We start from the raw sequence: 283,353 nt of genomic DNA on the forward strand, positions 1-283,353 counted from the left end.
GCATTTATTCATTTAGAGGAGAAAGTGTTAGTATTACTTGATCAAGTGCTGCCGAAAAATATACGTCTTCAGCAATTTCTTGGGAAAGAGTACCCGTCTACAAGGAAGTTAACGCTTGTCAATGGAGAGTGTCCAGACTCTCTGTACAGATGAAATGTGACGAGAGTCTGGTAGGACCAGGCTAACGATATTTGCCGATACATAAAAATTCAGTCATACAATTACTAATCGATTCCGCACGATATATCGGTCACCATATCGGTATCGGCCGATATATGTTCATTTTTAATGTTATAGTTATCGGCCTGATAAGAAGATTTGGCCGATATATTAAAGCTGTAAATAATGTATTATGTCCTTCAGCTGAGGCTCTTCGGATGCGCACTGTTCAACATGATGGGTTTGAATTGCTTGAAACATGATTGGAATCACTTCAGAAAGGAAAATAATGTTTAGTGCAACATGTGCAGCGCAAACAGGCTGTCATAATATTATAATGAGAACATTATAATTGTGTTTGGGACATGGCTTTTAATGATGATTAACCCTTTAGAACCTGGAGCTAAAATGGGTGTTTTTCACATATTTAGAATTTTTTACTGTAAAATTCTAAAACAATTTGCTATCTTCATGTGCAAGGTGTCATCTTTTTCAGAAAAAGATTAGCTTTCAACAAATGACAGCTATTGACCATTATTGTGTGTGGTGAGTTTGTAAATAGAATTTAAATAGACAAAAATAAAAATAAAAATAAATCACGAACGAAAGAAACTAACACTTTAAAGTTGAAAAATGAAGTACAATACAACTATACAAGTCTTTTTTGTGACATTGGGTTGCACAGTTTTCATTTAGGACACTTTTTTTCATACACGCACACATACAAATGCGTCCATTCATATTAGGCACGCACACACACACATGCATACACCACATGTAAAGATACGTGAAGAAGTAACGACCATCCGCCTCCCAAGTTTCATTAAAAATCATCCCAATCCCCTCTTCTGCTGTCTACCACTTCTTCCATGTATTTGTTTGTGTCTTTTATTATTTTATGCGATCTAGAACACTCTAACCCGCCGCGCTTCGTATCTCTCGGTTCAAATCCTTCCCGCTCTGCCAGAAAGCCCGCTGTCATTTACTGACGGAAAGCATGAAATTACCGTAATAAGCCGTATATATTGCCGAAAAGCGCATGTTGTCTACTGTCAGGGGCACTTTGAATGGTTTTGATAGTGCAAACGGTTGATGAGTTACGGTACAATGAATACAGCTCGCTGATCTGTGTCGGCGACGGCGCATCCGGTTCTAAAGGGTTAAACTTTTGTTTTTGTAATCAGGCTCTCAAAATGATAAAAAAAAACTTTGGATTTAGATTTATCGGCCGATATATCGGTTATCGGATGTCAAATATAAAGAATTATCGGTTATCAGCCAATATTTTCATATCGGTGCATCCCTAAACAAAATTACAAGCAATAGCACAAATAAATTCAATAAAACAAATAATCAGTGTTTTGCAGGCAGGTCTAAGAAGTTTTCAGACAGACAATATGTGGAGAGTGTCAAAATAAAGGGGTTTCTTTAAAAATATATATGTAGGTATCGATTTTTTACATGTTGCATCATATCGTTAGTCATTTGATCAATATCGATGTATGGTTACACCCCTATTTATTCGTCAGTACTACAAACAATTACTCTGAATCAATTAGTTCCTACTTCAGAGTCGGGACACTATAGGAACTACCAGTGGCAGCAGTGATGTAAGTGTACGCTGATTCGCCGAACGCATGCCATTCGAAACACCGGCACTCGGTACTGCACGGACGTCAAAGACAAACACACTAATGTTAACGTCATTTACCTGTCGCGTTGTGTTCATTTCTCAGCCTTGATTATATGCAGCACTGCAAGTTGTCGTAGGAGATTTCATCTCTCAGCCCTTCTTTTTGTTCTTTAAATTGCATAACTTGTACGTAGGGTTGGGAATGGAATAGAATAGAATAGAATAGAATAGAATAGAATAGAATAGAATGAGGCATTTATATTCATATGTACTACTATACAACCAAAGCGCTTTACCATCAAATCAAATCAAATCTTACTTGAGGTCAGGAATCAGATACTTGTTATAAAATTGTAATTTCTATTCCTGATATCGATTCCTTTGTGAGCATATCAATATGACTTTAAACCATTCAAACACGAGATAACTCACTGTGCTGCAGGTGTGTGTGTGTGTCAGTGTATTGGATCCGTGCGGCTCTTAAAGTGACAGTAGCACTAAGGCCGGTGACACACTGGATGCGTGGCGTGTCCGTTTTTATTTCGGCTCCCATGTTAACAGGTTAGAGCTTGCGCACTGCTTGCGTGGAAAATGCGTGCATGCTAGAAATAGAACCGACGCCTATTTTTCACGCGACACGCAAGCGTGTTGGAAGCGTTTCCAGGCAAAATATAATAGGAAAATATGTTTATATGTCATTTTGTACACAAATACATATTAATTAATGACATTTTGATGTTTGAAAGTCTATAGGTTGACATAAATTCATATATAAATGTAATTTAAAAAACAAAAAAATAAATAATTATCGATATTCAAATATTGCACCTGTCAAACATAGGCCTAGTCTATTTTGCCGTCAATACTGTTGACGGTGTCCTTTATCAGTATGCTTTATATGTATGCTTAACATGAAGTATAGCCTTCCACAACTCTCTCCCCATATGTGAACAAGGGTGATCCAAATCACGCGACTTGACACTTTAAAGTAGGCTACACTTCGAGTTTGCAACGATGGACGACGGCAGGTTTATTGAAGTAAAAACATTTTTTAGGCTTTTTAATATTACAACACCCAGGACACCCTTCCGCACATCTGTAAACACTGACTCGTCAAGCGTGACCTTCTCAACGTAACTGCGTATTACGTGACGTCACGAACGCGCATCACAGAACAGAGCAAGGCGAGCGTTTGTGCTTATAAAACTTAAACTTTTATATTTATTTTTGAAATGACGATGGTTTCGCTAGATAAGACCGTATTCATCGTCTGGTGTCGTTTAAAGCCCGTTGAAGCGGCGCTGACACTGTCATCTGGACCTTGACCCGTTTGGTCCCCATTGACGTACATTATATGGAGAAATGTGTTCATCAAAAACCTTCATTTCTTTTCGACTGAAGAAAGAAAGACATGGACATCTTGGATGACATCGGGGTGAGTAAATTATCAGCAAAAGTTTTTTTTAAAGTGAACTAATCCTTTAAAGCCTTTCCGTTTTCTGCCTGAATATTTCACCACGCCACTTGTGTAGAGCTGGGACCAGCCACTGATATTTCGGGCCCCACAATGTTTTTCTCAACCACATTTTGCTGAGTTGTAGTGTCCTCTGTACATTACAATGACAGTGGTCGAGTTTCAAAGCCTCGTGATCTACCGAACTAGACAGCACTTTTGAGAGCCATCATAAAATATAGCATTTTGGGCATCATAGAGGTGTTACTAGTTTGAAACATGATGTATGATGCTCAAAAATGCTGCTGACTATATGTCAATGATTCCAACAATGCTGACGGACTCTCAATGTGTGTGATAGAAGTCAATCTGCTGATTTGTACACACCTGATGCCCAAAAATACACCCCACACACTACCAGTCAAAGGTTTGACATGTTTAAAGTCCCCCTGTGGTGAAAATCCAGCTTTTAATGTTGTTTATGTGTCTTAGTGGTGTTTTTTAATACGCTTTAAGACACAAACCATGTGTAAGTTCATAAGTCGACAGCATTGCTGAGTATTTTCTGCTTAAAACTGCAGTGAACCAAAGACAGTCTCAAAAACACGGTTTGAAATCGCTGGTGTTTCTGACGTCACAAACTACCTTGTAACCAATCAGATCAACGTGTGATCGTCAACCAGTGTATCTCTGAGTGAGTGAGTGGAGGCGGGGCTCATTTGCATATTCATGGTTGAGTTTTAAATGATAACATTATTGACTACAGGGGGGCTATAACAATAACCTAGCGTATATATGACCCATAACAATTCATACGATTTTTTATTCTAGTAGGCTACATTTTGAAATGCAATGTTGTGACCAGTCTTCAGTGTCACATGATCCTTCAGAAATTATTCTAATGTGATGATTATGTATGTTGTTGTTGCCAAGAAACCTGCTGCTGCTGACTAGAAACTCGACTATGAAAAAAGAAGCTGATGCGCCACTTTTGATGCCCAAAACTGCAGTGATTCGGAACATAACTCATAAACTCGCCCAAAAACTGCTGATGTCTCACACACACACACACACACACACACACACACACCTGACTCCGAGCGCACCTTTGGTGTGTAAAGTAAACACACAGCTTGTTGCGTTTTGAGACACGGCCCATAAAAGCTTCTCATTCATTTAAGAGGAGTCTCAGCCCGGAAAGATCTCTTACCTTGGGAAGATCCCGGAGCTGGTTAGCGTCCAGCAGGAGCTCCTCCAAACTCGCCCGGTATCGATAGATCTCATCCGGGACGAAGAGCAGCGAGCAGTGGCGCTTATCGATCGACTCGATGTGACGGTTACACCGCCACAGGGGGATACAGTGAAACATCACGAGCAAAACCCTGGAGAAATGAACCCCGAATGCTGGAAAAGTAAAAGAAAAAAAAGAAGAAGAACCGGGAACGGCGAGAGCGCGCCGGAGCAACTAGTGTCGGAAACAACCTATCGATCTCGCGCGCACTAACATGCAATAATAAACACGTCGCGCTCCACTTCTGCAGTTTTCTTTCCGCTTTTTTCACGTTTCTCGCAACATCTTTCCCGGAAGGTTGAGAAGAGTCCCGTATGTTTCTGTGTAAGCGGTTACATCTCTGTTTAGCTGCGTTTATTCCGTATTTTTTCTTATCCCGGAGTTTATTTCCTCTTAGTCCAGTTTCTGACCCGGAACATTCACTCCCTCATTCCAGGTCGACGTCACGAATCCCATCGGCTCCTCCCTTCTTTCTTTCTGTCGCTCAATCCCTCCCTCCCTGCGCGCACACACACACACACACACACACACACCACCGTCAGCTGAACTACATGAACTACACTTCCCATAACACACCTGCTGTCCCTGAAGTGTGACATTCAACAAGTCTATCTATCTATCTATCTATCTATCTATCTATCTATCTATCTATCTATCTATCTATCTATCTATCTATCTATCTATCTATCTATCTTTTATGTCTCTATCTATCTTTTCATCCATCCATCTTTTATCTATTTATCTATCCATCTGTCTTTTATGTCTCTATCTATCCATCCATCCATCCGTCTGTCTTTTATGTCTCTATCTATCTCTTTTCATCCATCCATCCATCCATCTTTTATCTATCTATCTATCCATCCGTCTGTCTTTTATGTCTCTATCTATCTATCTATCTATCTATCTATCTATCTATCTATCTATCTATCTATCTATCTATCTATCTTTTCATCCATCCATCCATCCATCTTTTATCTATCTATCTATCTATCTATCTATCTATCTATCTATCTATCTATCTATCTATCTATCTATCCATCCATCCGTCTGTCTTTTATGTCTCTATCTATCTCTTTTCATCCATCCATCCATCCATCTTTTATCTATCTATCTATCCATCCATCCATCCATCTTTTATGTATATCTGTCTGTCTGTCTATCCATCTCGATCCATGTTATGATTTGAGAATAATCCAAATAATTTTGTTTGTCATAAATGTAAAGAAATCCTAAGAATGTCAGTGTAATATGGTCACTGTCACATATCAGCCTATTTGATTTTAATATTTCTTATTTATTTACACCATAGCTTTTCTTTATTTTTTTGTCTTACGTTTTTTAAAATGTAAATCTTTCTTTATTTTCATGTTTAAATGAGAAATATCACACTCTCACATCTTTAGTGCAACAGGTATATGCCACTGTTGCTTATTTCTTCATATTTAGATTTTTCTGTTTTCTTCTTATAAAACGTGATTTTAAAACATAATTTTACAGTTTTTCTCAATCGCTTTAGCAAATTTTTTACTCTCCTTCATGCTTCAAACCCTTGTTCATTCTCTGTTATATCTTTCTCTAACACACACAGCACATATCTTCTTAGTTATATCTATTGCTTTTCCATGACAAGAATGTGTATTTACATGTAACACATTATAGAGAAAAAACTCTCCAGTACTGAGATGGTGGTGATTGTGCTGTCAGCAAACTCTTTATATATTGTATATAAAAATATATATAGTTTCCGATTGGTAAGATTGGGATTCCTATTCATTACAACTGCAGGTCAATTGGCAATTTAGCAAACATTACACACATATCCCATGTCATAAATATTTATGAATATAGCTTGTCTGCCAGATTTTGCTCTCTGAATGGATCAGTGAAATAAAGTTTAGAAGTTGTGAAGAGTTTGACTGAAAATCCTTTCATCAAGTCTGTGCGCTGTTAGTAATTGTGCACATGTTAGACAATTATACTAACTCTTCTGCACACATGTGAAAAACACATCAATTCACTTGAAATATAAGAAATTAAAATCGGATGTGAACAAGCAACTAATTGACCCTTTGCAGGGAGCTTGATTGACAGGTGATCTGACCAATCATACTTCGCCATCCGCCATTTTGTCGGACAAAGCCGTCAGGAGAGTTAGTAGATTAACACTGGAGGATTTGAGCTTGAGAAGCGGAGTGTACTGACGTCTTTCCGCGGTTAAAACAACATTCCTTCTGATGTTCATTCATGTTTATTTGATGCTGTAAATGAACTAGAAGGAAGAGATGATCGGTTCACGAGCGGCTTTAACTGAGGCGACAGCGATCTGTCACACACATTAAAGAGCCACAAAACGCTATTTATTGTTTACATTTCTTTTAAAAAAATGACCAAATTTTAAAGGTGAGACTTTGTTTAATATCAAAAGTAACCGAAAAGCTGGTCTGTGTCTGTCAGTGTCCTCTCTGCTCCACGATGTGTTTTTCACTGCGCGAGAATGTGTGTGTGAGAGAGAGAGGCGTAGCTTGTCGGGCATAGCGACAGTAACTAAGGGGGGCGGTTTCTTTGCGAACGGTAGATCTGAATTTATTTGAGAATTGAGCCAAAGCGATTGATAAAAACTGTATTAGATTTTAACTATACACGCCATGATGTGAATATCATATATCCTATTCTATCTCTACCAAATTCATAATCCCTTACCCTTTTTATTGAGATGCTATTAAATTATTTCTATAACGTTTACAGTATATTACCGTTCTATCATTTCTTTACATAAATCACCCTCATGTACTAAAGCTCAATGATGCGTCAGGTCAGCTATTATGTTATTATCTACCCGGTTTATTTTATTTTATACAAATGTTAGTCTATATTTCAAATTCATTGCCATTCTTTTATAATATGTCTGTGTGAGGTAAAAGGACATGCGCAGTTGAAGCTCCGCCCCCTGTGCCGGGAGCAGCAGCTCATTTGCATTTAAAGGGACAGACACAAAACTGTGTGTTTTTGCTCACCCTCTAAAAATGACAATTTTAACATGCTATAAAAATATCTGTGGGGTATTTTGAGCTAAAACTTCACACACACACTCTGGGGACATCAGAGACTTATTTTACATCTTGTGAAAAGGGCATTGTTCACCCCCTTTAAAACGAGAGGTTTTAAAACAGAACTACAGATGATCTATAAACAACATTAACAACTTAATTTTCACCACAAAAGTTGTTTAGTTTATAGTTATTCACAACTGTGGTTCTCTAAAGCAGTTTAGGCTACTGGAAGGTTTCAATGGCATTGCTGGGCATTGCTGTGAAAACCTGTATTTTTAAGAGTAAAAGTGAATTTACTGAATCCTTTGACATTTCAGCCAACATTGTTAAAATGTTCAAACCAGTTCACATTGTATGGCAGATTGTTTTGCCTCAAGATGTTCTAAAACTGGTTTTGCTTCAAGATCCAGATTTCACTTATTTTGTGTTTAGACTTGCCATTGTGTTAATAATTTGTCGTTTTGTTTTTGGATTTATTTTGTTTTTATAATTGTGACCTCTAGGGCCACCGTAAGATTTGGACCAGTAGCTTTTTCCACAAAATCTGTGCATGTAGAAAAACTGTAACCATTCTAACATTAGAAAACACTGGACTAAATATTGCATTAGTATTAGTCAGATTATTACCAACATTAATTTGCACCAAAAAATAAAGAAAACACTTTGACTTCAACAACAACTGATATGCTCATTTATTTATGTCCTATCCTAACTACTGCACGCATGATTATATTCTTCGTTTTTTGTCATTTTTCCCTGAGGAAAAGCAGATCATCATCTCAGGGAAGGTAAACGCGCTCCACATCCACTAGATGGAGACACACACCAGCTTACACAGCATAAAGCAGACAACACACTTTCTGGTTATTATGGTTTAATTACAGAGTTTTAATTGTGTCTGTCAGGATAGAAAAAAATCAATACAAAAAGATAGATTGATTTCAAAGTGCAATTATTGTTCATACAAATAAGTACTATGTTGATCATCCGGTGAAATTACAAATAACATTGAAAAAAATAATATTTCCGAACTCTGTAGCCGATAAGTGTGGTCCAGGGAATGTGCATCTCAGGAATATCCAGAATAATCTCCTCATCTGCGGCTGATCTGCTTTCTGAAGGCCTTCAGGGATTTGGCCATCATGGGCGCCACTCCTGTCAACATACAGGACAACTCAAAAATTATGCAAGATTCAAAAACTGGTGTAGTAAGGGTATTACGGCATATTGGAAAATAATTACAGATAAATGGCCTAGAAACTTTTCAACAAATTATCGGAAAAATATGACTTGAGGAAAGATGATTTCTTCATGTATCTTCAATTAAGACATCGTGTTAATGCAGATATCAGGTCCAAAAACACATTTATAACCGTTGCGTCGCACAGAACCGGCCCTGAGAGAGCCGTACGCCACTTCCAACGCATGAGTTGTGATTTATAAAAACAAACTTGACGGGGAAATGTGCGCACCTGTGCAAACTCTGACCCGTGCGTACGAGCGTTTTGGAGACGGAGCAGTTTGGCGACACCGATGGTGAGCTGCAGTTAAATGTCTTGTTGGTCACTTTTAGACAGAAAATCTAAATAAAATTATACATATACAGAAAGATAATAAAAAAAATAATTTCACTCACCAAGCCTATCACTTGAAGCAAATATCCACATCTTAAATGTCCGCGCGAGTGAGCGCGTTGGGCCGTTTAGTGAAACTGACGCATATCTAACGGCAGATGAAGTAAAACTGAAAATCTTCATTAGGAGTCCTAATCATAAATACAGTGCATGTTCACAATAACAGTTTAAATAAAATAATGATTTAAACTATGTTTTATTTCTGATATAAACATTTAGATTAAATATGCCATTCTCATTAACGGAGTTAAACACTTAAACTACATGACATTTACTATATATATATATATATATTCAATAAATAGCCTATAAATATTTGTTGTGGATGCAATGCTTTTGAACACTTTTCCTCTGGCATGCTGTGTTTTAATTTTAACTACAGAAATTGCTTATCATGATAATAGCAGATTGTGCAAATATAATGCACAACAAGGTCTATCTATGTTTCCATTACAAACATAAATCAATTAAAAAGACTATTTGGTCAGTGGAAAAGATTGAGAAAAACTTTCTCTGAAATGTATTTTTACACTATTTGATTTATTTATTCAAAAACAAGGCAAGGATACTAAATTATTTTTATTAATGTAATGTTACGGCACATCCGTATTTCATATTTTCCTAATGTCTTGTACCGTTAAACATGTTATCACGTGGATGAATAATCATATGCAAATGATATGCAGATGAGGATATAGTAAAACGAGGCGTTGTAAGCTCATATATGGTTATTTCGGGGAGGAGACGCATGTTCACAATCTTCCGCTGAGTGGGATTTATAAAGTGAATCCTGCGCAGGTTCTGGCGTACGCACGCTTTTATAAGTCTGGATATTTTTTTGCGTACGCCATTTTTGGCTTTCGGGCGCACATACACTTTTAGTAAGGATCCTACGCACAGTTTTATAAATGAGGCCCCAGATCCTTAGTTATGCTTTTTATAAATATATGTAGGGGGAAACTCACTAAAAAACATGTCCGGAATATATTCTCTTTTACAATCAGGAAAAAAAGCTTTCCACTATGTATATTAAACAAAGATGGGAAAATGAAAGTGGAATGAATATTGAGGACGATTGGCTAAATATATGTGAAACTATTGCTACTACTTCCAGCTCTGATTTATGGAGAGAATTGACTTGGAAACATACATTAAGGTCCTTCATTACTCCAAAGATCAGAGAACAACAGACTCAAAACTAATTGCTGGAGGAACTGTGGACAGAAATCAGCAGGGCATTTGTGGCCGCGGGTCCTTAAAAAGTCTTAAAAGGTCTTATATTACATTTCCTGAAAATAAGGCCTTAAAAAGTATTATTTTGTCTTATTTTCAGATTTGATGGGTCTTAAATATTTTTTCTCATGTCACCGCGAAAATGCAGTCAATCTGTTCAGCCAAATATATTTCTTCCCGGTATTCTATGCGCTGCATTGTTTATGGTTAGTTCAGAACGTAACCATAGTAACAGAGCGTACTGCTCAGCTTTTGATTACGTTAGCGAGTGTAGCCTCTACAGCAACGGTTGATACAGTAGGTAGCTAATATTGCTAGCAACATGGGGAAATGCAAGTTCAATAAAAATTGGCTTGAAAAGAACGAGTATTCTTGGTTAAGGTCAGTACCTGGAAATGCTTACGAAGCATACTGCGTTGTGTGTCGGAAGCAGGCCCGTCGCGACAAGGCAGGCAAACCAAGCAATTGCTTGGGGCCCCGAGCTGGCCTGGGGCCCCAAGACAACGACTGGTTAAGAATAAAATGCAACGACAAACTGCGTGAGCACCCCTTTGATAGTCAATGCAGTAAAGTGCAATGACACTGTTATCGGGATACCCCTCAAGAGGGCCCCTCTCGCTGACAGCAGCCAGCCAACCACGCGATCTCTGCGGCCGGCAAAATACAAAACCTCCTCGGTAGTCATAATGAAGCGGTATTATGCTTCAGGAAGCCAGAAAAGAAAAAGAAAAACAAGATAGTGGTAAGTGATAAATTACACTGGATAAAATAGCTCTACTTGTCTTGTACAAATGGTGTAATTTTGCAGCAGGTAGGCTAGCAAAAATATGTGTATGTTTAGCTACCTGCCTGACGGCAAATGCTGCTGGTAACGAACACAGTTAGTGCAACTTTTCTTTTGCTGTAATGTTTTTTTAACGGGATAAGGAAGACGCAGATCTGTTCCAGAATCACTGTTTATCGTATTTAATGACATGACATTGCTATAGCTTGTAATAGGTTTTGATGAAAGTGGCATAGCATGCTATAGCCTACTATTCCACCGTGATAATCTATTTATGGGGGTTAGGAAAACCACACAATACATTCTGTGCATCAAACATTAGCTTGGGATGATTTTAAGCATTGGTAGTTGTGAAAGCAGCTGCATCCCTTCCCTTCTAATATCAAAATGGAAATGCTAACATATCTTTTCGGTAACACTTTATAATAACCATCATTAATAGATGGTAAATGGTTAGTTATTTAATCTTTAGTTAATTGTCATTTAACAGTTAGCAAACAGTCTTTTTACCCATCTATAAACAGTATTTAACCAGAAAGAGGCAGAGGAACATGATTTTTTCATAGCTTATCTTAATGTGCTAGTGTCGTGTGATATACGGTAGTAAACTAGTTTACGCAAATATGACATTATTTTTATAAGTTACCAATGGACCTAGAACAGTTACTTTATTCTGTGTGGCAATTTTTACACTGTTACATTTTGAAGTACAGTATCAGGACAACCCACGTGTTTTACTGGTACTGTTTATTAACTATTTAACAAGGTATTATAGTCATCTGTCGCAACTTTATAATAACCTTCCAGATAATGTTTATAGACAGTTTACAAACCAACTAGTAACCCTTAACAAAGTGTTAGGAATATCTGGTCCGTCTATCTATGTAATGTTTATAGATGTTTAAAAAAATGGTTCCTTAAAGGTTTACAAACATTTTTTAATCATTACCCAATACCCAATATATTATATGATAGACATAATGTGTGTTACAATAAACTGTTAATTTACAGCACTATTAATAATTATTAAACATTATATAATAATGGGATGGGGGGGGGGGGGGGGGGGGGGGCCTCCATGTCCATTTTGCTTGGGGCCCCCAAATTCCTTCAAACGGCCCTGGTCGGAAGCAATGTTGTTTTCGTCAACGATGACGATAACGCAATTATTTCGTTGACGCACCTGTTTTTATGACGATAACGTTACGATGACTAGCTAAAAATGGCTCTAAGGTGACTAAAACATGACGAGACGTTTTCGAGTTTTCGTTGACGAGACGAGATGGAACGAAAATTATTATAAGTCTGACATGCACAATGCATGTAATTTCTGCCTATTTTGCGTGAAATCGGTCTGTTTTGAGCTAAAAAAAAAAGAATCAGCAATGCCTCATTCTAATCGTTGTTGAACGATGTACGATCAATAATGAAAAAAATCCCATAATGTACGATAATTTCAGAATTGCCCGCAAATCTGAATCTCTCGAAATCTAGATAGAGCGAGCAAGAGCGCGCATGTGTAGCGCGCGCACAGCAGAGAAAGGGAGCGAGAGACCTTGCGTGTGTGTGCTAGTGTGCGTGTGTGCCTCGCGAAGCGCATGTAATGACCCAACCAATCGAATTATTCAGAAAGTCTAGTTTATTATGCAAAGGTTTTAAGGTTAGCTGTTGTTTTATGAATTGCAACTTGCTGAAACCTATCAAACCTAAGCCCATTTCCAATACTTTTTAACCTAAATAAATTTATTAAAGACTAGCTTACTTTTTTTCTTTCTTTTTTTTTTAAACTAAAATTGACTAAAACCTTTTTGTGTTTTCGTCGACTAAAACTTGACTAAAACTATCAAGTTTATAAGTGACTAAAATGTGACTAAAACTAAAAAGCATTTTCGTCAAAAAGACTAAGACTAAAACTAAAAGGGCTGCCAAAAACAACACTGGTCGGAAGAATTTTCAACTTGGGACAATGGGGATCAGAGCGGTGGAATCGCATGTGCAAAGCAAAAAACACCAAACTCACGTTAAGGCAAAAAAAGTCTTACATTTAACTTGTTTATTACTGTATACACCCTGATACACGCACACACACATTTATTCACATTTACTTGATTGTAGCATTTGTTCATGGGACCTAAATGTTCTGAAAATATTGTAATAATAAATATAATTTTGGACCGCAATGACATTTTTGTGTTATCTTTTTGCATTACACACATTTCTAAATGTTCTTAAACATCAGTTACCATACTGTTCATTTTGAACAAACATCAGTGTGTTTACTTGGAAAGATTTACACTTTTGATATGTATTTCCATCATAAGTTTGGTCTTAAATTTTATTTAGATGTGGTATTAAAAAGTCTTAAAAAGTCTTAAATTTAACTTGTTTATTACTGTATACACCCTAAGATCGCCCCCTACTGGACAGATATTATTAGATATATAAAAAAGATATTGGGATTACAACTAGATGAGACCTTTTCTGTGTTTGACCTTGGAAACATACCAAATGGGACAAGAAAGGAAGACAGATATCTGCTACAAATCTTACAAGCATCAAGCAAGAAGGCCATTACACACAAACGGCTGAACATAGACCCTCAGACCTCATCGCAGTGGACAGATATTACCAACGAAATATACAACATGGAGAAAATGACTTTCTTAAGGCATGCTTCGGAAAAAGGGGAAAGTTATTGGAAGAAATGGAAAACTTTCTTTGATAAATAGAGGCCATTTATATTATAAAATATATATAATTATTTCACTTGTGTCTAGGGAACATGATTCATTGTATGGTGGCTTCACATTATAGTAAGTCATTTCTTCTTTGGTCGGTCGGTCTGTATGTTTGTTTGTTACATGGAGTTATTTTTGGTTCAAATGTTAAAAAAGGAAAAATGTAAAACTTTAAAAAAAACAAAAAACAAAAACAGGAAAACTCAAATCACTGAGAAAAACCCCTCAAACATTTTTATTTCAGGATTCTTTGATGAATAGAAAGTTCAAAAGAACAGCATTTATCTAAAATATAAACCTTTTGACATTAAACACTACCGTTCAAAAGTTTGGGGTCAGTAAAAATCTTTTTGTATTTTTTTGGGGGAAAGAATTAAAAGAAATCAATACTTTTATTCATCAAGGGTGAATTAAATTGATCAAAAGTTACAGTAAAGACCGGTTTAACTTTCTATTCCAAGAATCCTGAAAAAAAAAAAAAAGTACACGACTGTTTTTAACATTGATAATAATAATGAATGTATTTTGAGCATCAGATCCTCATATTATACTGATTTCTGAAGGATCATGTGACACTGAAGACTGCTGAAAATGCAGTTTTGATCACAGGAGTAACTTACATTCAGATATATAATACTGGAAAGCAGGTGTGTGTGAGAAGTGAGATGCGTGGTGACTCACGCTTGATCTTGCGGGGGTCCTGGGCCTGGCTGGAGCTGGAGCTGGAGTTAGTGGAGGCTTTCACAGCCTCACTGAAGCCGGATCTTCCCCGGATCTCCACCGGCTTCACACTACTGTGGGATGAAGCGACACTGGATGAGGTTACCCGAGAAAACCCTTCGTTCATGTGACGGAGATCTCCGGAGGTTTCCAGACCGACCCGGACCCGTGTTTATCAAGCTTAATGTTTCAACATTTCCAATGTGTATATCAGAATGTATTCTCTTGAAAAATGTTTATTGTCAAATGTGTTGAATGTAAACTCCTCTTAGGAATTACAATGTGAGTTTATCTGAGAATATTCTTATAATCTATTCAGTGAGCGGTCCATGTTAATGTTGTCACCCAGAATCCCGTTTGTGGCGCAGCAAAGTGTCGTGAATCATCTCACTTAAAGGGGACATCTCATGAAAATCTGACTTTTTCAGTGTGTAAGTGTGTAATCGGGTCTCCGGTGCTTCGAACAACCCAGAAAACGTGAAAAGTAAAAAGTGAAAATTCTGGATGAGTGAGATCGGCCTGTTTCTAAAGCTTCTGAAGCTCCGCCCTTTTCTGAACAGAGGCGGAGCTAAAGCTAATTTGCATTTAAAGGGACACACACTTGCATTTTTTCCTCACACCCAAATTTGACAATCTATAATAAATGATCTGGAGGGAATTTTGAACTGAAATTTCACAGACACATTCTGGGGACACTATAGATTTATATTACATCTTGTCAAAAGGGGCATAATGTCACCTTTAAATTGTGACAGATGCTTGATAACTAACTTTTAAGAGCAGCTTTGAGCCAAGAATGTTTTTACTCTTAAAGGAACACTCCACTTTGTTTGGAAATAGGCTCATTTTCCTGGATTATTACGCAGGAATGAGAGGATAGTTCCTAGTCATATTGGCCTAGAAAATCTCAACTTTTCATTTTCTGTCGGTCTTAGTTAGGGCTGCAACGATTCGTCGACATTGTCGAAAAAAAGACATGTTTTTTCCGACCGAGTGAGGCATCTTTCTTCATTACAATCTCTGCCGAGAGTCGCACATGCGCATTAGCTTCACTGCTGAGCGATAACATACAGAAATGGCGGCTTCCAACGCAGCAGCTGCGCGTACCAAAACATCTTTAGTTTGGGAGCATTTTAGCCTTGGATACGGCGAATAAAAAGATTACCTGCATGGTTTGCAAAGCAGTCCTTGTGTATCACGGCAGCACCTCGTGATGCACGAACATTTAAAGAGAAAGCGCTGCCACCCGTCCCGGTTTTCCAGGAATTGTTCTCTTTTTTGAGCGACAGTCCCGGACAATTTATATTCTTTCCCGGGACACGAATTGTCCCGTTTTTTTGTGAAAATGTACTTCTAAAGTAGAATTTCCTGGTTTCAAATTAAACCGTTTCCGTCTACTCTTACTGTTACTGTGTTTTCTTCATGGTTGTGTACATCCAATCCTGTGTCCGTAAACGGGTAAAAACGGGTAAAACAGTGGATTGGCCAATGCCAGGCGTTTACTTTTATTTGATTGGAAGCTCAACTTATCGCCTAGCAACTGCCTGCGCTGTCGGTCGTGCGCGCGCATCAACACACATCCAAGATGATACAGTGTGAGTTTAGTTGCTTGCTAGCTTTTTAAAAACGTTCTATTTACATCTATTGTGTGAAATGAGGGGAGAGACAAGGAGAATAACACAACAAAAACGGATAAGCCACCAGTGTCAAAGAAAAAACAATTTACAACTCAGACTGGGCGAAAAGAGAACTTTTCTGAATGGGAAAATATTTTTCCCATTCCCCTGTTTACTTGATTTTAATTTATTTTTTCTTATAAAACAAATGTGCCTGTCCTTTATAAAAATGATAGAGTTTCTTTATTTATGCATTTATGTCTATATTGACCGAGCACTGTGCCTAATTGGTTTTAGACAGGGCATTTTTATTTACTTTTAGTATGAATCGGCCAATCAGCAGCAAAGTTCAATAAAATATGCATTTTTCATTGAAGTACCCCCTTCTTTTTTTGTGTTTACTATCATTTTCCACAGAATTAAAGCAATCTCATGCTAAATTTTTGAAAAATGTAATAATTGTTCGATTAGTCAACTAATCGTTTCAATAGTCGGTGACTAGTCGACTATTTAAATAGTCGTTAGTTGCAGCCCTATTCTTAGTACACGATGTAACTAGAGAAGAGTCAAGGTTTAAATAGGAAAAATATCTAAACTATTTGGTCATTTTTTTGAGAGAGATGCTAACGGTCTAATCAGACTCAATGATCTATGCTAAGCTATGCTAACAGTGCTACCGCCAGACCCGAAGATCGGCTGGATGGATTCGGAAACGGTAAAACTCGACTGATTAACTGTAGGGGAGTCGGGAAATGAGCCTATTTCCAGAAAAAGTGGATTCTTCGCAGTGCTCTTGCGAGTGATTCTCTGAACGGACCTGGTTCTGTCTGTCGGGTGAGCTTGTGTCACGGAGCCGGCCGTGCCGTGGATCTCCTGCTGGATGCGCACGTTTCGAGGAGGCTTAGCAGCCGAGTGAATAAACGCCATCTTCACCTGCCGTCCTGAGAGAGAGAAGCACAGAACACAGCGAGTGTGAGATGAACGGCAGAGTTTCACACATGACCCAAGTGTGTGTGACCGCAGCGGTACAGCTGCTATAATGCTGGACTCACATGGGCCGTCACTAAATGTTTCCAACATGGAATAAAAAATAAAAAGCATAACTGGGACTTTTGATCTTGAAATAACGGACTTTATGCTCGACTCGCAATTACGGGTTCACAATTCTGAGGAAAAGTGAGATGAAAAGTTGTAATTACCCAAGATTACCCAAGCCAAAACAGCCCTTTTCTGTTAACGTAGATGCAAAAGAAAGATTGAAGGCATTATTGTAATTATTCATTATTAATCTATTAATACCTGCACGATTCCGGATAAATTGAGAATCATGATTTTGTTTTTTTAATCAAGATCACGATTCTCTCACGATTCTGAATAGACAGCGAAGCAAAATAACATGTAATTTACTAGAAGTTCTGACAACATATTTATTGCTGTAGTCCATTAAAAAATATATTTAAGTCTTTTGAATTCATTTTTAAACAAGATTGGTTTGAGTGAATGATTCAATGACTCACTCATAAAGACATGTGCAGTGTCTACTTATACTACACCCTAAAGTATGTTCTCTTTTTGTGAAGAAAAAATAGATACTTTTGAGTGTGTATCAGAAGAGTAGACAAGCTGAGACAAACCATCACGTCATACAACTGCGTCTTTATCGGTTGCTCTGTCACAGTAAACTGACCTGTCAATCATCCCGTCACAGTAAACTGACCTGTCAATCATCCTGTCACAGTAAACTGACCTGTCAATCATCCTGTCAGAGTAAACTGACCTGTCAATCATCCTGTCACAGTAAACTGGCCTGTCAATCATCCTGTCAGAGTAAACTGACCTGTCAATCATCCTGTCACAGTAAACTGGCCTGTCAATCATCCTGTCACAGTAAACTGACCTGTCAATCATCCTGTCACAGTAAAATGACCTGTCAATCATCCTGTCACAGTAAACTGACCTGTCAATCATCCTGTCACAGTAAACTGGCCTGTCAATCATCCTGTCACAGTAAACTGGCCTGTCAATCATCCTGTCACAGTAAAATGACCTGTCAATCATCCTGTCACAGTAAAATGACCTGTCAATCATCCTGTCAGAGTAAACTGACCTGTCAATCATCCTGTCACAGTAAACTGGCCTGTCAATCATCCTGTCACAGTAAACTGACCTGTCAATCATCCTGTCACAGTAAAATGACCTGTCAATCATCCTGTCACAGTAAACTGACCTGTCAATCATCCTGTCACAGTAAACTGGCCTGTCAATCATCCTGTCACAGTAAACTGGCCTGTCAATCATCCTGTCACAGTAAACTGGCCTGTCAATCATCCTGTCACAGTAAACTGACCTGTCAATCATCCTGTCACAGTAAAATGACCTGTCAATCATCCTGTCACAGTAAAATGACCTGTCAATCATCCTGTCACAGTAAACTGACCTGTCAATCAGTAAACTGGCCTGTCAATCATCCTGTCAGAGTAAACTGACCTGTCAATCATCCTGTCACCGTAAACTGACCTATCAATCAGTATACTGGCCTGTCAATCATCCTGTCACAGTAAATTGACCTGTCAATCATCTCGTCAAAGATAAAATCCTCCACTTTTAATGTCCTACTGTATCGGAGAGAAAAGCAGAAGCCTGTTGATCTGCAGTCGCGGTCCTTCATGGAGACTCTCCTCATATTCATGCATGATGATACATTTAAAAGTGAATGACTAAACTACTCTTTACAAAAGTCCACGTTGTTATTGCAGATTAAATATACCACGGATAAACATTAAAGGTGAACAATGCAGGGTTTGTTTAACTGAACACCTTCGGAGTCATTGGAATGGTTATATTACTTTTCCGGGTTGAATGCTGGCCCCCCCTATTTGAGCAAAGTGAAGCGGTTTCATATCTATTCATGACGACGACTCTCTCTGGATCAGAACACAGATCTGGATGTTCACAGTGATCGGACTTATCAAAGGTTTAATAGACAGAGCCGAATCTCTGTCGTTTAGGAATAAGATCGCGTGTGTGTGTGTGTGTGTGTGTGTGTGTGTGTGTGTGTGTGTGTGTGTGTGTGTGTGTGTGTGTGTGTGTGTGTGTGTGTGTGTGTGTGTGTGTGTGTGTGTGTGTGTGTGTGTGTGTGTCGAGATCACGATCTGTTAGCGATTAATCGAGCAGCTCCAGTCTCCATCCACTCTGGGTTTTGCCATTAACCCCAAAGTCACAGTTGCTCTTGAAGTCTATTCATAGTCTGAGCGGACAGATGGTCAGAGACGACCCGCATTTATGAGCCATCACACACACTTCTAGAGAAGGCTTACACACCATCTCCCAGCAGTCAGTGCATGTCTGTCGGTTCATACTGAATTAGACGTCAGCTGACCGTCAGCAGGACGAAGCTACGCTGAAGTATGAACTCAAATCCGCTAGCATGACAGTATTGTAGACCGGCTAGCATGACAGTATTGTAGACCGGTAGCTTCATGTATAGACCCATTTAGTGTTTGCAAACAGCGATGACGTTTTTGTGGGTGGAAAATGACAGTTCTGCAGTAGAAATCTGTGGAAGCCACGGAATAAAAGTTAATTTCGAGTTTATATCTCACAATTCTGACTTTTTCTTGCAAATCCGAGTTATCTCAAAAGAATTGAGATTTAAATCGTTATTCTGTATTTTTTCCTCAGTATTGCAAGTTTATATCCCACAATTCTGACTTTTGTTACCTTCAAAATCATGATATAAACTCACAATTGCGAGTTATAAAGCCCGAACTGGGAGATATAAACACGCAAATGTGAGAAAAAGTCAAGAATTGTGAGATAAAAATGTTATAGGCCATGTTTAAAAGTTATGTTATAGGTTTCAATATTTCATGCTGTAACTGCTATGAACTGCATATGTGAATATTACGTAGACTTACGGTGCACATCAACTTCATGCTTTAATAGTGGACTAACCACTGCAGGTTTCATCAGTCCAGTCTGTGGTCAGTGTTGCCAGATTGGGCGGTTTTGAATTTGATTGTGCGGGTAAAAAAGGGTTTGGGCGGGTGGACAACATTTGGGCTGGTTTGGGGTCAGTTCGGCGGTTTTCAAACATCTACATTTTAAAGTCTAATTAGTTAAAAAACTAAACTTAAGTGTGCATGTAGTGCATAAAATCAGTCATCATGACATTACAACACACACATGCAGCGCAGAGTCAGCTGGCGTTGGTGTTGACGTCACCGACGAGCCAATCAACGAGCGATCAGCAGGAAGACGCGATTTAGCGCGATAACTTGTAGCTGTATATTCAAGTGATCGCTAATGCCAAAGTGACATGCAGTAAGTTGCATCTACAGTAAAGAGTGAGATGTTGAGCAACTCTATAAACGTACACACGTTGATGACTCGATGGTGAATATAAAGATGAGCACAGTTGAATCTTGAATTGAAATGTAATATGGGACGACTCCTTTCCATGGTCATGTGCACACTAGCCTATCCAGTTCTACACCGTCCAGACTGCATGACCACTTGTCCCTGACAGCGACTGAACAAGGTTTGAATCAACGATGACCAGTTTTGACTGCTAAATTCTGCGTTTTGTTCTGCAATGTGTTCTTCCGAGGGTTAAAGTCATCGGTTAATTTCTTGATTGCCGTTTTGACAGTGTCCACCTGGACATTTAAAGTCATATTTGCTAATTCTCCTTAATTTTTGCCCTGTTTTGATCCGTTTTCCTGGGAAATTTATTTATTTATTATTTTATCATCGTTATTTTGTTTTAAGGATATACAAATTGTGCTCATCAACCTTGAATGACATGGCCTTAAAAATAAATCAGATTATTTTGAGCGTTTTTTTCTTGGAGTGGGTGGGTTTTGGTGAGCTTTCGGGCTGGAAAACACCGTCCCAATCTGGCAACACTGTCTGTGATTTGCACCAAGCGTCTGCGTTTCGCTTCAAAGCGTGTCTTCTTCAACGACGGAGTTATATAACACTGAAGACCGATTCCGACGTACAACAAAACATGTTTCTCTTATTCTGTGGATTTTGCCCGTCTTCCTCCACTAGCTACCGCTAGTTTTCTGCCTCTACTACCCATCTGACAGTTATGGAATGCCAAACCTGACATAATAAATAAATAGTATAAATATTAATTTCTTTGTATATTAATCTAAGGCTGTCAAAAGATTAATCACATCCAAAATAAAAGTTTGTGTTTACATAATATATGTGTGTGTACTGTGTATAATTATGTATAAATAAATACACACACATTCATGTATACATTTAAGAAATATTTGCATTTATATACATTTATATAATTTATATGACATTTATATAATTTATAATTTAATGGGTATCCCTTATTTGCCACACTAAAGGTGGCAACCCTAGCTGTGATATATAAACCTACCAACATCCGTTGCCATGATTTTTGGAATGACGCGAAAGAAAAAAAAAAAATTACGTTTTAGTCGCATAACATCGGTTAATGGAAACGCAATCATTTCGTTTTTTGCGCAAATCTGTAATGTAAACGCGCCTAGTGACGCCTTGTGGTGTGACGGTATCGATGCGCAAGCTTCAGCGAGTGGCGCAGTGTGATTGGTCAGAGCGAGTGGCGCAGTGTGATTGGTCAGAGCGAGTGGCGCAGTGTGATTGGTCAGAGCGAGTGGTGCAGAGCGAGTGGCGTAGCGTGATTGGTCAGAGCGAGTGGCGCAGTGTGATTGGTCAGAGCGAGTGGCGCAGTGTGATTGGTCAGAGCGAGTGGCGCAGTGTGATTGGTCAGAGCGAGTGGCGCAGTGTGATTGGTCAGAGCGAGTGGCGCAGTGTGATTGGTCAGAGCGAGTGGCGCAGTGTGATTGGTCAGAGCGAGTGGCGCAGTGTGATTGGTCAGAGCGAGTGGCGCAGTGTGATTGGTCAGAGCGAGTGGCGCAGTGTGATTGGTCAGAGCGAGTGGCGCAGTGTGATTGGTCAGAGCGATGCGGACGCCGCTACCTTTGGGCTTCCCGGAGTGAGCGGAGACGATGCTCTTGGTGAGCAGCTGCAGTTTCCGCTCGCGCTCCTCGGACATGCGCAGGTACATCTCCCTCCAGGACTCGTACTCCTCCAGCTGGGCGTTCCTGAAGTCCTTCACACAGTGTCTCTCCCACAGGTGGTCCGTCTCCCCAACATACACCTGGGGCACAGCGGTTCAGGACACACCACACAAGTCAGGACACAAATAAATACATTCTAGTAACATTTCAAATATGTCAGATGAACGTCCAAATCAAATGTTTCAGAAGAAGCTTCCACACACCCTGCATTAATAATGTTTTTGTGCTCATGTTTTGAGACCAGATCAATTATTTATGTTGCTTTGAACTTGACTTTGAAAGAACGTTACCAGAATGTTAGCCAAAGTTTACAGTGAGCTGGTTTATTAGTATGGTAGGATATATAAATAAAATTGGGTTAAAACTCAATTAAACCTTTGGAAACTCCATAACGACACTTAATTGGCTGTATATTTCTCACGATCTTTTAACTAAAGGATTACACGTATGCTTATAATTTGTTTTATAGGCAAATAATTGTGCCTACACAATTTCTCTTTACACAACAGGTAAAAATCATATGAATTGGACAAAAAAAAGAAAAGAGAAGGGTAAAGGGAAAACTTTAATTTGGTGTTCACTAGATAAATAGCTCTATTTGGAAATATTTTTTGAGTGAATCTGCATAGAAAATAATACACAAATTAAATAAACAGTGTGTTATGTTTTTCAGGTAAGTCTCCAGGTAAAGAAATTGACTAATCAAATGCATAGTTTTTTACTGTATGAATTTAATATAATTAGTCTTTATTACATCTACAAAAGTGATTATTTTTGCATTTTGTTGTTTAAAATTAGTGACAGACGGCAGCAGGAATATTAGGCTGCTGTCACTTTAAGACTGAATGCACAGATCCAATATAATGATACACATCCGATTTCTTTCTCAATTAAAATTAAAATGTACATATGCGGATTCAACAACCAGATGCATTTACACTTGTCCAGTTTAATCTGAACTCAGAGCTCCTCCTGAAGTGATCTGAGCGATAAATCTGGTAAGAGTTTCGGAGGGCATTAACATTGGTCTTTCACGATCAGACAATACGCATGAGGTGACCAGGTGTAAACCAGCCCATGAAACATGCAAAATGAAACTGATTTCCAGAAATGCGCTTTGAATGTGATTTGAAACCACATATGAATATAGCTCGATGTAGGATTTGTAATTTTGCGGTTCACACTTGCTAAATATGATTGGATTGTATCAGATATATGCACAAAAACTGGATTTGCACTGGCAGTCTGAACACAAAAAAGTGGAAATTGTATATACAGTGGTCAACATATGAAGAGGATCAAAACCTTTCATCAAAGTTACACATGAATTTTGAACAACACCCGTTCTGGAGCCTCATTTATAACCGTTGCGTCGCACAGAACCGGCCCTGAGAGAGCCGTACGCCACTTAAATCATAAGTTGTGATTTATAAAAACAAACTGGACGGGGAAATGTGCGCACCTGTGCAAACTCTGACCCGTGTGTACGAGCGGTTTGGAGACGGAGCAGTTTGGCGACGCCGATGGTGAGCTGGAGTTAAATGTCTTTTTGGTCACTTTTAGACAGAAAATCTAATGAAAATTAGACATATACAGAAAGATAATACAAATATAATTTCACTCACAAGCCTATCACTTGAAGCAAATATCCACATCTTAAATGTCCGCGCCAGCGAGAGCGTTAGACCGTTTAGTGAAACTGACGCATATCTAACGGCAGATGAAGTAAAACTGTAAATCTTCATTATGAATCCTAATCATAAATACAGTGCATGTTCACAATTACAGTTTAAATAAAATAATGATTTAAACTATGTTTTACTTCTGATATAAACATTTAGATTAATCTCATTAATTGAGTTAAACACTTAAATTACATTAAATTTACTGAAAAGTAAAAAAAAAAAATTATATTCAATAAATAGCCTATAAATATTTGTTGTGGATGCGATGCTTTTGAACACGTTTGCTCTGCCATGCTGTGTTTTAATGTTTTAACTACAGAGATTGCTTATGATAATAGCACATTGTGCAAATATAATGCATAATATCTGTTTCCATTAAAAACATAAATCAATTAAAAAGACTATTTGGCCAGTGGAAAAGATTGAGAAAACTTTCTCTGAAATATATTTTACACTATTTGATTTATTTATTCAAAAACAAGGCAAGGATAGGCTATGATTTTTATTAATGTGACAGCACATCCGTCTTGTCTTGTTAAACATGTTATCACGTGGATGAATAATCATATGCAAATGATATGCAGATGAGTATATGCATAGTAAAACGAGGCGTTGTAAGCTCATATATGGTTATTTCGGGGAGGAGACGCATGTTCACAATCTTCCGCTGACTGGGATTATAAAGTGAATTCTGCGCAGGTTCTGGCGCACGCACGCTTTTAGAAGTCTGGATATTTTTTTGCGCTCGTACACTTTTAGTAAGGATCCTACGCACAGTTTTATAAATGAGGCCCCTGGTCTTAAAGGAACACTCCGACTTTTTAGGACTTTAGCCTATTCACCGTATCCCCCAGAGTTAGATAAGTCCATACATACCTTTTTCATCTCCGTGCGTGCTATAAGTCTGTTTGACGCACCCACCGCTAGCCTAGCTTAGCACAAAGACTGGATGTAAATGGTTGCAGCTAGCATACTAATCCAAATAAGTGACAAAATAACGCAAACATTTTCCTATTTACATGTTGTGATTTGTATAGTCACAGAGTGTACAAAAAACAAAGTCACATGAGACACAGACATATTTTAATCGTATAAATACTGGGAACTATATTCTCTGAAGGCGAAGCACTGCTACTTGGGCGGAGTGATAAACGCAGCACCTGAGACGCGCCGTGGTGAGGAGCAGAGAGTTCGTTCAGAGCGCGTCTCAGGTCACTTTTTTGGATTAGTATGCTAGCTGCAACCATTTACATCCAGTCTTTGTGCTAAGCTAGGCTAGCGGTGGGTGCGTCAAACAGACTTATAGCACGCACGGAGATGAAAAAGGTATGTATGGACTTATCTAAATCTGGGGGATAAGGTGAATAGGCTAAAGTCCCAAAAAGTCGGAGTGTTCCTTTAAGACAACTTTGATCCACTCCAAATGTTGACTACTGTATAAAAAGAAAAGAAAAAGTTGCGTCTAAAAGCTCAGTGTACATTTATTTCTCAAGATCTTTTATAATTAAAGTATTGCACTTGTGCTTGCAATTTGTTTTATAGACAAATAAACTGTGCTTACAGACATTTTACTTTACAAAATTAAAAATAAATGAATAAGAAAAAGTTTAAAATATTAGAACCTTTACATTTCTTGGTAACTATATAATTCACACACTTTCATTGCTGTCATTTCATAGATTTGATGACTTCACTATTTATAGTTCAACTTCACAGTTTATATTCTAAAACATTAAAATCCTAATAAATAATAATAATAGGAGAGTTGGCGCACACACAGTTTTGCAGCACGCTCGCTATGAAAGGCTTCTTACGGGATTGCACTCCTCGATGCGCAGAAGTTGCTCCGGCTTGCATCGCTCCAGCACCGGCTCCAGGATCTCAAACGGCACTCCTCCGATCTCATAGAGCGCTGCGACACACACACACACACACACACACACAGCGGCTGTAAAGGCAGACTCACCTCGTGCTAGAGTAACATGAGACGTAACGTACAGTCGATGTTGTTCTGCAGCGCTCGGATACACTGCTGGTACAGCGTCATCATCGACGGCAGGAACGCCATCTTGCTCCCAGAATACACTTGCATCTTATTCTTCAGCCTCTTGCCAATGAACACCGGCGCCTCCTCACACACTTCACTCGGCTTGATGTCCGCTGGATACACACGGGCCAAAACAACACAGTGTTTAATGGGAACACCCAGGTAATGAATGGAAACGCTCAGTAGACACACACCTTTCTGCTCACTGAAGTACTGATACTGGGACACATCCTCACACTCGGGAAGACTCGCCGGCAGAGGAACGTTCAACAAGTCCATCACGGAGCGCTCGGAGGAGTTGACCTGGCGGTACAGGGAGAGGTCACTGAGAGTTCAAACCTGTATGTGGACTATACAGCTCCAATGTGACCCGAGCCGCACGGGTATATCTGTGGCAATAGCAACTATACATCGTACGGGTCAAAATTATCCATTTTTCTTCTATGCCAAAAATCATGAGGATATTAAGATCATGTTCCATGAAGATATTTAGTAAATGTCCTACCGTAAATATATAAAACATGTATTTTTGTGAGTGAATGCAGCACAATCGTGAACATAAATGCACAACTTTAAAGACGATTTTCTCAATGTTTACATTTTTTTGCATCAGATTCCAGATTTTCAATAGTTGTGTCTCGACCAAATATTGTCCTATCATAAACCATACATCAATGTAAAGCTTATTTATTCAGCTTTCAGAGGTTGTATACATCTCAATTTTTTTTTTTTTTTTAATGACCCATGTGACTGGTTTTGTGGTCCAGGGTCACACATAGGCCCGGTTTCACAGACAGGGTTTAGATTAAGGCAGGATTAGGCTTTAGTTCAATTAGGACATTTAAGTAGCTTTTATAAAAGCTACACACTCCGTCATTAGCCGTGTTTCCATGACCCTTCAAATTGCGCAAATTGAAATTGGGAATTGAAAATACGCTCAACTGGAACACGTAAATTTCGCAAAAAATACCATTTATCGCAAAAAAGTTTTTACGCTCGCATGAGGAGGTTTTTCAGGCAATTCAAAAAATTAATATTTCACAAAACTGCAATGGAAACAGTTGTTGTCCATTTACAGTCACATGACGTAGAGGACGCGGTGTGTTCGGACAGAAGACGAGATGAGTTGTTTATTAAATACAAAAGACAAAATAATTACAGGAATACTGGATTATAATCCTCAAAGAAACACAATCAAGAGCTCAGAGCAGAAAATGAGGGAGAAACACAGAAACTCTTCATATGAGCCGCTCACAGTATAAGAGTCTTTCCTCGCCATTAATGCTTGGATAACACACACACACCTCCTTCGATTAATAATAATAATAATGTCCAGTGCGGTGGCTGTGATATATAAACCTACCAACGTCTGTTGCCATGATTTTTTAAATGACTTATCGCAACAGAAAATAATTATGTTTTAGTCGCATAACATCGGTTAATGGAAACGGCGTCATTTCGCAATAGTTTTGTATCGATATTTAGAGAGAGAAAAAAAAACGCAAAAGTTTTGCACAAAAGGAAAAGGCAAATGAGGGTTAGAAGAACTGTTTCCAAACATATAACATGATAGAAGCATAATAATCACTGCAATAATGATCCAATAACTGACTCTTTAGCATTTTACATCTAAGCATCTCAATCCAAACAGTGACTTCTGTTGACCGGGCAGCGAGTCATGAGATACATTATAAGGTGCATTTCAAGGCATAATTAATGCTTTAAAAATAATGTTTAAGTGGATCAAAACTTTTCTTCAAAGTTATACATGAATTTTTAACAATGCTCGGTTTTGTTGACTACTGTATATGTGTGACCCTGGATCACAAACCCAGTCTGGAGCCGCACGGGTATATCTGTGGCAATAGCAACTATACATTGTATGGGTCAAAATTATCCATTTTTCTTTTATGCCAAAAATCATGAGGATATTAAGATCATGTTCCATGAAGATATTTTGTAAATTTCCTACCGTAAATATATAAACATGTATTTTTGTGAGTGAATGCAGCACAATCGTGAACATAATGCACAACTTTAAAGGAGATTTTCTCAATGTTTCGGCCAAATATTGTCCTATCCTAACAAACCCAAAAGATGTATAAATCTCAATTACAAAAAAAAAAGTACCCATGTGACTGTTTTTGTGGTCCAGGGTCACATATACACACAGTAAAGGCTTGAAGTAAAGAGTTTGGGAGAATTATACAAGTGTGTATTGCGGTACCGTTGTGATTGGCCGGTCCTCCACAGTCTTGCGGGCCTTCAGAGACACACAGGACTGGTCTTGGTGAGCAGGTCTGGGTCTCTTCTTGGGGCTGTGAGCGGCGCTGGACGCTCTCCTGCGTTTGCTGGTCTGCAGGTCGTAGCTCAGGTACGCTTCGAACGACATGCACGGCGTCTCCAAGCCCTCACCCTTCGGCTTCTCTCTCTCCACCGACACGCATCGGTCCTTCTCACGCTTCTTCTTGCACGAGTCTCCACTCTTCTCTCTCTGCGGTTGAGAGGCTTTCAAAGGTTTTTCCAGTTTGGTGTTCTGCTGGTTTTTCGTTATGCCGGAAGAAACCTTCCTGGTCTTTTCCTTGCCGTGGCCCGAGTCCTGATTCACACGCGAATCTGGTTTTGCCTCGTCCTTTTTTTCACCATTCAGGTAGAGTTTGGATTTACTGGGTTTGATTTTGTCTTTTTTGTCGACATTGTGTGATATTTTCTTTTCCGCGCTTGAATTCTCCATCTTTGGTCTTTTTCTGGAGTTGGTACTCTCTGAAAGACGGCTGTTTTCCTGAACTTCTTCATTCTGGCTCAGGCTTTCATCAGGCTTTGCTCTCGAACTGCAGTAAACAAAACCAAAAACAAGAGAAAAGACGACAGGTGAAACTCGGAAAATTAGCATATGGTGCAAAAGTTCATTTATTTCAGTAATTCAACTTAAAGGTGCAGTGTGTGATTTTTAGCGGCATCTAGTGGTGAGATTTGCGAATTGCAAACTTACGGCCTATCGCTCCCATTTCAAACTGGAAGGAGAAGCTACGGTGGCCGACGTAACCAGCACATTTCTCCCCACATAGCAAACCCACAACACAGCGAGGGAGAAGATTAGTCAAAGTTCAGCCGGCTAATATGAGCTGTTACGTAAAGTGTTTTACGGTCAATAGTACTGATCAGCTGATTGTCTCGCGAACGTAACCAGCACATTTCTCCCCACATAGCAAAGCCACAACACAGCAAGGGCGAAGAACTAAGTTACATTAAACAATATAACTACTTATACTACAGGGCCGTTGAATGCTTGAATCTGATTGGCTGACAAACGTTCTACGGTGTGCAATTATTTTCAGGGAACCGCACGGCTAAAGTAGTTCCGGCAGGTCCTGACCGCATTAACGCTCCATATCACTGCGCGTAGTTAATGTAATAACGGAAAATACGATACAATTCATAACAAGAAAAACTGCAGCCGCATGCGCTCGATCTGCGATGTTCAATGTCTAACTTCACAATCAATGGAAACATGCAGTTTAATGTTAATAAATAAAGTATACAGTCCTATACATAATCAATAGAAAATAAAACTGAATATTTACATAAATTGATAGTCCTGTTGCACGGGTTTTCGTAATTATTGAAGATAATATAACAAATAAATAAAATTGATAGGCCTATACTTGTTAAAAGGGCTTTGTGTTTCATTTATTAGTCTAGTCTACTGTCACTAATAGAAAAAAAGAATTAATTAAAACGAATTGAATTAATAAATCAATAATAATATCGAAGCACATGCTTCTCTCTAAGGCCGGTTATGAATGTAATTTGATACTTATGAGTGATCATGTGTGTTCAGCGCATTCAGTGTGTGTTCACAGCGGTGTTTAAAATCTGCTGCGTTCACAGTCAGAGAGTGTGTCAGACGTGAAGTGTGTGTCCAGCATTACTCTGCTATCAGCGGCTCAAACCTCCGCTAACTCTAAAATGACGTTCTGGAATTAGCAACGGAGCTTGGGTTTAGATGCGCAAGGAGTTAGTCCTACATACTAGAGCGTTTTGATGACAAAAACTTTACAAACGTCTTGAAATACATCATCTGAACAATATCTCGAGGCGTGGGAACTGTAGTATAAGCGGAATAATTGACTTCAGGCCGTTGAATTATTAGAAAAATAATGCATAATTTTTTATAATAATTCAACAGCCTGCAGTCAATTATTCCTTACATATTTTACACCACTGACAAGGGAAAAGTCACTTCTCACGGTGTCTATGGCTAGCTTCTAGGTAATGCTAACATTATGAAGAAACAGTTTTCATTTGCATTGTTAAAGTTGGAATAGCTATCCAGCAGAAAACACACTTCGGCGTCGCTTTGAAAGCCTTTTCCCCTCATAAGACCCTTCATCTGTGAAAACCACACCGATGTTGACCCGTGATTTTTGCCTTCGTTTCTCCCTTATTATTCTATGTTTTCAATATCTGTGGTCATTAATTTTCACGGAATTCGCGGAAGTCTTTTTCTGCTGCTTCTCATTCACGTTAGTGACGAAGCGCTGTGTGTTCGCTGTCGGCTACGGTAGAAACACGACGTCACAATATGTCGATCTTCATAGAAGCGGGTGTCCGCGCTTATGTAGATATAAATGACTCATTCTAAGCTAATAAAAACATAACGGTTCATTAAGTAAAGTCTTTATACACCACTGGAAACATAGTTATGGATCTTATATTGCATTTCTGTCAATAGATCCTCAGAAATATTTCACATTGCACCTTTAAAAAGTGAAACTAATATATAATATAGACTCATTACATGCAAAGTGAGATATTTCACGCCTTTATTTGTTATAATTGTGATGATTATGGCTTACAGCTTATGAAAACCTTTTCACAATATTCTAATTTGGGGTTTTCTGTAAGCCATAATCATCCAAATTATGACAAATAAAGGCTTGAAATATCTCACTTTGCATGTAATGAGTCTATATAATATATTAGTTTCACCTTTTAAGTTGAATTACTGAAATAAATGCACTTTTGCACCATATTCTAGTTTTCCAGTTTCAACAAGCTAAAGGGAAAAAGTCACTTCAGGAAACACGGGTCGATCACAGATTTAAGACCTTAAAGAGTCTTTCGGAACGAGCGCTTTCCATCGATTCACCAATAGTTTTGCCAGCTTTCCCGCCTCGTCATGCTTCCGGAAGGAGTTGATCACTTTTCCAATTCCAGTTTCCTAAAAATATAAACATTGAAGGTTCAGAAAAGATCAGTCACAAGAGGAAAACAACAAGAAAAACGTAAATATGATATTTAATAATATCTCTTACAGAGAGGATTTCCAGTGTAATGTCCAATGCTTCAAGTTTCTTCAAGATTTTCAGCAGCTGAAAGGGAAACGGCCAATTAAACAGAGCAAGACAAAGAGTTAACTGGTTTTGGACAAAACTGCCGATCAATTCATGATCTGGAATTTCAATTCCAACGAGCTGGTGAATTAGACTTAGGATAAAATGAGGATTTGATCAATTTAAAGGGCTGGTTGATTATGATCTCACTTTTCTAACTGTAGTTAGTGTGTAATGTTGTGTTTGATCATAAACAACATCTGCAAAGTTACAACGCTCAAAGTTCAGAGCAAAGGGAGATATTTGCTTTTAAAGAAATAGTTTAAGGACTACAACAAACGGCTGGCAGGAACTACACGACATTCCTCCCGGGTTGGTGACATCACCAACCCTAATATTTACATAAACCCCGCCCCCGGGAACGTGCAACAAAGGGGGTGAGTCCATGTTGAGAAGAGGTAATCGGAGTTGCTAATCAAGGGGGTAATCCATCCGCCGGATACTGAAGCTTCCCCGCGGGCGCCGCCATTGTAGCAGAACATCTCCTGCTGTTAGCATTGCATTGACTCCCATTCATTTTGGCGTCACTTTGACAGCGAATAACTTTACATCTGAGGCGTTTAAAGACTCCATTTGTCCATTATTTATTTCTAAAGAAACACGACAATGTATAAAAGGCTCCATTACCTTGTATCTTACGTTATGGCCCCGTAGAAGCAGTTTTTGTAAAAATAGGCTAACGATTGCGTCATAACCACTCGACTCACTGTCGCACAGTCGAGAAATTACCGTATAGACCGGCGGAGAAGCTCACGGGCAATCGGGGGAGGCATAAAGTCTGATAAAGTCAAGACAGAAGCCCACAGAGAGTGATAAAGTTGCTCCCGCTGCTAGCTCATGGACAGCTAATGCTAACGCTCACGCTCTCCGTCTCTGCGAGATTCGGAAGGGAATGATTCAGATTTCTCTCGGCACAGCGACTAGGAGACTGACAGCTGTCAGACACACGTCACATCTCCGTCATCAAGCTCAGTTTGAGTCTGCGCAGTTCGCCTGGCCATCAGGAAGTGAGTGCTTCTAATGGGCTTCACTTTTCTGCGTTGAAATCTATGGGGTCACTGTGTCCATCTTGTATACTGTCTATGTTGCTAACACTTGAGCTCTTGAAGCTCCGCCCCCTGTGCCGGGATCAGCAGCTCATTTGCATTTAAAGAGACAGACACAAAACGGTGCGTTTTTTCTCACCCTCAAAAAGTGACACTTTAACATGATATATAAACCAATATCTGTGGGGTATTTTGAGCTGAAACTTCACACACACACACTCTGGGGACATCAGAGACTTATTTTACATCTTGTGAAAGGGGCATTATACACCACCCCTTTAAAGATGGTGTGGTAGCAATCGTTTCAACCAAATTGGCCAGAACGAAACTTCTTGGTAGTTCTGGTTAAGATTACCAGCTTGCAAACCTATTTCATGTTGTTCGGCTCCATTTTTGTAAACCAAGTTAATCAGTGCATTCTGGGAAATGAATTGTTCTCCTGACATGGTCCGTAAAATGAAAGTTAATTAAAGACATGTAAAATGGCATTTCAAACATTATGATGCTGTGAATATTATAACCTGTTTATCAATGTTTATGTACACTAGCCTTGAAATGTTTGATATCAGAACGATTTTTTTTATGTTTTTTAAAGTCTTTTCTTTGCACCAAAGCTGCATTTATTTGATCAAAAATACAATTAAAACAGTGAAATATTACAGTTTAAAATACCCGTTTTCTATGTGAATATATAGTAAAGTGTATTTTATTCCTGTGATCAAAGCTGAATGTTCAGCATCATTACTCCAGTCTCCAGTGTCACATGATCCTCCAGAAATCAGTATAATAGCCTATTTCATGAATAGATTGTTGAAAAGAACCGCATTTTTCTGAAATTGAAAGGTTGTACACTACCGTTCAAAAGTTTGGGGTCAGTAAGATTTGTTTATTTATTTAAAAGAAATTAATACTTTTATTTAGCAATGATGCATTAAAGTGACAGTAAAGACATTTATAATTGTCCAAAAGATTGTATTTCAGATAAATGCTGTTCCTCTGAACTTTATATTCATCAAAGAATCCTGAAAGAAAATTTGTAAACTGTTGATAATAATCATAAATGTTTCTTGAGCATTAAATCCTCATATTATACTGATTTCTGGAGGATCATGTGACACTGAACACTGGAGTAATGATGCTGAACATACAGCTTTGATCACAGGAATAAAATACACTTTACTATAGAGAACAGATACTTTAAATAGTAATAATAATATCACAATATTACTGTTTTTATTGTATTTTTCATCAAATAGATGCAGCCTTGGTGAGCAGAAAATACTTTTTTCAAAAATATATTTTAAAAAAATCTGACTGATGTAAAACTTTTACAAAGGTATGCATACATAAACATGATGTGACACTGAAGAGGTCATAAATGATGTCCCACCCTTTTCCACAAGGCCGTCTAATAATCTGAGTTTGCTGAGCGAGCGCTTTCTCTGGTCAGGCATAGCTATGTATGGAGAAACCTTAGCCTTAGCCAGGGCACTATAAATGGGCCATGCAACACACACACACACACGATTCACATCATGGTTGTAAAACACTGCGCATGTGCAACTGAAGGGTCGATGAACTCAATCACATTAAACAAACTACTCTAATTTTACATATTAAACCAAGTACTTTAATGATGCACTATAGAAGTCACCAAAATGTTGCATGGAGAGTTGTTTAAACACAATAAGCAGCAGCGCATCGGCCAAACTGACAGAGTCAACATGAGGGACAACTGCAGGATTATTTTTAGAAGAACCCCTCCCTCCTCCAACAGCTGCTGACACCACCTCTCCTGCATGCACAGGCATCACTGACCTCACTGCCATTTCTGTGCATACAGTCGACGACGTTTAAAGTGGACCAAAAAAGTTCATCAAAGTTGTCCTAAGACAAGAACGGGTGTGGTTCAGAATGCATGTGCAACTTGGTTGTGATCCACTTCAAATGTTGACTAGTACTGTATAACAGCCTTAAAAACAGCAAAAATTATCACAAAGATACATATGGACTATAAAAAATAAAAATAAAATAAAAAATAAAAATGGAATATTGTTGCATCTGGGTTCTTTGGTTTCTTAACGCAGATAGGCCTACTGCAAATTAATTTAAGGTAGGCTAATGGTTTTCAATAATTAATCAAACTTTAGGCTTAAAGGGGCTAGTTATCATACTTGCATTGCTTATATTATTGTTTATGTAATTTGTTTACGGTGAAATTTTAAACAAAAAAGCAAACATGGAAAAGGTAACATAAGACACGTGACTAATCGCCCCAACCTCACATTACAAATATTCCTGAGCAGTTAAAAAAACTTTTTTTTATATAAACTTGTTTAAATGCATCCCAGTCATCAGCTATCAAACACTATTGTGATATTAGAAGTTCATTAAGGTGTGCGTGTTATTAATGAGGTGATTGACTTAAACGCAGGCCTGCAGTTCCTGAGATCAAGCCTGAGTGGCACAACTTGCCCCGAGGCTTTATCTGTGAGCCTGTTTTCACTGAAGCGATTCAAACTGTGTGTGTTGACGACAGACAGAATCCTACCGTGTGTCCTTCACAGGATTCTTTCAGCTGATGCTTTAATTGCAAAACCTTTTTCACATCAGCTTCGGCCATGTCAGCTCCTCACGCGCATGCGCATTTCATGCACTTATTAAAGTCTCGCCATATTTCTGTCGTCACCTTTATATGGGCGGAGACGATATTTAAGAGATGTAGAGTGTCATCTTGTTGGAAAGCATATTCTATATAGATTATAGAATCCGCGCACGAGCTTTCGGTTAAATAAAGCGTAAACACTACACAAACACACGTTTAAACACTGATCACTGAATGCAAGCGATTATTTACAACTTTGATCAAATTTGCAGTGCACTGAAAAACTAAAAGACATGTCTTACTGATTGCATTTAATTGTTTGTGGTGCACATGCGTGAGATGCGTCGCGTCACGCGGTATCGTCATCTGACCCTTCAAAACTAATATTACACTAATATTGGAATTATGGGTTCTGGTTCATAATTTGCAGGAAACAATTTGGATGAAGTAGCTTGCATGAATAAAGAAGTATATATTATTTTTTTAGGTAGCCTGTAGGCTATAGAAGGTAAGTTAGTAACATGATATAAAACTGCACTGTTCATTTATGGGGCTACTTCCATTAATAAATAAAAAAACATTGATTTTTAAATGACGGCTATTAGTGTAGAACGTTAGAACGTTCCATAGAACGTCCCCTAACGTTCCAATTTGGTCATTTTTAGCGGGAACCAAATAAATTGCTATTCAATACAGAAATATATAGTATGTGTGTTTATATATATAGCCTATGTTTTGGTGTGTTCATATTAGTTTGGTGTGTACAAGTTAAAAAGTAAATTAACCTTCTGAAGAAAGGCAGAAAACGCTTCTGGAGGCGCGCCTGTTCTGTTCCGTTCATCCACAAACACACACGTCTTGCTTTTTTTCTTTTTGATGTGTTTTAATGTTTATCCTTCTTGTAGCCTAACCTGCCTGACAGAAGCCGAGTCCACCAAACGCTCTTCACGCCTGTATGTTGGTGTAATTCTGACCTGTTGCTGAAATAACGGAGCACATTTGCGCAATCACCTTTAGAGGAGGAGGAGTTACTCTGCTGTGTGTTCCTCTGACGGGACACCTCTCTCTCTCCATCTCTCTCTCTCTCTCCTGCACACCAACTTAGGGGTGCAAGTCTGTCCTTCTCCTGCACCCACTTCATCTCGACATCGGTAAGTTCATTACTGGCTTTATACTAAACGTTTTCGGTGGTTCTTTACAGCAACGTGGTTTCAACAAAGAGCATCTTCTTCACAAGCTTGGCTTTGTGGGGTTCTTGAGATAACGGTTCTTGTGAGTTGCGTTAGGTGTCAGATCACAGTGTTCAGGGTTATTTAAAGTAACACACACACACACACACGTATGTAAAGCCTACATGTGTGTGTGTGTGTGTGTGAACCTAGTACAAAGGCAGCACTTATATATCCTAGGAGTATAAATGATTACATTTTTGCACAGATAAAAAATAAAAGAAACGTGCTGGTGCTGAAAGGACACACGGGTTCCAGTGACTTCGAGTCTATAAAAGGAACAGCAATGGTACACAGCCTTTCTATTCTTGGCCATAGTTGTGATAAGTTGTGACAGATGCAGAGAGAGGAATGTCGAGGTGATAGGCCTACAGCGATAACAGCCCTTAGGAGTTCATTAGAATAAAGCTTTACACTATCTAGATACCTATTTTTCTGTTTGTTTGTTTTTTCGCTTCTTGTTAGAGTGACTCTTATTGTTAAAGGGATAGTTCATCCAAAAAGATAAAATGCTGTCATCATTTACTCACCCTTATGTTGTTCCAAACCTGTATGACTTTATTTCTTCTGGTGAACATAAAATAATGTATTTTGAAGAATATGTGAATCCAAACCAAACATGTATTGGACCCCATTGACTTCCATAATTAGGGGAAAAAATACTATGGAAGTCTATGGGGACCATCAACATGTTTGGTTTCATTTTTGGGTGAACTATCCAACATGAGAAAAGTGTCCCACTGGTTCAGTTTGAGAATGTTGAGAAGTTGTTTTTTATTGCTGATAAATTGTACAAATTTAAAGGGACATAGTGATGGGGAAAGAAATATGAGATGGGCTTAAAAATGAATTATAATGCTTTTGCATTATCTCGCAAATGTTTTTTGCGCTCCCCCAAAACTTTGCATTTCTAATTCTTTGAGAGTGAACGCAAAGTTTCTTGGAAGCTCAAAAGCTATTCTCCCATCTCATATTTTTTCCTCACAATGTCCCTTTAGTGCCTCTGTAGGGGTCTGATTGTTTAAAAGGAAATTGAAAATGGAAGGGGATGTTTGTTTGTTTATGTTGTTTTCTTTCTCTTCAAATAAAGCCCTAAAGTGACCCCGCATGGACGATTCCACCGGTTGTTCTTTACATTGCAGCCTACATTGTGAAATGTAACCCTACTTGGGACACTGGTAATCTGAAAAAGTTGATCAGGGTGATCCAATCTAATTTTGCTTAAAACCAATCTAATTTTGCTAAAAACCAGCACAAAAGTAAGATTGGCTACCTGATCCTGAATAGAAAAACATGACATTTCCAAATCTATAAATCATTCTGATCCAAATGAAGGGTTTACACGACAACGATATGCTTAAAACTGAGACGTTTTTTCTTTAAATTTTCCGCGTACAGACGACACCATCGTCAGTACAATCCCCATTCACACGGATCCACAAAAAACGACTAAAAACGCTGTATTCTGCTGCCAGGCCAGTAGATGGCGATGCAACACTGTAGACTGAACACGTAATACGCATGTACATGACTTCAGATAGTCTTCAGATATTCACGTTTTTGTTGTTTACACGGAGACCGTTTTCAAAAACTTACGCTTTGAAACCTGTTTTCAAAAGTTTGCGTTTTCAGGAACCCAAAACGCCGTTGTTGTGTAACTAAACGGCTAAAGCGCATAAAAAGTGTTACATTTTTTAGTTGAAACCGGTGTCGTGTAAACAGCCTCTCAATTTGGGCCCAGTCTGCAACCACTATGCACATTTAGGTAGACACATGCTAATCTACTATTGTATATGGTCAGTGAATAAGGCTTTTTCAAATTACGTTTGGTCCACCCAGGTATCGGTTAACATCCTTTTTATAGGAAAAAGCCTTTATCTAAATGGTTAAATTGTGCTTTCCTTTTGTCAAAATTAGGTCTTGGCTGTGACCCATCACTACAGTCATGGCACCCAAAAAGAACAAGACCGCTAAGAAGAACAAAGCTGACATCAATGAAATGACAATTATGGTAGAGGACAGTCCAACCAACAAAATCAACGGGCTCAACACTCTCCTGGAAGGTGGAAATGGCTTTAGTTGTATCTCAACGGAGGTCACCGACCCCGTCTACGCACCGAATCTCTTGGAGGGTCTTGGCCACATGAGGCAAGACAGCTTTCTCTGCGATCTGACTGTCGCAACCAAGTCCAAGTCTTTCGAGGTCCACAAGGTTGTGATGGCTTCTTGCAGCGAGTACATCCAGAGCATGCTCAGGAAGGATCCGTCCCTCAAGAAGATTGAGCTCAGTGATTTGTCCCCGGTTGGTCTGGCTACAGTCATCACATATGCCTACTCTGGAAAGCTCACCTTGTCGCTCTACACAATTGGTAGCACTATCTCAGCAGCCTTGCTGTTGCAGATCCAAACGTTGGTGAAGATGTGCAGCGATTTCTTAATGCGGGAGACTAGCGTGGAAAACTGCATGTATGTTGTGAACATCGCCGATACTTACAATCTGAAAGAGACGAAAGAAGCCGCTCAGAAGTTCATGCGGGAGAACTTTATTGAGTTCTCGGAAATGGAGCAGTTCCTAAAACTCACTTACGAGCAAATCAGCGAATTTCTCACGGACGACTCCCTCCAACTGCCTTCTGAGCTCACGGCTTTCCAGATCGCGATCAAGTGGCTGGACTTCGATGAGAAGAGGCTGAAGTACGCGCCCGATCTCCTGTCCAACATTCGCTTTGGAACGATCTTACCTCAGGACCTTGTCAGTCACGTGCAAAACGTTCCCAGGATGATGCAAGATGCTGAGTGCCACCGTCTTCTGGTGGATGCCATGAATTACCACCTGCTGCCGTTCCAGCAGAACATCTTGCAGTCCAGAAGAACCAAGGTCCGCGGCGGACAACGAGTTCTGCTCACGGTGGGCGGACGGCCTGCGCTTACCGAGAAGTCCCTCAGCAAGGACATTCTCTACAGAGATGAAGACAATGTCTGGAACAAGCTGACGGAGATGCCCGCGAAGAGCTTCAATCAGTGCGTGGCGGTTCTGGATGGGTTCCTTTACGTGGCCGGTGGTGAAGACCAGAACGATGCAAGGAACCAAGCAAAACATGCCGTCAGCAATTTCTGCAGGTACGATTTTACATCATTAAAGCGCGTTATTAACTTTTGAATAAGAGCTGACGCGGGACAAAATGCCCGATTTCCCAACACGTTGAACTGAGCAATGCCATTGTGCCATTTGAATAGGCTACTTATAAACACATATAGCTCAGTAAAGTCAGTTTTATGTATTTTCTGAGAGGGGGCGGGGGGGATTTTTGTTGGGAAAGTCGGGGGAGAGACGCACACTTCGATTAGACTGGATAAACACATGCAGCATCTTAATTGTTAAGTAAATTAAACGAAATAAATGAATAAATCAAGCCTTTATTACATAACACTATATCATACAGCATTCAGAAAAATGTGCACCCCTAGTTCCTACGTCTATGGCACATGACGCGATGAGCATTTACTATAGCTACTTTAAAAAAATGCGGGTCAGGAAGCGGGTCGGGTACAAAATTTTCTTTCTTTTTTTTTGCGGTCCGAGTTGCGGGCAGGTTAGTTGAAAACGTCGGTCGGGTGCGGGTTGTTTATTGACCCGCGCATCACTGATCTGAACACCAGAGTCACACACACACACACACACACACACACACACACACACACACACATTCTTGTACATCTATCTTTATGAGGACATTCATTGACACAATGCAATCTCCAGCAGTTTACCCTAACCTTACCCATCACAACTGAGTGCCTAACCCGAACCCTGACCCTAAACCTCCCCTTAACCGCATTATAACCTTACCCCTAAAACCAAGTCTTGACCCTCAAACAGGCCTTTAAAAGGGTCTCAGAAAGTGAAGATAGGCCAAAATGTCCTCACTTTACTCTCTTTGTCCTCACTCCAATGCTCAAACTCAGAAACTCAAAATAGTCCTCAAACTTGTCCTCAGAAAGATAGTTGTACAAGCACACACACACACACACACACACACACACACACACACAAAATATCCCTCTGAACACCAGAGGGCGTCTCACACACACACACACTCACACACCACATATCCATATATCCCTCAGTGGTCTCAAACTCCTGGAGGGCAATAGCTCTGCACAGTTTCACCACAACCCTAATCAAACACACCCGAACCAGCTAATCAAGCTAATCAAGTTGTTCAGGATTACTAGAAACTTCCAACCAGATGTGAGTTGGAGCTAAACTGTTTAGAGCCCTCCAGGAGTTTGAGACCACTGCCCTATGGTCTTGTGGACTTACAATAGCGTGTCCGTTAAGTCCACAAGAATGTAGAGTCATTTTGTCATTTTCACAAGACCGCATGTGCACATGAAGTGTGCCATTTGGGACAGGACCGATATCGCTGCAAGATAGGGGGGGGGGAGTTATTTTGATCAAAGATTACAAGGGAACATAAATAAAATATAATGATGTCCACAGATAAACCCTTTGTAGCAAACACTGCAATATTCCATACAAATATGAATTGTCCATTTTGATTTGATGGCTTTACGCCATGTCCACTGGCATGTGTGCATCACTTACGAGTATTTCTCTCCTCAGATATGACCCCCGATTCAACACGTGGATCCACCTGGCTAACATGCTTCAGAAGCGCACTCATTTCAGCCTCAACAGCTTCAACGGCCTCCTGTTCGCCGTAGGGGGACGCAATTCTGAAGGCTGTCAGGCGTCCGTCGAGTGCTACGTCCCCTCCTCGAACCAATGGCAAATGAAAGCTTCAATGGAAGTCCCTAGATGTTGCCATGGCAGCACAGTTATCGACGGCAAGATCTTGGTTAGCGGCGGTTACATTAACAACGCCTACTCTCGCGCCGTGTGTTCTTACGACCCGTCCACCGATAGTTGGCAGGATAAGAATAGCCTGAGCAGCCCGAGAGGATGGCATTGCTCGGTGACCGTCGGAGATCGCGCTTACGTTATCGGCGGAAGCCAACTCGGCGGGCGTGGCGAGCGGGTAGACGTCTTACCGGTTGAATGCTACAACCCTCACTCGGGCCAGTGGAGCTACGTCGCCCCCTTGCTGACGGGAGTGAGCACAGCAGGTGCTGCCACCTTGAATAGCAAGATTTACCTCCTGGGTGGATGGAACGAGATTGAGAAGAAGTATAAAAAATGCATTCAGGTGTTTAACCCCGATCTTAACGATTGGACTGAGGATGACGAATTGCCCGAGGCTACGGTCGGTATCTCATGTTGCGTTGTCACCATCCCCACACGCAAAACACGAGAGTCGAGGGCCAGCTCCGCTTCATCCGCACCGATTAGCATATAAGCTGCGCGAGAGAGAGCAGTCGGGGAAATGTTGCGAGTTGTAATTTTTTTATTACTATTTGTTAAAGGTCAGCTTTTCTCACAGATGCTAAGATTGTCAGTTCATAGGGAACTTGGGAATGTTGAATGTCAAGTCACAACATAGCAGGGATGTAACGGTACACAGAAGTCACGGTTTGGTACCTCGGTTTTGGGATCGCGGTTCGACCTTGAAATAAAAAATTAAGGAATTGTTGATTTGTTACTCTACTTGATAGATTGACTAATGCTGCGCGGTAAAATGTGACGGCTCTTTTCAAACGTATTCGTTTGATTAACGCTGTGATTTTCTTTGCGCGTGAGAGGTTATTAACATGCGGGACAGTGGCGTATGCACAAAGGAGACAGCGAGTGAAACACCACAGGCTTCATATTCTCAGGACACGCATTTTACATCACTGGACAGTAGTGAGACTTCCACGACGCAGATCGCTACAATGCTAAATGATTTTCTCTCATTATAACAGCGGAAACAACTCTGTCATTTATGGTCATGCAGATAAGAGTAAGACAACATTCAAAACTGTAAAGGGTCTGTACACTCACAATATAAACAAAACACTGTGCTTTTGTAAAGTAAAGAAAACAAACAGGATGCCACTTTGCTGAAGTTAGCGGAGCGAGTCACAAAAATGATTAGAAACTCAGTGGGCCCTATCTTGCACCCAGCGCAATTGACTTTGTACACCGACGCATGTATCATTCCTATTCTGCAGCCGCGCACAGCGGACTCTTCCCTCCACAGACGCACGTCGGTAAATTAGGGAATGAACTTGCGCTCGGGGGGGGGGGCGGTTCAGTGAAAAGAGGAGCGCGTTCCGGCGCAAACGTTCCCTGGACATATTCTGCAGTTCCAGAAAACAACTCCGCCACTGACCAGGAGAAACCGAGTCTAAAGACAGCGGCGCCGCGCGTTAGTCAGATGCTATTTTAAGGGCGCATGCTTGGCCATTATGTAGCGTGTGAACAACACACACACTTTGATTCTCTAATCTAAACAGACGCCGCAGTTTTCATTTTTGCAAATCATACATTATTACAAGGAAAAATATTAACACACGAGGGAAATCATTGTTGTGTCCGTGAAGATGTGAAAAAATAGGCATAAATCTAGATTACACATTTACCCAAATTATTATACGGCTGTTTAACCGAAGCTAATGTGTGTGTGTTTCTCCATCATCCTCATACAATGTCACTTCTCTGTGTTTTATGGCCCTGACGAGAACGCCGGTCTCCTCGGCTGTGAACCGCTCCTGGCGTGCGCCGGCAAACCCGCCGTTATAATAGCAATCCGCTGTTATAATAGCGACCCGCCGTTATAATAGCAATCCGCCGTGGAACAAGCGCGCCGGCTCTTAAAGGGAATGTGAGAGGACGCTCTGATTGGTTTATTTCACGTTACGCCCAAACCACAGCTATGAGTAATGAAGCGACTTCAGACCAACACATTTTAGATTTGCGTCGGGCACAAGAGTCATTTATGATAGCAACAGCGCCGGGATCCGCCCACAAAGTTACTTGCGTTTCGCGTTTGATACTTGCGTTTCAGAGCGTTACAGTAGGACCCAATGTATTGGCTACTAGCATGATCTTGCGTGCTGTCTGAACTAATACCCTGCGTCTCAATGTCCATACTATCTTCCTAAACAGTGTGTGAGATTAAAATAAGTGTGTCCCAAAGCATAGTATGTAAGTCCCCGGATGATCTACGATTCCCGGTGGATTTTCGAAATGTGGATCCGTGCTACTATAGACCTTATGCACCAGAGAAACAAGCGCACTCATAAAACATATCGAGAAACATATCTCTATGGCATCGCTGTCCAGGAGTAATTCACTTTTGAAGTGGATTTACTTAATGTAAAGTTAACGAAAGTTATCATGAGGATTGTAATGTATAACGCAAATGTCTTAACAAATGTCAGTCGACCGGGAAGATTTTAACACGAGCCGTTCATTCATAAATACACAAGATCGCGGTGAAAATACAGACCGGAAGACAAAGACAATGAGTGCAGCGCTGAAAAGGGGCGGAGCTACATAAGGTCTATAACAGCCAATATTACCCACAATCCACTGCGCTTTGGAGGAGGACTCAGTTCAGAACTACAAACATGAATAAAAAGTGTTCAGAAGACTAACATGGCGGGTGTGCGCAACCGATGGTTAAGCAGAGAGGTTAGATAAAGGGGTTTGAGTGACTAATAATCAACATTTAAACTGATAACAAATATGTATTTAATGTTATCCGTGTTATATTTCATCTGCAACGACGACGACAGGAGGATGCGTGTAACTAAGCAACAGAGAACAACCTTTAAAGACGCTATTTAATGACGTGATAGTGTCTCCCAAAGCTTGTGCTACACTCAAAAGCATGCACTTTTTCTCCACAAGAAGAGTACATGCTTTTAGGGCGTAGTATAAATGGGCGAATTGAGTTGTTGTGGGTTGGTGCGGAGATCGTCTCTTCTTCTTCTTCTGCTGTTTTTCCTGTTGTGGCGGTTAGCAAACAGTGTTGCATTACCACACTTCTGGACATGAGTGTGTATTCATCGTCTGACTTGTACTGGTGAAACTGGAAAAACTAGAATATGGTGCAAAAGTGCATTTATTTCAGTAATTCAACTTAAAAGGTGAAACTAATATATTATATAGACTCATTACATGCAAAGTGAGATATTTCAAGCCTTTATTTGTTATAATTTTGATGATTATGGCTTACAGTTTATGAAAACCTTTTCACAATATTCTAATTTTGAATTTGGGGTTTTCATAATCTGTAAGCCATAATCATCAAAATTATAACAAATAAAGGCTTGAAATATCTCACTTTGCATGTAATGAGTCTATATTATATATTAGTTTCACCTTTTAAGTTGAATTACGGAAATAAATGCACTTTTGCACCATATTCTAGTTTTTCAGTTTCGCCTGAACCGAACCGAGACGTCTATACCGAGACGAACACATGTACTGTTACACCCCTAAAACATAGAAATCACAAATTGTATACAAATTCACAATTATTTATATAAGTCACTATGTTTAAAATTGAAGCATTAAAAAAAAAGAAAAAAGAAAAAAAAAGATTGATGTGTATTTAAAGGTGGTTGGAAACGGGGAAAGTGCGAGAGACTTGTCTTGGAGGTAGAATAATTATTGTTTATAATGTTTACGGAAAAGAAAATGCAAATAAACAATACATATCTGTAAAATCAAGAGTTGGGAACATACTTTTCAAGTGAGGCCGGTTCTCCAGTTACGATTCGATTAGTCCCTTAATGTACAAAATGAGGTAATTACAACATTTGATTAACAAACAATAATGCAGATACTTATTAAAGCATTACTTTCTAGTGTTGCCATGTCTATGGCACTGCACACATGAGCTTATTAATGTGGGATACGCCGGGGTTTTCATTTCACTTACTCCTTTACTAACATTGTCTTCATTCATTAATCATTAGGCCGCAGGGAGATAAAGGTTTATAACCCAGTTTGCACTGTAAACACACAAAAGCAGAAAGTGTGTGAAGAAGGATGTGAAGAACACTGAACAGAGGGATTTACAGTGAGGGCATTTCTGTGAAAACTGAATGAATGGATAATTGTGAACAAGTTTTGGCCTGAGCCGTCTAGAGGACGCACACAAACATCTGCTGTGTGTCCTGATGGTTCATGAACTTTAATGTTCTGAGTAAAAACTGAAACGTGACAACTGAACACACTGATTTATTACCTTAAAAAGATATTGCTTATTAATGTAAATCGTTGGATTGCATTTGGAATATACGGTACACACTGTGATACATGTTGTCAAATAATAATAAAGCTCTGCATATTTATTAAAGCTTCTTAAGAAATGTTGACATTTTTCTGTTTCGGCGGGTGAAGGTCTCTGCGCGTTTCCTCGTGGCAAAGTAATTTGATTAAAATATTGTTTTTTTTTCATACACTGTAAAAAAAATTGTCATGATTTGTTATCACAACTTTTTATCTTTTGTCAAATCAACTTAGATAACTAATGTGTGAAGATAACACTATTTTGAATTTCTGTTTATTAAACCATTCTTCTTCATTGTATTAACTCAAATTTTTAATTACAACGAACTCAAAATTTTAAGGCAACAAGGTAACTTGCTTTTTTAAGTTAAACCAACTTTTTTTACAGTCTATGTATCAACTCGTAATAAAAAATAAAAAAAAGACTCCATAAATGAAAAAGGGTTTAATGATAGATCTGTGCGTCATTAAATGTGATGCGAATGTTTGAAATAAAAATCAAATGTTCACAATTTATGTCAGGTAAATGTGTCACGCCAACTGCATAATCAGTTCAAAGATAATAGATATTCTCTGGAATAAAGAGAGAAGATTATGAAATACACAGGTTACAAAATCGCCCCCAGCCTCTTGCTGCATTTCATCATATAGACCGAAACTTCTTTCTCATGCAAACGTGTGCTAACAGCGGAGACTCACCGTCACTCCCTCCTGGGATATCTCTAAACTCCTAACAACTTTATTTACTTCTGTAAAAAAAATATTTTCATGATTTGTTATCACAACTTTTTATCTTTTGTCAAATCAACTTCGATGTGTGAAGATAAGTCGGGGTAGTCCTGACTTTTGGCATAAAATATGTCTGAGAGAAAGATAGATGTTATATCAAATCATTTACGTTTGGGCAAATTGCTAGCCAATTTATATGATCGAGTTGCTGTTACTGGACCTTGTTTTCTAAAAATCGTAAATTTTCCTACAATTCACGCTGTACATATTCATATGAAATTGCAATCTTGTAAAATAGTTACATCATGTCCAAAAACACATTTTTTGAATGGTCTTCAATAGAGAAAGATGCATTTTGCCTGCATATCTACAGCATCAAGATCTGTCTAGTGTTTAGCATTAAGGGTTCATGAAAAACTTGACCACTTGTGTCCATAATGCAGTTTATCAAATATATTTATATCAATCATTTATATCAAATATATCAAATTTATTTATATCAAACATTTATATGCAAGATAACACTATTTTGAGTTTCTGTTTATTAAACTATTCTTCCTCATTGTATTAACTCAAATTTTTACTTACAACGAACTCAAAATTTGAAGGCAACAAGGTAACTTACTAGTTAAACCAACATTTTGATTTATCACAACTTAAAATCCAACATTGTTTCAACTTTAAAAAGTATGTGTTCATGCTTGACTTAAAATATTAAATTCAGTTAACTTTAGTCTAGTTAAGTTGGATATTTAAGTTATCTCAACAAATTTCAACTAATCGCATCCACATTTTTTACAGTGTGGTACAAATGTCTCATTCCACAATTAATCCAAATGTGCAATACTGTATGATAATTATTCACATTAAACTCTATAGGTTGTGTGAATGTTGATCTCCGCATGAGAGAGAGAGAGAGAGAGAGAGAGAGAGAGAGAGAGAGAGGGAGGGGGAGGGAGAGAGAGAGAGAGAGAGAGAGAAAGAGAGAGAGAGAGAGAGAGAGAGAGAGAGAGAGAGAGAGAGAGAGAGAGAGAGAGAGAGAGAGAGAGAGAGAGAGAGATGTTTTCTGAGGTGTTCAAATGGTAATTTTCTTTGTTGAGAGTTGCTCTCTCTTCCAGTTTTTCCAGCCTTACAGGGACAATGCCTTATATATATATATATATGTGTGGCTGCGATTAGTTATAACAACTTAAAATTTGTTGAGATAACTTAAATATCCAACTAAACTAAACTAAAGTTAACTAAATTTAATATTTTAAGTCAAGCATGAACACTCACTTTTCAAAGTTTAAACAATGTTGGATTTTAAGTTGTGATAAATAATCGCAGTAATTTATATATATATATATATACACTACCAGTCAGGAGTTTTGGATCGGTAAGATTTTTCATGTTTTTAAGACGAGTCTCTTCTGCTCACCAAGGCTGCATTTATTTGATAAAAAAAAAAAAAAAAGTGTAATGTTTTCGATTTTAATATATTTAAAAGTGTAATTTATTACTGTGATCAAAGCTGAATGTTCAGCATCATTACACTGTACAAAAATATTGTTGGTTTAACTTAAAAAAGTAAGTTACGGTTGCCTTAAAAATTTGAGTTCATTGAAATTAAACAATTGAGTTAATGCAATGAAGGAGATCGGTTTAATCAATAGAAACTCAAAATATTATGCTATCTGAACTACATTAATTATCTAAGTTGATTTGACAAAAGATAAAAAAGTTGCGATTACAAATAATGAAAATAATTTTTACAGCTCCAGTCTTCAGTGTCACATGATCCTTCAGAAATCTGTATAATATGATGATTTGAAGCTCAAGAAACATTTATGATTATTATTATCAGTGTTGAAAACTGTTCTTTGATGAATGGAAAGTTAAAAAGAACATTTATTTGAAATATAATCTTTTGTAACATTATAAGAAGTCTTTACTGTCACTTTTGATTAATTTAATTCATCCCTTGATTAATAAAAGTATTAATTTATTTTATTTATTTCCTCCCAAAAATAAAATAAACATTCTTACTGACCCCAAACTTCTGGACGGTATAGTGTTTAATGTTATAAAAGCTTTATATTTCAGATAAATGCTGTTCTTTTGAACTTTCTAAAATGAAAGAGAGATTCCCTTCCTGTTTGTCTGAACAATGACAGACATCATTGTTATTTTTGCAGTTCCCTTTGGTGCAGTTAGTGGCACAGAAATAACTGAGTACGAAAGCTTTGACTTTACACTTTCAAGTTCACAAAGTAAACATACGATGTGTGTTGGAGATGACAGACAGTATGACAATGCAAAATCATGATTATTATGATGACAAAAGTGAATCTGCCGGAAGTGACCCCTGACCTGATAACAAAGGCCTGAGCCCATTTGCACTTTCCTACTTACATTACTGAATTCTTCCATATAAACCGTGTACAGGGGTCACTTAAAAGCATCTACAGCGGTTTAAAGGGATAGTTCACCCAGAAAAGAAGATATTTGGATGAATATTGATGGACCCCATTGACTTCATTTGAAAAAGAAAATACATGGGGGTTCATCAAGTGTCTGGTTAACCATATTCTTCAAAATATCTTATTTTTTGTGTTCAGCAGAAGAAAGAAACTCATACACTAATGTGAGTAAATGATGACAGCATTTTTGGGTGAATTATTCCTTTAATAGACGGTTACATTACATGGTTCTGAAAATAAAACCTAAAAATAACCATTAGTTACAAATATTCTGTAATGGTTATAAAATAGTAATAATAATAGAAAAAAAAAATAATTAGGGAACATTCTGTGTTAGTTATTAATTAATGGTTATTATAAAAAATTAAATAACCATTAGGGAATGTTCTGTCACTGTGAAAGAAAGAAAGAAAGAAAGAAAGAAAGAAAGAAAGAAAGAAAGAAAGAAAGAAAGAAAGAAAGAAAGAAAGAAAGAAAGAAAGAAAGAAAGAAAATAACCATTTGGGCACGTCCAGTGTAAATAATTAATGATTATAAATCAATCAATCAATAAATAAATAAATAAATAGTAAATAACCATTAGGGAATGTTCTGTGTAAATAATTAAAGGTTATAAATAAATAAACAAACAAACAAACAAAATAACCATTTGCGAACATTCTGTATAATGGTTACAAAAAAAACATTGAGAACGTTTTGTGTAAGTTATTAATGGTTATTAAACACACACACACAAACACACACACACACACACACGGTTGTAAAATTAAAACCTAAACCCCCGTTCCGTGTTTGCTGACCTTGGTGTTGCTCGCATAACCCAAATAATTCACAGCCAACATATTCAAAAATACAAGCAATCAAACAATAGTTTCCACACAAATACAATATTTTTTTGCATTGTCATGATTACAAAAGCACATTCAAACCGATGCGCGTGTTGTTACCTTGACCACGCCATCATCATCATCATCATCCGCGCACAACAAAGAGGAAGAGGGAATTGCTGAGTCATAATATGATGACGCGCAGGCAACGACACGGTCACGTGTTTTCAGTGCAAGCAAAGTGTGTGCGCGCGAGGACAGGACTGACATAACTCGCGCACTCCGATCAAATATCCACAGCTCGCAGCTCGAGGCCGCTTGATCCGCGCGTAACGCGAGTTATAGTGGAGCCTTCCCGTGAGAAAGCGCTGGGAAACAAACGCGAATCTTTTCCTACTTAAAAACGAGCCGTTGAAGGGCCTAACGCGCGCGCGCGCTCGCTCGCACTATACATTATCGTCTATCGATATCGCGAAGCGCGTGACGCGTCAGCGGCGGAGGAGAAGAAGTTGCAGTTGAAGTCTGTAATAATAATAATAATAATAATCGTAAGTTAGGTTTGTGACATGGGCTTGCTGTCACAAGGCTCACCGCTCAACTGGGAAGAGACCAAGAAACATGCTGACCACGTTAGAAAGCACGGCATCCTCCAGTTCCTCAACATCTACAACAAGGTGAAGGAGCGCCAGAAGGATGTGCTGAAGTGGGGCGACGAGGTGAGCATGCACGCGCTTCTCCACACTCTCGGACTGCAGATATTGTGATGCATATGTATGGGAAACACGTGGTGGCGTTGCATTAAATGATGCAATGGGTGATGCTGCTGTGAGCAGGTGCACCTCCAGCTCACGGTGTGTTTGCTGTTAATGCACTTTAATTTCACACAATTAACTCGATCTTTAAAACAAACAACATTAATGCTAATGCTTACAATCTTGCACTTGGTTTTTGTAGATAAATTGAAAGTTCAGACTTTATATAAGGCAAATAACAGTTTTTGTAATGCAACATCAACACAATAAGCACATTTGTTGCATTGCTGTAAAATACACAATTTTATTTTAATTACACAATGCAACAAATGTGCTTATTGTGTTGATGTTATTGTATTACACAGACATTTGCTGTTATTGAGCTGGATATGGTAATGTCAGAGACCGGTTTGCTGGTATGGGTTGCATAAGGGTGAGTTAAGGGGTTAATTACCCCAAACCATCCGGTACAACAAGTGTCCAGCTGACCTTTGACCTCCTCAGTGATGTCCCCTGGTAGTCAATAATTGTATCCTTTAAAACTCATCTTTTACTCACATTTTTAATGCCTTAAAATGGCTTGATTGTAGCTCAACACCCTCGCCTCGTTTAGTACTCGCGGTTCTATGAATATGCAAATGAGCCCCGCCTCCAATCACTCACTCATTGACGATCACAGGTTGATCTGATTGGTTACAAGGTAGTGTGTGACGTCAGAAACACCAGCGATTTCAAACCGTGTTTTTGAGACTCTTTGGTTCACTGCAGTTTTAAGCAGAAAATACTGTCGACTTATGAATTAATTTACACATGGTTTGTCTTAAAGCGTTTTAAAAGACATATAAACAACATTAAAAGCTGAATTTTCACCACAGGGGGACTTTAAACCACTTTAAGAGTGTGTAAAATGTGGCTACTTTAAAGAAGCTCAAATACAACATCTTTTCATATTCATATTCTCCCATTTTTGTTAGCATATTTCATAGTTTCGGTTATTATTCCAGCTTTCCTCGGGTATATCGAGCGCTGTATGTGTAGAGCAGTCCAGGCGTGTGGAGATCTGCCCTTGAAAGGGATTTTAGTGTATAGATTTTGATTGCAAAACCCCGTTTGGTTTGGCTGGATGGCTGTGCAGTTAGTCATCTCTCGGTGAGCTGTGCACCGCTCTTTAAAGAGCACTAAACTAAACATTTGGCGCCTAAACGTGTTTGCATGTGCAAACCCGCAGTTCATGTAGGATCAACACGCTAATGTCGATTCCTGAACCTCCTATTGAAATGGCTTTTCATTTCATCACGTTTGACCAGCCAGAAGACGTCAGTGGGTTTACCGTAAACCTGCAGGAATGTTGTTGGTTTAGATGAAGCCTTTGTTCGGCGTTAGTGGATTTAAAAGGCAAAAAGCATGGAATGGCATCCGACCCGGAATGCGTTTATACTTCCATAATGAATGTGATAAGAAGAAAAGCACTGTGCTTTGTCATTGTTGGTTGGGTTTGCAAGGCAAATGCGCTCACTAATAATCCGTGTTGGGGAAATGCATTACAAGTAACTTGAGTTATGTAATCAGATTACTTCTTCAAGTAACTAGTAAAGTAACGCATTACTTTTAAAATTTACGACAAAATATCTGAGTTACTTTTTAAAATAAGTAACGCAACTTACTTTGTTTTCCCATTTATTGACTGACAGCTCTCCTGTCCTCATGTTGAGACAAATCAAAGTGCAGATGTGTGTGTGTGTGTGTGTGTGTGTGTGTGTGTGTGTGTGTGTGTGTGTGTGTGTGTGTGTGTGTGTGTGTGTGTGTGTGTGTGTGTGTGTGTGTGTGTGTGTGTGTGTGTGTGTGTGTGTGTGTGTGTGTGTGTGTGTGTGTGTGTGTGTGTGTTTGTGTGTGTGTGTTATTGAACATGATGTTTATTGTAGTTCTACACTAAATATGAGCATTTACTCATCTCACTTGCACAAAAAATTCTTCAATATTCCTCAAAATAAATAAAATCAGTGAAATGCAGAATCAGAATACTATGCAAACCTCCAATAACTAAATATTTTAAATAAAATATACATTTTTATGCATTTCATCTCACTTTATTGACCAATGTACTTGCTTCTGACCTTCGATGATTCAGTTGAATAAGCAAAAATGACTATAGAAAGATAGAAAGGTTTGCTTGTGTGCGTTCCTCTACTGTACACATTTCCTTCAGTCTGAGGATTATTATTTCACTTTTGCTTTGAAAGGGTCTTTACATTTGCCCAAAAAAAGAACTTTTGTGTTATAAAAAAACAAGCCCAGCCCAGGTGGGCAAAAAGTAACGCAAAAGTAACGTAACGCATTACTTTTCTAAAAAAGTAACCAAGTAATGCAATTAGTTACTTTTAAGGGAGTAACGCAATATTGTAATGCATTACTTTTAAAAGTAACTTTCCCCAACACTGCTCATAATGTGCATATAAAGCCTCAGCCAAAGCAGGAACTGTTTACTTGCGGTCAGTATTTGTTCGGGTTGTAAACGATTAATCGCGATTAATCGAATCCAAAATAAAAGTTTGTGTTTACATAATATATGTGTGTGTATTGTGTAAAATTATTTTGTATATATAAATACACACACATGCATGTTGAGAAATATTTGCATTTATATACTGCATATATATTTATATTTGATTTTATATTATATATAAATAGAACTATTTTATATATAAATAACAAATTTTTCTTAAATATATACATGCATGTGTGTGTATTTATGTATACACAATAATTATACACAATACACACATATATTATGTAAACACAAACTTTTATTTTGGATTCGATTAATCGCGATTAATCGTTTACAGCCCTGGTATTTGTGCTACAGTAGTGATGTTAATGTGATGAGCCGTGTGATCAGAAGTGTGACCGTCCCGCAGGTCGAGTACATGCTGGTGGAGATGGACGACAAACATGAGAAAGCGCGTCTGGTTCTGAACGGGAAGGAGGTTTTGGAAATCCTCCAGGAAAAGGGGGAAAAGATCAACCCCAAGTGAGTACCTGATGTGTCACACAAATATTCTGAACATGTTGGTGTGATGATGACCCCAAAAACAAGTTTTCCACTTAGAATAATATTTTTAGGGATGCACCGATACAAAAATTTTTAGAGGTCGACCGATAGTGGATTTTACCGATAACGATAGCTAGGTTGGGCCATACTTGCCGATAACCGATTAATGAACCGATAGTTTTTAAAATTGATACTGGATAAAAACAAACATAACACTCCAAGTAAAACAGTGCTGAACTTTATTATAAAAATAAATAAAAAACTGTATTGAACCATGAAAACATGCTAAATGAAATAAATATATAAATGTGAATAAATATTTAAGTCAATAAAAGACATTAATTCAAACTGAAACAAAAAGTAATACTCTAAATAACAAATAAAACCAGTTACATTCAAAATGTAACTATTTAACTGTTCTTTTCAAGCCAACTTAATTAATAAAAAAGTAACAAAATTTGTATTAAAATGTGAAGATAAAAAAAAAACCCGAAATCGAATGCTTTTCTGATTCGTAATGTTTCTGTCGGCTGTATGAACATATCAGTTTGCTTACGTCTCTAGCTTTAAATATGCAACTTCTCTGCATATTTAATGCATAAAAGTGACCAGCTGGATATGAACTAATGCAAATAGAGGTAACAATTGTGACATTAAACATTCGGGTCGGACTTACGTTTATGTTTGTCAGTGTTTTAACCGCTTGAGGTAGCCTACTACTAATGTTAGCGTCCTCTCAGCCTCGAAGGCAAACAAATACTGTTGTGCTGTTCTTTCTCTACTAATGTAGCATTTAGTCAACAAATTAATCACTTTATAATATGACAAAATGTACTGTATACATACATTTGAGCTGTCGGTGCTTTAAACGCGCATCTGATGTCAGCGCTCTCCACGCAGCATGTGCTCTCAGTGCAGCACGCAGAATCACGTGTCGAAATAAACAACACGAGGCACGAGTTTTTATTACACCTCTAGAGGCCGCTCTTGTACTGCATCATGCCAGCAGACCCTTCTCAGCTCTGACACTGTGTAATGAATGACAGCGCGCGCTTCTCAGCCGCTCCAGCAATGGACGCAACCAGGAAAAACTATCGGTATATATTTTTTGCCGATAACGATAGTTCCACCAGTCAACAATCGGTGCCGATTAATCGGCAAAACCGATGAATCGGTCGACCTCTAAAAATTTTCATACCGATAACTCTTTATATTTGGAAGCCGATATAACCGATATATCGGCCGATAAATCTAAACCCAAAATATTTTGAGAGCCTGATTACAAAAACAAAAGCCTCATCATTAAAAGCCATGTCCCAAACACACAATAATATGTTCTCATTATAGTGTTATGTGGCCGATATGACAGACTAGCGCTTGTATTTCCCTTTTTTAAAGTGATTCCAAGCATATTCCAAGCAATTCAAACCCATCATGTTGAACAGTGCGCATCCGAAGAGTCTCAGCTGAAGGAAATAATTATTTATTGGCTTTAATATATCGGCCAAATCTTCTTTTCGGGCCGATAACATTAAAAATTATCATATATTATCGGTTGATACTAGGGCTGGGTATCGATTCAGATATTTCGCAAGCTCTGAATTCAATTCGATCTCGATTCAATTTCGATTCTAAATTCGATTTCGATTCCCGATTTGACTCAATGAATATAGATTTAATACAAATCCTATATTTATTTATTTTTAAACGGTGAACATAAGTTTACGTGTGGTTAATTAATAAAAAGAAATAGAGCCACAAACCTGTATATTAAACTTTTTTTATTTTAGGTACTCTTGGGTACATTAAACCCAACTTCAAATGCATAGCCAGGATTTTGATGCAAGATGAAAAAATTAATGCTGAAACTTAGACGAGTCAGATCAGTCGCATGCCTTGACCAATCAGGATCAGGTTATTTTATGTTTAAGAGAAAACTAACATTAAATCTCACAGCATTATCAGTAACATGGAGACTGCAAGCCTACGAAGACTGTAGGAAAACTAATACTGGCTTTTGGGTGATAGGTATAAATAAATATGGAAAAAAATAGATTTTTGGCCTTTGAGAATTGATTTTGAATCGATCACATTTTAAAAATCGATTAATCGAAAAATATATTTTTTTGTCCAGCCCTAGTTGATACCGATATGGTGGCCGATATATTGTGCATCCCTTTTGTGTACATACTCCTCACAATCATGACTTCAAAAATATCAGGTTTAGCGGCGACTGTGTTTAAACAGCTGGGATAAAAGGTGTGTGTCCCCATTGTTGATTTATTAGCTCCTTTTGTACACTTTAACTGTAAAGCTTTGAAGCCCATCCCTCTTTTATGCAAGAGTTTAATACGTCAACAAGATCGATAGTGTGTTTTGTGTTCCTTGTTCCTCTCCCTTTAATTAGACTTGCCCCAATTATGCTATTTTAAAGGTTCATAATGTTGTTCTGGCGTCTCCTACAACAGGTTTAAACACATCCAAGGTCAAAAAACAGTTTTATGTCCTCATAATCTCCACTGCAGCGTCAGCTCTTTCCTCTCAGTCTCTGAAACGCTTCATTCGAAGATTCAGTCTCTCTAAGCTCCGCCTCTCTGAGAGCTGCTCTGCTGTGATTGGTCAGAAAGCAAACGCTCATTACCATATCTGAATCTCAGCTCTTGATCACAGTGATACGAACAGTAACGATGGCGTGGGTTTTACCGTATCAATCTCAGAAAACAGCGTCTTCTCCACACGAACAACACGAACCGAAGTCTTCCAGTCTCAGATACACTACAGTGTTTGAGGGCGGAGCTAAGAGAAGCTGATCAGCCAATCAAGACCACAGATGGGCATTATGCAAATTAGTTACAAACCTATAAAGATAAGTGAGACTGGAATTACAAACCGCTCTATTACACTACATGAGAGGAAATATAAAAAAATTCATAATAGGGACACTTAAATCTATCTTTTTTTTAAAATGACGGCTCATCAGAAGTTAGTTTGGACCGGATGAGCATTATTAGAAGTGTGATCAGTTGTATAGGAGTGAGGAATGTGGGTTTTATGATCTCCGGGGAATATATCCACACACACTGGGAAACGAGAGCGTGGCATTCCTCATCACTGCCGCTCTACTGCACACACACACTGAAGAGTGTCACAGCACTTTACACCTCACATCGATGGTCCCGGTCAACACGCTTGCATTCGCCGGACACTGATGTGGAAAAACACGGATGCAATCGTGGAATCCAGTCGTAAAAATAAAATTTACTGTAGAATTCTGCAAATCCTGGATGAATAAATCAAACTTAGGGTTGTATAATTATTCAAATCATGATATGGACTATTGTATTAAAGCTCAAAAAGACTAAATAACACACATATTTACACACAGAAACTCTTCACCGCAACCCGTCATAAGAAAAGTTTGGTGTAACTAGACATGTTGTCTGCCAACAAATAAAAGGAATTGTTATATTTCCTTTTGATTACATTTTGAAAGGTTTATTAAATTGTTTTATACTACAGGGCCGTTGAATGCTTGAATCTGATTGGTTGACGAACGTTCTGAGGTGTGCAATTATATTCAGGGAACCGCACGGCTAAAGTAGTTCCAGGCAGGTCTTGACCTCATTACAGTTCCATATCACTTCGCGTATAGTTAACTGTAATAACGGACAATAGGATACAATTCATAACAAGAGAAACTGCAGCCCATGCGCTTGATCTGCAATTTTCAATGTCCTATATAATCAATAAAAAATTAAACTGAATATTTAAATAAATTGATAGTCCTGTTGCACGGGTTTTCGTAATTATTGAAGATAATATAACAAATAAATAAAATTGATAGACCTATACTTGTTAAAAGGGCTTTGTGTTTCATTTATTAGTCTTCTAGTCTACTGTCACTAGAAAAAATTAATGAACGAATTAATTAAAACGAATTGAATTAATAAATAAATAATAATATTGTCGCACATGCTTCTCTCTAAGGCCGGTTATGAATGTAATTTGATACTTATGAGTCATGACTAATCATGCACGCGTTTTCAGCGCGTTCAGTCGGTTCACAGCGGTGTTTAAAATCTGCTGCATTCACAGTCAGAGAATGTTTCTAGTAGGGCTGGGCGATAAAACGATAACGATAATTATCGCGATATAATTTTTCTCGATAAAACGATATCAAGAGTTCGATAAATGTTCGATAATGTTTTTGCGCCAAAAGCGGAACGAATCTCATTTGAACCGCGCGCGCCACACGGACCGTTTATCCGCTCGGCTCAAAGTCCAAACGGCAGCGCAGCGCGAGCTCACTAGAGCAAACGCGTTTACTCTGATCGCTCTCGGTCTCGAGATCCAGTGAGAAGCGCTTAAATTCAGCGAGGAACACAAATGTCTCAGTGATTTAAACTAGTTTAAAGGCAGATGAAGCGCGCTGACGAACAGGAGAAACACTGTGAGCAACGATACAGTCAAAGCTTTTCCGTCTACACATTCCCATCATTCACCACGGATTTAACGTTACTGTAACGTTAGCCTAGTAATAATATTAGCTGCTAACTGCACCATGAAATGTGCGTGCGTATATATATATTGAATTGTATAATATTATTAATGTAGACAATATATTAAAGGACTAATGGAATATAATTACAGTTTTTAATAATGTATTTAGGCTACTGGTTTTCATAAATACCATAGAAACCATAAAGTTACATTTTATCTGTGGTTATCATGATCTAAATGCATGATGCTGGATGACCAATGGTTAATTTAAATAAAACTAAAGAATAAGATGTTACTGTTTTTGTTAATGAACATAAATTGTATATAGTTAAATCTGCATCCTAACTCAAGCTAATACTACTGAAATAAAGATATTTATTTTGTTAAGGAAAAATGACAAATGTTTGAATGTTCTACCTCGGATTTGTGAAATGTTCACTTGTTTGGCAAGAGTTTGTCATGATATGTTCTGACAATAAAGAGTAGCCTAGTTTAAAAACACAACGCTCTGGTTTCTACAGCTTTCACTTAGGAGTAAAAATCTGTCTTTAAACTTGAAATAAATAAAGATTTGACATTTATCGATAATTATCGATATCGACTGATATAAAAAAAATATCGTGATATTTTTTTTGGGCCATATCGCCCAGCCCTAGTTTCTAGTGGTTAAGTGTGTCCAGCATTACTCTGCTATCAGTGGCTCAAACCTCCGTTACTAACTCTAAAATGACGTTTTGGAATTAGCAACGGAGCATGGGTTTAGATGCGCAAGGAATTAGTCCTACATACAAGAGCGTTTTAATGACAAAAACTTTACAAACGTCTTTAAATACATCATCTGAACAATATTTCGAGGTGTGGTAACTGTAGTATAAGCGGAATAATTGACTCCAGGCCGTTGAATTATTATAAAAATAATGCACACCCGAGGAGTAACGGCCACTCCGCTTCGCGTCGTGACCGCATTACCACCTCGGGTGTGCATTATTTTTATAATAATTCAACGGCCTGGAGTCAATTATTCCTTACTTATTCCATTGATTACCACCGTTTTTTGATAATGAATTTGCATTTGGCTAAATTATAAATCCAGGGGAAAAAAAAAAAGTAATTTATTAAGTTAGTTTAATAAAATCAATTGATTCTTTTTGATTATTAAAAATTAATCAAACCATTAAAATGGATTCCATAAAATTTTAAATGGAAAACATTTGAACACTTATAAAACAGAACTAATAGATAGTTGTTAAATTATGTGAGTTTCATTCATTGTTTAGACATACTTTTTGATTTTTTAAAATCAGTTAGACATTTAATTTAGCCATTAAAATGGAGTCCAGAATTGTTTTGTGTGGAAATGTCAGAATTTTTAATTTCCAAACTTTAATCATTGCGTAATGTATGATATCGGTTCAGATATTTGAGTGATTTTCCATATGTCTGCGTTTCTTCAGTCTGTATTTCGACTGCTTTATTGTAGTTTTATCAGCCTCAATGCCCATTGGCCACAGGCTCTCGTTACATCATTATTGGCCGTTGTCTGTTGTGTTGTCCATTAGTTTACATTACTAGAGCAAGAATGTAAAGTAAGTCACTGATACACTAGTGCTCATTTATCTACTAATGCAAAATGGATTAAATGAAGTGCTTCTGCTAGTAATTCAAGTTCCTTTTCATAAAGAGAGAGAATATTGATCTTGGTGTGTGTGTGTGTGTGTGTGTGTGTGTGTTCAGCCACCCGACGCTGTGGAGGCCGGAGTACGGGAGCTACATGATCGAAGGCACGCCGGGACAGCCGTACGGCGGCTTGATGTCGGAGTTCAACACCGTCGAGGACAACATGGGCAAGCGGAGGAGAGAGGCGTCGTCTGTGCTCGACCTCCACCAGACGCTGCTCACCGTCACCGCCTTCCCCAGGTACCAGACCGCTGCGGTTCTCAGAAGAGCTGACTTCGGTACCAAGGTGGCACTAAAAGTTTTAAACTGAGCGATGATGAGTGGAATCATGAACACCTCTGATTGGCCGTTGTGTTCACATGCTCAATCGGATATGTCTGTGATTGGCTACAATGATCAGCGCTTCAAAAACATGTTGTAAATGCACATCAATGTCGCTCTTCGCCGATACACACCGGAGTGTTTGAGAGCAGGACCGGTCCGCTGATAGATCATTCACGCCCACCTGCATATTGCCTTTCCAAACAAAAAGTGTCTTACAAAATTTAAATCAATCTATTGTTTAATGTGAACGATTAGCCCGGATGATTTTCAGATCATTTTGAAGTAAACACTTTAGCCGACAAGATCCATTAGTCAAAAGTATTGTGGGAATATGTGAAGTTGGTCGTTTGTGGTCTTATATCAGAACATTTAAGTTTGAGTTTTTTGAATAACCACGCATAAATAATATTCTCTCAAAAATGCAAACATGTACATACATGTTGCTCACATATTATGATAGCCATGTTCGTGCTAAATAGAGTGTGATTACACCTTTGCCATTTATATGTTTATAAGCAACTGAAAAAAATACAAATATCAGGTCATGTCAAAACATCTCAAGGACCCCAAAAACACCTTAGACTCTAGAGGGTTAACAACACGAGTATTTGGGCTGCATCAGTTCTCATATCAATGACTGTGTTTTATTGAGTCAGAGTAAAGGCCCTGCCACATATTGTTCCAATTATAAGGAGATTATTGATATATATATACGGTACATACATATACATACACACTGCTGTTCAAAGGATTACCGTTTTTTTTTTTTTTTTTTTTATGTTTCTGAAAGAGTATCTTCTGCTCACCAAGTCTGCATTTATTTTATTTAAAAAACAAAACAGACAGTAGTTGTGAAATATTATTACAATTAAAAATAACTTTTTTTTGTGATCAGTGTCACATGATCCTTCAGAAATCAGTATAATATGAGGATTTGCTGCTATAGAATAGGAAGTTCAAATGAACAGCATTTATTTGAAATATAATCTTTTGTAACATTATAAATGTATTAACAGTCACTTTTGATAAATTTAATGCATCCTTTCTGAAGAATATGAGTAATTTATTTTAAAACGTTCGAACAGTAGTGTATAATGTTACAAAAGCTTTCTATTTCAGAAAAATACTGTTCTTTTGAACTTTCTATTCATCAACATTGATAAAAATAATAATCATAAATGTTTCTTGAGCACTAAATCATCATATTATACTGATTTCTGAAGGGTCATGTGACACTCAAGACTGGAGTAATGATGCTGAAAATTCAGCTTTGATCACAGGAATAAATTACACTTTACTGTTATTCACATAGGAAATAGAAGATTTTTTTTGTTGTATTTTTAATCAAATAAATACAGAAGAGACTTCTTTTAAAAAGATAAAAAATCTGGCCGATCCCACACTTTTGAACAGCAGTGTGTGTGGCCTATGGCTTGTGTGACAAAATAATAAAAGTGAACTATTTGCTTTCAAGCTGAAATCTGTTTGAGTGAGTTGGGTGTGCCTCGTCTGTGCAGATAACATTCGACCTTTGACCCCACAGGCTTTATTAACCCTGATAAAAGATGCGGGCTTATATTTGCCTTTCCATGCTATGAAATCACGTGTAGAGTGGCAATGTACGATGCAAATGTGTTGGCTATATATTGTGTGTGTGTGTTTTGTAGGTTAGGCTGCCCTGACTTCACACTGCCAGAACACAAACCCACACCTGTTGAAAGAGGAGTGTCGAAATCTCTGTTCTTCCCCGACGAGGCCATCAACACACACCCCAGATTCAGGTGAGAGATCATGTGACCCCGGCCACTAACAGCTATCGGGCCCTATTTTAACGGTCTGAGACGCAAGTATCAAACACCAAAGGCAAGTAACTTTGTGGGCGGATCTCGACGCAAATCTAAAATGGGTTGGTCTTAAGTACTAGGGAATAAAATAGCTTTTCGAATATCATTATATTTTCCATGTGTTCTGCATAATTGATGCGCCGCGCCTACTGTCACAGATCGGGGACACAAGGTGTCGCTAACATGAATGAAAACCCCTACTGCGCGATCTAGGGTTCCTGCGTTGTGTACATAGTCAGAGAATGTCTAATAAGGGGAGAACTGCCACTCCCAGTAAACTCCACTCTGGCTCCACATGAGGGCGCTCACAGGACGAATGGAGGTCTATGGAGCTATACCCCTCAAAATCCACTTTGCTCAGGATATAGTTTGTTGTTTAGTAATTTGAATGTTGTATTCAATAGGAGATGCAAAGAAATTACACATTGCTGGGGGTTAGATTTTTTTTAGAGTCACTTATTTGCTTTAAAATGTCAATGACGTCATACACATCATACGACCAGAGATACTGCGTTACGGCAATCCTTCAGTCACTTTGGTGCAACACAGCGGAAACAGGTAAACACACAACACAGCTGACACAGGTAAACACACAACACAGCGGACACAAGTAAACACAACACAGCGGAAACAGGTAAACACACAACACAGCTGACACAGGTAAACACACAACACAGCGGACACAGGTAAACACACAACACAGCGGACACAGGTAAACACACAACACAGCGGACACAGGTAAACGCACAACACAGCTGACACAGGTAAACACACAACACAGCGGACACAGGTAAACACACAACACAGCGGACACAGGTAAACACACAACACAGCTGACACAAGTAAACACACAACACAGCGGACACAGGTAAACACACAACACAGCGGAAACAGGTAAACACACAACACAGCGGACACAGGTAAACACACAACACAGCGGACAAAGGTAAACACACAACACAGCTGACACAGGTAAACACACAACACAGCGGAAACAGGTAAACACACAACACAGCTGACACAGGTAAACACACAACACAGCGGACACAGGTAAACACACAACACAGCTGACACAGGTAAACACACAACACAGCGGACAAAGGTAAACACACAACACAGCGGACACAGGTAAACACACAACACAGCGGACACAGGTAAACACACAACACAGCTGACACAGGTAAACACACAACACAGCGGACACAGGTAAACGCACAACACAGCTGACACAGGTAAACACACAACACAGCTGACACAGGTAAACACACAACACAGCTGACACAGGTAAACACACAACACAGCGGACACAGGTAAACACACAACACAGCGGACACAGGTAAACACACAACACAGCGGACACAGGTAAACACACAACACAGCGGCCACAGGTAAACACAACACGGCGGACACAGGTAAACACACAACACAGCGGACACAGGTAAACACACAACACAGCTGACACAGGTAAACACACAACACAGCTGACACAGGTAAACACACAACACAGCGGACACAGGTAAACACAACACAGCGGACACAGGTAAACACACAACACAGCGGACACAGGTAAACACACAACACAGCTGACACAGGTAAACACACAACACAGCGGACACAGGTAAACACACAACACAGCTGACACAGGTAAACACACAACACAGCGGACACAAGTAAACACAACACAGCGGAAACAGGTAAACACACAACACAGCTGACACAGGTAAACACACAACACAGCGGACACAGGTAAACACACAACACAGCGGACACAGGTAAACACACAACACAGCGGACACAGGTAAACGCACAACACAGCTGACACAGGTAAACACACAACACAGCGGACACAGGTAAACACACAACACAGCGGACACAGGTAAACACACAACACAGCTGACACAAGTAAACACACAACACAGCGGACACAGGTAAACACACAACACAGCGGAAACAGGTAAACACACAACACAGCGGACACAGGTAAACACACAACACAGCGGACAAAGGTAAACACACAACACAGCTGACACAGGTAAACACACAACACAGCGGAAACAGGTAAACACACAACACAGCTGACACAGGTAAACACACAACACAGCGGACACAGGTAAACACACAACACAGCGGACACAGGTAAACACACAACACAGCGGACAAAGGTAAACACACAACACAGCGGACACAGGTAAACACACAACACAGCGGACACAGGTAAACACACAACACAGCTGACACAGGTAAACACACAACACAGCGGACACAGGTAAACGCACAACACAGCTGACACAGGTAAACACACAACACAGCTGACACAGGTAAACACACAACACAGCTGACACAGGTAAACACACAACACAGCGGACACAGGTAAACACACAACACAGCGGACACAGGTAAACACACAACACAGCGGACACAGGTAAACACACAACACAGCGGCCACAGGTAAACACAACACGGCGGACACAGGTAAACACACAACACAGCGGACACAGGTAAACACACAACACAGCTGACACAGGTAAACACACAACACAGCGGACACAGGTAAACACACAACACAGCTGACACAGGTAAACACACAACACAGCGGACACAAGTAAACACAACACAGCGGAAACAGGTAAACACACAACACAGCTGACACAGGTAAACACACAACACAGCGGACACAGGTAAACACACAACACAGCGGACACAGGTAAACACACAACACAGCGGACACAGGTAAACGCACAACACAGCTGACACAGGTAAACACACAACACAGCGGACACAGGTAAACACACAACACAGCGGACACAGGTAAACACACAACACAGCTGACACAAGTAAACACACAACACAGCGGACACAGGTAAACACACAACACAGCGGAAACAGGTAAACACACAACACAGCGGACACAGGTAAACACACAACACAGCGGACAAAGGTAAACACACAACACAGCTGACACAGGTAAACACACAACACAGCGGAAACAGGTAAACACACAACACAGCTGACACAGGTAAACACACAACACAGCGGACACAGGTAAACACACAACACAGCGGACACAGGTAAACACACAACACAGCGGACAAAGGTAAACACACAACACAGCGGACACAGGTAAACACACAACACAGCGGACACAGGTAAACACACAACACAGCTGACACAGGTAAACACACAACACAGCGGACACAGGTAAACGCACAACACAGCTGACACAGGTAAACACACAACACAGCTGACACAGGTAAACACACAACACAGCTGACACAGGTAAACACACAACACAGCGGACACAGGTAAACACACAACACAGCGGACACAGGTAAACACACAACACAGCGGACACAGGTAAACACACAACACAGCGGCCACAGGTAAACACAACACGGCGGACACAGGTAAACACACAACACAGCGGACACAGGTAAACACACAACACAGCTGACACAGGTAAACACACAACACAGCTGACACAGGTAAACACACAACACAGCGGACACAGGTAAACACAACACAGCGGACACAGGTAAACACACAACACAGCGGACACAGGTAAACACACAACACAGCTGACACAGGTAAACACACAACACAGCGGACACAGGTAAACACACAACACAGCTGACACAGGTAAACACACAACACAGCGGACACAGGTAAACACACAACACAGCGGACACAGGTAAACACACAACACAGCTGACACAAGTAAACACACAACACAGCGGACACAGGTAAACACACAACACAGCGGACACAGGTAAACACACAACACAGCGGACACAGGTAAACACACAACACAGCGGACACAGGTAAACACACAACACAGCTGACACAGGTAAACACACAACACAGCGGACACAGGTAAACACACAACACAGCTGACACAGGTAAACACACAACACAGCGGACACAGGTAAACACACAACACAGCGGACACAGGTAAACACACAACACAGCTGACACAAGTAAACACACAACACAGCGGACACAGGTAAACACACAACACAGCGGACACAGGTAAACACACAACACAGCGGACACAGGTAAACACACAACACAGCTGACACAGGTAAACACACAACACAGCGGACACAGGTAAACACACAACACAGCTGACACAGGTAAACACACAACACAGCGGACACAGGTAAACACACAACACAGCGGACACAGGTAAACACACAACACAGCTGACACAAGTAAACACACAACACAGCGGACACAGGTAAACACACAACACAGCGGACACAGGTAAACACACAACACAGCGGACACAGGTAAACACACAACACAGCTGACACAGGTAAACACACAACACAGCGGACACAGGTAAACACACAACACAGCTGACACAGGTAAACACACAACACAGCGGACACAGGTAAACACACAACACAGCGGACACAGGTAAACACACAACACAGCTGACACAAGTAAACACACAACACAGCGGACACAGGTAAACACACAACACAGCGGAAACAGGTAAACACACAACACAGCGGACACAGGTAAACACACAACACAGCGGACAAAGGTAAACACACAACACAGCTGACACAGGTAAACACACAACACAGCGGAAACAGGTAAACACACAACACAGCGGACACAGGTAAACACACAACACAGCTGACACAGGTAAACACACAACACAGCGGACACAGGTAAACGCACAACACAGCTGACACAGGTAAACACACAACACAGCTGACACAGGTAAACACACAACACAGCTGACACAGGTAAACACACAACACAGCGGACACAGGTAAACACACAACACAGCGGACACAGGTAAACACACAACACAGCGGACACAGGTAAACACACAACACAGCGGCCACAGGTAAACACAACACGGCGGACACAGGTAAACACACAACACAGCGGACACAGGTAAACACACAACACAGCTGACACAGGTAAACACACAACACAGCTGACACAGGTAAACACACAACACAGCGGACACAGGTAAACACAACACAGCGGACACAGGTAAACACACAACACAGCGGACACAGGTAAACACACAACACAGCTGACACAGGTAAACACACAACACAGCGGACACAGGTAAACACACAACACAGCTGACACAGGTAAACACACAGCACAGCTGACACAGGTAAACACACAGCACAGCGGACACAGGTAAACACACAGCACAGCGGACACAGGTAAACACACAACACAGCTGACACAGGTAAACACACAGCACAGCTGACACAGGTAAACACACAGCACAGCGGACACAGGTAAACACACAACACAGCGGACACAGGTAAACACACAGCACAGCGGACGCAGGTGAACACACAACACAGCTGACACAGGTAAACACAACACAGCGGACACAGGTAAACACACAACACAGCGGACACAGGTAAACACACAACACAGCTGACACAGGTAAACACACAGCACAGCGGACGCAGGTGAACACACAACACAGCTGACACAGGTAAACACAACACAGCGGACACAGGTAAACACACAACACAGCGGACACAGGTAAACACACAACACAGCTGACACAGGTAAACACACAACACAGCGGACACAGGTAAACACACAACACAGCTGACACAGGTAAACACACAACACAGCGGACACAGGTAAACACACAACACCGCTGACACAGGTAAACACACAACACAGCGGACACAGGTAAACACACAGCACAGCTGACACAGGTAAACACACAACACAGCTGACACAGGTAAACACACAACACAGCTGACACAGGTAAACACACAACACAGCGGACACAGGTAAACACACAGCACAGCTGACACAGGTAAACACACAACACAGCTGACAGGTAAACACACAACACAGCGGACACAGGTAAACACACAGCACAGCTGACACAGGTAAACACACAACACAGCGGACACAGGTAAACACACAACACAGCTGACAGGTAAACACACAACACAGCGGACACAGGTAAACACACAGCACAGCTGACACAGGTAAACACACAACACAGCTGACAGGTAAACACACAACACAGCGGACACAGGTAAACACACAGCACAGCTGACACAGGTAAACACACAACACAGCGGACACAGGTAAACACACAACACAGCTGACAGGTAAACACACAACACAGCGGACACAGGTAAACACACAGCACAGCTGACACAGGTAAACACACAACACAGCTGACAGGTAAACACACAACACAGCGGACACAGGTAAACACACAGCACAGCTGACACAGGTAAACACACAACACAGCGGACACAGGTAAACACACAACACAGCGGACACAGGTAAACACACAACACAGCGGACACAGGTAAACACACAACACAGCGGACACAGGTAAACACACAACACAGCGGACACAGGTAAACACACAACACAGCGGACACAGGTAAACACACAACACAGCGGACACAGACACACAACACAGCGGACACAGGTAAACGCACAACACAGCGGACACAGGTAAACACACAACACAGCGGACACAGGTAAACACACAACACAGCTGACACAGGCAAACACACAACACAGCGGACACAGGTAAACACACAACACAGCGGACACAGGTAAACACACAACACAGCTGACACAGGTAAACACACAACACAGCGGACACAGGTAAACACACAACACAGCGGACACAGGTAAACACACAACACAGCGGACACAGGTAAACACACAACACAGCGGACACAGGTAAACACACAACACAGCGGACACAGGTAAACACACAGCACAGCGGACACAGGTAAACACACAACACAGCGGACACAGGTAAACTGTGATGTCTGTAAACCCTGTGCGCACTCCTTTCAGTTTTGGCTTTCAATCCGATCGAGTGTTTACATGTTCTCTTGATCGGATTACAAAAGAAATTTCCAATCCGAATGAGATTATAATCAGATCTGGGCAATTAATTCCTAATGACGTGGTTGCATGTTGCTCTTTTATTGCGGTTGTGGAATAAATGTAAAATGTTAGGGTCCGTGTAAACACAGGCCGTGTGAGAGATCATGTGACCCAGGCCACTAACGGCTATCGGTTTCATGTCCTGAAGAGACCGTGTGAGTTTGCATTGCAGCGGAGTGTGTTTGAAGTGTCATCTGATGCAGAACAGTGTGAAGTTGTTTGCGTAAGCTCGAGCTCAGAGGCATTTCAGGGGATTATGGGAACCCGGCTCAGCAGACAATGATCTTCCACACACCAGCAGCCGAGAGCTGCTCATCTGATGCCTCTGGAAGTGCTGGTGCTTGCTCATATTCACCCCTCATGCTTCCCTCGCGGGTCAAAATGACCCGAAGCCCTGAAGTTATAGCCTACTTCATTTTTTATTTAAATATTTGTCCAGAAAGCTTATTTTATTTAATTTTTAATCATATTTTTTAATGCTTTTTTTTGGAGATTTACCTTTAAATTACTAGATTTGATCAATAAATAAATGGTAATTTAAGCACATTCCTCACTTTCTTTCATCTTATATTCAAAGTAATTCACAATTTCATGCATAACTCAAAATATCTTACATTGGGTGTCTTTGCCGACCTCTTGTGGGGGAAAAAATTATAAAACATATTTCATGACTCTAGATGGCGTTATATCTCTATATGGAGCAAATGAGCTGTTACGCTGGGTCCTAAAACCAGTTGGCTTCAGTGTGCATTCAGATACACATGTAGACATTATAAAATCATTTATTGGTAAAGTTTTTGCATTTTAATTTAGAATTTGGAGCTTTTTTATGTTTTTCTATGTGTCCTGAAGCATTCCTCGCATTCGATTCATTCCTAAGGGCGTCAGATTGACCCGCGGGAGGAAGATTTTTACTTTTTTAAATGTCAACTACAAAACTCCTCAAATCCATTAAATTTGTTTGTGTATTTGTGGTTCAAGTGTGACAAAAGTCCTACGATCTTGGACCCCTCTGATGAACACTCAATTTAAAAAGAAAAAAATCTAAAACATAAATTTCGGGTCAAAATGACCCGAGGGAAGTTGAAGATTTCAAGCAGCCACTAACTCTGAACACATAATTCATCCTGCACTGTGTAACTATGTAATGTTTGTAAATATCGGATGCAGCTGGATCTCGAACAAGGTGTGTGTGCTTTAACTACTGCATCCGTGTGTGTTACAGCACTCTGACCAGAAACATACGCCACCGGAGGGGAGAAAAGGTGGTGATTAACGTACCAAGTAAGTCTTTTTTGTTTTTGTTTTGTTTTATAGAAGTTAGTAGGGGTGTAACAATATATCGTGCCACAATATATCGCAATACAAAAATGCAACAATACGTATCGTGGATAGTGACAATATGTATCGTGGATAGTTCACCCAAAATAAAAAAATGACTGTGTGAGAAAATATGAATGTTTTAGTGTCAGTACTACATTAAACTAATATATGATGTTGATTGTATAATAATGTAATGGGGGAATATTTGCCCCATTACTGCATATTGAATGATTATGCCAAACGTCTTATGTTACCAGAATGTTAAGGATATTTGTCTAAAATAATTCAGTATTTTCAGCTTCAGAATCATTAATATTTTTTATCTGGTGTCTGACCTTAGGTTTCCAGCACCAAGCCCAAACCTATTCATGAACAGACCAGATAAAATTTCACAATATAAAATCAAAGTTAGCATTTTAATTAACAATAAATTTTTTTGATAACCTTTTATCATATGTTTTGGGAGTAACGTTATCATAATAATATCGTATCGTGAGTTCAGTATCGTGATATGTATCGAATCGTGAAATAAGGGTATCGTTACACCCCTAGAAGTTAGAGTTGTTTCTGTAAGTCAATCTTGCTCTGGAAATAAAATAAACGCTCTGTGTGGTTTCATTTGATCTACTCCTTAATGGCGTGTATTCTGTATGTGTTAGACAGGAAGGGCACAGGTAAATGTGACGTTATTATGGGTTTAGGTGAGGATTGTTGGAAGTTCACTTAAATGTAAAAAAAATGTATAGCTTTCAATTACACTGTAGTGTTTGAATGGCTATAATTAATGTTTAAAATGGGGGGGGGGGGGGTAAATTGATTTTTTTTAAATAAAATTATGATAATTATCATGTTTCTTGAGCATTAAATCATCATATTATACTGATTTCTGCAGGATCATGTGACACTGAAGACTGGAGTAATGATGCTGAAAATTCAGCTTTGATCACAAGAATAAATTACTATTAATATTTCACAATAATACGGTTTCTTACTGTATTTTTATCAAATAAATGCAGCTTTACTGAGCATAAGGGACATCTTGCAAAATCGTAATGATTCCAAAAGCAGGATTTTTGGACCAATGAGATTTCACAGTGGGCGGAGCTACCCAGTGATGACATGAAGGCCCCTATTCATATTGCAGCAATTTAGTATAAAGATTTATGTGGTAGAGGACGCTTTTATCTAGGGATGCACCGGTATGAAAATTTTGTCCGATAATTCTTTATATTTGAAAGCAGATAACCGATATATTCGCCGATAAATCCAAATCCAATTTTTTTTTTTTATAATTTTTTTAAGCCTGATCACAAAAACAAAAGTCTCATGATTTATGAGTTATGTCCCAAACACAGAATTACAATGCTGTTCTCATTATAATGTCATGTAGTCGATATGACGGACTTGCGCTGCATGTTGCACTGAACTGCATTTTTCCAATTATATTTCAAGCAATTCAAAACCATCAAATGCGCATCTGAAGGAAATAATCCATTATTTATCGATTTTAATAATATATCGACCACATTTTCTTATCAGGCCGATAACGATAACATTAAAAATGACCCGATATCGTCCGATATACCGATATGGTGGCCGATATATCGTGCATCCTTACTTTTATCGCTTCTTGCAAGCTTGGTAGGACATTCTGCAAAAAGTCAGATTTGTTTAATTTCAGAAGCTAAATGTGTTTCCCCTGAACAAAAATTTTACTAGTGGGTGTAGGACACTAGTTCACATAGTTAATTTATTAAGTGAAGATAGCAAGGAGTCTGAATACATTTTTTATTTGACTGTACGGGTGAAACTAGAAAAACTAGAATATGTTAAAAGTTCATTTATTTCAGTAATTCAACTTAAAAGGTGAAACTAATATATTATATAGACTCATTACATGCAAAGTGAGATATTTCAAGCCTTTATTTGTTATAATTTTGATGATTAAGGCTTACAGCTTATGAAAACCCCAATTCAAAATTAGAATATTCATAATTTTTATTAAAGCTGTAAGCCATAATCATCAAAATTATAACAAATAAAGGCTTGAAATATCTCACTTTGCATGTAATGAGTCTATATAATATATTAGTTTCACCTTTTAAGTTGAATTACTGAAATAAATTTACTTTTGCACCATATTTTTCCAGTTTTCACGTGTATATTGTGTATTTTCTGTCGCGTTTCGAATGGCTCATCTTTTGTCTCGCGTGTGCTCCTCAGTTTTTAAAGATAAGAACACCCCCTCTCCGTTTGTGGAGACGTTTCCGGAGGACGACGGAGAAGCGGCCCGGGGAGCCCTGCCCGATCACATCTACATGGACGCCATGGGCTTCGGCATGGGGAACTGTTGCCTGCAGGTGAGGGCACGTTCTCCTCATCGCCTTGCACTGAGAATGTTGTGGTCATGTGACTGACGTCGGGTCCATGTTACAGGTGACCTTCCAGGCTTGCAGCATCAGAGAGGCGAGATACCTTTATGACCAACTGGCCGTTTTCTGTCCAATAGTGGTAAGAGATCACGGGTCATATTTCATACTGTCCATTTTTTATATATATATATATATATATATATATATATATATATTTATTTATTATTATTATTATTATTTTTATTTTTTTATTTATTTTTTTCAAAATAAGTTTTTAGGGTTAGTTGCATGTAATTATGCATAATTTACTGTTATTACTATGGTAAGTACATGTAATATGCAGTGTTGGGCAAGTTACTTTAAAAAAGTAATTACAGTTACTAGTTACTTATTCCAAAAAGTAACTAAATTAGTTACTCAGTTACAAATGATAAAAGTAACTAGTTGCGTCAGAAAGTAACTATTGCGTTACTTTCAAGTACATTTTTTTAAATGCTCAAATGCGATCTCACCTCCACCCCTCTTTACCGGAACTTATACTACAGGGCTGTTGAATGCTTGAATCTGATTGGTTGACGAACGTTCTGAGGTGTGCAATTATTTTCAGGGAACCGCACGGCTAAAGTAGGTCCGGCAGGTCTTAACCGCATTACCGCTCCATATCACTGCGCGTAGTTAATGTAATAACGGACAATACGATACAATTCATAACAAGAAAAACCATGCAGCCCCATGCGCTTGATCTGCAATTTTCAATGTCTAACTTCACAATTAATGGAAACATGCAGTTTAATTTTAATAAATAACGTATAGTCCTATATATAATCAATAGAAAATTAAACTGAATATTTCAAATTGATAGTCCTGCTGCACGGGTTTTCGTAATTATTGCAGATAATATAACAAATAAATAATTATTGATAGGCTATAGTCTACTGTCACTAATAGAAAAAAGAATGAACGAATTATTTAAAACGAATTGAATGAATAAATAAATAAATAATAATATTGACGCACATCTCTCTCTCATAACTGCATTAATAACTGCATAAAGCCGGGGACACACTTGCTGTAAGGCCGGTTATGAATGTAATTTAATACTTATGACTGATCATGCACGCGTTTTCAGCGCGTTCAGTCTGTGTTCACAGCGGTGTTTAAAATCTGCTGCATTCACAGTCAGAGAATATTTCTAGTCGTTACGTGTGTGTCCAGCATTACTCTGCTATCAGCGGCTCAAACCTCCGCTAACTCTAAAATGACGTTTTGGCATTAGCAACGGAGCATGGGTTTAGATGCGCAAGGAATTAGTCCTACATACAAGAGCGTTTTAATGACAAAAACTTTACAAACGTCTTGAAATACATCATCTGAACAATATCTCGAGGTGTGGTAACTGTAGTATAAGCGGAATAATTGACTTCAGGCCGTTGAATTATTAGAAAAATAATGCACACCCGAGGAGTAACTCCGCTTCGCGTCGTGACCGCATTACCACCTCGGGTGTGCATTATTTTTCAAATAATTCAACGGCCTGTCGTCAATTATTCCTTACTTAAAATACATGTGCATGTTCAATTATTTATGATAAATCTGAATATTATAATGAAATGTACACTTAATACAATACATTATTAACAGAAACAATGTACACAAATCTAAACTATTTTAATGTTGCTGTGGGACAAAGTGAGACTAGCCTCCAATCAAATGCATTGTATGTAGATATTATGTTTATATAGTGGATCGATACAAATATCACAATTGATGTTTTTGATATTTATTGCCCCTCAACGGGCCACAACTGGGCAAAATTTAATTATTATTAAAGTCATTATTGTGTTAGTTGAGAAAAACATTGAAGAGACATTACAATAAGGTTTTGTTAGTTAATTACATTAGTTAACATACACGTATAATGAACTGCACTTATACAGCATTTATTAATCTTTGATAGTGTTAATTTTAACATTTACTAATACGTTATTAAAATCAAAGGTTGTATTTGTAATTTTTGTAATTGACAGTATATAACAAAAGTATATCCATAAATCCCTCTGTAATTTTTTCCCATCTAATATGTGAACACAATGAAAAAATATTTTGAACCTGGCTTTAACCAATACTCAGATTTTTTTTTAAATATATGCAAATGAACGCATATTTAATTAGATATTGCCTAATTTGCATATTTAAAAATTAAATTACAGAACTTGTAATACATTTTTTTTCTCATCTTAATGTAGGTAATCAACTGGGAAAGTTTCATGGTGATATCTGCTAGTTAAAATGTTTTCCCTATTCACCTGTAGTGTCTCGCCTTAATTAATTAATGTTAACAAATAAGACGTTATTGTGAAGTGTTGAGCTTTAGAAAGAAATATTCTGTTTCAACACATAATTTATTACACACAAACTTTTAAGGCTATAATGTGGCCATAATTTTTTTTGGTGGCATGAATGACAAATGATAAATATGAAACTAAAACGATCACGATCTTAATGAGTGAGTCACTGAATCATTCATTCACCCGACTCATTCAAACGGTTGATTCGTTTGAATGAATCAAATGAATCAACAATGCAAGTGACCGTCTTTATGAGTGAGTCACTGAACCGATGACTCACTCGATTCGTTAAATGCTGTGTGTTGCTCGGGGCAACATTTTATTGGCCAAAAACTGACAATATTGTCTAAAAAGTAACATTAAATTCTTGTTTATTGTATTGTTGTATAAAATTAACATTTGCAATTGTGCTGATATTCAGAAAAACACTGTTCTTGCTGTGATATGGCTAAAGTATATCATATAATATAAATATAAGACAAAACTCATACATGGGATTTCTTTGCTCTCATAATCATGAATTTCAGTGCATTTCAACTGCATCCTAATATAGTTCATCTCTCTGCATCATGATCATAAACTAAACTTTATGCAATGTAAGATGGCGTATCTGGGATAGGGTGTGTGCTGTGCGTTGATCATTTTTAACATCTATCGTTTATTTATATTATAGTAGTTGAAGACACTTAATATAAAGTGGGACAGCAGAGAGAGTAAAACTTTGCATCACAAATTTTTTTTATTCACCACTGTATTCAAATTCCTGTTGTTAAATAACATGTATATAAATATGGGGAGATGGACTTGAAAACTTTAATGCATGTAGGACTGCTTTTAAAAAATAACATCCAAATTGTATTGAATTGAATATAATTTAATTGTAGTTTTAAAAAAGGATATTCTAACTTTGACGCCCTAGTTGAAAATTGAACATCTTTACCATTATCCATGAGGCAACATGTATAACCCACCGTCATCATTTTCAGTTTTGTGTGCTCATCAGTTTTACAACCTTTTCAGACTCAGTTGTTAATGTTTCCAGAAAGGCGCAGTGTTCAGTGTTGCTGTGTGTTTGTGCAGATGGCTCTCAGTGCCGCCTCTCCGCTGTATCGCGGACTGGTTTCAGACATCGACTGCCGCTGGGGAGTGATCTCTGCGTCTGTGGACGACCGGACCCCGGAGGAGAGGGGCCTGGAGGTGAGCACACCTCACACAACTACATAACTAGTGCTCAAGACTTCTGGCCATATTCATAAACCAATCGTTTCATTTTCAAATTGGCCTTTTCTGGGTTTCTTGCACTATGGAGCAAATAACCTACTGTTTTTAAAGGGATAGTTCACCCAAAAATGTTAATTATCCCATGATTTACTCACCCTTGAGTCATCCTTGGTGTATATGGCTCTTCTTTCAGACGAATACAGTAGGAGTTGTATTACAAAATGTCCTGGCTCTTCCAAGCTTTATAATGGCAGTGAATGGCTGTTTCTGTTTTGAAGTCCATAAAAGTGCATCTGTCCATCATAAAAGTGCATCTGTCCATCATAAAAGTGCATCCATCCATGATAAAAGTGCATCTGTCCATCATAAAAGTGCATCCATCCATGATAAAAGTGCATCTGTCCATCATAAAAGTGCATCTATCCATGATAAAAGTGCATCTGTCCATCATAAAAGTGCATCTGTCCATCATAAAAGTGCATCTGTCCATCATAAAAGTGCATCTATCCATCATAAAAGTGCATCTGTCCATCATAAAAGTGCATCTGTCCATCATAAAAGTGCATCTGTCCATCATAAAAGTGCATCTGTCCATCATAAAAGTGCATCTGTCCATCATAAAAGTGCATCCATCCATCATAAAAGTGCATCTGTCCATCATAAAAGTGCATCTGTCCATCATAAAAGTGCATCTGTCCATCATAAAAGTGCATCTGTCCATCATAAAAGTGCATCTGTCCATCATAAGTGCATCTGTCCATCATAAAAGTGCATCTATCCATCCATCCATCATAAAAGTGCATCTGTCCATCATAAAAGTGCATCTGTCCATCATAAAAGTGCATCCATCCATGATAAAAGTGCATCTGTCCATCATAAAAGTGCATCTATCCATGATAAAAGTGCATCTGTCCATCATAAAAGTGCATCTGTCCATCATAAAAGTGCATCTGTCCATCATAAAAGTGCATCTGTCCATCATAAAAGTGCATCCATCCATCATAAAAGTGCATCTGTCCATCATAAAAGTGCATCTGTCCATCATAAAAGTGCATCTGTCCATCATAAAAGTGCATCTGTCCATCATAAAAGTGCATCTATCCATCCATCCATCATAAAAGTGCATCTGTCCATCATAAAAGTGCATCTGTCCATCATAAAAGTGCATCTGTCCATGATAAAAGTGCATCTGTCCATCATAAAAGTGCATCCGTCCATCATAAAAGTGCATCTATCCATCCATCCATCCATCATAAAAGTGCATCTGTCCATCATAAAAGTGCATCTGTCCATCATAAAAGTGCATCTATCCATGATAAAAGTGCATCTGTCCATCATAAAAGTGCATCTGTTCATCATAAAAGTGCATCTGTCCATCATAAAAGTGCATCTATCCATCCATCCATCCATCATAAAAGTGCATCTGTCCATCATAAAAGTGCATCTGTCCATCATAAAAGTGCATCTATCCATGATAAAAGTGCATCTGTCCATCATAAAAGTGCATCCATCCATGATAAAAGTGCATCTGTTCATCATTAATAGATGCACTTTTATGATGGATAGATGCACTTATGATGGATAGATGCACTTTTATGATGGATGGATGGATAGATGCACTTTTATGATGGACAGATGCACTTTTATGATGGACAGATGCACTTTTATGATGGACAGATGCACTTTTATGATGGACAGATGCACTTTTATGATGGATAGATGCACTTTTATGATGGACAGATGCACTTTTATGATGGACAGATGCACTTTTATGATGGATAGATGCACTTATGATGGATAGATGCACTTTTATGATGGATAGATGCACTTTTATGATGGATAGATGCACTTTTATGATGGATAGATGCACTTTTATGATGGATAGATGCACTTTTATAATGGATGGATGGATAGATGCACTTTTATGGACTTCAAAACAGAAACAGCCATTCACTGCCATGATAAAGCTTGGAAGAGCCAGGACATTTTGTAATACAACTCAGGTTGTCAAAAATGGATTGAGTACTGTAATGTAAACAATCAATGATTATAATGTTAAACTATGCTTGCCCCTTAACAGAATGCTTAGGATATCCTTTGTTCTATTGTTCTCTTTTTGTTTTGTTTTTTGTTTTGTTTTTGTTTTTTTCTGCCTTTCTTGATGTTGAAATCTTGAAAAATCTTCAATAAAAACACAGTAAAAAAACAACAACAACAAAAAAAAAAACTCAGGTTGTCTACGTCTGAAAGAAAATGACTCGAGGGTGAGTTAATCATGGGTAATTTTACTTTTTCTGTGAACTATCCCTGTTTTTTGGGCTAAATTCCTTCACTAAATTATATAATTTTATAATTAGTCTACATGATGATCCGTAACGCCCTCATCCAAACAATAGACCATCGCACTTCAGTAATGATTCGAGAGATCCCAGACAGACCTGTGTGAATCATACATGAAACGACTCCGTTAATCATTTAAGAAGAAAACTACTCTCATCCAAACTGTCCCTTTTGAGAATTTACAAAGTGAGAACTTTGTAAGTACAAATGTTAATGTCAAATGACAATAAAAGCTGCATGTGTAATAATTAACAATGCTGTCGGAAGATCTGATGTCAACTGGTCTACCGGCTAAAGGCTTCTGATATAAACTCAGTCAAACTTTAGTAATTCTGGCTCACTGAGAACTAAAATTATGCTTAAAATGTTTGATTGGCTCTAGTTTTCAAGATATGCTATAGGGTCCGTGTGGACGACCCTTGATTTGAGAATAGTGGAGGATAAGTGATTAAAAGGTGAAACTAATATATTATATAGACTCATTACATGCAAAGTGAGATATTTCAAGCCTTTATGTCATAATTTTGATGATTACAGTTTATGAAAACCCCAAATTCAAAATTAGAATATTCATAATTTTCATAAGCTGTAAGCTATAATCATCCAAATTATAGCAAATAAAGGCTTGAAATATCTCACTTTGCATGTAATGAGTCTATATAATATATTAGTTTCACCTTTTAAGTTCAATTACTGAAATAAATGCACTTTTGCACCATATTCTAGTTTTTCCAGTTTCCCCTGTACAACTGACAAGTGCTGTCAACACAGTATATCCTATATATAAAAGTAGCACTTTTAGCATAGCTTAGCATAGATCATTAAATCTGATTAGACCGTTAGCCTCTCTCTCTCAAAAAAATTACTAAAGAGTTTTGAAAAGTTGCGATTTTCTAGGCCAATATGGTCCAGGTCATATTGGCCTAGAAAATCGCAACTTTTCATTTTCTGTCTGTCTTTGTACGCGATGTAACTACAGAAGAGTCCACTTTTAAATAAGAAAAATATTGAAACTTTTTGGCAATTTTTTTGAGAGAGATGCTAACGGTCTAATCAGATTCAATGATCTATGCTAAGCTATGCTAAAAGTGCTACCGCCAGACCCGGAGATCGGCTGTAAAACTGTTTAACTCTCGGGGAGAGTTATTTAGTAAAATTAATCTCGTTTTTAATTTAACTTAATTTCGTTTTTCCTTTATTTAAATTTCGTTTTTCTTTATTTAAATTTCGTTTTTTCTTTATTTAAATTTCGTTTTTCTTTATGTAAATTAAATTTTTTCTTAGTTTAAATTGTGTTTTTTCTTTATTTAAATTTCGTTTTTCTTCATTTAAATTTCGTTTTTTTCTTAATTTAAATTGTGAAGAATTAGCCTATTTCCAAACAAAGTGGATTGCTCCTTTAAGCGCACACAAAACGTGATGTGAACATAAAATGGCCTCTTAAAAATTAATTATCTGTCTGTTTCTTTGCAGCCGCTGAAAAACAACAAATTTAAGATCAATAAATCCAGGTATGACTCGATCGACAGCTACCTCTCCTGCTGCGGCGAGAAATACAACGACATTGAGCTGACCATCGACGAGGAGATCAACAAACAGCTCCTCGATGCAGGTAAACACACACACTGCGGCTGTTCCCGCTCTTATGTACATTCAAGCAAATGTAGACGGCATCCCTGATTATAATGGGGCGTTCGCACCGCAGGAATTAGGAACGAGTTAGTTGTAGGAACTCCTTATGGGGAAGTAAATGAGTTCATTTGGTGCGTTCAAGTCCTCCTGGGAAGTTCTTGCGCACGATGTGGGAAGTTGTTTACGACGGCGTTCAAGTCACTTTGGTGTGTGTGTGTGTGTGTGTCGTTGTGTGTGTGTGTGTGTGTGTGTGTTATCCAAGCATTAATGGCAAGGCAAGACTCTTATACTGTGAGCGGCACATATTACCGGCACATTTTTCCCTCATTTCTGCTTCGAGGTCTTGATTGTGTTTCTTTGAGGTTTATAATCCAGTGTTCCTGTAATTCTTTTGTCTTTTATGAATTTAATGAACAACTCTGTCTCATATTCTGTCCGAACACCTTCTAAGTCATGTGACTGTAAATGCGCAAAAACTGTTTCCATTGCAGTTTTGCCAAATATTTATTTTTCAAATTGCCTGAAAAACCTCCTCATGCGAGCGTAAAAACTTTCTTGCGCTAAGTGGGAGTTTTTGAGAAATTGACGTGTTTCCGTTGAGCGTATTTTCAATTCGCAATTTGAAGGTTAATGGAAACACGGCTAATGACAGAGTTAAAATGTGATCGCAGCGGCCATTAATCGGCAGTCGGTGAACACGTCAAACTTACGATCAGACACTTCGGATGTTGGCCTGGGTTCAGAGGAAGCTTTTAGGTGTCCCAGAACCAAATCATGGCCATTAGTGATCTGCCCATTAGGGAACCATTAGTGTTCAGGGAACCAGCCTGGAGGCCAGTACCGAAAGCCCCTGATGTGTTCGTGTTGTGCCACTCGATGTAGACCATGTGACACCACAGAAGAAGTCAGTGTTCTCAAGCGATGTGTTTTGCACTGTTGCAGGCATTGACAAACTGCTGGCTCAGCACATCGCACACCTCTTCATCCGAGACCCGCTGTCGCTCTTCCAGGAGAAGATTCACTTGGACGACGAGAACGAATCGGACCACTTCGAGGTATTATAGGAGGAGTTCACTTCAGAGTTAAAACTTCCTGATGATTTACTCTCCCGCACGTCATCCAAGATGATCACGTCTTTCTCTCTTCAGTCGAAAACACATTTGTGAGGAACACACTCCAGATGTTCTCCATATAGTGACTTCAATGGTCCAGCGGGTCGAAGGTCCAGATGTGAGTTTCAGCTTCAAAGTCTCTCACGATCCAGCCGAGGAATAAGAGTCTCATCTAGACAAACCAGCCGACATTTTATAACTAAATACACATTTATATACTTTTAACCACTAATGCTCGTCTTGCACTGGCTGTGATGCGACACACATTACGTTATCGGGTTGAAAGGTCAAGCGTGATGTCGGCAGAAAATCCTGGAGTGTGTTCCTCAAAAACCTTAATTTATTCTCGACTGAAGAGAGAAAGACGTGAACATCTTGGATGACGTGTGGAGAGTAAATTATCAGGACATTTTAACTCTGAAGTGAACTAATCCTTTAAAATTAACATCAGATTTTTACTGTTCTAGCAAATTGATCAACATTAACAAACAAGAAATGTTAATATTAGGCCAGTGTTTGCCACATAGTTGGAAGGATTTGTTCATCTAGTTTGTGAGAGTGAACCACGGTTTATTTTGCATGTTCCAGAATCTTCAGTCGACCAACTGGCAGACAATGAGGTTCAAGCCCCCCCCGCCGAACTCTGACATCGGCTGGAGAGTCGAGTTTCGCCCCATGGAGGTGAACACACACACACACACTCACACTCTCACACACACACACACGACTGACTGTGTGCTTAGCAAAAGCTAAGACCTTGGTAGTAGGTTGTCAGGTGTGCCATGGAAATTTATCAAATTCTAGGGGTCACGATATATCCCAACACAAAAATGCAACAATATGTGTCGTGGATAATGACAGTATGTATTGTGTATAGTTCACCCAAAATTAAAATACTGTGAGGAAAAAAAATTAAAGTTTTCAGAGTTTAGTGTCAGTACTACATTAAACTACTTTATATAATGCTGAATATAATGTATAATAATGCATTGTGGGAATATTTCTGTGTCCTGATAATGCCAAATGTCTGATGTTAACTGTAAAAAGTCCAACATTATTTAAAATATATCTAGTCAAGAGTGCAAATATATTATTTTGTCTAAAATAATTCAGTATTTTCAGCTCTATAATCATGAGTATTGTTATTCTGGTGTCTCGATTGTCCTGAGTGTTGGGTTTCCAGCACCAAGTCTATTCATTTACACAAACAAATTTACAGTTGATTAAAATGCTAAATTTGATATTACATTGTGTGTTTCTTTTACCATATGTCCTGGAGTATCACAATAATATCGTATCGTGATATGTATCGAATCGTGCGCACGAGAAACCGTCGATATAAACTTCAATATTTCATACAAAATAATCAGAAAATGTAATAGCACAACATGCTGTCAACACAGACTCCGTCCATCCAAACATATGACGTGACATGATCATGACCGATATTGTGAAATTCACCCTATTGTATGTAAAATTGTTGGGTTTGGTTTGCATAAACATGAAATGCATAAAATCATATGTAACTTTTTCTTTTCTTTTTTTCCAGGTCCAACTGACGGATTTTGAGAACTCTGCTTATGTCGTATTCATCGTTCTTCTCACCCGTGTGATCTTGTCCTATAAGCTGGATTTCCTCATTCCATTATCAAAGGTGTGTGTGTGTGTGTTTTTTACACATTTAGCATTTAAACTGATTTATGCACAGCAGAAAAATGTGATTCTAGGGATGATTTTAATTGGCAGAAATACTGTGCATATTCTTAAGGCGAGATACGGCAGGCAAAAACATTTTGTTGTTGTTTTTCACTGGTCAATTTTGAGATTTTGGGATGTTTGTCTTCAATAACATGTCTTCTTTCAGACTTGTGGTGAAAAAAAGTCAGAAATACATATTTAGGTCTTTATTTTACTAACTTCTGTTTGCGTCTGTAGATTTCTCATAAATTCAACAAAAATTGGCGTTATAAATCATCATGATCCGCGATCTCTGTCTGCACCGTCATCACACACACCGTTAGAAAGCTCTCTCTCTCCTGTACAATGCTGTCGGATCCAAATATGGACATTTCCTTTTTATCAGCAACCAATCGTGAAAGTAAAACGGCTGAATGCACAATCTCATTGGTTGATGATAAATCTTTAAAGCCCGTTTTCTCAAAATGACTTTTCTGTCATTCTCCAAGTCTGAAATCTCCACTTCAGTCGCACCGATACACACCAAACCTTCCAGTCTTGTGCCTAGTTATATTATGAAGACATCTACAGAGGGATTTGTAAATATATTATTCCTAGCCTGATTTATATAACATGATATTCTCAAAAACATGGCGAAAATAAGTTTAAGGCTATTGACAGTATATTCTGATTTACAGGATAACAAAAGTAGATATCCATAAATCCCTCTGAAATGTTTTCCCCCATCTAATATGTGAACACAATGAATAAATAATTTTGAACCTGGCTTTGTCCAATACTCAGATTTCGTTTTTTTTTTATATATATATATATATGCAAATTAGTGCATAATTAATTCGATATTCCCTAATTTGTATATTTAAACATTAAGGCGAGACACGGCAGGCAAAAACATCGTTTTTTTTTCACTGGTCAATTTTGAGATTTTGGGCTATTTGTCTTCAATAACATGTCTTCTTTCAGACTTCAGAAGTCCAAAATACACATGTAGGTCTTTATTTTACTGCACTTTGTCTATTTGCGTCTGTAGATTTCTCTGAAATTCAACAAAAGTTGGCGTTCTAAATCAACTCGCTGCTCCGCGATCCTGTGTTCTTCCTTTAATCTCACACACCGCTGGACAGCTCTCTCTCTCCTGTACAATGCTGTCGGATCCAAATATGGTCATTTCCTTTTAATCAGCAACCAATTGTGAAAGTATATGGGTATTTAACCCTAAAAGCGAAATCTCATTGGCTGATGTCAATTTCTGACGCCGTGATTGGTTCAGAAGCATCACGTGACGCGCTCTGACATTCAGATGTGTGTTTCTGACTGTTTTTCTGCTCAGTTAAAGGCCATAAATGCTGTGTTTATAAGTTTTGATGTGATTTAGGTGGTTTGTATTGTTGTTGCTAGTGATTTGATAAGATATTGTCAGTAAATAGTTGTTTCCACTAAAAAAAGTATGATTTTTTACATTACAAATCTTTAAATGCCTTTTTCTCAAAATGAGTTTTTTGTCATCCTCCAGTATAAACATCTCAGCCGATGTACACCAAACTCTCCAGTTACACACTTAGCAGTATTCTGAAGATATGTTCAGAGGGATTTGTTAAGAAATCATTCCTGGCCTGATTTATGTGACATTTTAATAAAACTTTTTTTTATTTTTTAAGGCTATGGACAGTATATTTAGATTTCCTAGGTCATGAAAGCATATATCCTGAAATCCCTCTGAACATCTTCTTTCATCTTGTGTGTAATCAAAATGAAAAAATAATTTTGCACCTGTCTTATTCATATGTTCAGATCTATCCCGTGAAAATATATGCAAAATTGTGCATATTCAATGAGATAATGCCTAATTTGCATAATTAAACATACAAATTTCAAAAACTTGCGATACATTTTTTTATGAACTTGTGTAAGTAATCAACTGAGGAAGTTTCATGGTGATATCTATTATTTTAAAAATTGTACCCTATTCACCTGTAGTGTCTCACCTTAAATGACAGAAAACTTGTAATACTTTTTTTGTCATCTTAATGTAGGTAATCAACTGGGAAAGTTTCATGGTGATATCTGCTAGTTAAAATGCAAGACATTTGTATTTTTGTAATTTTTTGCAACTCTTTTGGTTTAGGTCGATGAAAATATGAAAGTTGCTCAGAAGCGAAATGCCGTGCAGGAAGGCATGTTTTATTTCCGGAAGGACGTCTTTAAAGGTTAGTTGGCAGTAAAGTTGAACGGTCATCAGTGTTGAGCTGTGACACGACTGAACTCCTGTGGAGATCTGTGGCAGTGCATGCTGGTTCCTCATTTACTGTGTGTAACTACTATGAACACATTTAAATTAAATGTTTGCTACAGAGTGCACTTGTATACATACAAGTACAATATAAAAACCTGTATTTAACAATAACTGCATGTAATTCATTTCTGTAATGACATCTATAATTACACTGTTGACCAGGACCACAGTTTTGTTTTTGGGAAATTACATTTTATATCACTGAATTTGTGAAAGCGTATATAAAATGATACCAGTTTCACTCCACTGCTGGGTTAGTGATTCATTAACTGGTTCTTTCGGACAGTTTGCTTCAGTGAACCGGTTAAAATAAAACGATTCACCAGTTCGTTTACATAATCACACAATGATGTCACATATGTGACCCTGGACCACTAAACCAGTCACATGGGTAAATTTTTTTACATTGAGATTATATATCACATGAAAGCTGAATTAATAATCGTTCCATTGATGTGTGGTGTGTTAGGATTGGACAATATTTGGTCGAGATACAACTATTGAAAATCTGGAATCTGAGGGAGCAAAAAAATCTAAACATTGAGAAAATCTCCTTTAAAGTTGTGCATTTATGTTCACGATTGTGCTGCATTCACTCACAAAAATACATGTTTATATATTTACAGTAGGACATTTACTAAATATCTTCATGGAACATGATCTTAATATCCTCATGATTTTTGGCATAAAAGAAAAATGGATAATTTTTACCCATACATTGTTGGCTATTGCCAAAGATATACCCGTGCAGCTCCAGACTGGGTTTGAGTGACAGGGTCACGTATACTCAATTCTGTTATCAAAGCACCGAATAATGACGTGAAATGCTGATGTTTTATATGTCTGACGCATATATAGTGAATAAACTAGTCTTAAAGGATTAGTTCACTTTAAAAAAAACTTTTGCTGATAGTTTACTCACCCCGATGTCATCCAAGATGTCCATGTCTATCTTTCTTCAGTGGAAAAGAAATGAAGGTTTTTGATGAACACATTTCTCCATATAATGGACGTCAATGGGCCCCAAACGGGTCAAGGTCAGATGACAGTGTCAGCGCCGCTTCAACGGGCTTTAAACGACACCAGACGATGAATACGGGTCTCATCTAGCGAAACCATCGTCATTTCAAACATAAAATATAGCTGCAAGCAGCGATTACGGGCCCAAGCCGGTGGCACCGCCACCCTGGTGCCTTTAGTTACACTAAAGGCACCGGGCTGGCGCTGCCACCGGCTTGGGCCCTCCATCGCTGCTTGCAGCTATATTTATATATATATATATATATATATATATATATATATATATATATATATATATATATATAAAGCCGCCATCCCGTTGCCTTTCGGGTTCCTGTGCACGACGGGCAATAACGTAACCCGTTTGACTGTCGAGAGGGCAATATAGCCCTATGTATCACTCGATTTTATTTAACCAAATGTTTTTTTAACAAAATATGTTATTTATCTGATTCATCCAACCCTATACTGCACTCTTTTACTAATACTATATTATATTTCATCGTTTTCATGTCTTGCCCTCAAACATATCTGTTTAATCTGCTTATTTTTAAGTTACACATAATACATTGATTGAAAAAGAAACTCAAACTTTTTGTTTATGATAATATTATTTGATACAGAAAGAAATAAGTGAGACTGTGGGAGTGAGGGGAGGGTAATGACAGCCAAAGGGAGACAGAGACAGATAACTTTTGAAACTAAAAAAATGACATCCTAACTTTGATAATGTTTAAATATACATAAAAATGCAGCATATCATTAATTGAAATTAGTGTACTTTAAAACACTTGTTTAAAATAAAAAACACATTTATACATAGTATAAAACACTAGATGGCACAATTGTTCATAGTCTTTCTGCTCCCCTCCCCACACACACAGACAGGGGGCTGTCTGTGTGTGTGCCCTCCCTCCCCTCCCCACACAGACACACACACACACACAGAATGGCTGGGGGAACTCTGTCAGAGAGACAAAACCACATTCAAACCAAAATATCTGACTTCCTGTTGGTCGGAGCTAATGACTGTAAATCAGAAAGTTGTCCGGCTCGATGTGCACAATATACATACCAAGTTTTGTGACTGTAGGTAAAACTATCCCCCCCACTTTTGTCAAAAGTAACACACTTCCTGCTGCCAGTTGGTGGCGCTATAACTTTGACTCACATTAGTTACATCCATGTGATCGCTCTCTTACAACAAACACGCTACTGAAGTTTCATCAAGATCAATTAATGTATGAAGACGTTATAACACATCGTGTTTCTCTTTTCTCGCCATAATTTCGTTTCCTCGCCACGGCCAAACTGTTCGAGATATCAAAAATCCGTCAGCAATTTAGTATCCTCAATGTCTTGACGTCATGCTGACCGAGTTTGGTTGCGATTGGATGAATTTTCTAGAAAGAGTGTTTCAAATGCCAGAACATGCGTTTTCATACCACCCACAATAGCCGACTTCCTGTTGGGCTGGCGTAAAACTTAGAGCACGAAAGTTGTTCGGCCCGATTAAATCTAAATGTGTACCGAGTTTCATATTATTACATGCAAGCGTGTTTGATATACGGACAAGTGTTTTAATCCCATTCCAGGGGGCGCTGTCGAGCCCCCCTGCCACGCCCGAGTTTTCGAGCACGTTAAGGGCCCCAAAAGTGCCCGAGATTTTGCACACAGCAGAGAAAGGGTTAAACTAAACTAGCCCCCCTCCTCACACACACACACATACACAGATCCCCCCTCCCCTCCCCACCCCACACAGACAGACACACACACACAGAATGCCAGAGAGACAGAGAGAGACACAATTCACATTCAAACCACAATATCTGACTTTCTGTTGGTCGGAGCTAATGACTGTAAATTAGAAAGTTGTTCGGCTTGATAAGATCAATATACACGCTGAGTTTTGTAACTGTAGGTAAAACTATAACTAAGTTATAACACACTTTATGCATCCTTTTTTAATCATAAATTCGTTTCCTCGCCACGGCCAAACCGTTCGAGATATCAAAAATCCGTCCGCAATTTAGCATCCTCCATGTCTTGACTTCATGCACACCGAGTTTCGTGGTCATCGGATGAATTCTCTGGGAGAAGTGTTTCAAATGCCAGAACATGCGTTTCCATACAGCCCATAATAGCCGACTTCCTGTTGGACTGGCGTAAAACTTAGAGCACGAAAGTTGTTCGGCCCGATGAGATCTATATGTGTACCGAGTTTCATATTATTACATGTAAGCGTGTTTGATATACGGACATGTTTTCGAATCCCATTCCAGGGGGCGCTGCCGAGCCCCCCTGCCACGCCCGGGTACCAGGGTTCTGACATTTGTGCAAAGTTTCAAGAGTTTTTGAGCACGTTAAGGCCCCCAAAAGTGCCCAAAAGGTAGTAAAATAATAATAATAATAATAAAGAAGAAGAATAATAATCCTAAGAAAAACAATAGGGCCTTCGCCTTTTCAAGGCTTGGGCCCTAATAAATAAAGTTGAAGTTTTATAAGCACAAGCGCTCGCCTTGCTCTGTTCTGTGATGCGCGTTCGTGACGTCACGTAATACGCAGTTACGTTGAGAAGGTCACGCTTCACAGAATCAGTGTTTACAGATGTGCGGAAGGAGGACCATACACACATATTCAAATGTCTTTGTGTCAGTTTATCGTTTAAAATGCCCATCTCGTGTGTGTATCCTGGTGTTGTAATATTAAAAAGCCTAAAAGAACATTTTCGCAGGACAGACATGTTTTACTTTTCACAGAAGCGTGACCTTTACAGCGTAACTGCGTATTACGTGACGTCACGAACGCGCATCACAGAACAGAGCGAGGCGAGCGCTTGTGCTTATAAAACTTAAACTTTATTTATTTTTGAAATGACGATGGTTTCGCTAGATAAGACTCGTATTCATCGTCTGGTGTCGTTTAAAGCCCGTTGAAGCGGCGCTGACACTGTCATCTGGACCTTGACCCGTTTGGGGCCCATTGACGTCCATTATATGGAGAAATGTGTTCATCAAAAACCTTCATTTCTTTTCGACTGAAGAAAGAAAGACATGGACATCTTGGATGACATCGGGGTGAGTAAATTATCAGCAAAAGTTTTTTTTTAAAGTGAACTAATCCTTGAATGAGTCATTCATAATCACACACATTTTCCCCAGAATCCCCTACAGCCGTTTATTGCAGAAACATGTTCACCTCGTGTGAGTTAAAGGGTTAGTTCACCCAAAAATGAAAATAATGTCATTAATGACTCACCCTCATGTCGTTCTAAGCCCGTAAGACCTCCGTTCATCTTCGGAACACAGTTTAAGATATTTTAGATTTAGTCCGAGAGCTTTCGGTCCGTCCATTGAAACTGTATATACGGTATACTGTCCATGTCCATAAAGTTAATAAAAAGATCATCAAAGTAGTCCATGTGACATCAGTGGGTTAGTTAGAAGTTTTTGAAGCATCGAAAATACTTTTTGGTCCAAAAATAACACAAAATAAGACTTTATTCAGCATTGTATTCTCTCCCGGGTCTGTTGTCAATCCTTCACAGTTACGCTGATGGCGTAAGACGCTGATGACGTGTTATCTGGTGCGCCCGAGCTTCATTTATAGACTGAGGGAAACGCACGCTGTAAAAGTGTCTCATCCGCGACATGCACATTTACGCACCATTAAAAAAATGATATCCACGCAAACAATGTAGAATAGCTTGAATATAGCGTGCGTCTCCCTCAGACTGTAAACGAAGCTCGGGCGCACCAGATAACACGTCAGCAGCGTCTTCCGTCAGCAGCGTCACTGCGGAGTCCTGAACGCAGATTCACAACAGACCCGGGAGAGAATACAATGCGGAATAAAGTCTTATTTTGTGTTATTTTTGGACCAAAAAGTATTTTCGATGCTTCAAAAACTTCTAACTAACCCACTGATGTCACATGGACTACTTTGATGATGTTTTTATTAACTTGATGGACACGGCCAGTATACTGTATATACAGTTTCAATGGAGGGACAGAATGCTCTCGGACTAAATCTAAAATATCTTAAACTGTGTCCCGAAGATGAACGGAGGTCTTACGGGCTTAGAACGACATGAGGGTGAGTCATTAATGACATTATTTTCATTTTTGGGTGAACTAACCCTTTAACGACCCCTAATTTAGTGTAACTCATATTCTTGCCTGATTGTGATTGTTGTAAGGCTGTAACCCGGTGTTGGACCCGCCCTCCGCGGCTCAGAACGGGGTGGAGAGCGACGCGAGCGACGGGGAAGAGTTCACACTCATGAGCATCGACACCATCATCAACGGGAAGGTGTGTGTGTTTCTCTGCTCCTCAGCCGGCTTTAAAGAGATAGTTCACACACACATGTAAACTCTGTCAGTAATGACTCTCCCTCATGTTGTTCCGTTCTTTCCTTCATCTTCGGGACACAAATGAAGATATTAGTGGTTAAATCTGAGAGTGTCTCACTCCTCCAGAGGCTTCTGTTGTAATTGAAACTTGCCGGCCCAGAAAGTTAGTAAAGACAATGTTTAAAATTGTAGGCTCACTATTGGCCAGCATCACACACATGACCAGCGTCGGCCAATAGTAAGCCTCCGTTCTAACGTACCGTATTTTCCGGAGTATAAGTCGCATCAGTCAAAAAATGCATCACGAAGAGGAAAAAAACTTATATAAGTCGCATTTATTTTGAAATTTATTTCACAAAATCCCAGACCAAGAACAGACATTTAATCTGGAAAGGAAAGTTATTAAACTACACAACAGCACACAGAACAACAGCTGAATAGTGTCCGGTGTGTTAGCGTAACACATTAACACAGGGCTCTCAAGTGTCACGCATTGAGCGTGACAGTCACTAATTTCAGTCTTTTGTCACGCACTCCCGCCACACATTGTATTTCTCACGCGGAAAAACTATTTATAATATATTTAATATGCCGCAGCGCCCAAAATGTATCTGGCCGCGCCGAAGTCACTAGGAAAACCGGCAGGAAACTCCCCTGGAGTTCTTAGTTGAGCCTGCCACTTAACAGCCAATCAAAAAAAAGAAAGGGGCTACACAATAGCCAATCAGAAAGTAGCACTATTGTATCTGGGTAAGATTTAACGTGATTGATTTAACAACCAATGGGGAAAAAATCATATCCTGGAATTGTTCACGTGATCTTCCGAAAGTTTCGTTCACCCACAGAGGAAAACACCTTCTCCTCATGATCTCCCGTTTTAATGTTACAACAAATTCACAACTTGTTTGACACAAACAATGACAACTTGACTGCGGTTAGAGAATGTTTCCCAGATAATTAGCATCAGTTTTTCATGAGTTACTGTAACTTATCCAACAGTTTTACAGCCTGTTCACTGACATCACCTGCTCAGAACAAGTAGTCTAGGCCTAGTCATATTTTCATTATCACACGATGACTGACATATTGTTACATTATAAACATCTCTCTGTCCAAATAGGCTTAATAATTTTATTTGCACTAAATAAATTAAAGTGTATTGCATAGTCGATGTTATAAGTCACTTTTAAAATCATGTCATATTTTATAATTATATCCTGGCCATGGATGCATTAATCATTGCATCTGTCTTTCAAATATGTCAGGTAAAAAGCATACTTTGTATTTGGTTGAATTGTCAGTGCCATGTGTCAAATATTTTCTTCTGCAAGTCTGAGCAATTATTATATTACAAAAAAAATTAAACACCCCCATTCCCGCGAACACACAGAAGAACATCAAGAGTTCAATAAAGTCCTTATTTTTGGGGGTTTTTTTGCTCACAAAAAGTATTCTGGTCGCTTGATAAGCTTCAGGTTGAGCCACTGTAGTCACTCGGACTATTTTAAACATTGTCTTTACTAACTTTCTGGGCCGGCAAGTTTCAATTACAACAGAAGCCTCTGGAGGAGTGAGACACTCTCAGATTTAATCACTAATATCTTCATTTGTGTCCCGAAGATGAAGGAAAGTCTGACGGGAACAACATGAGGGAGAGTCATTACTGACAGAGTTTACAGTTCTGAGTGAACTAACGCTTTAAGTGTGTTCAACGATACTCCGTTCCTCCAGTTAATGTGTGTGTTGGGTGGTGTGTGTTCAGGAAGGGGTGTTTCACGGGCTGATCCCGATGTTGAACAGCTACCTGGAGAACATGGAGGTGGACGTCGACACGCGCTGCACGATCCTCAACTATCTCAAACTCATTAAGAAGCGCGCTTCCGGTATGCAAATGTCTTTGAGTTAATTACAGTGCAGTATTTCTGCTATCATTAAAGTTTTGTGTTATAGTTTCGGGTTTGTGTGCTATCCATTTACAGTTTTTTAACTTATGCTGATTTATTTATTTCAGATTTATTTAACTGTTTTAGTGTTTTCTGTACACTCGTGTAGTTTCTAAAGGGGTGCTGAACTGCTGGCAAAATGGGCTTTCAATAAAACTTGTCTGCCTATACAGGGAACTACACTAACCTTTTCCACTGGTGGCACTTGCGCTACTAACTTTTTCAGTTACTGGCGCAAAACATGATTTGGTCGCACAAATTATTTATAGTAAGCCGCTCTGGGTAATAATGGAACTGTATTGCATACAGATGTGCTTTTTATTTTACTTTCCATCTTTTAAACCACATGCCGCCGTGTTTTCTTTAACATTGGTTGGGATAGATTTACTGCAATAGAAAATACAGTACACAATAATGTGCAAAATTAATTTCTTTTGGATTTCAACATGCTATGGTTGCCACAGATGGGCAGACTCCTGAACTCTTAAAATAAAATAAATATAATCCATAAAATAAAATAATAATAGATTTTCAGTATTGACTATTCGGTATTAGAGATACAAAAAAAACAAAACAATGCATGTCCACTTTACAATTAAGTGAAATATAATAAGCCACAAATAAGGCTATATTATAAGCTACATTGAACTTAATTATCAATTCAGATTCCTCACTTGCTCGGTTAGCTTGACGCCGAAATGCAGTAGGGAGTGCAGCTGCGTCACGGGATATGTACATGTCTATACACTTCGCCTGCTTCATACTGTCATTGTGAAGCTTCAATTTACATGGACACTTATAATCGGATTGACGGCTCAATCGGACTAAAAAGATCTTCATGTAAACACCTTAATCGATCGGGTTGAGCTCGATCCGAATGCAATTTCGATCGGATTGAAAGGGTTTGTTTATTCCTTTTGTAATGTGATCGAGAGAACACGTCAACACTTCATCGGATTGAAAACCGAAACTGAAAGGACTGCGCATGTACAATGACGTATGACGCGCGGAACGAGCCGTTCTTCCTGTTGAATAAAGTGTCATATAAATGAGTGTCCCGTCATTCTAAAATTCTCATGTCACTCAGCGCCTGTGAAGTGAAGCAGGACAACGTCCCACTAATTGTTTTGGATTCTCATCCACAGACGACTGGTTTTGGCCGCGGGGAGGGACATTTTTACTGCGTGATAAATATAAGCAGCACGGCAAAACGGTTCAATGCTCAATGTCTCCAAATCATGACCAGAGACGGATTAATATTACGTCTGCTGTTTAAAACAAACAAAGAACCAATAGAGAATAGCTATGCGCGAACAGCGGGAAACGTGTGTCATATAAACGCGCACATCAACCCGATTACTTTAAGTCGCGGGGCTGAAGCCAACTTTGTGTTGAATGCTCAGATCACGTTATAAAACGTATTCTTAAAATACACATTTCTGTTTTAATAAATGCTCATAGTAAATCATAGCATATTGCCTAAAACATAAGGTAGGAACAAAAATAATCAGTGATACATTTGCGACCCATTAAAAATTAGGGTCGCAATGGCATTTCAAAAGGTCGCAGTGTAGTTTCCTGCTATAGATGTATTTGGGGGCGGAGCTTAGGTGGAGGCGGAACGATCCCTCTGGCCGTTTCACTAGCGCTAGTTTGGCCGTTTTGTTAGCTTGTTTTTTAACAATTACTGGAGAAAATCAGATTTTATCTTGATGTGCAAGCTCACTCACTGTCCAGGACCGCGACTGTTATTTGCAAAAGTTAATATTAACGGACGGAACCAGATTGGCCGACCCGTACACGCTCCCTCAGTGATGGACAATCTGACAGGAGTAACGTTACACTAAGTTACTTCTACACCGACCCGATAGAAAAACCGAGCGTAAAGAGTGCATCATCTTCAGATGCCAATAACTATGTGCTGAATGGTCTCGTACAAGACTTGTGGTACGATCCGCAGTTCTGCCGAGCCAGCGCCAAGGCCAGAAGATGACGATGTAAAGAGTGACATTACAGTGCAATTTTAATCATGTGAATATTTTCTAGAAATAAAAATTCCAGAGACAGCATATTAACTTTTTAACCATGTATTTGATTACTCTTTTTTTACCAGGTTCTTCAAAAAGTCTAGTCACAATCAATCAAAACAACAATCATAGATGATTCACAATAATTTAGAAAATATTATGCGATAAAATGTAAAATTGGAGCCTGTACTCCGTCGATATCTAGAACCCAACAACACAACAAGATGACATTTAATAATAATAATAGTCATTTAAGCTCCTTATGATGTAGCCGAATCTCTGCTGGTTTGTATTGGCCGTCTCCAGTTCAGCTAGCGCCGTGACGGAACTGTGACGTCAGCGCAAAAGGGGTCTATAGAGACGGAGCATATTTAGGCCACGCCCCCATCGGGGGGGAAAACAATCCACCCGCCTCCATTGACTCTGCTTTGCAAGAGGCTCCTCGTCATTTCTTGCTTCTAACTAAAGACAGAAAGATGCCTAAAAGCTGCTGTGTGACGAGGTGTACAGCAAACAAGCTGAGAAACACAGAAATAAGTGTTTATAAGCTGTCGACCCCAAAAAAACTGACTTAAAAGTGGATCAGGCAGTTGAGACCGAGCGTAACGTGTCTCATTACTCTGAGAACTAGCGTACGCCCGCTGGAGGAGAACGTCATCGGCAACACAGGATCGCTTATCTTACAGAAATATCATATATAAAACTGACATCTGGATATTTGACTCACCAGTGACCAAATGTTTAACTCACTGCACACGCAACTGTGTTTCTAGTGCATACTGAGTGTCAGGATCCCACAGTTTACCCATTCGCTCCAGCCTGATCCACTTTTAAGTCCTTAAACACTCGTTTTTTGGGGTCGACAGCTTATAAACACTTATTTCTGTGTTTCTCAGCTTGTTTGCTGTACACCTCGTCACACAGCAGCTTTTAGGCAGTTTTCTGTCTTTAGTTAGAAGCAAGAAATGACGAGGAGGAGGAGCCTCTCGCAATGCAGAGTCAATGGAGGCGGTTTCCCCCCCGGTGGGCGTAGTCTTCAGATTATGACGCGTTACGCTCTGTGTCAATAGAGTAGAAAAGCAGGAAAAAAATGGGAAAAGGCTTTTGTCTTCCCTTTTTCAGATCAAATCAGCCAAATATCGCCTTGCTTGAGTCATGTTTAGTCACTATAGTCATTTTAGAGCAGTCCCGGGTGAAAGAACTAAAGGTTGCATGGACAATCTGGGAAAAAAAACAGTTTCTAGTCAACATTTCACACTGGATGATCACGAACAGTGTTTTAGACCGAAAAACTGAAAGAAAGCCATAGAGATGTCAAAATTATGCATCATCCAGCGGACTTTTGCTGACAAATAAACATGAATTTCTCAGCTCAGTAACACAGAGAACAAGTGAACATTGTTAATTTACATATACCACAGACTAGTGTTGTCCGGCTTGAATACCGTATATACCCAAATATAAAACGACCCTGAATATAAGACGACCCCCCCATTTTCCAAACTTATTTTTGGGACAAAAAAAGATTTTTGTGGAAAAAATCTGGTTTTCAACAGAAAATAATTTTATTTGAAAATTGCACTGATAATTCATTTTCTCTCTTCCAGCGCGCACACCTTTCTCTCTCTCTCTCTCTCTCTCTCTCTCTCTCTCTCTCTCTCTCTCTCTCTCTCTCTCTCTCTCTCTCTCTCTCTCTCTCTCTCTCTCTCTCTCTCTCTCTCTTTTTTTCTCTCTCTCTCTCGCTCTCTGTCTCTCTCTCTCTCTCTCTCTCTCTCTCTCTCTCTCTCTCTCTCTCGCGTGCGGTTGAGAGGAGCAGCGTTTTAATTCAGTTAAACACAGATATTATGTTGCTTCTCTAATTTTACATGCAAGTATAGCCGAAATCACAGCACAGATATTGTCTTTATCTTATGTGTATTTGATTTCATCAGACGACGGCTCGATTATCAGGATTTTTGTGCAGATTAACATCTTGGAAGTTTCAGTCACTATTTCATATTAATTCCGCTGTTCTTTCTCCTCTCCCCCGTGATCTTGTCTATATCACGAATATAAGACGACCCCCCATTTTTCAGCCTATTTTTAGGACAAAAACCTCGTCTTATATTCGGGTATATCTTGAAAAATATCTATATTCAATACCATGAGGAAAACTGCCATATATACCTCCATACAGATAATTTATCATTATCTCATAATTTTATGATAATTTGGGCACTTTTGTTGTAATAGCTTACACACAGAACAAGGGAGGGCTTTCCAAAAAAATAAATAATAAATACAAGCAGTAAATAGAACAATCCAGATAAATAAAATAAGAACAAATAAACAAATTGTAAACGATAGCACAAATAAATACAACCGAATTAAGAGTGAACTGAAGTAAACACGGCTAATCTACTCCGCGGAGAAACTAAAGTAATCCGATGTAAAATAACACTGGACCGTTTTCATTGTAAAAGTAAATGGAGATTAATGCTAATTAAAGTTATTCAGTCAAGAGCAGAGTCATTTTTTCTTTGACAACACTACTACACTGCAAAAAATGCTTTTCTTACTCAGTATTTTTGTCTTGTTTCCAGTCCAAATATCTAAAAATTCTTAAATCAAGATGCATTTACTAGATGAGTAAAATTACATAAGATATTAAGTCTTGTTTTCTGGGGAAATAAATCAAAATGAAGTGAGCTAAAATGATAACAAGCTAAATGATCTGCCAATGGGGTCAGAAAAAAAATCTTGTTTCTGTTTGAATTAACATTATTTCTCTGACCCCATTGGCAGATAATTGCGCTTTTTTTCAAGCAAAACTCACTTAATTTTGAAAACAAGACTTGTTATCTTATGTAATTTGACTCATCTAGTAAATGCATCTTGATTTAAGAATTTTTAGATATTTGGACTGGAAACAAGACAAAAATACGGAGTAAGAAAAGCATTTTTTGCAGTGTACCGACATTGTATACAAAGCAGTTTCACTTTAGCAATGACACACTTCAGATTCACTCTTTGATTTGCATGATTTTGCTCATATTTGCTTTGACTTCCTCAGGCGAGCTGATGACGATGGCCAAGTGGATGAGGGAGTTCGTGGCCAAACATCCCCAGTACAAGCAGGACAGTGTCATCACAGACAAAATCAACTACGACCTGCTTCACAAGTGCGACCGGATCGCCAAGGGGGAGGAGAAGTGTCCCGAGCTCATCGGAGAGCCGGCTAACAGGGCCAAATAAAGCCGCTTCACACGAATGCGAATCATCAGATATATATATATATATGTATCAGAAAAGCCTCTTTAGCATGAGAGCGAAAGACCAAGTATGTGACGGTCCAGAAAAAATCTAAAACTTCTATTTAAAATGTGTTGATTGCTGCGGTCAGCCAAAGTTTGTGGAATTTGTAAATATCAGATTTTTTTATTATTCGCAAATTATTTTAATAGCTTTTAAAACGGATCCATGATGCAATTGTACCCGAATGTGTACATATTTCACTCCTGAGTCTGGGTGTGTGAGAGATTATGTAAATGTAGCAAAAACACTAAATTGTACATTAGTAATATTTTCATTGTTGGAAATGTAAATACTGTACTCCATCAGGCATTAACAAGTGTACTTTCTTTATTTTTTATGGATGAAACTGTTGATTCTTCTTCTTTTAGGGATTTAAATGCAGAAGACCGTAGAAGTGTGCAGTGCAGTGTGTTTTTCACTAACAAATTATGTTGTTGAATCATTTTATTGTTTGTAGGACCGCTACATTTATATCATTGGTTGAGGTTTTGTTAAGCTTTATACACCACTAGAGGGCGCAGAGGGACTTTTTTTTAAATATAATTATGGATAACTGAATTAGATTAACATTATGCTGTAGTTTGTTAGCTTTAATATCTGTATATGGCTTGAAATAAAGTGATTCCTGTACATATTTCAGCTTCTCGAGTGGCCAACAATGCCTTTTCTAGACCTATCGTTCAAGCCTTTTATCTGCAAATGCTTTAAATTAAATATAACTCCGTTCATTAAATCATTAGTAGTCGCTGACAGTGTCTATTGATGCCATGGAAGCAATAAAAGCTTAACATACAGTATAAATGAGATGTATTAAGACTTTTGCTGTGCAACTTATCAATGAACAAATTAAACATTGTGTAAAACCCTGCGTTCTGATGTCCGTTTCATTTACAGTTTTACAAGCGTTGCAATAGCCAGTGTTCACACTACATCTGTGTATCTGGCTCTAATAATCTTAGTTTAAAATCCTCACGGACGGTCCTGAAGGAAAGCTGTGTTATTACATAAGCTCTCTTAACTGGGGTATTTCGGGTCAAAAATGGCCCGAAGCGTTTAAATATTTTTTTTTTTACAAATCGTAGCTTCATCGGAATGGTCCGAAACTTGGTGACTTTATTGGTACTTGGTATATGAACACCCAAACAAATTGGGGACAGGATTTGATAAGTCTAAGTGGTCGTAAAAAAAAAGTCACACTCAGGACCTTCGGGTCAAAAATGACCCCCATAGGAAATTAATGGGAAATTGGCAAAAATATGAAAATACAGAGTTTTTTTGTGCATACAATCTACAAATCAGCCAGGATGCAGAAAAAAGGACTCAACAGTGAAGGGGTGAATCTCTAAAACATCAAGAGTGTAAAACAGACAGAAACACACACACACACACTTATACACAAAAACACACGCACACACAAATGAACGCGTGTCATTCCAAAAGCTAATTTTGGGAAATGTGTGAAATAAAAGCAATTATTAACCAACCAAACAAACCAAAAACTTTACAAAAATAGTCTTTGAGAATCTCTTATTATATATTAAAATCCACAACCTGAAAAAAATTGGGAAATATGTGCAAAAACAACTAGAATTCACAAGCCTTTTCTTAAAATATGATATTGCACAATAATTATGCTCACTACATCCACCAGATGGCACCAATCTGACTTCAAAAATGGTTTTCTATAGGCCTAGTCTCTCCTTTAACCTGAAATACAGCATTAAAAATAATAATAAAAAAAATTAAATGATGCAATTCCATTATATTCAATGGGGGGGAAATGGATCATAATTATTGCATAAATATTAATTATTATCATCAAATTCTCTCAAAACACCAAAGAAAAAAAATGATTGAACAAAAATACATTTCATTGATTTTGCTAGAAAAAAAATATCTGAATCCCGTCTCCAGGTCATTTTTGACCCGAAAGTCCTGAGTGTGAGTCATAAATGAAATGCCCTAGAGGGTTTATAACATTCCCATGTCAGGATGTTGATCGTGTAAAATAATGAATAACGCTTGCAAATGTGAAGCTTGAAGTCCTCGTTGTCGTGTAGTTTTTTGGTTTGTTTTTTGGCTTTTAGTATGAATATGTTAGCCTTGCTGTTGTCTATACACTAGTTTGTTAAAAAACGATGACAAAAATCATATTTAGAAGATTTATTCAGAACTTCGTCTCACTTTCTGCCAATATGGATCAATGATGTTGATGACACCACTGCGCTTCAGCTTCTCATCAGATTCTGTGTCCAATCGAAACTTGCTCTTTGTGTGGTTTTGTTGAAGAAACAGCCACCCATTTATTTTGTAATTGTAATGTAACCAATAGATTTTGGGCTTTTCTTTTTAGCCCTACAAATGTGACCCACACCTTCATTCTCAAAGAGGTTATTATCTTTTATTATGAAAACCCAGAGTTGCGGTCCCTTGAATATGTTGTTCATTTCTTTATCTTGTATGTAAAATTCTTCATCCACAAGCAAAACTGGCTGAAGTCTCCTTTAAGCTTTCCTCTTTTTCTTGCTGAACTTAACTCTTTTATTTCATCACTTCAGTGTTGGGGAAATGCATTACAAGTAACTCGAGTTATGTAATCAGATTACTTCTTCAAGTAACTAGTAAAGTAACGCATTACTTTTAAAATTTACAACAAAATATCTGAGTTACTTTTTCAAATAAGTAACGCAACTTACTTTGTTTTCCCATTTATTGACTGACAGCTCTCCTGTCCTCATGTCGAAACGTGTGTGTGTGTGTGTGTGTGTGTGTGTGTGTGTGTGTGTGTGAACATGATGCTTATTGTAGTTCTAGACTAAATGTGAGCATTTACTCATCTCACTTGCACACACCAAAAAATATTCAATATTCCTCAAAATGAATAAAATCAGTGAAATGCAGAATCAGAATACTATGCAAACCTCCAATAACTAAATATTTTAAATAAAATAAAAAAATTTATGCATTTAATCTCAATTTATTGACCAATGTACTTGCTTCTGACCTTCGATTAAAGTTCATTTTGATTCAGTTTAATAAGCAGAAATGACTATAGAAAGATAGAAAGGTTTGCTTGTGTGCTTTCCTCTACTGTACACATGTCCTTCAGCCTGAGGATTATTATTTCACTTTTGCTGTGAAAGGGTCTTTACATTTGCCCAAAAATATAACTTTTGTGTTATAAAAAAACAAGCCCAGCCCAGGTGGGGAAAAAAGTAATGCAAAAGTAACGTAACGCATTACTTTTCTAAAAAAGTAACTAAGTAATGCAATTAGTTACTTTTTAAGGGAGTAACGCAATATTGTAATGCATTACTTTTAAAAGTAACTTTTCCCAACACTGCATCACTTATAAATAACACAAAAAAGTGCAAAATTTCTGATGCATTATGATGATTTATTCAAAGATATGATTTAACTTTATTATTATTATGCTTTTCTTTTTTTGTGTATGTATATTTACATAATTTGATGTATGTAAATCCAGGATATTCATGTTTTTTGTTGTGTATCATCGTTTGTTCATTGTAAATGATACAACCTTGTTAACTTTCCTGAGCTTGTAGTTATGTATAAGTTTGCAATAAAAAATAAATAAATAAAATATTCTGTCCAATCAAATGCTCTCTGGAATCTGAAGCCCCGCCCCCTGCATTATAAACAGACGCTGAAGCTGCGGCTGGAATCGGTCACTTGTTCACATATTTACTGTTTTCTACATGGTGATTGGCACATAGTGCACTATATAGGGGATAGGGAACGATTCATATGATTTCCATTGAGGCGAATGAAGCCACCGCAGCTCCGGTCCAGATTGACACACAGATCAACACGGATCATGAGCGAGTCGCAGAACAGAAAACATATCAGATAATTTGAGTTCTGCACAGAATGCTGTATTATAAAGAGATATGAGGAGAAACGGTTAGAGATCAGGGGAAAACTGCGGCTTTAACGAACTCAACGGCTCTGAGCTGTGATATAAACGAAACGCTATTGGCTGTTATAAAAAAGGGGGGAGGAGCTGTTTGATATGCCCCGCCCTGTCTTCCTGTTTCAGTGGAAATTACGTCAACACATTGAATAATGCTGTCAGTTTCAAAACACTTCACTGGGACTTTAATTTATTAGTGGATGTTTAACATATTCTGATATGCTAAATAATAGGACTTTGTATCATTACATCATAAAGAATCAGCAGCACACTGAACTATGCCAGATAGACTAGATCAATTATGACCGTCTTTTAATGATGACATTTTTGTTCAACAAAATAAAACACCACATAAACATTCACAAGAGCTTGGGTGGGAAGTTACAATATCTATATAAAAAGAATAATTATTAACCAAAAGTGACATGCTCGTTGTGTGGGCCACGTGAGCACTTTTGATGGAATCTGTGACACTTTCGCTGTGATTGTTCCCCTTCAACATGGACCACGTGACGCGCTCGATGGATGAGAGCAGCGCTGTGATTGGCCAGATCTGATTCCACATGAGAGCAGCGCTGTGATTGGTCAGTTCTAACTTCAGATGAATGGGGTGACTTCTGTTCCTGCAACAGTTCACGCCTTGTAAAAAAAAATAATATATATATATTTCTTAAAACACGCGCTTTTCTCTCAGAACGCCATAATGTAATTCAGAATACATTCACGTTCCTAATCCAGTTGAAACACAAGTGACGACATTTCGAATGCGAATACGTCACCACTCGAAAAGTTTGTTTTCCTGATATTTTAACCTGTTATACGCGCCGTCGTTGTTCTCGGAAGAAAGCGTTTCTGAACTCTTTAAATCTGCAGATAAAGTGAAGTGCGCGCAGACTTTGCCCTCGCGCGTCAGTATAAGAGCGCGTTCCGTTATACGCATCAGTTTAAAGGCGGACTACAGACACTCATGACGCTCTTTACTTCCCGAGGTCTCTCCGCGCGCTCACACTGACGACACCACACACGCACCCGCATCCGCACAGGACCGAGCCCCGAACACAACATTACCAATATCCGAGAACACTCGAGGTAAGATTCATAACGCTAAAGAGATTTAAACACACAAATGTCATCTGAAAAAAGTGCGCGTTCTGGGGTCGAATGACGCGCGTGACCTCGCGAACGCGGACGAGTCGAGCTCGAGCATCATATGACTTTATTAAAGATTAGAAGCGCTATGATTTAATGGTGTTATGTGAAGGCGATCTTTAGTTGATCTCATGAGGAAGACTTAGTTCTGAATGCTGAAGGCTCATATGTTGTATAAAAGCATCAGTGACAGCAGTCCTATAATTATAGCAGTGTGACATGCTATAATTCATCACATTTTAATTTAATTTAATCTAATGTCATTCAATGTTAAAGCAATCATTGTATATTGGTTTCTGAGTGTGTTATATCTCCAAATTGCAATCGTAGTCATCATGCACAAGTGAAAATGAAAACTTCATAATGAATGCGAGGTAATGCTGCCAGTTTGGCATCAGGAGATTTATTGTTACCGTTTTTATACATCATAATATTTTAATGAAAACATTTCAAGAACCCTAAAATCAAAATTAAGCCCATTTGTTGGACCATTCGCCTACTTTTTGTTTTTAACTTTGACAATTTCCTTCCTCTTACGTAGGCTGAGAAGTGTAGCCTAAGTCCTTATTTAGATGAAGAGTGTGTGTCTGCGGTGTTACACACTTCTGTGTGGGTTTGAGCCATTGTTGTGTGTAAAGAGCTCTTGTATCGGTGGTAGAAAAGCTTCTTCTTGCTCGCCCGGGTCTGCACATCTGATGGCATCAACACTGCAGGGAAACATGATGATAATCTCCATTCCAGTGAAACACGCCTGATATTAATCTCCATTCCTCTGCGCCCGTGTCTTCTCATGGCTAGTCCTGCTGGGAAAGTGTTTCTGGATTAGGGAACTTCCTAAGCACCATCTCTTGACCTTTACTGAGCTACACACAAGCGAATAAAGAGAATTAAACGTGATGGATGGTAGTCTTTGCTGTAGGCGGCCATTTTTATTGCTGTAATCAATACGTGTTCCAACAAGGATTTATTAAGTTAACTTCAATTGACTTTTGAAGAGTTTTATTATGGTCTAGGACTTTCACAGACGTCGTGTGTGTGTGTGTGTGTGTGTGTGTGTGATAATAATCTTCCTATGATTTGTCTTGAAGGTTGAAGATGGAGGCCATTAACCACAGAGTTAACACTTATATCGAGTCTTGGATGGGACCCCGCGGTAAGACCAATACTGATCTTTACAACTCGACTTTCTTTATGTTGTGATCATGAATCCTACAAACAGAACATATTTCAACTTTATTTTCATAGCTTAAACCATATTAGCGCACGCTGATGATCTTAATAATGTCTCACACAGCCAAGCAAGTGGTTCAAATGGGTATGTTTTGCTAATCTGGCAAACTTTAACAAATCCAATGATTATTTTATTCTAAAAGTGTTCATTGTATCAACCTAGTAGCTTATAAACTTGTGTTCCAGACTGAAAATAATATTAGTAAAAATAATAATGAAAACGCCACATACTCTGCCTCTCAATTATTGGAAACTGTTTGAATTGGAAGCGATTTATAGTTTCGTTCTGTGTCTGCTGTAAACGAAAGCGTTTCCATTAAAAAAGGTAATTGCGACCTTTTATCAGAATTGCAATTGCAAGTTTTTTACTGTAAGTCCAAATGATGAGATAAAAACTAGCAATTGACCGTTCGCAAAGACCCGCCCCCCTTAGTTACTGTCGCTATGCTCGACAAGCTACGCCGCTCTCTCTCTCACACACACACACACACACACACACACACACACACACACACACACACACACACACACACACACACACACACACCATGTTCTCACGCAGTGAAAAACACATCGCGGAGCAGAGAGGACACTGACAGACACAGACCAGCTTACTTTTGATATTAAACAAAGTCTCACCTTTCAAATTCGGTCATTTTTTTAAAAGATATTTAAACTATAAATACCGTTTTGTGGCTCTTTAATGTGTCTGACAGATCGCTGTAGGTTTTAACTGCGGAAAGACGTCAGTACACTCCGCTTCTCAAGTTCAAATCCTCCAATGTTAATCTGCTAACTCTCCTGACTGCTTTGTCTGACAAAATGGCGGATGGGGAAGTATGATTGGTCAGATCACCTGTCAATCAAACTCCCTGCGACGGATCAATTGTGAGAGAAAAAAACAGGAATTGTGTGATAAAAAGTCTAAATTACTTTTATTTTCTGGAGAAGAAACGAGCTTTCAGACAGTGCGACGCCAGGCAAAATGGGATTTGTGGAAAAATCAGCATTTTAAAATTCTCATCGGATGAAATGATTCCCGCCAGCATTTTTTTTTGTAGCCAGCCAGCGGCAGCATTTTTCTTGATCATTTTCACAACATTTTCATGTCCGCCAGTGTATTTTGTTGTATGAATATCTGGAAAAAATATATATTACATGCATATACAGTGGTCAACATTTGAAGTGGATCAAAAAAAGTTAATCAAAGTTGTCCTAAGACAAGAACGGGTGTTGTTCAATATTCATGTATAACTTTGATGAAAGGTTTTGATCCGCTTCAAATGTTGACTAATGTATATATATATATATATATATATATATATATGTATTCTAGCTTAATGCTTTCGTTTTTGATCTACACTTGAACGTGGATCCGTGTCATAAAACCGCTGAGAAAAGTGTGTTTTTGTCCCGGATGGGATTCAGAACGATGATTAAAACACAGATGTCCATCAACGCCTCTAAAGCTCGTCCTGGAGCGACGCTTCATTCAGAAACATTAGGCAGTTTTAAATGTATATAGATATACATTTACATTTATACATTTACAGATATACATTTGAATTTGTGATGATCATGTTATTTTACATAACATTTATATCGCTCGCTCACGAAACATTTCTGATTATTATCAATGTTGAATGTTGTGTGGAAAATGTGACATCTTTTTCAAGATTTGTTGATAAATAGTAAGTTCAAAGCAGCAGCATTTATTTAACCTTTTCCTCGCCAGTGTTTTTAAAAATAGTTTCCAGCCGCCGCCAGCGTTTTTGGCCATTTTCACAAAATTGCCCTCAGAATGTTTTCTTGTATGAATATCAGATATGCTGTTCAATGTTGATGATCGTGTCATTTTACAAATATGCATATGATTACATATTTCTGCTTCTTCTTCTTCTCCTGTGTTTTGATCAGGAGATTCTGCACTCTCTCAATAGATGTGTAACAGCGCCACCTAGGTGTCGTCTGCGATAATATCGTAATTGTTGTTTTAACGATGTGCGATTTGACATTATCGAGTATAGCCTATCCCACACACACACACACACACACACACACACAGAGAGAGAGAGAGAGAGTGTACGCGTACTCTACGTGATGTATATAGACTAGTGCGGTGCGCATTTAGAGTGCGTGATTTAGTCTTTTTTATGATTTAACAATAAATATCACAAGAGTGCAGATTTTCTCCAAATATCAGTATGATAACAAATGTGGTATTGATTTTATACAAGTTTAATGAACAAGAAGTTAATATTAAGTGACTTACATTTTAGACACCATATTCCCTGTTTTTGCTCTTTTTCGCCAACGAAAACGGTCCAAAGCAAAGCCACGCGCGGCGGTGTTTCCTCACTGAGCGAGTCAGACGCTCAATCTCAATGATTCGCTCATTAACAGTGACTTGCTGGTGCTTTCAATTTCATATTTAAAGTATCTTTTCTTGTTTTAAATCATTTTAAATATCAATATTCAATAGTGAATTTTGTTGAACGCTAACTGATGAAACGAGTTGCCAGTCCTAAACCTGCCACAGTACCAACACAATAAACACACTCGGCTAAATATCGTCTAATAATCGGTATCGTGAACATCCTAGAAAATATCGCTCACCCCTAGCGCCCCCTACAGATTAAAAGGTGGTACGAATTTGTACGATTTGTCTAAACCCCATTGAGGGCTAGGTTTAGGGGCGGGGTCAAGGGGAGGTCATGCGTACAAATTCATACGATTTTGGCAACTCATAAAAAATGGACGACTTACCAAGAATCGTACGAGTGAGGTCATATGAATTGGGACGAATTAGCCACCTTGTTAAATTGGTATGAAGTGCCGTGAGATGGGGTTTGTGTACCAGTGCAAACTGGTGTTGAGGATTCTCGTGCTCTCATTCGCAGATCCTCGGGTTAAAGGATGGCTTCTGCTGGAGAACTACATCCCCACCGTCACCTTCTCTCTTCTGTACCTTCTGATCGTGTGGATGGGACCGAAATACATGAAGAACCGGAAGCCGTACTCGTGCAGAGGTCTGCTAGTGCCGTATAACCTCGGCCTGACGCTCCTGTCGCTCTACATGTTCTACGAGGTGCGTTCCCAATCACAACACACACTTCATATGAAGCCAGGAGCGATCACATTTGATATACAGGCAAACCAAAAACCATCCAGACACCAGATATAATGTTTGATATTCTTTCACTAGTGTGTGCAGGACACTATAGTTCATTTATGTAAGTGAGGAGAGCAAAATACAGTAAACTGTGACATATTATACCCATAAACTCTTCATATAGTGACATTTGGGACCAAAAATGATTGGGACACTTTGAGCTGATCATGTTTTGCTGAAGTGTGTTTTCTTTAATTGCTAATGCTCTTCTTACACACAGACTGAACACAATGAAGTAGGGATGTCAATTTGTCCCACAAATTCCCATGATCGATCTTCGTTTAAATTATCGATCAATTAATTGATTAATCGTTAGCCTTAATACTGCATATGCGTCTGCAGTGACGGCCAATAGCGTGACAGGCTCTGCAAATCCTGCTCAACACGCGATGTTCCTCACCAAATGAATGAGAATGGTTTTAATCTAAATAAAGGGCTAGTAGGATTGTAAAATGTTTCGATGTGATTGATCATTTAATTAAATTAATTATTTAATAATCAAATATAATGACTACTACTAATACAGCGGGTCACCAGCACCGCCTCAGACGCAGAGTGTGTGACTGTGGACGAGCTCTCCCTGAACACCGCACTGAACACGGCAACTAAACCCAATGCATTCACAACCATTTAATACAATAGTGTTCTCATGTTATGTAATATGTCAGTCCCAAATTATTAATCGTTATTATTAGTCGTGCATTTCTGTTTGAGCTGCGCGCGCTGAATGAAGGCTACCGTTAAACTGGAGCACTTAGTTTGCTAGCGCGTGTTAACTCAAAGAAACGCATCCTATATGAGATTAATTAGATATATTCAAAATAAACATATTACAAATTATTTCTGCAGAAAATGACGCGAATGCACAAGTGAACTTGAACTAAGTTACGTGCCATTCATTCAGAATGATCATGTTGTGGACGCGCTCTTCCTGGAGCAACGCGACACGGCAACTAAACTCAATGCACAATGTTTTATTACAATATTGTTCTCTTTATAATGTTATGTAATATGACAGTCCTGCCAATAGTCATTATTAGTCGTGCAGTGCCGTTTGAGCCGCGCGCTGAAGCTGATCACGCGCACTACAGCGTTCATTCAACGGGTACAAATGTATCCAATATAAGATAACTCAGATATAGATCGGCATACACAAAATAAACGCAATATTACAACTTACATTTGCACAAAACAAAAGGCTGCGAATGAACACGCAAACTTAGTCAAGAAGGTGTAAAATGGTCCCAAACAAAACGCGCTCGCTTTGTTGCGCGGTTGAGCAGCGCATGAACTTAATGAGCTTAATCGAGGATCGAGAAGTTGTATCGATTAAATGTATTGTCGACAATTAATCGATCGTCCATTAATCGTTTACATCCCTACAATGAAGCATTGCTTGGTCACTGGTTGAGCTAAACTGGTATTATCTAATTGTGTAGTTAAATTGAACAGCTGACAGATATTCAACATAATTCATGTGTGAGACAGTCTACCAGAAGGACGGACAAAACCTGTCAAATATCAACCTGTTCCTGTCATATTTATTACCATTTTAGCAAATAAACTGAGATAATGTGATAAATGTTGAAGGTGTCTGAATAAATGTTGGTTTGACTATATATTAACTTTTAATTTGAACATGTGATCCACAAAGCCATTTCCAGTCATGGGGAAAGTAATGTTATTCCTGAACACCAGAAAAACCACAGCGAGGGTCAATCAGTGCAGATTAGTTTATGAATCTGTCAGTCCAGAGCTGATATTTCACATGCAACGGGGCATTTTCATGCAGCAGTAAAAAAAAAATATTGTTCAAATCTAAAATCAGAAAACGGGCATGAAAAAGAAAAAACACAAAAATCTGTAAGTTCCTCACAGTATTATAGACTCATTTGAAGTTTTCCCCTTGAATGAATAGGACAAAAGTAAAAACTCAAAATATTAAAGAAAACCTATAATAGTATCTCAATGATATTAAAAATAAAACTGGCTTGTAACTCGTTTTTTATTTTGATGAGTGAATCATCCCTCTGTTCTCCTGAAAGCTGGCGTTTGCATTGATTTTCTGCTGTAACTGATGTTACACAACCGAGATATTTGATTCGGCACAGGACCTTTAAGGACATGCACTTTGATACTGATGATTTGACTTTTTGGAAACGGCGCAGGTTTGATAAGTGGCAGTCCGTGTGCACCTGGAGGTTCAGAGTCCCGTCTTGCCTCATGCGCTCCCTCCACGACGTCTGCATTGCAAAACTTTCCACATGAGCACACGGATATATCAGAGTGAGCTCACAGCTGTTGTACGGCAGCATCATGAGAACGAACACAAGCTCTCGGCTGCAGATGGACACGTCTTCTCTTAAAGAGAGAGGTCGCCCAGAAATCGTTCACTCGCCATGATTTCACTCTAAACCCTTGCAGTAAATCATTATAGGAAATAAATACAGACATTTTTAATGAAACCTGATTGATTTCTGTCGATTCACCCTTTAATGCTTCAAAGAGATCACAAACAGATCGTAAAAGTAAATCAAGTGGTTTAATCCAAGCTTTCTGAAGTCACAATTGCTTTATAGGCTAATAATACCTGACTGCGTTATCTATTTACCGTACGTAGATATGAGTTATTTGACTATTTTCTCTGTTATTATATTAAAATAAAATGTTTTATTGTTAAATAAGATGCTTTTAGTTATTATCTTGTGCTGAGTTATGTTGAATGGATATAGTCTATCTGTTGTGAATATGCGATAATTACGGTTGGCTACTAATGATATTATTATTTATAAATGTATAATTAAACGTGTTTAAATGTACAGTTTGGTGTTTTGTTTTTAAAAGATATCCTAATTAGGGATGGCGAAAACAAAAACATTTCTTGACCCCCGAGCCTCATTAGCCGGTTGAAACCAGTTAACCGATTAGTTTAAAATATGCTACGCTATTTGAAATAACAGCCATTTCGAGCCACGCCTGCAATTTCGCAACTCTGTCGCATCTCTCTGCCTCCCGCTCTCACACACACACACACACACACACACACACACACACACACACACACACACACACACCGGCGCCGCCCTTCCACTCTCGTCACTTTTTTTAAAATCCCCTACAGCGCGAAACATGAGTCCCGCAAACGCGGCGCCGAGGAGCTCGTATGTAATCGGAGGACAAATGGCTCCTTAGTTTTTAAATGGTTTGGGTACAAGGGGATCGCGTTGAAAATAAAGGCGTTTGACTAGCGTTAGAAGCTCATTTGAAACATTGCTGCGGCTCATTTAAGAAAATGACAGCCCCGAAGAGACGCCGCTTTAGTTTGAGGTAGTGCTAACAATAAAGAAAGATGATGATCATCGCCACCTTATCTGTTACCAATGAAATGTTGATGTAATGTATTTCCATATTTAAGTACTGTAGTATCACACAAGTTGCAACTTACATCTGTGTCATTCTTTGTGGTGAAATGGTCACACACTACTCTTCCTCACACGCTTCCTCCTGTCGTCTGCGCTGGCTCTACCCTCGATTGTGTTAGCCTGTAGCCTTTACTTTTCTCAAACATTGTGAGCGCGCGAACCCAAACGCTGTGACCTCGCGCCAAATGATTTTATTGGACTTTTTAGGACTTTAGCCTATTCACCTTATCCCCCAAAGTTAGATAAGTCTATACATACCTTTTTCATCTCCGTGCGTGCTATAAGTCTGTTTGACGCACCCACCGCTAGCCTAGCTTAGCACAAAGACTGGATGTGAATGGTTGCAGCTAGCATACTAATCCAAATAAGTGACAAAATAACGCAAACATTTTCCTATTTACATGTTGTGATTTGTATAGTCACAGAGTGTACAAAAAACAAAGTCACATGAGACACAGACATATTTTAACTGTATAAATACTGGGAACTATATTCTCTGAAGGCGAAGCACTGCTACTTGGGCGGAGTGATAACCGCAGCACCTGAGACGCGCTCTGAACGAACTCTCTGCTCCTCACCACGGCGCGTCTCAGGTGGGGGGGATATGAAAAGCCTGTATAAACTGAACACCAAAAAACAATATTAACTATGCAAATTATTAACAATATACACCTAAGTAAAATAAATGATATAGCCAAAGCTATAACACTTCTGTTTTCTTTGTAATAAAATACTGTTGAAAAACAAAAAGTAAAAAAAGTAAAGTCCATAGTGGAGATGATTCGAGTTGAAAATTCTTCTTCAATCAATCTTACATTTACAAAGAAAATTAAATGTTAACTGTTTTTTCACACTGAGGTAACTGAGGCTTAGTTATTCCCTTAACTAAGACGAGTTGATACATACCTCTGCTCTCTCGTCTCAGTGCGTGCACTCAATCGCTGTGGCGCGCGGCGAAACTTTGTTCACTCAGTTCATTCAATATGGGCCAAGCAGAGAAGCTACCAAACACCTCCACGTTTTCCCTATTTAAATACAGTTACTCGCGTAGTGTAACTCGACCTAGGACGGTGACACAAAACAAAACGTTGCGCTTTTCTAAGCGTGTAAAATGGATAACTATATTGTATGGCGGAATACCATAGCAAGTGCTTATGAGCACTTCGACTTGGCGGAGTAATATCTTCACTAGAGGGAGCGGGGGCCGGTGAGAGGATTTTTCACGAGTGAAGATATTACTCCGCCAAGTCGAAGTGCTCATAAGCACTTGCTATGGTATTCCGCCATACAATATAGTTATCCATTTTACACGCTTAGAAAAGCGCAACGTTTTGTTTGAAACACTTACGGCAAATTGTGTGGGTCTTGTCAACTACACGATTACCATCTTTGTTCTCCACCGGGTAGCCGAAATGTTGCCATACTGCTGACTTAAAAGTATTAGGAGGGTCCGCGATCTCTGGATTGTTTGCCATGATGTTTCCTCACATTCTTCAACTAGCTCGCGTGACGCGTCACATGATTGGAAAGCTTAAGGTAGCACACGTAATTGGAGGACGCTTTTTATAATGTCTACGAATTTTATAATGTTAACTTCAAATAATAGGCTACTAATAATACTAATAGTAATTTAAAGATGTGGTAGCATTGGATCTGGACAGGAAGGATAACTCTGGGAGCTGGAAGGGGTGTGTCGCGATTCTGCCTTCTCACATCGCGATACAGGTTCGTGGACCTGCGTATCGCGATTTCGATTTAATATCGCATATCGTTACAGCCTTAGTATGGACTTATCTAACTCTGGGGGATAAGTTGAATAGGCTAAAGTCCCAAAAAGTCGGAGTGTTCCTTTAAGTACAAAACAGGCGAGTTATGAAAAATTGAGTGTGAGGAATTTGTTCACTTCACACAAAAAGATATTGTAATGAGATGGCTAACTGTAGTAGCGTTTAGTCCACTGTCTATAATAGCCTAATTTATAGATCTTTTTTTTTTTTACCGACAACTTTGGTCGGTTAACATTGATACGGTCAACCATCGGTCAAACGGTCATCGGTTAACATCCCTAATCCTAATACAATAAATGCATTAATCTCTCAATTGGGTATTTATTTATCATTAAAGATATAGAGTTTGGAATCTAGCGGTCAAAATGGCCGCTTGTGGCAGTTCTAGTGTTAATGAAAACCAAAAAAAGTAGTGCTTGAAGTCCTGTGATTTCATTTTACAGTATCTGTGCCCTGTAAATATCCATGTGCCGTCTGCTCTCCTGCTGTGTGCTGGGCCGTGGGAACGCCGGAGCGTCTCGAAGTTATCAGATTGAGTGAGAAGTGAGGCGAGTCGGAGAGTTTAGAGAGAGGCATTGGAGTCGAAGTCACCCCGCTGACCCCGGCAAGCTATCAGGGCTACACCGGGACAGGTTTATGTCCCCTGAATGTCCTTATAAAGCGGTTATTTTAATAGAGATGTCCTCTTCTGAACCGTCACATGAGGTCAGGCAATAATGAGGACCTTTGTTGAGGTTTAGTAGGATTTATACTGTATATAGGGGACAGATGTGCAGCTTTCATTCAGCATTTGCTTAAAAAAAACGTTAGCAGGAAGAACAAGGACATTATTCAGAATGAGACAATGAACAATGACACGTTAGAGGCTCATGGGAGATTTTACTGCGGTCTGAGAGGTGAGAAGAACAAGATCATAGAAGACGGTTTAAAAGAATTACAGAAATGAAGCACTTTTGTTGCACTTTCTGTAGAAGTCGGCAGTAAACCTGTGCATGCATCAGCGCTACACCTGTGAGCCTCTGCAGCTGCTCAGATCATCTATATATACACACACTTACTTTAATAAGGATGACCCTTGTGTGTTTAGATCCATTTGATGGGTTGTTTGTTGAGTGTGAAGAAAGATTTGTCATAGATAGCAAGCATCAAATGTTTTGAACTGTATACCATCGGTTTTAACCAACTGATATATATATATTAGGGCTGTCCGTTAAATGCGTTATTAGCGGCGTTAACTCAAACCCATTTTAACACACGTCAATTTTTTTTATCGCGAGATTAACGCCTAGTAAACTGTCGTTTTTTTTCACATGCTTTTGCAACAACTAGTAACATTATTAAAACTACAACACCACACCGGATCTAGCTAGACCAGAAACAAAACGACAGCGCGCCGCACACACTGGTTTGGGCTTGCGATGCGAGCCGGCCAAAGAGTGTACGATATCGCAGCGCCGCGTCTAGCACAACTCGTATCGCACATCGGACGCGCACTTTCTCAGTTTATGGCCAGCAATAAAAACGCTGAATGGCGCCGCCGGTGTGTGTACACTCATAGAGAATAATGTGTTCGATTTTTAAATACGAGGCGCTGCGCTTCTCGTCCGGTGTGCGTTCCCTTTAACGTTACGTTTTGAGTGGATGAATGATGAGCGCGAGACGACAAAGTGGATGCCAATAAGATTCTGAATGGAAAGTTTACTTTTAAAAAGTTGCCAAATGGTTCAATTGACAAGACCAACATGATCTGTGTGTTGTGTCGTTGTGAACTGAGCTATCATCGCGACACGTCAAGTCTAAATACCACTTGATGTGCAAGCACACACACACACACACACACTGATGCGATCTCAGCACACTCGTCACTATCAGTAACGTCACCTCGTCAGTATTTCTTTCACCCTTTTATTGATTGACAGTGTTACATTGTGTGAGAGATTATTTGCTCCAAGTGAGAATGTTAATGTCAATAAAAAACATTTGCACAAAGCAAGCCGATCCACTTTTCCATGTTGATAAGAGCATTAAAATGAGAAAAAAAATGAGACAAAATTAAATCAAGAGACATTTGGAATAGATAAAAATGTGTGAATAATCGCGAATTAACTATGACATTAATGCGATTAATCACGATTAAATATTTTAATCGTTTGACAGCCCTAATATATTTATATATTCACGATCTGAGCAGCTGCAGAGGCTCACAGGTGTAGCGCTGATGCTTTAATTAATGCTAACAGGGAACGTTCTCAGGACTTGAGCTAACGTTGTTTTAAGGTTCTCTCAGCGTTACGATCAAATGTTCTTCCGGTAACGCTAATAGAACGGTTTGTTTAGAGTTCTCTGGTCTTTAACTCTTTCCCTGCCAGCGCTTTAAAAAAAAGTTGCCATCTATCATTTTCACAAAACGTTTATGACCCAAAAATATTTTGTTGTATTAATATCTGAACATTAAATGTATCAAAAGAAAGAATGAAAAACAAAACAGAAAACATATGTTTTTCTAGCTTCATGCATTCTTTTTTCTTTTCTTTTTTTTTACCAACACTTGAATGTTTGGGAAGTTTCATAAATCACATTATTTTACATGTGTGTCAGCAATGCTGCCATCGCTTGTTTCTGCTTCTTCTTCTCCTGTGTTTGGATCAGGAGATTCTGCTCTCTCTTGGTAGATGTGTAACAGCGCCCCCTACAGTATAACAGTGTAAACACGGATAGCTGGAAAACTAGGGAAAGAGTTAATAATGTTCTTAAAGTGTTGGCACAAAAAACATTTATAGGTCATTCATGGAATGTTTTATTTCTGAAACGTTTTAAAGTAAACGTTTTTAAAATGTTACGACATTACGTTCGACTGGAACGTCTGGAACGTTCCCTTAATGTTCGCATAACCCCTCAAAATTTCGACTCCCTGTGGTAAAAATCCAGCTTTTAATGTTGTTTATGTGTCTGTGGTGTTTTTAATGTTTTAAGACAAACCATGTGTAAAGTCGACAGCATTGCTGAGTATTTTCTGCTTAAAACTCTCAAAGACAGTCTCAAAAACACGGTTTGAAATCGCTGGTGTTTCTGACGTCACACACTACCTTGTAACCAATCAGATCAACGTATGATCGTCAACTGGATCTCTGAACTCATTTGCATATTCATACTAAATGAGTGAGGCGGGACTCATTTGCATATTCATACTAAATGAGGCTAGGGTGTCGAGTTACAGCAGTGTCCTCGGAGCATGTTGTTGTTCTCTGGGTGAGTTTTGTGAGTGTAAACCGATCCTCTGCTCCACAACTAATCCCACAAATGTGTTTCGTATTGTGAATCCTGATGAAAGTGGTGTTGAGTGTATCATTTACTCCGTTGTCCTTCTGTTTACAGCTGGTAATGTCAGTGTATCAAGGCGGATACAACTTCTTCTGCCAGGACACACACAGCGCAGGAGAGGCCGACACCAGGGTAACACAACTGACCGAGCTTCACATGCATGAGATCACACAATTCAAAGATATTATATAAAACATTCGATATTATACAATGCAATACACACAAAAGAAAAGGATGCATGCGATATTCTCCGTTCTGTTAGAGAATGGCCCTGTCCCAACTGGGACCCAAAGCCCTCCGAGTCTGCACTTCTGAAACACAAGAGACTCCCTGCGGTCTCGTGGACTCTTTTATGCTAATCTTTTTATTAAAAAGACATGGCTGCACATACAAAGTAATAGACCAAAGACATATATACACACAAGTACACATAGAGAGGAGAAAAAACTGCTAGATAAATGAATCTATATAGATATAATAGCAGGGCTTGACATTCACTTTTTGAGGCAAGTAAATGTATGTTTCACTTCTCCATGCACAAAAGTCACTTGTCCGGGTAAAGATTTATAATTTTATCATTTATTTTTGATAAATGCCGCTTTCTACCCGGCAGAGGCTGATTTACCCCAGGTATACTTTAAACCGTGTAGCTACTTTACATCTGAACATTAGCTAATATTTAACTATGTACATTTAACCAATACAAAAGCTGTTAATGCTTGTTTACAGTACACGGCTGCCGACGCTAGCTAGCTAACGCCACTCACTTGTCAGCCGGGTTGGGTTTCCCCGACAGACGCCACAGAACATTACTCCGTCTTCATAAATAACCCAGTCGAATTCATTTCCATTTGGTTACAAATTTTCGTTCCTGTTTTAATTCGTATGGTGCTGTTGGTGTAACTGTACGGTGACTTGTTTTTGGAGCTTGTCCTGGCGCTTTGAGGCAGGTAAAAATGTTTCAACTTGGACCGACTCCTGATTGGCCAATCAAAGCATTCTGAGTTGGACGCTGGTTCGACGGATTGTGGGGGAAAAAATATGTTCGTTTCAAATCGGTAAAATTAAATCTGTAAAATAGACGTAATGAGTGGCACGTAACGTGAAGTAACATGGCATTTTAATTTGTTTGAAATTTAACTTGTCCAGTGGGACAACTCATTTTCACTTCCACTTGTCCTACAAGAAATCCACTTGTCCCGGACAAGCCTTAATGTCGAGCCCTGAATAGTATATACAGGTACAGTAATCATTTTAATGAATAGGCTATTCCATTGTGATATAAATTTGAATATATATATAAAAAAGTATAGATATAAACTCGATAGTGATTAATAGTGAAACCATCATCATAATAATATGTGTAGTGATATTAGTAATACTATTAGTGGCCATAGTAATATTAACAACACTAATACTGACAATAATCCGTGACTCTGGACCACTAAACCAGTCACATGGGTCAATTTATTTTAAAATTGATATTATACATCATCTGAAAGCTGAATAAAAAATCTTTCTATTGATGTATGCTTTATGATAGGACAATATTTGGTCGAGATGCAACTATTGAAAATCTGGAATCTGAGGAGCAAAAAACTAGACATTGAGGAAAATCTCCTTTAAAGTTGTGCATTTATGTTCACGATTGTGCTGCATTCACTCACAAAAATACATGTTTTATATATTTACGGTAGGACATTTACTAAATATCTTCATGGAACATGATCTTAATATCCTCATGATTTTTGGCATAAAAGAAAAATGGATAATTTTGACCCATACAATGTATAGTTGCTATTGCCACAGATATACCCGTGCGGCTCCAGACTGGGTTTGAGATCCAGGGTCACATGTTTATTAATAATAATATAATCTGTTTTATGCGACCAGTCTGTAAAATAAGTGCAGACTGTCACTACTCTCTAGTTGTGAGTCCGCATGAAGTGTGCCGTTTGGGACGGGGCCGATATCTCCACAGTTAGGAGTGATTCCTGAATGCTTCGGATCATCTGGAGTCGCCTCATGATCCACAGCATTAGACTATGAGGGTTCATTTAAAGATATATATACCCGAGAGCAAACGCTGCTCTGATGATGTGATGGATTCACAGTTGTGAATTGGTCAGTGTGATTTCTCAAACATGTGACGGTGCTGGTCAGGCGAGGACAGGAGGATCTGTAGCGGCAAACGTTTATTTATATTTACAAACCAAAGTGGAGAAAAAACTCACGTAAAGGCTTTGAAAACCAAAGACAATACTGACACAGGAACTGAGGAAACCGAGGGCGTTAAAGGAAAATGAGGAACTAGACCAGATGCAGGTGAGCCAAACCAGTTAACAGATCAATACCAGAGGAAACCAGTGGGACCAGCGACACCGGAGCAGGAAACCACAGCGGACACTTCCGCTCGCTTCTAAAGAGAGGGAAATATTGTTCTTCAAGATAATATACCTCAGGGCAAACTGAACTTAATGTTTTTGAAGACATGAAATTAAATAAAAATGTAGTATAAAGTTACATTTAAATGCTATTAGCTGAACTTTTTTGAGGCAGAAGAGTCTTTATATGGGATTTCATTATTTAAGTGTTTTCTTCTGACAAGCGTTTATGGTCAATAAAAAAAAAAAAAAAAATACATTAAAGTTTAAATTGCAACATCATTACAAACACACAATCCAAATATATTTAAGCATAATACTAAATTAACCCCTAAAGTTACAATTATAATCAAGTACTTTGCATTACAAAGTGGCTTTTTATTTCAATAATGTTATTATCTGCACGTGCACTTCAGTTTACTGCACATTTAATACAATTCACACGGCAAATTTCATTTAAAAAATGTAGTATAAAGTTGCATTAAATGCTATTAGCTGAGCTTTTTTGAGCCAGAAGGGTCTTTTATATTATATTTCATTATTTAAGTGTGTTCTGACAAGCATTTATGGTAAATTAAAATAAAATAAAAATGTCAAAATACATTAAATATGTTTTGATTGTGTTTGTAATGATGTTGCAATTTAAACCTTAAACCTAATACTGAATGAACCCCTAAAGTTACAATTATAATCAAGTACTTTGCATTACTAAGTGGCCTTTTATTTCAATAATGTTGTTATCTGCACGTGCACTTCAGTTTACTGCACATTTAATACAATTCACACGGCAAATTTCATGATGTTCTGCGATTATAAAAAGTAGAGCAGTGCACCAATTAATCAAATCCAAAAATATAAGTTTGTGTTTACATAATAAATGTGTGTGTACTGTGTATAATTATTGTGTATATATAAATACACACACATGCATGTATATATTTTAAGACATATTTGCATGAATATACTGATATATATATATATCTCAGTACAGGGCTCGAATTTTGGCGTGGGTATCGCGCATCATTGTAATCATTCCCGCAGGTCACACACTTATAATGCGGGAAATTCCCGCAAACATTGATTCACTTTAGCATGTAGGTTGTATTAGTAAATTAATCCACACAGATTATAAAATCAAGTCAGTCATTTTAAAACTGTTTGGGAGACGCAATTTCACAACTAGCGTGAGTGATTCCGTGGATTATATCGCGTTAACCGTTTCAGTCTTGGCGAGTATCCTCTAAACACGGTCGGTTATGTATTAAATAAGCATAAAACGCATGTGACGGTATAATGAAGACAGGATCCGTGCACTAGCTCTTACAGTGACAGCAGCCATGTGTGTCTGTCACTAATTTTGTTGTCTAAACAACAAAAGATAGCTTTAATTTGAAGGAATCAGGACTATTTAATTTAGTCAGGACTAAAATACTACCCAGTGTTATTTTACATTTTGATTACTTACTCAGTATTCTGAATACTAGTGTTAGACCTAAGCTAAATCTTTTCTCTTTATTTCTCTTTATTTGTATCTTTATTCTATTGTATTTATTTGTGCTACTTTTTTCCCCATTTAATTCAACGATTGAAATCAAGCTTCCTTGTGTTGTTAATTCTTAAAGGAACACTCCGACTTTTTGGGACTTTAGCCTATTCAACTTATCCCCCAGAGTTAGATAAGTCCATACATACCTTTTTCATCTCCGTGCGTGCTATAAGTCTGTTTGACGCACCCACCGCTAGCCTAGCTTAGCACAAAGACTGGATGTAAATGGTTGCAGCTAGCATACTAATCCAAATAAGAGACAAAATAACGCAAACATTTTCCTATTTACATGTTGTGATTTGTATAGTCACAGAGTGTACAAAAAACAAAGTCATATGAGACACAGACATATTTTAACGGTATAAATACTGGGAACTATATTCTCTGAAGGTGAAGCACTGCTACTTGGGCGGAGTGATAACCGCAGCACCTGAGACGCGCCGTGGTGAGCAGCAGAGAGTTCGTTCAGAGCGCGTCTCAGGTGCTGCGGTTATCACTCCGCCCAAGTAGCAGTGCTTCGCCTTCAGAGAATATAGTTCCCAGTATTTATACGGTTAAAATATGTCTGTGTCTCATGTGACTTTGTTTTTCGTACACTCTGTGACTATACAAATCACAACATGTAAATAGGAAAATGTTTGCGTTATTTTGTCACTTATTTGGATTAGTATGCTAGCTGCAACCATTTACATCCAGTCTTTGTGCTAAGCTAGGCTAGCGGTGGGTGCGTCAAACAGACTTATAGCACGCGCGGAGATGAAAAAGGTATGTATGGACTTATCTAACTCTGGGGGATAAGTTGAATAGCCTAAAGTCCCAAAAAGTCGGAGTGTTCCTTTAAAAAACAAAATTATCTCATTGTAAAAATACAATGAGTGAGCATACATTTAGGGGAGATAAATGTAATAATAATAAAAAGTTTAAACTCTCCCTCAAATAAAAAAATTCCCCTCATAAGAATCACTTAGGAGGGATTTCCCCCCCATTTTCCAAAATGAAATTCAGGCCCTGCAGTATATTCATGCAAATATGTCTTAAAATATATACATGCATGTGTGTGTATTTATATATACACACAATAATTATACACAGTACACACACATTTATTATGTAAACACAAACTTCTATTTTTGGATGTGATTAATCGTTGCGCTGCTCTAATAAAAAGCTTTCATCTTAACAGCGTTGTAAATGTTTGATGTTCAGTGTATAGAGAATGAATGTAACATAACCTTTAAGTGAATATCAGAAGTGGACTTCTGTGTCATCTAATATTACATTTCCGTTAAATGCCTTGAGAAATGAGTTTGTGTGTAACTTTACAATAAGGTTCATTAGTTAACATTAGATAATGCATGAACTAAAAATTAGCAATACATCTGTTACTGTATTTATTAATCTTTGTTAATGTTAGTTAATAAAAATACAGCTGTTCGTTGTTTGTTCATGTTAGTTCACAGTACATTAATGTTGACAAATACAACCTTTGATTTTAATAATGTATTAGTAAATGTTGAAATGAATATTATGTAAGATTAATAAATGCTGTAGACGTATTGTTCATGTTGACCACTGACCGCTATTGTAAAGTGTGACCTGTGCATGACTGTGTTGTGTTCCCTCCTCAGATGATCCATGTCCTCTGGTGGTATTACTTCTCCAAACTCATTGAGTTTATGGACACGTTCTTCTTCATCCTGAGGAAGAACAACCACCAGATCACGTTCCTGCACGTGTACCATCACGCCACCATGCTCAACATCTGGTGGTTCGTCATGAACTGGGTGCCGTGCGGACACTGTGAGTTCCTCAGACGCTGCGTATTATACGCTGAATTATTCAGAGGCATAAAAACAAACCCACACAGAACAGGGTAAAAGTGCTCGTCTTTAAATAACTGCTTGCTTTATGTAACATGCTGTTTAAAGGAGTGCATTTACTCGATCTCTGGCGTTAAAGGGATAGTTCAGTCAAAAATCAAAATTAGCCCAAAATGTCCTGGCTCTTCCAAGCTTCATAATGGCAGTGAATGGCCGTTTCTGTTTTAAAGTCCATAAACTTTTATGATGGACAGATGCACTTTTTGATGGATAGATGTACAAATGATGGATGGATGCACTTTTATGATGGATGGATGCACTTTTATGATGGATGGATGCACTTTTATGATGGATGGATGCACTTTTATGATGGACAGATGCACTTTTTGATGGATAGATGTACAAATGATGGATGGATGCACTTTTATGATGGATGGATGCACTTTTATGATGGATGGATGCACTTTTATGATGGATGGATGCACTTTTATGATGGATGGATGGATGCACTTTTATGATGGATGGATGGATGCACTTTTATGATGGATGGATGGATGCACTTTTATGATGGATGGATGGATGCACTTTTATGATGGATGGATGGATGCACTTTTATGATGGATGGATGCACTTTTATGATGGATGGATGCACTTTTATGATGGATGGATGCACTTTTATGATGAATGGATGCACTTTTATGATGAATGGATGCACTTTTATGATGGATGGATGCACTTTTATGATGGATGGATGCACTTTTATGATGGATGGATGCACTTTTGTGATGGATGGATGCACTTTTGTGATGGATGGATGCACTTTTGTGATGGATAGATGCACTTTTATGATGGATGGATGCACTTTTATGATGGATGGATGCACTTTTATGATGGATGGATGGATGCACTTTTATGATGGATGGATGGATGCACTTTTATGATGGATGGATGGATGCACTTTTATGATGGATGGATGGATGCACTTTTATGATGGATGGATGGATGCACTTTTATGATGGATGGACAGATGCACTTTTATGATGGATGGATGGATGCACTTTTATGATGGATGGATGGATGCACTTTTATGATGGATGGATGCACTTTTATGATGGATGGATGCACTTTTATGATGGATGGATGCACTTTTATGATGGATGGATGCACTTTTATGATGGATGGATGGATGCACTTTTATGATGGACAGATGCACTTTTATGATGGATGGATGCACTTTTATGATGGATGGATGGATGCACTTTTATGATGGATGGATGCACTTTTATGATGGATGGATGCACTTTTATGATGGATGGATGCACTTTTATGATGGATTGATGCACTTTTATTATGGATAGATGCACTTTTATGATGAATAGATGCACTTTTATGGACTTCAAAACAGAAACAGCCATTCACTGCCATTATAAAGCTTGGAAGAGCCAGGATATTTTTGTAATATAGCCTAACTCAGATTGTCTTCGTGTGATAGAAGAGTCATACACACCTAGGATGGCTTGAGGATGATTAATCATGGGCTAATTTTCATTTTTGAAAGAACTATCCCTTCTCTTCTTAGAATAGATTGTGGATACTAATCATCATTGATTGAAGTGCGTAGTGCTGGTTGTTCATGCAAAAAACGTGGTTGAACTCTCCTTCTGCCATATTTACAATGCAAATGTGGCACAGAAGCGGCTCTGAAGAGGCAATGGCTCTGAGGGGAACAAGAACATCAACTTAGCAGAACAGAAAACAATACGCAAGTGTAAACGTAGACAATAGAGGACAAGGCACAAACTCAAACTAAAGGCTTAAATATAACCACGTAAATGAGAACTAAACTAAACCAGACACAGACATACCATAGAAACAGGAACTAAGAAACATGAAACTAACACACTCAGGGTGTGTTCACACTTCGCTCGGTCCGGTGTGGTGACAAATTGGGTCTTTGCCCAAATCGTGACTAGTTCCTGATCACAATTCCTACAAAAACGTTATGATAAAAGTTGCTTTAACTATGGTATAATGACCAGTAATGTCTGTATTAGTTAGCTTATGTGCTAGCATAGCATACACGGTTACCCTACATGTATTCACAATCATCTTTAATGCAAGTGCGAGTTCAATTGTGTTAAATGTCAAAATATTTCAGTCATAAAAATAACATAATAATAATATTAGCCTATGTGAATAATTGAACATATGTATTAATTAAGAGTTCAATCAAGTGAAAGAAACTTTGTTTTATTATGCAATATATAGTAAGCTATACATATTTAAAATTAATATTATTGTTCTTATGTACTTCGTATTATCATTAACTGATAGCTGATGGAGATCTGATTTGTCATGAGGATGACACCGGACCAGAACAAACAAAAAAACATTTAGTCCTGGTCCGCTTAGCGTTCACATTTGCATTTTAACACCGAACCTTCACCGTTTGTAATAATCTGATTGGCCGGTTTTATGACGTTTATTTCGCTACAGAACTCACCGAAGATCCAGAACAATGCTGTGTTCTGGGATAGATGCGCTCGTGTGTGTGTGTGTGTGTGTGTGTGTGTGTGTGTGTAGCCTATGATGGTATTTTGAGCAGCTGATACTCATGAAGTGAAGTAAAGTGTGTAAAGGAGTCAGTTTCAGGAATCCAGTCACACACACTCACACACACACACATACACACACTCTCACACACACACACACACACACAGATCTGCTGCGAGGAGACGTGGTTCTGATCCTGAACTGTAATGGGAACATCACGACTGATGAGAAAAACAGTTGATTGAGCGTTCTGTTCTTTTTAGGGTCGCATCTTGTGACATCATGTCCTGTCTTTGGCTCGTTTGCATGTGTTTGCTTCGTGTTGTTCATATTTAATTCGAGCCACACCTGAGTTTGTTTAGAAGCGGGTCGAGTGTCTCCTTTTCAGCGTTCAGATCCTCTTGTGCGGTGGCTCCAGGATTCAGACGTCAGTATTATTCAAATGAGCTGACAGAGCGATCGCACCAGAGCTCATTTTTAACACAACCTAAGAGTTCATTTTTATGTTTTACTTTTATTCCGGGTTTTCATGGTCATGGAAAACCAAAAAAAAAAAAAAAATCATTATGGGAATTTCAGGCCTGGAAAAAACTGAATCAAAGAACATACTTTTGAACAAAATCTGGTGTTTGTTTCTGTAGTTTAAAACCGAGTGTGTCTGTGTACGCACTGGAGAGCCGCTTTATGGTTGAAATTGAATTGTAATTCTAAATGAAATTTCTGATTCCTGAAATTAAAACCTTTGCGACTGTTTTTCCGTGTTTAATGCTCTAAAAATAATTTCCAGCTCGCACTCATCCATATAATCGCACGAGAGTTTGGTTTAATCAAACTAAACATGCCAAGTGTGAACACACACTAAGGCCTGTTCACACCGGGATGAATTTCGCGCGCGATATTCGCCAACGTTTAACGCCTCGTGACTAAACAAAGGGCGCCAATGTGAGATGAGATTGGCACGTTTGCTCACGTGTCTGGAGCTTCTGAAGTTACAGTAAAACACAATTTGGGGGCCGCTCAAACACAAAACGGTCTTGCCGAGCGTAACGCGAAGAAGATATTCGCCAAGTATAGCGTCTACACTGCCGGGAAGAAATAAGACGAGGAAGATGCAAGACAAGATGAATGTAGAGCTGTTGGTGTCGGAACATAAAGAACTATATGACAAACGCGAGAGCAACTACGCGGGGTATTTCTGTTTTACATTAAGCGCCATCTAATGTCAGGGAATGAATTTGCATGTTCACTCGGCTCATCAAGCAGATCGGATCATTAGCCAATCAGGACACGGTGCGTTTACATTTGTTCATATTAAGTAGCCTCTGTATCTGGATAACCGATCGGATTTCTGTTTTTGCATATTTAAATTAGGTCTGTAGCACGACACCAATAAGAGGAAAGATTATACGAATTAAGCAATGTCCCAATTGCTTTCACTCACTCACTTTACTTCCCTGTGCAATCTCCATCCTTAAATCAAATTACGTTTTTTAAATGAAGGAATATTTCCAGAGTTGATCATACAAAAATAACTGGGTTGATCATGTTAAACAAGTCACATCATCGATCATCGGGGTTTAAGGTTATAGCGAGCAATGACTATATTGACAGAAATGGGAGATTAATAAACATGCTGAAACAATAAAAACATTCAACATTTAAAACATTAAAAAATAAAAACTGTATTCTTATTATTCCTCTGGCAAAGCAGCGCACGTATTAAGATCTCATGAGTGATCACAGCTGTGATTGTACAGGCGATCGCCTCTTCAGATAATGTTGCACAATTAAAATGAAAAATTACACACAGTATCATGTAAGCCTAAATAAACTGTTTTAAATATTGACGTTTATTGTAAGGTTTTAATAAGTTTAATTTGTCTAAACTGCGTCTGGCCATTATTTTCTGACAGCATGTGGGGAGACTGGGGGATTTATATGACGTCCACCTGTGAATATACACACACACACTGGACCTGCACATGCTGATCGATCACATTCCCATCAGAAGCGCTTTACACAATATGTAAAATGCAGCCGTATTAATGAGCAAAACGTTCGGATGTTAAACGCACTGTTTACGCGTGGCTGTGAGCAGGTGGAGATTTCTTTCGTACCAACTAACAATTGGAAAATACGAACATTTTAATGAATCCGAAAATTTACGCCAGAACCACTTTACACACGATTTACACAAACATTCGTTCTGCTCGTGTTTCATGAATGAGACCCAATGTGTGTAAAGGTGGTGTGTGAACTAATGCTGATATCTCTCTCTCTCTTCATCAGCGTATTTCGGCGCCTCGTTCAACAGCTTCATCCATGTGCTGATGTACTCGTATTACGGGCTCTCCGCCGTGCCGGCCATCAGACCGTATCTGTGGTGGAAGAAGTACATCACCCAAGGCCAGCTGGCAAGGACACGCTTCTTACACACTCCTCTTTCTCTAGCTCACTTCATTAGCGGAACAAGTGTGTGTTGTAATGGAAGATGCGGTCGCTGCTATTAGAGTCGCACAGCTCAACCAATCATCTTCAGAGCTTATGGGAATAATTGGGTTGCAAAGTTTCAGCTTTTCCAGAAGTTGACTTTAACATGTGTAACTGCTCACTAGTGAGATCTCCTGGTATGAGTTTAAAGAAAAAATGCTTGAAAAATAATATACTCTACTGTTCAAACGTTTCAAATGGGTCAAGATGTATCAATTACAGTGAAAATATTATTACAGTTTATAACCGCTGTTTTCTGTGTGAATATAATGCATTTTTTAATAATGCATTTTATTTATAGGCGCCTTTCTCAACACTCAAGGTAGGGCTGGCCGATATGGGCAAAAAAATGTATCACAATATTTTTTTTTATATCAGTCGATATCTATAATTATCACGATAAATGTCAAATCTTTATTTCTTTCAAGTTTAAAGGCAGATTTTTGCCAAACACTTGCCAAACAGGGGAACATTCACAAATCTGAGGTAACATTCAAACATTTGACATTTTTCCTTAACAAAATAAATATCTTAATAGAAAAAAATAATTTCTTAGTTTCTGCATGTGCTAATTTTGATTTGGTAAAATGTAATATTATGACTGTTTGAGTCTTATTAAAATTAACAATTGGCCATCCAGCATCATGCATTTAGATAATGATAACCACAGATAAACCCGGGCATAGCCTACAGCACCTCACTATCATGGCAACATGTTACTTTATGGTTTCTATGGTATTTATATGAAAACCAGTAGCCTAAATACATTATGAAATACTGTAATTATATTCCATTAGTCCTTTAATACATTGTTTACATTGATAATATAATACAATTCAATATGTATATCCCACATTTCATGGTGCAGTTAATATTACTAGGCTAACGTTACAGTAAATCCGTGGTGCATGATGGGAATGTGTCGACGGAAAAGCTTCTGACTGTATCGTTGCTCACAGTGCTTATACTGTTCGTCAGCGCGGTTCATCTGCCTTTAAACTGGTTTAAATCACTGGGACATTTGTGTTCTTCGCTGAATTCAAGCGCTCCTCACTGGATCTCGTGGCAGAGACCGATCAGAGTAAACGCATCTGCTCTAGTGAGCTTGCGCTGCCGTTTGGACTTTGAGCCGAGCGGATAAACGGCGTGATGAGTTAAGTTCCGCTTTTGGCGCATAAACATTATCGAACATTTGTCGAACTCGTGATATCGTTTTATCGAGAAAAATTATATTGCGATAATTATCGTTATCGTTTTATCGCCCAGCCCTAACTCAAGGTCACCTTACAAAATAAAACACTCAATGCATTGAACATTGAATCAGCGAGAACAAACATTATTATAACATAGTAATACTATAAACAATTTTTTATAAAAAAAAACAGGAGAAAGAGTGGGGTCCTTTAATTTTTTTTTTTTTACATCTAAACTAAAGAGAATATGCCTGTCTAAAAAGATGAATTAAGTGAGTTTTGAAAATGGTTATGGACGTGGAGTGTTGAATGTAGTGGGGCAGAGAGTATATATATATAGTAAAGTGTTATTTATTATGATCAAAGCTGATCATTACTCCAGTCTTCAGTGTCACATGATCCTTCAGAAATCATCCTAATATGATGATTTGATGCTCAAGAAACATTTATGATTATCAATGTTGAAAACAGTTTTGCTGCTTCATATTTGTGTTAAAACGTGACCTTTTTTTTTTTTTTTTTTTGATAAATAGAAAGTTCAAACTAGCAACATTTATTTAACTCTTTCCTCGCCAGTTTCCAGCCACCGCCACTTTCACAAAATTGCTCTCAGAATATTTAGTTGTATGAATATCAGATATGCTGTTAAATGTTTATGATCGTGTCATTTTACAAATATGCATATGATTACATATCGTCACCTTCCTAAAAGAATTGCCTAAGTCCTTTTCATTTTCAAATGACTTAGGCAATTATTGTAGGAAGAAGACGATATGCCATCCTTTGTTTCCGCTGCTTCTTCTCCTGTGTTTGGATCCGGAGATTCTGCACTCTCTCAGTAGATGTGTAACAGCGCCCCCTGCAGTATAACAGTGAAAACACGGATAGCAGGAAAACTCCGTCAGCGGTGGGGAAAGAGTTAAAATGGAAATATCTGGCAACATTATAAATGTCTTTTGATCAATTTAATGCGGAATAAAAGTAAAAACTACAGACCCCAAACTGTTGAATGGGAGTGTATACATTATAATGGTTGCATTTGCCAGAATTAGGACTTTTTAAAAATGAACTGAACGCATGCAATCTTAGTTTAGCTACTCTAACCTAATGGAGGAACCGATGACTGACGGCTGTTTTCCCTCAGGTCCAGTTCGTCCTGACCATGTTCCAGACGTCTTGTGCTGTGGTTCGGCCGTGTGGTTTCCCAATGGGCTGGCTGTATTTCCAAATCTCTTACTGCATGACTCTTATCCTACTCTTCTCGAACTTCTACATCCAGGTAAACCAATTCTCCTTTGGCGTAAAGAAAGAATGTAATGGAGTGGAAGTAACCGTTCCCTCTCTCTGCTCCACAGACCTATAAGAGATCTCGGAAGACCGATCACCCGAACGGATCCGTGAACGGCCACACTAACGGCGTAGTGTCCAGCGAGAAGGTCAAATACAGAAAAGCACGCGCAGATTGACAGTCCTGTCATCGAGACGTAGAAGAGCTACATGTATGTGTATCATCTGACCGCGCTAAAGCCATTTAATCCTTAAGAGACTCCTTACATGTTTGCACACTGCAACCTCATGTTATTCATATTGAATCCAAAAAAAAAATAGGAAAAGAGAGATACAATTAGGGTCCAAGTTAGTACGTCTCAGGCGTCTAGAGTATTTTTGTTTTTCATATATTTTTCTTGGAATATAAAGATGGCTAACCTTATTACTGTACTCATTTGCACTGGTGTTTTCACTAAACTTGTTTGTAGACGTATAGAGTTGACCAAATATACAGCGGTATGCCACACTTTTAGAGCTGAATACACACACTTCTAGCCTATGCAATGTGTCTTTACAGTACAGACCGACGATCTTACGCTCAATAGATGATAATACCAAACAGTCAGGAGAAATTATGGAAGATAATCAGTTGTATTGAATGTTAATTGATTAAGTTTAGTGAATTACTGTAAGTTTACAAAAGAAAATGGACTGTTTATTTAATGTTAACACTGATTTAGCATAGTTTGTTGTTAGCGCTGTACTGGACAGGGGAATCTCATTAAAACATATCCATTTCATTCCAACTTACACATTTTTGGTGTATTTCTCACTATTCCCTCCCATTTTTTTTTTTTTTTAAGTATTACAGTAAAAAAATGTCCTATTACTGTAATGACTAAGATTATTTTGTTACACTTTACAATAAGGTTACAGTAGTTAACTACATTAATAAATGCTTTAAAAGTTCATGTTATCTAATCAAATTTCAACATTTACTAAATCATTTGTTTGTCATCTGTTAATATTATTGACTGGACCTGAGCTAAAATGACCAGTTGCATGTTTGATGAGTAAATACTGTAACGAATGTATTGCTAGTTAACTAATGGGACCTTATTGTAAAGTCTAACAGATTCGATCCCTTCCCAAATGTGGTAAAGTTTCATAAACGGTCACAACTTTAATAGTTGTAGATTTAGGGTTGAAATATTACGCCGGCATTGAGATTGATCCAAGCAGTCCTGTGCATGCAGCGATGAATATATACAATAAATAACTCCGATCACTAATATATACTTGTTTGTTGTGTGTCAAACTGGTGTCCGCACAGATTGTACTGGCATTGTGATACTAGTGTGATGTCTCTGTTTTAACCGGCTAGTTCTGGCTGCAGAAAAGCTGTGAATACATTATTTTTTTATTTTCTGCTGTCAAAAAAGTCACATGTGAACAACTGCTCGCCCTGTAATGCCAGCACATGCATTAGCTCTGTGAAAAAGTGTCAGGAAACGAGCACGATTCAGCCTTGCGTCACTGAACACGTTTCCACAGGTTAGCGCTCTCAGTGCCCGCATTCCAGACATGTCAAGCAACGGTTACTTTTGCCTTTAGTTTGAACACTTTCCTTAATCTAGCCGGCTGTTACCTTGTCATTGAAGTGAAACCACTAGCATAGATCTACAGGAAATCAACCCTTGTGTAACATTGATTTCTCATTAATATATCCTTATCAGTTATTGCTGTTAATAAACAAGCCATCCTCCCTGTTCGAGTCCAGTTTAGTTGGATAAGTAATATCTGTGATGCTTCCCTGATAAACAATGTAATGCTGTTAACTGATGCTTTTGGTGCAGTCCCATCCAACGTACAACATAACATTTGATATTAATACAGAAGAGAGAATTAATGAGGTGTATCACAGAACTATTAATACAGGACTCAATACCAATAAAGTGATTTTTATTTGGAGATAAATGTGTGCCCGTGTTTGATTTAAGGTTATTGAAAGGTTGTATTTACCCCAATTCTACTATAAATATATTGGCGACAGCACAAAATAAATGCAATCAAAATACAAATTGGAATTAAAAACAGAAAACCCAAATAAACAATGAACATTTTTTACATTTTTTTTATTTTTATTAATTTATTATTACAGGGACAGTGCATATTAAAGGGGTCATGACATGAGAAACCAAATTTGCCTTGATCTTTTGGTATATAAGAGGTCTTTGTACCATTAAAACGTCCTGCAAGTTTCATAGCTTAAGACGTCCTCCCCATTATAAACGAATCATTTATTTAATCAAGCTCTAAATACAGCTCGTTCTGGATCCATGGTAAGAAGTGACGTCACGGTACGAAGTGACGTACCAGCGTTTGCATGTGTTCTGGCTGGGGGCGTTAATAATTGATGCATAGGCACTGACGTTAGCCAATCATAACAGTGGGCGTTAACACTGAACTCTTAAAGGGGAAACACCCCCAAAACAGACTGTGTGAATCAGAGGATGAGAAACAGGGAAAAGGTCATAAATCACTACATTTTAAAAGTTTTTTGTAAAAAAAACTATAGTAATACTATATTTGCACCTAAGGGAACATAATAATAAAATAAAAAAACACATGTCATGACCCCTTTAATAAACATTTCTGCCAATATGCCAGAGTTAGCCAGAAGGCTATTTTTCATTTTAACAGATGTTAAAAGTCACCCTAAAAGAGAATAAAATTGCATATAAAACACACACACAAAATAAAATAAAAAATTGTACAATACATTTAATAAGAAATCCTATTATGTTAAAAAATACATATTAATCTAGCAATATTAATCTGCAATTATTATAACGTTATGTCAAAAACGAGTGCAAATAGTCTGCTTTGTTGACCGAGGCTGTTTACACACACTCCTCCCACCATTGTGTGATTGAGACCGACAAAAGAAGTCCTGCCGAGAACCGGCTCCGCATGTGGATGGCGGTGAGGTCACTAGTGGGCGTTCATGGATGTTGTTCCATGTTGTAGACACCGAATCCTTTTTTTTTAAGGGAAAAGACTAAATCTAAATGAATCGGGACATAAAATGCTTCATATCAAAGATGAACGAGAAGCAGCGGCAGAAATTTAGCCATCGCTGCTATTTTATCTGTGATGAAAGTGCCACCGCTGGTCTATCTGCGTTCACGAAACCCTTCAGGCTCTGAGTCCGCACAGCAGGCCCCACTGTATCTACACAGAGACCACATCAATTACACACTCTCTGAAATAAAGGTACAAAAGCTGTCACCGGGGCGGTACCCTTTCAAAAGACACACATTTGTACCAAAAGAGAGCATATTAGTAAAGGATTAGTTCACTTTAAAAAAAACTTTTGCTGATAGTTTCCTCACCCCGATGTCATCCAAGATGTCCATGTGTTTCTTTCTTCAGTGGAAAAGAAATGAAGGTTTTTGATGAACACATTTCTCCATATAATGGACGTCAATGGGCCCCAAACGGGTCAAGGTCCAGATGACAGTGTCAGCGCCGCTTCAACGGGCTTTAAACGACACCAGACGATGAATACGGGTCTTATCTAGCGAAACCATCGTCATTTCACAAATAAATAATAAAGTTTAAGTTTTATAAGCACAAGCGCTCGCCTTGCTCTGTTCTGAGATGCGCGTTCGTGACGTCACGTAATACGCAGTTACGCTGTAAAGGTCACGCTTGACGAGTCAGTGTTTACAGATGTGCGGAAGGAGGACCATACACACATATTCAAATGTCTTTGTGTCAGTTTATCGTTTAAAATGCCCATCTCGTGTGTGTATTCTGGGTGTTGGAATATTAAAAAGCCTAAAAAAATGTTTTCGTCAGGACAGAAATGTTTTACTTTTCACAGAAGCGTGACCTTTCCAACGTAACTGCGTATTACGTGACGTCACGAACGCGCATCTCAGAACAGAGCAAGGCGAGCGCTTGTGTTTATAAAACTTAAACTTTTTTATTTATGTTTGAAATGACGATGGTTTCGCTAGATAAGACCCGTATTCATCATCTGGTGTCGTTTAAAGCCCGTTGAAGCGGCGCTGACACTGTCATCTGGACCTTGACCCGTTTGGGGCCCATTGACGTCCATTATATGGAGAAATGTGTTCATCAAAAACCTTCATTTCTTTTCGACTGAAGAAAGAAAGACATGGACATCTTGGATGACATCGGGGTGAGTAAATTATCAGCAAAAGTTTTTTTTAAAGTGAACTAATCCTTTAAAGGTGCATTGTAACCCTTTTTAAAGGGTACTGTCCCAGTGACAGCTTTTTTTACCATTTTTTTTTTTTCTCTGAGAGTACAGGGAAGTTGCTGACCGCTAAAATAACTTCTCCATCTTGCCAATAACTCTCCACCACAGGATGTAGTGGCTAATGGCTTCAAAAACGTTAGCACAAAAACATTACATTTGTTCATGGAACTTTTTTTCTGAAATGTTTTAATCTAATGTCTTTTACATCATATTCCTTGTTTCAGAATGTGCAGAAAACATTCAAATGTAATGTTCCCATAATGTTTGCAACATTTTAAAATGGAACGACCCTTCAACATTCGCACATCCAAGAAATAAAACATCTTTTTAAAAAACAGATTTCAGAAATAGACAAATGTTTTCATCTCAATGGGAATGTTAGCAAAATGTTCTTAGAACATATTTTTTTAGGTATATATAGATACATGGTACAAACAGACATATCTAGATATAAAGAACATATGTACGGTTTTGAAATTATTCAACCCCCATTGCAAATCTGGTTTCTTGGCTCAAATTGTAAGACTTTCAGCTGTTTGCAATGAACAAGTCAAACATCAGTCAATGAAATGGCTCAACTGGTTTTCAAAATTATTCGGCCCCTTCGTCATGAGCAGTGGCCTCCAGTGCAGTGATATTCTTGGGTTTGCGTGCTCCCACCAGAGACTTTCAATGGGGTTCAAGTCACTGGCCAGGACTTGAAACCAAGCCTTGGTGGGATTTGAGGTATGCTTGGGATCATTGTCCTGTTGGAAGGTCCACTGACGGCCAAGCTTCAGCTTCCTCACTGACGGCATGGCGTTTTCTCCTAGGATTTCCTGATACTTCAATAAATCCATCTGGTCTTCCACACGCTCCAGGTTTCCAGAGGACGTAAAGCAGCCGCAGAGCATCACAAGCCCCACCATACTGAACTGTAGACAGTGTTATTTTCAGCATATCCTTCATTCTTCTTCCTCCAGACATACTCCACTGCTCCACAGAACAGAATCCTAAAACCTCTGTGTCTTCTTATATGATTTTGATCAAATTGGAGCCGTCTTTTCGGATCAGTAGTGGTGTACGTCTTAGAGTTGTGACATACGTTTGGTACGAGACTTACTGTACAGCTCAAATCTTAGTGCATGTTGCCACCAAGTCTTGCTGCAGGTCTTTTGCATTAATTTGAGGGTTTTTCTGAACCAGCCTTCTCAAAAATCTGGTTGCAGACGTTGACGGCTTCCTTTTTTCTGCCCCGTCCAGGTAGTGTAACCACTGTTCCTAACTTTGAACCTGTGAACTATGCTTCCAACGGCGTCTCTAGAAGCATTTAGTGCCTTCGCTATTTTGTTGTTGTTGTATCCTGTTCCTTGTTAATGAAGGGTGATGATGTCTTCTTTTTACTTTTTGGACCATTCTTTTGACTTTGTCACCTTTGACTGCATGCTCGAAATATGTCTCTCAACAAACTTAGCCAGTTCACATATTTCATGTTTTCTAGCTCAACTAATGAAGCCCTTGATTAGTGGCATCAGGTGTGCTTGAGACTACACCTGTTTTGCAGATTTGTGCTTATGAGGGATTCTACTCTGGGGGTTGAATAACTTTGAGACTGCAGAGGTCATGAAAAATTGCATTTTCATTTGAATTTGAGGAAACCACTTGAAACATTTGTCGTTTACTTTTGTTTGATTTGTTCATTGCACACATCTGAAAGTCTGTACATTTTGCCAATAAACCTGATATGCAATGGGGGTTGAATCATTTTGATTACATCTGTAAATAGAGATGTAGATTGATATTTTTTACAAATCAAATGTTCCCAGTGAGAAGGATTCCTCAGACACCAGGCAAGAGCATGTAGATTGCTGTCAATGACGCTTCTGGCTCAGAACCTATCATGTTAAATGCAGGAGAAACGGTAGAGGTGATAGCAGATGGCACCAACTCTCAAATAAGAACTAAGACCTGCTACTACACAACTAAATACACTGAGGCTGCATCCGAAATCTTAGGCAGCTGACTCGTTGTCTCGCTGTCTTATCAGGCAAATACTTTGCAGGCAGAATTTGCACATGAAGGTATGGCTGGGCGATATGGCCAAACACAATTTTTTTTTTTTATGTCAGTCGATATCAATAATTATCAAGTTAATGTCAAATCTTTACTTCTTTCAAGTTTAGGGGCAGATTTTTGTGAATATGCACAAACATAATGGGCATAGTATAAATTGACTATAATTTAATGGAGTCCGAGTGCGTCAACCCCAAGGGTTTATCCAAAATGACTCATCGTCGTTGACCCTTCAGGCTACAACCTTCGATATGATGTTTTATTAACAAAGTTCGTGAGGAGCACGTTCAGATAATCTACCCAATCAGCGCGAGAGGAGGCATATATAGAGCTGACTTACCTCTGTTCCAAGACAGTTTTCCAGCATCCATCCTCCAATCCAACTCCTTACTCTGGATTATTGCTATCCCACCCAGGGATTGGGGGAGTACTCTGGGTTCGGGCCAAAATCCGCGGACAACACGCCAAATATGCATATTCTATACCCAATGGCCCTCATTTATGAAAAGTGCGTACACCAAATTTCCAGCGTACACCTTGCGTAAACCCAAAACCACGGTGACTTTGCGATTTATCAATATGGACGTTGGCGTACGGCACGCTCAAATCCTACGCCAGCTCAGGAGGTGGTGTACATGTACGCACGTTTTGAGTTAGTGCTGAAATGCGCAGAAAAACAATTCCTAACACCACAAAACGCACTGACAAACTAAAGATATGATATATTATGACCCACTGTAAAAAAAAAAAACATAGAAATTATAAACTGCAGTGTTTATTTTTGTGAGTTACATAATTCAAAACATAATTCAAAACTGACAAAATAATTAAAATGACATTCTTCTTCTTTTAAATAATAATAATACAAATAATAATAATAATAACAAAGACATTCTTCTTCTAAATAACAATAAGCGTCATTAATAATCAAAATCATAATACTAATAAGAAGAATATTACAAATTGTCATGCAATTATTCACATCATCATCACTATTCCCATCACATGCGAAATTCAACGCTAATAGTTTCAAAACACGTGCTGTAAAATAATGCATTGTGATAGGTAATTTGCTCAACCAACCAGCGATTTAAACTGGATTTCCACCGGAGAAGTTTCTCCTCTTTGCCGTCTTCCGTGTGTCCATGGCGTAAAATGAGGGCGTGGGGGGGGCGGAGACGTGAATATATAGGGGCGTGTTAATCTAATGACGATCGTTTTCAGCCGCTGCATTTATCAAGGGCAGGTGTTGCGTACACCTGGATTTCAAAGGTACGTACAGCTTCATAAATCAGGCGGTGAGAGGAGTGTACGCATAATCTTACGCCAACATATACGCCCGTTTCGACGCAAGATTGATAAATGAGGGCCAATCTGATTATATGTAAGTGCAAACTCGTGAAGTTGCTGCTCTTCCAAGGGGGAGCCTACATCCCTACTCATACTCAGGAAAGGGAGGAAAAAGAGAGCAGGGTATAACGCAGTGTGCCCAGAAACTTTAATCTCCCCAACTTTAAACCCCAAGGGAGTCACAGGGAAACTTAAAACCCCAGAGCACTGGGAGAGAACGCAGCCTTGAGCACTCTACATAAGATCTGCTATAGTTAGTGCTTTGTCATTTTCTTTTAGCACAAGACCATTGTATATTTGACAGATAATAAATGAGGGTTGCCGCTCAGGTAAACTTCCTCTACTTGTTGGCATTGTAAAATCAGGCCACAGTAGAGCACCCATCAAAGGGGACCAACATCCTACTTGAAAACCAGACAGCAAATTAAGTAGAGAAAATCAAAACGGCCCCACATAACTCAATTCACTGACCCAAGGGCCATCCAAAGGGGAGATATCTCCCAGAGCAGAGAAAGGCAGTCTGCTTCTTTAGTTTTCCAATAGCTCTCATGCAGCATAAGACAACCCCAAGGAGGCCACAGGGGAGATACTGTCCTACATCACAAAGATAATGTATCACTGGTACTGCGCTTAACTGGTTTAAATTTTACCTCACTGATTGTTCCCAGTTTGTTGTCTTGTTTAACAACAAATCTGATTGGACAAGTTCGCTATGGTGTTCCTCAGGGATCTGTCTTGGGTCCCATATTGTTTAGTGTTTATATGCTTCCTTTGGGGCAAATCATTAGGAAATATGATTTGGGGTATCACTTTTATGCTGATGATACTCACCTGTGGCTATTCACAAAGTGATTTTTTTATTTGATTATGGATGATAGTGTTATATTTCCATCTTCTCATGCTCGTAACCTTGGTGTGATCTTTGACACTCGCCTAACACTAGACTCACATATTGAGTATTACAAAATCTGCATTCCATCATCTCAGAAACATTGCAAGAATTAGGCCCTACCTTACTCTAGCTGACGCTGAAAGGCTTATTCATGCATTTGTTACTTCCAGGATTGACTACTGTAATGCACTATTTGTTGGTTTGCTAAATCAATAAAACGGCTGCAGTAAATCCAGAATTCAGCTGCACGTGTTCGTACATTTACTTGTCAGCACATTACAGGCGTGCTTTATAGGCTGCGTTTACACTTGGCATTAACATGCGATCACCATGATCCGATCAAGCAGATCGGATCATTAGCCAATCAGGACACGGTGCGTTTACATTTGTTCATAATAAGTAGCCTCTGTATCCGGATAACTGATCGGATTTCTGTTTCCTGCTTAATATTTAAATGAGGTCTGTAGCACGACACCAATAAGAGAAAAGATTATAAAAATTAAGCAATGTCCCAATTGCCCTCACTCACTTTACTTCCCTGTGCAATCTCCATCCTTAAATCAAATTATGTTTTTTAAATGAAGGAATATTTCCAGAGTTGATCATACAAAAATAACCATGGTTAAGTCACATCATCGATCATCTGGGTTTAAGGTTATAGAGTGCAATGACTATATTAACAGGGAGATTAATAAACATGCTGAAACAATAAAAATATTCAACATTTAAAACAAAAAAATGAAAAGTGTAGGCCTATTCCTATTATTCCTCTGGCAAAGCAGCGCACGCTCTTCATTAAGATCTCATGATCACAGCTGTGATTGTACAGGTGATCGCCTCTTCAGATAATGCTGCACAATTAAAATGAAAAATGACACACACAGTGTCATGTAAGTCTAAATAAACTGTTTTAAATATTGACGTTTATTGTAAGGTTCAAATACATTTAATTTATTGTCTAAACTGCGTCTGGCCATTATTTTCTGACAGCACGTGGGGAGACTGGGGGATTTATATGACGTCCACCTGTGAATGCAGACACACACACACACACACACACGACGGCTGGATTGCGTTTACATTACACTGAGATCCGATCACAATGCGTCCTCGAATACCTCCAAAACTGGACACGCTGATCGGATAACATTCCGATCAGAAGCCCGTTTACATCTGTCTTTTCAATGTGTGTGTGGACAACATCCAGATACAGGTCGCATGTTAATGCCAAGTGTAAACGCAGCCATAGTCTGCATTGGCTTCCTGTTAGTCACGTAGTGCTTTTAAAACTCTCACACTAACATACAAAGCTATGCATGTAATAGCCCCTGCCTGACTTTAGTCAGCCTGTACGCGCCGTCCCGTTCCCTCCGGTCTACTGATTTGCTTACTCTTGAGCAGCCTCCCTGTAGATTAAGATCTCTGTTGCTGCACCCAGGCTATGGCATCACTTCCTCTTATTGTCAGAGATGCGCCTACATTAGCCAGTTTCAAGAAGTGGTTAAAAACTAGGGCTGGGCAAAAAAAACAACATTTTTTTTCCATATTTATTTATCTATCACCCAAAAGACAGTATTAGTTTTGCTACAGTTCATAGACTTGCAGCCTCCATGCTACAGCTAATGTTAGTTTTCTCTTAAACATAAAATAACCTGATCCTGTTTGATCAAGGCATGCGACTGTTCTGACTTGTCCAATTTTCAGCATCAATTTTTCATCTTGCATCAAAATCCTGTCTATTCACAGTATGCATTTGAAGTTGGGCTTTAATGTACCCATGCAAGTGTACCTAAAATAAAGTTTAATATATAGGTTTATGGCTCTTAATTTCTTTTTTTATTAATTAACCTCTTGTAAACTTATGTTCACCGTTTTTAAAATAAATAAATATAGGATTTGTATTAAATCTATGTTCATTGAGTCGAATCGGGAATCGAATTTAGAATCGAGATCGAATCGAATTTAGAGCTTGCGAATCGAAATCGAATCGAATTGGAACATCTGAATCGATACCCAGCCCTATTAAAAACTCACATTTTTTTTTAATTGCTTATACAGACTGTCATGATTAGTATTGCTATTATTGTTTGTAGGGCTTTGTGTTTTAGAAAAGTGCATTATAAATAAAATGTATTATTATTATTGCATAACATATCCCAGTACACTACTAGGGGAGAGCAGATCGACCCTGAATAAAATATAGTCACTCCTCCAGGAACCGCTATAGCTAGCGCTTTACTCCAACCCTAACTATAGCATGCAACAGAAAACCAGGAGGGACGACCCGAAGGCAGTCTACCCCTACCTGTCCGATTCTTGGACATAGGTCATTCAAGAGAGGCTGTTAAATCACCCGTCCCAAGGGAGAAGCATACATCTCAATTTCAAGACCCAATTGTAGTTTAAACTAGGCAAATGAAACCTATACTGCCCTACATAACTCTTTTCACCCTGCATCAACCCTAAGGGGGTATCTACCAAGCAACCTTTCATAGGGGAGCGTACAATTCTATTTTAGACCCTAACAAAGCGGAGAATATAGCCTAACGCTGGAAAGAGATAATTCAAGGTATCAGAGCAGAACAAGAGAGATGCCAGAGACAATCCACCTCCACCCACAACCACGGATCAATGCCACTCTCGCCGAAGGGGCATGTGAAGGGGCAGGGTGTCCTCCGACATGTGCCCATGCTACCACCTAATCTGAAGTATCTTTGCAGGAAAACGTGTCGGGACTCGGCATGCATAAGCCATCAAGCACTGCTCGGTGTACAATATGAAACAAGCAACGGAGAGTGTATTCACACTCCTGTTTTTCTTTTAACTAAAACCTGTCAATTCGGCAATGGTTGCTTTTCAACTCCTCCTTCAGGAGAGGGCCATGAAAGATAATGTAGAGTCCATATAGCAAGATCCTCTATACCTAGGCCCCAGAAGAGCACGCTGAACCCCAGCAAGTCAAGTCATCTTCATTTATATACCGCTTTTAACAATGTAGATTGTTTTAAAGCTGCTTTACAGAGATAAACGTATAATTTAAGGTAACAGATTGTTTTGGCTTTATAGCGGTTCTTGAATAATGTTATTTTCCAACTAAAGTTAGTTTTGATTGATTCGAAAGGATCATTAGTTATTAAATTAGAGACGGCTAAGACGACACCGCTCTCTCTACACAGACTTTAAACGCGAACCTGTGAGAAACGCTGATGGCGCTCACGTGCGCATCAAGAATTAATTCTATAGTTATGTGTGTTTGAATATATGTGCGCAGGTTTGTAATTTGCCTTTGGCTAAGCCACGCCCTAGAATGTAGATTGACCAATCACAGCGCAGCCAAGAACGAGCTCCACAGCGGTCCGACACTTTTTCACAGCGCTCCATTGATTTTAACACGTGCGTCTCATAGTGTTGGTCTCGGCAGGCTATTACCATCGTAGTTTTATCAAAAATACGGTTAACCGTTGTGCTCGGGGCATTAGTAACACAGATACGCGTTTCCCAGAGAGGTTGGAGGGGTGTCCGTTTTTTCCCTTCCCAAAACCGAAGTCAAATCCTGACAAGTGTCGGTTTTGGATTAAACTGTGTGGACGTCCTCAGTCAGAGAAACCCCTCAAGATCAACAACACACTTTTGTGTTTTAACCTTACTGTGAAGTTACACTAGTTAGACAGTTTTATGCTGGTTTAGGTCATGATTTCGGTTCTCTACCCTAATTGTTGATACGCTAGCACACGCTGCTAATAAACACAACTTTATACTCGCGTAGTCCGTCTGCTTTGTAAATAATGATTATAGAAGTGAATAGAGACCAGCTCTGCATGAACAGTGTTGCTCTGGATATTGTGAGTCCCAGCCTCCGTCTCCATTAGGATATGCGGTGGTTCATGTTTTGACTGTGACCGTTATGATTTTGCCTCTATTTGGATCTTGTTGTTGCTTGTGTTTCGCCGGTATGTCTTGAATATAGCCTTCGAGCGCACACTGCAGCCGCCTTTGCCTACTTCTATCGGACACTTTATTTGCTGCTTTATAAAAGTTTGATAAAAGTTCAGCAGGAAGAGCGTCACAGCATAAGCCATGTTGATACCAAACCAGAGCCCAGATGAAGTTGACGGACGTAACAACAGTAACTAAGGGGGGCGGGGCTTAGCCAAAGGTGAATTCTCTACAAACCAAGCCTAAAACTACTTGTCCTGCCTATAAATTTGATACAAAATTTTATTTTATTTTATCACTACGGGTTACGCGAATTTCCGCAATGCTTTATCTGTAGAGTGACAAAGGGATCCTCCATAGGGAGAGGCTAGTTGGCACCCAGCAGTGCTCTACACCAGGGAAAAACAGAACACAACTTCTTTCTTTTTTTTTTGCAATCTCTTAATGTTGGTGCCTATCACACAGGTCCATGAAGGCAGACCTCAGCATAAGCTGGAGGGGACGGGAACCCAACCGTCTGGCAGCACTTGCTGAGCAGGATTCATGGTGTGCAGGGCCCACAGGCCTGTCTTGACTTCATCTGTCTTGCCTCCACATATGCCTTGAGCCATAATGAAAAAGGATGCAGCACCAGGGGAGAGATGGCTTGCAAGCAGCTCTTCAACTGGTGAATGCATCACCATGAGTGCATCCAAGTCTATCCAAGCGCACTCGTGCAAACACTATATTCCTATCTCTCGGGAGAGAATCAACAAGAACAGAGACAACTTCAGGGCTAACGCAAATCCATTATAATGAGCGAATCAAGTTCCCCCGGGAGTCAAACATGCTCCAACACGGTGTTTGTCTTGCATGTGCATACAAAGAAGCGGCTCCTGCAGTAAAAAAAGCTGATGTGTATTACAGGCGTTCTTTTATACTTACGGGCACTCCGCTTGTGGCGTCATGGACTGTCATCATCCAATAAAATTGTCGTGTTTATTACACGTGCTTCAGACACCTGTCACGCTGATTCATCCATTTGTAAGCTTTCTGACGCGGCCTAAGGCTTTGTTTACACGGAAACGATCTGAAGAGAAAACGCAAAAGTGGCGTTGCGTTATCACTTTTTATTCTGCGTTTAGACGAGCGTTATGGGGGGAAATCTGCGTGGATATGGTGACGCAAAAGTGTGTGAGATTGGATGTAGTGTGCACTCCGGGCGGCTAGGTGGCGATGTGAAGCACTGAAAGTGAAAGAGACGCTGACACAGTTTTTCATGTTTAATACGGTAAAGCTGCTGCTTTAACCCTCGGTGCTCTTCACGTGTCGCTCAGATTATTATTTTTTTTGTCTATGAAATTAATGCTATATTGTAGTTTGATAATGTTTCGTTATTTTCCTGTACTGGCGCATGCCTGTGACGTAAACGCGTACACGACGCCTTCACTGTCTAGCAGACTTTTGCGTTTTTACCGTTTTTACCCTTTAGACGGGAACGCGACGGTGGAGCATTTTTAAGATTTCCACTCTGGAGGGTGGTTTCACTTTTTTGTGTTTTTAAGCCCCAAAACGCCGTCGCCGTGTAAACGAAAGGCACATCCGATAAAATATTTTTACGTTTTCACCCGCGAGCGTTCTCGTGTAAACAGGGCCTAAAACTCAAAAGAACCACAGTGCTACCATGTTGTTGTTTTATGGAAGCTTGTTTCCGCTTACGGAATAAAAACTAAAAAAGGGTATTTGCAAAAAAAAAAATTCAGAATTTAGAAAAAAAAATCTCGCTTTTGAGAGTTTAAATCCCACAATTCTGACCTTTTTTTTCTCCGAATTGTGAGATAAACTCACAATTGCGGAACACAAGTCAGAATTAAATAAAAGGTAACTTTCAAAACTCTCTTCAACACATCTAAAAAAAAAATCAGACTTCAGGTCTTTGATTGAGCTGGTTTTATTTTTGTCACTTTAAAAGATATGCAGAGATCGGAGCACATGCAAAAGTGTGTTGTCACAAACCATCATCAGATATAGATTCGGCGGTCAGTGTGATGCATTTACAGTTTTAAACATTTGCTGGGTTATTGAAACTGACTAGATATTTTCATCGGAGTTCTGGTCTTGGCTTATTCTCTGCTTCCTCATCTTCTATTTTGGCTGTCAAGTCGTGGTGATAGGCCAAAAATATTTTACTGCGGTTAATCTATAAAAATCTAACATCACGAATCCTGTTTGGATTCCAGATCTCCCTCTTCAGTGACTTCTAGCCCTTTTCAACACAGTTTTGCTTAGCATAAAATCTGTGAATTATAAGGTGTCTCACTTGCCTGATATTATTACAGACAACAACCTGGACTTGGAATACTTGGCATAAACAAAATAATGGACTTTGTTTTTAATACAATCACTCCCCTGGGCACGGGCTGTTTGGTTGTCCTCGGGGAGAGGCGGGTGTATCATTGTGAAAATTAGCATCAGCACTGTGTCTAAACCAATGTGTACGTCCTTTGAATGTCTTATTGTTTTGAGTATCTCTGCCTTGCAATTTACTGTCATTCCAACAGACTATAGACCTCCACCAGATTAGGGAATCTTTCATGTCTGAATTTGCCATTTTATTATCCTTGTTGTGTTTTAAGTTTAAGAGAATACTTTTTCTGGGATATTTCAATATACACACTGATCAAACTAACTCCACAATGGCCAAAGATGTTTTTTTGTGCTATTTGAATGTCCCAGTCTTACTCGGTTTGTAAAGGACTCTACTCATAGCAAAGGTCACACACTCGTCCTGCTGACTGCAAATGAGTTGTGTCCCAGCCTTCTCCTGTTGATATTGCTCTTTCTAACCATTTAGCTGTATTTTTCAACTTGGATTTATTATTTTCATGTGTAACTAGTCTTGCACTGTTAAGTTTCAAAAGTGGAAATCAATTGGTCAGACCGTATATGTGCAACTGCTGTTGTTTCATCTTTCACTGAATTGGGCTCAACGTCCTTAGATGACGAACTCGTTCTTTCTGAACTAGAAAGCTTTCACAGCTAAATAATGTGTTGGCTACAAACCTGGAATTTTTTGTTGTTGTTGTTCCTCTTAAGATTTGTGAAATAAAGTATGTTAGTACACTTACAGCCTCACATCAGCTTTTTTTTTTTTTTTTTTTTTTTTTTTAAATACCAGTCTAATTGCTAATGTTCGTGATCATGTTTCTTTGCTTTTTTCTCCAACAACAGCACATGCTCCAGTTTGTCAGGTTTTTCGGGTACTCTGTTTTCAAATTTTGAGCAACCTGACTTTGTTATAGTGGAAAACTTCCACTTGCATGCTCGATCCCCTTCCTACTGGTTTAAATTTAGTTTTTGAGCATTTGTGTCCAGCAGTGCTTCAAATAATGAATGAACCCTTAAGAATTGCTTAAGAAGTGAAACTTAGGATATTTTAAACCTCTGTCAAATCTTCCCTCCCATGCAAAATTTTAGAATGTGTTTTTGCTTTACATTTGCATAATCATCTTTCTGTTAATAATCTTTTTGAGCAGTTTCAATCTGGCTTTGGAAAGATGCATAGCACTGAAACGACCCTGGTTGAAGGGCCCCTATTATGGGTTTTTGAAAATGAACTGTCATGTAGTGTGTAACATCGCTCTAAGTGAATGATAACATCCTGCAAAGTTTTAAATCTGAAAGTGCACCGTATATAAAGTTATTGTCTTTCAAAAGTAGGAGTCGACTCTGAGTCAATGAAAATAATTGTTTCTCAAACGAGTCAGAAGCCGTTTCGTTGTGACGTCAAGATGAAACATTAGCATATTTCGCCGCCCACTTATTGCGCGCGCAGACACCAGGGAAACTCTGCCGCTGACTCCTGTGGACACTGGACAGCATCATGTCGAGGAGACGCTGTGCTCTACAACGCGACGGTAAAGATTCACTTGTTTTTTTCACTGCCCAAGGACGAGCATGTGAAGAATCTGTGGTTAAAATGAATCTTTACCAGATACTACAGCAGTATAATCCTAAACTATTGCTGTGTACCCTTTATTTTACTGACGACTGCTTCTCAAATCTCGGAGTTCAATGCAGGATTCGCAAACCGCTTGGTCTTGAAAGACGGTGTTCAAAATGTTAGTTTTGAGTTTTACGTTGTGTAGGTCTCCTCATTTTCTGTTCTGTTATATCCTTGGTTCTTAAATGCTTTGATGTATAATGTATATTTTTCTTATTCTTTTAGTAAAAATAAAATAAAAAAACATTGAAAAAACAACTGCATGCATTTTGTGGAGGAACATTGTCTTGGTTGTTCTTCGGCTCTGCGTGACGGATGTCATATGTGGATGAATATGGTTCTTTCTCATAACTAAAATTCAGTTCACACTTGCTCACACTTATCCCTGGCTGTGATGGGAACTAGCCAAGAGTGAGGAGTCGGGGCGGTGGAGGGATCCTGAAAACAGCCGAGGAACATGTGCTCCTGCTGATTGGATCGCTGTATTAGTTGCTGATTGGATCGCTGTATTAGTTGCTGATTGGATCGCTGTATAAGTTGCTGATTGGATAGCTGTATTAGTTGCTGATTGGATAGCTGTATTAGTTGCTGATTGGATCGCTGTGTTAGTTGCTGATTGGATCGCTGTATTAGTTGCTGATTGGATCGCTGTATTAGTTGCTGATTGGATCGCTGTATTAGTTGCTGATTGGATCGCTGTGTTAGTTGCTGATTGGATCGCTGTATTAGTTGCTGATTGGATCGCTGTATTAGTTGCTGATTGGATCGCTGTGTTAGTTGCTGATTGGATCGCTGTGTTAGTTGCTGATTGGATCGCTGTATTAGTTGCTGATTGGATCGCTGTATTAGTTGCTGATTGGATCGCTGTATTAGTTGCTGATTGGATCGCTGTGTTAGTTGCTGATTGGATCGCTGTATTAGTTGCTGATTGGATCGCTGTATTAGTTGCTGATTGGATCGCTGTATTAGTTGCTGATTGGATCGCTGTATTAGTTGCTGATTGGATCGCTGTATTAGTTGCTGATTGGATCGCTGTATTAGTTGCTGATTGGATCGCTGTATTAGTTGCTGATTGGATCGCTGTATTAGTTGCTGATTGGATCGCTGTATTAGTTGCTGATTGGATCGCTGTATTAGTTGCTGATTGGATCGCTGTATTAGTTGCTGATTGGATCGCTGTATTAGTTGCTGATTGGATCGCTGTGTTAGTTGCTGATTGGATCGCTGTATTAGTTGCTGATTGGATCGCTGTGTTAGTTGCTGATTGGATCGCTGTATTAGTTGCTGATTGGATCGCTGTATTATAGTTGCTGATTGGATCGCTGTGTTAGTTGCTGATTGGATCGCTGTGTTAGTTGCTGATTGGATCGCTGTATTAGTTGCTGATTGGATCGCTGTATTAGTTGCTGATTGGATCGCTGTATTAGTTGCTGATTGGATCGCTGTGTTAGTTGCTGATTGGATCGCTGTATTAGTTGCTGATTGGATCGCTGTATTAGTTGCTGATTGGATCGCTGTATTAGTTGCTGATTGGATCGCTGTATTAGTTGCTGATTGGATCGCTGTATTAGTTGCTGATTGGATCGCTGTGTTAGTTGCTGATTGGATCGCTGTATTAGTTGCTGATTGGATCGCTGTATTAGTTGCTGATTGGATCGCTGTGTTAGTTGCTGATTGGATCGCTGTATTAGTTGCTGATTGGATCGCTGTATTAGTTGCTGATTGGATAGCTGTATTAGTTGCTGATTGGATCGCTGTATTAGTTGCTGATTGGATCGCTGTATTAGTTGCTGATTGGATCGCTGTATTAGTTGCTGATTGGATAGCTGTATTAGTTGCTGATTGGATCGCTGTATTAGTTGCTGATTGGATCGCTGTATTAGTTGCTGATTGGATCGCTGTATTAGTTGCTGATTGGATAGCTGTATTAGTTGCTGATTGAATAGCTGTGTTAGTTGCTGATTGGATCGCTGTATTAGTTGCTGATCGGATCGCTGTATTAGTTACTGATTGGATCGCTGTATTAGTTGCTGATTGGATCGCTGTATTAGTTGCTGATTGGATCGCTGTATTAGTTGCTGATTGGATAGCTGTGTTAGTTGCTGATTGGATCGCTGTATTAGTTGCTGATTGGATAGCTGTGTTAGTTGCTGATTGGATCGCTGTATTAGTTGCTGATTGGATCGCTGTATTAGTTGCTGATTGGATAGCTGTATTAGTTGCTGATTGGATCGCTGTATTAGTTGCTGATTGGATAGCTGTATTAGTTGCTGATTGGATCGCTGTGCTGATTGGATCGCTGTATTAAATGCTGATTGGATCGCTGTATTAGTTGCTGATTGGATCGCGGTATTAGTTGCTGATTGGATCGCTGTATTAGTTACTGATTGGATCGCTGTATTAGTTGCTGATTGGATCGCTGTATTAGTTGCTGATTGGATCGCTGTATTAGTTGCTGATTGGATCGCTGTATTAGTTGCTGATTGGATAGCTGTGTTAGTTGCTGATTGGATCGCTGTATTAGTTGCTGATTGGATCGCTGTATTATTTGCTGATTGGATCGCTGTATTAGTTACTGATTGGATCGCTGTATTATTTGCTGATTGGATCGCTGTATTAGTTACTGATTGGATAGCTGTATTAGTTGCTGATTGGATCGCTGTATTAGTTGCTGATTGGATCGCTGTATTAGTTACTGATTGGATCGCTGTATTAGTTGCTGATTGGATTGCTGTATTAGTTGCTGATTGGATAGCTGTATTAGTTGCTGATTGGATCGCTGTATTAGTTGCTGATCGGATCGCTGTATTAGTTGCTGATCGGATCGCTGTATTAGTTACTGATTGGATCGCTGTATTAGTTGCTGATTGGATAGCTGTATTAGTTGCTGATTGGATAGCTGTGTTAGTTGCTGATTGGATCGCTGTATTAGTTGCTGATTGGATCGCTGTATTAGTTGCTGATTGGATAGCTGTATTAGTTGCTGATTGGATAGCTGTGTTAGTTGCTGATTGGATCGCTGTATTAGTTGCTGATTGGATCGCTGTATTAGTTACTGATTGGATCGCTGTATTAGTTGCTGATTGGATAGCTGTATTAGTTGCTGATTGGATAGCTGTGTTAGTTGCTGATTGGATCGCTGTATTAGTTGCTGATTGGATCGCTGTATTAGTTGCTGATTGGATAGCTGTATTAGTTGCTGATTGGATCGCTGTATTAGTTGCTGATTGGATAGCTGTATTAGTTGCTGATTGGATCGCTGTGCTGATTGGATCGCTGTATTAAATGCTGATTGGATCGCTGTATTAGTTGCTGATTGGATCGCTGTATTAGTTGCTGATTGGATCGCTGTATTAGTTGCTGATTGGATCGCTGTATTAGTTGCTGATTGGATCGCTGTATTAGTTGCTGATTGGATAGCTGTATTAGTTGCTGATTGGATAGCTGTGTTAGTTGCTGATTGGATCGCTGTATTAGTTGCTGATCGGATCGCTGTATTAGTTACTGATTGGATCGCTGTGTTAGTTGCTGATTGGATCGCTGTATTAGTTGCTGATTGGATCGCTGTATTAGTTGCTGATTGGATCGCTGTGTTAGTTGCTGATTGGATCGCTGTGTTAGTTGCTGATTGGATCGCTGTATTAGTTGCTGATTGAATCGCTGTGTTAGTTGCTGATTGGATCGCTGTATTACTTGCTGATTGGATCGCTGTATTAGTTGCTGATTTGATCGCTGTATTAGTTGCTGATTGGATCGCTGTATTAGTTGCTGATTGGATTGCTGTATTAGTTGCTGATTTGATCGCTGTATTAGTTGCTGATTGGATCGCTGTATTAGTTGCTGATTGGATCGCTGTATTAGTTGCTGATTGGATCGCTGTATTAGTTGCTGATTGGATCGCTGTATTAGTTGCTGATTGGATCGCTGTATTAGTTGCTGATTGGATAGCTGTATTAGTTGCTGATTGGATAGCTGTGTTAGTTGCTGATTGGATCGCTGTATTAGTTGCTGATCGGATCGCTGTATTAGTTACTAATTGGATCGCTGTATTAGTTGCTGATTGGATCGCTGTATTAGTTGCTGATTGGATCGCTGTATTAGTTGCTGATTGGATAGCTGTGTTAGTTGCTGATTGGATCGCTGTATTAGTTGCTGATTGGATAGCTGTGTTAGTTGCTGATTGGATCGCTGTATTAGTTGCTGATTGGATCGCTGTATTAGTTGCTGATTGGATAGCTGTATTAGTTGCTGATTGGATCGCTGTATTAGTTGCTGATTGGATAGCTGTATTAGTTGCTGATTGGATCGCTGTGTTAGTTGCTGATTGGATCGCTGTATTAGTTGCTGATTGGATCGCTGTATTAGTTGCTGATTGGATAGCTGTATTAGTTGCTGATTGGATCGCTGTGCTGATTGGATCGCTGTGCTGATTGGATCGCTGTATTAGTTGCTGATTGGATCGCTGTATTAGTTGCTGATTGGATCGCTGTATTAGTTACTGATTGGATCGCTGTATTAGTTGCTGATTGGATCGCTGTATTAGTTGCTGATTGGATCGCTGTGTTAGTTGCTGATTGGATCGCTGTATTAGTTGCTGATTGGATCGCTGTATTAGTTGCTGATTGGATCGCTGTATTAGTTGCTGATTGGATAGCTGTGTTAGTTGCTGATTGGATCGCTGTATTAATTGCTGATTGGATCGCTGTATTATTTGCTGATTGGATCGCTGTATTAGTTGCTGATTGGATCGCTGTATTATTTGCTGATTGGATCGCTGTATTAGTTACTGATTGGATAGCTGTATTAGTTGCTGATTGGATCGCTGTATTAGTTGCTGATTGGATAGCTGTATTAGTTGCTGATTGGATCGCTGTGTTAGTTGCTGATTGGATCGCTGTATTAGTTACTGATTGGATCGCTGTATTAGTTGCTGATTGGATCGCTGTATTAGTTGCTGATTGGATCGCTGTATTAGTTGCTGATTGGATCGCTGTATTAGTTGCTGATTGGATAGCTGTATTAGTTGCTGATTGGATAGCTGTGTTAGTTGCTGATTGGATCGCTGTATTAGTTGCTGATTGGATCGCTGTATTAGTTGCTGATTGGATAGCTGTATTAGTTGCTGATTGGATCGCTGTATTAGTTGCTGATTGGATCGCTGTGCTGATTGGATCGCTGTATTAAATGCTGATTGGATCGCTGTATTAGTTGCTGATTGGATCGCTGTATTAGTTGCTGATTGGATCGCTGTATTAGTTGCTGATTGGATCGCTGTATTAGTTGCTGATTGGATCGCTGTATTAGTTGCTGATTGGATAGCTGTATTAGTTGCTGATTGGATAGCTGTGTTAGTTGCTGATTGGATCGCTGTATTAGTTGCTGATCGGATCGCTGTATTAGTTACTGATTGGATCGCTGTATTAGTTGCTGATTGGATCGCTGTATTAGTTGCTGATTGGATCGCTGTATTAGTTGCTGATTGGATCGCTGTATTACTTGCTGATTGGATAGCTGTATTAGTTGCTGATTGGATAGCTGTGTTAGTTGCTGATTGGATCGCTGTATTAGTTGCTGATTGGATCGCTGTATTAGTTGCTGATTGGATAGCTGTATTAGTTGCTGATTGGATCGCTGTATTAGTTGCTGATTGGATCGCTGTGCTGATTGGATCGCTGTATTAAATGCTGATTGGATCGCTGTATTAGTTGCTGATTGGATCGCTGTGTTAGTTGCTGATTGGATCGCTGTATTAGTTGCTGATTGGATCGCTGTATTAGTTGCTGATTGGATCGCTGTATTAGTTGCTGATTGGATAGCTGTGTTAGTTGCTGATTGGATCGCTGTATTAGTTGCTGATTGGATCGCTGTATTATTTGCTGATTGGATCGCTGTATTAGTTGCTGATTGGATCGCTGTATTAGTTGCTGATTGGATCGCTGTATTAGTTGCTGATTGGATCGCTGTGTTAGTTGCTGATTGGATCGCTGTATTAGTTGCTGATTGGATCGCTGTATTAGTTGCTGATTGGATCGCTGTATTAGTTGCTGATTGGATAGCTGTGTTAGTTGCTGATTGGATCGCTGTATTAGTTGCTGATTGGATCGCTGTATTAGTTGCTGATTGGATCGCTGTATTAGTTGCTGATTGGATCGCTGTATTAGTTGCTGATTGGATCGCTGTATTAGTTGCTGATTGGATCGCTGTATTAGTTACTGATTGGATCGCTGTATTATTTGCTGATTGGATCGCTGTATTAGTTACTGATTGGATAGCTGTATTAGTTGCTGATTGGATCGCTGTATTAGTTGCTGATTGGATCGCTGTATTAGTTGCTGATTGGATCGCTGTATTAGTTGCTGATTGGATCGCTGTATTAGTTGCTGATTGGATAGCTGTATTAGTTGCTGATTGGATCGCTGTATTAGTTGCTGATTGGATCGCTGTATTAGTTACTGATTGGATCGCTGTATTATTTGCTGATTGGATCGCTGTATTAGTTACTGATTGGATAGCTGTATTAGTTGCTGATTGGATCGCTGTATTAGTTGCTGATTGGATCGCTGTATTAGTTGCTGATTGGATCGCTGTATTAGTTGCTGATTGGATCGCTGTATTAGTTGCTGATTGGATCGCTGTATTAGTTACTGATTGGATCGCTGTATTATTTGCTGATTGGATCGCTGTATTAGTTACTGATTGGATAGCTGTATTAGTTGCTGATTGGATCGCTGTATTAGTTGCTGATTGGATCGCTGTATTAGTTGCTGATTGGATCGCTGTATTAGTTGCTGATTGGATCGCTGTATTAGTTGCTGATTGGATCGCTGTATTAGTTGCTGATTGGATCGCTGTATTTGTTGCTGATGACGTCTTAATTGGATAGATCATTTGAACATGTTCCTCCCGAGCTCTGTTAATGAAACATCATAAAGAGAGAGATTAGATTATTCTGCTCTTCATAAAACATTCACTTCTAGGCTTCAGAGATATAACCAGTTTAGATGGAAAGGATCTCAAGCTGAAGACGTTACTGTAGCTTTGCCTTTTAATAGATGCGGTACTTCCTTAATGTCAACCTTTCTCTCTTGTTGTGACAACTAACCTCTGCCACAAACACACGCACACACACACACACTCACACACACACACACACAAACACACACACACACACAAAACTAACCTCTGCCACTCTCACACACACACAAAACTAAACTCTGCCACTTCCACACCAGACACACACACACACACACACACACACACACACACACACACACACACACACACACACACACACACACACACACACACACACACACACAACTAACCTCTGCCACTCCCACACCAGACACACACACACACACACACACACACACAACTAACCTCTGCCACTCCCACACGACACACACACACACACACACACACACACACACACACACACACACACACACACAAAACTAAACTCTGCCACTCCCACACCAGACACACACAAAACTAACCTCTGCCACTCCCACACCAGACACACACACACACACAAACAACTAACCTCTGACCTCCCACACCACACCACACACACACAAAACTAACCTCTGCCACTCCCACACCAGACACACACACACACACACACACACACACCCTCACTCAACTAACCTCTGACCTGCCACACCCGACACGCGTCAGAGCAGCCGGAGCTAAAATATCTCAAAGAATTGGGTCATTTTGTGCAAACTTTTATTCTAATCTTTACAAATCTAAATACTGCAAGGACTCAGTGTTGCCATTTGTTCAGTCTTTAAAGGCATTAAACACTTTAATACCTGAACCTAAGAAGGACATCAGTTTGCTAGACAGCTGCCAACCAATGTGTCTGTTAAACTGTGATTATAAGATATTAGCTTTGTTACTTTTTGCCAGCAGACTCTCCTCTGCTAAAATACTTGAAATAGTTTTGGGCACAATAACAGATCGCTCAGGTCAGGCTTCATCCCAAAGATGCATGTTGATAACAATATAGGCCTTTGTATTCGATTTGCTAGACTATGCTGAGCTGATTAAGGAGGAAAGCTTTATTCCTTTTTTAGATTTCCTTTACAAAGCCTTTGATTCCCTTTGATACAAATTTATTTTACAATCCCTGTACAAATTTGGGCTGGGTGATTTATTTTGCAAAACGGTCTGAATGTTATATAAAAATGGCAACTGCTCAATTAATCTTAAATCTGGTACCTCTCCTGGTTTGTTGTGTTTACACACTGCGCAATGTGGCGTCAGACAATATGACATTTTTGGACGTCCAGTTTCGGTCCACTGAAGGGATTGTTTTGTAACGCCAGACAACGTCTTTTTTCTACGTCTACCGCACGTCTAATGTTGACGTCCGTGGGATCTCTGTGTAAGGGATATTTATAGTCCAAATGTGGTCGTTTGTGGACATCTTTTCAACATCAAATTTAGACTAATTTTACGTTGTTTTTATACAACTTCTATAACTGTAGTCCCATGTTTCAAAAAGGCGGAGGACGTGTTTTCTGTACCATTGTATTTACATTTATGCATTCGGCAGATGCTTTTTATCCAAAGTGACTTACATTGCATTATACATTTATATTCCTATCAGTTCTTGCTTTCCCTGGGAATCGAACCCATGATCTTGCGTTGCAAGCACCAATGCTCTACTGTTTGAGCCACAGGAAAACTATATTAAACCCTGTCTCCAGTGATCACCTGCTGCTGAGACAATCACATGGAGTTTGATTCTGTATTCATATTTATTAATCATGTTGATAACAACAATGTTGATATTTGTAAATTAAAAATATTACATATTAATCATGTAAATTTCCTGCACCTGTCATAGACGTGCAAAATTACCCATTTCAAAGGTCAAATGTTGAATGTCACTATGACGTCCAAGTTGGGTCATGGTTGGGCGTCCAAATTGTGGACCTAGTTTGGACGTTGAATAGATGTCCAGAATTGGTCATGGACCGACGGACCCAATATAGACATGATCTCCACGTCTATCCGACATCCAGTGTTTAGTGTTTAGAGGAGTTCGCCAGGGTTGCCCGGTATCGCCACACTTGTTTTTAAGAGCTGCTCAACTTCTTACCTCTTTTTTGTTGAATAGTCAATTACAAGGGATTAATATATGTGATTATATATTGGACCACCAAATTTTTTTAAATTGAGATTTATACATCGTTCTATGGATGTGTGGTTTGTTAGGATATGACAATATTTGGTCGAGACACAACTATTGAAAATCTGGAATCTGAGGAGCAAAAAAATTTAAACATTGAGAAAATCGTCTTTAAAGTTGTGCATTTATGTTCACGATTGTGCTGCATTCACTCACAAAAATACATGTTTTATATATTTACGGTAGGACATTTACTAAATATCTTCATGGAACATGATCTTAATATCCTAATGATTTTTGGCATAAAAGAAAAATCTATAATTTTGACCCATACAATGTATAGTTGGCTATTTCCACAGATATACCCGTGCGGCTCCAGACTGGGTTTGTGATCGAGGGTCGTATATCTGATAAACATATTCTCATAAGCCAATTAGCTGATGAAACTCTTGATCATATCAAAGTTTTCTCTAAAACTTCTGGGCCCGTATCCCTAAAGAATTTTTGTGCAAAAAGTGGCTCCTAGCGGCCAAATTCTAAGAAAATTCTCAGAGTCATGACGTTTTCTTAGAATTTCCACCAAAAGTGACACGAAAATCCCAGTTAATATAAAAGCTATTCCTCAAGATTCCTAGCGCTTAAAAGGGCTCCTAAGGCGAGATCTGCTAAGAGTAGGGAAGAGGACTTTTAGTGGCTTAGGAGTTCCCCTAAGCAGCTGCACAAAATGGCCAAACACTGGATGACAGGGAATTATTCATAAATAGACCAGCCAGCAATCACATACATTGATAAAAGCAGAGCCGTGTTACCCTCGTTAAGACCACACTGAGTTGTAACGTTGCCATTTCTACTTCATTAAGGACAGCCCCTTGAGATAGGCCATCTTGTTTTCAATGGGGTCCATATGGGAGTGAAAGTACAAAATATGCCAGCTAGGATATTAATATGAGCAAATAAGACACGAATCATTATTTGAACAGGGTGTAATGAGCTTAAGTTTTCACATATTTTAGATTCTAATGTTAGGCTATAACCCCTACAGCTTACTATTCATTTTCCAGATATTTTCTTGAATGTGAAATATTATTTACAATTACAGTCTGCATAAGATTAGAGTGTATAATTATGTTTATTGATTTGAGGGTACATCCTTTGCTCATTATCACCAAAAGTTCATTTTCATCAAACTTGTAGGATCAACCAATCACGGCTTTTGAAATGATGACTCATACCTAGCAACGGGGTCAACCACACCTCCTCACTAAGATAGGATTTTCCATCCATTCCTTCCTCAGAGTTCACTGAAAATGTTCTGGAATCACTTCTAAGCTAAAACTCCTGGCAAGGAATTTTTAGGTTAAGTTAGGAGCTCTCTGAGAGGATTCTCAGAATCTTTAGGGATACGGGCCCTGGTCTAACTTTTAATTTTGATTAATGTAAACTGCTTCCTATGTTCCGCCCCACCCTGTACAATATTCCTATTAAGTCTTAAGTGAGTTATTTGGGTGTAATTATTTGCAAAGTTGACACTGCGAGAGGTAAAGTAAACTTTGATAATTGCTAAGGCAAAGAGAAAGTGAATTCCCTGGCTCCAGAGACGTATCTCTAAGATGAAGAGCTCTCCTCGAGCGTATCTCTAGACTGGCCTACCCTGCTCTTCCTTTGCATGTAGGCAAATACATTTTAAATACATTTGACAGAATGCTTTTTGACTTCTTATGGAAGCACAAGAGACATTACATCAAAAAAGTTATAGTCATTAAATGTCCCGTTTTTCCTGTGTTTTTGAAGCTTTGATTGTGTGTACAGTGTGCAATATAACACGTGTTCATGTTTCGCGTGTAAAAAAACAAATGATAAGAGAACAGTTTTTATAGTTATAGTTTTAAAGTGTGCCACTTAATTTCTGTCTATGTGTGTTCTGTGTTGTTTCTGATTTTGAGGATGAATTTTCTCCATTCTCTAAGCAGCACGAGTGTGATTTTCTTCACACTAACTTAAAAACAGAAATCATTCCAATTTATTTTATTTTATTTGTAGATCTAAAAAAAGTGTTGACAACTGTAACAAAGTCTCATGCCATTTGGACAAAGAAAACATTTTTTATTTATTTCAGCAAACGTAATTTGGGGTCACAGCACACAAGGTTTAGGGCATGAATACTTTTTTTTTTTAAGGACAATTTTTTTAAATATGTAATTTTGATGATCAAATATGAGCTTAATGGGATGAAATTATTGACTACAGGCGGACTTTATTTAGAAATTAACCAAAATATATAACATTTTAGCATGACTGCAGTGGAAAGTCTAGAGCAATAATGTTTAAAGGTCCCTATCTTCCTGTGTTTTTGAAGCTTTGATTGTGTTTACCGTGTGCAATATAACATGTGTTTGTGTGTTAAAAAACTGTATTTTTCACAAAATGTACTTATCTGTACTCCGCTGTTTTCACTGTGCTAAAAACGGGCTGATGACTTCCTTGTTCTATGAAGTCCCTCCTTCAGAAATACGTAACGAGTTCTGATTGTGCCAGCGGTTCCTGTGTTGTGATTGGACAGCAGATTAGCGCACGTTGTCCGGAAAGGTCACGCCTCTTACCGTAACGTGGAGACGCATGCGCTCAGTGTTACTGTAAACATGGCCAAACAAAGGTGATTTGACTCCGGGATGAAAATAACAGCGCCTCGACGACATGGCGACACACACACTCTACAATCGCAACTCTTCCTCTTCTCTGTAGGAGCGCAACAAGACCACGCCCCCTTTTTTGTGTACTCCTGTGGGCGGAGCTTAGTCAAAAAACTGTTCTAGTGACGTCATTAAAGCAGGAAGTAGAGGATGTAGTCCGAACCGGCCGCTCGCTGTCGGCTTTGAAAGGGGACTTCTGTTAAATCAAATATCTCGCTTGGCATTGAACTTTGAGCTTTATAATTTTACAGGTATTATTTATGCTCTAACAGCAACATTACACACTAGCTAAAGTAAAAAAAAATGGGATCACGAAGAACAGGACTTTGCTTTGAACATGAGGGTGTATATCTTCTTGACTTTTCTTCTTTAAACAGTATGTTTAAGATAAATCAGTTGAGGCAATTCTTGGAAAAACACAGGTTTAATGACAGGGAAACCATACTGTGGAAGAATACACATGTGGGATTACCAAGGGGGAATCGCAGCATATGGGGCATCTAGCCCAGTACAAGGACTGACTGACCGGGCATGCACCTCAAGTACTGGGCCTGGTGTCGGATACCTTCTCCACGTCTGACTGCCGGAGGAGGAACTTAATCCGGGGTTCGCCAAGTGGGGAACTCACCTGGACAGCAAGAAGGCGCTCGTATCCGGATTTTTGTACCTCGACGATGAACTTCTCTGCAATGTCATCTGCCATTTTAAATGCGCGAGACCTTTAAATTAGAATGGATTCTGATTGGCTGTCAGTGTTTTATCGTTCGACAGCTGGAAAAAAATCGTTCTGAAAGTGATCCCAACGATATCGTTCCTCATATCTTTATCGTTATAGTTGTGGTGTGAACTCTGTTATTCTTTAATATGGAGAACGATTATTAGAATTATATCTTTATCGTTATCTTCATAGTTATCGTCCTTGGTGTGAACGGGCCTTTAGGCTACATTATCTGAGAATCACCATTATCATGGCTATACAGTTTTTTCAGGTAATTCTGTTTCTGAGATTTAGATCCCATACCTTTCCACTCTTGTGAGGTGATAATGAATCCTCAGACACCAGACAAGAACATGCAGATTACTGTCAATGACCCTTCTTGCTCGTAACCTGTGTGTGTTAAATGCGGGAGAAACAGTAGTTCACGAGTTCACACAAATAAGTCAGATAGAATAAAGGGTATGCATATTTGGAGTGCTGTCCATGGAGACGGCTCCGGGCTCATATTTGGCCCGAACCAGGGGCGTTGCTAGGGTCTTGATACATAGGGGGCTTAGCCCAGTAAGAGGGGCACTGTATCCAGCGTAGGGAACTGGGGTTTTCGCGCCGCGGGAAATTTTACGCGCGTACGCGTCTTTGCATTGACTTAACATAGAAATCACTCGCGCCTGACGCGCTATTCGCGTCCGGTGTGAACGCACCATAGTCATCTGACTTGAAGTTCAATGATAGAAATGAAACAATGAATGAGTTGTTGTTAATTCTCCATTTTCAGTGTATGTTTCATTAAAAAAACGGAGGCAAAACAGCGATTAAAATCCGTTTAGCTCGCGAGATGAGAAAAGTGACATCGGTTGCAATAGGTAGGCTATCAGACAGAAAAGTTGATGTTAGGATTTCCTAACCTGAAATAAGATAGGATGAAGCAAGATAGGATTCCTAAAGTTATTTAGTATTTGCTTCGGTAATACCAATTGGGGAAAATCCTATCTTAGACTCACCATTATGCAGGCTTCAGCCCCGGATGCCCATGTCTACCGACGCGCCTGGCCCGAACCCAGAGTACTAATCCCCACAAAAGTGGCAACAAATGCGGGACAGCCACTAGAAATGATGTTGATGAACCCCCCAAAAAACTTGCGGAGTGCAAAGCTTATGGTGCCAATTGTAGGGAGGGAGTTAGTGCAGCCCGATCTCATCCCAAGGCGTCATATACTGACGCTTTTGACAAATCGTCTACATCCAACGCACATGGCACCCTTTAGCGTCAATATGAGACGCAGATAGATATGGGCCAGAAGGCGCCTCCTAGCGGTCTAACCCTAATCCTACCCCAGACCTAAACTCATCTAACAGGGGGATTTAGTAGGAAATTGAGTAGTTATTGGAAAGAATCCAAGAAATGGCTTCTGATAGCATGTCAAAAGTAAAAGTTTTCTTGCCAGCGTACGCCGCACAAATGCCATGAATCTGGATGGATGGGCATCACTTTAAATGCAGAGGTGATGTTGACTTTAGCGAGCCAAGCGCCGTAGCGCCTTTAATCAAGGTTATAGCTTGAACAATGGTGTGGCAATGAAGAAAAAATTGTTCGAGCGAGATAAGGCTGTTTATGCTTGGAAACATGGAATTGTGTGGGGCTGAGAGATAGAGTATTAAGCGTTTTTTGCCTGAACATTTTCTAGTAGCCACTGGGGCTGATGCGGAAACACTCAAAAGGAGGGATGTTAAAAGGACCAATCATAAAGCCTGATTCTATTTATTTTTTAATAAGAATGTGTCTGGTTCAGCGAGAAAATCCAGCTTTCAATGTTGTTTATATGTCTATGTGGTGTTTTTAAAATAGTGTAAGACAAACCATTTGCAAATTCATGAGTCAACACCATTGCTAAATATTTTCTCTTTAAAACTGCAGTGAACCAAAGACAGTCTCTGGTGAAATCGCTGGTGTTTCTGACGTCACAAACTACCTTGTAACCAATCAGATCAACGTCTTATCGTCAACAAGTGGATCTATGATATGCTGTGAGTGAGTGGAGGTGGGGCTCTTTTAAATATTCATAGAACCACGCATACTAAATGAGGTGAGGGTGTTGAGTTACATTCAAGCTATTTTAAGGCATGAATAATTTTTTTTCAAGGAAAAAATAAACGTTTAAATATGTAATTTTGTTGATCAAAGATGATTTTAAGGGATACAATTATTGACTACAGGGGGACTTTAAATCATCCTGTTCCACTAGATACACAAGTATATCAGCAGACATGTCCATGGTACCTGCAGTCTCCAGTAAATGAAAAAGGTGCTTGTCTTGCTTAATGCAAACATCACATTTTTTAAATTGTGTCTTTTGTTACATAGGGACTACTGAACAGACATTTATAAATTTATTTTAAAATGCAAAGTGCTTGAAATGAAAATGTGTAAATAAAGCTCTGTAAACTTACATTTTTGCTAAACTAAAAGTGTGTCCCATTGGGTAATCAAAAGTTGTACACACACTTGTGGTCTTCAAACCCACATGGACCAAAGACCAGAAATATGGTAGGTCATGTAAGTAGACAAGTGTTCAAGTACAACGATGGCAAGTGTGGGTATTTGGACAGGCGCATAAAAAGGGGCAGAGTGGTGCGTCCTTAAAATGCATTCACTCTACAGGTCCAGAGGAGAATCAAGGATAATCAATTAAGGTAAAAGGGGTGGAGCCACCTTAACTAAAAGCTGTACAAAATGGCAAAGCCAAGTGCTGGTGTTTGTGTCAAAATTAGCTAGAATGGGGTTCCTGAAAGTTGTCTTAGTGGTGGTTGTGATCGTTGCATTTGATCTGCCTGATGTCTTGGGAAGTTTGAGGTACAGTCATAGTCCAAGAAGCATGGGGCCAAAATCCGATCCAGCTTCCAGAAGTCCGGCTCTTTCTCCTCTAGGGCTCTGGAACCCTTTGCAAGTGGCTTCTCAGTTTCAGAATCCTTTGGGTCCTGACCCCAAAAGCCTTGCGCAGGAGCCTTTTGGCCTTCAGGAGAAGCAGCTGTTGCAGGGTCCAGTGAAGCCTTTGGATTGGAGGTATCCCATCGTTCCCGAGGTGCAGAGCGAGATGGCGGTGGACTTCCAGTTGAGGCAACCCGTGACTCCCAGCAGCGTAGCGGTTCAATGTGGCGAGAACCGGGTTCTCGTAGAGGTCCAGCAGGACTTATTCAGCAATGGTCAGTTGATCCAGCCAACTGGTCTGTCTTTAGGTGGATGTCCTGTTGTTGGTCAGGATCCTGGGTCAAGAGTGCTCATCTTTGAATATGAATTACAGGACTGCAACAGTGTGCTGATGGTAAGAACAGATACATCTTAATGGGTTCTTTGAAAAGGTCCTCTGCCGCAACACGGAAAGTCGGTTCACTTGGTTTTACAATGCTAGGGCAGCTAAGACCAATTTTTATCTATTTGACTGGGTAAATCCTGAGTTTTCAAGCTACTTGCATTTAAATAACCTTTCAAACCAACATCTGATGTAAACTATCTCATTAATGGACTGAAAGGAGCTTAAGAAACAAGAACAAATCTTGGGCCTTAAAGGATAATTCCGGTATTTAACACCTTGAGTCTATATTGTAGTTTGTTTTGGATGAACAAGAGTGGTGGACAACATTTTTTTGACAATGGTTCCTCTCTCGAGTTTTTGACTATATAAGAATTGGCCATGGACCCATTTAACATTGGAGTCAATGGGCATGTCCGAAAATGTCATTAAAACAGCGAATAATGTTCGTTTACAAAACTGTGCAACTCACCGAGTGATTAGTGGTGTTCGTTGATGTTCCAGAAACAAAAAGTGTTGCGAAATATAGTTTCTGTCGTGTTTTATTCGTCATTTTGTAAAATCCCATTGAATTCTGTTGAAGGACTGAGTGCTCGAAAATGACGAATAAAACACGACAGAAACTGTATTTCGCAACACTTTTTGTTTCTGGAACATCAACTAACATCACTAATCACTCGGTGAGTTGCACAGTTTTGAAAACTAATGTTAAAGGTTGTTTTAATGACATTTTCGGACATGCCCATTGACTCCAATGTTAAATGGGTCCATGGCCAATTCTTTTATAGTAAAAAACTCGAGAGAGGAACCATTGTCAAAAAAATTGTCCACCACTCTTGTTCATCCAAAACAAACTACAATATAGACTCAAGGTGTTAAATACCGGAATTATCCTTTAACCGCATTAAAGCTAGTTTTAACCCTGGAAGCTTGTCTACACCTTCTCTCTTACCTACACCCCTGAGGCGCTTGCAGGTACTCCGATTACCCGGGCCGATGGTGCAATTGTTGGTGTTCAATGCCATTATCAAAGGTAGGGGATCTCTTCGACTGCACTTTCTCGTACAACTGGGAGACTATTTAATGGGTACTTTCATGAACCGCAGGCTCCAAAATGTAAGCAGTGATGCCCTGAGGCCAACATGGGTCCCGTATGCCTCAACAGAGACTACTGAACAGACATTTCTAAGTTTATTTTAGTCTTGCTGTTCTCCCTGAAGATCATGATGGGTTGGTACATGTTTTTTATTTCAATAAAATAAACCTTTACCCTTGCTATTGTGGCTGTGCCTAAAATGTGTTTTTGTTTGTAGATGATTGGTTCTATCAGAGGCCTTCATACACCTATTTCCTGGGTGGTGTTATTAACATCGAGGCATCTGTGATGCAGTACAATCATGTTCCTCTGCGTGTGTTTGTGGACAGCTGTGTGGCCACTCAAGTACCTGATGTGAACTCTCTTCCGAGATATTCCTTCATTGAGAATCACGGGTAAGGTCATGGCCCTTGATGCGGTAGGACTTAGGTTGCCTTTTGTAACCACTTTGTCACAGAGACATGGGTAAGGTCTAGTTGCTTGATGCTCTACAGTTGACATTCATGAGTTGCTCTTTGTGATTTGTCGTCAGGTGCTTTGTGGATGCCAAAACTACAGCTTCCAGCTCCCGCTTCATGCCTCGGTCCCAGGTTGACAAGATCCAGTTCCAGCTAGAGGCGTTTATGTTCCAGGAGGGCAACAGTCCATCTGTATGTACTACGAATATCATGAGTTAACCTGACTTCTCCTCCCATCTGCTTTGGTTTTGTGACTTGTCTGTCATCCCTTAGCAGATCTACATAACATGTATTCTGAAGGCAACTCTTGCTTCTGCACCCAGTGACGCTCAGCGCAAATCCTGTTCCTTTGCAAATGGGTACGTGAGTTTTTCTGGGGGCGGAGGTTAAGTTGACTTTTTTCATGGTGGAGGCTCCATGTCGTTTTTTGTTTTTGCAGGTGGTTTGCTGCTGATGGAAACGACCAAGTTTGTGGTTGCTGTGACTCAACATGTGGTCCTGATGGGGACTTTGCTGCTTCTCCCTATGGAGGTTGGTAGCGTTTGCTCTTTCTAAGGTTGCTTTTTATTCAAGTCTCTAACATGGCTTTTTTCTCCTCTCTAGGCACTCAGTGGGAAGGCAAGGTCTCACTTGGTCCTGTAATGGTTCAAGGTCAAAAGAGAGGTCCTCAATAAAACTGTTAAATCATTCCTTGGTTGTACCTGACTTGTCATTTTGCTGCAGGTCTGGTTCAACTACTTTTGGCTTTGGAAAATGTGCCCTATTCTTGCCAATGTGATGAAACTGATAGTTGCCCTGTACTTCAAGTCCCATGTAGCATGCAACCATAGGGTTCCTGAAGTTATTAACTTGGTTTCTCCATAGGGAGTTTTAAATTAATCTTTTATAGACTGCTGGTGAAAGCTCAATGTTATGCTTTTAAAGCAATTGGTTTGTTCCAATAGGTTTAGCAGAAGAATTCCTGGTGAAAATAATTACCACTAATGAGGGATATAGCGCTATAATTTTTTACTACTGTACACCCAAAGCGCTTCAATCATATCAGGGGATATCTTCTCAACCACCACCACCTTGCATGTAACGTGACACCTTGCCTCATTTAGTATATGCGACTCTATGAATGTGCAAATGAGCCCCACCTCCACTTACAGCAGCTCAGATCCACTTGTTGACGATCACACATTGTTCTAATTGGTTACTTGATCTGGGAATGGCTTCTTTACGAAGGAATTTTGAAATGATCAGTTGCTCCAATTTCTTTGTCACTCACAGCAAGCTCAAGTCTGAGCCGTACAATGCCAGGGACAGTGATACCAGGGAACAGGCCCTGCATTCAAGCTACTTCCCGACTTTAACGTCCAAACATCAGAGTTCCAGAATTCCTGCGTAAAAAAATTTTTTCTCTAAGCTTCAAGTCCCCTTGTGGTGAAAATCAAGCTTTTACTGTTTGTTTATGTGGGATTGTTTTTAATGCTTCAAGACAAACCATATGTAAATTCGTAACTCAATTTAATAAAAAAATTATACAGGGACCAGATGACATCCGATGAACCCTGCTCACTTAAACATTTACACGAGTCTCTGTACATGAACATTGTAAACTGAAGCAAACACCTGGGAAATGGGCACAAAGGTGCGTGACTGTTCACATCTCTCTGTTTAGATCAGTGTGCTCAATGTGCCTTATTGTCTTTTGTATCTAAGGACTATGTTGTGTTGTAAAAAATCAAAAAGACATTCTTTAAATCTCTCATTTGTTTATAGTTCCCTCAGTCTCACCTGATAGGGCCATTATGGGAGGGTCTTTGTCTTCCCAGGTGTGATACACATCAATATTTATGATGATTCATGCCTCCTTGCAGAGAGCTTTCTTACACAAAACATCTTATAAATTTTGAATCAATATATTATTTAATGTGAATGAGTGGGCAGAATGATTTTCACATCATTTTGAAACAAAAACTCTAGACTACGTGATACAATTTTCAAAAGTCTTGTGAACAAACACTGCATTGGTTATCCTTTTGATCTTTTATTCAAAATAATTGCTAAAATTCAACCTTTCATTGAAGTAAAATAATTGAAAGTGGGGGGTAAATCAGGTGTGGGGTGAGGGTGTTGAGTTACATTCAAGCTATTTTAAGGCATGAATAAAAAAGTTTCAAGGAAAAAATAAACGTTTAAATATGTAATTTTGTTAATCAAAGATGATTTTAAGGGATACAATTATTGACTACAGGGGGACTTTAAATCATCCTGTTCCACTAGATACACAAGTATATCAGCAGGCATGTCCATGGTACCTGCAGTCTCCAGTAAATGAAAAAGGTGCTTGTCTTGCTTAATACAAACATCAATTTTTTTTAATTGTGTCTTTTGTTACATAGGGACTACTGAACAGACATTTCTAAGTTTATTTTAAAATGCAAAGTGCTTGAAATGAAAATGTGTAAATAAAGCTCTGTAAACTTACATTTTTGCTAAACTAAAAGTGTGTCCCATTGGGTAATCAAAAGTTGTACACACACTTGTGGTCTTCAAACCCACATGGACCAAAGACCAGAAATATGGTAGGTCATGTAAGTAGACAAGTGTTCAAGTACAATGATGGCAAGTGTGGGTATTTGGACAGGCGCATAAAAAGGGGCAGAGTGGTGCGTCCTTAAAATGCATTCACTCTACAGGTCCAGAGGACAATCAAGGATAATCAATTAAGGTAAAAGGGGTGGAGCCACCTTACCTCAAAGCTGTACAAAATGGCAAAGCCAAGTGCTGGTGTTTGTGTCAAAATTAGCTAGAATGGGGTTCCTGAAAGTTGTCTTAGTGGTGGTTGTGATCGTTGCATTTGATCTGCCTGATGTCTTGGGAAGTTTGAGGTACAGTCATAGTCCAAGAAGCATGGGGCCAAAATCCGATCCAGCTTCCAGAAGTCCGGCTCTTTCTCCTCTAGGGCTCTGGAACCCTTTGCAAGTGGCTTCTCAGTTTCAGAATCCTTTGGGTCCTGACCCCAAAAGCCTTGCGCAGGAGCCTTTTGGCCTTCAGGAGAAGCAGCTGTTGCAGGGTCCAGTGAAGCCTTTGGATTGGAGGTATCCCATCGTTCCCGAGGTGCAGAGTGAGATGGCGGTGGACTTCCAGTTGAGGCAACCCGTGACTCCCAGCAGCGTAGCGGTTCAATGTGGCGAGAACCGGGTTCTCGTAGAGGTCCAGCAGGACTTTTTCAGCAATGGTCAGTTGATCCAGCCAACTGGTCTGTCTTTAGGTGGATGTCCTGTTGTTGGTCAGGATCCTGGGTCAAGAGTGCTCATCTTTGAATATGAATTACAGGACTGCAACAGTGTGCTGATGGTAAGAACAGATACATCTTAATGGGTTCTTTGAAAAGGTCCTCTGCCACAACACGGAAAGTCGGTTCACTTGGTTTTACAATGCTAGGGCAGCTAAGACCAATTTTTATCTATTTGACTGGGTAAATCCTGAGTTTTCAAGCTACTTGCATTTAAATAACCCTTCAAACCAACATCTGATGTAAACTATCTCATTAATGGACTGAAAGGAGCTTAAGAAACAAGAACAAATCTTGGGCCTTAACCGCATTAAAGCTAGTTTTAACCCTGGAACAGCTAAAGGTTTAATCCTTAATGCATGTCTCCAAAACATTGACTATCTCTGGCAACACCGGAGCTTCTGAGGGCAGCTGTGGTGATGTGAAGAATTTACTAATTGGGGATTTGCTCTTTAGGAATTCCAACATATTGCACAGTGCACCTTCTCCCATTCATAGCAATATGAGTGCATGGTCTTGGTTTATGTAAAGTCTTTGGGATGACCCTCTTGTTAACCAAAATCTTTTTACAGATGAATGAGGATGAGCTTGTCTACACCTTCTCTCTTACCTACACCCCTGAGGCGCTTGCAGGTACTCCGATTACCCGGGCCGATGGTGCAATTGTTGGTGTTCAATGCCATTATCAAAGGTAGGGGATCTCTTCGACTGCACTTTCTCGTACAACTGGGAGACTATTTAATGGGTACTTTCATGAACCGCAGGCTCCAAAATGTAAGCAGTGATGCCCTGAGGCCAACATGGGTCCCGTATGCCTCAACAGAGGCTGGTGAAGAAGTCTTGCTGTTCTCCCTGAAGATCATGATGGGTTGGTACATGTTTTTTATTTCAATAAAATAAACCTTTACCCTTGCTATTGTGGCTGTGCCTAAAATGTGTTTTTGTTTGTAGATGATTGGTTCTATCAGAGGCCTTCATACACCTATTTCCTGGGTGGTGTTATTAACATCGAGGCATCTGTGATGCAGTACAATCATGTTCCTCTGCGTGTGTTTGTGGACAGCTGTGTGGCCACTCAAGTACCTGATGTGAACTCTCTTCCGAGATATTCCTTCATTGAGAATCACGGGTAAGGTCATGGCCCTTGATGCGGTAGGACTTAAGTTGCCTTTTGTAACCACTTTGTCACAGAGACATGGGTAAGGTCTAGTTGCTTGATGCTCTACAGTTGACATTCATGAGTTGCTCTTTGTGATTTGTCGTCAGGTGCTTTGTGGATGCCAAAACTACAGCTTCCAGCTCCCGCTTCATGCCTCGGTCCCAGGTTGACAAGATCCAGTTCCAGCTAGAGGCGTTTATGTTCCAGGAGGGCAACAGTCCATCTGTATGTACTACGAATATCATGAGTTAACCTGACTTCTCCTCCCATCTGCTTTGGTTTTGTGACTTGTCTGTCATCCCTTAGCAGATCTACATAACATGTATTCTGAAGGCAACTCTTGCTTCTGCACCCAGTGACGCTCAGCGCAAATCCTGTTCCTTTGCAAATGGGTACGTGAGTTTTTCTGGGGGCGGAGGTTAAGTTGACTTTTTTCATGGTGGAGGCTCCATGTCGTTTTTTGTTTTTGCAGGTGGTTTGCTGCTGATGGAAACGACCAAGTTTGTGGTTGCTGTGACTCAACATGTGGTCCTGATGGGGACTTTGCTGCTTCTCCCTATGGAGGTTGGTAGCGTTTGCTCTTTCTAAGGTTGCTTTTTATTCAAGTCTCTAACATGGCTTTTTTCTCCTCTCTAGGCACTCAGTGGGAAGGCAAGGTCTCACTTGGTCCTGTAATGGTTCAAGGTCAAAAGAGAGGTCCTCAATAAAACTGTTAAATCATTCCTTGGTTGTACCTGACTTGTCATTTTGCTGCAGGTCTGGTTCAACTACTTTTGGCTTTGGAAAATGTGCCCTATTCTTGCCAATGTGATGAAACTGATAGTTGCCCTGTACTTCAAGTCCCATGTAGCATGCAACCATAGGGTTCCTGAAGTTATTAACTTGGTTTCTCCATAGGGAGTTTTAAATTAATCTTTTATAGACTGCTGGTGAAAGCTCAATGTTATGCTTTTAAAGCAATTGGTTTGTTCCAATAGGTTTAGCAGAAGAATTCCTGGTGAAAATAATTACCACTAATGAGGGATATAGCGCTATAATTTTTTACTACTGTACACCCAAAGCGCTTCAATCATATCAGGGGATATCTTCTCAACCACCACCACCTTGCATGTAACGTGACACCTTGCCTCATTTAGTATATGCGACTCTATGAATGTGCAAATGAGCCCCACCTCCACTTACAGCAGCTCAGATCCACTTGTTGACGATCACACATTGATCTAATTGGTTACTTGATCTGGGAATGGCTTCTTTACGAAGGAATTTTGAAATGATCAGTTGCTCCAATTTCTTTGTCACTCACAGCAAGCTCAAGTCTGAGCCGTACAATGCCAGGGACAGTGATACCAGGGAACAGGCCCTGCATTCAAGCTACTTCCCGACTTTAACGTCCAAACATCAGAGTTCCAGAATTCCTGCGTAAATTTTTTTTTTCTCTAAGCTTCAAGTCCCCTTGTGGTGAAAATCAAGCTTTTACTGTTTGTTTATGTGGGATTGTTTTTAATGCTTCAAGACAAACCATATGTAAATTCGTAACTCAATTTAATAAAAAAATTATACAGAGACCAGATGACATCCGATGAACCCTGCTCACTTAAACATTTACACGAGTCTCTGTACATGAACATTGTAAACTGAAGCAAACACCTGGGAAATGGGCACAAAGGTGCGTGACTGTTCACATCTCTCTGTTTAGATCAGTGTGCTCAATGTGCCTTATTGTCTTTTGTATCTAAGGACTATGTTGTGTTGTAAAAAATCAAAAAGACATTCTTTAAATCTCTCATTTGTTTATAGTTCCCTCAGTCTCACCTGATAGGGCCATTATGGGAGGGTCTTTGTCTTCCCAGGTGTGATACACATCAATATTTATGATGATTCATGCCTCCTTGCAGAGAGCTTTCTTACACAAAACATCTTATAAATTTTGAATCAATATATTATTTAATGTGAATGAGTGGGCAGAATGATTTTCACATCATTTTGAAACAAAAACTCTAGACTACGTGATACAATTTTCAAAAGTCTTGTGAACAAACACTGCATTGGTTATCCTTTTGATCTTTTATTCAAAATAATTGCTAAAATTCAACCTTTCATTGAAGTAAAATAATTGAAAGTGGGGGGTAAATCAGGTGTGGGGTGAGGGTGTTGAGTTACATTCAAGCTATTTTAAGGCATGAATAAAAAATTTTCAAGGAAAAAATAAACGTTTAAATATGTAATTTTGTTAATCAAAGATGATTTTAAGGGATACAATTATTGACTACAGGGGGACTTTAAATCATCCTGTTCCACTAGATACACAAGTATATCAGCAGGCATGTCCATGGTACCTGCAGTCTCCAGTAAATGAAAAAGGTGCTTGTCTTGCTTAATACAAACATCAATTTTTTTTAATTGTGTCTTTTGTTACATAGGGACTACTGAACAGACATTTCTAAGTTTATTTTAAAATGCAAAGTGCTTGAAATGAAAATGTGTAAATAAAGCTCTGTAAACTTACATTTTTGCTAAACTAAAAGTGTGTCCCATTGGGTAATCAAAAGTTGTACACACACTTGTGGTCTTCAAACCCACATGGACCAAAGACCAGAAATATGGTAGGTCATGTAAGTAGACAAGTGTTCAAGTACAATGATGGCAAGTGTGGGTATTTGGACAGGCGCATAAAAAGGGGCAGAGTGGTGCGTCCTTAAAATGCATTCACTCTACAGGTCCAGAGGACAATCAAGGATAATCAATTAAGGTAAAAGGGGTGGAGCCACCTTACCTCAAAGCTGTACAAAATGGCAAAGCCAAGTGCTGGTGTTTGTGTCAAAATTAGCTAGAATGGGGTTCCTGAAAGTTGTCTTAGTGGTGGTTGTGATCGTTGCATTTGATCTGCCTGATGTCTTGGGAAGTTTGAGGTACAGTCATAGTCCAAGAAGCATGGGGCCAAAATCCGATCCAGCTTCCAGAAGTCCGGCTCTTTCTCCTCTAGGGCTCTGGAACCCTTTGCAAGTGGCTTCTCAGTTTCAGAATCCTTTGGGTCCTGACCCCAAAAGCCTTGCGCAGGAGCCTTTTGGCCTTCAGGAGAAGCAGCTGTTGCAGGGTCCAGTGAAGCCTTTGGATTGGAGGTATCCCATCGTTCCCGAGGTGCAGAGTGAGATGGCGGTGGACTTCCAGTTGAGGCAACCCGTGACTCCCAGCAGCGTAGCGGTTCAATGTGGCGAGAACCGGGTTCTCGTAGAGGTCCAGCAGGACTTTTTCAGCAATGGTCAGTTGATCCAGCCAACTGGTCTGTCTTTAGGTGGATGTCCTGTTGTTGGTCAGGATCCTGGGTCAAGAGTGCTCATCTTTGAATATGAATTACAGGACTGCAACAGTGTGCTGATGGTAAGAACAGATACATCTTAATGGGTTCTTTGAAAAGGTCCTCTGCCACAACACGGAAAGTCGGTTCACTTGGTTTTACAATGCTAGGGCAGCTAAGACCAATTTTTATCTATTTGACTGGGTAAATCCTGAGTTTTCAAGCTACTTGCATTTAAATAACCCTTCAAACCAACATCTGATGTAAACTATCTCATTAATGGACTGAAAGGAGCTTAAGAAACAAGAACAAATCTTGGGCCTTAACCGCATTAAAGCTAGTTTTAACCCTGGAACAGCTAAAGGTTTAATCCTTAATGCATGTCTCCAAAACATTGACTATCTCTGGCAACACCGGAGCTTCTGAGGGCAGCTGTGGTGATGTGAAGAATTTACTAATTGGGGATTTGCTCTTTAGGAATTCCAACATATTGCACAGTGCACCTTCTCCCATTCATAGCAATATGAGTGCATGGTCTTGGTTTATGTAAAGTCTTTGGGATGACCCTCTTGTTAACCAAAATCTTTTTACAGATGAATGAGGATGAGCTTGTCTACACCTTCTCTCTTACCTACACCCCTGAGGCGCTTGCAGGTACTCCGATTACCCGGGCCGATGGTGCAATTGTTGGTGTTCAATGCCATTATCAAAGGTAGGGGATCTCTTCGACTGCACTTTCTCGTACAACTGGGAGACTATTTAATGGGTACTTTCATGAACCGCAGGCTCCAAAATGTAAGCAGTGATGCCCTGAGGCCAACATGGGTCCCGTATGCCTCAACAGAGGCTGGTGAAGAAGTCTTGCTGTTCTCCCTGAAGATCATGATGGGTTGGTACATGTTTTTTATTTCAATAAAATAAACCTTTACCCTTGCTATTGTGGCTGTGCCTAAAATGTGTTTTTGTTTGTAGATGATTGGTTCTATCAGAGGCCTTCATACACCTATTTCCTGGGTGGTGTTATTAACATCGAGGCATCTGTGATGCAGTACAATCATGTTCCTCTGCGTGTGTTTGTGGACCGCTGTGTGGCCACTCAAGTACCTGATGTGAACTCTCTTCCGAGATATTCCTTCATTGAGAATCACGGGTAAGGTCATGGCCCTTGATGCGGTAGGACTTAAGTTGCCTTTTGTAACCACTTTGTCACAGAGACATGGGTAAGGTCTAGTTGCTTGATGCTCTACAGTTGACATTCATGAGTTGCTCTTTGTGATTTGTCGTCAGGTGCTTTGTGGATGCCAAAACTACAGCTTCCAGCTCCCGCTTCATGCCTCGGTCCCAGGTTGACAAGATCCAGTTCCAGCTAGAGGCGTTTATGTTCCAGGAGGGCAACAGTCCATCTGTATGTACTACGAATATCATGAGTTAACCTGACTTCTCCTCCCATCTGCTTTGGTTTTGTGACTTGTCTGTCATCCCTTAGCAGATCTACATAACATGTATTCTGAAGGCAACTCTTGCTTCTGCACCCAGTGACGCTCAGCGCAAATCCTGTTCCTTTGCAAATGGGTACGTGAGTTTTTCTGGGGGCGGAGGTTAAGTTGACTTTTTTCATGGTGGAGGCTCCATGTCGTTTTTTGTTTTTGCAGGTGGTTTGCTGCTGATGGAAACGACCAAGTTTGTGGTTGCTGTGACTCAACATGTGGTCCTGATGGGGACTTTGCTGCTTCTCCCTATGGAGGTTGGTAGCGTTTGCTCTTTCTAAGGTTGCTTTTTATTCAAGTCTCTAACATGGCTTTTTTCTCCTCTCTAGGCACTCAGTGGGAAGGCAAGGTCTCACTTGGTCCTGTAATGGTTCAAGGTCAAAAGAGAGGTCCTCAATAAAACTGTTAAATCATTCCTTGGTTGTACCTGACTTGTCATTTTGCTGCAGGTCTGGTTCAACTACTTTTGGCTTTGGAAAATGTGCCCTATTCTTGCCAATGTGATGAAACTGATAGTTGCCCTGTACTTCAAGTCCCATGTAGCATGCAACCATAGGGTTCCTGAAGTTATTAACTTGGTTTCTCCATAGGGAGTTTTAAATTAATCTTTTATAGACTGCTGGTGAAAGCTCAATGTTATGCTTTTAAAGCAATTGGTTTGTTCCAATAGGTTTAGCAGAAGAATTCCTGGTGAAAATAATTACCACTAATGAGGGATATAGCGCTATAATTTTTTACTACTGTACACCCAAAGCGCTTCAATCATATCAGGGGATATCTTCTCAACCACCACCACCTTGCATGTAACGTGACACCTTGCCTCATTTAGTATATGCGACTCTATGAATGTGCAAATGAGCCCCACCTCCACTTACAGCAGCTCAGATCCACTTGTTGACGATCACACATTGATCTAATTGGTTACTTGATCTGGGAATGGCTTCTTTACGAAGGAATTTTGAAATGATCAGTTGCTCCAATTTCTTTGTCACTCACAGCAAGCTCAAGTCTGAGCCGTACAATGCCAGGGACAGTGATACCAGGGAACAGGCCCTGCATTCAAGCTACTTCCCGACTTTAACGTCCAAACATCAGAGTTCCAGAATTCCTGCGTAAATTTTTTTTTTCTCTAAGCTTCAAGTCCCCTTGTGGTGAAAATCAAGCTTTTACTGTTTGTTTATGTGGGATTGTTTTTAATGCTTCAAGACAAACCATATGTAAATTCGTAACTCAATTTAATAAAAAAATTATACAGGGACCAGATGACATCCGATGAACCCTGCTCACTTAAACATTTACACGAGTCTCTGTACATGAACATTGTAAACTGAAGCAAACACCTGGGAAATGGGCACAAAGGTGCGTGACTGTTCACATCTCTCTGTTTAGATCAGTGTGCTCAATGTGCCTTATTGTCTTTTGTATCTAAGGACTATGTTGTGTTGTAAAAAATCAAAAAGACATTCTTTAAATCTCTCATTTGTTTATAGTTCCCTCAGTCTCACCTGATAGGGCCATTATGGGAGGGTCTTTGTCTTCCCAGGTGTGATACACATCAATATTTATGATGATTCATGCCTCCTTGCAGAGAGCTTTCTTACACAAAACATCTTATAAATTTTGAATCAATATATTATTTAATGTGAATGAGTGGGCAGAATGATTTTCACATCATTTTGAAACAAAAACTCTAGACTACGTGATACAATTTTCAAAAGTCTTGTGAACAAACACTGCATTGGTTATCCTTTTGATCTTTTATTCAAAATAATTGCTAAAATTCAACCTTTCATTGAAGTAAAATAATTGAAAGTGGGGGGTAAATCAGGTGTGGGGTGAGGGTGTTGAGTTACATTCAAGCTATTTTAAGGCATGAATAAAAAATTTTCAAGGAAAAAATAAACGTTTAAATATGTAATTTTGTTAATCAAAGATGATTTTAAGGGATACAATTATTGACTACAGGGGGACTTTAAATCATCCTGTTCCACTAGATACACAAGTATATCAGCAGGCATGTCCATGGTACCTGCAGTCTCCAGTAAATGAAAAAGGTGCTTGTCTTGCTTAATACAAACATCAATTTTTTTTAATTGTGTCTTTTGTTACATAGGGACTACTGAACAGACATTTCTAAGTTTATTTTAAAATGCAAAGTGCTTGAAATGAAAATGTGTAAATAAAGCTCTGTAAACTTACATTTTTGCTAAACTAAAAGTGTGTCCCATTGGGTAATCAAAAGTTGTACACACACTTGTGGTCTTCAAACCCACATGGACCAAAGACCAGAAATATGGTAGGTCATGTAAGTAGACAAGTGTTCAAGTACAATGATGGCAAGTGTGGGTATTTGGACAGGCGCATAAAAAGGGGCAGAGTGGTGCGTCCTTAAAATGCATTCACTCTACAGGTCCAGAGTAGCCTGGGAAAACCCAGACCACTTCCGGCAAATTTAGATTTGCTCTGCAAGTGGGTCTGGCAAAGAGCCCATTGAAACCCATTTCCAGTCCGCCGAAATCGCGGCACCAATCCGAAACGTTTTACACGATGACGACAGAGCAGAGACGGTGACGCAGATTTTGTACATTACAGACATGGATGCCGCCGTGGAACATCACAACATCACTCGTTCGAATCAGCTATCGCGTCTGTTTCAAGCGATTTAAAATGGTCATTTTCGTTAACACAAACAGAGAATTGCTGAGAGTCTCGAGATGTTTCTCCGTCGCTCTGCATACGTCATGTCATTCATCGCTCTGATTGGTTTTAGATCTTTCCGACGTCCGTTGGTGACGCCCCTGTGGAAATGAATTGTCTATGGAGCTTTGCCAGACCCTTACTCAGTTACAACTGAGAGGGTCTGGGTTTTCCCAGGCTAGGTCCAGAGGACAATCAAGGATAATCAATTAAGGTAAAAGGGGTGGAGCCACCTTACCTCAAAGCTGTACAAAATGGCAAAGCCAAGTGCTGGTGTTTGTGTCAAAATTAGCTAGAATGGGGTTCCTGAAAGTTGTCTTAGTGGTGGTTGTGATCGTTGCATTTGATCTGCCTGATGTCTTGGGAAGTTTGAGGTACAGTCATAGTCCAAGAAGCATGGGGCCAAAATCCGATCCAGCTTCCAGAAGTCCGGCTCTTTCTCCTCTAGGGCTCTGGAACCCTTTGCAAGTGGCTTCTCAGTTTCAGAATCCTTTGGGTCCTGACCCCAAAAGCCTTGCGCAGGAGCCTTTTGGCCTTCAGGAGAAGCAGCTGTTGCAGGGTCCAGTGAAGCCTTTGGATTGGAGGTATCCCATCGTTCCCGAGGTGCAGAGTGAGATGGCGGTGGACTTCCAGTTGAGGCAACCCGTGACTCCCAGCAGCGTAGCGGTTCAATGTGGCGAGAACCGGGTTCTCGTAGAGGTCCAGCAGGACTTTTTCAGCAATGGTCAGTTGATCCAGCCAACTGGTCTGTCTTTAGGTGGATGTCCTGTTGTTGGTCAGGATCCTGGGTCAAGAGTGCTCATCTTTGAATATGAATTACAGGACTGCAACAGTGTGCTGATGGTAAGAACAGATACATCTTAATGGGTTCTTTGAAAAGGTCCTCTGCCACAACACGGAAAGTCGGTTCACTTGGTTTTACAATGCTAGGGCAGCTAAGACCAATTTTTATCTATTTGACTGGGTAAATCCTGAGTTTTCAAGCTACTTGCATTTAAATAACCCTTCAAACCAACATCTGATGTAAACTATCTCATTAATGGACTGAAAGGAGCTTAAGAAACAAGAACAAATCTTGGGCCTTAACCGCATTAAAGCTAGTTTTAACCCTGGAACAGCTAAAGGTTTAATCCTTAATGCATGTCTCCAAAACATTGACTATCTCTGGCAACACCGGAGCTTCTGAGGGCAGCTGTGGTGATGTGAAGAATTTACTAATTGGGGATTTGCTCTTTAGGAATTCCAACATATTGCACAGTGCACCTTCTCCCATTCATAGCAATATGAGTGCATGGTCTTGGTTTATGTAAAGTCTTTGGGATGACCCTCTTGTTAACCAAAATCTTTTTACAGATGAATGAGGATGAGCTTGTCTACACCTTCTCTCTTACCTACACCCCTGAGGCGCTTGCAGGTACTCCGATTACCCGGGCCGATGGTGCAATTGTTGGTGTTCAATGCCATTATCAAAGGTAGGGGATCTCTTCGACTGCACTTTCTCGTACAACTGGGAGACTATTTAATGGGTACTTTCATGAACCGCAGGCTCCAAAATGTAAGCAGTGATGCCCTGAGGCCAACATGGGTCCCGTATGCCTCAACAGAGGCTGGTGAAGAAGTCTTGCTGTTCTCCCTGAAGATCATGATGGGTTGGTACATGTTTTTTATTTCAATAAAATAAACCTTTACCCTTGCTATTGTGGCTGTGCCTAAAATGTGTTTTTGTTTGTAGATGATTGGTTCTATCAGAGGCCTTCATACACCTATTTCCTGGGTGGTGTTATTAACATCGAGGCATCTGTGATGCAGTACAATCATGTTCCTCTGCGTGTGTTTGTGGACCGCTGTGTGGCCACTCAAGTACCTGATGTGAACTCTCTTCCGAGATATTCCTTCATTGAGAATCACGGGTAAGGTCATGGCCCTTGATGCGGTAGGACTTAAGTTGCCTTTTGTAACCACTTTGTCACAGAGACATGGGTAAGGTCTAGTTGCTTGATGCTCTACAGTTGACATTCATGAGTTGCTCTTTGTGATTTGTCGTCAGGTGCTTTGTGGATGCCAAAACTACAGCTTCCAGCTCCCGCTTCATGCCTCGGTCCCAGGTTGACAAGATCCAGTTCCAGCTAGAGGCGTTTATGTTCCAGGAGGGCAACAGTCCATCTGTATGTACTACGAATATCATGAGTTAACCTGACTTCTCCTCCCATCTGCTTTGGTTTTGTGACTTGTCTGTCATCCCTTAGCAGATCTACATAACATGTATTCTGAAGGCAACTCTTGCTTCTGCACCCAGTGACGCTCAGCGCAAATCCTGTTCCTTTGCAAATGGGTACGTGAGTTTTTCTGGGGGCGGAGGTTAAGTTGACTTTTTTCATGGTGGAGGCTCCATGTCGTTTTTTGTTTTTGCAGGTGGTTTGCTGCTGATGGAAACGACCAAGTTTGTGGTTGCTGTGACTCAACATGTGGTCCTGATGGGGACTTTGCTGCTTCTCCCCATGGAGGTTGGTAGCGTTTGCTCTTTCTAAGGTTGCTTTTTATTCAAGTCTCTAACATGGCTTTTTTCTCCTCTCTAGGCACTCAGTGGGAAGGCAAGGTCTCACTTGGTCCTGTAATGGTTCAAGGTCAAAAGAGAGGTCCTCAATAAAACTGTTAAATCATTCCTTGGTTGTACCTGACTTGTCATTTTGCTGCAGGTCTGGTTCAACTACTTTTGGCTTTGGAAAATGTGCCCTATTCTTGCCAATGTGATGAAACTGATAGTTGCCCTGTACTTCAAGTCCCATGTAGCATGCAACCATAGGGTTCCTGAAGTTATTAACTTGGTTTCTCCATAGGGAGTTTTAAATTAATCTTTTATAGACTGCTGGTGAAAGCTCAATGTTATGCTTTTAAAGCAATTGGTTTGTTCCAATAGGTTTAGCAGAAGAATTCCTGGTGAAAATAATTACCACTAATGAGGGATATAGCGCTATAATTTTTTTACTACTGTACACCCAAAGCGCTTCAATCATATCAGGGGATATCTTCTCAACCACCACCACCTTGCATGTAACGTGACACCTTGCCTCATTTAGTATATGCGACTCTATGAATGTGCAAATGAGCCCCACCTCCACTTACAGCAGCTCAGATCCACTTGTTGACGATCACACATTGATCTAATTGGTTACTTGATCTGGGAATGGCTTCTTTACGAAGGAATTTTGAAATGATCAGTTGCTCCAATTTCTTTGTCACTCACAGCAAGCTCAAGTCTGAGCCGTACAATGCCAGGGACAGTGATACCAGGGAACAGGCCCTGCATTCAAGCTACTTCCCGACTTTAACGTCCAAACATCAGAGTTCCAGAATTCCTGCGTAAATTTTTTTTTTCTCTAAGCTTCAAGTCCCCTTGTGGTGAAAATCAAGCTTTTACTGTTTGTTTATGTGGGATTGTTTTTAATGCTTCAAGACAAACCATATGTAAATTCGTAACTCAATTTAATAAAAAAATTATACAGGGACCAGATGACATCCGATGAACCCTGCTCACTTAAACATTTACACGAGTCTCTGTACATGAACATTGTAAACTGAAGCAAACACCTGGGAAATGGGCACAAAGGTGCGTGACTGTTCACATCTCTCTGTTTAAATCAGTGTGCTCAATGTGCCTTATTGTCTTTTGTATCTAAGGACTATGTTGTGTTGTAAAAAATCAAAAAGACATTCTTTAAATCTCTCATTTGTTTATAGTTCCCTCAGTCTCACCTGATAGGGCCATTATGGGAGGGTCTTTGTCTTCCCAGGTGTGATACACATCAATATTTATGATGATTCATGCCTCCTTGCAGAGAGCTTTCTTACACAAAACATCTTATACATTTTGAATCAATATATTATTTAATGTGAATGAGTGGGCAGAATGATTTTCACATCATTTTGAAACAAAAACTCTAGACTACGTGATACAATTTTCAAAAGTCTTGTGAACAAACACTGCATTGGTTATCCTTTTGATCTTTTATTCAAAATAATTGCTAAAATTCAACCTTTCATTGAAGTAAAATAATTGAAAGTGGGGGGTAAATCAGGTGTGGGGTGAGGGTGTTGAGTTACATTCAAGCTATTTTAAGGCATGAATAAAAAATTTTCAAGGAAAAAATAAACGTTTAAATATGTAATTTTGTTAATCAAAGATGATTTTAAGGGATACAATTATTGACTACAGGGGGACTTTAAATCATCCTGTTCCACTAGATACACAAGTATATCAGCAGGCATGTCCATGGTACCTGCAGTCTCCAGTAAATGAAAAAGGTGCTTGTCTTGCTTAATACAAACATCAATTTTTTTTAATTGTGTCTTTTGTTACATAGGGACTACTGAACAGACATTTCTAAGTTTATTTTAAAATGCAAAGTGCTTGAAATGAAAATGTGTAAATAAAGCTCTGTAAACTTACATTTTTGCTAAACTAAAAGTGTGTCCCATTGGGTAATCAAAAGTTGTACACACACTTGTGGTCTTCAAACCCACATGGACCAAAGACCAGAAATATGGTAGGTCATGTAAGTAGACAAGTGTTCAAGTACAATGATGGCAAGTGTGGGTATTTGGACAGGCGCATAAAAAGGGGCAGAGTGGTGCGTCCTTAAAATGCATTCACTCTACAGGTCCAGAGTAGCCTGGGAAAACCCAGACCACTTCCGGCAAATTTAGATTTGCTCTGCAAGTGGGTCTGGCAAAGAGCCCATTGAAACCCATTTCCAGTCCGCCGAAATCGCGGCACCAATCCGAAACGTTTTACACGATGACGACAGAGCAGAGACGGTGACGCAGATTTTGTACATTACAGACATGGATGCCGCCGTGGAACATCACAACATCACTCGTTCGAATCAGCTATCGCGTCTGTTTCAAGCGATTTAAAATGGTCATTTTCGTTAACACAAACAGAGAATTGCTGAGAGTCTCGAGATGTTTCTCCGTCGCTCTGCATACGTCATGTCATTCATCGCTCTGATTGGTTTTAGATCTTTCCGACGTCCGTTGGTGACGCCCCTGTGGAAATGAATTGTCTATGGAGCTTTGCCAGACCCTTACTCAGTTACAACTGAGAGGGTCTGGGTTTTCCCAGGCTAGGTCCAGAGGACAATCAAGGATAATCAATTAAGGTAAAAGGGGTGGAGCCACCTTACCTCAAAGCTGTACAAAATGGCAAAGCCAAGTGCTGGTGTTTGTGTCAAAATTAGCTAGAATGGGGTTCCTGAAAGTTGTCTTAGTGGTGGTTGTGATCGTTGCATTTGATCTGCCTGATGTCTTGGGAAGTTTGAGGTACAGTCATAGTCCAAGAAGCATGGGGCCAAAATCCGATCCAGCTTCCAGAAGTCCGGCTCTTTCTCCTCTAGGGCTCTGGAACCCTTTGCAAGTGGCTTCTCAGTTTCAGAATCCTTTGGGTCCTGACCCCAAAAGCCTTGCGCAGGAGCCTTTTGGCCTTCAGGAGAAGCAGCTGTTGCAGGGTCCAGTGAAGCCTTTGGATTGGAGGTATCCCATCGTTCCCGAGGTGCAGAGTGAGATGGCGGTGGACTTCCAGTTGAGGCAACCCGTGACTCCCAGCAGCGTAGCGGTTCAATGTGGCGAGAACCGGGTTCTCGTAGAGGTCCAGCAGGACTTTTTCAGCAATGGTCAGTTGATCCAGCCAACTGGTCTGTCTTTAGGTGGATGTCCTGTTGTTGGTCAGGATCCTGGGTCAAGAGTGCTCATCTTTGAATATGAATTACAGGACTGCAACAGTGTGCTGATGGTAAGAACAGATACATCTTAATGGGTTCTTTGAAAAGGTCCTCTGCCACAACACGGAAAGTCGGTTCACTTGGTTTTACAATGCTAGGGCAGCTAAGACCAATTTTTATCTATTTGACTGGGTAAATCCTGAGTTTTCAAGCTACTTGCATTTAAATAACCCTTCAAACCAACATCTGATGTAAACTATCTCATTAATGGACTGAAAGGAGCTTAAGAAACAAGAACAAATCTTGGGCCTTAACCGCATTAAAGCTAGTTTTAACCCTGGAACAGCTAAAGGTTTAATCCTTAATGCATGTCTCCAAAACATTGACTATCTCTGGCAACACCGGAGCTTCTGAGGGCAGCTGTGGTGATGTGAAGAATTTACTAATTGGGGATTTGCTCTTTAGGAATTCCAACATATTGCACAGTGCACCTTCTCCCATTCATAGCAATATGAGTGCATGGTCTTGGTTTATGTAAAGTCTTTGGGATGACCCTCTTGTTAACCAAAATCTTTTTACAGATGAATGAGGATGAGCTTGTCTACACCTTCTCTCTTACCTACACCCCTGAGGCGCTTGCAGGTACTCCGATTACCCGGGCCGATGGTGCAATTGTTGGTGTTCAATGCCATTATCAAAGGTAGGGGATCTCTTCGACTGCACTTTCTCGTACAACTGGGAGACTATTTAATGGGTACTTTCATGAACCGCAGGCTCCAAAATGTAAGCAGTGATGCCCTGAGGCCAACATGGGTCCCGTATGCCTCAACAGAGGCTGGTGAAGAAGTCTTGCTGTTCTCCCTGAAGATCATGATGGGTTGGTACATGTTTTTTATTTCAATAAAATAAACCTTTACCCTTGCTATTGTGGCTGTGCCTAAAATGTGTTTTTGTTTGTAGATGATTGGTTCTATCAGAGGCCTTCATACACCTATTTCCTGGGTGGTGTTATTAACATCGAGGCATCTGTGATGCAGTACAATCATGTTCCTCTGCGTGTGTTTGTGGACCGCTGTGTGGCCACTCAAGTACCTGATGTGAACTCTCTTCCGAGATATTCCTTCATTGAGAATCACGGGTAAGGTCATGGCCCTTGATGCGGTAGGACTTAAGTTGCCTTTTGTAACCACTTTGTCACAGAGACATGGGTAAGGTCTAGTTGCTTGATGCTCTACAGTTGACATTCATGAGTTGCTCTTTGTGATTTGTCGTCAGGTGCTTTGTGGATGCCAAAACTACAGCTTCCAGCTCCCGCTTCATGCCTCGGTCCCAGGTTGACAAGATCCAGTTCCAGCTAGAGGCGTTTATGTTCCAGGAGGGCAACAGTCCATCTGTATGTACTACGAATATCATGAGTTAACCTGACTTCTCCTCCCATCTGCTTTGGTTTTGTGACTTGTCTGTCATCCCTTAGCAGATCTACATAACATGTATTCTGAAGGCAACTCTTGCTTCTGCACCCAGTGACGCTCAGCGCAAATCCTGTTCCTTTGCAAATGGGTACGTGAGTTTTTCTGGGGGCGGAGGTTAAGTTGACTTTTTTCATGGTGGAGGCTCCATGTCGTTTTTTGTTTTTGCAGGTGGTTTGCTGCTGATGGAAACGACCAAGTTTGTGGTTGCTGTGACTCAACATGTGGTCCTGATGGGGACTTTGCTGCTTCTCCCCATGGAGGTTGGTAGCGTTTGCTCTTTCTAAGGTTGCTTTTTATTCAAGTCTCTAACATGGCTTTTTTCTCCTCTCTAGGCACTCAGTGGGAAGGCAAGGTCTCACTTGGTCCTGTAATGGTTCAAGGTCAAAAGAGAGGTCCTCAATAAAACTGTTAAATCATTCCTTGGTTGTACCTGACTTGTCATTTTGCTGCAGGTCTGGTTCAACTACTTTTGGCTTTGGAAAATGTGCCCTATTCTTGCCAATGTGATGAAACTGATAGTTGCCCTGTACTTCAAGTCCCATGTAGCATGCAACCATAGGGTTCCTGAAGTTATTAACTTGGTTTCTCCATAGGGAGTTTTAAATTAATCTTTTATAGACTGCTGGTGAAAGCTCAATGTTATGCTTTTAAAGCAATTGGTTTGTTCCAATAGGTTTAGCAGAAGAATTCCTGGTGAAAATAATTACCACTAATGAGGGATATAGCGCTATAATTTTTTTACTACTGTACACCCAAAGCGCTTCAATCATATCAGGGGATATCTTCTCAACCACCACCACCTTGCATGTAACGTGACACCTTGCCTCATTTAGTATATGCGACTCTATGAATGTGCAAATGAGCCCCACCTCCACTTACAGCAGCTCAGATCCACTTGTTGACGATCACACATTGATCTAATTGGTTACTTGATCTGGGAATGGCTTCTTTACGAAGGAATTTTGAAATGATCAGTTGCTCCAATTTCTTTGTCACTCACAGCAAGCTCAAGTCTGAGCCGTACAATGCCAGGGACAGTGATACCAGGGAACAGGCCCTGCATTCAAGCTACTTCCCGACTTTAACGTCCAAACATCAGAGTTCCAGAATTCCTGCGTAAATTTTTTTTTTCTCTAAGCTTCAAGTCCCCTTGTGGTGAAAATCAAGCTTTTACTGTTTGTTTATGTGGGATTGTTTTTAATGCTTCAAGACAAACCATATGTAAATTCGTAACTCAATTTAATAAAAAAATTATACAGGGACCAGATGACATCCGATGAACCCTGCTCACTTAAACATTTACACGAGTCTCTGTACATGAACATTGTAAACTGAAGCAAACACCTGGGAAATGGGCACAAAGGTGCGTGACTGTTCACATCTCTCTGTTTAAATCAGTGTGCTCAATGTGCCTTATTGTCTTTTGTATCTAAGGACTATGTTGTGTTGTAAAAAATCAAAAAGACATTCTTTAAATCTCTCATTTGTTTATAGTTCCCTCAGTCTCACCTGATAGGGCCATTATGGGAGGGTCTTTGTCTTCCCAGGTGTGATACACATCAATATTTATGATGATTCATGCCTCCTTGCAGAGAGCTTTCTTACACAAAACATCTTATACATTTTGAATCAATATATTATTTAATGTGAATGAGTGGGCAGAATGATTTTCACATCATTTTGAAACAAAAACTCTAGACTACGTGATACAATTTTCAAAAGTCTTGTGAACAAACACTGCATTGGTTATCCTTTTGATCTTTTATTCAAAATAATTGCTAAAATTCAACCTTTCATTGAAGTAAAATAATTGAAAGTGGGGGGTAAATCAGGTGTGGGGTGAGGGTGTTGAGTTACATTCAAGCTATTTTAAGGCATGAATAAAAAATTTTCAAGGAAAAAATAAACGTTTAAATATGTAATTTTGTTAATCAAAGATGATTTTAAGGGATACAATTATTGACTACAGGGGGACTTTAAATCATCCTGTTCCACTAGATACACAAGTATATCAGCAGGCATGTCCATGGTACCTGCAGTCTCCAGTAAATGAAAAAGGTGCTTGTCTTGCTTAATACAAACATCAATTTTTTTTAATTGTGTCTTTTGTTACATAGGGACTACTGAACAGACATTTCTAAGTTTATTTTAAAATGCAAAGTGCTTGAAATGAAAATGTGTAAATAAAGCTCTGTAAACTTACATTTTTGCTAAACTAAAAGTGTGTCCCATTGGGTAATCAAAAGTTGTACACACACTTGTGGTCTTCAAACCCACATGGACCAAAGACCAGAAATATGGTAGGTCATGTAAGTAGACAAGTGTTCAAGTACAATGATGGCAAGTGTGGGTATTTGGACAGGCGCATAAAAAGGGGCAGAGTGGTGCATCCTTAAAATGCATTCACTCTACAGGTCCAGAGGACAATCAAGGATAATCAATTAAGGTAAAAGGGGTGGAGCCACCTTACCTCAAAGCTGTACAAAATGGCAAAGCCAAGTGCTGGTGTTTGTGTCAAAATTAGCTAGAATGGGGTTCCTGAAAGTTGTCTTAGTGGTGGTTGTGATCGTTGCATTTGATCTGCCTGATGTCTTGGGAAGTTTGAGGTACAGTCATAGTCCAAGAAGCATGGGGCCAAAATCCGATCCAGCTTCCAGAAGTCCGGCTCTTTCTCCTCTAGGGCTCTGGAACCCTTTGCAAGTGGCTTCTCAGTTTCAGAATCCTTTGGGTCCTGACCCCAAAAGCCTTGCGCAGGAGCCTTTTGGCCTTCAGGAGAAGCAGCTGTTGCAGGGTCCAGTGAAGCCTTTGGATTGGAGGTATCCCATCGTTCCCGAGGTGCAGAGTGAGATGGCGGTGGACTTCCAGTTGAGGCAACCCGTGACTCCCAGCAGCGTAGCGGTTCAATGTGGCGAGAACCGGGTTCTCGTAGAGGTCCAGCAGGACTTTTTCAGCAATGGTCAGTTGATCCAGCCAACTGGTCTGTCTTTAGGTGGATGTCCTGTTGTTGGTCAGGATCCTGGGTCAAGAGTGCTCATCTTTGAATATGAATTACAGGACTGCAACAGTGTGCTGATGGTAAGAACAGATACATCTTAATGGGTTCTTTGAAAAGGTCCTCTGCCACAACACGGAAAGTCGGTTCACTTGGTTTTACAATGCTAGGGCAGCTAAGACCAATTTTTATCTATTTGACTGGGTAAATCCTGAGTTTTCAAGCTACTTGCATTTAAATAACCCTTCAAACCAACATCTGATGTAAACTATCTCATTAATGGACTGAAAGGAGCTTAAGAAACAAGAACAAATCTTGGGCCTTAACCGCATTAAAGCTAGTTTTAACCCTGGAACAGCTAAAGGTTTAATCCTTAATGCATGTCTCCAAAACATTGACTATCTCTGGCAACACCGGAGCTTCTGAGGGCAGCTGTGGTGATGTGAAGAATTTACTAATTGGGGATTTGCTCTTTAGGAATTCCAACATATTGCACAGTGCACCTTCTCCCATTCATAGCAATATGAGTGCATGGTCTTGGTTTATGTAAAGTCTTTGGGATGACCCTCTTGTTAACCAAAATCTTTTTACAGATGAATGAGGATGAGCTTGTCTACACCTTCTCTCTTACCTACACCCCTGAGGCGCTTGCAGGTACTCCGATTACCCGGGCCGATGGTGCAATTGTTGGTGTTCAATGCCATTATCAAAGGTAGGGGATCTCTTCGACTGCACTTTCTCGTACAACTGGGAGACTATTTAATGGGTACTTTCATGAACCGCAGGCTCCAAAATGTAAGCAGTGATGCCCTGAGGCCAACATGGGTCCCGTATGCCTCAACAGAGGCTGGTGAAGAAGTCTTGCTGTTCTCCCTGAAGATCATGATGGGTTGGTACATGTTTTTTATTTCAATAAAATAAACCTTTACCCTTGCTATTGTGGCTGTGCCTAAAATGTGTTTTTGTTTGTAGATGATTGGTTCTATCAGAGGCCTTCATACACCTATTTCCTGGGTGGTGTTATTAACATCGAGGCATCTGTGATGCAGTACAATCATGTTCCTCTGCGTGTGTTTGTGGACCGCTGTGTGGCCACTCAAGTACCTGATGTGAACTCTCTTCCGAGATATTCCTTCATTGAGAATCACGGGTAAGGTCATGGCCCTTGATGCGGTAGGACTTAAGTTGCCTTTTGTAACCACTTTGTCACAGAGACATGGGTAAGGTCTAGTTGCTTGATGCTCTACAGTTGACATTCATGAGTTGCTCTTTGTGATTTGTCGTCAGGTGCTTTGTGGATGCCAAAACTACAGCTTCCAGCTCCCGCTTCATGCCTCGGTCCCAGGTTGACAAGATCCAGTTCCAGCTAGAGGCGTTTATGTTCCAGGAGGGCAACAGTCCATCTGTATGTACTACGAATATCATGAGTTAACCTGACTTCTCCTCCCATCTGCTTTGGTTTTGTGACTTGTCTGTCATCCCTTAGCAGATCTACATAACATGTATTCTGAAGGCAACTCTTGCTTCTGCACCCAGTGACGCTCAGCGCAAATCCTGTTCCTTTGCAAATGGGTACGTGAGTTTTTCTGGGGGCGGAGGTTAAGTTGACTTTTTTCATGGTGGAGGCTCCATGTCGTTTTTTGTTTTTGCAGGTGGTTTGCTGCTGATGGAAACGACCAAGTTTGTGGTTGCTGTGACTCAACATGTGGTCCTGATGGGGACTTTGCTGCTTCTCCCCATGGAGGTTGGTAGCGTTTGCTCTTTCTAAGGTTGCTTTTTATTCAAGTCTCTAACATGGCTTTTTTCTCCTCTCTAGGCACTCAGTGGGAAGGCAAGGTCTCACTTGGTCCTGTAATGGTTCAAGGTCAAAAGAGAGGTCCTCAATAAAACTGTTAAATCATTCCTTGGTTGTACCTGACTTGTCATTTTGCTGCAGGTCTGGTTCAACTACTTTTGGCTTTGGAAAATGTGCCCTATTCTTGCCAATGTGATGAAACTGATAGTTGCCCTGTACTTCAAGTCCCATGTAGCATGCAACCATAGGGTTCCTGAAGTTATTAACTTGGTTTCTCCATAGGGAGTTTTAAATTAATCTTTTATAGACTGCTGGTGAAAGCTCAATGTTATGCTTTTAAAGCAATTGGTTTGTTCCAATAGGTTTAGCAGAAGAATTCCTGGTGAAAATAATTACCACTAATGAGGGATATAGCGCTATAATTTTTTTACTACTGTACACCCAAAGCGCTTCAATCATATCAGGGGATATCTTCTCAACCACCACCACCTTGCATGTAACGTGACACCTTGCCTCATTTAGTATATGCGACTCTATGAATGTGCAAATGAGCCCCACCTCCACTTACAGCAGCTCAGATCCACTTGTTGACGATCACACATTGATCTAATTGGTTACTTGATCTGGGAATGGCTTCTTTACGAAGGAATTTTGAAATGATCAGTTGCTCCAATTTCTTTGTCACTCACAGCAAGCTCAAGTCTGAGCCGTACAATGCCAGGGACAGTGATACCAGGGAACAGGCCCTGCATTCAAGCTACTTCCCGACTTTAACGTCCAAACATCAGAGTTCCAGAATTCCTGCGTAAATTTTTTTTTTCTCTAAGCTTCAAGTCCCCTTGTGGTGAAAATCAAGCTTTTACTGTTTGTTTATGTGGGATTGTTTTTAATGCTTCAAGACAAACCATATGTAAATTCGTAACTCAATTTAATAAAAAAATTATACAGGGACCAGATGACATCCGATGAACCCTGCTCACTTAAACATTTACACGAGTCTCTGTACATGAACATTGTAAACTGAAGCAAACACCTGGGAAATGGGCACAAAGGTGCGTGACTGTTCACATCTCTCTGTTTAAATCAGTGTGCTCAATGTGCCTTATTGTCTTTTGTATCTAAGGACTATGTTGTGTTGTAAAAAATCAAAAAGACATTCTTTAAATCTCTCATTTGTTTATAGTTCCCTCAGTCTCACCTGATAGGGCCATTATGGGAGGGTCTTTGTCTTCCCAGGTGTGATACACATCAATATTTATGATGATTCATGCCTCCTTGCAGAGAGCTTTCTTACACAAAACATCTTATACATTTTGAATCAATATATTATTTAATGTGAATGAGTGGGCAGAATGATTTTCACATCATTTTGAAACAAAAACTCTAGACTACGTGATACAATTTTCAAAAGTCTTGTGAACAAACACTGCATTGGTTATCCTTTTGATCTTTTATTCAAAATAATTGCTAAAATTCAACCTTTCATTGAAGTAAAATAATTGAAAGTGGGGGGTAAATCAGGTGTGGGGTGAGGGTGTTGAGTTACATTCAAGCTATTTTAAGGCATGAATAAAAAATTTTCAAGGAAAAAATAAACGTTTAAATATGTAATTTTGTTAATCAAAGATGATTTTAAGGGATACAATTATTGACTACAGGGGGACTTTAAATCATCCTGTTCCACTAGATACACAAGTATATCAGCAGGCATGTCCATGGTACCTGCAGTCTCCAGTAAATGAAAAAGGTGCTTGTCTTGCTTAATACAAACATCAATTTTTTTTAATTGTGTCTTTTGTTACATAGGGACTACTGAACAGACATTTCTAAGTTTATTTTAAAATGCAAAGTGCTTGAAATGAAAATGTGTAAATAAAGCTCTGTAAACTTACATTTTTGCTAAACTAAAAGTGTGTCCCATTGGGTAATCAAAAGTTGTACACACACTTGTGGTCTTCAAACCCACATGGACCAAAGACCAGAAATATGGTAGGTCATGTAAGTAGACAAGTGTTCAAGTACAATGATGGCAAGTGTGGGTATTTGGACAGGCGCATAAAAAGGGGCAGAGTGGTGCATCCTTAAAATGCATTCACTCTACAGGTCCAGAGGACAATCAAGGATAATCAATTAAGGTAAAAGGGGTGGAGCCACCTTACCTCAAAGCTGTACAAAATGGCAAAGCCAAGTGCTGGTGTTTGTGTCAAAATTAGCTAGAATGGGGTTCCTGAAAGTTGTCTTAGTGGTGGTTGTGATCGTTGCATTTGATCTGCCTGATGTCTTGGGAAGTTTGAGGTACAGTCATAGTCCAAGAAGCATGGGGCCAAAATCCGATCCAGCTTCCAGAAGTCCGGCTCTTTCTCCTCTAGGGCTCTGGAACCCTTTGCAAGTGGCTTCTCAGTTTCAGAATCCTTTGGGTCCTGACCCCAAAAGCCTTGCGCAGGAGCCTTTTGGCCTTCAGGAGAAGCAGCTGTTGCAGGGTCCAGTGAAGCCTTTGGATTGGAGGTATCCCATCGTTCCCGAGGTGCAGAGTGAGATGGCGGTGGACTTCCAGTTGAGGCAACCCGTGACTCCCAGCAGCGTAGCGGTTCAATGTGGCGAGAACCGGGTTCTCGTAGAGGTCCAGCAGGACTTTTTCAGCAATGGTCAGTTGATCCAGCCAACTGGTCTGTCTTTAGGTGGATGTCCTGTTGTTGGTCAGGATCCTGGGTCAAGAGTGCTCATCTTTGAATATGAATTACAGGACTGCAACAGTGTGCTGATGGTAAGAACAGATACATCTTAATGGGTTCTTTGAAAAGGTCCTCTGCCACAACACGGAAAGTCGGTTCACTTGGTTTTACAATGCTAGGGCAGCTAAGACCAATTTTTATCTATTTGACTGGGTAAATCCTGAGTTTTCAAGCTACTTGCATTTAAATAACCCTTCAAACCAACATCTGATGTAAACTATCTCATTAATGGACTGAAAGGAGCTTAAGAAACAAGAACAAATCTTGGGCCTTAACCGCATTAAAGCTAGTTTTAACCCTGGAACAGCTAAAGGTTTAATCCTTAATGCATGTCTCCAAAACATTGACTATCTCTGGCAACACCGGAGCTTCTGAGGGCAGCTGTGGTGATGTGAAGAATTTACTAATTGGGGATTTGCTCTTTAGGAATTCCAACATATTGCACAGTGCACCTTCTCCCATTCATAGCAATATGAGTGCATGGTCTTGGTTTATGTAAAGTCTTTGGGATGACCCTCTTGTTAACCAAAATCTTTTTACAGATGAATGAGGATGAGCTTGTCTACACCTTCTCTCTTACCTACACCCCTGAGGCGCTTGCAGGTACTCCGATTACCCGGGCCGATGGTGCAATTGTTGGTGTTCAATGCCATTATCAAAGGTAGGGGATCTCTTCGACTGCACTTTCTCGTACAACTGGGAGACTATTTAATGGGTACTTTCATGAACCGCAGGCTCCAAAATGTAAGCAGTGATGCCCTGAGGCCAACATGGGTCCCGTATGCCTCAACAGAGGCTGGTGAAGAAGTCTTGCTGTTCTCCCTGAAGATCATGATGGGTTGGTACATGTTTTTTATTTCAATAAAATAAACCTTTACCCTTGCTATTGTGGCTGTGCCTAAAATGTGTTTTTGTTTGTAGATGATTGGTTCTATCAGAGGCCTTCATACACCTATTTCCTGGGTGGTGTTATTAACATCGAGGCATCTGTGATGCAGTACAATCATGTTCCTCTGCGTGTGTTTGTGGACCGCTGTGTGGCCACTCAAGTACCTGATGTGAACTCTCTTCCGAGATATTCCTTCATTGAGAATCACGGGTAAGGTCATGGCCCTTGATGCGGTAGGACTTAAGTTGCCTTTTGTAACCACTTTGTCACAGAGACATGGGTAAGGTCTAGTTGCTTGATGCTCTACAGTTGACATTCATGAGTTGCTCTTTGTGATTTGTCGTCAGGTGCTTTGTGGATGCCAAAACTACAGCTTCCAGCTCCCGCTTCATGCCTCGGTCCCAGGTTGACAAGATCCAGTTCCAGCTAGAGGCGTTTATGTTCCAGGAGGGCAACAGTCCATCTGTATGTACTACGAATATCATGAGTTAACCTGACTTCTCCTCCCATCTGCTTTGGTTTTGTGACTTGTCTGTCATCCCTTAGCAGATCTACATAACATGTATTCTGAAGGCAACTCTTGCTTCTGCACCCAGTGACGCTCAGCGCAAATCCTGTTCCTTTGCAAATGGGTACGTGAGTTTTTCTGGGGGCGGAGGTTAAGTTGACTTTTTTCATGGTGGAGGCTCCATGTCGTTTTTTGTTTTTGCAGGTGGTTTGCTGCTGATGGAAACGACCAAGTTTGTGGTTGCTGTGACTCAACATGTGGTCCTGATAGGGACTTTGCTGCTTCTCCCTATGGAGGTTGGTAGCGTTTGCTCTTTCTAAGGTTGCTTTTTATTCAAGTCTCTAACATGGCTTTTTTCTCCTCTCTAGGCACTCAGTGGGAAGGCAAGGTCTCACTTGGTCCTGTAATGGTTCAAGGTCAAAAGAGAGGTCCTCAATAAAACTGTTAAATCATTCCTTGGTTGTACCTGACTTGTCATTTTGCTGCAGGTCTGGTTCAACTACTTTTGGCTTTGGAAAATGTGCCCTATTCTTGCCAATGTGATGAAACTGATAGTTGCCCTGTACTTCAAGTCCCATGTAGCATGCAACCATAGGGTTCCTGAAGTTATTAACTTGGTTTCTCCATAGGGAGTTTTAAATTAATCTTTTATAGACTGCTGGTGAAAGCTCAATGTTATGCTTTTAAAGCAATTGGTTTGTTCCAATAGGTTTAGCAGAAGAATTCCTGGTGAAAATAATTACCACTAATGAGGGATATAGCGCTATAATTTTTTACTACTGTACACCCAAAGCGCTTCAATCATATCAGGGGATATCTTCTCAACCACCACCACCTTGCATGTAACGTGACACCTTGCCTCATTTAGTATATGCGACTCTATGAATGTGCAAATGAGCCCCACCTCCACTTACAGCAGCTCAGATCCACTTGTTGACGATCACACATTGATCTAATTGGTTACTTGATCTGGGAATGGCTTCTTTACGAAGGAATTTTGAAATGATCAGTTGCTCCAATTTCTTTGTCACTCACAGCAAGCTCAAGTCTGAGCCGTACAATGCCAGGGACAGTGATACCAGGGAACAGGCCCTGCATTCAAGCTACTTCCCGACTTTAACGTCCAAACATCAGAGTTCCAGAATTCCTGCGTAAATTTTTTTTTTCTCTAAGCTTCAAGTCCCCTTGTGGTGAAAATCAAGCTTTTACTGTTTGTTTATGTGGGATTGTTTTTAATGCTTCAAGACAAACCATATGTAAATTCGTAACTCAATTTAATAAAAAAATTATACAGGGACCAGATGACATCCGATGAACCCTGCTCACTTAAACATTTACACGAGTCTCTGTACATGAACATTGTAAACTGAAGCAAACACCTGGGAAATGGGCACAAAGGTGCGTGACTGTTCACATCTCTCTGTTTAGATCAGTGTGCTCAATGTGCCTTATTGTCTTTTGTATCTAAGGACTATGTTGTGTTGTAAAAAATCAAAAAGACATTCTTTAAATCTCTCATTTGTTTATAGTTCCCTCAGTCTCACCTGATAGGGCCATTATGGGAGGGTCTTTGTCTTCCCAGGTGTGATACACATCAATATTTATGATGATTCATGCCTCCTTGCAGAGAGCTTTCTTACACAAAACATCTTATAAATTTTGAATCAATATATTATTTAATGTGAATGAGTGGGCAGAATGATTTTCACATCATTTTGAAACAAAAACTCTAGACTACGTGATACAATTTTCAAAAGTCTTGTGAACAAACACTGCATTGGTTATCCTTTTGATCTTTTATTCAAAATAATTGCTAAAATTCAACCTTTCATTGAAGTAAAATAATTGAAAGTGGGGGGTAAATCAGGTGTGGGGTGAGGGTGTTGAGTTACATTCAAGCTATTTTAAGGCATGAATAAAAAATTTTCAAGGAAAAAATAAACGTTTAAATATGTAATTTTGTTAATCAAAGATGATTTTAAGGGATACAATTATTGACTACAGGGGGACTTTAAATCATCCTGTTCCACTAGATACACAAGTATATCAGCAGGCATGTCCATGGTACCTGCAGTCTCCAGTAAATGAAAAAGGTGCTTGTCTTGCTTAATACAAACATCAATTTTTTTTAATTGTGTCTTTTGTTACATAGGGACTACTGAACAGACATTTCTAAGTTTATTTTAAAATGCAAAGTGCTTGAAATGAAAATGTGTAAATAAAGCTCTGTAAACTTACATTTTTGCTAAACTAAAAGTGTGTCCCATTGGGTAATCAAAAGTTGTACACACACTTGTGGTCTTCAAACCCACATGGACCAAAGACCAGAAATATGGTAGGTCATGTAAGTAGACAAGTGTTCAAGTACAATGATGGCAAGTGTGGGTATTTGGACAGGCGCATAAAAAGGGGCAGAGTGGTGCGTCCTTAAAATGCATTCACTCTACAGGTCCAGAGGACAATCAAGGATAATCAATTAAGGTAAAAGGGGTGGAGCCACCTTACCTCAAAGCTGTACAAAATGGCAAAGCCAAGTGCTGGTGTTTGTGTCAAAATTAGCTAGAATGGGGTTCCTGAAAGTTGTCTTAGTGGTGGTTGTGATCGTTGCATTTGATCTGCCTGATGTCTTGGGAAGTTTGAGGTACAGTCATAGTCCAAGAAGCATGGGGCCAAAATCCGATCCAGCTTCCAGAAGTCCGGCTCTTTCTCCTCTAGGGCTCTGGAACCCTTTGCAAGTGGCTTCTCAGTTTCAGAATCCTTTGGGTCCTGACCCCAAAAGCCTTGCGCAGGAGCCTTTTGGCCTTCAGGAGAAGCAGCTGTTGCAGGGTCCAGTGAAGCCTTTGGATTGGAGGTATCCCATCGTTCCCGAGGTGCAGAGTGAGATGGCGGTGGACTTCCAGTTGAGGCAACCCGTGACTCCCAGCAGCGTAGCGGTTCAATGTGGCGAGAACCGGGTTCTCGTAGAGGTCCAGCAGGACTTTTTCAGCAATGGTCAGTTGATCCAGCCAACTGGTCTGTCTTTAGGTGGATGTCCTGTTGTTGGTCAGGATCCTGGGTCAAGAGTGCTCATCTTTGAATATGAATTACAGGACTGCAACAGTGTGCTGATGGTAAGAACAGATACATCTTAATGGGTTCTTTGAAAAGGTCCTCTGCCACAACACGGAAAGTCGGTTCACTTGGTTTTACAATGCTAGGGCAGCTAAGACCAATTTTTATCTATTTGACTGGGTAAATCCTGAGTTTTCAAGCTACTTGCATTTAAATAACCCTTCAAACCAACATCTGATGTAAACTATCTCATTAATGGACTGAAAGGAGCTTAAGAAACAAGAACAAATCTTGGGCCTTAACCGCATTAAAGCTAGTTTTAACCCTGGAACAGCTAAAGGTTTAATCCTTAATGCATGTCTCCAAAACATTGACTATCTCTGGCAACACCGGAGCTTCTGAGGGCAGCTGTGGTGATGTGAAGAATTTACTAATTGGGGATTTGCTCTTTAGGAATTCCAACATATTGCACAGTGCACCTTCTCCCATTCATAGCAATATGAGTGCATGGTCTTGGTTTATGTAAAGTCTTTGGGATGACCCTCTTGTTAACCAAAATCTTTTTACAGATGAATGAGGATGAGCTTGTCTACACCTTCTCTCTTACCTACACCCCTGAGGCGCTTGCAGGTACTCCGATTACCCGGGCCGATGGTGCAATTGTTGGTGTTCAATGCCATTATCAAAGGTAGGGGATCTCTTCGACTGCACTTTCTCGTACAACTGGGAGACTATTTAATGGGTACTTTCATGAACCGCAGGCTCCAAAATGTAAGCAGTGATGCCCTGAGGCCAACATGGGTCCCGTATGCCTCAACAGAGGCTGGTGAAGAAGTCTTGCTGTTCTCCCTGAAGATCATGATGGGTTGGTACATGTTTTTTATTTCAATAAAATAAACCTTTACCCTTGCTATTGTGGCTGTGCCTAAAATGTGTTTTTGTTTGTAGATGATTGGTTCTATCAGAGGCCTTCATACACCTATTTCCTGGGTGGTGTTATTAACATCGAGGCATCTGTGATGCAGTACAATCATGTTCCTCTGCGTGTGTTTGTGGACCGCTGTGTGGCCACTCAAGTACCTGATGTGAACTCTCTTCCGAGATATTCCTTCATTGAGAATCACGGGTAAGGTCATGGCCCTTGATGCGGTAGGACTTAAGTTGCCTTTTGTAACCACTTTGTCACAGAGACATGGGTAAGGTCTAGTTGCTTGATGCTCTACAGTTGACATTCATGAGTTGCTCTTTGTGATTTGTCGTCAGGTGCTTTGTGGATGCCAAAACTACAGCTTCCAGCTCCCGCTTCATGCCTCGGTCCCAGGTTGACAAGATCCAGTTCCAGCTAGAGGCGTTTATGTTCCAGGAGGGCAACAGTCCATCTGTATGTACTACGAATATCATGAGTTAACCTGACTTCTCCTCCCATCTGCTTTGGTTTTGTGACTTGTCTGTCATCCCTTAGCAGATCTACATAACATGTATTCTGAAGGCAACTCTTGCTTCTGCACCCAGTGACGCTCAGCGCAAATCCTGTTCCTTTGCAAATGGGTACGTGAGTTTTTCTGGGGGCGGAGGTTAAGTTGACTTTTTTCATGGTGGAGGCTCCATGTCGTTTTTTGTTTTTGCAGGTGGTTTGCTGCTGATGGAAACGACCAAGTTTGTGGTTGCTGTGACTCAACATGTGGTCCTGATGGGGACTTTGCTGCTTCTCCCTATGGAGGTTGGTAGCGTTTGCTCTTTCTAAGGTTGCTTTTTATTCAAGTCTCTAACATGGCTTTTTTCTCCTCTCTAGGCACTCAGTGGGAAGGCAAGGTCTCACTTGGTCCTGTAATGGTTCAAGGTCAAAAGAGAGGTCCTCAATAAAACTGTTAAATCATTCCTTGGTTGTACCTGACTTGTCATTTTGCTGCAGGTCTGGTTCAACTACTTTTGGCTTTGGAAAATGTGCCCTATTCTTGCCAATGTGATGAAACTGATAGTTGCCCTGTACTTCAAGTCCCATGTAGCATGCAACCATAGGGTTCCTGAAGTTATTAACTTGGTTTCTCCATAGGGAGTTTTAAATTAATCTTTTATAGACTGCTGGTGAAAGCTCAATGTTATGCTTTTAAAGCAATTGGTTTGTTCCAATAGGTTTAGCAGAAGAATTCCTGGTGAAAATAATTACCACTAATGAGGGATATAGCGCTATAATTTTTTACTACTGTACACCCAAAGCGCTTCAATCATATCAGGGGATATCTTCTCAACCACCACCACCTTGCATGTAACGTGACACCTTGCCTCATTTAGTATATGCGACTCTATGAATGTGCAAATGAGCCCCACCTCCACTTACAGCAGCTCAGATCCACTTGTTGACGATCACACATTGATCTAATTGGTTACTTGATCTGGGAATGGCTTCTTTACGAAGGAATTTTGAAATGATCAGTTGCTCCAATTTCTTTGTCACTCACAGCAAGCTCAAGTCTGAGCCGTACAATGCCAGGGACAGTGATACCAGGGAACAGGCCCTGCATTCAAGCTACTTCCCGACTTTAACGTCCAAACATCAGAGTTCCAGAATTCCTGCGTAAATTTTTTTTTTCTCTAAGCTTCAAGTCCCCTTGTGGTGAAAATCAAGCTTTTACTGTTTGTTTATGTGGGATTGTTTTTAATGCTTCAAGACAAACCATATGTAAATTCGTAACTCAATTTAATAAAAAAATTATACAGGGACCAGATGACATCCGATGAACCCTGCTCACTTAAACATTTACACGAGTCTCTGTACATGAACATTGTAAACTGAAGCAAACACCTGGGAAATGGGCACAAAGGTGCGTGACTGTTCACATCTCTCTGTTTAGATCAGTGTGCTCAATGTGCCTTATTGTCTTTTGTATCTAAGGACTATGTTGTGTTGTAAAAAATCAAAAAGACATTCTTTAAATCTCTCATTTGTTTATAGTTCCCTCAGTCTCACCTGATAGGGCCATTATGGGAGGGTCTTTGTCTTCCCAGGTGTGATACACATCAATATTTATGATGATTCATGCCTCCTTGCAGAGAGCTTTCTTACACAAAACATCTTATAAATTTTGAATCAATATATTATTTAATGTGAATGAGTGGGCAGAATGATTTTCACATCATTTTGAAACAAAAACTCTAGACTACGTGATACAATTTTCAAAAGTCTTGTGAACAAACACTGCATTGGTTATCCTTTTGATCTTTTATTCAAAATAATTGCTAAAATTCAACCTTTCATTGAAGTAAAATAATTGAAAGTGGGGGGTAAATCAGGTGTGGGGTGAGGGTGTTGAGTTACATTCAAGCTATTTTAAGGCATGAATAAAAAATTTTCAAGGAAAAAATAAACGTTTAAATATGTAATTTTGTTAATCAAAGATGATTTTAAGGGATACAATTATTGACTACAGGGGGACTTTAAATCATCCTGTTCCACTAGATACACAAGTATATCAGCAGGCATGTCCATGGTACCTGCAGTCTCCAGTAAATGAAAAAGGTGCTTGTCTTGCTTAATACAAACATCAATTTTTTTTAATTGTGTCTTTTGTTACATAGGGACTACTGAACAGACATTTCTAAGTTTATTTTAAAATGCAAAGTGCTTGAAATGAAAATGTGTAAATAAAGCTCTGTAAACTTACATTTTTGCTAAACTAAAAGTGTGTCCCATTGGGTAATCAAAAGTTGTACACACACTTGTGGTCTTCAAACCCACATGGACCAAAGACCAGAAATATGGTAGGTCATGTAAGTAGACACGTGTTCAAGTACAATGATGGCAAGTGTGGGTATTTGGACAGGCGCATAAAAAGGGGCAGAGTGGTGCGTCCTTAAAATGCATTCACTCTACAGGTCCAGAGTAGCCTGGGAAAACCCAGACCACTTCCGGCAAATTTAGATTTGCTCTGCAAGTGGGTCTGGCAAAGAGCCCATTGAAACCCATTTCCAGTCCGCCGAAATCGCGGCACCAATCCGAAACGTTTTACACGATGACGACAGAGCAGAGACGGTGACGCAGATTTTGTACATTACAGACATGGATGCCGCCGTGGAACATCACAACATCACTCGTATTCTGCCCTCGCATGTACGACGTCTGATTTGTACAGCTAGACAGATAGTTAACAGCAATGAAGAGAAACTCCAGAAGTCTTGTTGAGGATTGATGTTTTATCTTTTGTTCTCTTTTCTTCCTCAGTTTTATTTCTCAAGTTTTTCCCCATTTAAGTCTGTAAGACTGAAAGAGTAAACAGAAAATAAACATTACAAAAGTGTAACGTCTTTTTACACAATCAAATATAAAGTTACCCAGTAACTCAGTAAGTTTAAACAGTATGCTATTCTCTATGTCAACACTTTACACAATAAACTACAGATGTTCTTACTGCATAGAAATTAAAACAAACATCCTCAGTAACACCAAACTATCTGCTAGACTGTCACATGTCTAATCTATATGAATCAACAGAAGTAAATAAATCAATTTATTAAACTAAGGCGAAGCGCCGAGGCTCGTTGCTGAGCAGATAAATTAGTGAGTCAGAAAACAAAAGGCTTCAATCTTGAGCATATGCGATGAAACTGATAGAGTCACGAACGTAATAACACACATTACTTAATGTAAACATATACATCATTCATAACCACAATTCTGACGAAAAATTACTTACAGACAAAGATTTGACCAAACTCTGTAATGACGCAGACTCGTGGGTGATTTCAGCGCTGTTGCTCGGCACGAACACTAGGTCCGTCACTAAAACGGGTCCGACTAGGAAACGAACTAAACGCCGAAGGGCGGAACACTCCTCGCCTGGTATATTATTTTACCACTATCAACATCTTAATTACTTCTTAATCAACCAAACAAATATACAATCAATCACTAATTACATTTATGAACAGTATTATTACGTATCAGACTGTCCATCACTTTATGAGTCCTTAGACATAAGAAAAACAAGCTCTGAGATGGGTCTGATGTAAGTTTTTGTTGTTCCTTGCCTCACAACTTTAACTTCAACCTTGCGGACTTTGTTGTCTTTGCTAGGCAATGTCTTTACCACAAGTCCAATTGGCCAGTCGTTCCGTTTAGTCTGACTGTCTTTCATCAGAACTACATCATCTACTTGTATGTTTGGCTTGTCATCAGTCCACTTGTGACGTTTCTGGAGAGTCACCAGATACTCCTGTCTCCAACGTTTCCAGAAGCTCTCTGCCAGACATTGCACTTGTTTCCACTGATTTTTGTGAAGATCCTTATGATCAAAGTCACCTGGAGGCGCTGTCACTGGAGTTATCTTTTGAGTGAGAATCATTGCAGGTGTCAATATTGAAGGATTGTCAGGGTCAGTTGACACTGGAATCAATGGCCTTGCATTAAGAATGGCCATGACTTCTGCCATCAGTGTCGTCAACACTTCATGTGTGAGGTGTTTCGTGTCAGACCGCAGTAACATCCCTTCCAGAATGCGACGTGCTACTCCTATCAGTCTTTCCCAACAACCTCCCATATGGGATGAATGGGGGGAGTTGAAAGTCCACGAGCATCCCTGCTTGTCAAGGAAACTTGTCAGTTCTGGATCACTGGTGTTGAATTTTAACTCTTTGCACGCTCCAATAAAGTTTGTGCCTCTGTCAGAGCGAAGCTGTTTGGATGACCCACGGATAGCAAAGAATCGTCGTAAAGCGTTTATAAAACTTGAAGTGGACATGGATTCTAACACTTCGATGTGTGTCGCTCTTGTGCTCATGCATGTGAATAACACTGCCCATCGCTTACTTTCCGCACTACCTCCACGAGTGCGCCGAGTGACAATGCTCCATGGTCCGAAAACGTCCAGACCGACATGGGTAAAAGGGGGTTCTGAGGTGAGTCTGTCAGCTGGTAGTGGTGCCATTTTCTGCTCCATTAACCTCCCTCTCAGTTTTTTGCAGGTCACACAGTTATAGATGACACTTGACACCAGCCGTTTACCTCCCACTATCCACATTCCTGCTGACCGGACGGCACCTTCAGTAAAATGACGACCTTGATGGAAAACAGCCTCATGGTAATGTCTCACTATTAGAGTTGCGATGTGAGATTTGGGCAGTATGACAGGATGTCTCTCGTCTCTGGGTAAGTCAGCGATGGTAAGGCGTCCTCCAATCCGAAGGAGTCCATCCTCATCGATGAAGGGATTTAACTTTCTCAGTGGACTCTTTTTTGAGAGCTGAATCCCATCTCCCAAACATTTTAACTCTTCTCCATAGAACTCTTGCTGGACACAACGAATGATGACTGTTTTAGCTTGGCAACGTGCATCAACTGCGTCCACTTTTTGAGTCTTGGAGTATGTTCTTGTTACTTGAATAAGTTTTGTGATGGCTTGCAGTAGTCTCGTCCAGCTAGAAAATCGTTCAAAGCGTGCTGAGCTGAACTGACCTTCTGTAGCTTTGGTGTAGTTGACAGCAACTTGGGCTCGAACTTCAACATCAATTTCTGGGTCAACAAGATCAAAGCTCTCGCTTTGTGGAGGCTCACTGTTGCTTTTCAAGAATTCAGGGCCTGAGAACCAGTTCGAGGCTCTGAGGATGTCTACAGATGTAGGTCTGGTGGCGTGATCCGCTGGATTCAGTTCAGTGGCAACATACTGCCATTGTTGTGAATGACTCGATTTCCTGATGCGATTGACTCGGTTGGCAACATACACATGAAATCTTCTGGAGGTGTTATGGATGTACCCGAGAACAATCCTGCTATCAGTAAAAAATCTCACGGCATGCATCTCAATGTCCATCTCACAGCAGATTGTGTCCGCCATTTCGGCTGCCAGGACAGCGGCACACAACTCTAAACGTGGAACTGTATGGGCTGGATGCGGCGCCAACTTCGCTTTGCCCATAATGAATCCTAAGTGGCACTGGTTTTCATCATTGGTGACACGCAGGTAGGCTACTGCAGCGATAGCCTGAGTGGAAGCATCAGAGAATAAACAGAGTTCTCGACTTTGAGATGAGACAAGAGGGATAGGCACATACCTTCTCTTAATGTGTAGCTTCTCTAGTTCCAGAAGAGACTCTTTCCACAACTTCCATGACACTTGCTTGTCTGATGGGAGAGGATCATCCCAATCATATTCTTTGGACGACAGTTCTCTGACGAGAGCTTTTCCTTGAACAGTGATGGGAGCCACGAAGCCCAATGGATCATAGAGGCTCTGAACTGTTGACAAGATGCCTCTTTTTGTGAACGGTTTCTCTTCGTGGGATACTTGGAAACCGAAACTGTCACTCTCCAGATTCCATATCAGTCCAAGGCTCCGCTGAAGTGGGAGAGGATCTGCACTAAAGTCGAGGTCTTTTAAGTCTTTTGCAAGGTCCTCAGGGGCAAATGCTGTCATGACTTTGCTGCTATTGGAAGCGATTTTGTGGAGTTTTAAGTTCGATGCTGCTAACATTTTTTGAGTCCTCTGTAGAAGATCAATAGCTTCCTCTTCTGTCGGAACCGACATCAATCCGTCGTCCACGTAGAAGTTCCTCATGACGAACTCCTTGCTGTCTGTGCCGTACTCATCCTGATGCTCTTGTGCAGCTCTCCTTAGACCATAAATGGCAACTGATGGTGAGGGGCTGTTGCCAAATATGTGCACCTTCATTCGGTATTCAGTGATGTTATTGTTCAAGTCGTTATCCTTGTACCAAAGGAACCGCAAATAATCACGATGATCCTCTCGAACAACAAACGCGTAGAACATCTGCTGAATATCAGCGGTGACTGCGATGTTCTCTTTCCTGAAGCGGATTAAGACACCCAGCAGGGCATTGTTTAAGTCTGGCCCACTGAGCAGCACGTCATTCAGCGACACACCGTCATGTTTGGCGCTTGAATCAAAAACAACTCTTATTTGATTTGGTTTTTGAGGATGATAGACCCCGAACAGAGGCAAGTACCACCTTTCTTGATGTTCCTCGAGTTCGGGTGCTAGTTCTGCGTGGTCATTCTCAAATACCTTTTCCATGAACTCCAGGAAGTGTTCTCTCATGTCTGTGCGTCTGTCTAGCGTTCGTCTGAGAGATACGAGTCGTCGCAGAGCCATCTCTTTGTTGTTTGGAAGACGACGGCGGGGTTTGCAGAACGGCAGCGGTGCTACCCAGCTGTTCGCCTGATCCACATAAACCTCTTTGTCCATGATGTCCAGGAATGTTTGATCATCTACTGACAGAGCTACTTTTTCATCATCAGGATGGCTGTCGAAGACTGTGGCTCCAAGTTTTTCTGTCTCCTCACCTTGGAATGCGCAGTCCAGACTTCTTGGTTGGTGAGTGTTTTTTCTGTTAAGTGTCTCTTTCACTTGAATTTTGTTAGGACAGGGACTTAACATGGATGTCCGTCCATTAGGCAGTGTGTGTGTCTTGTACACTCTGACATTCGGTGGTTTGTGAGCCCGGTCTAGACAAACATCTCCTACGATAACCCACCCTAGATCAAGACGTTGAGCGTAGGGGTCTTCATGGTCTCCGTTATACTGCTGCCTAACTTTATGCACTTGCAAAATGTCTCTTCCTAGCAGGATAAGGATCTGAGCATTTTCATTGAGTGGTGGTATCTTATCTGCTACATGTCTCAGATGGGGGAAATAGCGAGCAATTTCGGGTGTGGGGATTTCGGTTCGGTCGTCTGGAATCATTTCACACTCGATGAGAGTCGGAAGCTTGATCTTGATCTTTCCATCATAGGATTCCACCACAAAGTTTGTTGCTCTCCTCCCTGAGGTTTCCATAACACCAGAGCAAGTCTTTAATGTATAGGGAGACGCTTTTTCATAGAGGCCAAAGTGGTTGAAGAACTCAGGGCGAGCAAGTGAGCGATTGCTCTGGTCATCTAACACTGCATAGGTCTGAATTACTTTTCCTGGATGATCTTCTGGGTAGACTTTAACCAAACATATTTTACAGCAGGATTTGGCATTGGTGTTTCCCCCACAAACCTCTGTACATTTTGACGTTACTTCAGGGAGAGTTCCAGGAGGAGTCTTTTGGGTCTCCTCCTCCTCGCCTTGATCTGCTGGAACTTCTGAGAACCAGGGTGCTGGACCAGGATGTAAAGCTGATGTGTGAGTCTTGCTACCACATTCTCTGCATACTATTTCTTTATCACACTCTTTTGCTCTATGTTTGGTCGAACCACAGCACCTGAAGCAGATGTTCTTCTCCCTGAGGTAGGTTTTACGCTCTTCTATTGGCTTGCTGCGGAAGGTACGGCATTTTCTGAGTGCGTGAGGTTTGTTATGCAAGGGGCATAGCCGATCTGGATCCGTAGCTCCTTTTTCAACAGAACCGTTAGGAGCTGCTTTGGCTTCAGGAAACACGCCAGTCTTCCTCACAGACACTGGTACTTTGTTGTTGTATTTTGTGGGTCTCTCTGACTTTGTTGGACCGGAGTAGAGAGCTTGAGATATCATAAAGCTAGGGTCGTTTCTGGTTTTGGCTTCAGAACGAATGAATTGTGAAAAGAAGGCGAAAGGTGGATATGAGACATGATAGTTTTCTTTGTACTTTGACCCTTGGGAAATCCACTTTTCTTGGAGACTAAATGGGAGCTTTTCTAAAATGGAGTTCACTCCACGTGACGTATCAAGATAAGCTAGACCAGGGAGGTATCCTCCTTCTTTTGCATATTCGAGTTCAAGCAAAAGGTCTCCAAGCTCTCTTAATCTCGCATTGTCTCTGCTTGTGATTCTGGGAAATTCCTCTATCCTCTTCAGGAGTGCATGTTCAACTGCCTCTGGGGTTCCATAGGTCTCCTCTAGTCTTTGCCAAACCATGTTTAGCCCTGCCGCTGAGTTGTGGCTGTGTATGGCTCGGATTCTTTTTGCTTGTTCTTTAGACGCTGGCCCGAGCCATTTAATCAGGAGGTCTAACTCTTCTCTTGGAGTTAAGGTGAGTTCCTCAATGACGCTTTGAAAGGAAGTTTTCCACGCCCAATAGCTTTCCGGGTGGTCATCGAACTCCATTAAACCAGATGTAACCACTTCTCTTCTCATTAGGTATTTTGCGACATCTGGCATGGTTGCTGTATGCTTTACAGAGTTGTCAGAGTCCCACCTCTGCTGAGTAGGCTGTCTCAGGTAAGTTGCATCTACACATGGATAAAAATGTCTCTTTTTCTGTGTCTGCACGGAAGGAACATTTCCAGGAATATGTTGTGTGGTGCTCACTGATGGTTGAGATTTCACACTTTTAGGAGTTATTTGTAGGTGAGTATCTTCATTGTCGATTCTGAGATTACTCATTTCTTGTTTGACTGTCTCTACTGCAGGTTGTGAAGATGTGTGCATAGGTATGGGTTCTGATGCACTACTGCTGTGTTGCAAAACGTACTCACTTGTCCGTTGCTCAGCATTGGATGGTGAGAGTGGTAAGTCAATGTCATGACGAGAATCTATGTCTGCATTTTCCATAGCATCCACAAACACTGCTTCTTCTGCAGTGGCTGTAGCTGCCTCCTTTTCGATCTTCAGAATGTGCATTTTTGCCTTTAATGATGCTTCTTCGACCATCATCTCTGCTTCTTTCTGAGCGAATGAAACCTGCATACGGGCAGCTTCGGCTCTGGCTCGAGCTCTGAGTGCAGCAGAGCTTGTTGTTGATGATTTTCTACTTGATTGGGCGATGGATCTAGTCACCAAGGACTGACACATTTCTTCGTTGTTACTCCGTTTATCCATCCTGGTTGCTTGGATGACGAAGGGTCAGCAACGCTGAATCAGTGTTGAGTGACGGACCTAGTGTTCGTGCCGAGCAACAGCGCTGAAATCACCCACGAGTCTGCGTCATTACAGAGTTTGGTCAAATCTTTGTCTTCTTACTATTCTGCCCTCGCATGTACGACGTCTGATTTGTACAGCTAGACAGATAGTTAACAGCAATGAAGAGAAACTCCAGAAGTCTTGTTGAGGATTGATGTTTTATCTTTTGTTCTCTTTTCTTCCTCAGTTTTATTTCTCAAGTTTTTCCCCATTTAAGTCTGTAAGACTGAAAGAGTAAACAGAAAATAAACATTACAAAAGTGTAACGTCTTTTTACACAATCAAATATAAAGTTACCCAGTAACTCAGTAAGTTTAAACAGTATGCTATTCTCTATGTCAACACTTTACACAATAAACTACAGATGTTCTTACTGCATAGAAATTAAAACAAACATCCTCAGTAACACCAAACTATCTGCTAGACTGTCACATGTCTAATCTATATGAATCAACAGAAGTAAATAAATCAATTTATTAAACTAAGGCGAAGCGCCGAGGCTCGTTGCTGAGCAGATAAATTAGTGAGTCAGAAAACAAAAGGCTTCAATCTTGAGCATATGCGATGAAACTGATAGAGTCACGAACGTAATAACACACATTACTTAATGTAAACATATACATCATTCATAACCACAATTCTGACGAAAAATTACTTACAGACAAAGATTTGACCAAACTCTGTAATGACGCAGACTCGTGGGTGATTTCAGCGCTGTTGCTCGGCACGAACACTAGGTCCGTCACTAAAACGGGTCCGACTAGGAAACGAACTAAACGCCGAAGGGCGGAACAACTCGTTCGAATCAGCTATCGCGTCTGTTTCAAGCGATTTAAAATGGTCATTTTCGTTAACACAAACAGAGAATTGCTGAGAGTCTCGAGATGTTTCTCCGTCGCTCTGCATACGTCATGTCATTCATCGCTCTGATTGGTTTTAGATCTTTCCGACGTCCGTTGGTGACGCCCCTGTGGAAATGAATTGTCTATGGAGCTTTGCCAGACCCTTACTCAGTTACAACTGAGAGGGTCTGGGTTTTCCCAGGCTAGGTCCAGAGGACAATCAAGGATAATCAATTAAGGTAAAAGGGGTGGAGCCACCTTACCTCAAAGCTGTACAAAATGGCAAAGCCAAGTGCTGGTGTTTGTGTCAAAATTAGCTAGAATGGGGTTCCTGAAAGTTGTCTTAGTGGTGGTTGTGATCGTTGCATTTGATCTGCCTGATGTCTTGGGAAGTTTGAGGTACAGTCATAGTCCAAGAAGCATGGGGCCAAAATCCGATCCAGCTTCCAGAAGTCCGGCTCTTTCTCCTCTAGGGCTCTGGAACCCTTTGCAAGTGGCTTCTCAGTTTCAGAATCCTTTGGGTCCTGACCCCAAAAGCCTTGCGCAGGAGCCTTTTGGCCTTCAGGAGAAGCAGCTGTTGCAGGGTCCAGTGAAGCCTTTGGATTGGAGGTATCCCATCGTTCCCGAGGTGCAGAGTGAGATGGCGGTGGACTTCCAGTTGAGGCAACCCGTGACTCCCAGCAGCGTAGCGGTTCAATGTGGCGAGAACCGGGTTCTCGTAGAGGTCCAGCAGGACTTTTTCAGCAATGGTCAGTTGATCCAGCCAACTGGTCTGTCTTTAGGTGGATGTCCTGTTGTTGGTCAGGATCCTGGGTCAAGAGTGCTCATCTTTGAATATGAATTACAGGACTGCAACAGTGTGCTGATGGTAAGAACAGATACATCTTAATGGGTTCTTTGAAAAGGTCCTCTGCCACAACACGGAAAGTCGGTTCACTTGGTTTTACAATGCTAGGGCAGCTAAGACCAATTTTTATCTATTTGACTGGGTAAATCCTGAGTTTTCAAGCTACTTGCATTTAAATAACCCTTCAAACCAACATCTGATGTAAACTATCTCATTAATGGACTGAAAGGAGCTTAAGAAACAAGAACAAATCTTGGGCCTTAACCGCATTAAAGCTAGTTTTAACCCTGGAACAGCTAAAGGTTTAATCCTTAATGCATGTCTCCAAAACATTGACTATCTCTGGCAACACCGGAGCTTCTGAGGGCAGCTGTGGTGATGTGAAGAATTTACTAATTGGGGATTTGCTCTTTAGGAATTCCAACATATTGCACAGTGCACCTTCTCCCATTCATAGCAATATGAGTGCATGGTCTTGGTTTATGTAAAGTCTTTGGGATGACCCTCTTGTTAACCAAAATCTTTTTACAGATGAATGAGGATGAGCTTGTCTACACCTTCTCTCTTACCTACACCCCTGAGGCGCTTGCAGGTACTCCGATTACCCGGGCCGATGGTGCAATTGTTGGTGTTCAATGCCATTATCAAAGGTAGGGGATCTCTTCGACTGCACTTTCTCGTACAACTGGGAGACTATTTAATGGGTACTTTCATGAACCGCAGGCTCCAAAATGTAAGCAGTGATGCCCTGAGGCCAACATGGGTCCCGTATGCCTCAACAGAGGCTGGTGAAGAAGTCTTGCTGTTCTCCCTGAAGATCATGATGGGTTGGTACATGTTTTTTATTTCAATAAAATAAACCTTTACCCTTGCTATTGTGGCTGTGCCTAAAATGTGTTTTTGTTTGTAGATGATTGGTTCTATCAGAGGCCTTCATACACCTATTTCCTGGGTGGTGTTATTAACATCGAGGCATCTGTGATGCAGTACAATCATGTTCCTCTGCGTGTGTTTGTGGACCGCTGTGTGGCCACTCAAGTACCTGATGTGAACTCTCTTCCGAGATATTCCTTCATTGAGAATCACGGGTAAGGTCATGGCCCTTGATGCGGTAGGACTTAAGTTGCCTTTTGTAACCACTTTGTCACAGAGACATGGGTAAGGTCTAGTTGCTTGATGCTCTACAGTTGACATTCATGAGTTGCTCTTTGTGATTTGTCGTCAGGTGCTTTGTGGATGCCAAAACTACAGCTTCCAGCTCCCGCTTCATGCCTCGGTCCCAGGTTGACAAGATCCAGTTCCAGCTAGAGGCGTTTATGTTCCAGGAGGGCAACAGTCCATCTGTATGTACTACGAATATCATGAGTTAACCTGACTTCTCCTCCCATCTGCTTTGGTTTTGTGACTTGTCTGTCATCCCTTAGCAGATCTACATAACATGTATTCTGAAGGCAACTCTTGCTTCTGCACCCAGTGACGCTCAGCGCAAATCCTGTTCCTTTGCAAATGGGTACGTGAGTTTTTCTGGGGGCGGAGGTTAAGTTGACTTTTTTCATGGTGGAGGCTCCATGTCGTTTTTTGTTTTTGCAGGTGGTTTGCTGCTGATGGAAACGACCAAGTTTGTGGTTGCTGTGACTCAACATGTGGTCCTGATGGGGACTTTGCTGCTTCTCCCCATGGAGGTTGGTAGCGTTTGCTCTTTCTAAGGTTGCTTTTTATTCAAGTCTCTAACATGGCTTTTTTCTCCTCTCTAGGCACTCAGTGGGAAGGCAAGGTCTCACTTGGTCCTGTAATGGTTCAAGGTCAAAAGAGAGGTCCTCAATAAAACTGTTAAATCATTCCTTGGTTGTACCTGACTTGTCATTTTGCTGCAGGTCTGGTTCAACTACTTTTGGCTTTGGAAAATGTGCCCTATTCTTGCCAATGTGATGAAACTGATAGTTGCCCTGTACTTCAAGTCCCATGTAGCATGCAACCATAGGGTTCCTGAAGTTATTAACTTGGTTTCTCCATAGGGAGTTTTAAATTAATCTTTTATAGACTGCTGGTGAAAGCTCAATGTTATGCTTTTAAAGCAATTGGTTTGTTCCAATAGGTTTAGCAGAAGAATTCCTGGTGAAAATAATTACCACTAATGAGGGATATAGCGCTATAATTTTTTTACTACTGTACACCCAAAGCGCTTCAATCATATCAGGGGATATCTTCTCAACCACCACCACCTTGCATGTAACGTGACACCTTGCCTCATTTAGTATATGCGACTCTATGAATGTGCAAATGAGCCCCACCTCCACTTACAGCAGCTCAGATCCACTTGTTGACGATCACACATTGATCTAATTGGTTACTTGATCTGGGAATGGCTTCTTTACGAAGGAATTTTGAAATGATCAGTTGCTCCAATTTCTTTGTCACTCACAGCAAGCTCAAGTCTGAGCCGTACAATGCCAGGGACAGTGATACCAGGGAACAGGCCCTGCATTCAAGCTACTTCCCGACTTTAACGTCCAAACATCAGAGTTCCAGAATTCCTGCGTAAATTTTTTTTTTCTCTAAGCTTCAAGTCCCCTTGTGGTGAAAATCAAGCTTTTACTGTTTGTTTATGTGGGATTGTTTTTAATGCTTCAAGACAAACCATATGTAAATTCGTAACTCAATTTAATAAAAAAATTATACAGGGACCAGATGACATCCGATGAACCCTGCTCACTTAAACATTTACACGAGTCTCTGTACATGAACATTGTAAACTGAAGCAAACACCTGGGAAATGGGCACAAAGGTGCGTGACTGTTCACATCTCTCTGTTTAAATCAGTGTGCTCAATGTGCCTTATTGTCTTTTGTATCTAAGGACTATGTTGTGTTGTAAAAAATCAAAAAGACATTCTTTAAATCTCTCATTTGTTTATAGTTCCCTCAGTCTCACCTGATAGGGCCATTATGGGAGGGTCTTTGTCTTCCCAGGTGTGATACACATCAATATTTATGATGATTCATGCCTCCTTGCAGAGAGCTTTCTTACACAAAACATCTTATACATTTTGAATCAATATATTATTTAATGTGAATGAGTGGGCAGAATGATTTTCACATCATTTTGAAACAAAAACTCTAGACTACGTGATACAATTTTCAAAAGTCTTGTGAACAAACACTGCATTGGTTATCCTTTTGATCTTTTATTCAAAATAATTGCTAAAATTCAACCTTTCATTGAAGTAAAATAATTGAAAGTGGGGGGTAAATCAGGTGTGGGGTGAGGGTGTTGAGTTACATTCAAGCTATTTTAAGGCATGAATAAAAAATTTTCAAGGAAAAAATAAACGTTTAAATATGTAATTTTGTTAATCAAAGATGATTTTAAGGGATACAATTATTGACTACAGGGGGACTTTAAATCATCCTGTTCCACTAGATACACAAGTATATCAGCAGGCATGTCCATGGTACCTGCAGTCTCCAGTAAATGAAAAAGGTGCTTGTCTTGCTTAATACAAACATCAATTTTTTTTAATTGTGTCTTTTGTTACATAGGGACTACTGAACAGACATTTCTAAGTTTATTTTAAAATGCAAAGTGCTTGAAATGAAAATGTGTAAATAAAGCTCTGTAAACTTACATTTTTGCTAAACTAAAAGTGTGTCCCATTGGGTAATCAAAAGTTGTACACACACTTGTGGTCTTCAAACCCACATGGACCAAAGACCAGAAATATGGTAGGTCATGTAAGTAGACAAGTGTTCAAGTACAATGATGGCAAGTGTGGGTATTTGGACAGGCGCATAAAAAGGGGCAGAGTGGTGCGTCCTTAAAATGCATTCACTCTACAGGTCCAGAGTAGCCTGGGAAAACCCAGACCACTTCCGGCAAATTTAGATTTGCTCTGCAAGTGGGTCTGGCAAAGAGCCCATTGAAACCCATTTCCAGTCCGCCGAAATCGCGGCACCAATCCGAAACGTTTTACACGATGACGACAGAGCAGAGACGGTGACGCAGATTTTGTACATTACAGACATGGATGCCGCCGTGGAACATCACAACATCACTCGTTCGAATCAGCTATCGCGTCTGTTTCAAGCGATTTAAAATGGTCATTTTCGTTAACACAAACAGAGAATTGCTGAGAGTCTCGAGATGTTTCTCCGTCGCTCTGCATACGTCATGTCATTCATCGCTCTGATTGGTTTTAGATCTTTCCGACGTCCGTTGGTGACGCCCCTGTGAAAATGAATTGTCTATGGAGCTTTGCCAGACCCTTACTCAGTTACAACTGAGAGGGTCTGGGTTTTCCCAGGCTAGGTCCAGAGGACAATCAAGGATAATCAATTAAGGTAAAAGGGGTGGAGCCACCTTACCTCAAAGCTGTACAAAATGGCAAAGCCAAGTGCTGGTGTTTGTGTCAAAATTAGCTAGAATGGGGTTCCTGAAAGTTGTCTTAGTGGTGGTTGTGATCGTTGCATTTGATCTGCCTGATGTCTTGGGAAGTTTGAGGTACAGTCATAGTCCAAGAAGCATGGGGCCAAAATCCGATCCAGCTTCCAGAAGTCCGGCTCTTTCTCCTCTAGGGCTCTGGAACCCTTTGCAAGTGGCTTCTCAGTTTCAGAATCCTTTGGGTCCTGACCCCAAAAGCCTTGCGCAGGAGCCTTTTGGCCTTCAGGAGAAGCAGCTGTTGCAGGGTCCAGTGAAGCCTTTGGATTGGAGGTATCCCATCGTTCCCGAGGTGCAGAGTGAGATGGCGGTGGACTTCCAGTTGAGGCAACCCGTGACTCCCAGCAGCGTAGCGGTTCAATGTGGCGAGAACCGGGTTCTCGTAGAGGTCCAGCAGGACTTTTTCAGCAATGGTCAGTTGATCCAGCCAACTGGTCTGTCTTTAGGTGGATGTCCTGTTGTTGGTCAGGATCCTGGGTCAAGAGTGCTCATCTTTGAATATGAATTACAGGACTGCAACAGTGTGCTGATGGTAAGAACAGATACATCTTAATGGGTTCTTTGAAAAGGTCCTCTGCCACAACACGGAAAGTCGGTTCACTTGGTTTTACAATGCTAGGGCAGCTAAGACCAATTTTTATCTATTTGACTGGGTAAATCCTGAGTTTTCAAGCTACTTGCATTTAAATAACCCTTCAAACCAACATCTGATGTAAACTATCTCATTAATGGACTGAAAGGAGCTTAAGAAACAAGAACAAATCTTGGGCCTTAACCGCATTAAAGCTAGTTTTAACCCTGGAACAGCTAAAGGTTTAATCCTTAATGCATGTCTCCAAAACATTGACTATCTCTGGCAACACCGGAGCTTCTGAGGGCAGCTGTGGTGATGTGAAGAATTTACTAATTGGGGATTTGCTCTTTAGGAATTCCAACATATTGCACAGTGCACCTTCTCCCATTCATAGCAATATGAGTGCATGGTCTTGGTTTATGTAAAGTCTTTGGGATGACCCTCTTGTTAACCAAAATCTTTTTACAGATGAATGAGGATGAGCTTGTCTACACCTTCTCTCTTACCTACACCCCTGAGGCGCTTGCAGGTACTCCGATTACCCGGGCCGATGGTGCAATTGTTGGTGTTCAATGCCATTATCAAAGGTAGGGGATCTCTTCGACTGCACTTTCTCGTACAACTGGGAGACTATTTAATGGGTACTTTCATGAACCGCAGGCTCCAAAATGTAAGCAGTGATGCCCCGAGGCCAACATGGGTCCCGTATGCCTCAACAGAGGCTGGTGAAGAAGTCTTGCTGTTCTCCCTGAAGATCATGATGGGTTGGTACATGTTTTTTATTTCAATAAAATAAACCTTTACCCTTGCTATTGTGGCTGTGCCTAAAATGTGTTTTTGTTTGTAGATGATTGGTTCTATCAGAGGCCTTCATACACCTATTTCCTGGGTGGTGTTATTAACATCGAGGCATCTGTGATGCAGTACAATCATGTTCCTCTGCGTGTGTTTGTGGACCGCTGTGTGGCCACTCAAGTACCTGATGTGAACTCTCTTCCGAGATATTCCTTCATTGAGAATCACGGGTAAGGTCATGGCCCTTGATGCGGTAGGACTTAAGTTGCCTTTTGTAACCACTTTGTCACAGAGACATGGGTAAGGTCTAGTTGCTTGATGCTCTACAGTTGACATTCATGAGTTGCTCTTTGTGATTTGTCGTCAGGTGCTTTGTGGATGCCAAAACTACAGCTTCCAGCTCCCGCTTCATGCCTCGGTCCCAGGTTGACAAGATCCAGTTCCAGCTAGAGGCGTTTATGTTCCAGGAGGGCAACAGTCCATCTGTATGTACTACGAATATCATGAGTTAACCTGACTTCTCCTCCCATCTGCTTTGGTTTTGTGACTTGTCTGTCATCCCTTAGCAGATCTACATAACATGTATTCTGAAGGCAACTCTTGCTTCTGCACCCAGTGACGCTCAGCGCAAATCCTGTTCCTTTGCAAATGGGTACGTGAGTTTTTCTGGGGGCGGAGGTTAAGTTGACTTTTTTCATGGTGGAGGCTCCATGTCGTTTTTTGTTTTTGCAGGTGGTTTGCTGCTGATGGAAACGACCAAGTTTGTGGTTGCTGTGACTCAACATGTGGTCCTGATGGGGACTTTGCTGCTTCTCCCCATGGAGGTTGGTAGCGTTTGCTCTTTCTAAGGTTGCTTTTTATTCAAGTCTCTAACATGGCTTTTTTCTCCTCTCTAGGCACTCAGTGGGAAGGCAAGGTCTCACTTGGTCCTGTAATGGTTCAAGGTCAAAAGAGAGGTCCTCAATAAAACTGTTAAATCATTCCTTGGTTGTACCTGACTTGTCATTTTGCTGCAGGTCTGGTTCAACTACTTTTGGCTTTGGAAAATGTGCCCTATTCTTGCCAATGTGATGAAACTGATAGTTGCCCTGTACTTCAAGTCCCATGTAGCATGCAACCATAGGGTTCCTGAAGTTATTAACTTGGTTTCTCCATAGGGAGTTTTAAATTAATCTTTTATAGACTGCTGGTGAAAGCTCAATGTTATGCTTTTAAAGCAATTGGTTTGTTCCAATAGGTTTAGCAGAAGAATTCCTGGTGAAAATAATTACCACTAATGAGGGATATAGCGCTATAATTTTTTTACTACTGTACACCCAAAGCGCTTCAATCATATCAGGGGATATCTTCTCAACCACCACCACCTTGCATGTAACGTGACACCTTGCCTCATTTAGTATATGCGACTCTATGAATGTGCAAATGAGCCCCACCTCCACTTACAGCAGCTCAGATCCACTTGTTGACGATCACACATTGATCTAATTGGTTACTTGATCTGGGAATGGCTTCTTTACGAAGGAATTTTGAAATGATCAGTTGCTCCAATTTCTTTGTCACTCACAGCAAGCTCAAGTCTGAGCCGTACAATGCCAGGGACAGTGATACCAGGGAACAGGCCCTGCATTCAAGCTACTTCCCGACTTTAACGTCCAAACATCAGAGTTCCAGAATTCCTGCGTAAATTTTTTTTTTCTCTAAGCTTCAAGTCCCCTTGTGGTGAAAATCAAGCTTTTACTGTTTGTTTATGTGGGATTGTTTTTAATGCTTCAAGACAAACCATATGTAAATTCGTAACTCAATTTAATAAAAAAATTATACAGGGACCAGATGACATCCGATGAACCCTGCTCACTTAAACATTTACACGAGTCTCTGTACATGAACATTGTAAACTGAAGCAAACACCTGGGAAATGGGCACAAAGGTGCGTGACTGTTCACATCTCTCTGTTTAAATCAGTGTGCTCAATGTGCCTTATTGTCTTTTGTATCTAAGGACTATGTTGTGTTGTAAAAAATCAAAAAGACATTCTTTAAATCTCTCATTTGTTTATAGTTCCCTCAGTCTCACCTGATAGGGCCATTATGGGAGGGTCTTTGTCTTCCCAGGTGTGATACACATCAATATTTATGATGATTCATGCCTCCTTGCAGAGAGCTTTCTTACACAAAACATCTTATACATTTTGAATCAATATATTATTTAATGTGAATGAGTGGGCAGAATGATTTTCACATCATTTTGAAACAAAAACTCTAGACTACGTGATACAATTTTCAAAAGTCTTGTGAACAAACACTGCATTGGTTATCCTTTTGATCTTTTATTCAAAATAATTGCTAAAATTCAACCTTTCATTGAAGTAAAATAATTGAAAGTGGGGGGTAAATCAGGTGTGGGGTGAGGGTGTTGAGTTACATTCAAGCTATTTTAAGGCATGAATAAAAAATTTTCAAGGAAAAAATAAACGTTTAAATATGTAATTTTGTTAATCAAAGATGATTTTAAGGGATACAATTATTGACTACAGGGGGACTTTAAATCATCCTGTTCCACTAGATACACAAGTATATCAGCAGGCATGTCCATGGTACCTGCAGTCTCCAGTAAATGAAAAAGGTGCTTGTCTTGCTTAATACAAACATCAATTTTTTTTAATTGTGTCTTTTGTTACATAGGGACTACTGAACAGACATTTCTAAGTTTATTTTAAAATGCAAAGTGCTTGAAATGAAAATGTGTAAATAAAGCTCTGTAAACTTACATTTTTGCTAAACTAAAAGTGTGTCCCATTGGGTAATCAAAAGTTGTACACACACTTGTGGTCTTCAAACCCACATGGACCAAAGACCAGAAATATGGTAGGTCATGTAAGTAGACAAGTGTTCAAGTACAATGATGGCAAGTGTGGGTATTTGGACAGGCGCATAAAAAGGGGCAGAGTGGTGCATCCTTAAAATGCATTCACTCTACAGGTCCAGAGGACAATCAAGGATAATCAATTAAGGTAAAAGGGGTGGAGCCACCTTACCTCAAAGCTGTACAAAATGGCAAAGCCAAGTGCTGGTGTTTGTGTCAAAATTAGCTAGAATGGGGTTCCTGAAAGTTGTCTTAGTGGTGGTTGTGATCGTTGCATTTGATCTGCCTGATGTCTTGGGAAGTTTGAGGTACAGTCATAGTCCAAGAAGCATGGGGCCAAAATCCGATCCAGCTTCCAGAAGTCCGGCTCTTTCTCCTCTAGGGCTCTGGAACCCTTTGCAAGTGGCTTCTCAGTTTCAGAATCCTTTGGGTCCTGACCCCAAAAGCCTTGCGCAGGAGCCTTTTGGCCTTCAGGAGAAGCAGCTGTTGCAGGGTCCAGTGAAGCCTTTGGATTGGAGGTATCCCATCGTTCCCGAGGTGCAGAGTGAGATGGCGGTGGACTTCCAGTTGAGGCAACCCGTGACTCCCAGCAGCGTAGCGGTTCAATGTGGCGAGAACCGGGTTCTCGTAGAGGTCCAGCAGGACTTTTTCAGCAATGGTCAGTTGATCCAGCCAACTGGTCTGTCTTTAGGTGGATGTCCTGTTGTTGGTCAGGATCCTGGGTCAAGAGTGCTCATCTTTGAATATGAATTACAGGACTGCAACAGTGTGCTGATGGTAAGAACAGATACATCTTAATGGGTTCTTTGAAAAGGTCCTCTGCCACAACACGGAAAGTCGGTTCACTTGGTTTTACAATGCTAGGGCAGCTAAGACCAATTTTTATCTATTTGACTGGGTAAATCCTGAGTTTTCAAGCTACTTGCATTTAAATAACCCTTCAAACCAACATCTGATGTAAACTATCTCATTAATGGACTGAAAGGAGCTTAAGAAACAAGAACAAATCTTGGGCCTTAACCGCATTAAAGCTAGTTTTAACCCTGGAACAGCTAAAGGTTTAATCCTTAATGCATGTCTCCAAAACATTGACTATCTCTGGCAACACCGGAGCTTCTGAGGGCAGCTGTGGTGATGTGAAGAATTTACTAATTGGGGATTTGCTCTTTAGGAATTCCAACATATTGCACAGTGCACCTTCTCCCATTCATAGCAATATGAGTGCATGGTCTTGGTTTATGTAAAGTCTTTGGGATGACCCTCTTGTTAACCAAAATCTTTTTACAGATGAATGAGGATGAGCTTGTCTACACCTTCTCTCTTACCTACACCCCTGAGGCGCTTGCAGGTACTCCGATTACCCGGGCCGATGGTGCAATTGTTGGTGTTCAATGCCATTATCAAAGGTAGGGGATCTCTTCGACTGCACTTTCTCGTACAACTGGGAGACTATTTAATGGGTACTTTCATGAACCGCAGGCTCCAAAATGTAAGCAGTGATGCCCTGAGGCCAACATGGGTCCCGTTTGCCTCAACAGAGGCTGGTGAAGAAGTCTTGCTGTTCTCCCTGAAGATCATGATGGGTTGGTACATGTTTTTTATTTCAATAAAATAAACCTTTACCCTTGCTATTGTGGCTGTGCCTAAAATGTGTTTTTGTTTGTAGATGATTGGTTCTATCAGAGGCCTTCATACACCTATTTCCTGGGTGGTGTTATTAACATCGAGGCATCTGTGATGCAGTACAATCATGTTCCTCTGCGTGTGTTTGTGGACCGCTGTGTGGCCACTCAAGTACCTGATGTGAACTCTCTTCCGAGATATTCCTTCATTGAGAATCACGGGTAAGGTCATGGCCCTTGATGCGGTAGGACTTAAGTTGCCTTTTGTAACCACTTTGTCACAGAGACATGGGTAAGGTCTAGTTGCTTGATGCTCTACAGTTGACATTCATGAGTTGCTCTTTGTGATTTGTCGTCAGGTGCTTTGTGGATGCCAAAACTACAGCTTCCAGCTCCCGCTTCATGCCTCGGTCCCAGGTTGACAAGATCCAGTTCCAGCTAGAGGCGTTTATGTTCCAGGAGGGCAACAGTCCATCTGTATGTACTACGAATATCATGAGTTAACCTGACTTCTCCTCCCATCTGCTTTGGTTTTGTGACTTGTCTGTCATCCCTTAGCAGATCTACATAACATGTATTCTGAAGGCAACTCTTGCTTCTGCACCCAGTGACGCTCAGCGCAAATCCTGTTCCTTTGCAAATGGGTACGTGAGTTTTTCTGGGGGCGGAGGTTAAGTTGACTTTTTTCATGGTGGAGGCTCCATGTCGTTTTTTGTTTTTGCAGGTGGTTTGCTGCTGATGGAAACGACCAAGTTTGTGGTTGCTGTGACTCAACATGTGGTCCTGATGGGGACTTTGCTGCTTCTCCCCATGGAGGTTGGTAGCGTTTGCTCTTTCTAAGGTTGCTTTTTATTCAAGTCTCTAACATGGCTTTTTTCTCCTCTCTAGGCACTCAGTGGGAAGGCAAGGTCTCACTTGGTCCTGTAATGGTTCAAGGTCAAAAGAGAGGTCCTCAATAAAACTGTTAAATCATTCCTTGGTTGTACCTGACTTGTCATTTTGCTGCAGGTCTGGTTCAACTACTTTTGGCTTTGGAAAATGTGCCCTATTCTTGCCAATGTGATGAAACTGATAGTTGCCCTGTACTTCAAGTCCCATGTAGCATGCAACCATAGGGTTCCTGAAGTTATTAACTTGGTTTCTCCATAGGGAGTTTTAAATTAATCTTTTATAGACTGCTGGTGAAAGCTCAATGTTATGCTTTTAAAGCAATTGGTTTGTTCCAATAGGTTTAGCAGAAGAATTCCTGGTGAAAATAATTACCACTAATGAGGGATATAGCGCTATAATTTTTTTACTACTGTACACCCAAAGCGCTTCAATCATATCAGGGGATATCTTCTCAACCACCACCACCTTGCATGTAACGTGACACCTTGCCTCATTTAGTATATGCGACTCTATGAATGTGCAAATGAGCCCCACCTCCACTTACAGCAGCTCAGATCCACTTGTTGACGATCACACATTGATCTAATTGGTTACTTGATCTGGGAATGGCTTCTTTACGAAGGAATTTTGAAATGATCAGTTGCTCCAATTTCTTTGTCACTCACAGCAAGCTCAAGTCTGAGCCGTACAATGCCAGGGACAGTGATACCAGGGAACAGGCCCTGCATTCAAGCTACTTCCCGACTTTAACGTCCAAACATCAGAGTTCCAGAATTCCTGCGTAAATTTTTTTTTTCTCTAAGCTTCAAGTCCCCTTGTGGTGAAAATCAAGCTTTTACTGTTTGTTTATGTGGGATTGTTTTTAATGCTTCAAGACAAACTATATGTAAATTCGTAACTCAATTTAATAAAAAAATTATACAGGGACCAGATGACATCCGATGAACCCTGCTCACTTAAACATTTACACGAGTCTCTGTACATGAACATTGTAAACTGAAGCAAACACCTGGGAAATGGGCACAAAGGTGCGTGACTGTTCACATCTCTCTGTTTAAATCAGTGTGCTCAATGTGCCTTATTGTCTTTTGTATCTAAGGACTATGTTGTGTTGTAAAAAATCAAAAAGACATTCTTTAAATCTCTCATTTGTTTATAGTTCCCTCAGTCTCACCTGATAGGGCCATTATGGGAGGGTCTTTGTCTTCCCAGGTGTGATACACATCAATATTTATGATGATTCATGCCTCCTTGCAGAGAGCTTTCTTACACAAAACATCTTATACATTTTGAATCAATATATTATTTAATGTGAATGAGTGGGCAGAATGATTTTCACATCATTTTGAAACAAAAACTCTAGACTACGTGATACAATTTTCAAAAGTCTTGTGAACAAACACTGCATTGGTTATCCTTTTGATCTTTTATTCAAAATAATTGCTAAAATTCAACCTTTCATTGAAGTAAAATAATTGAAAGTGGGGGGTAAATCAGGTGTGGGGTGAGGGTGTTGAGTTACATTCAAGCTATTTTAAGGCATGAATAAAAAATTTTCAAGGAAAAAATAAACGTTTAAATATGTAATTTTGTTAATCAAAGATGATTTTAAGGGATACAATTATTGACTACAGGGGGACTTTAAATCATCCTGTTCCACTAGATACACAAGTATATCAGCAGGCATGTCCATGGTACCTGCAGTCTCCAGTAAATGAAAAAGGTGCTTGTCTTGCTTAATACAAACATCAATTTTTTTTAATTGTGTCTTTTGTTACATAGGGACTACTGAACAGACATTTCTAAGTTTATTTTAAAATGCAAAGTGCTTGAAATGAAAATGTGTAAATAAAGCTCTGTAAACTTACATTTTTGCTAAACTAAAAGTGTGTCCCATTGGGTAATCAAAAGTTGTACACACACTTGTGGTCTTCAAACCCACATGGACCAAAGACCAGAAATATGGTAGGTCATGTAAGTAGACAAGTGTTCAAGTACAATGATGGCAAGTGTGGGTATTTGGACAGGCGCATAAAAAGGGGCAGAGTGGTGCATCCTTAAAATGCATTCACTCTACAGGTCCAGAGGACAATCAAGGATAATCAATTAAGGTAAAAGGGGTGGAGCCACCTTACCTCAAAGCTGTACAAAATGGCAAAGCCAAGTGCTGGTGTTTGTGTCAAAATTAGCTAGAATGGGGTTCCTGAAAGTTGTCTTAGTGGTGGTTGTGATCGTTGCATTTGATCTGCCTGATGTCTTGGGAAGTTTGAGGTACAGTCATAGTCCAAGAAGCATGGGGCCAAAATCCGATCCAGCTTCCAGAAGTCAGGCTCTTTCTCCTCTAGGGCTCTGGAACCCTTTGCAAGTGGCTTCTCAGTTTCAGAATCCTTTGGGTCCTGACCCCAAAAGCCTTGCGCAGGAGCCTTTTGGCCTTCAGGAGAAGCAGCTGTTGCAGGGTCCAGTGAAGCCTTTGGATTGGAGGTATCCCATCGTTCCCGAGGTGCAGAGTGAGATGGCGGTGGACTTCCAGTTGAGGCAACCCGTGACTCCCAGCAGCGTAGCGGTTCAATGTGGCGAGAACCGGGTTCTCGTAGAGGTCCAGCAGGACTTTTTCAGCAATGGTCAGTTGATCCAGCCAACTGGTCTGTCTTTAGGTGGATGTCCTGTTGTTGGTCAGGATCCTGGGTCAAGAGTGCTCATCTTTGAATATGAATTACAGGACTGCAACAGTGTGCTGATGGTAAGAACAGATACATCTTAATGGGTTCTTTGAAAAGGTCCTCTGCCACAACACGGAAAGTCGGTTCACTTGGTTTTACAATGCTAGGGCAGCTAAGACCAATTTTTATCTATTTGACTGGGTAAATCCTGAGTTTTCAAGCTACTTGCATTTAAATAACCCTTCAAACCAACATCTGATGTAAACTATCTCATTAATGGACTGAAAGGAGCTTAAGAAACAAGAACAAATCTTGGGCCTTAACCGCATTAAAGCTAGTTTTAACCCTGGAACAGCTAAAGGTTTAATCCTTAATGCATGTCTCCAAAACATTGACTATCTCTGGCAACACCGGAGCTTCTGAGGGCAGCTGTGGTGATGTGAAGAATTTACTAATTGGGGATTTGCTCTTTAGGAATTCCAACATATTGCACAGTGCACCTTCTCCCATTCATAGCAATATGAGTGCATGGTCTTGGTTTATGTAAAGTCTTTGGGATGACCCTCTTGTTAACCAAAATCTTTTTACAGATGAATGAGGATGAGCTTGTCTACACCTTCTCTCTTACCTACACCCCTGAGGCGCTTGCAGGTACTCCGATTACCCGGGCCGATGGTGCAATTGTTGGTGTTCAATGCCATTATCAAAGGTAGGGGATCTCTTCGACTGCACTTTCTCGTACAACTGGGAGACTATTTAATGGGTACTTTCATGAACCGCAGGCTCCAAAATGTAAGCAGTGATGCCCTGAGGCCAACATGGGTCCCGTATGCCTCAACAGAGGCTGGTGAAGAAGTCTTGCTGTTCTCCCTGAAGATCATGATGGGTTGGTACATGTTTTTTATTTCAATAAAATAAACCTTTACCCTTGCTATTGTGGCTGTGCCTAAAATGTGTTTTTGTTTGTAGATGATTGGTTCTATCAGAGGCCTTCATACACCTATTTCCTGGGTGGTGTTATTAACATCGAGGCATCTGTGATGCAGTACAATCATGTTCCTCTGCGTGTGTTTGTGGACCGCTGTGTGGCCACTCAAGTACCTGATGTGAACTCTCTTCCGAGATATTCCTTCATTGAGAATCACGGGTAAGGTCATGGCCCTTGATGCGGTAGGACTTAAGTTGCCTTTTGTAACCACTTTGTCACAGAGACATGGGTAAGGTCTAGTTGCTTGATGCTCTACAGTTGACATTCATGAGTTGCTCTTTGTGATTTGTCGTCAGGTGCTTTGTGGATGCCAAAACTACAGCTTCCAGCTCCCGCTTCATGCCTCGGTCCCAGGTTGACAAGATCCAGTTCCAGCTAGAGGCGTTTATGTTCCAGGAGGGCAACAGTCCATCTGTATGTACTACGAATATCATGAGTTAACCTGACTTCTCCTCCCATCTGCTTTGGTTTTGTGACTTGTCTGTCATCCCTTAGCAGATCTACATAACATGTATTCTGAAGGCAACTCTTGCTTCTGCACCCAGTGACGCTCAGCGCAAATCCTGTTCCTTTGCAAATGGGTACGTGAGTTTTTCTGGGGGCGGAGGTTAAGTTGACTTTTTTCATGGTGGAGGCTCCATGTCGTTTTTTGTTTTTGCAGGTGGTTTGCTGCTGATGGAAACGACCAAGTTTGTGGTTGCTGTGACTCAACATGTGGTCCTGATAGGGACTTTGCTGCTTCTCCCTATGGAGGTTGGTAGCGTTTGCTCTTTCTAAGGTTGCTTTTTATTCAAGTCTCTAACATGGCTTTTTTCTCCTCTCTAGGCACTCAGTGGGAAGGCAAGGTCTCACTTGGTCCTGTAATGGTTCAAGGTCAAAAGAGAGGTCCTCAATAAAACTGTTAAATCATTCCTTGGTTGTACCTGACTTGTCATTTTGCTGCAGGTCTGGTTCAACTACTTTTGGCTTTGGAAAATGTGCCCTATTCTTGCCAATGTGATGAAACTGATAGTTGCCCTGTACTTCAAGTCCCATGTAGCATGCAACCATAGGGTTCCTGAAGTTATTAACTTGGTTTCTCCATAGGGAGTTTTAAATTAATCTTTTATAGACTGCTGGTGAAAGCTCAATGTTATGCTTTTAAAGCAATTGGTTTGTTCCAATAGGTTTAGCAGAAGAATTCCTGGTGAAAATAATTACCACTAATGAGGGATATAGCGCTATAATTTTTTACTACTGTACACCCAAAGCGCTTCAATCATATCAGGGGATATCTTCTCAACCACCACCACCTTGCATGTAACGTGACACCTTGCCTCATTTAGTATATGCGACTCTATGAATGTGCAAATGAGCCCCACCTCCACTTACAGCAGCTCAGATCCACTTGTTGACGATCACACATTGATCTAATTGGTTACTTGATCTGGGAATGGCTTCTTTACGAAGGAATTTTGAAATGATCAGTTGCTCCAATTTCTTTGTCACTCACAGCAAGCTCAAGTCTGAGCCGTACAATGCCAGGGACAGTGATACCAGGGAACAGGCCCTGCATTCAAGCTACTTCCCGACTTTAACGTCCAAACATCAGAGTTCCAGAATTCCTGCGTAAATTTTTTTTTTCTCTAAGCTTCAAGTCCCCTTGTGGTGAAAATCAAGCTTTTACTGTTTGTTTATGTGGGATTGTTTTTAATGCTTCAAGACAAACCATATGTAAATTCGTAACTCAATTTAATAAAAAAATTATACAGGGACCAGATGACATCCGATGAACCCTGCTCACTTAAACATTTACACGAGTCTCTGTACATGAACATTGTAAACTGAAGCAAACACCTGGGAAATGGGCACAAAGGTGCGTGACTGTTCACATCTCTCTGTTTAGATCAGTGTGCTCAATGTGCCTTATTGTCTTTTGTATCTAAGGACTATGTTGTGTTGTAAAAAATCAAAAAGACATTCTTTAAATCTCTCATTTGTTTATAGTTCCCTCAGTCTCACCTGATAGGGCCATTATGGGAGGGTCTTTGTCTTCCCAGGTGTGATACACATCAATATTTATGATGATTCATGCCTCCTTGCAGAGAGCTTTCTTACACAAAACATCTTATAAATTTTGAATCAATATATTATTTAATGTGAATGAGTGGGCAGAATGATTTTCACATCATTTTGAAACAAAAACTCTAGACTACGTGATACAATTTTCAAAAGTCTTGTGAACAAACACTGCATTGGTTATCCTTTTGATCTTTTATTCAAAATAATTGCTAAAATTCAACCTTTCATTGAAGTAAAATAATTGAAAGTGGGGGGTAAATCAGGTGTGGGGTGAGGGTGTTGAGTTACATTCAAGCTATTTTAAGGCATGAATAAAAAATTTTCAAGGAAAAAATAAACGTTTAAATATGTAATTTTGTTAATCAAAGATGATTTTAAGGGATACAATTATTGACTACAGGGGGACTTTAAATCATCCTGTTCCACTAGATACACAAGTATATCAGCAGGCATGTCCATGGTACCTGCAGTCTCCAGTAAATGAAAAAGGTGCTTGTCTTGCTTAATACAAACATCAATTTTTTTTAATTGTGTCTTTTGTTACATAGGGACTACTGAACAGACATTTCTAAGTTTATTTTAAAATGCAAAGTGCTTGAAATGAAAATGTGTAAATAAAGCTCTGTAAACTTACATTTTTGCTAAACTAAAAGTGTGTCCCATTGGGTAATCAAAAGTTGTACACACACTTGTGGTCTTCAAACCCACATGGACCAAAGACCAGAAATATGGTAGGTCATGTAAGTAGACAAGTGTTCAAGTACAATGATGGCAAGTGTGGGTATTTGGACAGGCGCATAAAAAGGGGCAGAGTGGTGCGTCCTTAAAATGCATTCACTCTACAGGTCCAGAGGACAATCAAGGATAATCAATTAAGGTAAAAGGGGTGGAGCCACCTTACCTCAAAGCTGTACAAAATGGCAAAGCCAAGTGCTGGTGTTTGTGTCAAAATTAGCTAGAATGGGGTTCCTGAAAGTTGTCTTAGTGGTGGTTGTGATCGTTGCATTTGATCTGCCTGATGTCTTGGGAAGTTTGAGGTACAGTCATAGTCCAAGAAGCATGGGGCCAAAATCCGATCCAGCTTCCAGAAGTCCGGCTCTTTCTCCTCTAGGGCTCTGGAACCCTTTGCAAGTGGCTTCTCAGTTTCAGAATCCTTTGGGTCCTGACCCCAAAAGCCTTGCGCAGGAGCCTTTTGGCCTTCAGGAGAAGCAGCTGTTGCAGGGTCCAGTGAAGCCTTTGGATTGGAGGTATCCCATCGTTCCCGAGGTGCAGAGTGAGATGGCGGTGGACTTCCAGTTGAGGCAACCCGTGACTCCCAGCAGCGTAGCGGTTCAATGTGGCGAGAACCGGGTTCTCGTAGAGGTCCAGCAGGACTTTTTCAGCAATGGTCAGTTGATCCAGCCAACTGGTCTGTCTTTAGGTGGATGTCCTGTTGTTGGTCAGGATCCTGGGTCAAGAGTGCTCATCTTTGAATATGAATTACAGGACTGCAACAGTGTGCTGATGGTAAGAACAGATACATCTTAATGGGTTCTTTGAAAAGGTCCTCTGCCACAACACGGAAAGTCGGTTCACTTGGTTTTACAATGCTAGGGCAGCTAAGACCAATTTTTATCTATTTGACTGGGTAAATCCTGAGTTTTCAAGCTACTTGCATTTAAATAACCCTTCAAACCAACATCTGATGTAAACTATCTCATTAATGGACTGAAAGGAGCTTAAGAAACAAGAACAAATCTTGGGCCTTAACCGCATTAAAGCTAGTTTTAACCCTGGAACAGCTAAAGGTTTAATCCTTAATGCATGTCTCCAAAACATTGACTATCTCTGGCAACACCGGAGCTTCTGAGGGCAGCTGTGGTGATGTGAAGAATTTACTAATTGGGGATTTGCTCTTTAGGAATTCCAACATATTGCACAGTGCACCTTCTCCCATTCATAGCAATATGAGTGCATGGTCTTGGTTTATGTAAAGTCTTTGGGATGACCCTCTTGTTAACCAAAATCTTTTTACAGATGAATGAGGATGAGCTTGTCTACACCTTCTCTCTTACCTACACCCCTGAGGCGCTTGCAGGTACTCCGATTACCCGGGCCGATGGTGCAATTGTTGGTGTTCAATGCCATTATCAAAGGTAGGGGATCTCTTCGACTGCACTTTCTCGTACAACTGGGAGACTATTTAATGGGTACTTTCATGAACCGCAGGCTCCAAAATGTAAGCAGTGATGCCCTGAGGCCAACATGGGTCCCGTATGCCTCAACAGAGGCTGGTGAAGAAGTCTTGCTGTTCTCCCTGAAGATCATGATGGGTTGGTACATGTTTTTTATTTCAATAAAATAAACCTTTACCCTTGCTATTGTGGCTGTGCCTAAAATGTGTTTTTGTTTGTAGATGATTGGTTCTATCAGAGGCCTTCATACACCTATTTCCTGGGTGGTGTTATTAACATCGAGGCATCTGTGATGCAGTACAATCATGTTCCTCTGCGTGTGTTTGTGGACAGCTGTGTGGCCACTCAAGTACCTGATGTGAACTCTCTTCCGAGATATTCCTTCATTGAGAATCACGGGTAAGGTCATGGCCCTTGATGCGGTAGGACTTAAGTTGCCTTTTGTAACCACTTTGTCACAGAGACATGGGTAAGGTCTAGTTGCTTGATGCTCTACAGTTGACATTCATGAGTTGCTCTTTGTGATTTGTCGTCAGGTGCTTTGTGGATGCCAAAACTACAGCTTCCAGCTCCCGCTTCATGCCTCGGTCCCAGGTTGACAAGATCCAGTTCCAGCTAGAGGCGTTTATGTTCCAGGAGGGCAACAGTCCATCTGTATGTACTACGAATATCATGAGTTAACCTGACTTCTCCTCCCATCTGCTTTGGTTTTGTGACTTGTCTGTCATCCCTTAGCAGATCTACATAACATGTATTCTGAAGGCAACTCTTGCTTCTGCACCCAGTGACGCTCAGCGCAAATCCTGTTCCTTTGCAAATGGGTACGTGAGTTTTTCTGGGGGCGGAGGTTAAGTTGACTTTTTTCATGGTGGAGGCTCCATGTCGTTTTTTGTTTTTGCAGGTGGTTTGCTGCTGATGGAAACGACCAAGTTTGTGGTTGCTGTGACTCAACATGTGGTCCTGATGGGGACTTTGCTGCTTCTCCCTATGGAGGTTGGTAGCGTTTGCTCTTTCTAAGGTTGCTTTTTATTCAAGTCTCTAACATGGCTTTTTTCTCCTCTCTAGGCACTCAGTGGGAAGGCAAGGTCTCACTTGGTCCTGTAATGGTTCAAGGTCAAAAGAGAGGTCCTCAATAAAACTGTTAAATCATTCCTTGGTTGTACCTGACTTGTCATTTTGCTGCAGGTCTGGTTCAACTACTTTTGGCTTTGGAAAATGTGCCCTATTCTTGCCAATGTGATGAAACTGATAGTTGCCCTGTACTTCAAGTCCCATGTAGCATGCAACCATAGGGTTCCTGAAGTTATTAACTTGGTTTCTCCATAGGGAGTTTTAAATTAATCTTTTATAGACTGCTGGTGAAAGCTCAATGTTATGCTTTTAAAGCAATTGGTTTGTTCCAATAGGTTTAGCAGAAGAATTCCTGGTGAAAATAATTACCACTAATGAGGGATATAGCGCTATAATTTTTTACTACTGTACACCCAAAGCGCTTCAATCATATCAGGGGATATCTTCTCAACCACCACCACCTTGCATGTAACGTGACACCTTGCCTCATTTAGTATATGCGACTCTATGAATGTGCAAATGAGCCCCACCTCCACTTACAGCAGCTCAGATCCACTTGTTGACGATCACACATTGATCTAATTGGTTACTTGATCTGGGAATGGCTTCTTTACGAAGGAATTTTGAAATGATCAGTTGCTCCAATTTCTTTGTCACTCACAGCAAGCTCAAGTCTGAGCCGTACAATGCCAGGGACAGTGATACCAGGGAACAGGCCCTGCATTCAAGCTACTTCCCGACTTTAACGTCCAAACATCAGAGTTCCAGAATTCCTGCGTAAATTTTTTTTTTCTCTAAGCTTCAAGTCCCCTTGTGGTGAAAATCAAGCTTTTACTGTTTGTTTATGTGGGATTGTTTTTAATGCTTCAAGACAAACCATATGTAAATTCGTAACTCAATTTAATAAAAAAATTATACAGGGACCAGATGACATCCGATGAACCCTGCTCACTTAAACATTTACACGAGTCTCTGTACATGAACATTGTAAACTGAAGCAAACACCTGGGAAATGGGCACAAAGGTGCGTGACTGTTCACATCTCTCTGTTTAGATCAGTGTGCTCAATGTGCCTTATTGTCTTTTGTATCTAAGGACTATGTTGTGTTGTAAAAAATCAAAAAGACATTCTTTAAATCTCTCATTTGTTTATAGTTCCCTCAGTCTCACCTGATAGGGCCATTATGGGAGGGTCTTTGTCTTCCCAGGTGTGATACACATCAATATTTATGATGATTCATGCCTCCTTGCAGAGAGCTTTCTTACACAAAACATCTTATAAATTTTGAATCAATATATTATTTAATGTGAATGAGTGGGCAGAATGATTTTCACATCATTTTGAAACAAAAACTCTAGACTACGTGATACAATTTTCAAAAGTCTTGTGAACAAACACTGCATTGGTTATCCTTTTGATCTTTTATTCAAAATAATTGCTAAAATTCAACCTTTCATTGAAGTAAAATAATTGAAAGTGGGGGGTAAATCAGGTGTGGGGTGAGGGTGTTGAGTTACATTCAAGCTATTTTAAGGCATGAATAAAAAATTTTCAAGGAAAAAATAAACGTTTAAATATGTAATTTTGTTAATCAAAGATGATTTTAAGGGATACAATTATTGACTACAGGGGGACTTTAAATCATCCTGTTCCACTAGATACACAAGTATATCAGCAGGCATGTCCATGGTACCTGCAGTCTCCAGTAAATGAAAAAGGTGCTTGTCTTGCTTAATACAAACATCAATTTTTTTTAATTGTGTCTTTTGTTACATAGGGACTACTGAACAGACATTTCTAAGTTTATTTTAAAATGCAAAGTGCTTGAAATGAAAATGTGTAAATAAAGCTCTGTAAACTTACATTTTTGCTAAACTAAAAGTGTGTCCCATTGGGTAATCAAAAGTTGTACACACACTTGTGGTCTTCAAACCCACATGGACCAAAGACCAGAAATATGGTAGGTCATGTAAGTAGACAAGTGTTCAAGTACAATGATGGCAAGTGTGGGTATTTGGACAGGCGCATAAAAAGGGGCAGAGTGGTGCGTCCTTAAAATGCATTCACTCTACAGGTCCAGAGGACAATCAAGGATAATCAATTAAGGTAAAAGGGGTGGAGCCACCTTACCTCAAAGCTGTACAAAATGGCAAAGCCAAGTGCTGGTGTTTGTGTCAAAATTAGCTAGAATGGGGTTCCTGAAAGTTGTCTTAGTGGTGGTTGTGATCGTTGCATTTGATCTGCCTGATGTCTTGGGAAGTTTGAGGTACAGTCATAGTCCAAGAAGCATGGGGCCAAAATCCGATCCAGCTTCCAGAAGTCCGGCTCTTTCTCCTCTAGGGCTCTGGAACCCTTTGCAAGTGGCTTCTCAGTTTCAGAATCCTTTGGGTCCTGACCCCAAAAGCCTTGCGCAGGAGCCTTTTGGCCTTCAGGAGAAGCAGCTGTTGCAGGGTCCAGTGAAGCCTTTGGATTGGAGGTATCCCATCGTTCCCGAGGTGCAGAGTGAGATGGCGGTGGACTTCCAGTTGAGGCAACCCGTGACTCCCAGCAGCGTAGCGGTTCAATGTGGCGAGAACCGGGTTCTCGTAGAGGTCCAGCAGGACTTTTTCAGCAATGGTCAGTTGATCCAGCCAACTGGTCTGTCTTTAGGTGGATGTCCTGTTGTTGGTCAGGATCCTGGGTCAAGAGTGCTCATCTTTGAATATGAATTACAGGACTGCAACAGTGTGCTGATGGTAAGAACAGATACATCTTAATGGGTTCTTTGAAAAGGTCCTCTGCCACAACACGGAAAGTCGGTTCACTTGGTTTTACAATGCTAGGGCAGCTAAGACCAATTTTTATCTATTTGACTGGGTAAATCCTGAGTTTTCAAGCTACTTGCATTTAAATAACCCTTCAAACCAACATCTGATGTAAACTATCTCATTAATGGACTGAAAGGAGCTTAAGAAACAAGAACAAATCTTGGGCCTTAACCGCATTAAAGCTAGTTTTAACCCTGGAACAGCTAAAGGTTTAATCCTTAATGCATGTCTCCAAAACATTGACTATCTCTGGCAACACCGGAGCTTCTGAGGGCAGCTGTGGTGATGTGAAGAATTTACTAATTGGGGATTTGCTCTTTAGGAATTCCAACATATTGCACAGTGCACCTTCTCCCATTCATAGCAATATGAGTGCATGGTCTTGGTTTATGTAAAGTCTTTGGGATGACCCTCTTGTTAACCAAAATCTTTTTACAGATGAATGAGGATGAGCTTGTCTACACCTTCTCTCTTACCTACACCCCTGAGGCGCTTGCAGGTACTCCGATTACCCGGGCCGATGGTGCAATTGTTGGTGTTCAATGCCATTATCAAAGGTAGGGGATCTCTTCGACTGCACTTTCTCGTACAACTGGGAGACTATTTAATGGGTACTTTCATGAACCGCAGGCTCCAAAATGTAAGCAGTGATGCCCTGAGGCCAACATGGGTCCCGTATGCCTCAACAGAGGCTGGTGAAGAAGTCTTGCTGTTCTCCCTGAAGATCATGATGGGTTGGTACATGTTTTTTATTTCAATAAAATAAACCTTTACCCTTGCTATTGTGGCTGTGCCTAAAATGTGTTTTTGTTTGTAGATGATTGGTTCTATCAGAGGCCTTCATACACCTATTTCCTGGGTGGTGTTATTAACATCGAGGCATCTGTGATGCAGTACAATCATGTTCCTCTGCGTGTGTTTGTGGACAGCTGTGTGGCCACTCAAGTACCTGATGTGAACTCTCTTCCGAGATATTCCTTCATTGAGAATCACGGGTAAGGTCATGGCCCTTGATGCGGTAGGACTTAAGTTGCCTTTTGTAACCACTTTGTCACAGAGACATGGGTAAGGTCTAGTTGCTTGATGCTCTACAGTTGACATTCATGAGTTGCTCTTTGTGATTTGTCGTCAGGTGCTTTGTGGATGCCAAAACTACAGCTTCCAGCTCCCGCTTCATGCCTCGGTCCCAGGTTGACAAGATCCAGTTCCAGCTAGAGGCGTTTATGTTCCAGGAGGGCAACAGTCCATCTGTATGTACTACGAATATCATGAGTTAACCTGACTTCTCCTCCCATCTGCTTTGGTTTTGTGACTTGTCTGTCATCCCTTAGCAGATCTACATAACATGTATTCTGAAGGCAACTCTTGCTTCTGCACCCAGTGACGCTCAGCGCAAATCCTGTTCCTTTGCAAATGGGTACGTGAGTTTTTCTGGGGGCGGAGGTTAAGTTGACTTTTTTCATGGTGGAGGCTCCATGTCGTTTTTTGTTTTTGCAGGTGGTTTGCTGCTGATGGAAACGACCAAGTTTGTGGTTGCTGTGACTCAACATGTGGTCCTGATGGGGACTTTGCTGCTTCTCCCTATGGAGGTTGGTAGCGTTTGCTCTTTCTAAGGTTGCTTTTTATTCAAGTCTCTAACATGGCTTTTTTCTCCTCTCTAGGCACTCAGTGGGAAGGCAAGGTCTCACTTGGTCCTGTAATGGTTCAAGGTCAAAAGAGAGGTCCTCAATAAAACTGTTAAATCATTCCTTGGTTGTACCTGACTTGTCATTTTGCTGCAGGTCTGGTTCAACTACTTTTGGCTTTGGAAAATGTGCCCTATTCTTGCCAATGTGATGAAACTGATAGTTGCCCTGTACTTCAAGTCCCATGTAGCATGCAACCATAGGGTTCCTGAAGTTATTAACTTGGTTTCTCCATAGGGAGTTTTAAATTAATCTTTTATAGACTGCTGGTGAAAGCTCAATGTTATGCTTTTAAAGCAATTGGTTTGTTCCAATAGGTTTAGCAGAAGAATTCCTGGTGAAAATAATTACCACTAATGAGGGATATAGCGCTATAATTTTTTACTACTGTACACCCAAAGCGCTTCAATCATATCAGGGGATATCTTCTCAACCACCACCACCTTGCATGTAACGTGACACCTTGCCTCATTTAGTATATGCGACTCTATGAATGTGCAAATGAGCCCCACCTCCACTTACAGCAGCTCAGATCCACTTGTTGACGATCACACATTGATCTAATTGGTTACTTGATCTGGGAATGGCTTCTTTACGAAGGAATTTTGAAATGATCAGTTGCTCCAATTTCTTTGTCACTCACAGCAAGCTCAAGTCTGAGCCGTACAATGCCAGGGACAGTGATACCAGGGAACAGGCCCTGCATTCAAGCTACTTCCCGACTTTAACGTCCAAACATCAGAGTTCCAGAATTCCTGCGTAAATTTTTTTTTTCTCTAAGCTTCAAGTCCCCTTGTGGTGAAAATCAAGCTTTTACTGTTTGTTTATGTGGGATTGTTTTTAATGCTTCAAGACAAACCATATGTAAATTCGTAACTCAATTTAATAAAAAAATTATACAGGGACCAGATGACATCCGATGAACCCTGCTCACTTAAACATTTACACGAGTCTCTGTACATGAACATTGTAAACTGAAGCAAACACCTGGGAAATGGGCACAAAGGTGCGTGACTGTTCACATCTCTCTGTTTAGATCAGTGTGCTCAATGTGCCTTATTGTCTTTTGTATCTAAGGACTATGTTGTGTTGTAAAAAATCAAAAAGACATTCTTTAAATCTCTCATTTGTTTATAGTTCCCTCAGTCTCACCTGATAGGGCCATTATGGGAGGGTCTTTGTCTTCCCAGGTGTGATACACATCAATATTTATGATGATTCATGCCTCCTTGCAGAGAGCTTTCTTACACAAAACATCTTATAAATTTTGAATCAATATATTATTTAATGTGAATGAGTGGGCAGAATGATTTTCACATCATTTTGAAACAAAAACTCTAGACTACGTGATACAATTTTCAAAAGTCTTGTGAACAAACACTGCATTGGTTATCCTTTTGATCTTTTATTCAAAATAATTGCTAAAATTCAACCTTTCATTGAAGTAAAATAATTGAAAGTGGGGGGTAAATCAGGTGTGGGGTGAGGGTGTTGAGTTACATTCAAGCTATTTTAAGGCATGAATAAAAAATTTTCAAGGAAAAAATAAACGTTTAAATATGTAATTTTGTTAATCAAAGATGATTTTAAGGGATACAATTATTGACTACAGGGGGACTTTAAATCATCCTGTTCCACTAGATACACAAGTATATCAGCAGGCATGTCCATGGTACCTGCAGTCTCCAGTAAATGAAAAAGGTGCTTGTCTTGCTTAATACAAACATCAATTTTTTTTAATTGTGTCTTTTGTTACATAGGGACTACTGAACAGACATTTCTAAGTTTATTTTAAAATGCAAAGTGCTTGAAATGAAAATGTGTAAATAAAGCTCTGTAAACTTACATTTTTGCTAAACTAAAAGTGTGTCCCATTGGGTAATCAAAAGTTGTACACACACTTGTGGTCTTCAAACCCACATGGACCAAAGACCAGAAATATGGTAGGTCATGTAAGTAGACAAGTGTTCAAGTACAATGATGGCAAGTGTGGGTATTTGGACAGGCGCATAAAAAGGGGCAGAGTGGTGCGTCCTTAAAATGCATTCACTCTACAGGTCCAGAGGACAATCAAGGATAATCAATTAAGGTAAAAGGGGTGGAGCCACCTTACCTCAAAGCTGTACAAAATGGCAAAGCCAAGTGCTGGTGTTTGTGTCAAAATTAGCTAGAATGGGGTTCCTGAAAGTTGTCTTAGTGGTGGTTGTGATCGTTGCATTTGATCTGCCTGATGTCTTGGGAAGTTTGAGGTACAGTCATAGTCCAAGAAGCATGGGGCCAAAATCCGATCCAGCTTCCAGAAGTCCGGCTCTTTCTCCTCTAGGGCTCTGGAACCCTTTGCAAGTGGCTTCTCAGTTTCAGAATCCTTTGGGTCCTGACCCCAAAAGCCTTGCGCAGGAGCCTTTTGGCCTTCAGGAGAAGCAGCTGTTGCAGGGTCCAGTGAAGCCTTTGGATTGGAGGTATCCCATCGTTCCCGAGGTGCAGAGTGAGATGGCGGTGGACTTCCAGTTGAGGCAACCCGTGACTCCCAGCAGCGTAGCGGTTCAATGTGGCGAGAACCGGGTTCTCGTAGAGGTCCAGCAGGACTTTTTCAGCAATGGTCAGTTGATCCAGCCAACTGGTCTGTCTTTAGGTGGATGTCCTGTTGTTGGTCAGGATCCTGGGTCAAGAGTGCTCATCTTTGAATATGAATTACAGGACTGCAACAGTGTGCTGATGGTAAGAACAGATACATCTTAATGGGTTCTTTGAAAAGGTCCTCTGCCACAACACGGAAAGTCGGTTCACTTGGTTTTACAATGCTAGGGCAGCTAAGACCAATTTTTATCTATTTGACTGGGTAAATCCTGAGTTTTCAAGCTACTTGCATTTAAATAACCCTTCAAACCAACATCTGATGTAAACTATCTCATTAATGGACTGAAAGGAGCTTAAGAAACAAGAACAAATCTTGGGCCTTAACCGCATTAAAGCTAGTTTTAACCCTGGAACAGCTAAAGGTTTAATCCTTAATGCATGTCTCCAAAACATTGACTATCTCTGGCAACACCGGAGCTTCTGAGGGCAGCTGTGGTGATGTGAAGAATTTACTAATTGGGGATTTGCTCTTTAGGAATTCCAACATATTGCACAGTGCACCTTCTCCCATTCATAGCAATATGAGTGCATGGTCTTGGTTTATGTAAAGTCTTTGGGATGACCCTCTTGTTAACCAAAATCTTTTTACAGATGAATGAGGATGAGCTTGTCTACACCTTCTCTCTTACCTACACCCCTGAGGCGCTTGCAGGTACTCCGATTACCCGGGCCGATGGTGCAATTGTTGGTGTTCAATGCCATTATCAAAGGTAGGGGATCTCTTCGACTGCACTTTCTCGTACAACTGGGAGACTATTTAATGGGTACTTTCATGAACCGCAGGCTCCAAAATGTAAGCAGTGATGCCCTGAGGCCAACATGGGTCCCGTATGCCTCAACAGAGGCTGGTGAAGAAGTCTTGCTGTTCTCCCTGAAGATCATGATGGGTTGGTACATGTTTTTTATTTCAATAAAATAAACCTTTACCCTTGCTATTGTGGCTGTGCCTAAAATGTGTTTTTGTTTGTAGATGATTGGTTCTATCAGAGGCCTTCATACACCTATTTCCTGGGTGGTGTTATTAACATCGAGGCATCTGTGATGCAGTACAATCATGTTCCTCTGCGTGTGTTTGTGGACAGCTGTGTGGCCACTCAAGTACCTGATGTGAACTCTCTTCCGAGATATTCCTTCATTGAGAATCACGGGTAAGGTCATGGCCCTTGATGCGGTAGGACTTAAGTTGCCTTTTGTAACCACTTTGTCACAGAGACATGGGTAAGGTCTAGTTGCTTGATGCTCTACAGTTGACATTCATGAGTTGCTCTTTGTGATTTGTCGTCAGGTGCTTTGTGGATGCCAAAACTACAGCTTCCAGCTCCCGCTTCATGCCTCGGTCCCAGGTTGACAAGATCCAGTTCCAGCTAGAGGCGTTTATGTTCCAGGAGGGCAACAGTCCATCTGTATGTACTACGAATATCATGAGTTAACCTGACTTCTCCTCCCATCTGCTTTGGTTTTGTGACTTGTCTGTCATCCCTTAGCAGATCTACATAACATGTATTCTGAAGGCAACTCTTGCTTCTGCACCCAGTGACGCTCAGCGCAAATCCTGTTCCTTTGCAAATGGGTACGTGAGTTTTTCTGGGGGCGGAGGTTAAGTTGACTTTTTTCATGGTGGAGGCTCCATGTCGTTTTTTTGTTTTTGCAGGTGGTTTGCTGCTGATGGAAACGACCAAGTTTGTGGTTGCTGTGACTCAACATGTGGTCCTGATGGGGACTTTGCTGCTTCTCCCTATGGAGGTTGGTAGCGTTTGCTCTTTCTAAGGTTGCTTTTTATTCAAGTCTCTAACATGGCTTTTTTCTCCTCTCTAGGCACTCAGTGGGAAGGCAAGGTCTCACTTGGTCCTGTAATGGTTCAAGGTCAAAAGAGAGGTCCTCAATAAAACTGTTAAATCATTCCTTGGTTGTACCCGACTTGTCATTTTGCTGCAGGTCTGGTTCAACTACTTTTGGCTTTGGAAAATGTGCCCTATTCTTGCCAATGTGATGAAACTGATAGTTGCCCTGTACTTCAAGTCCCATGTAGCATGCAACCATAGGCAGGGGTGCACATAACTGGTACGCAGGTACGCATGCGCGACAAAAATCTGGAATGCGTAATGCCACTTGTGTTACTACGCGCCTTTGCGTACTTTAAGGGTAACTGTCACCAAAATGGAACCTAGGCAGTGTTTATATAATTTTTTCACAGACGAAAACTAAATAAAACTCCGTTTTAAATGACAACCGCGTCAACGAATAAAAACTAGACGGAAATTAGGGAGGGACGATTGGGGAAGAGATCCAGTCAGAACTGATTTGCGTTTGTGGAAGATGCGCACATTTGAATTGTAACGTGCTGATCTACCCGGCCGCACACGAGTTGGCATGCGCTTGATGCATGTCTCAAATCATTAAAAAATGTAAACGTTTGTGATAAAGAGACTGCAGACATGGATAGATCTGAATAAGAGTGACGACGAGAGCTTTATTCGGTATGTTTTTCTGTGCGAACACACACAGAGACACACACACACACATATACACGCACACGCGCGCGCGCGACCCGAAGCGTGCAGTTCTGCAGACAGCGCGCTGCGCGCAAGGACTGAATTGAGCTCTCTTTCGCGTCTGAATGGACAAATACACACAACATTATGTCTAAATGTCCGTTTTGGACAGTATTCACGTAAACACAGTCGGTCATGTCTTTACAGAATGTACAATGCATCAGTGCAATTGGATCTGCACACTCGGTCTTAAAGTGACAGTGCGTAATAATAAACCTAATGCCTTCTGTACACTTAATATTGATCAAACAACAAAATAAAAAGAGAAAATTCACTGCTCTTTAATATCTTTAATAAGGATTCATTATATTTAATTTATACAAATAAATATATCTGAACAATCAAATAATACTTTAAATAAATTTTTTCCAAAGGTGTTTAGCATTTTAGGGCGGGTTTTTTTTTTCACGGTGATATAAATTTAAGTGTTAAATTAGTTTGGTTTTAGTTAGTTATTTTATGCTATAAAACGGGAATGTGACGTCATGATTGACAGCTGTGGCCACGCTACATATGGGGTGAGTACCAAACACTATCGTCTGGTACTCACCTGAGTAACTCACTGAAAAAGTTATGTGCACCCCTGACCATAGGGTTCCTGAAGTTATTAACTTGGTTTCTCCATAGGGAGTTTTAAATTAATCTTTTATAGACTGCTGGTGAAAGCTCAATGTTATGCTTTTAAAGCAATTGGTTTGTTCCAATAGGTTTAGCAGAAGAATTCCTGGTGAAAATAATTACCACTAATGAGGGATATAGCGCTATAATTTTTTACTACTGTACACCCAAAGCGCTTCAATCATATCAGGGGATATCTTCTCAACCACCACCACCTTGCATGTAACGTGACACCTTGCCTCATTTAGTATATGCGACTCTATGAATGTGCAAATGAGCCCCACCTCCACTTACAGCAGCTCAGATCCACTTGTTGACGATCACACATTGATCTAATTGGTTACTTGATCTGGGAATGGCTTCTTTACGAAGGAATTTTGAAATGATCAGTTGCTCCAATTTCTTTGTCACTCACAGCAAGCTCAAGTCTGAGCCGTACAATGCCAGGGACAGTGATACCAGGGAACAGGCCCTGCATTCAAGCTACTTCCCGACTTTAACGTCCAAACATCAGAGTTCCAGAATTCCTGCGTAAATTTTTTTTTTCTCTAAGCTTCAAGTCCCCTTGTGGTGAAAATCAAGCTTTTACTGTTTGTTTATGTGGGATTGTTTTTAATGCTTCAAGACAAACCATATGTAAATTCGTAACTCAATTTAATAAAAAAATTATACAGGGACCAGATGACATCCGATGAACCCTGCTCACTTAAACATTTACACGAGTCTCTGTACATGAACATTGTAAACTGAAGCAAACACCTGGGAAATGGGCACAAAGGTGCGTGACTGTTCACATCTCTCTGTTTAGATCAGTGTGCTCAATGTGCCTTATTGTCTTTTGTATCTAAGGACTATGTTGTGTTGTAAAAAATCAAAAAGACATTCTTTAAATCTCTCATTTGTTTATAGTTCCCTCAGTCTCACCTGATAGGGCCATTATGGGAGGGTCTTTGTCTTCCCAGGTGTGATACACATCAATATTTATGATGATTCATGCCTCCTTGCAGAGAGCTTTCTTACACAAAACATCTTATAAATTTTGAATCAATATATTATTTAATGTGAATGAGTGGGCAGAATGATTTTCACATCATTTTGAAACAAAAACTCTAGACTACGTGATACAATTTTCAAAAGTCTTGTGAACAAACACTGCATTGGTTATCCTTTTGATCTTTTATTCAAAATAATTGCTAAAATTCAACCTTTCATTGAAGTAAAATAATTGAAAGTGGGGGGTAAATCAGGTGTGGGGTGAGGGTGTTGAGTTACATTCAAGCTATTTTAAGGCATGAATAAAAAATTTTCAAGGAAAAAATAAACGTTTAAATATGTAATTTTGTTAATCAAAGATGATTTTAAGGGATACAATTATTGACTACAGGGGGACTTTAAATCATCCTGTTCCACTAGATACACAAGTATATCAGCAGGCATGTCCATGGTACCTGCAGTCTCCAGTAAATGAAAAAGGTGCTTGTCTTGCTTAATACAAACATAATTTTTTTTTAATTGTGTCTTTTGTTACATAGGGACTACTGAACAGACATTTCTAAGTTTATTTTAAAATGCAAAGTGCTTGAAATGAAAATGTGTAAATAAAGCTCTGTAAACTTACATTTTTGCTAAACTAAAAGTGTGTCCCATTGGGTAATCAAAAGTTGTACACACACTTGTGGTCTTCAAACCCACATGGACCAAAGACCAGAAATATGGTAGGTCATGTAAGTAGTAGTGATGTTACGTATGACACTGAAGCTTCGATGTGCGTATCGCGTATACGACGCAATTTCTAGTGAAGCCCCGTATCGGGGTGTGTATTGCTTTCCCAGAGTCACGTGATCGATGACAAATGAAGCCTCACTTTCTGTCCAATCACGTGCGCGCTTCGCTTTGGGTGTCAGAAGGCTCGAACCCGTTGTTGGTTCAGTCTGGTTCATGGGTTTGTGAGGAGAGTGCTGCACTTTGGAAGTTCATCAATACATTACATTTAAATAACCAAAACTATTTATTATTTTTTGTAGTTGTTGTGTCTTTTTGTTTTTGTAAAATCTTTGCACTTTTGGTGTTTTCTTTTAGGTAATTTGGTGATGGTATTTGGGGTTAGGGTGGACTTAGGGGAGGGTGTTGGTGTTTGGTGAAGGGTTTGTATTTAGAGCAATGGCAACAGCCAAAAATAGGAAGACTTCCCCTATCTGGGAATATTTTGAGTTCATAGCTTCTAATGTATTTATGCATTTCTAAAAAGGAATAATAACAAATAAATATTTATTTATTTATTTATTATTATTTTATTTTTTATTATTGTATTTTATAATTTTTGACCGTTGATGTGTCTTATATTCAGTCAATCTACATGTACAGTCACTCCCAATCAAATTTTTTTTCTCCTCACACTTCTGAGGTGGAAACCTTTGGCTTCTGTTGGACAGTGTGTAGACCAGCACAAACAAAGCTCAAATGCCACTTTTGATGCGATCGTAGAAGTGGATAAATACCTTACAGAGACAAACATACAAAGAGCTGAAGATCCACTTGAATACTGGAGAATGCAGAAACATGTCTACCCCCATCTATATACATTGGCATTTCAGAATAATTGAAAACTTCATCACCTTTCTGTCATACAGTTACATAAGCACTATCACTGCCAAGTGTCATAGGTAAGCTACATTTAATAACAGATGATCCTATCACACAATGTCCATTCAGTGTGTGTGTGTGTGTGTGTGGAGAGAAAGAGAGAGAGATAGAGAGAGAGAGAGAGAGAGAGAGAGAGAGAGAGAATTGAATTTGAAAACACATTTTATTACAATCAAAAATAAAACATTATTTCATTACATCATTCTACATTAAGATGAAAAACAAACAAACACATACACAAAACACACTTTATACTGCTATTCATAAATAACACCATAAAAATACTCCTTTACTGCAACCAAATAGCAAAAATTAATGCCCCTTCATGAACAGAACAAAAAACCTCTCCACTACACCATTTCATTTCAAACAATGACAAATCATTCATAGCCTTGAAAAAATTAAAATCTGTAATTATTCTTGACTTGATTAGATTTGAAAAAACCATCAATACATCTTGTCCAGAAATGTTTTCGATCTTATTCTTCCTACTCACATAAATTGCCATTTTTGATTGGCCCAAAACAAAATTTAACAATTGACACACAGAGGCCTTTCTCTTTACATATTTAAAACCACAAATAAACATTTGCATAGAAAAATCCTCATTAAAAGCCTTAAAAAAAGACTCTACAACAATAAATAATGGTCTCAATCTATCACAATACATAAATGCATGAAACACGGTTTCTCTCTGGGAGCAAAAAGGACAATCAGAGTTAATCTCTGGGTTTATTACAGAAACAAAAGCATTCACAGCTATAACCCCATGTAAGATTCTCCACTGCATGTCACCCGCTCTCTTAGGTAACGGTGGCTTATATAGTGCTCTCCATTGTGGTCTAAAATCTCTATTAAGCCCAATGACATTACGCCACGGTGTATCACTCCTGTTATGTAAAACTTTTCTGTTAAAAACTTTCACACAATTTTTATACACATCTTTCACATTAAATGAATCATGACTGAAAACTACATCTTTCTTTTCCAAGAAAGGACCTTCACACTCATCCATTTTAGGTGACAGGATTAAAATAGGGAAAGAGTCTTCCTCCTTTGGTTTTATGAAACCTCTGCAAAAGTCTTTGATGGTTTTCAACTCCTCTCCTTCAAGAACTGACCTCCACTTCATTAAAAGTTGATGAACCAACCTCAAAGATTTAAATCCCAACTTTTCCGCTGTCTTCTCAATATTGTCCAAATCCGGTCCCGCAATGTTCACTAAATGTCCCAGTGTTGTAATTCCTGCTTTAATTAATAGCCCAGTGTTTGCAGGAAAATAAGAACTGCTCACTACATTTTCAAAACGGGTTCCATAAATCAGTGGTTCTTGAAGTAACCAAAACAAACTTGAATTTTGTCCAATACTAACATCAAACAAATTCCATACTTTAAAAATGTTCTGATAAAAAATTGGTGCCTTCACTGTATTCATCTTTTGGGGGTCCATCAAAAAAAGAGACTTGTCAAGACCTAAACCTCCCAAGCCCTTCAAAATCTCACAAGCAACAACCTTCCAATTTGCAATGGATGATCCATATAAAAGTCGATGTATAAAACGCATTCGAAAAGCTGCAACTCTACTTTGTACATTTATCAGACCCTGCCCCCCTTCATCCTTAGATAAAAACAGTACACTTTGGGATACCCAGTGTAACTTTTCCCAAAAAAAATCAATTAAAACCTTCTGAATATCAGAGAGTAAAGACAGAGGAGGGTCTACACATGCTAAACGATGCCACAAAGTAGAAGCTACAAGGTTGTTAATAATTAAAGTGCGTCCCCTGTACGACATCTTTGGAATCAACCACTTCCATTTACTTAATCTTCCTTTTACTTTTTCAAAGGCATCATCCCAGTTTTTTTTTACAGTAGAATCATCTCCCAGAAATACACCCAGATATTTAAAACCTCCCGTAGACCAGCTTAAGTTGTTTGGGAGTTTTGGTGCACCCTGTAACCAGTGTCCAACCAAAATCGCTTCACTTTTGGCCCAATTTACCTTAGCTGAAGAGATTTCTTTAAAATCATTTAAAATATTTACCACTGTATCAATGTCCTTCTGGTCACTAATTAAGACCACTACATCATCAGCATAAGCTGATAGTGAAACAGTTTTACCCGAAAAAGGTAAACTTAAACCATTTATGTTTTCTCTAACATTGCATAAAAGAGGTTCTATTGCAATAGAGTATAACATACCGGACAAAGGACAACCTTGTCTTACACCTCTTTCCACTTTAAAAGGAGCACATAAGCCACCGTTAACCTTAAGAATACTTTCAATATTATTATATAAAACCTTAATTTTTCCCACAAAATCTTTAGTAAAACCAAAAGCCTCTAGAGTTTTTAAAAGATATAGGTGTTCAACCCTATCGAAGGCCTTCTCCTGATCTAAAGAGATTAGGCCAACATCAAACTCTTTCATTTTAGTCAAGTCAAAAATATCACGGATGAACGATATATTATCAAAAATAGACCTCTCCGGGATACAATATGTTTGGTCAGAGGGAATCACTTGCTCTAAAACCCTTGCAAGTCTATTCGCAAGGGCTCTAGAAAGTATCTTATAGTCACTACACAACACTGACACTGGTCTCCAACATTTAATTTCTGTGAGGTCTCCTTTTTTTGGTAGAAGGGTAAGAACAGCTCTACGACAGCTCAAGGGCAAATTACCATTTGTAAAACTGTCATTTAAAACCTCAAGCAAGTCTTCCCCCACCACAGACCAGAAAGCTTTAAAAAACTCAACCGGAAGACCATCTATACCTGGGGCCTTCCCAAGTGCCATACTCTGAAGTGCTTTTTCCAGCTCTTCCAGACGTAGCTCACCACTAAGATCCCTATTAGACTCAATAGAAACTTGAGGTAATTTTTAAAAAAAAGAATGATTTATGTTTTGTTCTTCTTTTAGCTCACTTTTATATAAATCTTTATAAAAACTAGAAATTCTTTTGCGAATTTCATTAACATCAGTCAACATTCTCCCAGAGTCAGATCGCAATGAATGAAAAAACCTTTTTTGACCATTTTTTTTCTCCAGGCCAAAAAAAAACTTAGATGGCACATCCATTTGGTCCACGTTTTGAAAACGTGACCTAATCTCAGCCCCTTTTGCTTTCGTCTCCAATAAATCATTCAACTTGGATTTTTTCTCTGAAATACCCCTCATAAAAGTCCAGTCTCCATTAGATTCTAACTGCTCTTGCAATTGTACAATTTCCATCTCTAAAACTTTCATGGACCTATCTATATTTGCAGTAACATTTTTTGTGTACTGTTGACTTAACTGTTTAATTTGGGCTTTTCCATAGTCCCACCACTGTTGTAATGAGCTAAAAGTTGACTTTGAGTCTCTAAAATCCTTCCAAAAAAATTCAAAAATATCTTTAAAATCTTTATCATTTAAAAGAGCATTATTAAAGTGCCAATATGCACTCTGTGGTTTTACAAAGCTCAAAAAAATAGAACATTGAACCATACAGTGGTCAGAGAAAGAAACTGGGAAAATACAACAACTTCTAAAAACATTACTCTGATGACTATAACAATATAGCCTGTCTAACCTTGCCAAAGACACAGTCTTATCTCGAACATGAGTCCATGTATATTGTCTACTATCCCGGTGAAAAATCCTCCATATGTCACTAAGTTCATGTGTGTTAATAAGTTGTATAAGCCTTTTACGTGACAACATGTGAGGTTCAAGGTGATTTCTATCTATGTTTTTTCGGTACAATTGAAATCACCACCAAGAATTAAAATATCATCATTATTACACTTTTGTAAAGCCAAGCATAAGGAGTCTAAAAAAACTATTCTATCTGTAGTTGCAGTAGGAGCATATACACACATAAAAACAAAAACTTGATTCTCAACAACAACTCTAATTTTTAAAATTCTTCCTTTAATAATCTCATCCACTTCGTAAGAAACAGGTGTGAATTTTTTTGCGAAAAGAACAGCAACTCCAGCGCTAAGTGAATTATTATGACTCAAAACGGAAAGCCCGTCCCATTCCATGGCCCAATTTACTTCATTTTGTACGTCGCTATGGGTCTCTTGAAGTAACACAACATCAAAATGTTTTTGTTTTACCAACTCATAAATCTCCGCCCTTTTTTTGCTATCCCTTGCACCATTCACATTCAGGGATGCAATATTGATGTTACTCATGCTTGATAATATAAACGACAACAATAAGCCCCATATAAGCATTACAGCAGGGACCATGGAATCCAACAGTTTAAACACCCTCATTGCTGCCTACTTCTATGCCAATTTTCCTCACCATTTTTTTCAGTCGGTACACCTCTCTATTAGTAAAACACCCCTCACTCATTAAACTCCGCGATCTTTCCACAAATAACTGAGCATTCGGGAAATGATTTTCAATATTTACATTCCGCTTATTTTTTGTAATTATCAGAAATTGTTTAATGTCTTGAACACCATAACCCTGAATACGATAGTCCGACTGAGAATAAACACTACTGGAATCAGATGAATCTTCATCACTTTCATCTTCCTCTCCATTTGACCCCTCAGTTATCCCTGCTTTTTTCACCATCATTAGGCTATTATCACTTTTCATCTTTCTTTTCAAAGGCACTTTAAATGACTGAGAATCCACTGCTTCTGTAAGAGATACATCAGAAACCACTTCAGATGATTTTATATCACCTTCAGTGCTTCTATTCTGTATTTCACCCTCCACCAATACAGCCATTTCTTCCATTGGTTCTTCAGACCCAGAAGGTCTAGACTCTACAGTCTCAGACACACTGTTATCAACAGCCACATCCACTTCTGACTCTTTTTCAGCAACCTTTGAAACATTCAAAACAGCCCTGGAACCCTCTGTTTCCACCAATGATGCAGATGTCTGTGGTCTAACCTCTTCATTTGTTCCACCTTTATCTGGGCATGTACGCACCAAATGTCCTACTCTACCACATCCAAAACATCTCATTTTATCAGTAGTAGCATAAATCAAGTAATCAAAATCATCCATTCGAAAATTAAAAGACACCTCAAGTTCAGCATTATCCTTTAGTACCATATATGCATATCTCCTAAAGGAAACAACATGCTTCAAGAGTGGATTAACATTTCCAAGTGGAATCTTTTTAATTGGTGAAACCATTTTTCCATAACGAGACAGCATGTTTACTAAAAACTCGTCCTTTACGAAAGGTGGCACATTTGACAAAGTCACTCTTTTTGACGGCACTGAAAGCGAAAGCACGACCGTAAAAGCATCATTTATCACTAAACCACGCTCCACTAATTCATTGGCTTTTTCCACAGAGCTCATAAACATTACTATGGCATTATTCATTCTAGAAGCCGACAACACGGAATCATAGCCTACCACTTTTCCTGCCGCTAAACAAACCTCCTCTATACCCAACGCGGACGCAACTTTCACTCCATTGCGCCGCGTGAGGGACTCAAAAACTCCTGAAGCGGCGCCCGCCATATTCCGAACCCCGGAAAACGGCGCGCCGCACAAAAGTCAACAAACCTTTACTTTACAAACTAGACTGTACTAACCATTTCTAGTAAAGAAAAGATATAGAAAAGTTTGAAAAAACACACCTGCACACTCGCTCTCACAGCCACGCTCAACTCGCTCAGCCACATCCGCACATGCGCACACACACAGAGAGAGAGAGAGAGAGAGAGAGAGAGAGAGAGAGAGAGAGAGAGAGAGAGAGAGAGAGAGAGAGAGAGAGAGAGAGAGAGAGAGAGGGAGAGAGAGGGAGTATGGCCTACATTAGATCTTATTGAATCAATCATAAGCTCATTTTATATTTTATTGTCACACACTTTAGTTGGTAAAATAATTTATTTAATGGACAAATCAAACACAAACGTGTAAGGCTTTTATTTGTACACATAACATTGAAATCATGGAGCGTGTTGTGGTTGCTTCATCTGACAGAGCTTCTTACAAAGGCTTCTGGCTGCTTTGTTTTAAATAAACACCAGATGGCGCTGTTCTCGACACTCTCGGAGCTTTGAATCTTTTCCCGGAACAGTCAGGGGAAAGCCTCATTGCTTCATGAGGCTTCATTTACCCATCCCTAGTAAGTAGACAAGTGTTCAAGTACAATGATGGCAAGTGTGGGTATTTGGACAGGCGCATAAAAAGGGGCAGAGTGGTGCGTCCTTAAAATGCATTCACTCTACAGGTCCAGAGGACAATCAAGGATAATCAATTAAGGTAAAAGGGGTGGAGCCACCTTACCTCAAAGCTGTACAAAATGACAAAGCCAAGTGCTGGTGTTTGTGTCAAAATTAGCTAGAATGGGGTTCCTGAAAGTTGTCTTAGTGGTGGTTGTGATCGTTGCATTTGATCTGCCTGATGTCTTGGGAAGTTTGAGGTACAGTCATAGTCCAAGAAGCATGGGGCCAAAATCCGATCCAGCTTCCAGAAGTCCGGCTCTTTCTCCTCTAGGGCTCTGGAACCCTTTGCAAGTGGCTTCTCAGTTTCAGAATCCTTTGGGTCCTGACCCCAAAAGCCTTGCGCAGGAGCCTTTTGGCCTTCAGGAGAAGCAGCTGTTGCAGGGTCCAGTGAAGCCTTTGGATTGGAGGTATCCCATCGTTCCCGAGGTGCAGAGTGAGATGGCGGTGGACTTCCAGTTGAGGCAACCCGTGACTCCCAGCAGCGTAGCGGTTCAATGTGGCGAGAACCGGGTTCTCGTAGAGGTCCAGCAGGACTTTTTCAGCAATGGTCAGTTGATCCAGCCAACTGGTCTGTCTTTAGGTGGATGTCCTGTTGTTGGTCAGGATCCTGGGTCAAGAGTGCTCATCTTTGAATATGAATTACAGGACTGCAACAGTGTGCTGATGGTAAGAACAGATACATCTTAATGGGTTCTTTGAAAAGGTCCTCTGCCACAACACGGAAAGTCGGTTCACTTGGTTTTACAATGCTAGGGCAGCTAAGACCAATTTTTATCTATTTGACTGGGTAAATCCTGAGTTTTCAAGCTACTTGCATTTAAATAACCCTTCAAACCAACATCTGATGTAAACTATCTCATTAATGGACTGAAAGGAGCTTAAGAAACAAGAACAAATCTTGGGCCTTAACCGCATTAAAGCTAGTTTTAACCCTGGAACAGCTAAAGGTTTAATCCTTAATGCATGTCTCCAAAACATTGACTATCTCTGGCAACACCGGAGCTTCTGAGGGCAGCTGTGGTGATGTGAAGAATTTACTAATTGGGGATTTGCTCTTTAGGAATTCCAACATATTGCACAGTGCACCTTCTCCCATTCATAGCAATATGAGTGCATGGTCTTGGTTTATGTAAAGTCTTTGGGATGACCCTCTTGTTAACCAAAATCTTTTTACAGATGAATGAGGATGAGCTTGTCTACACCTTCTCTCTTACCTACACCCCTGAGGCGCTTGCAGGTACTCCGATTACCCGGGCCGATGGTGCAATTGTTGGTGTTCAATGCCATTATCAAAGGTAGGGGATCTCTTCGACTGCACTTTCTCGTACAACTGGGAGACTATTTAATGGGTACTTTCATGAACCGCAGGCTCCAAAATGTAAGCAGTGATGCCCTGAGGCCAACATGGGTCCCGTATGCCTCAACAGAGGCTGGTGAAGAAGTCTTGCTGTTCTCCCTGAAGATCATGATGGGTTGGTACATGTTTTTTATTTCAATAAAATAAACCTTTACCCTTGCTATTGTGGCTGTGCCTAAAATGTGTTTTTGTTTGTAGATGATTGGTTCTATCAGAGGCCTTCATACACCTATTTCCTGGGTGGTGTTATTAACATCGAGGCATCTGTGATTCAGTACAATCATGTTCCTCTGCGTGTGTTTGTGGACAGCTGTGTGGCCACTCAAGTACCTGATGTGAACTCTCTTCCGAGATATTCCTTCATTGAGAATCACGGGTAAGGTCATGGCCCTTGATGCGGTAGGACTTAAGTTGCCTTTTGTAACCACTTTGTCACAGAGACATGGGTAAGGTCTAGTTGCTTGATGCTCTACAGTTGACATTCATGAGTTGCTCTTTGTGATTTGTCGTCAGGTGCTTTGTGGATGCCAAAACTACAGCTTCCAGCTCCCGCTTCATGCCTCGGTCCCAGGTTGACAAGATCCAGTTCCAGCTAGAGGCGTTTATGTTCCAGGAGGGCAACAGTCCATCTGTATGTACTACGAATATCATGAGTTAACCTGACTTCTCCTCCCATCTGCTTTGGTTTTGTGACTTGTCTGTCATCCCTTAGCAGATCTACATAACATGTATTCTGAAGGCAACTCTTGCTTCTGCACCCAGTGACGCTCAGCGCAAATCCTGTTCCTTTGCAAATGGGTACGTGAGTTTTTCTGGGGGCGGAGGTTAAGTTGACTTTTTTCATGGTGGAGGCTCCATGTCGTTTTTTTGTTTTTGCAGGTGGTTTGCTGCTGATGGAAACGACCAAGTTTGTGGTTGCTGTGACTCAACATGTGGTCCTGATGGGGACTTTGCTGCTTCTCCCTATGGAGGTTGGTAGCGTTTGCTCTTTCTAAGGTTGCTTTTTATTCAAGTCTCTAACATGGCTTTTTTCTCCTCTCTAGGCACTCAGTGGGAAGGCAAGGTCTCACTTGGTCCTGTAATGGTTCAAGGTCAAAAGAGAGGTCCTCAATAAAACTGTTAAATCATTCCTTGGTTGTACCTGACTTGTCATTTTGCTGCAGGTCTGGTTCAACTACTTTTGGCTTTGGAAAATGTGCCCTATTCTTGCCAATGTGATGAAACTGATAGTTGCCCTGTACTTCAAGTCCCATGTAGCATGCAACCATAGGGTTCCTGAAGTTATTAACTTGGTTTCTCCATAGGGAGTTTTAAATTAATCTTTTATAGACTGCTGGTGAAAGCTCAATGTTATGCTTTTAAAGCAATTGGTTTGTTCCAATAGGTTTAGCAGAAGAATTCCTGGTGAAAATAATTACCACTAATGAGGGATATAGCGCTATAATTTTTTACTACTGTACACCCAAAGCGCTTCAATCATCCAATCCACTTTATTTCTATAGCACATTTCATAAACAGAAGGTTTCCAAAGTGCTTCACAGAAGGTTCAACATACAGATCAATTTACATACAATAAAAACAAATTTACGAATTAAGAACATCTAAATCCTAAAATACAATGAAACAAAGCAATAAAAGAAATCAGAGGACCACACGACTCACACGGAGTTAAAAGCCAAGGAATAAAAATGTGTCTTTAGACGAGACTTAAAACCTCAACTGTCGAAGCAGTTCTAACATGGAGAGGCAGAGCGTTCCAAAGTTTTGGTCCCGCCACAGAAAAGGCCCTGTCCCCCCGAGTTTTGAGTCTTGTCTTGGGAACCGCAAGTTGGAACTGGCCCTCCGACCTCAATGACTTCGCTGGTGTATAAATTTGAATGAGATCCGCAATATATGTTGGTGCCAGTCCATTTACAGCTTTAAAAACAAACAATAAAATCTTAAAATCAATCCTAAAACGTACAGGAAGCCAATGCAATGAGGCAAGAATTGGAGTTATGTGTGTGCGCTTTTTGGTTCCTGTTAAAAGAAGTGCTGCAGAATTTTGGACTAACTCTAAGCGAGAAAGTGCGTTCTGATTTATACCGGTATAGAGTGCATTACGGTAGTCTAATCGAGAAGAAATAAAAGCATGTGTGGCTTTTTCAAAAATATTAAAAGGCAAAAACGGTTTAACTTTAGCTAAAAGGCGAAGATGATAAAAGCTAGATTTCACCACTGCATTTATTTGTTTATCAAATTTAAAATCACTATCTATTTTAACCCCCAGATTAGTTATAACAGGATGCACAAAGTCATTTAGGTGGCCCAAATCTATCGCGGGGTTTATGGGGCCAAAATGCATGATCTCGGTTTTACTCTCATTTAGTTTTAAAAAGTTTTGTGCTAACCATGCTTTGACATCGTTTAAACAGTCAAGTAAAGGTGTCAGGGAGCTGCCTTCATGCTTTCTGATTGGCAAATAAATTTGGCAGTCATCAGCGTACAAATGATAGGAGATGCCATGTTTTTGAAAAATTTGTCCTAGTGGAAGGAGGTAAATTGTAAAAAGAATAGGACCAAGAATTGATCCCTGAGGGACCCCACAGTTGAGAGGCACAGTTGATGAGGTAAAGTCGCCCGTTTTAACAGAGTAGCATCTCCCGAATAAATAAGACTGAAACCATTTTAGGGCGGTCCCCCTGACTCCCACACAATTTTCCATGCGTGATAAAAGAATTGTGTGATCAACTGTGTCAAAAGCAGCAGTGAGATCTAAAAGCATTAAAATGGCTGAATCACCAGAATCTGTCATTAAAAACAGGTCATTTAAAACCTTTAAAAGCGTCGACTCAGTGCTATGGAATGCTTTAAAACCTGACTGAAAAATATCTAAAGTGCCATGTGCTTCCAAAAAAGACTGTAGCTGCATCACTACACATTTTTCCAAAATTTTTGATAAAAAAGGAAGTTTTGAAATCGGGCGATAATTTGAAACATTCGTGGAATCAAGTCCAGCTTTCTTAATTATTGGCTCAATCACTGCTTTTTTACAAAATGCAGGCACGACTCCAGAAGACAAACTACTATTTATGATTTCTTCAACATGTGAACCAACCGTTTCCCACACATCCTTAAAAAGGCGTGCAGGAACAGGGTCCATAGGGGATGTGGAAGGTTTAATTTGAGACACGATCTTTGTAAGAGATGGCAGTGAAACTAGCTCAAACTGACAGAAAATACCAGAGCAATGCATGTTTAATGGAAAATTTAGAAAAGAAGGTGATATATTGGCTCTGATATTTGAAACCTTACTATTAAAAAATTCCAAAAATGCCTCACATATATCAGGTGAAAATTCAATAGAAGTGGATTGTGGAGGGTTCAATACAGACCCAATGACTTTAAAAAGAACACGTGGATTATTGGCATTTTGAGAAATTAATTCTGAAAAATATTGTGTTTGTTTAACTTTAACAATTTTTTGATATTTTCTCCAACTCTCCTGTAAAATCTGATAAAACACCTGAAGCCCATCCTTTTTCCACCGGCGCTCTGCCCTTCTACACTCTCGTCTGGCTGCGCGTGTGGCTTCACAGTGCCATGTCTCAGACTTTGGTCTAGGGCGCATAGCTCTTATTGGAGCTACAGTGTCCAAGACCTCAGAACAGGTGGACAAAAAAACAGTACTAAGTTGCTCTGTATCTGCGGCAGCAGAGTCGCCGTTTGCACGCACATGGGTAGCAAAAAGAGAAGAAAAACACAAGGAAGTGTCGGGCTTCAGAGTGCGGCCATAACGCACGGGAGCGGGTGTTTTAACTAGCTCGTCAAAAACAAAATCAAACATGACAGGACAGTGATCAGAAAAAATGGCATCAGACACTAATACATTATCAATTGGCAACCCATAGGACAGTACAAGATCCAGTAAATGCCCATGTATTTGTGTGGATCCTGCAACATGTTGGGTTAAATTAAAACCATCAATCAAATCTAAAAACTCTTTCGCCAGCCTTTGAAGGGCAACAGACATGTACATTAAAATCACCAACAATTAAAATCTTATCATAATTCGTCCTTACAACTGCAATAAACTCTGAAAAGTCCTTTATAAAGTCATGATTATGCTTTGGCGGCCGGTATATCATATCAGGGGATATCTTCTCAACCACCACCACCTTGCATGTAACGTGACACCTTGCCTCATTTAGTATATGCGACTCTATGAATGTGCAAATGAGCCCCACCTCCACTTACAGCAGCTCAGATCCACTTGTTGACGATCACACATTGATCTAATGGGTTACTTGATCTGGGAATGGCTTCTTTACGAAGGAATTTTGAAATGATCAGTTGCTCCAATTTCTTTGTCACTCACAGCAAGCTCAAGTCTGAGCCGTACAATGCCAGGGACAGTGATACCAGGGAACAGGCCCTGCATTCAAGCTACTTCCCGACTTTAACGTCCAAACATCAGAGTTCCAGAATTCCTGCGTAAATTTTTTTTTCTCTAAGCTTCAAGTCCCCTTGTGGTGAAAATCAAGCTTTTACTGTTTGTTTATGTGGGATTGTTTTTAATGCTTCAAGACAAACCATATGTAAATTCGTAACTCAATTTAATAAAAAAATTATACAGGGACCAGATGACATCCGATGAACCCTGCTCACTTAAACATTTACACGAGTCTCTGTACATGAACATTGTAAACTGAAGCAAACACCTGGGAAATGGGCACAAAGGTGCGTGACTGTTCACATCTCTCTGTTTAGATCAGTGTGCTCAATGTGCCTTATTGTCTTTTGTATCTAAGGACTATGTTGTGTTGTAAAAAATCAAAAAGACATTCTTTAAATCTCTCATTTGTTTATAGTTCCCTCAGTCTCACCTGATAGGGCCATTATGGGAGGGTCTTTGTCTTCCCAGGTGTGATACACATCAATATTTATGATGATTCATGCCTCCTTGCAGAGAGCTTTCTTACACAAAACATCTTATAAATTTTGAATCAATATATTATTTAATGTGAATGAGTGGGCAGAATGATTTTCACATCATTTTGAAACAAAAACTCTAGACTACGTGATACAATTTTCAAAAGTCTTGTGAACAAACACTGCATTGGTTATCCTTTTGATATTTTATTCAAAATGATTGCTAAAATTCAACCTTTCATTGAAGTAAAATAATTGAAAGTGGGGGGTAAATCAGGTGTGGGGTGAGGGTGTTGAGTTACATTCAAGCTATTTTAAGGCATGAATAATTTTTTTTCAAGGAAAAAATAAACGTTTAAATATGTAATTTTGTTGATCAAAGATGATTTTAAGGGATACAATTATTGACTAAAGGGGGACTTTAAATCATCCTGTTCCACTAGATACACAAGTATATCAGCAGGCATGTCCATGGTACCTGCAGTCTCCAGTAAATGAAAAAGGTGCTCGTCTTGCTTAATACAAACATCAATTTTTTTTAATTGTGTCTTTTGTTACATAGGGACTACTGAACAGACATTTCTAAGTTTATTTTAAAATGCAAAGTGCTTGAAATGAAAATGTGTAAATAAAGCTCTGTAAACTTACATTTTTTGCTAAACTAAAAGTGTGTCCCATTGGGTAATCAAAAGTTGTACACACACTTGTGGTCTTCAAACCCACATGGACCAAAGACCAGAAATATGGTAGGTCATGTAAGTAGACAAGTGTTCAAGTACAACGATGGCAAGTGTGGGTATTTGGACAGGCGCATAAAAAGGGGCAGAGTGGTGCGTCCTTAAAATGCATTCACTCTACAGGTCCAGAGGAGAATCAAGGATAATCAATTAAGGTAAAAGGGGTGGAGCCACCTTACCTCAAAGCTGTACAAAATGGCAAAGCCAAGTGCTGGTGTTTGTGTCAAAATTAGCTAGAATGGGGTTCCTGAAAATTGTCTTAGTGGTGGTTGTGATTGTTGCATTTGATCTGCCTGATGTCTTGGGAAGATTGAGGTACAGTCATAGTCCAAGAAGCATGGGGCCAAAATCCGATCCAGCTTTCAGAAGTCCGGCCCTTTCTCTTCTAGGGCTCTGGAACCCTTTGCAAGTGGCTTCTCAGTTTCAGAATTCTTTTGGGTCCTGACTCCAAAAGCCTTGCGCAGGAGCCTTTTGGCCTTCAGGAGAAGCAGCTGTTGCAGGGTCCAGTGAAGCCTTTGGATTGGAGGTATCCCATCGTTCCCGAGGTGCAGAGTGAGATGGCGGTGGACTTCCAGTTGAGGCAACCCGTGACTCCCAGCAGCGTAGCGGTTCAATGTGACGAGAAGCGGGTTCTCGTAGAGGTCCAGCAGGACTTTTTCAGCAATGGTCAGTTGATTCAGCCAACTGGTCTGTCTTTAGGTGGATGTCCTGTTGTTGGTCAGGATCCTGGGTCAAGAGTGCTCATCTTTGAATATGAATTACAGGACTGCAACAGTGTGCTGATGGTAAGAACAGATACATCTTAATGGGTTCTTTGAAAAGGTCCTCTGCCACAACACGGAAAGTCAGTTCACTTGTTTTTTAATGCCAGGGCAGCTAAGACCAATTTTTATCTATTTGACTGAGTAAATCCTGAGTTTTCAAGCTACTTGCATTTAAATAACACTTCAAACCAACATCTGATGTAAACTATCCCATAAATGGTCTGAAAGGAGCTTAAAAAAACAAGAACAAATATTGGGCCTTAACAGCATTAAAGCAAAATGTTTAATCCTTAGTGCATGTCTCCAAAACATTGACTATCTCTGGCAACACTGGAGCTTCTGAGGGCAGCTGTTGTGATGTGATTTTACTAATTGGGGATTTGCTCTTTAGGAATTTCTTTGTGTATGTAAAGTCTTTGGGATGACCCTCTTGGTAACCACAATCTTTTTACAGATGAATGAGGATGAGCTTGTCTACACCTTCTCTCTTACCTACACCCCTGAGGCGCTCGCAGATACTCCGATTACCCGGACCGATGGTGCAATTGTTGGTGTTCAATGCCATTATCAAAGGTAGTGGATCTCTGTGACTTTGTGCACTTTCTTGTACAACCGGGAGACCATTTAATGGGTACTTTCATGAATCGCAGACTCCAAAATGTAAGCAGTGATGCCTTGAGGCCAACATGGGTCCCGTATGCCTCAACAGAGGCTGGTGAAGAAGTCTTGCTTTTCTCCCTGAAGATCATGATGGGTTGGTACATGTTTTTATTTCAATAAAATAAACCTTTACCCTTGCTATTGTGGCTGTGCTTAAAATGTGAATATTTTTGTTTTTAGATGATTGGTTCTATCAGAGGCCTTCATACACCTATTTTCTGGGTGGCGTTATTAACGTTGAGGCATCTGTGAAGCAGTACAATCATGTTCCTCTGCGTGTGTTTGTGGACAGCTGTGTGGCCACTCAAGTACCTGATGTGAACTCTCTTCCGAGATATTCCTTCATTGAGAATCACGGGTAAGGTCATGGCCCTTGATGGGGTAGGACGGTTTAAGTTGCCTTTTGTAACCACTTTGTCACAGAGACATGGGTAAGGTCTAGTTGCTTGATGCTCTACAGTTGACATTCATGAGTTCTTTGTGATTTGTCGTCAGGTGCTTTGTGGATGCCAAAACTACAGCTTCCAGCTCCGCTTCATGCCTCGGTCCCAGGTTGACAAGATCCAGTTCCAGCTAGAGGCGTTTGTTCCAGGAGGGCAACAGTCCTTCTGTATGTACTATGAATATCATGAGTTAACTGACTTCTCCTCCCATCTGCTTTGGTTTTGTGACTTGTCTGTCATCCCTTAGCAGATCTACATAACATGTATTCTGAAGGCAACTATTGCTTCTGCACCCAGTGACGCTCAGCGCAAATCCTGTTCCTTTGCTAATGGGTACGTGAGGTGTTTTTTGGGGGCGGAGGTTAAGCTGACTTTTGTCATGTTAAAGGCTTCATGTCGTTTTTTTTTTCTTTTTTTTTTTCTGGTGGTTTGCTGCTGATGGAAACGACCAAGTTTGTGGTTGCTGTTATTCAACATGTGGTCCTGATCGGGACTTTGCTGCTTCTCCCTATGGAGGTTGGTAGCGTTTGCTCTTTCTAAGGTTGTTTTTTATTCAAGTGTCTAACTTTGCTCTTTTCTCTAGGCACTCAGTGGGAAGGCAAGGCCTCACTTGGTCCTGTAATGGTTCAAGGGCAAAAGAGAGGTCCTCAATAAAACCGTTAAATCATTCCTTGGTTGTACCTGACTTGTCATTTTGCTGCATGTCTGGTTAAAATACTTTTGGCCTTGAAAAAAGTGCCCTTTTCTTGCCAATATGGTAAACCTGATAGTCGCCCTGTACTTCAAGTCCCATATAGCATTCAACCATAGGGTTCGTGAAGTTATCAACTTAGTTTCTCCATAGGGTGTTTAAAATGATCAACCTTTTAAAGACCACCAGTGAAAGCTCAAGGTTATGCGTTTGAAGCAAAAATTTTTTTCCAATTTAACAAAAGAATTCCTGGTGAAAATCATTACCACTGAGGCATTTATGTAGCGCTTTCATTTGTACAACTGTACACCCAAAGCGCTTAACAATCATATCAGGGGATATTCCCTCAACCACTACCAATGTGCAGCATCCACTTGAATGTAACTTGACACCTTGTCTCATTTAGTATACGTGATTCAATGAATGTGCAAATGAGCCCCGCCTCCACTCACAGCAGCTCAGGGATCCACTTGTTGACAATCACACTGATCTAATTGGTTTCATGGTAGTTTGACATCATTTTCAAACCATGTTAGACTGTCTTTGGTTCACTGCAGTTTTAAGAAAATACTCGGCAATGGTTTAAGTTCTGAATTTGCACATGGTTTCTTAAAGCATATTAAAAACACCTTAGATGCATACAACATTTAAAGTTTGATTTTCACCACAAGGGGACTTGAAGTGCAGAAGGAATGGTATCTTTACGAAGGAATTTTGAAATGATTAGTTGCTCCATTTGCTTTGTCACTCACAGCAAGCTCAAGTCTATGAGTCATACAATGCCAGGGAAAGTGACATCATGGGACAGGGCCTGCATTCAAGCTTTTGCCTTTTCTATTAAAAGTTTTAGAAAAAGTTGTTCTAAACCAACTCACACCATAATTGTAAACAACATTTTAGATCCTTTTCAGTCTTCGTTTAAAGCCAAATATAGTACTGAATCTGCCTTAGAGTGACCAATGATATCTTGATATCAGTCGACGCTGAAAACTGTGCAGTCCTCGTTTTGTTAGACCTAAGCGCAGCCTTTGACAATGTGGACCATTCTATTATGTTGCAGAGATTAAAACATGAGGTCGGCATCCATGAAAATGCATTACAGTGGTTCAAGTCGTATCTTTTAAATAGGAGTTTGTCTGTTGAAATTGGAGAATTTTCTTCATACTTTGTACCAATAACATGTGGGGTGTCCCAGGGCTCCATTTTGGGTCCAGTTCTTTTCTCTCTTTACATGCTACCTCTGCACCGGATTTTCGAACATTACAAGATCAACTATCACATCTATGCAGATGATACTCAACTCTATTTACCATTAGATTTTGGGAATGAATCTGTCTCGTCCTTGTTAGCATGTTTGAAGGATCTCAGAGTTTGGATGGACAAAAACTTCCTTCAATTAAATGAAAAGAAAACAGAGGTTATCCTGTTTGGCTCTAAAACTCAAATCGACAAATACAGTGTTTCATTAAGTAATTCGCAGTTAAAAGTTAACTCTCATGTTAGAAATCTTGGGGTCATTTTTGACTATGAGATGAATTTTGATAAACAAATAAACTCTGTAAGTCAAGTCAAGTCAAGTCATCTTTATTTATATAGCGCTTTTTACAATACAGATTGTATCAAAGCAGCTTCACAGTGATAACATGAAAATAATACAAAAAAAAAAAAAAAAAACAATTTCATCATCATCCACCTTTAAGGCAGATCTATAATATTGTTGAATATTAAATGTCCCCAACTAAGCAAGCCAGAAGGTAAGGCAACAGCGGCAAGGAACCAAAACTCCATCAGGTGACAGAATGGAGAAAAAAACCTTGGGAGAACCCAGGCTCAGTCGGGGGCCAGTTCTCCTCTGGCCAATGAGTGAACAGTGTATGAAGTTCAGAATGAATCAGAGTATTTGTCCAGTTCCGGTTGGTTGAAGTCGGAGTGGAGAGGAGGAGAGACTGGTTGACACTTCAGGTCAGCGGCGTCGTCGTCGTGTCCTGGCGCTGGTCCTTCATCAGATCTGGATACGGCCTGGTTCCGGTGGACAGCAGTAAACCTCGGGATAGACAGAGAGACTAATATTAGCGTAGACGCCATCCTTATTATGATGTACCAAGTACATCAGGATTTACGGGAAGTGTTCCCGGTCCCGGCTGTTCTAAACTATGCAGCCTAATTATATAAGTCTATAATGTGTTATGTGTATGCTAGGCCGAAGAGATGTGTTTTTAGTCTAGATTTGAACTGACAGAGTGTGTCTGCTTCCCGGACAATGGTAGGAAGACTGTTCCAAAGTTTTGGTGCTAAGTAGGAAAAGGATCTACCGCCAGCAGTCGATTTTGATATTCTAGGTATTATTAACTGGCCGGAATATTGAGATCGCAGTAGACGTGAAGGACTATAATAAGTTAAGAGCTCGCTCAAGTACTGCGGAGCTAAACCATTTAGTGCTTTGTAAGTGATCAGCAATATTTTAAAATGTATACGATGTTTAATAGGCAGCCAATGCAGTGTTGACAGAACGGGGCTAATATGGTCATACTTCCTGGTTCTAGTAAGAACTCGAGCTGCTGCGTTTTGAACTAGCTGTAGTTTGTTTATTAAGCGTGCAGGGCAACCACCCAGTAGAGCATTACAATAATCTAGCCTTGAGGTCATAAACGCATGAACTAATTGTTCTGCATTATTCATTGAGAGCATATGACGTAATTTAGATATATTTTTAAGATGGAAGAAAGCGGTTTTACAGATACTAGACACATGACTTTCAAATGAAAGATTGGTATCAAAGAGCACACCCAGGTTCCTAACCGACGACGAAGACTTAACAGAGCAGCCATCAAGTGTTAGACAGTACTCTAGGTTATTACGTGTGGAAGTTTTTTGTCCAATAATTAGAATCTCTGTTTTTTCTGAATTTAGTAGTAGGAAATTACTAGTCATCCAATTTTTTATATCAGCTATGCATTCCGTTAATTTTGTGAATTGGTAGGTTTCGTTAGGTTTTGAAGAAATATACAGCTGAGTATCGTCGGCATAACAGTGAAAGCTAATTCCATGTTTCCTAATGATATCTCCTAATGGTAGCATATACAGAGTGAACAGCAGCGGTCCTAGTACTGAGCCTTGTGGTACGCCATACTGAACTTGTGATTGATAAGACATCTCTTCATTTACTGCTACAAACTGATAACGGTCAGATAAGTATGATTTAAACCATGCTAGTGCAATTCCACTAATGCCAACATAATGTTCGAGTCTATTTAAAAGGATGTTGTGGTCAATGGTGTCAAATGCAGCACTAAGATCCAGTAATACTAATAGAGAGATACAACCACGATCGGATGATAAGAGCAAATCATTTGTGACTCTAACGAGAGCTGTCTCGGTACTATGGTACGGTCTAAATCCGGACTGAAAATCCTCGCAGATATCATTTCTTTCAAGAAAGGAACACAGTTGTGAGGATACTGCTTTTTCTAATATCTTTGACAGAAATGGCAGATTAGAGATCGGCCTGTAATTGACTAGTTTTGTAGGATCAAGATGCTGTTTTTTAACAAGCGGTTTAATCATAGCTAGCTTAAAGGTTTTTGGTACGTATCCTAGAGACAAAGATGAATTAATGATATTAAGAAGAGGATCTATGACATCTGGAAGCATCTCTTTCAGCAGCTTAGTCGGTATAGGGTCTAACATGCACGTTGTGGATTTAGATGATTTGACGAGTTTGCAAAATTCTTCCTCTCCTATAGCAATGAATGAATCAAATTTTCCCTCAGGGAGACTACAATGCACTTCCTGATGCGATACTGTATTAGACGGTTGCATAGTTATAATTTTGTCCCTGATATTATCGATCTTATAAGTGAAGAAGTTCATAAAGTCATTACTGCTGTGTTTCTTGGAAGCTTCTGGGCTTGAAGCTTTCTTTTTCGTTAGTTTAGCCACTGTTTCAAATAAATACCTAGGATTATGTTTATTTTCTTCTAATAGGGTTGAAAAATAAGCAGATCTAGCAGCTTTTAAAGCCTCTCTGTAAGCAATCGAGCTCTCCTTCCATGAAATCCGAAACACCTCTAGTTTTGTTTTCTTCCAGTTGCGCTCCATTTTTCTGGCTGCTCTCTTAAGGGCCTGAGTGTGCTCGTTGTGCCACGGCGTTGGACTATGTTCTTTAATCTTCTTTAAGCGCAGCGGAGCAACTGTGTCTAAAGTGCTGGAAAAGAGAGAGTTAAAAGTTTCTGTTGCAATATCAAGTTCTTCTAAGCTATCCGGGATGCTGAGATGATGAAACTGATTAGGAAGATTATTGATAAAGCAATCTTTAGTGGCAGAAGTGATCGGTCTAACATATTTATAACACGGAGTCGGCTTTGCAGCCTTGGCTAAATGTAATTTACACGAGACTAGATAGTGATCTGAGATGTCATCACTCTGTTGCAGTATTTCAACGGCATCAACATCTATTCCATGTGATAGTATTAGATCTAGAGTATGATTACGACAATGAGTCGGTCCTGACACGTGTTGTCTAACTCCAATTGAGTTTATAATGTCTTTAAATGCCAATCCCAATGCATCTTTTTCATTATCTATGTGTATATTAAAGTCACCAACAATTAGTACTTTATCTGCAGCCAATACTAATTCTGATAGAAAGTCCGCAAATTCTTTTATAAAGTTTGTATGGTGCCCTGGTGGCCTGTATACAGTAGCCAGCAGAATTTTCAAACGTGATTTATCGTTTACACTATATATTTTTACATTAAGCACCAACACTTCAAAAGAATTATATTTACAACTAGATTTCTTAGTGGTTTTGAAAATATTACTATAAATTACAGCAACACCTCCTCCTTTGCGTTTCAAACGAGGTTCATGTTTATAACCGTAATCTTGTGGGGTTGACTCATTTAAAGCAATGTAATCGTTTGGTTTTAGCCAGGTTTCTGTTAAACACAGCACATCTAGGTTATAATCTGTAATCATATCATTAACTATTAGCGCTTTTGAAGTAAGAGATCGAATATTCAGCAACCCAAGCTTTATCATTTGCTCATTTGTATTATATCTATTTTTTATTTGTTGAAGATCAATAAAATTTTTAACCTTAGATGGGTTTGAACGTATTTTTGATTTCCAAGTTCGGGGAACAGACACAGTCTCTATATGATGATATCTAGGTGAAAGAGGCTCTATGTGATGGGATTTATCTGACCTTGGTGACGTGAGGCCGCTAGCAGACGGTCGGTTAAGCCAGTCTGTCTGCTTCCTGACCTGAGGCCCAGATTGTCATGTTTTATCTCTAAGACTATGAGCCAAATTACTAGAGAGAAGAGCAGCACCATCCCAGGAGGGATGAATACCATCTCTTTTCAACAGGTCAGGTTTGCCCCAAAAACTTTTCCAATTGTCTATGAATTCTATATTATTTCGTGGACACCACCCAGACAGCCAGCCATTGAGTGAACACAATCTACTAACTATCTCATCACTCCGGCGAACAGGAAGGGGGCCAGAGCAAATTACAGTGCTTGACATCGTACTTGCAAGTTCACACACCTCTTTAATATTAATTTTGGTGATCTCCGACTGGCGGAGTCGAACATCATTAGTGCCGACGTGAATAATAATCTTAGAGAATTTACGTTTAGCATTAGCCAGCACTTTCAAATTTGCTTTGATGTCAGGCGCTCTGGCTCCCGGCAAACATGTGACTATGGTGGCTGGTGTCTCTATTTTCACGTTCCGTGTAATAGAATCGCCAATAACTAGGGCACAATCAGAATAATTCTCAGTGGGTGTTTCACTGAGCGGGGCAAATCGATTTGTTTATCGGAACGGAAAAGTGGTTTTTTGATCCGCGACTAGAGCGATCTCTCACTGTCACCCATCTGCCCTGCTGCACGGGCTCTACTTCAGCCGGAACCGACTCATGTAAAGAGTTCACTAGGCTAGGCGCATCCAAAATAGTATCTAAAGCTCTAGCACTCTTCTTACTATTCTCGATTAAAGTTTGGATGCGTGTCTCTAGTTCTGAAATCTTCTCTGTCAGCCTGACTGTCTCCTTGCATTTATCACATATAAATCCTATATTGCCGACAGAGAAGGCTATGGTAAACATGTGACATGAAGTGCAGGTGACAATAACAGGAGAAGACATTACTCACCGTGTTTGTTGACTGATTCTTACTCACCTGGGCTTTTATGAACTCAAAGGCGCGGGCGCGCGAGAGAAAAATAAATAACTGAGCGCACGGGTGGTGCGGTAAAAGGCTAGCGAGTTAGCGTGTTGTGCTGACAATAACGGAAGCTAGCAATGTCAGGTTAATCTGAGATTCTCTTGGTCGGCGTTACGTCACAAATCATGTGACTTGCATAGCAACAAGCCGCCGCCATGTTCGAAGGGTAAAACAAACCGAAGGCTAAGCCCGAGGTCAATCAAAAAGGTATCTATTCACAGAAGTTTTGCTGTGGATTATGTCAGTTATGGATACTAACGGAGTACTTTGTATTAATGATGAATGATATCTGTGTATGCAAATGTATGTGTGTGGTGAGAAGTGAATGTAATAAAGCGCTTTGTGACTAACTTAACGTAGCTAACGTTACATGTCTGTGAAAGGCACCGGGGTCGGGAACCTTTTTGACCAAAGAGACATTTTTTCATTTTTGGATAATGCATTTTTCCAAAAGAGCCACAGTAAAAAAAAAAAACGGTCCATAGACAACTATAAACAAACAAATATTCAGCAAACAATAAATAAGTTGCAATATGGAATTAATTGTGCATGGCTTTCACTGTGAGGTTGAGTTACCAAGTGATGAGCATAAATCCTCTTTTGTGTGCGTGTGTGTGTGAGAGAGAGTGAATGCACACAGTATTTACATCTGCTGTGTTTACGTGAATACTCGACTTGGCATTTTGAAATATTTCTGTGTTTATTTGGCCGTTTAGGCGTGCAACCGAAAACAAAGGCTACTGTGCTTGCTTGTCCGTGTTGCGGTCGGAGCGCGCGCGCAGCGTCCTGTCAGTAGAGTTCAGTTCTCTTTCGCGACTTATCGCGCTTTTAATATTTATTTTCACTATAAAGCACATCCTGTTCTTTTCTTTCTCATTAATTCATGTTTTGTTATTAATAACTTTAAACAGAATCGTCAACTGAAATCTGCGCGGATTATTACGACACATTTATAGGACATAAAGGGTCTCTGAGGCAAAAGTGAAAGTACCAGCGGTCAGCGGGTGAAATGTCTCTTTGCGCAGTAAAAGTACCCGTTTCAATAAAATTATTTATTAAAATTTATAAAGCCTACTTTTACATTTTCGCCGCTGTTCTAGAATGTTTTTAACCAGCTTGAATCCCAGTGCAGGAGCTTTAACGTTAGGTTACCAGAAACATAAGTGGTTAGCTGATTGCTGTGGTGACTCATGACACTCGCGAACAGCACTGAACACGCACTTTTGCCGGTACAACTTTAATATTATCATAAACTTTTCATTAACTTCAGTAGGCTGTACTAGGCTACAACAAGGGAATTGTAATTGGTTGCTTTTTCTGCAGAGAGCCGATCTCTGTTGATGTGTCTTAATTGTTTCATCGATGGTTTGGTAACGTTAAAGGGTGAGAGACCTTGCGAGCCACATGATTTTTGCAGATCAGATCTTCTTCTTCTATAACAGAATGTCTTATCAGTATATAGACAACAACAGAACACTTTTTGGGCATGATTTGCCGAAGGATTTGCGCTCGTTTGTCTTCCGCTTCATGTTGCTTAATGGCAGGCGCTCGTTTGTTTTACCCTTCGCCGCGTTGCTATGCGCGCGCAGTGCATTATGGGAGTAAAAGTCCCGGATGTCCGACCTCGAGAATGTTGAGTAAGCTGTATTTAGTAGTATAAACAACTAGAATTTCTAATAAATGATGGTTCAAAACAGAAAGAAATACGAAGCTAATACGAGGCTTAGACGCAGCAAACAAACTCACAGCAGCAGCAGTCACAGCGAGGCAGACAGGAGCAATCGATCTCCGAGCAATCGATCTCCGCTGTAGTTAGCGCCAGCCCATTTTCAACTAAAGTGTCTTCGTAAGCTAAAGCATATTCTAACTTTTAAGGATTTGGAGATAGTAATACATGCTCTTATATCCTCACGACTCGATTACTGTAATACTTTGTACGCTGGAATTAGTCAATCATCAATTTCACGTTTGCAATTTGTTCAAAATGCTGCAGCTCGTTTCCTTACTGGGACAAAAAAGAGGGAACATATCACACCAATACGGGCCTCTCTCCACTGGCTACCCGTGAAACAGAGGATTGATTTCAAGGTTTTAACTTATGTGTTCAAAGCTTTAAACGGTTTGGCCCCGATTTATATATCTGAACTTTTAAGCTTATATTCTCCTCAGAGATCACTTAGATCATCATCTAAGTTACTATTAATTGTCCCAAAAACCCGCCTAAAAACAAAGGGAGATAGGTCTTTCTCAGTTTATGCGCCAAAATGATGGAATACTCTTCCATTATCTATCAGAGTTTCCCCTACATTAAAAATATTTAAAACATTGATTAAAACGTACCTTTTTGCTCAAGCATACTAAAATGCATTTTAATGCTGTAGCCTATGTATTTCTGTAAAGATCATGTGAGTTGTCTATTTTATTGTTGTTACTTGGTTTTATATATATATAATCTTTTCTATATGTTTCTTGGTTTTAATTTATTGAAATGTTATGCTATCCTTATGTGCTGCTGTATTTCGATTGTGAAGCACTTTGGTCAACACTCGTGTTGTTTTTAAGGTGCTATAGAAATAAATTTGACCTTGAAGCTACTTCCCCACTTTAACGTCCAAACATCAGAGTTCCAGAATTCCTTCATAAAAAACAAAACATTTTCTCTGCACTTTCAAGTCCCCTTGTGGTGAAAATCAAGCCTTTAATATTTGTCTATGTGAGATTTTTAATATGCTTCAAGACCAACCATGTGCAAATTCATAACTAAATTTAATTTAAAAAAATTATACAGGGACCATGTGACATCCGATGAATCCTGCTGACTTAAACATTTACACGAGTCTCTGTACATGCCATGGTAAACTGAAGCAAATACCTGGGAAATGGGCACAAAGGTGTGTGAACGTTCACATCTCTCTTTTTAGATCAGTGTGCTCAATGTGCCTTTTTGTCTTTTGTATCTAAGGACTATGTTGTGTTGTAAAAAATCCAAAAGACATTCTTTTTTAAATCTCTCCTCACAGTCCCACCTGATAGGGCCATTATGGGAGGGTCTTTTAGCCTAGAAATCTAGACGCACCCTAGCGGCATCAAAATATATTTTGCAGCCAGGACAGTCTAGCAACTCTCCATAGACCTAGCTGCAAAAACCTAAATTGGGTCAGGCCAATCACGTCGTGTAAAGAGTAGGCGGGGGCGGACTTAACATATGACGACAGAGTTGCGACGGCTGCCACTTGAAAACAAAGAATGGCGGCTGCGGATGGAGAACAACGGTCTTTCGAATCGGCTTTGGCCGCGACTCTGGAGGGCTTGGAGTTAAGTTTTTCTTTAAGAAAAGAGCAAAGAACGGCACTTAAGTCATTCTTAAAAAAGGAAGAAGTGTTCGGAGTTTTGCTGGACCGGATCTTTGCCGCTCGGACTACGTCACCTTCTTCGTTGCTCTGGTTGGTTGTAGCGCTATCCTATTGCGTGCAGAGGGATTTGGAGAGACAACCGTTTATCCCGCCACTCGGATTAAGCCGCGTCTATGGAGAGTTGCCAGACTGAACATCTTGATGTAAGTCTGACTTGCCAGGCTAAGGGTCTTTTTCTTCCCATGTGAAAAAGCATCAATATTTATGATGATTCAATATTTTCGATAATAAACATAAATATTTATGATGGTTCACGCCTCCTCGCAGAGAGCTTTCTTCAACAAAACATGTCTTACACATTTTTAATCAATATATAATTTAATGTGAATGAGTGGGCAGAATGATTTTCACATCGTTTTGAAACAAATACTCTAGACTACGTGATACAATTTTCAAAAGTCTTGTGAACAAATACTGCGTTGGTTATCCTTTTGATCTTTCATTCAAAACATTTGCTCAAACCTTTCATTGAAGTAAAATAATTGAAAGTCGGGGGTAAATCACATTACGAAATAAATGCTTTTCTCCAAAACCCACTGGCCATAATTATTTGCTCCTTGTTATTAAATACTTTTTACAATCTCCTATTGCCAAGATAACAGCTCTGCGTTTTCTTCTATAATGCCTGATGAGTTTGGAGAACAACTGATAAGAGATCAGAGACCATCCCTCCATATAGAATCTCTCCAGATCCTTCAGATTCACAAGTTCATGTTGGCGCTTGTTCTCTTCAGTTCACCCCACTCATTTTCTTTAGGGTTCAGTTCAGAGGACTGGGACGGTCATGGCAGAAGCTTCATTTTGTGCTCAGTTATACCCATTTTTGTGTTGATTTTGATGTTTGTTTTGGACCGTTGTCCTGATGGAAGATCCAACCATGGCCCATTATATGATTTCTAGCAGAGGCCGTCAGGTTTTTATTTTTTATCTGTTGGTATTTGCTAGAATCCATAATGCCATGTGTCTGAACAAGATGTCCAGGACCTCCAGCAAAAAAATAGGCCCACAACATATAAGATCCAGCAGAATATTTAACCGTATTCATGGGGTACTTTTTATCCCTGTTTTTCACCAAACACATCTAGTGGGAACTAGAAACACCCCGAAAACACCTCAGACTCCAGAGCGTTAATACAAACATAACAATTTTCAATTTGTGTCTTTTGTTACATAGCGACTACTGAACAGACATTTAAAAGTTTAATTTAAAATGCAAAGTGCTTGAAATGACTATGTGTAAATAAAGCTCTGTAAACTTGCATTTTTGCAAAACTAAAAGTGTGTCCCATTGGGTAATCAAAAGTTCTACACACACTTGTGGTCTTCAAGCCCACTTGAACACATGGACCAAAGACCGGAAATACTGTAGGTCATGTAAGTAGACAAGTGTTCAAGTACAACGACAGCAAGTGTGGGTATTTGGACAGGCGCATAAAAAAGGGGCAGAGTGGTGCCCCTAAAATGCATTCACTCTACAGGTCCAGAGGAGAATCAAGGATAATCAATTAAGGTAATAAGGGTGGAGCCACCTTAACTCAAAGCTGTACAAAATGGCATAGCCAAGTGCTGGTGTTTGTGTCAAAGTTTGCTAGAATGGGGTTTCTGAAAGTTGTCTTAGGCCCCGTTTACACGATGGGAAAACGCAGATATTTCTCTGCGTTTTGGCCTGTCATTTACACGAAAACGCCGTTTTTATCCCAGAAAACGATTATTTCTAAAAACTCCGGCCAAAGTGGAGATTTCTGAAAACGCCGGTTATATGTTGTCGTGTCAACTGGGAGAAACGGGGTTTTAGGTTCTCTCTTGTCGATTCTGAGGATTCTGATTGGCTTGCATGGCTTTATCCTTCTCCCTACACTGCCGCCCATAGGTTTAGCATAGTTATAAAGGCGCTCGACGGCGTATTTATGCGGGTTGTGTGCACGATGTTATTATTGAAAACGGAGGGGGAGAAATATTCGTTTCTCTAAATACCCGGCTATGTGTAAATGTGGCCTTAGTGGTGGTTGTGATCGTTGCATTTGATCTGCCTGATGTCTTGGGAAGTTTGATGTACAGTCATAGTCCAAGAAGCATGGGGCCAAAATCCGATCCAGCTTCCAGAAGTCCGGCCCTTTCTCCTCTAGGGCTCTGGAACCCTTTGCAAGTGGCTTCTCAGTTTCAGAGTCCTTTGGGTCCTGACTCTAAAAGCCTTGCGCAGGAGCCTTTTGGCCTTCAAGAGAAGCAGCTGTTGCAGGGTCCAGTGAAGCCTTTGGATTGGAGGTATCCCATCGTTCCCGAGGTGCAGAGCGAGATGGCGGTGGACTTCCAGTTGAGGCAACCCGTGACTCCCAGCAGCGTAGCGGTTCAATGTGGCGAGAACCGGGTTCTCGTAGAGGTCCAGCAGGACTTTTTCAGCAATGGTCAGTTGATCCAGCCAACTGGTCTGTCTTTAGGTGGATGTCCTGTTGTTGGTCAGGATCCTGGGTCAAGAGTGCTCATCTTTGAATATGAATAACAGGACTGCAACAGTGTGCTGATGGTAAGAACAGATACATCTTAATGGGTTCTTTGAAAAGGTCCTCTGCCACAACACGGAAAGTCAGTTCACTTGGTTTTTACAATGCCAGGGCAGCTAAGACCAATTTTTATCTATTTGACTGGGTAAATCCTGAGTTTTCAATCTACTTGTCTTTAAATAACCATTCAAACCAACATCTGATGTAAACCAACCCATAAATGGTCTGAAAGGAGCTTAAGAAACTAACAATAAATCTTGGGCCTTAACAGCGTTAAAGATAGTTTTAACCCTGGAACAACATTTTCAATCCTTAGTGCATGTCTCTAAAACATTGACTATTTCTGGCAACACCGGAGCTTCTGAGGGCAGCTGTGGTGATGTGAAGAATTTACTAATTGGGGATTTGCTCTTTAGGAATTCTCACATATTGCACAGTGCACCATCTCCCATTCATAGCAATCTGAGTGCATGGTCTTGGTTTATGTAAAGTCTTTGGGATGAGCCTCATGGTAACCACAATCTTTTTGAGGATGAGCTTGTCTACACCTTCTCTCTTACCTACACCCCTGAGGCGCTTGCAGGTACTCCGATTACCCGGGCCGATGGTGCAATTGTTGGTGTTCAATGCCATTATCAAAGGTAGTGGATCTCTGTGAATTTGTGCACTCTCGTACAACTGGGAGACCATTTAATGGGTACATTCATGAACCTCAGGCTCCAAAATGTAAGCAGTGATGCCCTGAGGCCAACATGGGTCCCGTATGCCTCAACAGAGTCTGGTGAAGAAGTCTTGCTGTTCTCCCTGAAGATCATGATGGGTTGGTACATGTTTTTTATTTCAATAAATAAACCTTTATCCTTGCTATTGTGACTGTGCCTAAAATGTGTTTTTGTGTGTAGATGATTGGTTCTATCAGAGGCCTTCATACACCTATTTCCTGGGTGGCGTTATTAACATCGAGGCATCTGTGAAGCAGTACAATCATGTTCCTCTGCGTGTGTTTGTGGACAGCTGTGTGGCCACTCAAGTACCTGATGTGAACTCTCTTCCGAGATATTCCTTCATTGAGAATCACGGGTAAGGTCATGGCCCTTGATGCGGTAGGACTTAAGTTGCCTTTTGTAACCACTTTGTCACAGAGACATGGGTAAGGTCTAGTTGCTTGATGCTCTACAGTTGACATTCATGAGTTGCTCTTTGTGATTTGTCGTCAGGTGCTTTGTGGATGCCAAAACTACAGCTTCCAGCTCCCGCTTCATGCCTCGGTCCCAGGTTGACAAGATCCAGTTCCAGCTAGAGGCGTTTATGTTCCAGGAGGGCAACAGTCCTTCTGTATGTACTATGAATATCATGAGTTAACCTGACTTCTCCTCCCATCTGCTTTGGTTTTGTAACTTGTCTGTCATCCCTTAGCAGATCTACATAACATGTATTCTGAAGGCAACTATTGCTTCTGCACCCAGTGACGCTCAGTGCAAATCCTGTTCCTTTGCTAATGGGTACGTGAGGTGTTTTTTGGGGGTGACTGTTAAGCTGACTTTTCTCATGTTGATGGATCCACGTGTTTTTTTGTGTGTTTTTTTTTGCAGGTGGTATGCTGCTGATGGAAACGACCAAGTTTGTGCTTGCTGTGACTCTAAGTCTCTAACTTGGCTTTTTTCTCCTCTCTAGGCACTCAGTGGGAAGGCAAGGCCTCACTTGGTCCTGTAATGGTTCAAGGGCAAAAGAGAGGTTCTCAATAAAAATGACAAATCATTCCTTGGTTGTACCTGACTTGTCATTTTGCTGCATGTCTGGTTCAACTACTTTTGGCTTTAGAAAATGTGCCCTTTTCTTGCCAATGTGGTGAAACTGATAGTCGCCCTGTACTTCCAGTCCCATATAGCATGCAACCATAGGGTTCCTGAAGTTATTAACTCCACTTTCTCCATAGGGAGTTTTAAATGATGATCCTTTTAAAGACTGCTGGTGAAAGCTCAAGGTTATGCGTTTGAAGCAATTGCTTTGTTCCAATTTGTTTAACAGAAGAATTCCTGGTGAATCATTACCACTGAGGCAGTTATATAGCGCTTTTATTTGTACTACTGTACACCCCAAGCGCTTCACAATCATATCAGGGGTTATCTCCTCCACCGTTCAGCATTCACTTGAATGATGCGTCTGCAGCTACAGTACAACGGCGCCACTGCGCTCACCACACACCAGCTGTAGTTGGAGAGGAGAGAGTGATAGAGCCAATTCAATGGATTGGGGATTATTAGGAGGCCATGATTGGCAAGGGCCAATGGAGGGAGTTTGTCCAGGACATTGGGGTTACATCCCTTCTCTTTACGATAAGTGGCATGAGATTTTAATGACCACAGTCAGGACCTCGATTTAATGTCTCATCTGAAGGACTGTGCTCTTAATTTGCCAACAAATCTTTCCAAAAGAGCTCGGCAGGGAAAACCTAGTCCCGTGAAGCACTGTGGGTGATGTAAGTATTAAAATATACAGATAAGAGAACAGGAATATTAAAATATGTATTACATTGATGTATACAAGATTAATTTGCTGCTGGATCATTTTAATTTTTGCTATGGGTTTTTTAATTTGACTTTTTTTTTCTACATACCTATAGCATAAATTGATGCAACATGTTAATTTTAGTAAATGTATGTTTTTGATTATAGAACCCGTTTGGGTTGTGTGCAGTGTATGTTGTAGAACAGATGCAAAAGCATCAAAGGAAAATCCTGAAGGAACCAACAGCGACTAGTCTTTTGGCTTCATACCTGCAACCCTCTATAGACTGAACATGTGCATGTGCAAAAAAACTGAATTTGTTAAAAAAAAATGGGTACACAGACAACAATGGTATACATTTTACAAACTAGCACTTTGAAATTCGTTTTTCAAAACTTTGCTTTTTAGTCCCTAAAACGCTGTAACTTGTGTTATGTAAATGCCCGTCAATGTGTCAAATAAGAGACAAAGTGCCTGTGCCATAATCCACACTTGATGTCTTGGTCACTTGACCACGCGTGCATGTGACAGGAAGTGACTGGGCAAGACTGTCCCATGTCTTAAAAATATCAAAGCTCAGCGCCCTTAATGTACACTAAACCCACACCATCTCGAATACCGTTTCGGAGTGGTATTCAAGGCTAAGCGTATCCCATCATGCATCGTGTTTGAAAACTTGCTTGCCACGAAAACAAGATGTTGAGGAAAACATGGTCTCTTTTGAACATTCTGTTGACTGTAGGTGTCCCAATTTGGGAGCTGTATTTGAAGGCTGATTGCATCATCGTGGCGTGACAAGGATGTCCCAATTCAAATGCGCCCTTTGTTTCCCTGTGAAATGAAGGATACACACTCTGTCAGTTGCATTTTATTTTTGCTGGATGTGTGGTAGAGCAAGTAAAGATTATCCATGAGTATTTTGAAATGATCAGTTGTACCAATTTCTTTGAATGTGTCACTCACAGCAAGCTCAAGTCTATGAGCCGTACAATGCCAACCAGTGACACCAGGGAACATTATATTAAATGAGGCAAGGGTGTCGAGTTACAAAACAATTTTTGGTGATCAAAGATGAGTTTTAAGGGATAAAATGATTGACTACAGTCAGGGCCGGATTAACCATTAGGGCAACTGGGCATCTAAGGGGCCCTGGGCACCGTCAAATATTATGTTAGATTAGGTGTGTGTGCGATATCACGATTTTTGATCGTGGACGATTAAAATGTCTCCACGATCTGCTTTTGAAGAAATATCGTAGGATCGTGCATTCTATCAGTTTGCAGTTCTGGCGCCTCCGTCTCAACATACTGTACAGCGCGACGTATATTAACATGAAATGCAGAGGAACGGGACTCTGTAGTTTATAAAAATTAATTATTTGCATGTGCTTTAAAGCCTTGCCGGTTAAACATGTCATTTGAGTCATGTTCTAACGGCGCTTTTCTGAGCGCAATAACGTTACACCCGACGCGCACATAAAAGCCTGTCTAACAGCCTCTGTTACTGGACTAAGTTATCTTTCGAGGCTTATTGCTCTAATACTGTCAATTACACACAAGGTTTACATAAACAAAGTTGGTTATGTCTAAAGTGAAAGAACAGTAGAAAAAAATAAGAAAAAAATCTGCTTGTCAAATGCGTGTGTATTAGACTCGTCGTGGGCAAATCTTTAAGTGACAGTAGCCCTAATAGTTTAAAGGGATAGTTACCCAAAAATAAAAATGATGTCATTATTTACTCACTTTACAAGTCGTTGTGCCCAGGGGCCTCTGAACTCTTAATCCGGCCCTGACTACAGGGTCCGCATTAAGTCCATTGACTTCCATTCATACGTATGCAAATGTGGGAACTGGAAATGCAAGCCCAGGCAAAATTTTATGCACTTTATGCATTCAAAGGTTCAAGTTTGGTAAACTCTGCAAGTACAAGCCATGTGAAGACAAACTCTTTTTCTTCCTTTTCATGAACAGGGAACCATTGATAGCAGTGGCAATGTGTACTATTACATTGTAGGTAGTGTCCATACAATTTGTTTGCATGCTCAGTCTAGTGTGTCCACGGCTTTATGTAGTTAAACATCCACCAGCAGCTGTAAGCAATGAAACGACTTTCCTTTTTAGTTCCACCCTACATATTTGAATACCATGTTTCACATGGAAATACATCAGATAATGAAAGTAAAAATGGTTGCGTATATTGTTTTATGTTGATTTCAATACGCAAACCAATGTAGAGGATTGGAGGTTGCCTCTGCCCAGTATTCAGTTCACTAGATAGATAAGGGTACGTATTATTAAAAAATGAGAGGTTATTCCAATTGGACAATAATAGGAGTCCAATAATATGAAATATTGCACATATTAAAATGTTTTTAACTCAATAAATATAACATTAACAATAAAGATATTACGTTTTACAAATCATTAGTCCACAGCACAACTAATAATAACAACACAGAGGAATGATATTGTTGGATTTACTTTCACAAATTTTTTTTTTGATGAACGATAAAAACATAAACAGCCAATCAGAATCCATCCAAAGAGCTCGAGCGTTTATAGCAGCAGATGATAAAACTGCAGCTTGCACTGATAATCACTTTTAATCAAAACTAACTTTAGCTGGAAAACAACATTATTCAAGAACCGCTATAAAGCCAAAACAATCTGTTACCTTAAATTATACGTTTATCTCTGTAAAGCAGCTTTGAAACAATCTACATTGTTAAAAGCGCTGTATAAATGAAGATGACTTGACTTGACTTATAATAAACAGAACAATATTGTGCGTTGGTGTGGAGTCAGACGCTAATATAGTTATCGGTAGTTATTGTTCTTGATGTGAACGGGCCTTAATTATTACACCAGATTTGAATCAACAGCAATGCATATGCTAATATTGTTCTCTATAAAAGAGCTCTGTTATAATGCTCTACTGACTGTCTGAAATCCCAACAGGCTATCCGTATGTTCATTTGTCTGGAATCTAGTTATTTTACTTTATAAAGTTTTAAATATGAATATTTTGCTTACACAAATGCATCACTTCACTTCAGAAGGCCTTTATTAACCCCCTGGAGCTTGTGATGCACTTTTATGATGGACAGATGCACTTTTATGATTAATGGATGCACTTTTATGATTGATAGATGCACTTTTATGATGGATGGATGCTCATTTATGATTGATAGATGCACTTTTATGATTAATGGATGCACTTTTATGATTGATAGATGCACTTTTATGATTAATGGATGCACTTTTATGATGGACAGATGCACTTTTATGATGGATGGATGCACTTTTATGATGGATGGATGCACTTTTATGATGGACGGATGCACTTTTATGATGGACGGATGCACTTTTATGATGGATGGATGCACTTTTATGATGGACGGATGCACTTTTATGATGGACGGATGCACTTTTATGATGGATGGATGCACTTTTATGATGGACGGATGCACTTTTATGATGGATGGATGCACTTTTATGATGGATAGATGCCCTTTTATGATGGATAGATGCACTTTTATGATGGATGGATGCACTTTTATGATGGACGGATGCACTTTTATGATGGATAGATGCACTTTTATGATGGATGGATGCACTTTTATGATGGACAGATGCACTTTTATGATGGATAGATGCACTTTTATGATGGATGGATGCCCTTTTATGATGGACGGATGCACTTTTATGATGGATGGATGCACTTTTATGATGGATGGATGCACTTTTATGATGGATAGATGCACTTTTATGATGGATGGATGCACTTTTATGATTAATGGATGCACTTTTATGATGGACAGATGCACTTTTATGATGGATAGATGCACTTTTATGATGGACGGATGCACTTTTATGATGGACGGATGCACTTTTATGATGGACGGATGCACTTTTATGATGGATGGATGCACTTTTATGATGGACGGATGCACTTTTATGATGGATGGATGCACTTTTATGATGGATAGATGCCCTTTTATGATGGACAGATGCACTTTTATGATGGACGGATGCACTTTTATGATGGATGGATGCACTTTTATGATGGACGGATGCACTTTTATGATGGACGGATTTGTGATGGATGGATGCACTTTTATGATGGACGGATACACTTTTATGATGGAAGGATGCACTTTTATGATGGATGGATGCACTTTTATGATGGATGGATGCACTTTTATGATGGACAGATGCACTTTTATGATGGACAGATGCACTTTTATGATGGATGGATGCACTTTTATGATGGATGGATGCACTTTTATGATGGATAGATGCACTTTTATGATGGACGGATGCACTTTTTATCATGGATAAAATTGGATTTTTATCATTATAGGGTGGTTGTGTACACACTGCCAACACACATTTATGTTCAAACACCATGTAAAAGTGAATTTTGCATAATAGGTGTCCTTTAACTTAAAGTGTGTTACTTTGAAACAACTAGTTTTGTACTAAGTACAGTTGTAATTAATTGTAGTAAAGCTTAACATTAAGTGTATTTATTGTAGCCTACTTTTGTGTGCTAAATTGGAACAACTTCAAGTATACTTTAAGTATATGCCTGACTAATTACATGCTTGATTAGTGATATTAAAGTGTACTTTATTTGTGTAACAAGTACATTACAAATGAATTATAGGTGCTTTTCCACTACACAGTACCAGCTCGCCTCGACTCGCCTTTGTTTGGTTTTCCACTGTGTAAAAGTTGTACTGCTTCCAGATACTTTTTTTTGTATCACCTCCGGCAATGTTCTGAGCGAGCTGAGGCGATACTAAAATGTGACGTATAAACACGGCAGACTGCTGATTGGTCAGAGAGAATCGTCGTCACTATTCACTGCGTCATCATTGCACGTGCCAGACGGAGTATCCCCGCCATTTTTAGACAGTTTGGCCAGAGGTTGCGTGATATACCCATTACTAATATTATGTAAAACAGCATACACTCGATTTCCTCCTTTGTCCTGTGTGTATAGCGAGTGTGTGTCGCTATGACGACCAGGTACTATTGTGGAGGTACAATCTCCAATGGAAAATGGAGCGAAAAGCGAGCCGAGTCAAGTTGAGCTGGTACTGGAAAAGCGCAGTGTCTTCAAAACATACAAATTCACCATAACATAAGTGTATTATATTTGATAAAAAGTATAGGCTCATTAATATCTTTGGCTTATTCCAAATACTACAAATTGCACACTAAGTCTTCAATAACAAATACACATGAATACACAAATATTACTTTGTACATTATACTATACTTTAATGTATTTTAAAAGTATACTTTCAATGCATTGTTACAATGATCATTTTCATCACACAGTAATATACCTAAAATATATTTTTAAATAAAGTGCAAATAAATAAAATAAACAGAATTTTCACTTTAAGTGTATTGTGTATTAAATGTATTATCACCTAAATATATTGTCAGAAAATAGAATAAAGTACAATTATTTTAAAGTGTGTTAAAAGTTGTATTGTGAAAATAGGTAAAAGCAGGATGCTATTGCTAATATACTTTTAATTTAAAGATGTAAAAATGTTGTTAGTATATTGACAATGTACTTTTGAAAAAGGGAATATATTTCAAATACAATAAAGTATACTTTTCCCACTAGAGCCGTGTTTACTGTCAGATCTTCACAAACATGTTTGTTAACGATAGGTTTTATACTCGAACACACCATGGGTCAGTTCTGTCCCACATGAGCACAACGAGTAGGCTATATGTAGAATAATTCATTGACATTCAGTTGTTTTTCATGTTTTAATCCATTAATGATCCATATTTGTTTTTGAATTTCACTTTAATTTTTTTCAGACACTAGCATCAGGACGTCATTTGTCTTTCACATCGATAATGGATAATCACGTGTGTTACAGAGATAAACAAGAAACATTACTTTGCAACATTTGACTCTTTATGATAGTTCCTCTGGTGTTGAGGAATAATATATTTGACAATAAAAGCACATATTTGGCCTTTATGAACATGCACAGATGCAGTAAATGATGTATGAAGTCATGAAATCAGAGACCCTTGGGTACATTTAACATTTGATTCTCCAAGCAATGACCCGTTTCATTTTTCTGTCTAAATAATAGCATCAGTTCCACATCTCTGTGATCCGGCTCTCGTCTAGCGCCCCCTGTAGGAGATCCAGGAGAAGGTACACAGCGTGTTAAAGATTTATTTTATTTTAATTATTGGCCAGGTCATATTTGTAAATGAGAAGTTGTTCTCAAACAGTTTACCTGGATAGATAAAGGATAAAAAAAGAATAATAATAAATATATGGTCGAATTAAATGCTATTTCTTGCTTCAATACCTATTTCTTATTGCATTTACTCCCCTTGCCTGCTGCCAAATTAGAAATAAATGTATTACATTTCTAAGAGGCATAAATGCAATTCAACACTTGGTCATAACTGTATTCAATTAAAATACTAAACAAAATATTTATTTTATTCATTAAATAATTTGGTATGTAGAATGCCACTAATTACAATGCTCACAATGCCTTTAATAATCAACAAATTTAAATAATAAGCACTCAAATAATCTTTAACTACACTTACAGTCGTTATCTACACTGATCTGAGTCTCATGAGCCTTGAGTTTTTAACACTAGAACAGTTCTGGGTTTATTTTGAGTCAGACATGACAAAAGTAATAACTTGAGGTCCAGTTAGTGAGTCAAAACAATTCATAACTGCTATGACTCATGGGTACTTTTAAATAACTAAAACAATGCAGCTCATAAAAGTCATTCATTTGTGAATCGGACTACTAGCCATGCTATATGTTTCTGGAAGTGACATTCATAAATAGAAACTGTTTATTCATGTTTTAGTCTTGTGACTGCAATGGGTGAGAGACAGGTCATGTTTCCACCCAAAGCAGCAAATTAAACTTGTGCCCAATATTGGAATATTATATTAAACATTTGCGAACAATGCAGCGTTTCCATCTCATGTGTTCGGGAGAACAAAATCATCAATTCCTGCGAGATTGGTAGACCGTATCAGTGATGAAAATGGAAGTTGCTCTTTCCCCTTCTGTAAAGTACTTGGGTAATTTTACTTGATTACTGTACTTAAGTATTATTTTTGAGGATTTTTACTTGAGTACAATTAAAAATCACTACTGCTGATGCCCAGTTTAATTTAAATGTTAAATCTTTACACTGATCAGACATGTTTATTGGTCCTTTGGACGCATCTATTACCACAATGCACAATCCAAAATCAGCAACAAGATCAAGAGTAGCCGTAGCCGTACCTTAACGAATTATTTTCTTTTAGTGGTATAAATACAGTATCTGGAGCCTTTGTTTGGACCACAATAAGGAATTGGGCAACAGTTCATCTGCCGTTTAAAAACTGATGAACACACTTCGCGTCTTTGAAACCAACACCACATGAAACCAGCAAAGAGTTGGATGGATATCTGTGTTTCAGACACCAGGGAGTCTCTGCTCACGTTCCCTGCTACTTGCAGCCTCTCTATCAAGACTAATACACCTCTTCCTCAGCTTGAATGCAGGCCCTGTTCCCTGGTGTCACTGTCCCTGGCATTGCATGGCTCATAGACTTGAGCTTGCTGGGAGTGACTGAGAAATTAGAGCAACTGATCACGTATACTAAATGAGGCAAGGCGTCAAGTTACATTCAAGTGGATGCTGCACACTGGTGGTGTTTGAGGAGATATCCCCTGATATGATTGTGAAGCGCTTGGGTGTACAGTAGTACAAATAAAAGCCTCAGTGGTAATGATTTTCACCAGGAATTCTTCTGTTAAACAAATTGGAACAAACAAATTGCTTCAAACACATAACCTTGAGCTTTCACCAGCAGTCTTTAAAAGGTTCAGGAACCCTATGGTTGCATGCTATATGGGACTTGAAATATAGGGTGACTATCAGGTTAACCACATTAAGAATAGGGCACCTTTTTCAAAGCCAAAAGTGTTTAAACCAGACATGGAGCAAAATGACAAGTCAGGTACAACCAAGGAATGATTTATCAGTTTTATTGAGAACCTCTCTTTTGCCCTTGAACCATTACAGGACCAAGTGAGGCTTTGCCTTCCCACTGCGTGCCTAGAGAGGAGAGAAAAAAAAAGCAAAGTTAGAGACTTGAATAAAAAGCAACCTTAGAAAGAGCAAACGCTACCAACCGCCATAGGGAGAAGCAGCAAAGTCCTGATCAGGACCACATGTTGAGTCACAGCAACCACAAACTTGGTCGTTTCCATCAGCAGCAAACCACCTGCAACAAAAACAGACATGGAGCCTTCAACATGAGAAAAGTCAGCTTAACCTCCGCCCCCCCAAAAAACCTCACGTACCCATTAGCAAAGGAACAGGATTTGCGCTGAGCGTCACTGGGTGCAGAAGCAAGAGTTGCCTTCAGAATACATGTTATGTAGATCTGCTAAGGGATGACAGACAAGTCACAAAACCAAAGCAGATGGGAGGAGAAGTCAGGTTAACTCATGATATTCGTAGTACATACAGATGGACTGTTGCCCTCCTGGAACATAAACGCCTCTAGCTGGAACTGGATCTTGTCAACCTGGGACCGAGGCATGAAGCGGGAGCTGGAAGCTGTAGTTTTGGCATCCACAAAGCACCTGACGACAAATCACAAAGAGCAACTCATGAATGTCAACTGTAGAGCATCAAGCAAATAGACCTTAGCCATGTCTCTGTGACAAAGTGGTTACAAAAGGCAACTTCAACAGTCCTACCGCATCAAGGGCCATGACCTTACCCGTGATTCTCAATGAAGGAATATCTCGGAAGAGAGTTCACATCAGGAACTTGAGTGGCCACACAGCTGTCCACAAACACACGCAGAGGAACATGATTGTACTGCTTCACAGATGCCTCGACGTTAATAACGCCACCCAGAAAATAGGTGTATGAAGGCCTCTGATAGAACCAATCATCTACACACAAAAACACATTTTAGGCACAGCCACAATAGCAAGCATAAAGGTCTATTTTATTGAAATAAAAAACATGTACCAACCCATCATGATCTTCAGGGAGAACAGCAAGACTTCTTCACCAGCCTCTGTTGAGGCATACGGGACCCATGTTGGCCTCAAGGCATCACTGCTTACATTTTGGAGCCTGTGGTTCATGAAAGTATCCATTAAATAGTCTCCCAGTTGTACGAGAAAGTGCACAAAGTCACAGAGATCCCCTACCTTTGATAATGGCATTGAACACCAACAATTGCACCATCGGCCCGGGTAATCGGAGTACCTGCAAGCGCCTCAGGGGTGTAGGTAAGAGAGAAGGTGTAGATAAGCTCATCCTCATTCATCTGTAAAAAGATTGTGGTTACCAAGAGGGTCATCCCAAAGACTTTACATACACCAAGACCATGCACTCATTTTGATATGAATGGGAGAAGGTGCACAGTGCAATATGTTGGAATTCCTAAAGAGCAAATCCCCATTTAGTAAATTCTTTACATCACCACAGCTGCCCTCAGAAGCTCCGGTGTTGCCAGAGATAGTCACTAAGGATTGAACATTTTGCTGTTCCAGGGTTAAAACTATATTTAACGCGGTTTAGGCCCACGATTTGTTCTTGTTTCTTAAGCGCCTTTCAGACCATTTAAGGGATGGTTTACATCAGATGTTGGTTTGAAGGGTTATTTAAATGCAAGTAGCTTGAAAACTCAGGATTTACCCAGTCAAATAGATAAAAATTGGTCTTAGCTGCCCTGGCATTGTAAAACCAAGTGAACTGACTTCCCGTGTTGTGGCAGAGGACCTTTTCAAATAACCCATTAAGATGTCTCTGTTCTTACCATCAGCACGCTGTTGCAGTCCTGTAATTCATATTCAAAGATGAGCACTCTTGACCCAGGATCCTGACCAACAACAGGACATCCACCTAAAGACAGACCAGTTGGCTGGATCAACTGACCATTGCTGAAAAAGTCCTGCTGGACCTCTACGAGAACCCGGTTCTCACCACATTGAACCGCTACGCTGCTGGGAGTCACGGGTTGCCTCAACTGGAAGTCCACCGCCATCTCGCTCTGCACCTCGGGAACGATGGGATACCTCCAATCCAAAGGCTTCACTGGACCCTGCAACAGCTGCTTCTCTTGAAGGCCAAAAGGCTCCTGCGCAAGGCTTTTGGAGTCAGGACCCAAAGGATTCTGAAACTGAGAAGCCACTTGCAAAGGGTTCCAGAGCCCTAGAGGAGAAAGGGCCGGACTTCTGGAAGCTGGATCGGATTTTGGCCCCATGCTTCTTGGACTATGACTGTACCTCAAACTTCCCAAGACATCAGGCAGATCAAATGCAACGATCGCAACCACCACTAAGACAACTTTCAGGAACCCCATTCTAACAAATTTTGACACAAACACCAGCACTTGGGTTTGCCATTTTGTACAGCTTTGAGTTAAGGTGGCTCCACCCCTATTACCTTAATTGATTATCCTTGATTCTCCTCTGGACCTGTAGAGTGAATGCATTTTAGGGACGCACCACTCTTCCCCTTTTTTATGCGCCTGTCCAAATACCCACACTTGCCGTCGTTGTACTTGAACACTTGTCTACTTACATGACCTACCGTATTTCCGGTCTTTGGTCCATGTGTTCAAGTGGGCTTGAAGACCACAAGTGTGTGTACAACTTTTGATTATCCAATGGGACACACTTTTAGTTTAGCAAAAATGCAAGTTTACAGAGCTTTATTTACACATTTCGATTTCAAGCACTTTGCATTTTAAAAGAAACTTTTAAATGTCTGTTCAGTAGTCCCTATGTAACAAAAGACACAAATTAAAAATTGTGATGTTTGTATTAACGCTCTGGGGTCTGAGGTGTTTTCGGGGTGTTTCTAGTTCCCACTAGATGTGTTTGGTGAAAAGCAGGGATAAAAAGTACCCCATGAATACCTGTTAAATATACTTGTAGAACTTTCCAGCAGGTATAACTAGTGTTTTACATATACATATAGATATATATATAGTACAAGTGATGGATGTTTATGTTATATTCTTACTAGGTTAAAGGTTTGTTTATTATTATTACTGGTCACCAGGCTATTTGTCTGTGTATGCTTAATTAGTTACAGTGCGCAGGCGTCTCGCCTTTAGGTTTCAGTTTCATTTAGTTGATGTTCAGGACTGGTACGCCTTGCCGGTGAGTGACTATAAGCATTGCTAGTATTCCAGATAAAGAATTAATGTCACATGATTGGGTTATTTTATTAGTTAATTCTGGTGTTTGGGTTTTCATTGCAGGTTTACAACCTAACCCAACTATCTAACTAACGTCACTAATATCCAACTGACAGGCTAACGTAGTGTTAGCATGCAGGCTACCTAGTTTGTGGATGAGTATTGTGTATGTGTGTGCGCAATAAAAGCTCAAAGTGACTCGAGTTGCATCCGCCGTACTTGTCCTGAAACCCTTCCAGTGGGGAGTTTATTGAGCTATAGCAGGTAGCTTAGTAAAAAATTGGACAATACTGCTGGATCTTATATGTTGTGAGCCTATTTTTTTTGCTGGAGGTCCTGGACATCTTGTTCAGATACATGGCATTATGGATTCTAGCAAATACCAACAGATAAAAAATCAAAACCTGACGGCCTCTGCTAGAAATCATATAATGGTCCATGGTTGGATCTTCCATCAGGACAACGGTCAAAAACAAAAAAATCAACACAAAAATGGGTAACTGAGCACAAAAGGAAGCTTCTGCCATGACCATTCCAGTCCTCTAAACTGAACCCTAAAGAAAATGAGTGGGGTGAACTGAAGAGAACAAGCGCCAACATGAACTTGTGAATCTGAAGGATCTGGAGAGATTCTATATGGAGGGATGGTCTCTGATCTCTTATCAGTTGTTCTCCAAACTCATCAGGCATTATAGAAGAAAACGCAGAGCTGTTATCTTGGCAAAAGGAGATTGCAAAAAGGATTTAATAACAAGGAGCCAATATTTATGGCCAGCGGGTTTTGGAGAAAAGCATTTATTTCGTAATGTGATTTACCTCCCACTTTCAATTATTTTACTTCAATGAAAGGTTAGATTTTAGAATTTTTTTGGGAATAAAAGATCAAAGGGATAACCAACGCAGTATTTGTTCACAAGACATTTGAAAATTGTATAACGTAGTCTAGAGTTTTTGTTTCAAAACGATGTGAAAATCATTCTGCCCACTCATTCACATTAAAGAATATATTGATTCAAAATTTGTAAGACATGTTTTGTTTAAGAAAGCTCTCTGCGAGGAGGCGTGATTCATCATAAATATTGATGTGTTTCACACCTGGGAAGAAAAAGACCCTCCCATAATAGCCTTAGGTGGGACTTTGAGGGAACTATAAACAAAGAATGAGGAGAGATTTAAAAAGATTGGATTTTTGATTTTTTACAACAGTCCTTAGATACAAAAGACAAAAAGAGCACACTATCTAAACAGAGAGATGTGACGGCCACACACCTTTGTGCCCATTTCCCAGGTGTTTGCTTCAGTTTAACATGTTCATGTACAGAGACTTGGGTAAATGTTTAAGACAGCATGGTCCATCGGATGTCATCTGGTCCCTGTATCATTTTTTATTATTAAATTGAGTTATGAATTTGCACATGGTTTGTCTTGAATCATATTAATAATCCCACAGCCAAACATTAAAAGCTTGATTTTCACCATAAGGGGACTTGAAGTGCAGCGGAAATGGGTTTTTTTAATGCAGGAATTCTGATGTTTGGATGTTAAAGTGGGGAAGTAGCTTGAATGCAGGCCCTGTTCCCTGGTGTCACTGTCCCTGGCATTGTATGGCTCATAGACTTGAGCTTGCTGGGAGTGACTGAGAAATTAGAGCAACTGATCACGTATACTAAATGAGGCAAGGCGTCAAGTTACATTCAAGTGGATGCTGCACACTGGTGGTGTTTGAGGAGATATCCCCTGATATGATTGTGAAGCGCTTGGGTGTACAGTAGTACAAATAAAAGCGCTAAATAAATGCCCCAGTGGTAATGATTTTCACCAGGAATTCTTCTGTTTAACAAATTGGAACAAACAAATTGCTTCAAACGCATAACCTTGAGCTTTCACCAGCAGTCTTTAAAAGGTTGATCATTTTAAACTCCCTATGGAGAAACGAAGATGATAACTTCAGGAACCCTATGGTTGCATGCTATATGGGACTTGAAATACAGGGTGAAATACAGGGTGAAATACAGGGTGACTATCAGGTTCACCACATTAAGAATAGGGCACCTTTTTCAAAGCCAAAAGTAGTTAAACCAGACATGGAGCAAAATGACAAGTCAGGTACAACCAAGGAATGATTTATCAGTTTTATTGAGAACCTCTCTTTTGCCCTTGAACCATTACAGGACCAAGTGAGGCTTTGCCTTCCCACTGCGTGCCTAGAGA

At 39.9% G+C, this 283,353-nt stretch overlaps 25 protein-coding genes across 51 annotated transcripts in view; 21 read left to right on the top strand and 4 right to left on the bottom strand.

Annotated features, from left to right (window-relative positions):
- The window catches only part of lrrc1 (leucine rich repeat containing 1), a 111,146-nt gene extending 106,163 nt beyond the window's left edge, over nt 1-4,983 (bottom strand). The window contains exon 1 of the mRNA XM_079634694.1: nt 4,456-4,983. Within this exon, the coding sequence (XP_079490820.1) occupies nt 4,456-4,614 (159 nt within the window). The 5' untranslated portion in view covers nt 4,615-4,983. The remainder of the gene's footprint in view (nt 1-4,455) is intronic.
- A 3,268-nt stretch (nt 4,984-8,251) lies between these two features.
- eloal (elongin A, like) lies at nt 8,252-36,315 on the bottom strand. Of its 6 annotated transcripts, none has more exons than XM_079634701.1 (11): nt 36,188-36,315; nt 31,448-31,504; nt 31,241-31,353; nt 28,357-28,960; nt 26,324-26,432; nt 26,081-26,242; nt 25,897-25,994; nt 22,297-22,477; nt 17,129-17,252; nt 14,657-14,769; nt 8,252-8,741 (listed from the first exon to the last, which is right to left on the bottom strand). In XM_079634701.1, exons 1-11 carry the CDS (start codon nt 36,248-36,250, stop codon nt 8,680-8,682), a joined length of 1,686 nt encoding a protein of 561 aa, XP_079490827.1. In that variant the 5' UTR covers nt 36,251-36,315; the 3' UTR covers nt 8,252-8,679. The 6 variants fall into 6 exon arrangements, with proteins under 6 accessions (XP_079490827.1, XP_079490830.1, XP_079490829.1 ...); XM_079634704.1 differs by having other exon boundaries at nt 31,282-31,353; nt 36,188-36,224; XM_079634703.1 differs by lacking the exon at nt 36,188-36,315 and adding an exon at nt 35,962-36,147 and having other exon boundaries at nt 31,282-31,353.
- Nucleotides 36,192-45,660, top strand: klhl31 (kelch-like family member 31). The gene is made up of 3 exons (XM_079634696.1): nt 36,192-36,327; nt 38,323-39,525; nt 41,030-45,660. Exons 2-3 carry the CDS (start codon nt 38,351-38,353, stop codon nt 41,760-41,762), a joined length of 1,908 nt encoding a protein of 635 aa, XP_079490822.1. The 5' UTR covers nt 36,192-36,327; nt 38,323-38,350; the 3' UTR covers nt 41,763-45,660.
- A 4,160-nt stretch (nt 45,661-49,820) lies between these two features.
- gclc (glutamate-cysteine ligase, catalytic subunit) lies at nt 49,821-98,517 on the top strand. Its single transcript, XM_079634698.1, has 16 exons — nt 49,821-50,323; nt 53,275-53,387; nt 59,643-59,825; nt 61,577-61,690; nt 69,900-69,958; nt 72,221-72,357; nt 72,434-72,508; nt 75,798-75,914; nt 79,752-79,890; nt 80,853-80,965; nt 81,611-81,703; nt 82,572-82,676; nt 84,846-84,927; nt 90,232-90,344; nt 92,148-92,268; nt 97,408-98,517. Exons 1-16 carry the CDS (start codon nt 50,174-50,176, stop codon nt 97,587-97,589), a joined length of 1,896 nt encoding a protein of 631 aa, XP_079490824.1. The 5' UTR covers nt 49,821-50,173; the 3' UTR covers nt 97,590-98,517.
- Nucleotides 98,518-102,174: 3,657 nt separating this feature from the next.
- On the top strand, nt 102,175-129,729 carry elovl5 (ELOVL fatty acid elongase 5). The gene is made up of 8 exons (XM_079634718.1): nt 102,175-102,672; nt 103,821-103,885; nt 106,863-107,050; nt 115,719-115,796; nt 121,223-121,394; nt 126,257-126,381; nt 128,795-128,929; nt 129,006-129,729. Exons 2-8 carry the CDS (start codon nt 103,828-103,830, stop codon nt 129,114-129,116), a joined length of 867 nt encoding a protein of 288 aa, XP_079490844.1. The 5' UTR covers nt 102,175-102,672; nt 103,821-103,827; the 3' UTR covers nt 129,117-129,729.
- A 31,002-nt stretch (nt 129,730-160,731) lies between these two features.
- LOC307010532 (uncharacterized protein) lies at nt 160,732-162,507 on the top strand. The gene is made up of 3 exons (XM_079635318.1): nt 160,732-161,289; nt 162,253-162,310; nt 162,384-162,507. The coding sequence occupies exons 1-3, from the start codon at nt 160,744-160,746 to the stop codon at nt 162,395-162,397; spliced, it is 618 nt and encodes a 205-aa protein (XP_079491444.1). The 5' UTR covers nt 160,732-160,743; the 3' UTR covers nt 162,398-162,507.
- On the top strand, nt 162,384-163,521 carry LOC307010533 (zona pellucida sperm-binding protein 3-like). Its single transcript, XM_079635319.1, has 6 exons — nt 162,384-162,507; nt 162,591-162,768; nt 162,906-163,023; nt 163,105-163,190; nt 163,271-163,362; nt 163,435-163,521. Exons 1-6 carry the CDS (start codon nt 162,501-162,503, stop codon nt 163,503-163,505), a joined length of 552 nt encoding a protein of 183 aa, XP_079491445.1. The 5' UTR covers nt 162,384-162,500; the 3' UTR covers nt 163,506-163,521.
- A 1,879-nt stretch (nt 163,522-165,400) lies between these two features.
- LOC307011098 (zona pellucida sperm-binding protein 3-like) lies at nt 165,401-168,817 on the top strand. 2 transcript variants are annotated; one of them, XM_079636427.1, is made up of 8 exons: nt 165,401-166,176; nt 166,687-166,805; nt 166,879-166,982; nt 167,066-167,243; nt 167,381-167,498; nt 167,580-167,665; nt 167,746-167,837; nt 167,910-168,817. In XM_079636427.1, exons 1-8 carry the CDS (start codon nt 165,631-165,633, stop codon nt 167,978-167,980), a joined length of 1,314 nt encoding a protein of 437 aa, XP_079492553.1. In that variant the 5' UTR covers nt 165,401-165,630; the 3' UTR covers nt 167,981-168,817. The 2 variants fall into 2 exon arrangements, with proteins under 2 accessions (XP_079492553.1, XP_079492554.1); XM_079636428.1 differs by having other exon boundaries at nt 165,521-166,176; nt 167,583-167,665; nt 167,910-168,812.
- Nucleotides 168,818-170,058: 1,241 nt separating this feature from the next.
- Nucleotides 170,059-173,574, top strand: LOC307009967 (zona pellucida sperm-binding protein 3-like). Of its 2 annotated transcripts, none has more exons than XM_079634237.1 (8): nt 170,059-170,651; nt 171,162-171,280; nt 171,354-171,457; nt 171,541-171,718; nt 171,856-171,973; nt 172,055-172,140; nt 172,221-172,312; nt 172,385-173,574. In XM_079634237.1, the coding sequence occupies exons 1-8, from the start codon at nt 170,106-170,108 to the stop codon at nt 172,453-172,455; spliced, it is 1,314 nt and encodes a 437-aa protein (XP_079490363.1). In that variant the 5' UTR covers nt 170,059-170,105; the 3' UTR covers nt 172,456-173,574. The 2 variants fall into 2 exon arrangements, with proteins under 2 accessions (XP_079490363.1, XP_079490364.1); XM_079634238.1 differs by having other exon boundaries at nt 172,058-172,140; nt 172,385-172,882.
- A 1,428-nt stretch (nt 173,575-175,002) lies between these two features.
- Nucleotides 175,003-178,414, top strand: LOC307009968 (zona pellucida sperm-binding protein 3-like). The gene is made up of 8 exons (XM_079634239.1): nt 175,003-175,595; nt 176,106-176,224; nt 176,298-176,401; nt 176,485-176,662; nt 176,800-176,917; nt 176,999-177,084; nt 177,165-177,256; nt 177,329-178,414. The coding sequence occupies exons 1-8, from the start codon at nt 175,050-175,052 to the stop codon at nt 177,397-177,399; spliced, it is 1,314 nt and encodes a 437-aa protein (XP_079490365.1). The 5' UTR covers nt 175,003-175,049; the 3' UTR covers nt 177,400-178,414.
- A 1,533-nt stretch (nt 178,415-179,947) lies between these two features.
- Nucleotides 179,948-183,359, top strand: LOC307010667 (zona pellucida sperm-binding protein 3-like). 2 transcript variants are annotated; one of them, XM_079635550.1, is made up of 8 exons: nt 179,948-180,540; nt 181,051-181,169; nt 181,243-181,346; nt 181,430-181,607; nt 181,745-181,862; nt 181,944-182,029; nt 182,110-182,201; nt 182,274-183,359. In XM_079635550.1, exons 1-8 carry the CDS (start codon nt 179,995-179,997, stop codon nt 182,342-182,344), a joined length of 1,314 nt encoding a protein of 437 aa, XP_079491676.1. In that variant the 5' UTR covers nt 179,948-179,994; the 3' UTR covers nt 182,345-183,359. The 2 variants fall into 2 exon arrangements, with proteins under 2 accessions (XP_079491676.1, XP_079491677.1); XM_079635551.1 differs by having other exon boundaries at nt 181,947-182,029; nt 182,274-182,840.
- A 1,064-nt stretch (nt 183,360-184,423) lies between these two features.
- On the top strand, nt 184,424-187,835 carry LOC307010678 (zona pellucida sperm-binding protein 3-like). 2 transcript variants are annotated; one of them, XM_079635561.1, is made up of 8 exons: nt 184,424-185,016; nt 185,527-185,645; nt 185,719-185,822; nt 185,906-186,083; nt 186,221-186,338; nt 186,420-186,505; nt 186,586-186,677; nt 186,750-187,835. In XM_079635561.1, the coding sequence occupies exons 1-8, from the start codon at nt 184,471-184,473 to the stop codon at nt 186,818-186,820; spliced, it is 1,314 nt and encodes a 437-aa protein (XP_079491687.1). In that variant the 5' UTR covers nt 184,424-184,470; the 3' UTR covers nt 186,821-187,835. The 2 variants fall into 2 exon arrangements, with proteins under 2 accessions (XP_079491687.1, XP_079491688.1); XM_079635562.1 differs by having other exon boundaries at nt 186,423-186,505; nt 186,750-187,316.
- A 1,001-nt stretch (nt 187,836-188,836) lies between these two features.
- Nucleotides 188,837-192,185, top strand: LOC307010761 (zona pellucida sperm-binding protein 3-like). Of its 2 annotated transcripts, none has more exons than XM_079635743.1 (8): nt 188,837-189,492; nt 190,003-190,121; nt 190,195-190,298; nt 190,382-190,559; nt 190,697-190,814; nt 190,899-190,981; nt 191,062-191,153; nt 191,226-191,665. In XM_079635743.1, the coding sequence occupies exons 1-8, from the start codon at nt 188,947-188,949 to the stop codon at nt 191,294-191,296; spliced, it is 1,311 nt and encodes a 436-aa protein (XP_079491869.1). In that variant the 5' UTR covers nt 188,837-188,946; the 3' UTR covers nt 191,297-191,665. The 2 variants fall into 2 exon arrangements, with proteins under 2 accessions (XP_079491869.1, XP_079491868.1); XM_079635742.1 differs by having other exon boundaries at nt 188,900-189,492; nt 190,896-190,981; nt 191,226-192,185.
- Nucleotides 192,186-193,374: 1,189 nt separating this feature from the next.
- On the top strand, nt 193,375-196,890 carry LOC307010302 (zona pellucida sperm-binding protein 3-like). Of its 2 annotated transcripts, none has more exons than XM_079634857.1 (8): nt 193,375-193,967; nt 194,478-194,596; nt 194,670-194,773; nt 194,857-195,034; nt 195,172-195,289; nt 195,371-195,456; nt 195,537-195,628; nt 195,701-196,890. In XM_079634857.1, exons 1-8 carry the CDS (start codon nt 193,422-193,424, stop codon nt 195,769-195,771), a joined length of 1,314 nt encoding a protein of 437 aa, XP_079490983.1. In that variant the 5' UTR covers nt 193,375-193,421; the 3' UTR covers nt 195,772-196,890. The 2 variants fall into 2 exon arrangements, with proteins under 2 accessions (XP_079490983.1, XP_079490984.1); XM_079634858.1 differs by having other exon boundaries at nt 195,374-195,456; nt 195,701-196,198.
- An 8,949-nt stretch (nt 196,891-205,839) lies between these two features.
- On the top strand, nt 205,840-209,251 carry LOC307010972 (zona pellucida sperm-binding protein 3-like). 2 transcript variants are annotated; one of them, XM_079636145.1, is made up of 8 exons: nt 205,840-206,432; nt 206,943-207,061; nt 207,135-207,238; nt 207,322-207,499; nt 207,637-207,754; nt 207,836-207,921; nt 208,002-208,093; nt 208,166-209,251. In XM_079636145.1, the coding sequence occupies exons 1-8, from the start codon at nt 205,887-205,889 to the stop codon at nt 208,234-208,236; spliced, it is 1,314 nt and encodes a 437-aa protein (XP_079492271.1). In that variant the 5' UTR covers nt 205,840-205,886; the 3' UTR covers nt 208,237-209,251. The 2 variants fall into 2 exon arrangements, with proteins under 2 accessions (XP_079492271.1, XP_079492272.1); XM_079636146.1 differs by having other exon boundaries at nt 207,839-207,921; nt 208,166-208,732.
- Nucleotides 209,252-210,819: 1,568 nt separating this feature from the next.
- LOC307010554 (zona pellucida sperm-binding protein 3-like) lies at nt 210,820-213,197 on the top strand. The gene is made up of 8 exons (XM_079635339.1): nt 210,820-211,377; nt 211,888-212,006; nt 212,080-212,183; nt 212,267-212,444; nt 212,582-212,699; nt 212,781-212,866; nt 212,947-213,038; nt 213,111-213,197. The coding sequence occupies exons 1-8, from the start codon at nt 210,832-210,834 to the stop codon at nt 213,179-213,181; spliced, it is 1,314 nt and encodes a 437-aa protein (XP_079491465.1). The 5' UTR covers nt 210,820-210,831; the 3' UTR covers nt 213,182-213,197.
- A 2,088-nt stretch (nt 213,198-215,285) lies between these two features.
- Nucleotides 215,286-217,694, top strand: LOC307010772 (zona pellucida sperm-binding protein 3-like). Of its 2 annotated transcripts, none has more exons than XM_079635754.1 (8): nt 215,286-215,853; nt 216,364-216,482; nt 216,556-216,659; nt 216,743-216,920; nt 217,058-217,175; nt 217,257-217,342; nt 217,423-217,514; nt 217,587-217,673. In XM_079635754.1, the coding sequence occupies exons 1-8, from the start codon at nt 215,308-215,310 to the stop codon at nt 217,655-217,657; spliced, it is 1,314 nt and encodes a 437-aa protein (XP_079491880.1). In that variant the 5' UTR covers nt 215,286-215,307; the 3' UTR covers nt 217,658-217,673. The 2 variants fall into 2 exon arrangements, with proteins under 2 accessions (XP_079491880.1, XP_079491881.1); XM_079635755.1 differs by having other exon boundaries at nt 215,296-215,853; nt 217,260-217,342; nt 217,587-217,694.
- Nucleotides 217,695-219,736: 2,042 nt separating this feature from the next.
- Nucleotides 219,737-223,022, top strand: LOC307010962 (zona pellucida sperm-binding protein 3-like). Its single transcript, XM_079636127.1, has 8 exons — nt 219,737-220,329; nt 220,840-220,958; nt 221,032-221,135; nt 221,219-221,396; nt 221,534-221,651; nt 221,733-221,818; nt 221,899-221,990; nt 222,063-223,022. Exons 1-8 carry the CDS (start codon nt 219,784-219,786, stop codon nt 222,131-222,133), a joined length of 1,314 nt encoding a protein of 437 aa, XP_079492253.1. The 5' UTR covers nt 219,737-219,783; the 3' UTR covers nt 222,134-223,022.
- A 1,006-nt stretch (nt 223,023-224,028) lies between these two features.
- LOC307010958 (zona pellucida sperm-binding protein 3-like) lies at nt 224,029-227,776 on the top strand. Of its 2 annotated transcripts, none has more exons than XM_079636118.1 (8): nt 224,029-224,804; nt 225,315-225,433; nt 225,507-225,610; nt 225,694-225,871; nt 226,009-226,126; nt 226,208-226,293; nt 226,374-226,465; nt 226,538-227,776. In XM_079636118.1, the coding sequence occupies exons 1-8, from the start codon at nt 224,259-224,261 to the stop codon at nt 226,606-226,608; spliced, it is 1,314 nt and encodes a 437-aa protein (XP_079492244.1). In that variant the 5' UTR covers nt 224,029-224,258; the 3' UTR covers nt 226,609-227,776. The 2 variants fall into 2 exon arrangements, with proteins under 2 accessions (XP_079492244.1, XP_079492245.1); XM_079636119.1 differs by having other exon boundaries at nt 224,149-224,804; nt 226,211-226,293; nt 226,538-227,495.
- Nucleotides 227,777-228,503: 727 nt separating this feature from the next.
- Nucleotides 228,504-232,251, top strand: LOC307010959 (zona pellucida sperm-binding protein 3-like). 2 transcript variants are annotated; one of them, XM_079636120.1, is made up of 8 exons: nt 228,504-229,279; nt 229,790-229,908; nt 229,982-230,085; nt 230,169-230,346; nt 230,484-230,601; nt 230,683-230,768; nt 230,849-230,940; nt 231,013-232,251. In XM_079636120.1, the coding sequence occupies exons 1-8, from the start codon at nt 228,734-228,736 to the stop codon at nt 231,081-231,083; spliced, it is 1,314 nt and encodes a 437-aa protein (XP_079492246.1). In that variant the 5' UTR covers nt 228,504-228,733; the 3' UTR covers nt 231,084-232,251. The 2 variants fall into 2 exon arrangements, with proteins under 2 accessions (XP_079492246.1, XP_079492247.1); XM_079636121.1 differs by having other exon boundaries at nt 228,624-229,279; nt 230,686-230,768; nt 231,013-231,970.
- Nucleotides 232,252-232,978: 727 nt separating this feature from the next.
- LOC307010960 (zona pellucida sperm-binding protein 3-like) lies at nt 232,979-235,963 on the top strand. 2 transcript variants are annotated; one of them, XM_079636122.1, is made up of 8 exons: nt 232,979-233,754; nt 234,265-234,383; nt 234,457-234,560; nt 234,644-234,821; nt 234,959-235,076; nt 235,158-235,243; nt 235,325-235,416; nt 235,489-235,963. In XM_079636122.1, the coding sequence occupies exons 1-8, from the start codon at nt 233,209-233,211 to the stop codon at nt 235,557-235,559; spliced, it is 1,314 nt and encodes a 437-aa protein (XP_079492248.1). In that variant the 5' UTR covers nt 232,979-233,208; the 3' UTR covers nt 235,560-235,963. The 2 variants fall into 2 exon arrangements, with proteins under 2 accessions (XP_079492248.1, XP_079492249.1); XM_079636123.1 differs by having other exon boundaries at nt 233,099-233,754; nt 235,161-235,243; nt 235,489-235,583.
- Nucleotides 235,964-245,694: 9,731 nt separating this feature from the next.
- LOC307010961 (zona pellucida sperm-binding protein 3-like) lies at nt 245,695-251,958 on the top strand. 3 transcript variants are annotated; one of them, XM_079636124.1, is made up of 9 exons: nt 245,695-246,350; nt 246,861-246,979; nt 247,053-247,156; nt 247,240-247,417; nt 247,555-247,672; nt 247,754-247,839; nt 247,921-248,012; nt 248,085-248,204; nt 251,401-251,958. In XM_079636124.1, exons 1-8 carry the CDS (start codon nt 245,805-245,807, stop codon nt 248,153-248,155), a joined length of 1,314 nt encoding a protein of 437 aa, XP_079492250.1. In that variant the 5' UTR covers nt 245,695-245,804; the 3' UTR covers nt 248,156-248,204; nt 251,401-251,958. The 3 variants fall into 3 exon arrangements, with proteins under 3 accessions (XP_079492250.1, XP_079492252.1, XP_079492251.1); XM_079636126.1 differs by having other exon boundaries at nt 245,752-246,350; nt 247,757-247,839; nt 251,401-251,626; XM_079636125.1 differs by lacking the exon at nt 251,401-251,958 and having other exon boundaries at nt 245,752-246,350; nt 247,757-247,839; nt 248,085-248,662.
- A 916-nt stretch (nt 251,959-252,874) lies between these two features.
- Nucleotides 252,875-255,226, top strand: LOC307010964 (zona pellucida sperm-binding protein 3-like). Of its 5 annotated transcripts, XM_079636132.1 has the most exons (9): nt 252,910-253,004; nt 253,079-253,474; nt 253,908-254,026; nt 254,104-254,207; nt 254,294-254,471; nt 254,609-254,723; nt 254,804-254,889; nt 255,010-255,072; nt 255,140-255,226. In XM_079636132.1, the coding sequence occupies exons 2-6, from the start codon at nt 253,247-253,249 to the stop codon at nt 254,688-254,690; spliced, it is 711 nt and encodes a 236-aa protein (XP_079492258.1). In that variant the 5' UTR covers nt 252,910-253,004; nt 253,079-253,246; the 3' UTR covers nt 254,691-254,723; nt 254,804-254,889; nt 255,010-255,072; nt 255,140-255,226. The 5 variants fall into 5 exon arrangements, with proteins under 5 accessions (XP_079492259.1, XP_079492258.1, XP_079492257.1 ...); XM_079636133.1 differs by having other exon boundaries at nt 252,875-253,474; nt 254,807-254,889; nt 255,140-255,225; XM_079636131.1 differs by having other exon boundaries at nt 252,910-253,474.
- A 22,636-nt stretch (nt 255,227-277,862) lies between these two features.
- On the bottom strand, nt 277,863-280,354 carry LOC307010303 (zona pellucida sperm-binding protein 3-like). 4 transcript variants are annotated; one of them, XM_079634862.1, is made up of 9 exons: nt 279,921-280,346; nt 279,754-279,839; nt 279,143-279,261; nt 278,962-279,065; nt 278,701-278,878; nt 278,443-278,560; nt 278,276-278,358; nt 278,105-278,196; nt 277,927-278,027 (listed from the first exon to the last, which is right to left on the bottom strand). In XM_079634862.1, the coding sequence occupies exons 1-9, from the start codon at nt 280,297-280,299 to the stop codon at nt 277,957-277,959; spliced, it is 1,230 nt and encodes a 409-aa protein (XP_079490988.1). In that variant the 5' UTR covers nt 280,300-280,346; the 3' UTR covers nt 277,927-277,956. The 4 variants fall into 4 exon arrangements, with proteins under 4 accessions (XP_079490985.1, XP_079490986.1, XP_079490988.1 ...); XM_079634861.1 differs by having other exon boundaries at nt 277,932-278,027; nt 278,276-278,361; nt 279,921-280,312; XM_079634859.1 differs by having other exon boundaries at nt 277,863-278,027; nt 278,276-278,361; nt 279,754-280,354.
- Nucleotides 280,355-283,228: 2,874 nt separating this feature from the next.
- LOC307010022 (zona pellucida sperm-binding protein 3-like) overlaps nt 283,229-283,353 on the bottom strand; it is a 2,562-nt gene continuing 2,437 nt past the window's right edge. The window contains exon 8 of one of the 2 annotated variants that reach the window (XM_079634346.1): nt 283,229-283,346. In XM_079634346.1, the coding sequence (XP_079490472.1) occupies nt 283,276-283,346 (71 nt within the window). In that variant the 3' untranslated portion in view covers nt 283,229-283,275. The remainder of the gene's footprint in view (nt 283,347-283,353) is intronic. The other variant, XM_079634347.1, reaches the window with a different exon arrangement.

This window comes from Phoxinus phoxinus (assembly GCF_949152265.1).
Source record: "Phoxinus phoxinus genome assembly, chromosome: 14".
NCBI lineage: Eukaryota > Metazoa > Chordata > Actinopteri > Cypriniformes > Leuciscidae > Phoxinus > Phoxinus phoxinus.

Coding starts and splice junctions, on each gene's coding strand:
- LOC307009968 (XM_079634239.1), top strand. CDS start 175,050: ATGGGGTTCCTGAAAGTTGTCTTAGTGGTGGTTGTGATCGTTGCATTT. Junction 176,663..176,799: donor TCCTTCATTGAGAATCACGG/GTAAGGTCATGG, acceptor ATTTGTCGTCAG/GTGCTTTGTGGATGCCAAAA. Junction 177,257..177,328: donor TGCTGCTTCTCCCCATGGAG/GTTGGTAGCGTT, acceptor TCTCCTCTCTAG/GCACTCAGTGGGAAGGCAAG.
- LOC307010303 (XM_079634859.1), bottom strand. CDS start 280,299: ATGGGGTTCCTGAAAGTTGTCTTAGTGGTGGTTGCGATCGTTGCATTT. Junction 279,262..279,753: donor ACTGCAACAGCGTGCTGATG/GTAAGAACAGAG, acceptor ATCTTTTTACAG/ATGAATGAGGATGAGCTTAT. Junction 278,561..278,700: donor TCCTTCATTGAGAATCACGG/GTAAGGTCATGG, acceptor ATTTGTCGTCAG/GTGCTTTGTGGATGCCAAAA.
- LOC307010554 (XM_079635339.1), top strand. CDS start 210,832: ATGGGGTTCCTGAAAGTTGTCTTAGTGGTGGTTGTGATCGTTGCATTT. Junction 212,007..212,079: donor GTTCAATGCCATTATCAAAG/GTAGGGGATCTC, acceptor CATGAACCGCAG/GCTCCAAAATGTAAGCAGTG. Junction 212,700..212,780: donor AGGAGGGCAACAGTCCATCT/GTATGTACTACG, acceptor GTCATCCCTTAG/CAGATCTACATAACATGTAT.
- LOC307010761 (XM_079635742.1), top strand. CDS start 188,947: ATGGGGTTCCTGAAAGTTGTCTTAGTGGTGGTTGTGATCGTTGCATTT. Junction 190,299..190,381: donor CTCCCTGAAGATCATGATGG/GTTGGTACATGT, acceptor TTTTGTTTGTAG/ATGATTGGTTCTATCAGAGG. Junction 190,815..190,895: donor AGGAGGGCAACAGTCCATCT/GTATGTACTACG, acceptor GTCATCCCTTAG/CAGATCTACATAACATGTAT.
- LOC307010962 (XM_079636127.1), top strand. CDS start 219,784: ATGGGGTTCCTGAAAGTTGTCTTAGTGGTGGTTGTGATCGTTGCATTT. Junction 221,136..221,218: donor CTCCCTGAAGATCATGATGG/GTTGGTACATGT, acceptor TTTTGTTTGTAG/ATGATTGGTTCTATCAGAGG. Junction 221,397..221,533: donor TCCTTCATTGAGAATCACGG/GTAAGGTCATGG, acceptor ATTTGTCGTCAG/GTGCTTTGTGGATGCCAAAA.
- LOC307010959 (XM_079636120.1), top strand. CDS start 228,734: ATGGGGTTCCTGAAAGTTGTCTTAGTGGTGGTTGTGATCGTTGCATTT. Junction 229,909..229,981: donor GTTCAATGCCATTATCAAAG/GTAGGGGATCTC, acceptor CATGAACCGCAG/GCTCCAAAATGTAAGCAGTG. Junction 230,769..230,848: donor TCCTGTTCCTTTGCAAATGG/GTACGTGAGTTT, acceptor TTGTTTTTGCAG/GTGGTTTGCTGCTGATGGAA.
- LOC307010302 (XM_079634857.1), top strand. CDS start 193,422: ATGGGGTTCCTGAAAGTTGTCTTAGTGGTGGTTGTGATCGTTGCATTT. Junction 194,597..194,669: donor GTTCAATGCCATTATCAAAG/GTAGGGGATCTC, acceptor CATGAACCGCAG/GCTCCAAAATGTAAGCAGTG. Junction 195,035..195,171: donor TCCTTCATTGAGAATCACGG/GTAAGGTCATGG, acceptor ATTTGTCGTCAG/GTGCTTTGTGGATGCCAAAA.
- LOC307010678 (XM_079635561.1), top strand. CDS start 184,471: ATGGGGTTCCTGAAAGTTGTCTTAGTGGTGGTTGTGATCGTTGCATTT. Junction 185,646..185,718: donor GTTCAATGCCATTATCAAAG/GTAGGGGATCTC, acceptor CATGAACCGCAG/GCTCCAAAATGTAAGCAGTG. Junction 186,506..186,585: donor TCCTGTTCCTTTGCAAATGG/GTACGTGAGTTT, acceptor TTGTTTTTGCAG/GTGGTTTGCTGCTGATGGAA.
- LOC307010964 (XM_079636133.1), top strand. CDS start 253,247: ATGGCGGTGGACTTCCAGTTGAGGCAACCCGTGACTCCCAGCAGCGTA. Junction 254,208..254,293: donor CTCCCTGAAGATCATGATGG/GTTGGTACATGT, acceptor TTTTGTTTTTAG/ATGATTGGTTCTATCAGAGG. Junction 254,472..254,608: donor TCCTTCATTGAGAATCACGG/GTAAGGTCATGG, acceptor ATTTGTCGTCAG/GTGCTTTGTGGATGCCAAAA.
- LOC307010772 (XM_079635754.1), top strand. CDS start 215,308: ATGGGGTTCCTGAAAGTTGTCTTAGTGGTGGTTGTGATCGTTGCATTT. Junction 217,176..217,256: donor AGGAGGGCAACAGTCCATCT/GTATGTACTACG, acceptor GTCATCCCTTAG/CAGATCTACATAACATGTAT. Junction 217,343..217,422: donor TCCTGTTCCTTTGCAAATGG/GTACGTGAGTTT, acceptor TTGTTTTTGCAG/GTGGTTTGCTGCTGATGGAA.
- LOC307010958 (XM_079636118.1), top strand. CDS start 224,259: ATGGGGTTCCTGAAAGTTGTCTTAGTGGTGGTTGTGATCGTTGCATTT. Junction 226,294..226,373: donor TCCTGTTCCTTTGCAAATGG/GTACGTGAGTTT, acceptor TTGTTTTTGCAG/GTGGTTTGCTGCTGATGGAA. Junction 226,466..226,537: donor TGCTGCTTCTCCCTATGGAG/GTTGGTAGCGTT, acceptor TCTCCTCTCTAG/GCACTCAGTGGGAAGGCAAG.
- LOC307010532 (XM_079635318.1), top strand. CDS start 160,744: ATGGGGTTCCTGAAAGTTGTCTTAGTGGTGGTTGTGATCGTTGCATTT. Junction 161,290..162,252: donor ACTGCAACAGTGTGCTGATG/GTAAGAACAGAT, acceptor AGGCGCTTGCAG/GTACTCCGATTACCCGGGCC.
- gclc (XM_079634698.1), top strand. CDS start 50,174: ATGGGCTTGCTGTCACAAGGCTCACCGCTCAACTGGGAAGAGACCAAG. Junction 61,691..69,899: donor AACACACACCCCAGATTCAG/GTGAGAGATCAT, acceptor TGTGTGTTACAG/CACTCTGACCAGAAACATAC. Junction 90,345..92,147: donor ACACCATCATCAACGGGAAG/GTGTGTGTGTTT, acceptor GTGTGTGTTCAG/GAAGGGGTGTTTCACGGGCT.
- klhl31 (XM_079634696.1), top strand. CDS start 38,351: ATGGCACCCAAAAAGAACAAGACCGCTAAGAAGAACAAAGCTGACATC. Junction 39,526..41,029: donor GCCGTCAGCAATTTCTGCAG/GTACGATTTTAC, acceptor TTCTCTCCTCAG/ATATGACCCCCGATTCAACA.
- elovl5 (XM_079634718.1), top strand. CDS start 103,828: ATGGAGGCCATTAACCACAGAGTTAACACTTATATCGAGTCTTGGATG. Junction 103,886..106,862: donor GTCTTGGATGGGACCCCGCG/GTAAGACCAATA, acceptor TCTCATTCGCAG/ATCCTCGGGTTAAAGGATGG. Junction 121,395..126,256: donor CTGGGTGCCGTGCGGACACT/GTGAGTTCCTCA, acceptor TCTCTTCATCAG/CGTATTTCGGCGCCTCGTTC.
- LOC307010533 (XM_079635319.1), top strand. Junction 162,769..162,905: donor TCCTTCATTGAGAATCACGG/GTAAGGTCATGG, acceptor ATTTGTCGTCAG/GTGCTTTGTGGATGCCAAAA. Junction 163,363..163,434: donor TGCTGCTTCTCCCTATGGAG/GTTGGTAGCGTT, acceptor TCTCCTCTCTAG/GCACTCAGTGGGAAGGCAAG.
- LOC307010972 (XM_079636145.1), top strand. CDS start 205,887: ATGGGGTTCCTGAAAGTTGTCTTAGTGGTGGTTGTGATCGTTGCATTT. Junction 207,500..207,636: donor TCCTTCATTGAGAATCACGG/GTAAGGTCATGG, acceptor ATTTGTCGTCAG/GTGCTTTGTGGATGCCAAAA. Junction 208,094..208,165: donor TGCTGCTTCTCCCCATGGAG/GTTGGTAGCGTT, acceptor TCTCCTCTCTAG/GCACTCAGTGGGAAGGCAAG.
- LOC307011098 (XM_079636427.1), top strand. CDS start 165,631: ATGGGGTTCCTGAAAGTTGTCTTAGTGGTGGTTGTGATCGTTGCATTT. Junction 166,983..167,065: donor CTCCCTGAAGATCATGATGG/GTTGGTACATGT, acceptor TTTTGTTTGTAG/ATGATTGGTTCTATCAGAGG. Junction 167,499..167,579: donor AGGAGGGCAACAGTCCATCT/GTATGTACTACG, acceptor GTCATCCCTTAG/CAGATCTACATAACATGTAT.
- LOC307009967 (XM_079634237.1), top strand. CDS start 170,106: ATGGGGTTCCTGAAAGTTGTCTTAGTGGTGGTTGTGATCGTTGCATTT. Junction 171,458..171,540: donor CTCCCTGAAGATCATGATGG/GTTGGTACATGT, acceptor TTTTGTTTGTAG/ATGATTGGTTCTATCAGAGG. Junction 171,974..172,054: donor AGGAGGGCAACAGTCCATCT/GTATGTACTACG, acceptor GTCATCCCTTAG/CAGATCTACATAACATGTAT.
- LOC307010667 (XM_079635550.1), top strand. CDS start 179,995: ATGGGGTTCCTGAAAGTTGTCTTAGTGGTGGTTGTGATCGTTGCATTT. Junction 181,608..181,744: donor TCCTTCATTGAGAATCACGG/GTAAGGTCATGG, acceptor ATTTGTCGTCAG/GTGCTTTGTGGATGCCAAAA. Junction 181,863..181,943: donor AGGAGGGCAACAGTCCATCT/GTATGTACTACG, acceptor GTCATCCCTTAG/CAGATCTACATAACATGTAT.
- LOC307010961 (XM_079636124.1), top strand. CDS start 245,805: ATGGGGTTCCTGAAAGTTGTCTTAGTGGTGGTTGTGATCGTTGCATTT. Junction 246,980..247,052: donor GTTCAATGCCATTATCAAAG/GTAGGGGATCTC, acceptor CATGAACCGCAG/GCTCCAAAATGTAAGCAGTG. Junction 248,013..248,084: donor TGCTGCTTCTCCCTATGGAG/GTTGGTAGCGTT, acceptor TCTCCTCTCTAG/GCACTCAGTGGGAAGGCAAG.
- LOC307010960 (XM_079636122.1), top strand. CDS start 233,209: ATGGGGTTCCTGAAAGTTGTCTTAGTGGTGGTTGTGATCGTTGCATTT. Junction 234,561..234,643: donor CTCCCTGAAGATCATGATGG/GTTGGTACATGT, acceptor TTTTGTTTGTAG/ATGATTGGTTCTATCAGAGG. Junction 234,822..234,958: donor TCCTTCATTGAGAATCACGG/GTAAGGTCATGG, acceptor ATTTGTCGTCAG/GTGCTTTGTGGATGCCAAAA.
- eloal (XM_079634700.1), bottom strand. CDS start 35,194: ATGGCCGAAGCTGATGTGAAAAAGGTTTTGCAATTAAAGCATCAGCTG. Junction 26,433..28,356: donor AGGACCGGCCAATCACAACG/GTACCGCAATAC, acceptor CTGTACCGCCAG/GTCAACTCCTCCGAGCGCTC. Junction 25,995..26,080: donor GCTGCAGAACAACATCGACT/GTACGTTACGTC, acceptor TGTGTGTCGCAG/CGCTCTATGAGATCGGAGGA.